A 278,981-nucleotide genomic window follows, 5' to 3' on the forward strand; every position below is an offset into this window, starting at 1 on the left:
GCATAGGGTTGTCAGATACAGCACATATATTCTTTTAGTGTAAGTATGTCCCAAATATGGCGTGGGACATACTTACACTAAAAAAAAATGCTTCATTGTCCTTTTGCAATTCAATTTTAACCCGGCATCTTGATCTATATTTGCTAAATTTGGCAGGCCTGTTAGGGCTGCGACAAAAGGAGAGAGTGTGAACAGAGAAATGACTTGATCTGACTGTTTTAAACCCATGTGACTCTTACCTATTGCTATGCCAGAGAGCGTGCTAGGTTCTGGACATTCATTCAGCTGTAAGCAAAATGCACAGGATGCCTGCACTCCCACCAGTGCTCTGTGAGAGGGATTTACCCCTTTGGCCTGCTCATCCATCTTTGTCCTTTGGACACAGTAAAGTGCTCCAGACTTCAGGACGCTTGCCCAGCCTCCCAGCACACCACCTAATCTTCTCCGTTCCCTATAATATCCGCCTTCCTTGTTATGCGGTGAGCTCCATCAGGATAGGGATTAGGTTTCTTCGACTCACAGCTGATTGGGGGCCAGGGCACTGCCGGGCTGAATGAGTATGTCTTCACTGAGTGTCCGTTTTTCTAAACCTGGTCCTCTAGCCTTGCTCGTGGAGGGTGACCTACCTAACATCCTTTACATAAAATCTGTTCGAATCAGCTAGACTCGGTTTCTGCTGCTTGTGACATAGAACCCTGACGATACCTCAGTCCAAGCAGTTTAGTGGAGTAAACAGAGCAGAATGTATAATGTTAAAAAGCTGGCCGGATGCGGTGGCTCACGCCTGTAATCCTAGCACTCTGGGAGGCCGAGGCAGGCGGATCACCTGAGGTCAGGAGTTCAAGACCAGCCTGGCCAACATGGTGAAACCCCATCTCTACTAAAAATACACACACACACACACACACACACACACACACAGTAACCGGACATGGCACGTACCTGTAGTCCCAGCTACTTGGGAGGCTGAGGCAGGAGAATCGTTTGAATCCAGGAGGCAGAGGTTGCAGTGAGCTGAGATTGCACCACTGGACTCCAGCTCTGGGCGACAGAGCGAGACTCTGTCTCAAAAAAAAAAAAAAAAAAAAAAAAAGCTGGTGCTCCTGGAGTGGGAGGGCCACGCAGCACACCATAGTCAGGCCCTGTAGGAAAACAGCAGGCCTCTGGGACATGCAGGCTGGGTGGTGGACACGGTGGTGGTTTGTCTTCCCAGGCTTTTCTTTCTCTCTCTCTTTTTTTGCATACAGATCCTATGCTTTTAGGGGTGGGTACCATCGTTGCCCACCCAGTGGCTGTTTCAACCCTTCTACCTGTACCATGTGATTTATTTATGTGCTCAGTTAACAAGAGAGAGAGCAAAATGAAAACATTTTTTCCGACACTAAAAAAAAAAAAAAAAGGAGAAAGCCATGGTGGTTTGTCCACTCAATGAAACACTGAGGAATCATTTAAAATGACATTTGCAATTGTTTAGGGATATGCTTATTCTAGAATATTAAATGCAAAAAAAAAGATAAAAAATAGACTGCTTCATTGAGCCGAAATCGCGCCACTGCACTCCAGCCTGGGCGACAGAGGGAGATTCCGTCTCAAAAAAAAAAAAAAGACTGCTTCATACAAGGCTTCGGATTCCGTGTGTGTGTGTGTGTGTGTGTATGTGTGTGTATAAATATATATATATATATATATATATAAACACGTGTACTGTAGGAAAAAAACCAGTAAGAAGGAAGCCAAGACCCCAGCGGCCCTTGTTTATTGGGCGATAGGGAATTCGGTGGTTCTTTTGTCCGGTTTTCGGTATTTTCCAAGCTTGATTTAACCATGCTAAAGGCCTCTGTTACACGAAGTTTCCACGCTGCAGGATTCTCGGAGATAAAAACAACATTGAGTTGGCATGTTTGAAAACCTTCTCACTGCGGAGCTAAGCCTCCCATGTGCAATTTGCATTTTCCCTGTGAAAAAAAGCCGCCTTCGCTGTAGGGAGCCGCCTCCCTTCTCCTTGAAGTCCCCTAGATCTTAGTTTCTGCATCGGGCCAATGGGGATGCCTGTGAAGAGGTCGAAAGTCACGGCTGTGGCGAAAGCGGAATGCAGCCAGCGGCGCGGGCTCGGCAGGGAGTCGCTAGGGGGCGGGCGCGGGCTTGGAGCCCTCTTAGGCGCTCCCGTGGGGGCTCACTATCAGGTGGCCGGTTAGCTCAGTTGGTTAGAGCGTGGTGCTAATAACGCCAAGGTCGCGGGTTCGATCCCCGTACGGGCCAGTCCACTTTCCCTTTTTCTTGGTTTTTTCCCCCCCCAACTCCTTTTGCAACTATTTTAAAAAATGTTCCTTTCTGATACTGTAACCGGCTTGCAGGCAGTAGAGAATTGCGGAATCTTTTGGACTGGGCCCAGAGGTTGTCCAAGGCTACCTGCTGGAGAGAGCGGGAGGAACTCAGCGCGCGCTGGGGCGGTGGCTCCTCACCCCGAGTCCCCGAGCCGCACCTGAAGGGTCTGTTTTAGAATGCCATTGGTTAGGCCTTTTACTTTTGTCGTTTTAAAGGACACTCTGGACATCCAAACCGATGCACATCCCCCGCCCCCACCCCCCACGTTTCCTGAGGCTGCGTCTGGCCTGGAGGAACCGCCCAGTGAAGACAGGTGCTCTCAGATATCACCGCCTAGTGTTCCCTGGGCCCCCTTGCGGGGAAGTCTTGAATATCCAGGTCTGGAATGAATGCATTCCACAAATGCATATGGAGAGCTACTGCATGCCCAGCACTGTTCTAGGCTGGGAGCAAAACGGTGAGACACAAACCCCAACCCGCTGGAGACAGTGACCAGCCACTAGATGACTGCCATGTTTTTAGTGAGGCGTTCAGGTTGTGGAAGCCTCTGGAAACCTTCTCTTGCTTTTTTTCCCCCCTCTTTTCTTTTCAGAGACATCTTAGGCTTCACATTTCTTCCTCTTGGTTCTACATTTTGCAGCCAGAGCAAGTGGATGAATTTCTCACTCGGTTCAAGTTTCTAGGGTGGTCAGGTGTGCTCAGTTGAACAAAAGCCGGTTGTATAAGGTTGATGCCATTTTATGTCAGGATCCGGCAAGGGCTCCACCTGTTTTTGAAAATTCTACAGTGGAAACAGCTACTAGCTCTGACCTAAATAAGAAGCCGCTCAAAATCTACAGACCTTGGTACGTGCCCAGGGTGTAGTAAAAGTTCTCAATAAATGCCAGCCGATGGCGCTGCTGCTATTACAAGCAAAGTTAGGAGAGCCTGGGGCAGCTGACACTTAAAATAGACACCTGTACACACGATGGATATCACATCTTTTAACAGTCGTGCCAGGCACGTTGTTAGATGCAGGGACACAGCATGGAGGAATCGGTGGAGGTTGCTGCCCTCGAGTTTCCTGAGCTTGAAGGGGTTTAGAATATGCCACGGTGGCATGAAAATTATTTTGAGCAGAAGGCATGTGAATTCCTGAAATCTGGTCGGGTGTGGTGGCTCACACCTGTAATCTCAGCACTTGGGAAGGCCGACGCGGGCGGATCACCTGAGGTCAGGATTTCAAGACCAGCCTGACCAACATGATGAAACCCCGTCTCTACTAAAAATACAAAAATTAGCCAGGCATGGTGGCGGACGCCTGTAATCCCAGCTACTCAAGAGGCTGAGGCAGGAGAACCGCATGAACCCAGGCGGTGGAGGTTGCAGTGAGCCAAGATCGTGCCACTGCACTCCAGCCTGGGTGACAGAGTGAGATCTTGTCTCAAAAAAAAAAAAAAAAAAAATTGTGATGATACCCATAATATAAAATTCACCATTAAAAAATAACACGGAAGGGATCATCGTGAATGCAATTTGAGTATTGATGAGGATGATGGCGATCTTTCAGAACCTTCTCTGACGCCACCCAGGCCGCCAGCCTTACTTTACCGGCTTCAGCGCTCATCATACTGTGCTGCAAATGCCAGTTTCCTCCTTCTCGGCACCTAGACTGTATACCCCCCAGGGCGGAAATAGCGATTCACCCACCAGGTGCTCAATAAGGGTTTGTTGACCAGTGGACCACCTGCTTTCCCTGGGGAAAGGAGCTGGGACGTGTATACACACCTGCAGCTACAAGATTCGGAGGGCGCACAGAGCCTCAACCGTAAGAAGGAGAGGCGATCAGGCTGAGGAAGATGGGGCAGTGGAGCTGGATGGATAGAGAGAGGGTGGGTTCATTCATTCGTTCATTCATTCGTTTATTCATATTCATCCATCCATCATTCATGCCCTGAGCGTGCGTTGTGTTCTGGGCAGGGCCTGTGCTGGGCACCGATTGCGTAATATGTCATCTCTCCCTTCAAGGTGCACCCAATCTGGGTGGGTGGGTAGAGAGAAGCTAGGGTGACAAGGCAAAAATTTGGGGGTTGGGAAACACTCTCGTTAACAATTCAAACTGTAGTCCCCTCTCAGATGTACAAATCCAAATGTTTAGGGGTGGGCACAGGACTCTGCATCTCCAGACAGCATCCTCCGCTGATTCGGATGCATGATGACGTCAGAACACTTGGATAGTGTGGTAACTTTTGGGCCAGGGGCTCTGGAACCCCGAAGACCTCCCCCTGGGAGATCCGGGACAGCTCCCGGAGAAGGTGAGTCTTAAACACATCCGTGACAGGCAAGGAAAATAAGGGGGGTCCGCTCTGCTGATCAGCCCTATGAGCCGCGGCGGTTGTCGGCTGGGGCGGGGCACTCCACGACTTTCCCGGCCAGACACGGTCGCCTTCCGAGGTGTCTTGGCCTGCGAGGCACTCGTAGCCCGCCCCTCTCCTGGGTGACGTACATTGGAGACGCCGTCGCTGAGCGACCCGGGTTCGAGTCCCCGCCTCGGCCGCCATGGCGGATGCGGAGCCGGAGGCTGGGGGCGGCAGCGAGGTTGGTGGCGGCGGCGGTGGCCCGGCTCCTCCGGGCCAGAGCGGCAGCGTCGCACGTGTGGCCCCGCTGGGCCCCGAGCAGCTGCGGCAGGTCCTGGAGCAGGTGACGAAGGCGCAGCCGCCGCCGCCGCCGCCCCCCTTCGTGCTGCAGGACGCGGCGCGGCGGCTGCGGGACGCGGCCCAACAGGCCGCCCTGCAGCGGGGCCGGGGCACCGAGCCCCCGCGCCTGCCGCGCCTGCTCCCGCCCCAGGTGAGGCGTCGGGAGGGACGTGGGGAAACTGAGGCCCGAAGGGGGCCGACGCCCCGCGGCGGGGCTAGCTGCTCGTCCGGGGAGGCCAGTATCCGCCCGCGTTAAGACTCAGGGCGTCCCCAGGCTGAGCTTCTTAGGGACGGCGTTCGGCCCCCACTTGTCACCACCCTGGCATTTTCACCCCAGGAGCCTCACTCTAGGAGCGGTTGCTCACGCTGGGCCCTGTGCCTGGAACGCCCTCGTGCCTTCTCTGCCTTCAGAGCCCTGCTGGGGGCTTTTGCGTGCTCCCTAGCTCTTTTTAAAGGCCTTTCACCGCTCGTTCAGCCTTTGTGGAGCACTTAGAGACCGTGTTCCCAGCACTCCCCACTATGTGCAGGAGGTGAAGCCTTGAACACACTTGATGAAGAACGAACATAAGGCAGGTTCTGGGATTGACGTGGGCTGCTTTAGAGTGGGTGGTCCCGTAGGCCAGACACTGGAGCTGAAACATGAATGAATTAAAAGGAACCAACTTAGCTTTTCAGTTGTAAGGTGCCAAGGCCCAGGCTTGGAACAAAGTTAAGCACAATACACTAATTCGCTGCAGGACTTAACATCCTGGGTGATAGTGACAGATTTGTAACCGCAGTACCCAGCACAGTGCCTGATACACAATGTTTGGAATATGTGAAAGTACTCTGTATACTACAAAACGTCCTTTTCCAGTGGGTTTATTTCCTGGGCCACACACCTTTTGGTTGCTAGGGGAGTGATAACTAGAAGATGGTCGCCCAACTCCGGAAGGTGTAGCATAGCGCCTGAAGCCAGAGGGCCTACACGGTCATCTGTAAAATTCCATCCCATTTCAGCGCTGGGGTTGTAAACAAAATTAGTCTTACCCCAAAATTTTCAAAAGAAGAGAGCTTTTTCCACTAGAAGAAACGGGTTAGGGAATAGAATCAGGAACCTTCACTCGTGAGTTTTTTTGACTGATGTTAGCTGCTTAGGGTTGTATCCAGTTAATCACCAAGACTGGAGAGTTGTCTTGCTAAGGTTTAGGAAGACGAGTGTGATTCTGTCCAGATGCCACACTATCACTATCTAGAGGTGTGACCTTGGGTAACTCAACCTTTTTGGACTTTGGTCTGGGTCAGAAGGCTGCAAGATGCTATCTGGGGGCGGCCATCTGCAAAGCCTCTGCTCTGGGCCAGGCACTGTGCTGGGCCGCTTAGTTTTCAGCAGTGTTTTTGCACCGGCATTTTGCAGGTGGGAAACAAGCTCAGGGAGGTTGTGTGGCTTTGCCTAAGGTCCCTCAGGTGTGGCTGCTCTCCCTAGCCCCTGTACTCTTCACCATACCTTGCTGAATATGGCCACAGCTTTTTGGGTTTGGAATCCAAAAATAACATATTTTTCGTAAAGCAAAAGCAAACTTCATCAAGCTTAGGCAGCATGATGGGATTGTATTTTGTAGCTAATCTAATGGAGACGATATAAATTCTACCTGCAATAATGTACCTTTGCAGCACATTCCACTAATACTCTTTCAGCCCCAGCTGTATCATGGAGGCCACAAAGGCAAACTGGATGCGTACTTTGCCCCTCAGTAGTTTATGAACTAACAGGAGATAAAACAAGACCCAGATAACTTCTAATCAAGGCCAGAAAGCTAAAGATAGTGAAAAAGAACTGAATGTATTTAGAGAAAGGGAGATTGTTCCTGGCTGAGGAGATCAGAAGCAGCTTTGTTGAAGAAGTGGTATCTGAACTAGATTTGAAAGGGTGCATCTGAGTTGAAAATGCAGAAGGGGAGAGGCAGGTTCTGGGGCGGTTGGGGATGCATTTCAAGAACCACAGCAGAAGGCCGAGTGTTCGCTGTGGGGGGTGGTGTGGATCAGAAGCACAGACCAATGGACACACTTGGGTCAGATGGAGGCCGCTGTCTCTCCCCATCCTCCCTCTTCCCCACCCCACAGAAATTTCCAGTTCCATCCAACATGCTGTGCCCCTTTTCATGCATCCGTGCATTTACACATGGATGTGTGCCCTTTTTTACTTGGCAAAAATTCCCAGCCTTCAAAATGCCCCTCAGAGATCACTGCTTCTGGGCAGCCCGCCACCTCTGGGCCGTTCCTGCCTCTTGATTGCACCTGTTGTACCATGATGACATTTTTCCTGTCTGCCTCACCTGTCTGCATTCCTTAGGGAAGCTTGTCTGCCTTCAGAATCATCAGTGGAGCTTTTGAAAGGGCAGATCTTGGGGCCTCACCCCAGGAGATCCGATTCAGCAGGTCTGCAGGGACTGAGGCATGGCAGGGGAAACCGCCCCCATCTCAAGGGTGAGGCTAGGACTTGGCTCCTGTGTATGTATTCCACCCAGAAATACTTAGTTAACATTAGCTGAATTAACTAAACATAACAAAGTATCAAGCATAATACCCACAGGGTAAGCCAGTCAGGATAGAGGATAAATACATTATTAGTCTGGCTTTGCCGCTGTGGTTTTCCTCAAACAGTAGGGTTTTAGTGTATGTATGTATATGTATTCTGTTTTTGTTTTGGGGTTTTGTTGAGACAGGGTCTTTCTTTCTCACCCAGGCTGGACTGATCTCGGCTCACTACAGCCTTGAACTCCCAGGCTCAAATGATCCTCCCACCTCAGCCTCCCAAGTAGCTGGGGCTACATGCATGCACCATCATGCCTGGCTAATTTAAAAATGTTCTGTAGAGACAGGGTCCCACTATGTTGCCCAGGCTGGCCCTGAACTCCTGGCCTCAAGCAATCCTCCCGCCTCAGCATCCCAAAGCACTAGGATTACAGGTGTGACTGGCAGTAAAATGAAAGAGATGGGGTTCTTGAAGGATATGCACAGTCAATCTCGTTGTCATTTGATTCACAAGTAGCCCAGGAGTCGGGGACTCCCAGGGCTATGGTGCCAGCTCTCTACAATTCTTCATTCAAAGTGTTGGCTGACCTCTGCTATTTGTACTAGTATAACAAGAGACAGACGAGAGACACACTCCAGCTTGATCTCAGTGAGGATCTTTATTCTGTCCTGTGTGCCATTTTTGTTGATGCTCCACTGTTTGAGGGTCACACCAGAAGGCTGAGTCCAAAGAGGGCCAGTTGGTGGTCCCAAATAAGTGATTCTCAGCCAAGGGCAGTTTTGCCCCACAGGGGGCACTTGGCAATGTCTTCATTGTCAGGACTCGGGATCACTACTGGCATCTAGTGGGTAGAGGCAGAGATGCTGCTGGGCATCCTCCAGCCACCCATGTCAAAGGATTATGTTCTGAAATGTTGGTTGGGAAATTGTGCTCTGGATGATGAGGTTTGCCTCTTTTTCTCCCTGGAGGAAAATGCTCATTATTTCTGCTCTGTGAGGGCGGGAGCCTTGTTTCTTTTGCTTCCCCGTCCTTCTCCCCTAAGCTGTAAGACAGCTGTTTCCCTGACACCTGTAACAGTGTTTCTGGCACGCGGTCAGTGCTCATAAATATTTGTGGGATGTTATTGAAGGTAGTTCTCCCCTTTGGTAGGTGTTTTGCTATTATAGACAGTGCTGCCTTGAACTTCGTAGAACAGAACATCTTTGTGGCCACCTGTGTGTTTTTTTTATAGAATCCAGGAAATGGAATTACTGGGTCAAAAAGCACATGTATTTGAAATTTTGTTAGATATATTTGTAGAAAGTTGTTGAAGATACTCAGCCCTATGCCTAGGTACATGCCCCTGGAGAAAGTCACACATGTACACACAAACATCGTGAAGATTCAGAGCAGAACTTAGGAACAGAAGGTTGGAAACCACCTGTCCATCACTAGGAGACTGGTGTACTCATACTGCAGAGAAAATGAATCCCTGAGACCCACCCATGTTAATGTGGATAAAATTCACGAAGCAAAATGAAGTAAAGAAACCCAGAAAAGCCCTTTCAAGTTGCAGGAGATGATATCATTTATATAAAGTTTAAAAACATTTCAGAACTGAACTATATATTTTTAGAAATATCTGCGTATGCCATATAAATTTTTAAAAAGCATAAGAATGCTAAACAGCACATTCAGGACAGGGTGAAGAAACAGGCATGCAGGTTGGGCAGTAGGAAGCTGGGTAACATTGTTCCTTATGGCTTTGTTGTGGCTTCCAGAGTTTCATTAAAAACTTTAAAAAACATGGGCCCACATTATGAATTACGTCTGCTTTTAGAGTACTAAAAACTCCAAGCAAAAACACATGGGTAACGCCAGGCACGGTGGTTTATGCCTGTAATCTCAGCACTTTGGGAGGCTGAGGCGGACAGATCATGAGGTCAGGAGTTTGAGACCACCCTGACCAACATGGTGAAACCCCGTCTCTACTAAAAACACAAAAATTAGCCGGGCGTGGTGGCAGGCGCCTGTAATCCGAGCTACTCAGGAGGCTGAGGCAGGAGAATCGCTTGAACCTGGGAGGCAGAGGTTGCACTGAGCTGAGATAGCGCCACTGCATTCCAGCCTGGACGACAGAGCGAGACTCCATCTTAAAAAAAAAAAAATTAGCTGGTCATGGTGGCACACACCTGTGATCCCAGCTATTCAGTAGGCTGAGGCAGGAGAATCGTTTGAACCTGGGAGGTGGAGGTTGCGGTGGCACTCCAGCCTGGGCGACAGAACGAGACTCCATCTCAAAAAAACAAACAAAAAACCAGCCAGGTGTGGTGGCTCACTCCTGTAATCCCAGCACTTTGGGAGGCTGAGGCGGGTGGATCGCCAGAGGTCAGGAGTTTGAGACCAGCCTGAATGGTGAAACCCTGTCTCTACTAAAAATACAAAAATTAGCTGGGGCATGGTGGTACGCGCCTGTAATCCCAGATACTTGGGAGGCTGAGGCAGGAAAATTGCTTGAACTCGCGAGGCGGAGGTTGCAGTGAGCCGAGATAGTGTTGCTCCACTCCAGCCTGGGCGACAGAGCAAGGGTCCGTCTCAAAAGAAAAAGAAGAACCTCACATGGGTAAAACTGTTAAGAAGGCTCTTATCTCTTAACTGGTCATGAAATCAACTTAGTGGATTATGACTAGTATTTTTTAAAAAGTGATGTAGAATAGGGCTAGGCGTGGTGTCTCGCCGGAAATCCCAGCACTTCGGGAGGCCAAGGCAGGTGGATCAATCACTTGACGTCAGGAGTTTGAGACCAGCCTGGCCAACATGGTGAAACCCGTCTCTACCAAAAAATACAAAAATTAGCTGGGTGTGGTGGCAGCTACTCGGGAGGCTGAGATGAGAGAATTGCTCAAACCGGGAGGCAGAGGTTACAGTGAACTGAGATTGTGCCACTGCACTCTAGCCTGGGTGACAGAGTGAGACCCTAATCTTGGAGAAAAAAAAAAAAAAGTGATGTAGAATAGGTACAATCAGCAGGCATTTATATAAGAATGGTAAGTAGTTCCATCAACTTTTTATTTTATTTATGTATACAGATATTTATATACACGTGTACTAGGTCATAATGTAAAATGTATCATTGTGGTCTCTGTTTTTGTTTTTGTTTTTTTCAGATGGAGTCTCACTCTGTTGCCCAGGCTGGAGTGCAGTGGTGCGATCTTAGCTCACTGCAACCTCCTCCCAGGTTCAAGCGATTCTCATGCCTCAGCCTCCTGAGTAGCTGGGACTACAGGAGTGCATCACCACGCCCAGCTCATTTTTGTATTTTTAGTAGAGATGGGGTTTCACCATGTTGGCCAGGTTGGTCTCGAACTCCTGACCTCAAGTAATCGGCCTGCCTTGGCCTCCCAAAGTGCTGGGATTACAGGTGTGAGCCACCAAGCCCAGCTTATATCACTGTGGTCTCTGGTCAGAAAGGTCTGGAAAATACCACCTTACTACAAACACATTACATCAATTTTTATATGTAAGATGTAATTTAGAACAAATGTCAATAATGGGTTTATGACGAGAGTGAAATTGCAGACATGTTGATAAGCACAATGCTTCTTTTCTCTTTCTTGTCTTTCTGTACGTAAGCAACTAGAAGCCATTTGTGTCAAGGTAACATCTGGAGAAACGAAAGGTCAGGAAAGGCCAATGCCCCTACCGACCACAATCCAGCCCCAAACTGCAAGAAAGAGCCAGCTGCCCCGGGGGAACTCCTGCCTGGTGGGGCTCCATATCGCCAGCCCTCAGCTGCTCAGGGTACAGCCGCTTGTGAGAACCGAGCCACAGTCCTGCTTCCTAAGTGACTTACGCCAACCTCCTGCTCAGGGGTTTGTACAGAGACCACTGCCAGCCCTCCAGGTGGTCCCTGCAAAGAGAGTCCCAGCCCCCAAGGCTCCAAATGAACAGGGCTCCATGTTGACCCGTTTGTCTGCCTCTGACCCGCTGACAGTAACATCTCTTTCATCCAGTTCAGCACATCCATTTATTTCCAACTTGCATACCAGACATACTGAGAAACTAAAAAAATCGTTAAAAGTAAAGACACGTTCTGGACGGGTATCTCGACCTCCCAAGTATAAAGCTAAAGATTATAAGTTCATAAAAACAGAGGATTTGGCGGATGGTCATCTGTCAGATTCTGATGATTATTCAGAACTCTGTGTGGAAGAAGACGAAGATCAGAGGGAGAGGCACGCGCTCTTTGACTTATCGAGCTGCTCCCTGAGGCCCAAAAGCTTTAAGTGTCAGACTTGTGAAAAGTCGTATATAGGGAAGGGGGGACTGGCCCGACATTTTAAACTTAACCCAGGCCATGGCCAGCTGGACCCTGAGATGGTGCTGTCTGAGAAAGCCAATGGAAGCACTGTCCGGGGGTGCATGGAGGAAAAGACACTCAGCCTGACCTCCCCGGGGCTGTCCACGCCAGCGGCTCCATGTGAGGGAGGGGCCCGCTCCTGCTTGGTGACGGAGTCAGCATGCAGTGGCCTGCAGGTAATGTTTCTGTCTGGGTATGTGTCTTTTTATTTGGCCATTCTCGGAGTGCTATAAAGAAATACCTGCGACCAGGTATTTTATAAAGAAAAGAGGTTTAGTTGGCTCACGGTTCCACAGACTGTACAGGAAGCATGGTGCTGGCATCTGCTCAGCTTCTGGGAAGGCCTCGGGAAACAGTCACGGTGAAGGCAGAGTGGGAGCAGGCGCCTCATACGGCCACAGCAGGAACAAGGGGCAGGGGAGGGGCCACACACTCATTTATATTTTTGAGATGGATCCTTGCTCTGTCATCCAGGCTGGAGCACAGTGGCCTGATCTTGGCTCACTGCAACATCCACCTCCCCAGTTCAAGTGATTCTCCTGCCTCAGCCTCTCAAGTAGCTGGGATTACAGGCGCCCGCCACCATGCCTGGCTAATTTTTGTATTCTTGGTAGAGATGGGGTTTCACTATGTTGGCCAGGCTGGTCTTGAACTTCTGACCTCAGGTGATCCGCCTGCCTCAGCCTCCCAAAATGCTGAGAGTACAGGTGTGAGCCACCACGTCCGGCTACCATACACTTTTAAACAACCAGATATCATGAGAACTAACTCACTGTCATGCTAAACCAGCCATGAGGGTTCTGCCCCCATGATCCAGCAGTCACCTCCCACCAGGTCCCACCTCTAACTTTGGAGATTACACTTCAACATGAGATTTGGTGGGGACACAGATTCAAACCAAATCAGTCCCAATCCCCGCCCCTGCCTGCTCATCATCCTTACACTGACCTTTACGGTGTCTGATGGGGATTCAGGCGAAGGCTCAAGCGAGACCAGAATCATTCGAGTGGAGGATCTGAGACCCCCACGTTGTCTGCACTGCTGCCAAACAGGCCAGGAGATGTGTGTCTTCTGTGTGCCAGCATGATTTAGTGAGCACGTCTGATGGGAATGCATCCGTCAGCTCTAGGTTTGCTCAGTAAAACCAGTGGCAGTGGGCTCTTGGCTGACGCTGCCATGACAGAGGGTGTTGTTGAGAAAAGGAGTCCCCAGGGGTGCCTCTGGGGTGTCAGCAGCCCCTGGCTGCTTAGCGTGTCCTCTCCCCCTTCTGCCGCTTCTGAAACTCCCAATAAAGTAGGTGTGAGTCGCTATGAATTTGCATTATCACATCAAAAATTTTTTTCTAAAATATTTTATTGAGCCAGATGCAGTGGCTCACACCTGTAATCCCAGCACTTTGGGAGGCTGAGGCGGGTGGATCACCTGAGGTGACGAGTTCGAGACCAGCCTGGCCAACATGATGAAACCCCATCTCTACTAAAAATACAAAATAAGCTGGATATGGTAGCACATGCCTGTAATCCCAACTACTTGAGAGGCTGAGGCCGGAGATTCGCTTGAACTTGTGAGGCAGAGGTTGCAGTGAGCCGAGATCGTGCCATTGCACTCCAGCCTGGGCCTGGGCAACAACAGCGAAACTCCATCTCAAAAAATATATATATATATATATATTATATATATATATATATATATGTACACACACACATATATAGTAGTAAAATACACATAGCATGACATTTACCATCTTAACCATATTTAAGTGTGTGGTTCAGGGGTATTAAATACATTCACAGTGTTGCGCAACCATCACCCCCACACATCTCCAGAACTCTTTTCATCTTCTAAAACTAAAACTCCGAGCTTCACGTTGGGCTAAGTGAAAAAGAAACAAAAACCGAAAACTCTGTCCCTGTAAACACCAACTCTCCATTCCCTTTTCCCCCAACCCTGGCAGCCACTATTCTACTTTCTGTCTTCTATGATTTTGACTACTCTAATTTCCTTGTAGAAGTGGAGTCACAGGATATTCTTCTTTCTGTGGCTGACTTATTTCACTTTGCACGATATCGAAGGTTTATGTTGTAGCAAGTGTCAGAATGTCCTCCCTCTGTAAGACTGAGTAATATCTCCCCGTGTGTACATACCTCATGTTGCTTATTCATCTGTCAATGGGCACTTGGGTTGCTTTCACCTTCTGGCTATTGTGAATGATGCTGCTATGAACAAGGATGTTCAATTACATCTTTGAGACCCTGCTTTCTATTTTTTTTTTTTTTTTTTTTTTTGAGATGGAGTCTCGCTCTGTCACCAGGCTGGAGTGTAGTGGCGCGATCTCAGTTTACTGTAACCTCTGCCTCCCGGGTTCAAGTCGTTCTCCTGCCTCAGCCTCCCGAGTAGCTGGGACTACAGGTGCGAGCCACCACGCCCAGCTAAGTTTTTGTATTTTTAGTAGAGATGGGGTTTCACTATGTTAGCCAGGATGGTCTCGATCTCTTGACCTTGTGATCCACCCGCCTTGGCTGCCCAAAGTGCTGGGATTACAGGCGTGAGCCACCACGCCCGGCCCAATTTCTTTGCGTATATATCCAGAAGTGGAATTGCTAGATTTTAAGTGGAATTATTTTCTTTATTTTCTTTTCAAATTGTTCATTGTTGGTGTTTAGAAATGCAGCTGATTTTGTGTATCTACTTTTTTTTTTTTTTCAGTCTGACTCTGTTGCCCAGGCTGGAGTGCAGTGGTGTGATCTAAGCTCTGCAACCTCTGCCCCCTTGTTTCAAGCAATTCTCCTGCCTCATCCTTTTTAGTAGCTGGAATTACAGGCATGTGCTACCATGCCTGGCTAATTTTTGTACTTTTAGTAGAGACAGGGTTTCGCCGTATTGGCCAGGCTGGTGTCCAATTTCTGGCCTCAAGTGATCTGCCCACCTCAGCCTCCCAAAATGCTGGGATTATAGGCATGAGCCACTGCACCTGGCCTCATTTATTAATTCTATTATTGTGTGTGTGTGTGTGTGTGTGTGTGTAATCTTTAGGCATTTCTACATATAAGATCATATCTGCAAATAGAGATACTTTTACTTCTTTCTTTCCATTTTTTTTTTTTTTGAGACAAAGTTTTGCTCTGTCGCCCAGGCTGGAGTGCAATGGCATAATATCAGCTCACTGCAACCTCCATCTCCTGGGTTCAAGCGATTCTCCTGCCTCAGCCTCCCGAGCAGCTGGGATTACAGGTTCCCGCCATCATGCCCAGCTAATTTTTTGTATTTTTAGTAGAGACAGGGTTTTACCACGTTGGCCAGGCTAGTCTTGAACTCCTGACCTCAGGTGATCTGCCTGCCTCGGCCTCCCAAAGTGCTAGGATTACAGGCGTGAGCCATTGTGCCCGGCCTCAGATTTTCTACTTCTTTGTGATTTAGTTTTGGCAGGTTTTGTGTACGTAGGAATTTGTCCATTTCATTTAGGTTATTCATGTTGTTCAGTAGTTTGTAGTATTTAGTATTCTATTATAATTCTTTTTTTTATTTTTATTATTATTTTTTGAGACGGAGGTTTGCTCTTGTTGCCCAGGCTGGAGTGCAATGGCATGATCTCGACTCACTGCAACTTCTGCCTCTTGGATTCAAGGGATTCTTCTGCCTCAGCCTCCCTAGTAGCTGAGATTACAAGCATCTGCCACCCTGCCCAGCTAAGTTTTTGTATTTTTAGTAGAGTCGGGGTTTTACTATGTTGGCCAAGCTAGTCTCAAACTCCTGACCTCAGGCAATCCACCTGCCTCAGTCCCCGAAAGTGCTGGCATTACAGGCATGAGCCACTGCTCCCCGCTCTTTTTTTTTGGAGATAGAGTCTCACTCTGTTGCCCTGGCTGGAGTGCAGTGGTGCGATTTCAGCTCACTGCAACCTCCACCTCCTGGGTTCCAGTGATTCTTCTGCCTCAGCCTTTAGGCGTGCACCACCACACCTGGACAATTTTTGTAATTTTAGTAGAGACAGGGTTTCACCATGTTGTCTAGGCTGGTCTCAAACTCCTGACCTCAGGTGATCCACCCGCCTTGGCCTCCCAGAGTGCTGGGATTACAGGCATGAGCCATCGGGCACACCTGGCCTTTATTTTATTTTTCTACATTATTATTCCTATTTTCAGAGGAGGGAATTGTTAGGGAATGAGGAAATAGGACATGAGGACAAGGCCAGATCTAGGGTTCTCTTCAAAAGCCATGTAGATGCATGGAGACAGAAAGTAGACTGGTGGCTACCAGGGCCTGTCGGGAGGGAGGAAGGAGGAGTGACTGCTAATGGGTACAGTTTCTGAGCTGGTGAAACTGTGTTGGAATTAGATAGTGGTGATGGTTACAGAATTTCACAAATATTTTATATCCACTGAATTATATACTTTCAAAGGATGAATTTTATGGTATTTTAAATCTATCCAGTAAAATAATTTAAAAGTTTAAAAAGTCATGGATAAGTAATGAATTAGGAACAAAATTCAGGTCAGGTTTTAAGATGACAGTCACATCAGAGAAATCTTTTTTTTTTTTTTTTTTTTTTTTGAGACAGAGTTTCCCTCTTGTCACCCAGGCTGGAGTGCAGTGGCACGCTCTCAGCTCAATGTAACATCCGCCTCCCAGGTTCAAGTGATTCTCCTGCCTTAGCCTCCCAAGTAGCTGGAATTACAGGCTCTTGCCACCACGCCCAGCTATTTTTTTGTATTTTTTAGTAGAGATGGGGTTTCACCATGTTGTCCAGGCTGGTCTTGAACTCCTGACCTCAGGTGATCCACCCGTCTCGGCCTCCCAAAGTGCTGGCATTACAGGCGTGAGCCACCGCGCCCAGCTCCAGAGAAGTCTTTTGTTTCATTTTGGTCAACATCCCAGGATTACAGTTTGCTACCCCAGATTTACACAGGCTAGCTAATATAAAGATATAGATATAGATATAGGTATAGATTTTTTTTTTTGAGACAGGGTCTTACTCTGTCACAGTGGTGCAACCATGGTTCACTGCTGCTTCAATCTCCAGGGCTCAAGTGATCCTCCCAACTCTCGAGCACCACCATGCCTGGCTAATTTGTGTGTGTGTGTGTGTGTGTGTGTGTGTGTGTGTGTGTGTGTGTGTATCAGGTCACTTGCTCTGTTGCCCGGGCTGGAGTGCAGTGGTGTAATCATGGCTCACTGCAGCCTCAACCTCCTGGGCTCAAGGAGTCCTCCCACTTCAGCCTCCCAAGTAGCTGGGATTACAGAACACACCACCAGGCCTGGCTAGTTTTCGTATGTTTGTAGAGATAGGGTTTTACCATGTTGTAGAGGCTGGTCTCAAACTTCTGGGCTCAAGCAGTCCTTTTGCCTCGGCCTCCCAAAGTGCTGAGATTACAGGCATGAGCCACTGTGCCTGGCCAATTTTTTTTTTAACTTAATTTTTTTTTGTAGAGATGGAGTCTCACTATATTGCCCAGGCTGGTCTCCAACTTGTGGGCTCAAGTGATCCTCCTGCCTTGGCCTCCCAAAGTGCTGGGATTACAGGGGTGAGCCACTGCACCCAGCCTACCTAGCTAATATTGATCCTGTGTCCAAAAGTGATATTTTGTTGGGAACATTTAAGATGCATTGATTGTAGTTAATATGTCTTGATTATGTGAAGAAGAAATAATTTAGCAAGTTCATTGCTTTTGACTTGACATCTTTCTGCTTTAAGGCTTTCATGGCAGGAAAGGAGGGAGGGCAGCAAGAGTTGAAAAACTGCCTGTGGGGTACTGTGTTCACTACTTGTGCCTCAGCATGATACAGTATACCCATGTAACAAACCTGCACGTGTACCTCCAAATCCAAAATTTAAACAAACAGGTTTTTTTTTTTCTTTTTTTTTTTTTTTTGAGACAGAGTTTCACTCTGTCACCCAGGCTGGAGTGCAGTGGCGCCATCTTGGCTCACTGCAATCTCCGCCTCCCAGGTTCAGGTGATTCTCCTGCTTCAGCCTCCCAAGTAGCCAGGGCTACAGGCACGCGCCACCACGCCTGGCTAATTTTTTGTATTCTTAGTAGAGATGGGGTTTCACCATGCTGGCCAGGTTGGTCTCAAACTCCTAACCTCAAACGATCCACCCGCCTTGGGGTCCCAAAGTGCTGGGATTTCAGGCGTGAGCCACGGCGCCCGGCCACTGAAAGGTTTTTATGGGGTATATAAAGCATGCTTGTTTTATTTTACTTTTGGGTGTGCCACACTGTCTAGAATGGTCAGTCTGTAGACGTTGAAGAGACATTGCCATCTGAACCAGAAAATGGAGCTCTTTTGGGATCAGAGAGATACCAAGGACCTAGAAGACGCACATGCTCAGAGACCCCTGCAGAGTCCTGCACAGCTGTCCTCCAGCAGAGAAGAGCCGCTCAGCTACCTGGTGGCCCTGCTGCGGCAGGGGAGCAGAGGGTGTCGCCAAGCAAAGCCAGGCTCAAGGAGGTACCTCACTCTTAAACCCTGCGCTTGAAACCCGTGTCTTTAGCATGAATGTGGCAATTTACTATCAGTTTCTGAATCACCTAAACAGTTCACCTGAAATGTCATTGCATTAAGTGTGTGATGATGCCAAGGACAGTAATATCTGAACTAATTCATACTCTTACCTGTTTAAAGTGACTATACGGCCTTTGGTGTAGCTCCAAAAGCTGCTTTACTTGATAAGTTTTGGAATAATTATAACCTGTGTTTATATGGAAGCAGTTTAGAAAACAACGGAAGTGGTTTTCAAGACCATTCTTTTTTTAGACAGAGTCTCACACTGTCACCCAGGCTGGAGTGGTGCCATCCCGGCTCACTGCGCTCCTCCACCTCCCGGGTTCAAGCGATTCTCCTTCCTTAGCCTCCTGGGTAGCTTGGATTACAGGCACCTGCCAACCACACCCAGCTAATTTTTGTATTTTTAGTAGAAATAGGGTTTCACCTTGTTGGTCAGGCTGATGTCAAACTTCTGACCTCGTGATCCGCCCACCTCGGCCTCCCAAAGTGCTGGGATTACAGGCATGAGCCACCATGCCCGGCCTTCAGAACCATTCTTGACTTACAGATGATAATTTCTCCAGAAATGGATATTAATTTATACATTTACTGGGTGTCCATCAAGTGTCAGTCCCTGTTCTAGGGATGGAGGGGACAGTGTGCACAAGATAGACAGGGCTCTGCTCTTAGGGGAGAAACAGGACAGTCAAACCAGTCATCTGCCAAAACTGTCAGTTGAGGCCGGGCACGGTGGCTCACGCCTGTAATCCCAGCACTTTGGGAGGCCGAGGCAGGCGGATCACCTGAAGTCAGGAGTTCAAGACCAGCCTGACCAACATAGTGAAACCCCGTCTCTACTAAAAATACAAAAATTAGCTGGGCGTGGTGGCAGGCGCCTGTAATCCCAGCCACTGGGGAGGCTGAGGGAGGAGAATCCCTTGAACCCAGGAGGCGGAGGTTGCAGTGAGCCAAGATCATGCCATTGCACTCCAGCCTGGGGGACAACAACGAGACTTCGTCTCAAAAAAACAAAACAAAACAGAACAAAAACAAAAAAAACTGTCAGTTGAACCTAAGTGTTAAGCAGAAAATTGTGGAGTTTCCCTGTCTGCTGTTATTAAGCTCATACAGAATTTAGGTCAGTCCATGAAAAGGTAATATCCCATATTCCCACCTTCTCCCACTTCCTGTGGAATTGAAAGTCAGCTGGTCACTTCTTTCAAAAGGTTTTTGAAAGTCTTAATTAAACATTTTTGTCTGACAGTGAAAAGATTTTTCTGTGGCTTTTCTGCTTGTTTTGCGAGCATCTGTGGCCCTCCTCTGAAGCCCTTCCAGCCCTTCCAGGCCTTTGCAGCTCCTACTCAATCTCTTGCTCTCTCCCTAAATGCCGATGTGTTTTTTTTGGGTTTTTTTTTTTTTTTTTTTTTTTGAGAGAGGGTCTCATTCTGTCACCCAGGAGTGCAGTGGCTCAATCATGGCTCACTGCAGCCTCCACCTCCCAGGCTCAATTGATCTTCCTGCATCAGCCTCCCAAGTAGCTGGGCCCACAGGCGCACACCCCCACACCCAGCTAGTTTTTAATTTTTTTAGAGACAGGGTCTCATGTCGTCCAAGCTGGTCTCGAACTCCTAGCCTGAAGTAATCCTCCTGGCTTGGCCTCCCAAATTGCAGGGATTACAGGCGTGAGCCACTGCATCTGGCCTTCTAAGCACTGATCTTGTGACCTCCCTGGACCTTGGAAGACTCCCTGTTTCTAGGACTTCCTCAGCTTCCCCCTCACTTTATTGCTTCCCTGGGGATCTCACCGTCCTCCTGGTTTCCCAGGCCTTCTTCCCTCTACAGACTCCCACGCTTCCTGTTCAGACTTCTGTGGTGCCTCAGATCTCTTCATTGAAACATCTCCACCTGACTGTCCTGTGAACCCCTCTGCCTTTCATGTCTGAGCAGGGCCCACAGGCTGGCTTTCTGTCCACCCCTGCATTGTCAGGGGCCGCTTCGCCTACCCCAGGCTCAAGCTGGGAACCCAGAGCCATTCTTGACTTTCTCCTTCACTCACCCCTCCCCATGTCCTGTGGTCGCTAAGCCTGGAGGGCTGTGCCCTCCCCTCATCTCCCTCCCCTGCCACCCACATCCCTCTCCTTACCTGAGTCCTCATCTTTTCTTGCCTGTACTTTGCGGGTAGTCTTGACTGCCTGCCAGGCTTCCAGCCCTGCCCCATCCTCTGCACCACCACCCGAGGCACCTTCCTAAAACCTCTCTCCACAGCTGCCTGGAGAAGGGAATCCAAACCCTTTGGCCCCTCTCAGCCTGGGCCTGGGTTGCCTTTCAGCCCTTCTGGCCTGCCCGTCTCCAGGCGCCGCCTCCAGCTGTGCCGCCCCCTCACCTGAGCATGCGGCACAGCCTGGGTGAGTCCTGGAGGGCAGGACACATATCTCCTTATCACCATGTCCTTATTCCAGGGCCTGTGCCCGGGACAGTGCCCAGAGCTTGTCATGGGGGACCCAGAATGGATCATAGTACTTCATTAAGGAGCAAACAAGTGAAATAGTTAATAAAGCAGAATGTTTAGTTACTTGGTCACTGAAATTTTTGGAGAACTTTCTGTTTTTTTATGTTGTATATTGCACCAACTTGTTGGCTATTGGGAAATTCTTGCGGGACATTCAAAGGCATGAAACGCTTTCCCTTGGTAGTTCCTCCAGCAGTGTGACCGGGAGGATCTGGTGGAATTGGCTCTACCTCAGCTGGCTCAGGTTGTGACTGTGTATGAGTTTCTTCTGATGAAGGTGAGTACTCTTAGTGTTTCTAAATGATAGCGAGATGATTAGAAGTTATTTAGAAATAATATTATTATTTATTAATTATTTTTCAATAGCCTGCATAGTTGTTAATTTTATTTTTGAGACAGGGTCTTGCTCTGTCACCCAGCTAGAGTGCAGTGGCGCCATCATAGCTCTCTGCAGCCTCAAACTGCTGGGCTCCAGCAATCCTTCCACCTCAGCCTTCCAAGTAGCTGGGACTACAGGCATGCACCATCATACCCGGCTAATTTTTAATTTATTTAAAAAACTTTTTTTTGTAGAGATGGGATCTAGCTTTGTTGCCCAGGCTGGTCTCAAACTCCTGGCCTCAAATAATCCTCCTGCCTCGGCCTCCCAAAGTGATGGGATTATAGGTGTGAGCTACCGTGCCCAGCTCATAGTTGTTTCGGAAAGAGCCAGGCCATTTGGAATCGTTTTCCTTTTCCAGGACAGCTGAAGTGAGCCTGCTGGTCACACACCGTGCCTGGTGTGGGGGCCGCTGCCTGGGTAGCTGGGTGTCTCGGGCAGGTGCCTGTTCACTCCCTTGACTTTTAACTTGGTACGGGAGGAATGGAAGTGGCAGCCACAAATAATGGCCATCCTAGGCTCTCCTGGAGCCCACTCGCCCCAGCTGGCCTCTTCTGCCCGGGGCTCTGCTCCCTCTGAGCCCACTCTGAGGCTGCAGCCCAGGCTGCCTGTGCCCCACACTCCCTCCGGAGCTGACAGTCCAGCCGGGGCTCAGGGCCTTTCTGCCTTCCCTTCCCACCCTGTCCAGGAGCTCACCCGTGCCCTACATGGCCCCCACCCAAGGCTTGTTTGTTTCTTGGGCTGCTCCTCCCATGGCCGTCCTGGCTTGTCTGGACCATGTGGGGTACACAGTAGGTGCTCACTGGGGACTGAAGGAAACACACACCACTGAGGGCTGCTGAGGGGTTAAGGAACCGAAACTTTGTTTAGATTTTCTTCTGTATTTTCCATATCAGTGCCTCGAGTTTAAACTTTTTTTTTGGTCTTTATCTTCACGAAGGTTGAAAAAGATCATCTAGCAAAGCCTTTTTTCCCAGCTATATATAAGGAATTTGAAGAATTGCATAAAATGGTTAAGAAAATGTGCCAAGATTACCTCAGTAGTTCTGGTCTGTGTTCCCAGGAGACCCTGGAAATAAACAATGATAAGGTAACAATCTCCCATGGCAGAAAGAGTTTTGCTCATAGAGTTAGCCAGAAGAAAGAGGGGCCAGGTGCAGTGGCTTATGCTTGTAGTCCCAGTGCTTTGGGAGACTGAGGCAGGTGGATCACTTGAGGTCAGGAGTTTGAGACCAGCCTAGCCAACATGACAAAAGTAAGTCTCTACTAAAAATACAAAAATTAGCTGGGCATGGTGGCACATGCAATTCCAGTTATTCAGGAAGCTGAGGCACAAGAATCGTTTGAACCTAGGAGGCGGAGGTTGCAGTGAGCTGAGATTGCACCATTGCCCTCCAGCCTGGGTGACAGAGACTCTGTCTCAAAAAAAAACTCCGTGTATGAAGGAGAATGTTTTAGTAATGACATTTTCCTATTCGACTTCATTTTAGCTTTTTCCCATCAAGTGAAAATTTTTTTTCTTTTTGTTTTTTTTTGGGAGATGGCGTCTTGCTCTGTCGCCCAGGCTAGAGTGCAGTGGTGTGATCTCAGCTCACTGTAACCGCCGCCTCCCAGGTTCAAGCAATTCTCCTGCCTCTGCCTCCCAAGTAGCTGGGATTAGAGGCGCACGCCACCACGCCCGGCTGATTTTTTGTATTTTAGTAGAGACAGGGTCTCACCGTGTTGCCCAGGCTGGTCTCGAACTCCTGAGCTCAGGCAGTCTGCCTGCCTCAGCCTCCTGAAGTGCTAGCATTACAGGTGTGAGCCACCACACCTGGTCCCCAGTTTTTTTTTTCTTTTTTTTTTGAGACGGAGTCTCACTCTGTTGCCCAGGCTGGAGTGCAGTGGCACGATCTCGGCTCACTGCAAGCTCCGCCTCCCAGGTTCACGCCATTGTCCTGCCTCAGCCTCCCGAGTAGCTGGGACTACAGGCGCCCACCAAGATGCCCAGCTAGTTTTTTGTATTTTTAGTAGAGACGGGGTTTCACCATGTTAGGATGGTCTCGATCTCCTGACCTTGTGATCCACCCACCTCGGCCCCCCAAAGTGCTGGGATTACAAGCATGAGCCACCACGCCCGGCCTTTTTTTTCTTAAAGCAATAAATGCTTTTCCAGAAAACTCAAAAATGAAGATAAGCTAAAAGAAAATGGAAAACACCATAATCTTCCCACTCACTGATGATCAGAGTTAAAACCTCAGGTATCATTTTCTTCTTTTTTTTTTTGTTTTGAAACAGGGCTTCCCTCTGTCTCCCAGACTGCAATGCAGTGGCACAATCACAGCTCACCGCAGCCTCAACCTCCCGGTCCCAAACAATCCCCCCACATAAGCCTCCTGAGTAGCTACAGCTGTGTCACCATGCCCAGCTAATTTTTAAATTTTTCGTAGAGAAGGGGTCTCGCTATGTTGTCCACTCTGGTCTTGAACTCCAGGGCTCAAGTGATCCTCCCTTCTTGGCCTCCCAAAGTGCTGGGATTACAGGCATGAACCACCACGCCCGGCCCTGTTTTCTTCCTTATGTGGGTTTTTGGGGATAGATTATGTAGGGGCCATTCATTTTTATTTGTGGTGGTTCCGACACAGTTCTCATTTCAGTGTCATTGTTACTATCAAATTGCCTTTAGCTACATTGGATTTTTTTGGGTGTTTTTGTTTTTTTGAGACAGAGTCTCGCTGTCACCCAGGCTTGAGTGCAATGGTGCCATCTTGGCTCACTGCAATCTCCCCTCCTGGGTTCAAGCGATTCTCCCACCTCAGCCTCCCGAGTAGCTGGGACTGCAGGTGTGCACAACCATGCCCAGCTAATTTTTGTATTTTTAGTAGAGACAGGGTTTCACTGTATTGGCCGGGCTGGTCTCGAACTCCTGACCTCAAGTGATCCACCCACCTCAGCCTTCCAAAGTGCTGGGATTACAGGCATAAGCCACCATGCCCTGCCTTATTTTCTGAATTATATATGATGAAAATGTAAAAGGTTTTTGCTAAGCCTCATGTAGATGCCCTTCACAGCAGTCACCTGTGTGTTTTTTAAACTCTTGAGTTTAGCAAGTGTGGGTATCATCCTGCTGTGAAGCAGAACTCGGCACACACACACACTGTACATGCCCTACAGAATCCGGCTTTTTAAGCAGCTCAGACTGTGCCGTCGCCTCTTGGTAGCATGACAGTGGCTCAGTTTGTGAGGGGACACCATCCAGGTTGGTCTGCGCAGAACCCATATGGCCCGTTTTCTCCTTTAACCTTGTTCTGCCGCCCTTCCTGCTGTGCTCACCCCCATCTCATGCTCTGTGGGGTTCTCTTTATAACATCCATGTAGAAATGATAACAGCTGTCTCTCAACACTTTCACATCTGGTGTTTTACATAGGCATTGCACATGGAGTCAAATCTCTTCTTCACAAAAGCCTTTCCAGGTAGCTGTAATCTCTTGTCTGGATAAGTCAGGGAGATGGACAAGGGAGACTCAGGAGATGGTGGCTCACCAAGATCGCCCAGGCTGTGGGCAGAGAAGCTGGGATCCAGCTCAGGCCCCCAAACCCATGCCTTTTTACCAGCTGGGGAGGGAGATCTGGGTGTGGGATGGGCGGGATCGTTTTTCTGAAGAGACCAGTGAGAAGTCAGTAAAGGAGGGATAGTGGGAAAGAAAGTTACCGTGGTATCAGCTAACATTATTAAGCTTGTGATAGCGTTAAAGAGAGTGTTTTAAATGTTTTGTAAAGACTGTTCTGGGCTGAGCACGGTGGCTCACGCCTGTAATCCCAACACTTTGGGAGGCTGAGGCGGGCGGATCACTTGAGGCCAGGAGTTCAAGACCAGCCTGGCCAACATGGTGAAACTCTGTCTCTACTAAAAATACAAAAATTAGCCAGGCATGGTGGTACATGCCTGTAATCCCAGCTACTCAGGCGGCTAAAGCAGGAGAATCACTTGAATCTGGGAGGCGGAGGTTGCAGTGAGCCAAGATCATGCCACTGCACTCCATCCTGAGCGACAGAGCAAGACTGTCTCAGAAAAAAAAAAAAAAAAAAGATGGGTCTCCTCCTCTAAATTGTGCTCACATAGAACCTTCTAGTTTTTATAATCCATTTTTATCATCAGCTAGTCCATCTAACATTATATTGATCTTCATCTTTCTCATTGTTGAGATAGTATCTCACAGTAGGTGAGGAACTTTGTAGATTTAATTCTATGAAGTCGTTTAATTCTTGCATGTGAATGTGCTTCTGGGGGTGTGTGCTGTTTGGGTGAAGTTTATTCTCTTGGCCCATTTCTTTTCAGGTTGCTGAGTCATTAGGAATCACAGAATTCCTACAGAAGAAAGAAATACACCCAGACAACCTTGGACCCGAGCACCTCAGCCGAGACATGGATGGGGAGCAGCCAGAGGGAGCCGGCAGTGAGAAGAGGGAACATGAGGTGGGCACAGCTGAAGTGGGTGCCAGGTGACTGTGCACGGTGAATTAGCGTGGTTTGGCTTCTTCCATTCACACCAGGAAGAGGAGGTACAGGTTTGCCTGTTTCTTCCTATTCTAGCTGATTGGGTCTTCTCTTCACAGGCTGCGGAGGAGGGACTGGCGTCGGTGAAAAGGCCCAGAAGAGAAGCCCTGTCCAACGATACCACTGAATCTCTTGCTGCCAACAGCAGAGGCCGGGAGAAGCCCAGGCCCTTGCATGCTTTGGCCACTGGTGAGGGTAAAATGCTGTTTGTGGGGTGTATCCATGGCCTGGCAGCCCTGCTGACATGCACAGATGTTCCCAGGATTGCCACTTTTCAGGTTGGGTGACCTGTGCTGGATTTAAGGGGACCCTCTGGTTTCTCAAGTTTCATTCCAGCCTCCCAGTGTTCTATCATTCCAGATTCATTCCCTGCGAGTCTTGGGGTCTTCAGGGTTTTCTAGAGTGCTTTGTTAAAATGGAGAGCCACAGGCCAGGTGCAGTGGCTCACGCCTATAATCCCAGCACTTTGGGAGGCTGAGGCGGGCGGATCACCTGACGTCGGGAGTTCGAGACCAGCCTGGCCAACATAGCAAAACCCCGTCTCTACTAAAAATACAAAAAAACTAGCTGGGCGTGGTGGCGTGTGCCTGTAATCCCAGCTACTTCGGAGGCTGAGGCATGAGAATTGCTTGAACCTGGGAGGCAGGAGGTTGCAGTGAGCCGAGATGGCACCACTGCACTCCAGCCTGGGTGACAGAGTGAGACTCCATCTCAAAAAAACACAAAAAAGGAGAACCACCAAGTGGTGGTAAGCAGGCTATACCAGGAGGGTCCCAAGAGGTTAGGCTGCGATGCGTCCCAACGACACATCCATCTACGGCTTGGCTTTCACGAGACTTCGCTGGACATGCCAGCTGAGATTTAACATTTGAAAACAAGATAGGTTCTGGCTTTTATTCTGGCTCTAGCCAGAACCTATCAACTAGGCACTTAAAAATTATATATATAAATTTTTTTTTGAGACAGGAGTCACACTTTGTCGCCCAGGCTGGAGTGCAGTGGCACAATCTCGGCTCACTGCAACCTCTACCTCCTGGGTTCAAGCAATTCTCCCGACTCAGCCTCCCCAGTAGCTGGGATTACAGGCACCCGCCATCATGCCCGGCTAATTTTTTTTTGTATTTTTATAGAGATGGGGTTTTATAATTTTGGTCAGGCTGGTCTGAAACTCCTGACCGCAGGTGATCTGCCCACCTCGGCCTCCCAAAGTGCTGGGATTACAGGCGTGAGCCACTACGCCAGACTTTTTTTTTTTTTTTTTTTTTTGAGACGGAGTCTCTCTCTGTCAGCCAGGCTGGAGTGCAATGGCGTGATCTCTGCTCACTGCAACCTCTGCCTCCCAGGCTCAAGCAATTCTCCTGCCTCAGCCTCTTGAGTAGCTGGGATTACAGGCACCCACCACCACATCTGGCTAATTTTTGTATTTTTAGTAGAGACAGGGTTTCCCCATGTTGGCCAGGCTGATCTTGAACTGCTGACCTCAAATGATCTGCCCGCCTCAGCCTCCCAAAGTGCTAGGATTACAGGCGTGAGCAGCCACCGTGCCCAGCCTGATGGTGATTCTTAATTGGGGCATGTGTGGGAATTACCTGGGGAGGTTATTGTGAAATACAGGGGCCTGGACCTCTGGGAATTCCAGGTCTGCCGATAGAGTTGTTGGGAGGGTGTGGATATGAGTATTTGGAAAGGCCTCTTTGGGCGATTCTCCAGCTCACTCTGATGAAGAACCACCAATCATTCATTCAGTGTTGGCATAAAATCACTGTTGCTGGGTGTGGTGGCTCATGCCTGTAATCCCAGCACTTTGGGAGGCTGAGTTGGGTGGATCACAAGGTGAGGAGTTTGAGACCAGCCTGACCTACATGGTAAAACCCTGTCTCTACTAAAAATACAAAAATTAGCTGGGCATGGTGGCACACGCCTGTAATCCCAGCTATCAGGAGGCTGAGGCAGGAGAATTGCTTGAACCCAGGAGGTGGAGGCTGCAGTGAGCTGAAATTGTGCCACTGCACTCCAGCCTGGGTGAAGAGCGAGACTCCATCTCAAAAAAAAAAAAAAAAAAGCACACTGTCGAATGGCTCTTAGAGCGTATTTTTAATACAAAATCTGTCTTTGTGAATAGAGAATAGAGACGTATTTTTTAAAATTGCTACCAATCTCAAGGAGCAAGGAGCATCGATGCTTTGACTTTTCTGCAGGGCAGGTGACTTGGCCTAGTTGGTTTTGGGTGGTGAGTGCAGTGAGTGGGCCATGACACAGTACATGCCATGTTCACCTGTTTCCCAAAATGTTTAGGTTTTTCCCCTCCAGTAAATGTGACTGTCTCTCCCCGTTCTGAAGAAAGCCATACAACGACGGTTTCTGGTGGCAATGGGAGCGTGTTCCAGGCGGGCCCGCAGCTTCAGGCACTGGCTAACTTAGAAGCCAGGAGTGGGTCTATAGGTGCTGCTCTCTCATCCCGGGATGTCAGTGGGCTGCCTCTTTATGCTCGGTCAGGAGAGCCTGGGAGGCTGACCCAGGCACAGGTGGCAGCGTTTCCTGGAGAGAATGCTTTGGAACACTCTTCAGACCAGGACACCTGGGACAGCCTGAGGAGCCCGGGTTTCTGCAGCACTTTGTCATCTGGTGGTGGAGCAGAGTCCCTGCCGCCTGGGGGGCCTGGACATGCAGAGGCAGGACACCTCGGCAAGGTTTGTGACTTCCACCTGAACCACCAGCAGCCCAGCCCCAGCAGCATCCTGCCTACAGAGGTTGCAGCCCCTCCGCTTGAGAAAATTTTGTCTGTGGATAGCGTGGCAGTGGACTGTGCCTACAGGACTGTGCCCAAGCCGGGGCCTCAGCCTGGCCCACATGGATCACTGTTGACTGAAGGGCATCTCAGAAGCCTTTCGGGGGACTTGAACCGGTTCCCCTGTGGGATGGACGTGCACTCTGGCCAGAGAGAACTGGAGAGCGTGGTTGCTGTCGGCGAAGCCATGGCTTTTGAAATTTCCCATGGGAGCCATGAGTTACTGTCTCAGGGACAGAAGCAGATTTTCATTCAGACTTCCGATGGGCTTATCTTGTCCCCTCCAGGTACAATAGTGTCTCAGGAGGAGGACATTGTCATGGTGACTGATGCAGAGGGGCGTGCCCTGCAGATGGGCCCACCAGAAGGAGTTCCTCTAGAAGCTGTGGAGTCGCTCGTCACCGTGGAGCCAGAGCCCTCACAGCGAAGTGGAGTCAGATCCTAGATTTGTCTGATTTTATCCAGAGAAAGTCTATGGCAAGCAATGTATATTTTTCTAATGTGAATATTGCACAGATGAACCTTTTATTTATAAAGAATAATGTCTTTCTACCCTGCTGTCTACATTTTTCTATGGAGCTTGTCATAATAATAGCAGATGTTACCTGATCAGGAATCCCTGTAGCGCGTCTGACGCTCATGAGTTTTTCATGATGGTGATGAGTAGCACTACACTGTCACCTGATGATTGGCCCTGCTCCATTTCCCTTCTTTCCTGGGAGATATGCTGCTTTTCCACCAGACTTGCTCCATACTAGAAGCTTCTTTTCGGTTCAATTAAAAAGAAAATAAGCTAGTCATTCTGGGCAGCATTTTATTGATAGAAGGGGAAAAAAGTCATTTCTACTTGCATGACTTTTTAAATTAAATTAAATTAATTATTTTCAAGACCAAGTCTCACTCTGTAGCCCAAGCTGGAGTGCAGTGGCGTGATCTCGGCTCACTGCAACCTCTGCCGCCTGGGCTCAAGCGATTCTCGTGCCTCAGCCTCCTGAGTAGCTGGGACTACAGGAGCACGCCACCACGGCCGGCTAATTTTTTTTTTGTATTTTAGTAGATTTTAGTAGATTTAGTTTCACTATGTTGCCCAGGGTGGTCTCGAACTCTTGAGCTCAGGCAATCCACCCACCTCAGCCTCCCAAAGTGCTGGGATTACAGTACAGGCATGAGCCACTGCACCTGGCCAATGATTTTTTTTTTTTTTTTTTTTTTTGAGATGGAGTTTCGGTCTTGTTGCCCAGGCTGGAGTGCAATGGCTCGATCTTGGCTCACTGCAACCTCCATCACCAGGTTCAAGCAATTCTCCTGCCTCAGCCTCCCAAGTAGCTGAGGTTACAGGCATACGCCATCACACTTGGATCATTTTGTATTTTTAGTAGAGACGGGGTTTCTCCATGTTGGTCAGGCTGGTCTCGAACTCCTGACCTCAGGTGATCCACCCGCCTCAGCATCCCAAAGTGCTGGGATTATAGGTGTGAGCCACTGCACTGGGCCTGATTTTTTTTTTTTTTTTTTTTTTTTTTTTTTTTGAGATGGAGTCTTGCTGTCGCCAGGCTGAAGTGCAGTGGTGCAATCTCGGCTCACTACAACCGCCGCCTCCTGGGTTCAAGTGATTCTCCTGCCTCAGCCTCCCAAGTAGCTGGGACTACAGGTGCCCGCCACCACACCCGGCTAATTTTTGTATTTTTAGTAGAGATGGGGTTTCACCATATTGGCCAGGATGGTCTCGATCTCTTGACCTCGTGATCCACCTGCCTCGGCCTCCCAAAGTGCTGGGATTACAGGCGTGAGCCACTGTACCCGGCCCCGGCCTGATTTTTTTTTTTTAGAGATGAGTTTTCACTCTGTTGCCCAGGCTGGAGTGCAGTGGTGTAATCATATCTCATTGCAGCCTTTAACTCTCAGGCTTACGTGATCCTGCTGCCTCAGCCTCCTGAGTAGCTGGACTACAGGCGTGTGCCACGGTGCCTGGCTCTCCCCACACTTTACAGATGAGGAAGGTGACGCATAAATGATGCGGTGACTTATTTGAGGTCCACAGCAAGATGCTGTTCAGGGTAGAAGCCCAGTTCTTTGATATCCCACTTGGAAAGTCACTTAGTGGCATGCCTTCAATATTTCTGTGGGCTGTGTTATGGGGAAGGAAGAGAAGGGCCATTTGTCCACACATGGAAGAAAGCATTCAAAGGGAGCAGCAGGTCTCTCCCCGCGCCTTGCAGAGACGGTCAGGAGAGACCCCAAGCAGAGAGCACGCTGCTCAGGGACAGAGCTGGGCTTGCGACCATGTGTCACCCTGGTGCTGTGCTCCTTCCAGGTCCTGCCCTGGAGGGCAGCTGTATTCTCAGCCAGCCAGCCTTTCCTACAGCCCTTTTAGTGACCAGGGGCATTTCCTACCCTCACTTGATCTCAAAGCCAGGGGCGGTAGGAACAGAAAGGCGGGTTTTCTAGCAGGCTGGAAATGGCCAGCAGGGGAGCAAGCCGTGGCTGCCTGGGAGCGTCGGGTGGTCAGGTCAGGCTGTAGATGTGTCCTGTAGACTCAAGGCCACTTCTCAGGAGTCCAGAGTCCCATGAAACCACCATGAGTGCCCTCCCGGGATCCTGGAGATGTAGACAGAGCCCTCTTGAGGATCATTCATAACCACTGTCAGGTAGCTGACACAACATGCTGACTCGAGTATGACCATGGTCTGGATGAGGCCCTGGTAAATATACATTGATTTCTATCTATAGGACACTAATGAATATCCCAACACATCTTAGTTTCACCACTGTGTATGTGCTACTATGAATGGATGGTCAATGTAACTGATGTAAAAAACCACAACAAATAAACCTTTGTTCCACTGGACAGAACTGAAGACACAGGAGGCTCTGAGAGCAGTGTCCTCATGAATTGGCCACGTGCCTGTTGAGTGCTGCTGTGTGCCAGGCACAGGACTGACGGCAGTGAGGGGGACTCATGGGCCCTACTCTTTGGAAGCCCTGTGCCTTATCCTCTCTTCCAGCTTGGCCTTTGCGGAGTTCCCCAATACAGCATAGAGACAGATGTATGCACAGCTTCCACATTACAACCCCCTTCTAATAGACATAACCTAGGAGGCTGAGGCGGGAGGATCGCTTGAGCCCAGGTGTTCAAGACCAGCCTGGGCAACTCAGTGAGACCCCCATCTCTACTAAAAATTAAAAAAAAAAATTAGCCCAGCGTGGTAGTGCACACCTGTAGAGAAAAAGAAAGAAAAAAAGAAACAGACATAACCTTATTTATGAAAGAATGATAAATGGAAATTTCCTTTTCTCATAAAGAACTTTGTTTTGTCTACATAGTACTTTTAATTTCAAATACTCAGATTAAGAGCAGGCGTGAAGAGACATTAGAGTACAGACCAGGGGACAAGGACACCCAAATGACTCCCAGGGGTGGCTGGCTGGGGCTTCAATGAGGACACGTGGTTTCAGCATTTGTCATGATCCCTGGCACCTGGTCCATGTTGAGTTATTATTACTTATTACTGAAGGCAAAGAAAAAATTCCCTTGTGTTCCCTGGAAACCATGATGGGCCCTGTGGCTGCAACCCTGGTTGGGTACCCCTGGTCAGGCACCCGCGGCACTGCAGCACTGACACCTCCCAAATGGTCACAGGAGTGGGGAGAGCTGAACCAGCAGGAGAGAAAGGAGCCCGGGCAGAGTGGATCTTTAATGCCCTCTGAGGCACTTTTTTTTTTTTTTGCAACAGGGTTTTGCTCTGTCACCCAGGCTGCAGTGCAGTGGTGCAGTCATGGCTCACTGCAGCCTCAATGTCCCAGGCTCAGGTGATCCTGCCACCTCAGTCTCCTGAGTAGTTGGGACCACAGGCACGCACCATGACACCTGGTTAGTGTGTTTTGTATTTTTTGTAGATGTTACCCAGGCTAGTCTTAACCTCCTGGTAAGCTCAAGCAGTCTGCTTGCCTCGGCCACCAAAGTGCTGGAATTACAGGTGTGAGCCCATAGTGACTCATGCCTAGCCAGGTCATATTATTATCATCATTATTATTATTATTATTATTATCATCATCATTTTTGAGACAGAGTCTCGCTGTCACCAGGCTGAAGTGCAGTGGCATGATCCCGGCTCACTGCAACCTCTGCCTTCTGGGTTCAAGGGATTCTCCTGCCTCAGGCTCCTGAGCAGTTGGGATTACAGGCATGCCCCACCACGCCCGGCTAATTTTTCTATTTTTAGTAGAGATGAGATTTCACCATGTTGGCCAGGCTGGTCTCGAACTCCTGACCTCAGGTGATCCACCCACCTCAGCCTCCCAAAGTGCTAGGATTACAGGTGTGAGTCACCACACCCAGCCAAGCTTATATTATTATTGATGACATGCAAATGCTATTCACATCTGTGTGTGATACACTGTGATTACTTTTTAGCTTTTGTATTTCCTGAAGTTATAATTTTTTTTTTTTTTTTTTGAGACAGCGTCTTGCCCTGTTGCCCAGGCTGGAGTGCAGTTGTACGATCTCGGTGCACTGCAACCTCTACCTCCCAGGTTCATGTGATTCGCCCACCTTGGCCTCCCTAGTAGCTGGGACTACAGACACACACCACCACACTCAAATAATTTTTGTATTTTTAGCAGAGCAGGATTTCGCCACGTTGGCCAGGCTGGTCTTGAACTCCCGACCTCAGGTGATCCACCTGCTTTTACCTCCCAAAGTGTGGAATTACAGGCGTGAGCCACCGGGCCTGGCCTGAAGTCATAAATTTTAAAGTTTTTTTAGGCCATACGGGGTGGCTTACACCTGTAATTCCAGCACTTTGGAAAGCCGAGTGCTGGTGAAACCCCATCTCTACAAAAATACAAAAATTAGCCAGGCGTGGTGGCGGGTACCTGTAATCCCAGATACTCAGGAGGCTGAGGTGGAAGAATTGCTTGAACCCAGGAGGCGGAGGTTGCAGTGAGCCAAGATCGTGCCATTGCACTCCAGCCTGGGCAACAGAGCCAGATTCTGTCAAAAAAAATTGTTAAAGGTTTTTAAAAAATGTACTTATCATGAATTCCTCCCCCAATCCTGTTCTCTTTGATTTTGTGGCTTTCTGGCTTTTCATATTCAAATTGGCAGGATTTCTGGAGGTGGAGGGCATAACTGTATATGATTCATCCAGTAGGTTCAGCTAGATGTCCCAAATCAATCTACTTCATTGTTCCTTTCAGATAGAAGTTGCTTGGCAGATTCATTGTTTTTGTTCATCAATTAGGTCTTTTACTTCTGATTGTCCTTAGCAGTACTGATCCTTTCCATTAGTCTTCCTGAGCAACTTGCTGCAGGGTGTCCGGGAAGCGCACCATCAGGGACGCGTGAGTTGTCCTAGAAATCCTGTGCAGGTACGAAACCCTTCAACATCTCCTCTGAAGAGCGTTTATTCTTTAAGGAACCCCCAGCATAAAAGTGACTGCCCGTGGACTTGATGCCAAGGCCTCTCCCAGGCAGGTCTGGGTGAGTGACGCCTCTGGGGTCCTGCCTCTCCCAGCCCATCTGCCTCTGCAGCTCACTGCAGTAGCCGCTTCCTCAGCATGCAGGGGAGGCCATAGTGGACAACACCATTCCCGTCAAAGGCTGACCATGTGGTCTCGACTGCAAGATGCCCGAGTGCCTACTTTGATGATAGTCAGTTCTTTTTTTTTTTGAGACGGAATCTTGCTCTGTTACCAGGCTGGAGTGCAGTGGCACGATCTCGGCTCACTACAACCTCTGCCTCCTGGGTTCAAGCGATTCTCCTGCCTCAGCCTCCCGAGTAGCTGCGACTACAGGTGCACACCACCACGCCTGGCTAATTTTTGTATTTTTAGTAGAGACGGGGTTTCACCATGTTGGCCAGGATGGTCTCAATTTCTTGACCTCGAGATCCGCCAGCCTCGGCCTCCCAGAGTGCTGGGATTACAGGCGTGCGCCACTGCATCCAGCTGATAGTCAGATCTTAATAAATACAGCAAAGGCAGAGGAAAGAGAAATCCTAAGAAATGTTGCCTTTAAATGCTTTTGGCCAGGCATGGTGGCTCACACCTGTAATCCCAGCACTTGGGGAGGCCAAGGCGGGTGGATCACCTGAGGTCAGTAGTTCAAGACCAGCCTGACCAACATGGTGAAACCCTATCTCACTGAAAATACAGTATTAGCTGAGTGTGGTGGCGCATGCCTGTAAAAATCAGCCAGGCATGGTGGTGGGTGCCTGTAATCCCAGCTACTTGGGAGGCTGAGAGGGGAGAATCGCTTGAACCCAGGAGGCAGAGGTTGTGGTGAGCCGAGATCGCACCACTGCACTCCAGCCTGGGCAACAAGAGCGAGACTCTGTCTCAAAAAATAAATAAAGTTACAATAGTCTTAATAAACTTAGATAAATAGTATTTATAGTTAAATACTAAAATGACACAATTAAAAACTATACTTGGCCAGGTGCAGTGGCTCACACCTATAATCCCAGCACTTTGGGAAGCCGAGGCAGGAGGATCACTTGAGGCCAGGAGTTCAAGGCAAGCCAGGGCAACACAGCAAGACCCCCATCTCTAAAAAGTAAAAATAAAAAAATTAGCCAGACGTGGTTATGCACGCCTACAGTCCCAGCTACTCTGGAGGCTGAGGCAGGAGGATCACCTGAGCACAGGAGTTTGAGGTTGAGATTACAGTGAGCTACAATCATGCCACTGCATTCTAGCCTGGACAACAGAGCAAGACCCTGTATCTAAAAACAACAACAACAACATTATTGCTGGGCTGGGCAGTGCATGACTGTAGTCTCTGAGGAGACTGAGAAGGGAGGATCACTTGACCTCAGGAGTTTGACATTACTTGGGTTACATGGTAAGAGCCTATCTCTTATAAAAAACCAAAAAACTAAAACTGCTATTTATTAAGTATCACTATATACACAGTTCCACAGAATATAAACAGTTTGGGATCAGAGAACTTACAAAAAGGCAAACACAGATGTAGAAACCATGTAACAAGTAATGCCACAAAAAAGAAGAGTTTAAAGTAGGCTTTTGCAGGCCGGGCGCAGTGGCTCACGCCTGTAATCCCAGCACTTTGGGAGGGCGAGGCGGGTGGATCACGAGGTCAGGAGATGGAGACCATCTTGGCCAACGTGGTGAAACCCCGTCTCTACTAAAAATACAAAAATTAGCTGGGTGTGGCGGCACGTGCCTATAGTCCCAACTACTCTGGAGGCTGAGGCATGAGAATCGCTTGAACCCAGGAGGCGGAGGTTACAGTGAGCTGAGATCGTGCCACTGCACTCCAGCCTGGTGACAGAGCGAGACTCCATTAAAAAAAAAAAAACAAAGTAGGCTTTTGCATACTTTCACATTCTCCCCACACCCTAGCTTTTGGCCAGTCTCTTCAGTCTGTTTCAAAACTGTCACCTTTCCCTCATTCTAACCTAGTATGTTAACTCTGGAAATGGCTGCGAACATCGTGAAACTCGAGGATTTGTGTCAGAAGAATGCCAGGGAAGACAGTTTACATCGCTTGTCACGTCCCCAGTATGCCAACAGCGGCAATTTTTTTGTAGGTTATTTTCATTTTCATGACGTCAAACTTCATTTTAACTCCATGGGATCTTGTTATTTAAGACGAAGTCTCACTCTGTCACCCAGGCTGGAGTGCAATGGCTCACAGCAGCCTCTGCCTCCCGGTTCAAGCGATTCTTCTGCCTCGGCCTCTCGAGTAGCTGGGATTGCAGGCACGTACCACCATGCCAGTTGATTTTTGTATTTTTAGTAGAGACAGGGTTTCATCATGTTGGCCAGGCTGGACTTGAACTCCGAACCTCAAGTGATCTGCCCACCTCGGCCTCCCAAAGTGCTGGGATTACAGGCATGAGCCACCGCACCTGGCCCAAAAACTAATATAGTCTCATAAAAACTTCAACAATCAGGCATAAAGTGAAAATATTAAACCAGGGATTTTCTACACAAATGTAATGTATAAAGCATGCCTAATGTATAGAAACTAGATCACTCACTCATTCTGCTCAGAAACTCATTGATTTTACTCCGAAGCACCCACGAGTGACGGATTCCCAGGAGGGGCAGAGAAGGTTGAGCGGCACCACGTGGGGCTGGCCACGGGTTGTGGGCACGGGCACGCCTGGAGAGGCCACAGGGCTGGTGACAAGCTCTGGCCAGAAGACCCCAAGAAGGTCTGATCCTGGGGTCTGATCCAGGCCTGCGGCACTGGGTCCTAGGCAGACTGTCTGCCTAGTGGGACGTGGAAGGAGCCAGTGTCCGCAGCCATCTCAGGTCGTCACAGAGCTCGGTGGCCTGTCTCCAGCAGCATGCTCTCCAGATGCAGCCTGCTGTCGCTCTCCACGTAGGGCTGGTGCAGCCACATGGACAAGTAGCTCAGGGTGAGGTCGGAATCCCTGGTGTGGGCAAGCTCCTTGGCCACCGTGCGCTTCAGGAGCAGCTCCTTCCTGTACATCTCCGAGAGCTTATGCGAAACCTCATCTGAAAGAAACGTAAATCTCCCTTAATGGCAGTGACTCAAGAACATAGTCTTGACTCGGGAAGAACCACATTTTTAACAGCTCTTGATTAAAAACCAGAATCAGCAATAGCACTGACGGGAAGAAGGGCCCAATGGAGTTTCCCACCCTCGCTGGTGCAGATTAGTACAATTCGATAACATGGTCAGCAGAGTGAAATAAAAAGTGTATACAGGCCGGGCGTGGTGGCCCACACCTGTAATCCCAGCACTTTGGGAGGCCCAAGTGGGTGGATCACCTGAGTTCAGGAGTTTGAGACCAGCCTGGCCAACACGGCGAAACCCTATCTCTACTAAAAAATACAAAAACTACCAGGTGTGGTGGCTCGCGCCTGTAATCTCAGCTACTTTGGAGGCTGAGGCACGAGAATTGCTTGAGCCTGGGAGGCAGAGGCTGTAGTGAGCCAAGATTGCACCACTACACTCCAGCATGTGTGACAGAGCGAGACTGTGTCACAAAAAAAGTATATATAACTTTTTCTACTTGACTCTTAGGTGACCTACAGTGATGATCAGTAGGAGATTCCCCTCAAACTGACAATATTTCACTAAACACATTCCACTAGGTGATTTTACCCTTTCCTGCCTTATTTAAAAAGTCTCAGATCAACAACAAATAGCTTACCCTTGTCTTGAACTAATAAAGCTAAAAGTAACCCTTTAAGAAGTGCCTCATAGAGTTTACTGAAGCCATGGGCTTCATTTTTCCCAGTCGTCTTCCATGAGGTTGGCTGCAGTGACCTCAATTTGTTTTTTAATTAAAAAACAAAAGAAAAACCTCAACAAGCCAAAAAAACTCCTTTCTTCCCTTTCCCCCTGCAAAAATGAGAGATTTCTGCTTCCACAGAGGAGGTGGAATTCACTCTGCCCATTGGTTTTAGAGGCCTAATAACAGCAGCTTGCTTCACAGGTCTCTATGTTTCATATACTCAGCTTGCTTCCTGGGTCTCTATGTTTCATATACTCTGCTGATAACCAGGTAATTAAAGCCAAGAAGAAATGTTTAAGATGCCTCTGTCTCCTTTCCTCCTGATACTTTTGCATTGAATTTGAAAGCCTTGTCAGCTTCTTAAAGTACCAGATGTAACTGATACTAAATGCCCTTAATAACCTTTACCCTCCTGAAAATCAACTGAGAAGGAACTACTTACAGAAATGGGTTGTAGGCCACGTGTGGAACAGAGGGGGTCGTTTACTCTCCTCCCCATAATGGTAGTTTTCTAGTTCACAAATTCCCTTGGTAGTTGAAGACAGCTTTTCCATTTTCACCTGTATTTTGGTCTGAAAGATATTCATTTGGAATATGATAATATTATTTGAAATCTCCAGTCTCAGATTCAATAACTATAAGATTTCAAAGCTAAGAAGTGTAAGTCTATTATGATAAAAATTCCAATAACTAAACACTGTTAACTCTACGTACAGCAAATTCCCAGGGAGATGAAGGTGGACAGTTGCTATGATTTCATTAATTTGAATTACTTTGGTAATAAACCCCAGATTTCCAGTCCTAGAGCAAGAAAGGTTTCCAAGTGCCATTTCACTAGGATTTCCAAACAGCACTAATGTCTTAGACCCAAAGACCTGGAGGAATCCCAAAGCAGGCTCTTGCTGCGTTTTTCTTTTTTTTTTTTGCGACAGGGTCTCATTCTGTTGCCCAAGCTGTAAAACCGTAGTGCAGTGGCATGATCATGCCTTATGCAGCCTCAACCGCCGAGACCTTAGCCTCCCAAGTAGCTGGGATCACAGGTGTGCACCACCACACCCAGCTAATTTTTTTTAATTTGTAGAGACAGGGTCTCGTTATGTTGCCCAGGCTGGTCTCTAACTCCTGGGCTCAAGCGATCCTCCCGCCTCAGCCTCCCAAAGTGGTGGGATTATGCAGGCATGCGTCACCGCACCTAGCTGGCTCTTGCTGCTTTTAAGAAGTGAGAGAGAAAGGCATCAAATGAGCTCGTTTCTAACTCTATCTCTCTTTTTTTTTTGAGGCGGAGTCTCGCTCTGTTGCCAAGCTGGAGTGCAGTGCCAGGCTGGAGTGCAGTGGCGAGATCTCGGTTCACTGAAACCTCTGACTCCCTGGTTCAAGTGATTCTCCTGCCTCAGCCTCCCAAGTAGCTGGGATTACAGGCATGTGCCACTACGCCCAGCTAATTTGTGTATTTTTAGTACAGACAGGGTTTCACCATGTTGGCCAGGCTGGTCTCGATCTCCTGAACTCGTGATCCACCCGCCTCGGCCGCCCAAAGTGCTGGGATTATAGGCATGAAACACTGCACCAGGCGTTGACTCTTATTAACTGCCTTTATTTACAAAAACCTCCTTGACTTCCTTGTTTATAAAATGGCAACACAGAAAGGGAGCCCTACACACTTCACGCAGGAAGGAAGGAAACGTGGCGAGCTGCCATTGACGGTCCCTCAGCGTGGGCCAGGCTCTGTCCTAAGCCCTGTAACTGCATGATGTGCACAGCCACTTGTGGGAGACACTAAACCATCCCCGCTGCACACACCAGGCAGCACAGAATAGGGGCAATGGTGGGCTTACTTTCACAGTGTGGTGAAGAGGATTAAGTGAGTTAGTATTTGTGAAGCACCTACTTGGAGATATATAAGGGTTTGATAAAGAAAATTAATGGGTGAAGTAACTAGGATTTCAGATTTAAGTAGCACAGGTCTATAAAGACCAAATTTTGAACTCCTAAGTATAACTGACTTTACATACATGGGGGGAAATAAGAAAAGACACATAAATTGTCAAAAATCTTAATTCCTTTACTTGGTCCTTCCAACCACCCTCCAAGTACATTGGAAGTGGCAAGCACTAAATTCAGCTAACATTAATTTTAAAGGACTTTACTTGTTTCCCGAATCTTTTAAGGTTTGATATTTTATTTGGCCCAACCCCAAGAGGCAGGACTCGTCATTTCCGTTTTATAGCTGGGAAATTGCTCAAGGTTGAGCTGAGGAGGGATGAGGCCAGGACTCGATACCATGCCTTCTGACACTAAGTTTTTTTTTTTTCTGAGACAGAGTCTTGCTCTGTTGCCCAGGCTGGAGTGCAGTGGCGCTATCTCCACTCACTGCAAGCTCCGTCTCCCGGGTTCACGCCATTCTCCTGCCTCAGCCTCCTGAGTAGCTGGGACTACAGGCGCCCGCCACCGCGCCCGGCTAATTTTTTTGGTATTTTTAGCAGAGATGGGGTTTCACTGTGTTAGCCAGGATGGTCTCGATCTCCTGACCTCGTGATCTGCCCACCTCAGCCTCCCAAAGTGCTGGGATTACAGGCGTGAGCCACCGCGCCCGGCTGACACCAAGTTTTAACACTCAATCCTCTGCTCTTTCCTCTGAGTCCTGTAGCAGCTCCCTGGTGCCACCTCATCCTAAGAAAAGCTGATAACAGGAGATTAAGGAAAATTCTGGAGCCTTGACCCCAGGCGAGAAGTCATGCTCAATTCTGTAGCTCGGCCATCAGTAAAGAATTCAAGTCACATAGGTACATGCAGCCCTGAATGAACAGTGCATAAACAGCAGGCTCTTACATTTCAACATCGGTGGCTTCTTCCCACAGCAAACACAGACCACAGTGAAATGTTAGCCCAGCTTAGGGAGAATGGTGCATGAAACCCCCAGAAGGTCAAAGTTATGAAAGACACAGACCAGGTCTGGAAACCATTCTCTTTAACGGATAGAGGAAAATAGGAAAAATAATAATAATACCCTATAAAATCAACTTTTGGTTTTGAACATAGAATGAGAACTTATTCCCAAACCACTTTTCTTTTTCTTTTTTGACAAGGAGTCTCACTCTGTCACCCAGGCTGGAGTGCAGTGGCGTGATCTCGGCTCACTACAACCTCCGCCTCCTGGGTTCAAGCAATTCTCTGCCTCAGCCTCCCAAGCAGCTGAGATCACAGGCAGCCACCACCACACCCGGCTAATTTTTGTATTTTTAGTAGAGACAGGGTTTCACCATCTTGGCCAAGTTGGTCTTGAACTCCTGACCTTGTGATCCACCCGCCTCAGCCTCCCAAAGTGCTGGGATTACAGGCATGAGCCACCGTGCCCGGACTTTTTTTTTTTTTTTTTTTTTTTTGAGACGGAGTCTTGCTCTGTCACCCAGACTGGAGTGCAGTGGCTTGATCTCGGCTAACTGTAACCTCTGAAAGTGATTCTCCTGCCTCAGCCTCCCAAGTAGCTGGGAATTGCAGGTGTCCGCCACCACCCCCGGCTAATTTTTTGTATTTTTAGTAGAGATGGGGTTTCACTATGTTGGCCATGCTGGTCTCAAACTCCTGACCTCAGGTGATCCACCTGCCTCAGCCTCCTAGAGTGCTGGGATTACAGGCATGAGCCACTGTGTGTGGCCAAAACAAAAATAAAAAAAAATAATAAAAAAAAATACAACAATTAGCTGGGTATGGTGGCAGGCACCTGTAATCCCAGCTACTTGGGAAGCTGAGACAAGAGAATCACTTGAACCCAGGAGGCAGAGGTTGCAGTGGGCCGAGATTGCCCCACTGCACTCCAGCCTGGGTGACAACAGTGAAACTCCGTCTCAAAAAAAAAAAAAAAAAAATTAACAAGTGGGAGGGAGGGAAGAAATCTCCCATGCAGAATAATTCCAAATAATTTATGTAGATACTGCACCCTCAAGGAGGTGGTGAATACGTCCCTACCCGCTAGGTGTGGGCTACGCATAGTGACTTCCTGCCAAAGAACACAGCATGGGAGGAGGAGAAAGAGCAACGTCACAGCAGAGGAACCTGGAAACACTGCACAGCCAGGTGATCAAGGACAACTTCAACAGTGGAAGGTCCTGGCTGTGCACAGTGGCTCACACCTGGAATCCCAGCACTTTGGGAGGCTGAGGTGGGAGGATTGCTTGAGCCCAGGAGTTTGAGACCAGCATGGGCAACAGGTGAGTCCCAAAGAAAAGTCCTGATGACAGTATGTCCAGTATGTGCCCTCGATATGACATGATAGAAATGGCACTTTACTTCTTGGTCCACCTCTGAAAAAAACCCATAACCTCAGTCTAATCAGGAGAAAAACAGCAGAGAAATCTCAGCTGACGGACGTTCTACAAAATACCTGATCAGTATCCCTCAACATTGTCAAAGACAGCAAAAACAGGGAAGTCTGAGAAACTGTCACGGCCAAAAGGAGCCTAAGGAAACACGGGGACTCGATGTCATACAGGATCCTGAAGCCGAAAGAAGACATGACGGAAAAGCTAAGGCAGGGCGCCAGGGCTCACGCCTGTGATCCCAGCACTTTGGGAGGCCAAGGTGGGAAGATCACTTCATGTCAGGAGTTCGAGACCAGCCTGGCCAACATGAGAACCCCGTCTCTACAAACGCATTTTAAAAATTAGCCGGGCATGATGGTTCATGCTTGTAGTCCCAGCTACTCGGGAGGCTGAGGCAAGAAGATCACTTAAGCCCAGGAAGTAAAGGCTGCAGTGAGCTGTGATCATGCTACTGCATTCCACAGCAAGAACTGGTCTCCAAACAAACAAACAAAAAGGTGAAAATATAAAGATCTTAAATGTTTATGGGTAAGCTTCAGTTATCCAAGTTCAAATATGTGTAAAACCTAATTTCCTGTGCCTAGCAAAGAAATAAGGTGGTGTTATCTTCACATCTGGTGGCCAAGATGGTGGGTATTGAAATATAGTTATTAGTTCATTAAACAAACATTTTAATCTCTTATGTGCTGTATCAGGGATGGGAAAACTATCCCTGGAACACAGGTCAATTCTGGCCCATAGCCTATTTCTGTATGGCCCAAAAGCTAAGATGGTTTTTACATTTTTAAATGGTTGAAAAATAACCAAAAGGACAATAGTGATCGTGACTCATAAAAATTATACAAAATTCTAATTTCAGTGTCCAAAGATAAAGTTTTCCTGGACGAACATGGTGGCTTATGCCTGTAATCCCGGCACTCTGGGAGGCCGAGGCGGGCAGATCACTTGAGGTCAGGAGTTCAAGACCAGCCTAGCCAACGTGGCGAAGACCCGTCTCTATTAAGAATACAAAAGTTAGACAGGCATGGTGACGCGCACCTGTACTCCCAGTTACTCAGGACGCTGAGGTGAGAGAATCGCTTGAACCTGGGAGATGGAGGTTGCAGTGAGCCAAGATCACATCACTGCACTCCAGCCTGGGTGACAGAACGAGACTCTGTCTCAAAAAAAAAAAAAAAAAAAAAAAAAAGTTTTCCTGTACGGGTGCAATGGCTCATGCCTGTAATCCCAAAACTTTGGGAGGCCGGGGTGTGTGGATCACTTGAGGCCAGGACTTCAAGACCAGCCTGGCCAACATGGTGAAACCCCATCTCTACTAAAAATACAACAATTAGCTGGGCGTGGTGGCGCACACCTGAGATCCCAGCTATGCGGAAGGTTGAGGCACAAGAATTGCTTGAACCCGGGAGACGGAGGTTGCAGTGAGCCAAGATCTTGCCACTGCACTCCAGCCTCAGTGGCAGAGTGAGACCCTGTCTCAAAAACAAAAACAAAAACAAAAACAAAAAAGGCCAGGCGCGGTGGCTCACGCCTGTAATCCCAGCAGTCTGGGAGGCCGAGGCAGGTGGATCACTTGAGGTCAGGAGTTTGAGACCAGCCTGGTCAACATGGTGAAATGCTCTCTCTACTAAAAATACAAAAATTAGCTCATGTGGTGGCGTGAGCCTGTAATCCCAGCTACCTGGGAGGCTAAGGCAGGAGAATCACTTGTACCTGGGAGGCGGAGTTTGCAGTGAGCCGAGATCGTGCTACTGTACTCCACCCTGGGTGACAGAATGAGACTCTATCTCAAAAAAAAAAAAAATCCAAAAAACAAAGATAAAGTTTTCATGGAATGCAGCCACATCCATTTACACATATATTGTCTATGGCTATTTAGTCCTATGTGGCAGAGATGAGTAGCTGAGACAGAGACTGGCTGGCCCTAGAAGCCTAAAATATTTACTCTGTGGCTGGGTGTGGTGGCTCATGCCTGTAATCCCAGCCCTTTGGGAGGCCAGCAGGTGGATCCCCTGAGGTTAGGAGTTTGAGACCAGCCTGACCAATATGGTGAAACCCTGTCTCAACTAAAAATACAAAAATTAGCCAGGCGTCGTGGCAGATACCTGTAGTCCCAGCTACTCTGGGGGCTGAGATAGGAGAATCGCTTGAGCCCAGGAAGCGGAGATTGCGGTGAGCCAAGATCGCGCCACTGCTATCCAGCCTGGGCGACAAAGCAAGGCTCCATATCACGGAAAAAAAAAAAAATTTACTATGTGATGAGCCCTGAAAGTGGGTGAAATTTCCCCAGATGATGCACAAGAGGAGTGAGTGTCTAAGACAGCATCTTGGGGAACATTAAGATTTATGCGGCAGGCAGAGGAAGAGAACATCCGAGGAGACTGAGAAGGAGGAAGGGATGGCCAATGGTCAAGCGAACCCCAAATACGTCCATCGGATTCAGTGACAGTGACCACAAGTGGCCTGCGTCTTTATGTCTTACCAACCCATCCAAGGTGGCCTGCAGTTCCTCACACAGCTTCTCCAGTTCCTCATTATATTCCAGACACACCTTTTCTTCATTTTCCTTCGAGGCTGGGCTGCTGCTGTTTAGTTCTATCTTGTCTTTATTCCTAAACAAAATAGAAAATAATGTGTACAAAATATACTGTTTAAGCTTGCCTTATTTCCTTATAATAAATTCTACAAACCTCTATATCCACATAGTTACGTGGGACATTTTGCATAAGCATTGTTCTTTCATATCATTATGATACAAATTTAGTTATTATTTATATGTGCAATGAATATGTCCATTGGTCACTCAACACTCAATTTTGCACCAAAATAAGTCAGTTAAATTCAGCCATGTGACAGCTGGTTTTGGTGGCTCATGCCTGTAATCCCAACACTTTGGGGGGTGGATGCGGGAGGACTGCTTGAGTCCAGGAGTTTGAGTCCAGCCTGGGCAACGTAGTAAGCCCTCATCTCCACAAAAATTAAAAGTAAAAATTAGCTGGGCATGGTGGGACACACATGTGGTCCCAGCTACTTAGGAGGCTGAGGTGGGAGGATCACTTAAGCCCAGGAAGTCAAGGCTGCAGTGAGCTGTTATCGCACCATTGCACTCAGCCTGTGCGAAAGAGCAAGACTGTCTCAAAAAAAAAAAAAAAAAAACCATTCAGCTGTGAGGCATCCTTGGCATAGGGCACGGTGCTGGATGTACAAAGATGAATAAGACATGGATCATTTCCTCAAAGAGTTCACAATCCAGGAATACAGGCATGCCTCATTTTATTGTGCTTCACCTTATTGAGTTTCACAGATAATGCATTTTTTATAAGTTGAAGGTTTGTGGCAACCCTCTGTATGTAGAGCAAGTCAATCAGCGCCATTTTGCCAATAGCATGTGCTTACTTCATGTCTCTGTATCATATTTTGGTAATTCTTACAATATTTCAAACTTTTTCATTATTATATCTATGATCTGTGATTGGTAATCTTTGATATTACTAGTTTGTTTTGAGGTGCCACGAACCATGTTCATATAGAACAGCGAGCTTAATGAATGAATGTTGTGTGTTCTGACTGCTCCACTGACCGGCTGCTCCCATTTCTCCCCATCTCCTTGGGCCTCCCTTTCCCTGAAATAGGAGGATATTGAAATCAAGCCAATTAATAGTCCTACATTGGCCTCTAAGTGTACAAGTGAAAGGAAGAGTTGCATATCTCTCATTTAAAATCAAAAGCTATACTTTGGCCAATTTAAGAAACAAAAAAATTAAAAGCTAGAAATGATTAAGCTTAGTGAGGAAGGCATGTCAAAAGCTGAGATAAGGGGCCAGGTGCGGTGGCTCACGCCTGTAATCCTAGCAGTTTGGCAGGCCAGGCGGGCGGATTGCCTGAGCTCAGGAATTCAAGCCCTGCCCGGGCAACACATGAAACTCCATCTCTACTAAAATACAAAAGAAATTAGCCAGGTGTGGCAGTGTGCGCCTGGAGTCCCAGCTACTTGGGAGGCAGAGACAGGAGAATTGCTTGAACCCGGGAGGCAGAGGTTGCAGTGAGCCAAGATTGCGCCACTGCACTCCAGCCTGAGCGACAGAGCGAGACTCCATCTCTACAAAAAAAAAAAGAAAAAAAAAGAGCTAAGATAAGCTCAAAACTAGGCCTCTTGTGCAAAACAGTTGGCCAAGTTGTGAAGGCAAAGGAAAAGTTATTGAAGAAAATTAAAGGTGCTACTCCAGTGAACATGTGAATGATGAGTGAAACAGCCTTAGTGCGGATATGGAGAAAGTTTGAGTGGTCTGGATAGAAGATCAAACCAGACACAGCATTCCCTTAAGTCAAAGCCTAATCCACAGCAGGACCCTAACTCTCTTCAATTCTGTGAAGGCTGGGAGACATGAGGAAGTTACAGAAGAAAAGTTTGAGACTAGCAGGATTTGGTTCATGAGGTTTAAGGACAAAAGCCATCTCCATAACATAAAAGTGCAAGGTGAAGCTGTAAGTGCTAATGTAGAAGCTGGAACAAGTTATCTAGAAGATCTACTTAAGATCAGTGATGAAGGTGGCTACATGATACAACAGATTTTCAGTGTAGATGAAACAGCCTTCTATTAGAAGAACATGCCATCCAAGACATTCACAACTACAGAGAAGTCAATGACAGGTTTCAAAGCTTCAAGAGACAGGCTGACCCTCTTATTAGGGGATATTGCAATTAGTGACTTTAAGTTGAATCCAATGCTCATTTACCATTCTCAAATTCCTAGGGCTCTTAAGAATGATGTTAAATCTACTCTGCCAGTGGAAAAAGCAAGAGAACCAGAACTGGAAGTGGGGTCTAAAGATGGAACTGAATTGCTGCAATCTCATGAGAAAATTTGAACAGATGAGGAATTGTTTCTTACGGATAAGCAAAGAAGGTGGTTTCTTGAGATGGAATCTATTCCTGGGAAAGATGCTGTGCACACTGTTGAAATGACAACCAAAGATTGAGAATATTATATAACTTAGTTGATAAACTAGTGTGAGAGGTCTAATGTGGGTAAACACTATTAAACAGCAATGAGAAATAACAGAACCAGAATAGTGGCTCTACATTACACGCATGGCTTCCATGTTGAAAGACAGTGAGACACGGCTGGGCGCGGTGGCTCATGCCTGTAATCCCAGCATTTAGGGAGGCCGAGGTGGGTGGATCACTTGAGGTCAGGAGTTCAAGAGCAGCCTGGCCAACATGGCGAAACTCTGTCTCTACTAAACATACAAAAATTAGCCAGGCATGGTGGCAGGCACCTGTAATTCCAGCTACTCAGGAGGCTGAGGCAGGAGAATCACTTGAACCTAGGAGGCAGAGGTTAGAGTGAGCCAAGATCACGCCATTGCACTCCAGCCTGGAGGATAGAGTGAGACTCGTCTCCAAAAATAAAAAATAGAAAAAGAAAGTGAGACATAAAGGAAATAATAACATATGTTTTTTGTTTATGTAAAATCCAAAAATGGACGAAAAGAATTCGTGGTAGTTTTTTCCATATCAGCTAGGTAATGTGCCAACATCATAGGCACAGGTCATATATGAGCATGAAAACCCAATCATCACGCCTATCAACTACAAAAGAATCAAAGAATCTGTGGTTTTAAAAATCAGAATAGCCAGGCGCGGTGGCTCACACCTGTCATCCTAGCACTTGGGAGGCTGAGGTGGGTAGATCATGTGAGGTCAGGAGTTCAAGACCAGCCTAACATGGTGAAACCCCGTCTCTACTAAAAATACAAAAATTATCTGGGTGTGGTGACAGGTGCCTGTAATCCCAGCTACTCCGGAGGCTGAGGCAGGAGAATCGCTTGAACCCGGGCAGTGGAGGTTGCAGTGAGCTGAGATCACGCCATTGCACTCCAGCCTGGGCAACAGAGTGAGACTTAGTCTCAAAAAAAAAAAAAAAAAATATATATATATATATATATATATATATGGAATATAATTTTGCATTTAAAACATACAATTTATACTTACATGTGTCATCTTACCACTTTTGCTTAATATTTTATTTTAAAATTTATTCATGTTGATATTTCCCCAGTTAGAGTGAAAAACTTAGAGCATGAAAAACCAATATGTACTTACAATAAACTGATTTTCAAGTTGGCAATATTATTTGCAGTGGTAAAACCTGCATCATTGAGGGTTTCCCACTTCAGGATTAAATTGTGCCAATCAGCTGCATTGTCCTTAATTTTTCTTGCACTGACAGATAAGACAGGTTTTCTGGGCGTTACAATTCCAAGAGTCTTTGCTGATAGGGTATAAAAGAAACAAAATTATTATCATGGAATATACAATCATAGTTGGAGGGCAAATGTCCTTATAATTTTCAACAGTAAAACTATCTGAAATGCTGCATCAACTGGACAAATAAATGTGGAAACTACAAAGTCTGAATGAATGTGAAAGTTCCTGGAAGAAGACAATATAGAATATTTTTAACATTTTAAAATTCACCAGATATAGTTGAATCCTCTTCTAGCTTAATGGCTCCACAAAGTTTTACCTTAATGGCTTAAGGAAAAACTTTGGAAAAAAATCTTTTCTAAAGATTGGAAATAAGGTAAAGTTGTGACTTTCTGCTAAAACTCTTCAACGGCTCACGTGACCTTCCCTACAGGATAATCCAGCCCTGACTCCTGAGTACTTCCACTATCTAGTCTCAGGCACTGATACTTTAAATTTGCTCAGAGTAGCGTGGCCCATGAGTGCTAATCATTTCAAGACACTGAGACAACAGAGATGCAGAGTTGATCACGATGCTGCCACTGCCCTGCTTGGTAATCAGGAGGAAGTCCAAAATCCTTCCAGACCTAGCTACCCCTCCACATCATCATGTACATCAACCCACACCTTGGCCCCCCGTCAATATCCAGCAAAAATGAACTACTGGCAGCTCTTGATAAGCTGAGGTGCCTGCAGGCCTTTGCACGTGTTCTCTCTGCAGGAAAGCTCCTTCCTTCCTCAGGCTCACGACGCCCATCCTCCAAGATGCACCCGGATCCCACTGCCTGTAGGAAGCAACCCCCAGACCACCAAGAGCCAACTCAGGTTGTTTGTTCTCCCCCAACCCTCCTGTGCCCTCTTGCCTTCTCTAATTTGAACCCCACAAAGGCTTCTCATTGCCCACAGGATAAAGTCCTCTTGAGGAATCCAGGACACACAACAGCTGGATGGTTTGACGCCTCAAGTCAGAAGACCACACTGCCTGCGTCTGAACCCCAGCTCTGCCAGCCATGAGATCTTGGGCAAGTTAATGTACCTTTCAGAGCCTCAACATTTTCATCTGTAAAATGGGAATAAAAATAGTATCTATTTCATAGGATTGCTGAGATTAGATATGTGAAGTTGTGAGGCCTCGCACATGGCAAAAACCCAGTATCTCACCTGTTAGCTCAAGGGCCTCTACTATCCAAGCTCTGCCCACCACTTCAGCTTCTACCCTTTCCCACTTGCCCTCTGTGCCTCAGAGCTGGCTCTGTACAAGTTCTGATTCTGACCTGGAATGTTTTTCCTATCTGTGTCTGTCCCCACTCCCCTGCCTCATACTTAGTATCCTCACTTTTAAATATCATCTTGATTTATCATTCATTCTTTACTTAAACAACAAATATTTGCTTACTGCCTACAATATGCCAGGCATGGGGGAATGAAGTGATTGAATGAGACGGATCAGGACCGTTTTCATGGAACTTACTTTCCAAAGGGGAGGCAGATAATAAACAATTAAATGACCACGATCAGTTCAGATCATGATAAGCGTGTGTGGAAAATAAAACAGGGTCTTGTGTTAGTGTGACCCCCTGAGAAGGTGTCGTTTAGGCTGAGATTTGAATGATGAAAAGCCAGAAATAGGGTAGGTCAGTAGTATGTACCCTAATTATGATAATGAGGTTGGTGAGTTCAAAAAACAGAAAACAAAACAAAACAAGCAAGCAAACAAAAAAACCAGTGTGCTGGAATGAAATGGACAGAAAAGGACTAGTGGGTGAGGAGGTGATCAGACAACTAGAACCTAATAGGCCAAGATAAGAAGTTTGGACCAAGGGCGGTGGCTCACGCCTGTAATCCTAGCACTTCAGGAGGCCAAGGTGGGAGGATCACGAGGTCAGGAGATCGAGACCATCCTGGCTAACACGGTGAAACCTCATCTCTACTAAAAAAATACAAAAAATCATCCGGGCGTGGTGGCGGGCGCCTGTAGTCCCAGCTACTCGGGAGGCTGAGGCAGGAGAATGGCGTGAACCCGGGAGGCGGAGCTTGCAGTGAGCCCAGATCGCACCACTGCACTCCAGCCTGGGTGACAAAGCGAGACTCCGTCTCAAAAACAAAACAAAACAAAAAAAAACAAAACAATAAAAAAATGAAGTTTGGACTTCTAAGTATTAGCTTGGTGCAAAAGTAACAGATTTTGCCATTACTTTTAACAGCCAAAACTGCCATTACTTTTGCACCAACCTAATACAATGGGGAGTGAGCAATGAGCTCTGGATAGGGCAGTGAAATTATCTGATTTAGGTTTTTAGAAAGTCATTTCCACAGAGAAGTATTCCTGGATCCCCCAGGTTGGGTTACGACTCACCACTAGATATGTGGTACACCCTATAATTCTGCTATCATGATATTCACCAGTGGAGTGTATTTGCTTGTTTAATGTCTATATTCCCTGCTAAACTGGAAATTCGACTAGGGTAGGAACTATGTCTTGTTCTCTTTCAAACCTTCCACACATAGGAGGCTTTGCATAAAATGAGATAAATGGAGGAATAGCTCTTACCACCTGTTCTATAATTGTCTAAGGGTTTTCCCCCCAACAGGAGATTCTGAGGGCAGGATCACATCTGATTCATGGTCAGCCTGACTCATACGGGGCACATATTTAGGAACCAAAAACATAACTGACTTCAAGAAACTCAAGGGCTGATAAAGACAGACCAGTCATCAGCGTCACAGGACAGGGTAGGGTGAGGGCACAGTGGCTAAGTTACTTATCCCCTCTGACCCTCGACTCCCCATCTGCAAAATGGGGTTGACATTACTTCATGGGACTACTGTGAGGTTCAAATGAGATGATCCACTTAAAGTACTTGGAGCAGTACTCAGCAGACTGAGCACTAGGCGAAAGCCAGCTTTCATTACAAGCAGAATGTTCTGACTGAGGGCAGTTCAGGGAGGAGTTTCTGGAGGAGATGAGCATGCAAGGCTTGGCACCCAGTGAACTCTGTTAGTGCTAATTTATAGTGACAATAATTACAATTTGGGTGTCTGACCTGCTGACACTCATTTGCGTATATCGTCCCGTTCATCTGTCACTCCACATGTGAAAAAACGGAGGCTCGGCAAAACTGTCTCCCGAGCAGCCTGCGGGCTAGGCTGGGGCAAGACATCGACCTCCATTTAACCTCATTTAATCCGGGGAGCTCCTGAGCTTCTGGCCCAACCTACGGCCCAAGCAGTAACATTTACAGCCACCCCACCCCGGGAAAGGAACCGATTTCACGCACCTTCCATACGGTCCGCAGATATCCCTAGTAGGAGACGCGAAGCCCCGCCCACCCCCGCCGGAAACGCATTTGCGTCACGTCCGCCCCGCCCGCTGCCACTTGTGGCTCTGCCGCTCTAGCCCTCGGCGGAGACAGCTGCCGCTCTTCGGTGCTAGCCCCGGTGCTGGCCCCGGTGCTGGCCCCGTTGCCCAGGGAACAGGCTCCCGGCAGCCCCCGCGGCCCGGAGTCCATCCCCGCCTCCTCCGGCCCGGCGGGGCCGACGAGTCCGGAGGGGCTGCCGCGGGAGGTGAGTCCGGCGACGCCGCAGGCGGCCCCGACGCCCCGGACGCCTGGCCCCGCGCCCCTCCTCGGCCTCCCTCGGGCCACTCTTCCCTTGCCTCAGCCCCGCAGGGTCTTCATGCCCGTCCGCCCCGTCTCCCTCGCCCGCGGTCTCGCCTGCGCGGAGTGGCGGACACTAAATGCCACCACACACGGAGCGCCTGGCTTGCCGCCCGCAGAAGCCGGCGGTCCGCAGCGGGGAACAGGGGCCGCCCGCCCCTCCTCAGGCCTCCGCTGCGCGCCCCGCGCCCTCGGCCCCCGGCCCCCGGCCCCACCCTGCATCCCGGCTGCCGGTCTGGCCGCGGGCTCTGCTCCTTCGCCTTAAGATTGACGTCGTGTTCTGTCCCCCACTCGTAGCCCGCGTCCCTTACATCCGCCCACCGGCGCCTGGCCCCAGGCCTTGACACTCATCCAGTTGGTGTTCAGTGTTCGATGAATGGATAAGCGAATGACTCCTTTCCCAATCCTATTTGAAGGCCTGGGAGGCAGAATAGGTAGTAAGTGTTAAAGGATGGGGTGTCCTGGAGTCAGAGCCGGGCAGGTCACAGCGGCCCCTTCCTAGCTCTGTGCTGGGGCAAGTGCCCTACCTCACTCCGCTCCAGTTTCATCACCAGTGGAATGCAGATGAGAATAGTTTCTACCTCTGGCTTGGTAAGAGGATTAAATGGGTCAGTGCATGTAAAGTTAAGCACGGTGCCTGCCGCTGTACATTTCAGTAAAGGGGAGCCCCTGCTGTCATCTGTGCTAGCCTGCGTTCTCGCCCTCTAGTCCCTTCTGATATGTCTCTGACTTCTCATGACTTTAGTTTCTCTTTCTCTACTTCCATTTCTCTTCCCTGCACTTTTTTCTTCCTCTCTTTCTTATTGGGATTCAGGAATTTTATTCGGTTCGGTGACTTATGTTCCATTTGTTGGCAGAATGTGGAATACCAGCCTGGGTGCATCCTTTTCTCATCTACTGGAGTGATCAGTTGCACTTGTTGACTGCCTCCTTGCACCAAGGTCTTGTAGACGGAGTTCTGGGAAATCTCAAAACCGAAATCCCAGGCATAGGTAGAATCAGGGAATGAAGCCACTGTAGCTCCTTGTGATCACCAGTGATTCCTGGTCTTTTAAGCTGCAGGACTTTGTGTTGTCTCACACGCAGCTATAATGTACCTTGATAAACCTCTGACCTTGTTTTTGTTGTTGTTGTTGTTGTTAACCTGACTTGCGTCCCATATTGGTGGTTATTTGGCCATCGTGTACCAGCACTGTGCCAGGCCGGCTCTAGGGATGCTATGGTGAACCAGACAGACCCTGTCACTGCCTCAGGAAGATCATGGTCTGGCCCTTGAAGTTTAAAAGGGAGAACTAAGTGCAGGTGTAGGGGACACACAAATTGAATTTTCAGGCCTGCCTTGGAAAACCAGTGGTGGGGAAGATGGAATGAGGATAACCCTCTTCTGAAGGAGTGACTAGGAAGTAGCTTTTGTTAGGCATCAGCTATATTATACCCACGTGTCTTTTTCAATAGAAGACTGGCATCTACTGGATTTTTTTTTCCAATTTTTTCTTAAAGAAGTTACACTTAAGTTTGGGGAGCATCTCATTTCATATTAGCCGCTGTATGAGTTGAAAAAAATGGCTACTGGAACTTAGTGGGAAGAAAAGGAAGGAAACAGGCATCAGGCAGAGGCAGTTGATTGAACTTGGGAAGATGAGGAATAGATCAGGAAAGGGTTATAATGAAAAGCTTTGGTGTCAAGCATGAAGAGATTTCTAGATTTAGTAATGCACGGAGAGATCAGTTAAATTAGAAGGGAGTAGTTGATGGCTTTGCGAATTGCTAAGGTAGAAGGGAGCTCTTACTCAAGATGTGTGTTCAATTTAAAATGAATGTACTCTTTGGACCTGGACATAAGAGTTCCATTGAATTTTTGCCACTATTTTATATGTAGGGCTGTCATACTTGGGTGAATCTAGCACAGTGCTTTGAGAGAGAGATTCATTCAACAAACGTGTATGGAGCGTTGATTGTACCATACTCTTTATTGGTCTTTTGAAGTACCACAAAGTATATAGACTAGAAGAACATAGGTAAAGATGAGAAAGAGTCCACTGAAGGGGAGAGAAAACAGATAATGATGGTGCTGTGTGATAACTGCCATCATGGAGTTCTATGAAAGCAGAGAAAGACCAACCAAGTATCTGAGGGAATTTATGAAGGCTTCCTAATGGAGGAGGACTAGTTCTTACGGGGTACATATGGGGGAATAGGGAAGAGTGGAAAGGGACTTTGTTCTGCAGAGACATACAGGTTATGGTGTGTGCAGGGACTGTGATGGAAAGCTGATGGATGCACAAACAAAACGTGGCCTGTCTACACAATGGAAGGCTGTTCAGCAATAAAAAGGAACGAAGTACTGATTTGTGCTACAACATGGAGGAACCTTGAGAACATTATGCTAAGTGAAAGCAATCAGACACAAAACACCACATATTATATGATTCCATTTAATGAAATGTCCAGAATAGGTGAGCTGTAGACAGAGAGGAGATCAGTGGTTGCCCAGGGCTGGGAGAAGAAGCGGGTAGAGGGGTGATTGCTAAAGGGTGGGGAGTGTACAGTGTGTGGATGGAAGAGTGGCCTGAGATGAAGTTAGATATAGACTGTTTTGTCATAATGTCTAATTTCCATGCTTGTGTTAGGCTTTAGCTTGTGACCATTGGGTAGCCAATGGGGATGGGAGCAAGGAAGTGACAAAATTTTGTCTGGAAGATAAATGACTGCCTCAGTCTCATTACGTTCCTCCTTAAGAATTTAATACTCAAATAATTAATAGATGTCGTAGCCAGATTTCAAACATAGATTCTACAATAGGGATACAAATTGTTGCTTCCTAGGGATTTTGGAGAGAATCCTTAAACCATTAGTGTAGTCAGAGCACTCTGATAACATGGTTATTGTACGGCTAAGTGGATGACTTAGACTCTATATTAGCCCTAGCTCCAGTTTCAGAAATCGTGCATCCGGGTGGCAGTTGGGTGTTAGCAGTCAGCAGTGAAGGCTAGCTGCCACCTTCCAGGGTTATGAGATTGACAGGGCTAGTGGGGAAAGGAAGCATCGTAATTTGAAGGATGCCATAGAGTGGTGTTTTGTATTTTTTTAACTGAAATATTCATGACTAAGGAAGCATTATTCATTTTATTTTTTTTATTTATTTATTTTCGAGATGGAATATCGCTCTGTCACCCAGGTTGGAGTGCAGTGGCACGATCTTGGTTCACTGCAGCCTCCACCTCCCAGGTTCAAATGATTCTCCTGCCTCAGCCTCCCAAGTAGCTGGGATTACAAGTGTGCGCCACCACACCCGGCTAATTTTTGTATTTTTTAGTAGAGATGGGTTTTGCCATGTTGGCCAGACTGGTCTCGAACTCCTGGCCTCAAGGGATCCTCCCACCTCGGCCTCCCAAAGTGCTGGGATTACAGGCGTGAGCCATCATGCCCAGTCCAGCTTTAAAGATTGAATTGAGACTGTTGTTTTGCAGTAAGACCTGAAGTTAACAAATCTTTACTGAGCATCTACTCTGTGCCAAAGATATTATTAGATACTAGGATTTACCTTGGTAAGCAAGAGAGAGTTCATGTTGCTTACACTCTCATAGGAGAGATGATTTTTAAATGATTTAGCAAATAAAGCAATTAGAGGTTGTAATGAGGATTATGAAGCACATATGATAGAGGAAAGAAGGGACGGTTGGGTACTCTTAAGTGATCTGGTCAGAGAAGGCCTTTCTGTGGTGGTGATATTTAAGCTGAGACCCCACGGTTGAGAAGAAGCCAGATAAATGGAGTGAGAAGATCATTTATTCTGCATAGAGGAAATAATTATGAAACCTGAGCGGGACAGAGTGGGTCAGTGGAGCTAGAACTTGGAGGACAAGTGGAGACGGGTAGAGATGTGACAGGGGAGCTGCAAAGGGCTTAGACCACACAGGGCATTTGGTTTTTATTCTTAGAGCACTGGGGAACCCATGAGGAGTTTTGAGTAGAATGAGTAGTATGGTCTGATTTCTCTTTGAAGGAGCTGATTTTTTCCTTTGTTTTTTTGGGGGTAACGGCTTTATTGAGATATAATGTACATGCCACACAGTTCACCCATTTATATACAATTCAATGATTTTTACTGTATTCACAGCTATGCAACCATCACTATGTCAATTTTAGAACTTTCTCATCACCCTAAAAGGAAACTCTGTACCCTTCAGCAATACACCCTAACCCCTTCTTCTCCCAGCCCTGGGCAACCACTGACCTACTCTGCCTACAACTCGCCTATTCTAGACATTTCGTATACATGGAATCATATAATATGTGGTGTTTTGTGCCTGGTTGCTTTCACTTAGCATAATGTTCTCAGTATTCCTCCATGTTGTAGCATGAATCAGTACTTCACTCCTTTTTATTGCTTAACAGGCTTCCATTGTGTCTATAGACCACATTTTGTTTGTCCATTCATCAGTTGATGGACAGTTAGGTTGTTTTGACATTTTGGCTATTATAAGTGGTGATATTATGAACATTTATCTACAAATTCTTTGTAGATATGTTATCATTTCTATTGGGCACAAACTTAGGAATAGAATTTCTGGGTCATATGGTAACTCTGTAACCTTTTGAAGAACTGCCGACTGGTGGCTGCACCATTTTATTTTTCACCAGCAATGTATACAGTTTTCTCCACATCCTTGCTAACACTTGTTCATACCCTAGTGGGTATGAAGTGGTATCTCCTTGTCGTTTCGATTTGCATTTCCCTGATGATTAATGATGCTGAGCATCTTTTTGTGTGCTTATTGGCCTTTTTTTTTTTTTTTTTTTTTTTTGAAATAAAGTCTCGCTCTATTGCCTAGGCTGGAGTGCAGTGGCGCGATCTTGGCTCACTACAACCTCCACCTCTCGGGTTCAAGTGATTCTTGTTCCTTCGGCCTCCTGAGTAGCTGGGATTACCGATGTGCACCACTATGCCCACCTAATTTTTGTATTTTTAGTAGAGACAGGGTTTCACCATGTTGGCCAGGCTGCTCTCGAACTCCCAACCTCAGGTGATCCACCGGCCTTGGCCTCCCAAAGTGCTGGGATTATAGATGTGAGCCACTGTGCCCGGCCTTACTGGGCATTTGTGTGTCTTCTTTGGAGAAATTTTCTTAGACTTTGCCCATTGTAAAATTGTCTTTTGTTGTTGTTTTGAGATGAAGTGTTGCTGTGTTGATCAGGCTGGTCTCAAATTCCTGGGTTCAAGCGATCTTCCCACCCCAGCCTCCCAAGTAGCTGAGACTATAGCCACGTGCCACTGCACCCAGCTTTTAAAATTGTCTTTTTATTATTGAGTTATAAGAGCTCTTTATATATTCTGGGTAAAATCTCTTTATCAGATATATAACCAGCAGATATTTTCTTCTATTTTGTGGGTTGTCTTTTTTTTTTTTTTTTAATTTTTGTCGGTGGTGTGGATTAGATGTATTTTTACTTTCTTGATGGTGCCCTTTGGAACACAAGCGTTTTTCATTTCAGTAAGTCAAAGAGCTAATTTTGCCGGCTGAATGAGCCTGGCTTCTGGGGGCAGGCGTGGAAGACCATGGCAGCAGTGCGGGTGAGGGATATGATAGCTTCTACTATGGCATGGCCACAGAGTTGGTGAGGAGGCGCCAGGCTTGAGGGAGGCTTGGAGATAGGGCTGATGGACTGAGTCGAGAGGTTGTTGTACGGGTGAGGGAAACAGAGGAATTGAGGGTGAATACTAGGATTTCAGCTTGAACAACACTTTTGATTCAAAATGTGATTACGCTGTTACCTGCTGGACAATTGTGACAGTTTCTAATACCTGCTGGAGCCTAGCAAGGGCAGCCCTGCGCTCCCTCCCTGAGTTCTGAAGTTGCTTTTGGTAGGATTATCACTGAGTGTGCCGAGGAGATGGTCAGGGATTCTGACCTTTTGTAATACCCACTAAGACTTCCTAAGCCACCACAAATAAACATATTATCTGAGTAGAATAGTGCACTTGGTCTGCAAATGCACTTTCAAGGCAAATCCCTTGACTCCCTTCTAGCTAGACTGCAGTCTCAAAGCCCTTCCTGTGTAGAGCCTGCGAGCTGTCAGTGGATAGCATCAAATCAAGCAGATGGATTCTTGAAAGCTAAGTGTCATCATTTGACAGAGCTACTACAAGGAAAAATATTTTTATTTTTAAAAAATTTTTATTGATCGGTTGATTTGAGATGGGGTCTTTTTCTGTCGCCTAGGCTGGAGTGCAGTGGCTCGATCATGGCTCACTGCAGCCTCAAACTCCCGGGCTCAGTGGATCCTCCAGGTTCAGTCGATCCTCTAGGCTCAATCGATTCTTGTGCCTCAGCCTCCTGAGTAGATGGGACTACAGGCACGCACCACCACACCTGGTTAATTTTTTGTATTTTTTGTAGAGGCAGAGTTTCGTCATGTTGCCCAGGCTGATGTCAAACCCCTGGGCTCGGCCGAGCACGGTGGCTTACGCCTGTAATCCCAGCACTTTTGTAGGCCAAGGAGGGTGGATCACAATGTCAGGAGATCGAGACCATCCTGGCTAACACAGTGAAACCCCATCTCTACTTAAAAAAAAAAAAAAAAAAAAAAAAAAAAATTAGCCAGGCGTGGTGGCAGGCGCCTGTAGTCCCAGCTACTCAGGAGGCTGAGGCAAGAGAATGGCATGAACCCAGGAGGCGGAGCTTGCAGTGAGCTGAGATCGCACCACTGCACTCCAGCCTGGGCGACAGAGCGAGACTCCGTCTCAAAAAATAAATAAATAAATAAATAAATAAACAAACAAACAAACAAACCCCTGGGCTCAAGTGATCTGCCCACCTCAGCCTCCCAAAGTACTGGGATTACAGATGTGAGCCACTGTGCCTGGCTAAGGAATAACTTTTTTTTGAGATGGAGTTTTGCTCGTTGCACAGGCTGGAGTGCAATGGCGCAATCTTGGTTCACTGGAACCTCTGCCTCCTGGGTTCCAGCGATTCTCCTGCTTCAGCCTCCCGAGTAGCTGGGATTACGGGCACCTCCTACCATGCCCAGCTAATTTTTGTGTTTTAGTAGAAACAGGGTTTCACCAAGTTGGTCATGCTGGTCTCAAACTCCTGACCTCAGGTGATCCACCCACCTTGGGCTCCCAAAGTGCTGGGTTTACATGTGTGAACCACCACACCCGGCCGGTAATAAGATTTTTAAAGGAGGAAATAACGTTAAGCAATACTTATTGGTGAAGAGCTCAGTACTTCCGCTTGTTTGCTAGGAGATCTCATCAGCTAAAGCAGATAAGAAAGTGCCTTCCAGAGATAGGAAGTAGAAGGTGTGAAGGCCAGGACGTGAGAGGCCAGGCCTGTTGTAATTGGAAGCAATTCAGTGTGGCTGGAGGACAAGTGAGAGATCCTGGGGTGGCAGAGGCCAGATCACCAAGGTTCTTGTAAGCCAGCAACACTTGGGCTTTAGCAGGAGGAGGATGGGGACCACTGCAGAGTGTTAAGCAAGGGAGTGATGACATCAGCTTTGCACATCAGGAAAATCCCTCTGTTTGCCACGTGGATGACGGGGAGGGAGAGGCGGGCAGATGAGCTGGGCACCAGAGAGAGCTGCAGGTGAGAGGTAGCGGTGGCCCGAGCTAGGGGTGACACACTGGGATGTGTGGGAGATGTACTGAACGGAGAATCGGGGACATGGAGAGGAGAGGAGGAGGGATCAGGGATGATGCTCCTTTTCTGGCTTGGTCAGCGTGGCCCAAGCAGCTGGTAGAAGATACAAGATAGGTAAGTGTTTTTGACATTGTTCATTTACTCTGTGTTTATAGCTAGGATGTAAGTTTTACTAATCCCATTTCAGATGGTAAATGGAGATCTAGAGAGGTTAAGCAATTTTTCCAGGGTGCCTCAGGTAGTTTTAGGAGCATTGGGATTTGAACTCAGGTCTTTTTCACTTCAGTATCATTAGCCACTCATCGTGCAGTTCTTCCTCGGTGGAAAGAGGGTCAGTTCTGTGGCTGTGGGTCTGAGACCTGGGGGTTGGGTGAGGTGGAACATGGAGTTGGGTGAAAATTGGGTAAGGAGGAGCAGAAAGTCTTAGCAGAAATGTTTGTTGAGTCTGCATTGTTTTTCCCAAACCTACCACAGGACAGTGAGACAGTAGCTCTGTGCCTCTTCCTCAGCCTGTCCTAGACACTCTTTCTGCCAGGAGGACAGTTTTGCTGGGAGTTGGCCTCAACCTGCTCCTCCTATCTGAATGGTGGGTGAAGGACAGGCAAGCCTGATGCTAAGCTCTTCCAGAGGCCCCCAGATAGGGAAATAGCATGGATTCTCTTGTGCCCGCTGGGGACTTTCTAGGCACCTGGCCCCCAGACATGGCTGTCTTGACTTATCTGGGTGCTATGGCTTATGGGCCTCTAGATGTCCTTTGGAAAAACATGTGTGAGGCATAAATTGATATGAACATTCTTCAAGGCAGTTTGGCAATACATTCTTTTTTAATTCAACATCTTCACCTCTTGAAGTGTACTCCAAGAGTGTGCTTAGATATATTTCGTTGTTTATGATGGTGAAATTAAAATCTTTTGGTTGAGAAAATTTTGGTTTATCCATACAGTGTGTTCTCTGCAGTTTTTCTGTATAGTCACTAAAAATCACATTCTAGGGGAATATTTAATAACATGGAAAATACTCATGATTTATTAAGTGAAAAAGTCTGTGTGTGTGCGTATATGTTTATATACATATATCTGTAGCTATCTATGTATATGGCATATCTCAGTATGATGAGATTGTGACTTTTCTTTACTTCTTTGTCCTTTTATTTTGAGACAGGGTCTCACTCTGTCACCCAGGCTGGAGTACAGTGGTATAATCAGCTCACTGCAGCCTTGATCTCCTGGGTTCAAGCAATTCTCTGTGCACCACCACACCTGGCTAATTTTTGTATTTTTTGTAGAGTCAGGATCTTGCTGTGTTTCCCAGGCTGGTCTCAAATTTCTGGCCTCAAGTGATCTACCCGCCTTGGCCTCCCAAAGTGCTAAGATTACAGGTGTGAGCCACCGCCCCCAGCCGCCTTTGTACTTTTCTTTTCTTTTCTTTTTTTTTTTTGAGATTGAGTTTCACTCTCGTTGCCCAGGCTGGACTGCACAATCTTGGCTCACCACAACCTCCGCCTTCTGGGTTCAAGCGATTCTCCTGCCTCAGCCTCCCCAAGTGGCTGGGATTACAGGCATGCACCACCACGCCTGGCTAATTTTGTATTTTTAGTAGAGACGGGGTTTCTCCATGTTGGTCAGGCTGGTCTTGAACTCCCAACCTCAGGTGATCCGCCCCCTCTTCAGTCTCCCAAAGTGCTGGGGTTTACAAGTGTGAGCCACCGTGCCCGGCCTTCTTTGTGCTTTTCTATATTAACAAATTTTTGAGGCCGGGCATGGTGGTTCATACCTGTAATCCCAGCAAGTCTGGGCGTGGTGGCTCAAGCCTATAATCCCAGCACTTTGAGAGGCCAAGGTGGGTGGATCACCTGAGGTCAGGAGTTCAAGACCAGCATGATCAACATGGTGAAACCCCATCTCTACTAAAAATACAAAAATTAGCCAGGTCTGGTGGCAGGCACCTGTAATCCCAGCTACTTGGGAGGCTGAGGCACAAGAATCGCTTGAACCTGGGAGGCAGAGGTTGCAGTGAGCCAAGATCGTGCTACTGCACTCCAGCCTGGGCTACAGTGCAAGTCTCAAAAAAAAAAAGCAAATTTTTGATAGTAAGCATTTATAACTGTTATAAAAAGAAACCTTTATTTTTAAAAAGTTAAATAAATTATGGCACATCAATGTGTATATGAGTATATATGTATGCACTCTTTAAGGAAACAAAGGCTTTTACTATTTCTGTGCCTTGGAAAGAAGAATGAGAAGTTTCTGCATCCATGAAGTGGAGGTAACATTCATGTCTAATGTTTGGGGATTGCAGGAAAAAAAAAAATGGAAATAACTACAAGTTTCTGCATCCATGAAGTGGAGGTGACATTCATGTCTAATGTTTGGGGATTGCAGGAAAAAAAAAATGGAAGTAACTATGGTGCCTACTTCATGTTTTTTTTGTTTTTTTTTTTCTTTTTTTGGTGAGGATTTAATGGGTTCGTGTGCTAAGAACAGTTTGTGTTAAGTACAGATGGTTTTCAACTTGCAAGGTTTCAACTGTTTTTTGACTTTAAGATTGAGCGAAAATGATACCATTCAGTAGAAACCATATTTCCAGTAACCATACAACCATTCTGTTTTTCACTTTCAATATGGTATTAAATAAATTACATGGGATATTCAACACTTTGTGGTAAAATAGGCTTTAGTTAGATGATTTTGCCCAGCTGTAGGCTAACATAAGTATTATAAGCACATTTAAGTTAGGCTAGGCTAAGCTAAGATGTTCGGCAAGTTCAGTGTATTAAATGTATTGTGACTTACATTTTCAGCTTATGATGGTTTTCTTGGGACATAACCCCATTGTAAGTTGAGGAGCATCTGTAAAAACATTAGCTATTCCCATTATTATTACTTCAAAAGAGGGTGGATTGGGTTCTTAAGTATCACAGAGGAATGCAATTATTATTATTATTATTTACTTACCTTTAAGAAAGTTCTCATACATGGATATATTCTGCCTTCCTACTTCACTGTATTGGCTATTGTGACTATCAGATGAAATGGGAATCTAAGGCCGGGCACGTTGGCTCACACCTATAATCCCAGCACTTTGGGAGGCTCAGGCGGGCAGATCACGAGGTCAGGAGTTCAAGACCAGCCTGGCCAATGTGGTGAAACCCCCGTCTCTACTAAAAAATATAAAAATTATCCGGGCATGGTGGCACACGCCTGTAGTCCCAGCTACTCGGGAGGATGAGGCAGAAGAACCCAGGAGGCGGGTGTTGCAGTGAGCCCAGATCGCACCACTACACTCCAGCTTGGGGGACAGAGCGAGACTCTGTCTCAAAAATAAAAAAAAGAAATAAAATCTAAAAATGCTTGGAAAACTGGATATGCTATACAGATTTAGGGAATTATTATTCCAGCATTGAATTGTGGTCATATTGAAGAAAAAATGATATTTTGCTGCTCTTCCATTCTGTTTTTTAGAATTTTATATTTAATATTTTTTCTTTTGCTCTACACATTCAGAGAAACTTCTCTAGTAATGAACTATAGAAATGATCCCAGAAAGCGCAGCCTTTGTTCTTCTGTTCTTGTCACTCATTCCTTCCTTGCATATTTTCCTTTTATTTATTCATTTAAGAGACAGTGTCTCACTCTGTCACTCAGGCTAGAGTGCAGTGACACAGTCATAGCTCACTGCAGCCTCAAGTTCGTAGGCTCAAGTGATCTCCCTGGCTGGGTGCAGTGGCTCACACCTGTAATCCCAGCACTTGGGGAAGCCGAGAAGGAAGCATCACTTGAGCCCAGGAGACCAGCCTAGGCAACATAGTGAAACGCTCTCTATTTTATAAAATGAAATATTTGTTTGAAAAGCGTGATCTTCCCACCTCAGCCTCATGAGTAGCTAGGACTGCAGGCATGCAGCACCATGCGTGACTAATTTTTAAAAATATTTTTTGTTGAGGCGGGAGTCTTCCTATGTTGCCCAGGCTGGTTGTGAACTCCTGGTCTCAAGCAGTTCTCCCACCTTGGCCTCCCAAAGCACTAGGATTACAGGCATAAGCCACTGTTCCTGGGTCAAATTTTCTATTTCATCATTCCTTCATTTATGCAACAAATACTTGCTGAATGCCTCTGATGTGCCTAGCCCTTTTCTCCCTGTGGGGGGAAGAGGGGTGAGTGAGGCCGATATGGACTCTGCTGTTATGGGTCTTACAGACTAGTGTGTGTGTCGGAGTGGCAGGCAGGCAGATGGCCAGTCAGAGAAAAGAAAGGAGATGTGTGGCTAGGCCGGGCACAGTGGCTCACACCTGTAATCCAAGCACTTTGGGAGGCTGAGATGGGAGGATCTCTTGAGCCCAGGAGCTTGAGGCTGTAGTAAGCCACTATTGAGACCAGCCTGGGCAACATAGCGAGACCTCATCTCTACAAAATAATTTAAAAATTAGCCAGGCATGGTGGCATATTCCTGTAGTCCCAGCTACGTGGGAGGTGGAGGCAGGAAGTTCACTTGAGCCCAGGAGTTTGAGGCTTCAGTGAGTCATGATCTTGCTACTGCTTTCCAGCCTGGGTCACAGAGTGAGACTGTGTCTCAAAAAAAAAGTAGAAGAAAGGGCCTGTGTAGAGAAAGTAAAACTGGGGGAGGTGACAGAGAGAGAACTCAGTAGGGGAGGAGAAGTCAAGTACGGCCTCATGAAAGAGGGCACAATTGAGAAGGAGGAAGAGCTCAGTAAAGAAAGAACATTCCAAGTGGATGGAACAGCCAATGCAAGGGCCCTGGGGTGAGAACGAGCTGGATTAATTTGATCAGAAGAGGGATTGGAAGTTGGTCCGTCCACTATGTAGAAATAGAAAACCTACAGTTCAAAGAGACCATAAATCCATGATGCAAGAAGTTTCTATGAGAGGAGCTTGGAAGTCTCCATAGAACCTGTAGAGCTAAAATATCCCTCCAGGTGTAATCAGGTACAGAGCATCTACCTGGACTGTTACAACTTGCCTGTCAGAGCTGTGACTGTGGTGTTGGCAAGAGCCTAGGACTTGGAGGGAAAAGACCTAGAGTCAAGTCTCGGCTGTTTGATCTTGAGTGAGTCTTATGACCCTCTGGCCCTCAGTCCCTTCTAAAAGTTGGGGATGATGCTACCTGTCTTATAAGGTAGGGTCAGGATTAAATGAGTGAGTGAGCACTTTGTGAAAGATGACGTGCATGGAAGGGTTGCATATCTTTAGTAAGGGAAGCTTTGAAGCCAAAGTGCAAGTGGGTGGGTCTCCATGTGGAACAGAGTAAGGTGCTGTGTGGCTGGACTCTTGAGTGCTGAGGAGGCTGTGGGCATCCAACCAGGCCAGGGCACCTGTTCTTCACCATCTCATTAACACAGCCAGCATATCTGCATCTGAGATTGGCCCACTATTCTCCTACTAGAGTGTCTTTCCTGTTTGTCTTTTCCATATCCTGTCCCACCTGGTGGGCTTCATAGTTCAGGATGTGTTCAGTGAAGCCATGTCTACACTCACTCTAATCCCCACTGATCTCTCTCTCTTCTCATGAAAACCCACAAATTATCACCTCATTACTTGTGGATTTGTGTCTTTTCACTGTTTCATCTGCCTCCCTGTGTAGATCATAAGCTACTTGGGAGTAAGAACTGTTTTGTTTTTTGTATTCTTTCAACTCCCCCATGGCATTCACGACAACATAAATCATAGAGGTCAGAACATACTGAAGTGCATTTTGAGTTAAAATGCTCAAAAGTGATCTTAGTGACACGTGTTTACTTTCTCTGTTTATTTAATGTTTACTATAATGCAGCTATAATGTTTACCTGCCTAAAATTTAATGCAGCTATAAAGTTTACCTGCCTAAAAGTTCCATGTTGCCATTATTAAACATACTTCTTTTTGCCGTGACTAGGCATTGAAAGGATTGTAATGCTTTGTTCTGTAGCCCCCAGGTTTCCCTAGATGACAAATAAGCATTCCTTTTCCTGCGTGAAGATCGTCTGTGGAAACCTTGGCCATGGCATCGATATCAGAGCCTGTTACATTCAGAGAGTTCTGCCCGTTGTACTATCTCCTCAATGCCATTCCGACAAAGATCCAGAAGGGTTTCCGCTCTATCGTGGTCTATCTCACGGCCCTCGACGCCAACGGGGACTACATCGCGTTGGGCAGCAGCATCGGCATGCTCTATCTGTACTGCCGGCACCTCAACCAGATGAGGAAGTACAACTTTGAGGTGAGCCTTGCTTTGCTTTTCACCTGAGGGGGCATGAGCCATAGCTGACGCTTAACATGCTTGTGTTCTAGGATGAGATAATTTACTTCTGATTTGCCAGAATGTGGCCTTAATACCTCACCCAAACAATACTTTAAAACCGTCTTTAGCTGAAGTGGAATATAACTAAAAACATTGGTGTTTTTAACTTTTTCCTGCCTCCAAAAATCTAACATCACTTTATTTATTTATTTGAGACAGAGTCTCGCTCTGTTGTCCAGCCTAGAGTGCAGTGGGACAATCATAGCTCATTGTAGCCTCAAACTCCTGGGCTCAAGTGATCCTTTTGCTTCAACTTCCTGAGTAGCTAGGACCACAGGGATGACTGCCACACCCAGCTAATTTTTGTTTTGTTTTGTCTGTAGAGACATGGTTTCACTATGTTGCCCAGACTGGTCTTGAACTCCTTGGCTCGAGCAGTCCTCCTGCCTTGGCCTCCCAAAGTGCTCGGATTACAGGCATGAGCCACCACACCTGGCCTAACATCACTTTAAAAGAGAACATCACCTGAGGTCAGGAGTTTGAGACCAGCCTTGACCAATATGGTGAAACCCTGTCTCTACTAAAAATACAAAAATTAGCTGGGTATGGTGGCATGCACCTGTACTTCCAGCTACTCAGGAGGCTGAGACAGGAGAATTGCTTGAACCTGGGAGATGGAGGTTGCAGTGAGCCAAGATCACACCAATGCACTCCAGCCTAGGTGACAGAGTGAGACTCCATCTTAAAAAAAAGAAAGAAAGAAAGAAAGAGAAGATTTTAGTATTTAAAACTTACTACAACACTTTGAAAGCAGATATTTTTTTTCCTAAGTGTTTACAGGAACAGGCACATGCCTGTTTTTCAAAGTTTTGAATAATCTCTAGTTCTTCTCTTGAAATTATGATGAAAAAAGGATTTATATGAATATTGGCTCATTGCCAGAATATGCACCTCTTAGCTGAGCTGAGGTCTCTTCTATAGCATTGGGATCCTGACCAATCTGTTTCTTCAGTGCTGTGGACTCAGGCATTTCTGTGTATTGTAGATATTGGTGGAGATGTTATTTGACCGTGTTGTGGCTGGCACCAACTATTGGTGAACTGTAATTCACCCACTTAGTCAATATCTGTAGTTTATTGAGTACATCACTTTTGTGAGAGACTCAAAGTTGACTGAGTTGTGGCTTCTACCACATGGGACTCTATTCTCTCTGTGGTTAGGGGGCTTTTATGGACCAAGATACAGCTTTTGTATCTAAGAGAAATGTTTACAAATACTTGTGTTTTAATCAATATTCAATATATTAAAGTTTTAATTTAAAACGTAACTACCTTAAGCCTCTGTGCTCATTTTAAAATAATAAAAATGGTTGGTACACATACAGCCCTTTCTATGTGTCAGACATTATTCTTTAAAAATATGTTTTTAAAATTTTTTAAAACATTATTTTTTCCTTCTCACTATGCTTCTTGGACAGACATATATTAACTCATTTTATCCTCACAAAAACTCTCTGAGGCAGATGTTATAATGATCTTCCTCATTTACGAAGGAGACAGCTGGTGAAGAGAGGGTAGGTGACTTGCCTGAGGTTGGCTGGTAGTAAATGGCAGCACCGTCACGTGAACTTGGGCAGACTGTCTCTAGGGTCTGTATTAATTTTTTTTTTTTTTTTTTTGAGACGGAGTTTCACTCTTGTTGCCCAGGCTGGAGTGCAATGACATGATCTCGGCTCACTGCAACCTCCACCTCCCAGGTTCAAGCAATTTTCCTGCCTCAGCCTCCAAAGCAGCTGGGATTACAGGCACCCGCTATCACACCCAGCTAATTTTTGTATTTTTAGTAGAGACGGTGTTTCACCATGTTGGCCAGGCTGGTCTCAAACTCCTGACGTCAGGTGATCCATCTGCCTCAGCCTCCCAAAGTGCTGTGATTACAGGCGTGAGCTACCACACCTGCCTGTGTATTAATATTTTTTGTATAAAAATTAGAACTACTGCTATTTCTTCTCTTTGAGTAATAGCTCATGGATTTGACTGATCAAATTCCCCAAACATTTAAAACCATTACATAATCTTTCAAACTGTAGTTAGGAGTTTAATAGTCTGAAATCTCTCAAATGCTTCAGACACTTATAAGGAAGACTTATGAATCCAATGATGAACCCCAACAAGATTAATCAAAGAAATCCCTGCACAGAGACATCCTAGTCACACTGCTAAAGATCACAATCTTAAAATCCGTGCACAGAGGCATCCTAGTCACACTGCTGAAGATCACAATCTTAAAATCCATGCACAGAGGCATCCTAGTCACACTGCTGAAGATCACAATCTTAAAAATAGCCAGAGAACAATGACGTATTACCTGTAGAGGAACAATGATTTAAATGACTGTGGATGTCTCATCAGAAACTGTATTAGCCCATTCTCACGCTGCTATGAAGAAATACCCAAGCCTGTATAATTTATAAAGGAAAGAGGTTTTATTGACTCACAGTTCCGCATGGCTGGGGAGGCCTCAGGAAACTTACAGTCATGGTGGAAGGCGCCTCTTCACAGGGCTCACTGTCACAAGAACATGAGGGAGGAAACCATGCCCACGACTCAATTATCTCTACCTGGTCCCTCCTACGACATGTGGGGATTATGGGAACTATAATTCAAGATGAAATTTGGGTGAGGACACAGCCAAACCATATCAGAAACAATGGAAGCTGGAAGACAGTAGCATTTTTTTGGTTTTTTGTTTTTGTTTTGTTTTGAGATGGAGTCTCACTCTGTCGCCCAGGCTAGAGTGCAGTGGCACGATCTCGGCTCACTGCAACCTCCACCTCCCGGGTCCAAGCGACTCTCATGCCTCAGCCTCCCGAGTAGCTGGGACTACAGGTGCCCGCCACCACGCCCTGCTAAATTTTTGTATTTTTAGTGGAGACAGGGTTTCACCATGTTCGCCAGGATGGTCTCGATCTCCTGACCTCGTGATCCGCCCGCCTCGGCCTCCCGAAGTGCTGGGATTACAGGCATGAATCACCGCACCCAGCTTGTTTTTTTGTTTTTTTGTTTTTTTTTGTTGTTGTTGTTGTTTTGGCAGAGTTTCGCTCTTGTTGCTCAGGCTGGAGCGCAGTGACGCGATCTCGGCTCACTGCAACCTCCGCCTCCTGGGTTCAAACGATTCTCCTGCCTCAGCCTCCCTTGTAGCTGGGATTACAGGCACACGCCACCACGCTCAGCTAATTTTTCTATTTTTAGTAGAGACGGGGTTTCACCGTGTTGTCCAGGCTGGTCTCAAACTCCTGATGTCAGGTGATCCACTCGCCTCGGCCTCCCAAAATGCTGGGATTACAGCTGTGAGCCACTGCGCCTGGCCGATAGTAGCACATTTTTAAAGTGGCTGAGAGGCCGGGCATGGTGGCTCACACCTGTAATTCCAGAAGTTTGGGAGGCTGAGGCGGGTGGATCACTTGAGGTCGGGAGTTCGAGACCAACCTGGCCAACATGGCGAGAGCCCCATCTCTACTAAAAATACAAAAATTAGCCGGGAGTGGTGGCTCATGCCTGTAATCCCAGCTACTCAGAAGGCTGAGGCATGAGAATCGCTTGAATCTGGGAAGCAGAGGCTGCAGTGAGCTAAGATCGTGCCAGTGCACTCCAGCCTGGGTGACAGAGTGAGACTCCATCTGAAAAATAAAATAAAAGTTCTGAGAGAATTGTCAACCCAGAATTCTTTATTCAGTGAAAATACCTATCAAGAAAGAAGGTGAAATGAAAGTATTATCAGATGAAGGAAAACTTAAGAGGGTTCGTTGCCAGCCGACCTGCTCTAAAGTCATTGCTAAATGAAGTTCTTTAGACAGAAGGGAACTTTGTACATCAAGAATGAAGAATAGTAAATACCCGGGTAATAAATACAGTAGATGATTTTTCCCCTGTTGAGTTCTTTAAAATATATTTGACAGTTGAAAACAAAAATAACTGATCAAGTTTTAATGGATGTAGGTGTAGTAATATCTAAGACAAGTACAACATAAGTAAGGGAGAGTAAGGTATCCTATACATTTGTACATTCTTCTTGAAGAGGTACAATATTGATTCTAAGTAGATTTTGAAAAATTACGTATAGGCTGGGCGCGGTGGCTCACGCCTGTAATCCTAGCAATTTGGGAGGCCGAGGCGGTTGGATCACAAGGTCAGGAGATTGAGACCATCCTGGATAACACGGTGAAACCCTGTCTCTACTAAAAATACAAAAAATTAGCCAGGCGTGGTGGTGGGCGCCTGTAGTCCCAGCTACTCGGGAGGCTGAGGCAGGAGAATGGCGTGAACCCAGGAGGTGGAGGTGGCAGTGAGCCGAGACTGCGCCACTGCACGCCAGCCTGGGCGACAGAGCGAGACTCTGTCTCAAAAAAAAAAAGAAAAATTACATATATATGTATTGTAATCCCTAGAGCAACTACTCTATGATGAGGTAGATATATCAAAATGAAATTTCAAAAAATGTTGAAATAACTCACAGGAGAGCAGGAAAGAGGAAACAGGAAGGTAAAACAGAAAGAACAGACAGAAAACAAATAAAATGATAGCCCTAAATCCAAACATACCAATAGTTAACGTTCAATGCAAATGATCTAAATATGTCTGTTAAAAGACAGAAATTGTCAGGATGGGTATAAAATGATGAACCAACTGTATGTTGTCTGTAAGAAATTCAATTCAAATATAATGATATAGGTAGGCTGAAAGTAAAAAGATGGAAGAAGATACCTCATGTAAACACTAATCAATGGAAAGTTGGAGTGGCAGCCTGGCATGGTGGCTCACGCCTGTAATACCAGCACTTTGGGAGGCTGAGGCGGGTGGATCATGTGACGTCAAGAGTTCGAGACCAGCTTGGCCAACATGGTGAAACGCCATCTCTACTAAAAATAAATTATCCAGGCATGGTGGCGGGCTCCTGTAATCCCAGCTACTCAGGAGATTGAGGCAGGAGAATTACTTGAACCTGGGAGCCAGAGGTTGCAGTGAGCCAAGATCGCGCCATTGCACTCCAGCCTGGGCAATAAGAGTGAAACTCCGTTTCAAAAAAAAAAAGAAAGTTGGAGTGGCTGTATTAATATCAAGGTTTTCTTCTGTACAAAGAAATAACCAGGGATAAAAAAGACATTACATAATAACAGATTTGTATATGTCCCTTAACAACAGAGCTTCACACAATACATGAAGCAGAAATGGACAAATCTGCAATTACATGTGGAGACTTCAATATTCCTCTCTCAATCATAGAAGTAGTAGACAGAAAACCAACAGGATATAGAAGAACTGAACAACACCATCAGCCAACTTGGTCTAATTCACATTTATAGAACACTCTGCCCAACAGCAGCTGAATATACATTCTTTACAAGTGCACATGGAACGTTCATCAATATAGACCATGTCCTGAGTTAGAAAACATACCTCAACACATTTAGACTAGACTAGGCTTTCCAGGCCTTTGTGTTTTACTTTGTTTTCTCACTTTTCTTTAAAATATAATTTACACAAAGTTTGCAAATCTTTTTTTTTTTTGAGACGGAGTTTTGCTCTTGTTGCCCAGGCTGGAGTGCAATGGCGCGATCTCGGCTCACTGCAACCTCCATCCCCTGGGTTCAAGTGATTCTTGCCTCAGCCTCCAAAGTAGCTGGGATTACAGGCGCCTGCCACCACACCTGGCTAATTTTTTGTATTTTTAGTAGAGATGGGGTTTCACCACATTGGCCAGGCTGGTCTCGAACACCAGACCTCAGGTGATCCACCCACCTCGGCCTCCCAAAGTGCTGGGATGACAGGCGTGAGCCACTGTGCCTGGCCTGCAAATCTTAATTGTACAATGTGATGAATTTATATGTGTATGCCTGTTTAATCACCCAGTTCAAGATACAGAACATTTCCAGCACCCCAGAAGATTCTCTTGTGCTACCTCCTAATCATTACCCCTCCCCAAGGTAACTATTCTGACTTCTAACACAGAGTAGTTTTGACTTCTACAGAGTAGTTTTGCTAGCTCCTTGGGTTTTAATTCACTATTAAGTAACCTCTGGCAGTAAGCTTTATATGCTTTAGTGGAATTTGGACTCCTTACTCAGGTGGCAGTTACAACCCAGTTTTCTTTTTTCTTTTATAAAGCACATGAGTCTCATTGATCACCATTGTATTGTCTTTTTTTTTTTTTTTTTTGAGGCAGAGTCTCACTCTGTCACCCAGGCTGGAGTGCAGTGAAGCGATCTCGGCTCACTGCAGTCTCCACCTCCTGGGTTCAAGTGATTCTCCTGCTTCAGCCTCCTGAGTAGCTGGAATTACAGGTGCCCGCCACCATGCCTGGCTAATTTTTGTATTTTTAGTAGAGACAGGGTTTTACCATGTTGGCCAGGCTGGATTCAAACTCCTGATCTCAAGTGATCCACTTGCCTCGGCTTCCTAAAGTGCTGGGATTACAAGCGTGAGCCACTGAGCCCGGCCCCGTATTGTCTTTTAGAAAAACTATATAACTATTTAAATATTTTCAGTCACCAAACTAAAAAACAAATACTAAAGTTGAAGTTTATTGCTCCCCAGAATGAAACTACAAATTACATCTGATGGCCATTTTTACAGTTTAACCAATAATTAGTTCTCTATTTATCATATTATCTTTGTTTTGTTTTCCTTTAACAGAATACCTAAGACTGGTAATTGTTCTTTTTTTCTTTTTGAGATGGAGTTTCACTCTTGTTGCCTAGCCTGGAGTGCAGTGGCACAACCTCGGCTCACTGCAACCTCTGCCTCCCGGATTCAAGCGATTCTTCTGTCTCAGTCTCCTGAGTAGCTGGGATTACAGGCATGTGCCACCACGCCTGGCTAATTCTGTATTTTTAGTAGAGACAGGGTTTCTCCATGTTAGCCAGGCTGGTCTCAAACTCCCGACCCCAGGTGATCCACCTGCCTCGGCCTCCCAAAGTGCTGTGATTACAGGTGTGAGCCACTGTATCTGGCCGGAAGTCTTTTTTTTTTTTTTTTTTTTAAAGAGGTTTATTTGGCCCACAGTTCTGTAGCTGGAAAGTCCAAGATTGGGCAGCTGCATCTGGTGGGGACCTCATGCTGCTTCCACTCATGGTGGGAATTGGAAGGGGACCAGGTGTGTATCAAGAGATCACATGGTAGGCCAGGCGCGGTGGCTCACGCCTGTAATCCCAGCACTTTGGGAGGCCGAGGCGGGCGGATCACGAGGTCAGGAGTTTGAGACCAGCCTGGACAACATGGTGAAACCCCATCTCTACTAAAAATAGAAAAATTAGCCAGGCGTGGTGGCCTACGCCTGTGATCCCAGCTACTCAGGAGGCTGAGGCAGGAGAATCGCTTGAACCTGGGAGGCGGAGATTGCAGTGAGCCAAGATTGCACCACTACACTCAGCCTGGGTGATGGAGCAAGACTCCGTCTCAAAAAAAAAAAAAAAAAAATATATATATATATATATACGTATATATATATATATATATATATATATATATATATATATATATATATATCACATGGCAAGAGAGGAAGCAAGACAGGAACCAAGGATGCCAGACTTGTTTTCTTTTCTTTTCCTTTTTTTTTTTTTTTTTTTTTTTTTTTTTTGAGACGGAGTTTCACTCTTGTTGCCCTGGTTGGAGTACAATGGTGCAATCTCGGCTCACTGCAACCTCTGCCTCCTAGTTTCCAGCAATTCTCCTGCCTCAGCCTTCCGAGTAGCCAGGACTACAGGTGTGCGCCACCACATCTGGCTGATTTTTGTATTTTTAGTAGAGACAGGGTTTCACCATGTTGGCCAGGCTGGTCTCAAACTCCTGACCTCAGGTGATCCGCCTGCCTCAGCCTCCCAAAGTGCTGGGATTACAGGCATGAGCCACGGCACCCGGCTGTTTTTCTTTTAGTATGGAGTGCTTCACAAATTTGTGTGCCATCTTTGTGCAAGGAAGCCAGACTCTTTTTAACAACCTGCTGTCTTGGAAACTAATCCAGTCCTTGGAGAGTGAGCACTCATTCACCCACAAGGAGGTCATTAATCTATTCGTGAGGGATCTACCCCCATGGCCCAAACACCTCCCACTAGGCCCCACCTCCCAGCACTGCCACTTTGGGGATCAAACTTCAACATAAATTTTGGCAAAGACAAACCACATCTAAACCATAGCAGATATGATAAGTCACGTGAGCTTTGAAGGAATGTGACATGGTAGAACAGCATCCACAGACTCTACCAGAGTTTGAGAGAACAGCATCCACAGGCTCTACCAGAGATTGAGGGAGGCTGGTACAAATTACTGGATCCAGCAACATAGAAGGGGACTCTGGGAGAATCCCACTTAAAGATTTTAGCTAGTCCGGGCATGGTGGTATACACCTGTAATCCCAGCACTTTGGGAGGCTGAGGTGGACAGATAGCTTGAGCTCAGGAGTTCGAGACTAGCCTTGGCAATACAGCAAGACCCCCATCTCTACGAAAGAATACAAAACTTATTCAGGTGTGATGGCGTGTACCTGTAGTCCCAGCTACTCAGGAGGCTCAGGTGGGAGGATCATTTGAGCCCAGGAGGTCGAGGTCGTAGTGAGCTGAGATTGAGCCACTGCACCCTAACCTAGGCAACAAAGTGAGACCCTGCCTCAAAAAAAAAAAAAAAAATTTTAGCTAGTTATCCTTTAAATGTGTTTCACCCATACATGCATATGCCAACTGTGTACCTACAAAAACTTTTTAAATCTAAAATATTAACATTTGGAAAAAAATGTATTTTGCTGGGGCCAAAATCCATACTTGGTAGCCCTGAGTATCAACAGCATTTTTTTGAGCACCCGTTGTATATAGGATATCAAACTTATAATTGTGGAGAATCACAAGGGAGGTATAAAATAAAATTTCTTGTCCAGGCACGGTGGCTCACGCCTATAATCCCAACACTTTGGTAGGCTGAGGCAGGCAGATCATTTTGAGCTCAGGAGTTTGAGACCAGCCTGAGCAACATGGCAAAATCCCATCTCTACTAAAAATATAAAAATTACCCGGGCTGGTGGCGGGCACCTGTAATCCCAGCTACTCAGGAGACTGAGGCTGGAGAATCGCTTGAACCCAGGAGGCGGAGGTTGCAGTGAGTAGAGATTGCACCACTGCACTCCAGCCTGGGTGACAGAGCAAGACTCTGTCTCAAAAATAAAATAAAAAAATTTTTTTGGCAAGAATGTAGAATTTAGAGTTAGAAGATTTAGAGCTTGGAAACAAAGCTGTATACCTATATGTAAACACATAGGAAAAGGTCTGAAGAAATTTTCACAATGATTACTTAACGCTAGGTAGGGATTAAGAATGGGATGGGCTGAGGGAGGAAGAGTGAAAGGGAATTATGTATTTTTTTAACTTTACTGAGGAATTACTAGAAATTTTTGGTACATATTACACACATAAACACAACAACACAAAGATTTGTTTTCAGCTTTGGCTGCCAGTTATTAGTGGTTTAACCCCAGAGATGAATTAAATATTTATGTTGTTGTTGTTGTTGTCATTTTCATCATGAGAGCTGGCTGGGTCTTAGAATCATTTGGTACAATCCCCACTTTTTATAGATAAAGAAATTCTAAGATTCCTGCTTCAAGGCACATATCTCTGATTGCCTAACCATTGTGCTTCTTGTGAGAGGAGGCAGCCCCTCCATGCAGTCTGTGGATTTCAAGGATATGGAATACAGATGCATGGGCTCTTTGGAATGTCCAAGTTGAAAGTTAAAGATGCATTAACTAGTTTAGGGAAAATCTAAGATTTTATGGGAAGATAAATAAAAAGTTTATGCTCAAATAAATTCATGTATGGCATGATTGAAAGATTATGTTTTTAAATGAAGTTATGTTTCCTAAAGAGGAAAGCAGACCTTTTCTGTGGTAAATATAGCCTTGCATGTGTTTTCAAGAATAGTGCTTTGGAAACCATTTTTTTCTACACAAGTTAGTGGGAGAGGGCAGATGGAAACACAGATTCTTCCTACCTAGTGCCAAAAGCACTGAGAAAATGTTGCAAGGAGCTAATAACAAGCACAAAAATGTTAGAAATGTGTTAAATATATAGGTCTGACATGTGTAAGCATAGACCAAAAAGACTACTTGACCTGAGTTTCTAATGTTCTGTTTTGAAGTTAAACATATGATCCCTTTTCCTTAGCATTCAACAGGCTAATGAGATTTCATCGATTTGCCTTCGGAGCTGTCTTTTTTTTTTTTTGAGACGGAGTCTTGCTCTGTCCCCCAGGCTGGAGTGCAGTGGCGCTATCTCGGCTCACTGTAAGCTCCGCCTCCCAGGTTCATGCCATTCTCCTCCCTCAGCCTCCCGAGTAGCTGGGACCACAGGTGCCCGCCACCACACCTGGCTAATTTTTTGTATTTTTAGTAGAGACAGGGTTTCACCATGTAAGCCAGGATGGTCTCGATCTCCTGACCTCGTAATCCGCTCGCCTCAGCCTCCCAAAGTGCTGGGATTACAGGCGTGAGCCACCACACCTGGCTGGGTGGTTGCAGTTTTAAATAGCATTCCAGGGAAGGTCTGACTGAGAAGGTGACAGTTGAACAAAGACATAAAGAGCATGACCAACCCGCCACGCTGACATGTCTGTATTCCAAGAAGACGGAAGGGAAAGGCCCTGAGCCTGAAACATGTCTTGGATATTTCGCATTCAGAAAAGTCATGCTTCAGAATGTTACAAGTATTTCATTGGCTTATACTTTATAGACATATTTTAAAGAGATGCAGAAAGGACAGTTTTTGTCTCACCATAGCAGCCAAGGTGCATTTGCCCAGTGCCTTCCATTGTCTTTCCCTAGGGAAGTAACTTTTAGGTCCAGGGATGAGGAGCCTGTGATGTCTGTATTCTGGTTTGTTGATAACATTACCATACAGGGCTTCACTGGTGTCCTTCTTAGCATGGATTGCTTCCATTCATTGGTTGCTGGAAAATTTGCTTTCAAATGTTTTTAACAGTGACTCTTAGGGGAAAAAAAATACATTTTATTAGATGTCCATTCTCCCTAAATTTACCTGAGTTCAACTGAATTCCAATAGGTTTTTTTTAATGTTAATTTAAAAAAACAAGCTGGCCAGGTGTGATGGCTCACGCCTGTAATCCCAGCACTTTGGGAGGCCAAGGTGGGTGGATCACTTAAGGTCAGGAGTTTGAGACCAGCCTGACCAGTATGGTGAAACCCCATCTCTACTAAAAATACAAAAATTGGCTGGGCGCGGTGGCTCACGCCTGTAAACACAACACTTTGGAAGGCCGAGGCGGGAGGATTACGAGGTCAGGAGATCGAGACCATCCTGGCTAACACGGTGAAACCCCATCTCTACTAAAAATACAAAAAAAACGCCGGGCGCGGTGGCTCACACCTGTAATCTCAGCACTTTGGGAGGCCAGGGCAGGCGGATCACAAGGTCTGGAGATTGAGGCCATCAGGCTAACATGGTGAAACCCTGTCTCTACTAAAAATACAAAAAATTAGCCAGGTGAGATGGTGGGCGCCTGTAGTCCCAGCTACTCGGGAGGCTGAGGCAGGAGAATGGTGTGAATCCAGGAGGCGGAGCTTGCAGTAAGCCAAGATTGCGCCACTGCACTCCAGCCTGGGCGACAGAGCAAGACTCCGTCTCACAAAAAAAAAAAAAAAGAAAATTAGCTGGGTGTGGTGGCACATGCCTGTAGTCTCAGCTACTCAGGAGGCTGAGGCAGGAGAATTGCTTGAACCTGGGAGGTGGAGGTTGCAGTGAGCCAAGATTGTGCCACTGCACTCCAGCCTGGGCAACAAGAGTGAAATTCCATCTCAAAAAAATATAAATAAATAAATAAATAAATAAATAATAAAAATACAAAAATTAGCCGGGTGTGGTGGCACACACCTGTAATCCCAGCTACTTGGGAGGCTGAGGCAGGAGAATCATTTGAACCTGAGGCAGAGGTTGCAGTGAGCCGAGATTATGGTACTATACTCCAGCCTGGGTGACAAAGCAAGTCTCTGTCTTAATAAATAAATAAATAAATAATGATAAGCTGATTTAAAAATGCATATGAAATTGTAGTGGGTGGAATAGTCACACTAGTGGAAAAGAGGAAGCAAATGGGAGAAGTTGCTATTAGGTAACAAGACATAAAGCTTTAGTAATTGAGGGAGTGTGGTATTAGCACAAGAAAAGATACATAGATCACTGGAACAGATTAGAGAAGTCAGAAGACCAACATGTATATGGATACTTGAGTAATTGCAAAGGTGATACGACAAAGTCTTTTTCAGTAAATGGTGTGGGACAGTTGGATATGAATGGGGAGAAAAATGAAACTGGATCCCTACCTCACTTCATATGGTGGTTATTTTGAGCACTTTAAAGTGTTAATGCCACTGTCTCTTGACTGCTGAGATTCTGCTGGCAGTGTAATTGTTTCCTCTACCGGGAATTTGCCTTGTCTCTTTCTCATTCAGATCTTCTCTAATGATAGAGTCCCTGGCTTTAGGCTTCTTCCTTCAACTCCAGTGGATATTCCCTACTTCGTTTTGTCCTATGGAGTTAAGAAAATTATTCCAGAAGAGCAGATATCTTTGTTTAACTTCCAGATCATTAAAAAGTATTAGTATTCAAACATTAAACAGTTGTTCTTTGTTAGTAAAAGGAGGAAAATAGTGAAACCATTCTTAATAATTGAATGAATTCATATTTGGTCTTAAGTATTTCAAAATATTTCAGATCAATTCTTTGGTATGCTAGTGATTTCTACTGAAGGTTAAGCTTTGACCTACTAAAAGCAGCTCATAAAGAAAGCTTTGTCAGACTTCAGTTCCCATGAACCTGCTCACAAAGAACACTTTTTCCCAATGTAGTTTTGTCTTGTGTATGAAAGGAAAACTGCCTGCCAAGGAGGCTAAGAAGGTTAGCTGAATGCCATTGTAATGGTGAGATGTTTGTCCAGAAAACCATTCCTGACACCTTTCAAATCAAAAGCCTTTTTTTTTTTTCCTTAAACTTTTTGATTGGTGGATTTCTGTTTGAGGAAGTTATGTTGCTACAATGAGGGTAGCAATAAATGCCTCCTGGGAAGTTGGAAATGAAGGAAAAGGAGAGTTAAACACAATAGATGAGATCAGAAATGGGCAAAGTTGTCTTAAAGAGACAGAATGGCTCCCTGGCTAGAATAAGACTGAATTGTCCCGAGATCAAAAAAAGAAGAGAATGTGTGTGGCAGAAGGAAGAAAGTGGACTCTACACTGTGTTAGTTAGGAAAACCAGAAATTGGGCCAAATTGCCTGTTTAGTGGGAGAGATAGCTTTTGAGAGCTGTGATCCCGCTGATGTGGCTGGCTCTGGGCAGATATTTGTATCTGAAATGACTCATGCTGTGGGACCCTTCCTGAGATCTAACACTTACAGTTGTTTGATCAGAAATTGCACCGTGCTTGCCAAGCAACTTTTGGACTAAAAGTTGCTGCCCACGTATATCAGGGGAAGAATATATATATATATTGTACGTATCTTAGCATCTGATTTGTATGACCATTACTTCAATGTAAAATAATAAATTGGCTTTCCAGCTTAAACTTCAATTTCTTGTATATTATATGATCATGAGACAACCTCCCTGGGCTGATCAACAGCAGGACGCTAAAAAGATTGAGTATCTGAGTCAGGAAGGTAGAGGGCCAGACCCTACATGTAGCTAATTCACCATTGTGAATCTGCATGTTAGGTAAAACTATGGATTTGTTTTTTGTTTTTTGAGACAGATTCTCACCCTGTTGCCCAGGCTGGAGTGCAGTGGCATGATCTCAGCTCACTGCAACCTTTGCCTCTGGGTTCAAGAGATTCTCCTGCCTCAGCCTCCCAAATAGCTGGGATTACAGGTGTGCACTACCACGCCCGGCCAATTTTTTGTATTTTTAATAGAGACGGGAGTTTCACCATGTTGGCTAGGCTGGTCTTGAACTCCTGACCTCAAGTGATCTGCCCACCTCGGCCTCCCAAAGTGCTGGGATTACAGACATGAGCCACTGTGCCAGGCCTAAAACTATGGTTTTTAAAGATACACGTGCATGTGGTAAAGCTATGAATCAAAGCAAGAGAAAATTTCATCTCAATGTTAGGAGAGTGGTTTTGGTGGGGTGGGGTATGTAGTCAGGGAGAGGCACACAAGAGCTTCAAAGGTGCTGTTAATGGTCTCTTTCCCAAGCTAGATGGGGATTCCATGGGTGCTCACTTTTTAATAACTCTAATTTAAGCTGTACATGTTATATATAGTCATGGATATATAATCATTATTTTAAAAATGAAGGCAAGGAGGATACCATAAAATGAGGTCCTTCATATTTAACCAGCTGGCATCCTAAGCACCTTTCCTGTTCTCCCCTCTCTGCACCTGGCAGAGTTGATCACATCCTCCCCATTACCCACTATACATGGGTGTCGGTGCCAATAGTGCTTTGCTCTTGTATTGTTGATAAGTCTTGCTCCTTTTCCTAGATTGTGAGGCCTCCTGAAGGCAGCACCCTTGTCTTATGAAAAAGTTGAGCTTCTGAGGATATGTCTTTGGTGAATTTTGGAAAATGTTTAGCCTTTATCTCTGAAGATACCACTTTTCGTTATCCTCTCTTTTCATTTCCTACTGAAACCCCTTTTTTTTGTTTGTTTGTTTTTTGTTTCGTTTTGTTTTAGACAGAGTTTCACTCTTGTTGCCCAGGCTGGAGTGTAATGGTGTGATCTTGGCTCACTGCAACCTCTGCCTCCTGTGTTCTCCTGCCTCAGCCGCCCAAGTAGCAGGGATTACAGTCGCTCGCCACCACACCCAGCTAATTTTTTTGTATTTTTAGTAGAGATGGGGTTTCACTGTGTTGGCCAGGCTGGTCACGAACTCCTGACCTCAGGTGATTCACCCGCCTCAGCCTCCCAAAGTGCTGGGATTACAGGCGTGAGCCACCGCGCCCGGCTGAGAACCCAATTATGTGTAGCTTGGACCTTTATGTTCTCTCTTCTGTGTCTCTAAACTTCTCTTTCATGTTTTTAATCTTTTCATCTCTTTGTTGCATGGTAGGGTAATTTCCTCAGATCTGTTATCTAGTTCAATACTTTTTTTTCCAGCTGTGACTAATTTGCTATTCATTCCACCCAGTGACATTTTCAATTCTCTTGGATTTTTTCATTCTATTTCCAATAGTAGTTGTTCTTTGCTTACATTTCAGTTTCCTGTTTTATTTTTAAAACATTTTAATCATTTTTCTTTTATGTTCTGTGTTCTTCAATCTAAATGAAATACTCGGGGTTGTTCAGTGCTGTTATGGCTTGTTTTACTCGACTCATTCATGGGCCTAGTTCCCTATGGTAATTTCTAATTATGAGCAATGTGGCTGATCCTAACGTATGAGAACCCTGGGGGACCTGGATTGGGACTGCTCCACAGATGGGGTTTATGTTTACCAATGCCAGGCACCTTGGAGTGCTACCAACATAGAAGCACTTCAGATTAACCGTCTGCGTAGAGCTTTGCTTGTAAAGAGAATAAATTCAAACTTTGATGCTGAATGGGGCAGGCTTATGATGACAGATTCATAGGAAAGATTCTTTTTTATTCATTCCAATCAATGCTTGAGATAAGACAGATTTCCTTGCCAGCTCCATTTGCCAGCAAATCGATTTTTCCCTAGCTTACTCTTTCACTTAGGGTTAGGTCCTTGGGATTCTGGCTTGGCAGAGAATATCAGCTCCAGCTCCCCACCATCTACTCAGCTCTGAAAACCAAGGCTCCAGAGGTGTGCCAGATAGTTACAGGGTAGCCTGTAGCTTCAGGGCTGGCTTCTGTTTTAGTTTGGGGGCATTCTTTTTGGTTTTGGGGTCCTGTGGATTTTCCATACTTTCTTGAAAATTCAGCTGTGCATTTGAAAGGCTTTATTATATATTTCACTCAGCATTGCCAGGTGTTTGGAGAGGAGTGTTTTGGGATAGCTAGGCTATTGTATTGTGCAAAATTGAAGCCTCATATTCTATTTCTATATGAGCTGTAGTTAAGTGTTAATAATCTGATGTCTGGGATGTTTTGATTCTTACATCAACAACTGTGACATTTATTAATAATCATATTAAATAACATTAACTCAAGCTCATTGGTTACAGTACAAAGGACGTTGGTACATTACAAAGCACACATACAAGCACTGCACACCAGTATTGAGGCTTCCAGCCCCCTCTACATGATCATTTATTTATTTATTTATTTTTGAGATGGAATCTCACTCTGTTGCCCAGACTGGAGTGCAGTGGCACGATCTTGGCTCACTGCAACCTCCGCCTCCCAGGCTCAAGCAATTCTCCTGCCTCAGCCTCCCAAGTAGCTGAGATTACAGGTGTGCACCACTACCACCTGGCTAATTTTTGTACTTTTAGTAGAGATGGGGTTTCTCCATGTGGGCCAGGCTGGTATCGAACTCCTGACTTCAAATGATCCACCCGCCTCGGCCTCCCAAAGTGCTGGGATTATAGGCATGAGCCACCGCGTCTGGTCATGATCATTTTTATTTTGGAACCATTCATTCAGAAAAATTTCACAGCCATTTTGAACTTGTGCTACGACATGGCAAAATCTCTAGTAAATCATTTTAATTCCTGATGAGTTCATTTTTATAATGATAAATTTCTAAGGAAAATATTTTGTTTTCAACTTCTTGCCACCATGTCAAGACTCTGCATTTTAAAACATTACATCACATTTTCCCTTCAAAGCAATGCCAGTGAATTCTGTTAATGGTATCATCCATCTCATGTTACCCAACTCCAGATCGTAAAGGTTCCCTCATTCTCCTTCCTTTCCACAAACCTACCAAATCCTCTATCACAAAGTCCTTTGTGTTAATTCACGGAGAAAGTATTGAGCACAGAGGCAGAACAGGGCCTCTGGAGAGTGTCACATTTGTGTGTGAATCCTGACTCTTGATTTTCACTAGCTTTGTAACCTTAGACAAATTACTACCAGGCATGGTGGCTCACACCTGTAATCCCAGCACTTTGGGAGGCTGAGGCAGGATCACTGGAGTCCAGGAGTTTGAGACCAGCCTGGGCAACATAGCAAGATCCTGTCTCTACAAAAAATAAAAAATTAGCTGGATGTGGTGGCACACACTTGTATTCCCAGCTATTTGTGGGGGCTGAGGTGGGAGGATCACTTGAGCCTGAGAGGCCAAGGTTGCAGTGAGTCGTGATCGGGCCACTGCACTCAGCCTGGGTGACAGAGCGAGACCCTGTCTCAAAACAAATCAAAAAACAAATTACTGAATCTGTCTGGAGCTCAGTCCCGTATTTGTAAAGTGTGGCTAACCACAGCACCTTCCCTTATAGAAAGTTGTTTGAGGATCCAGTTATACATTTAAAGTGCTTAACACATTACCTGGCACAGGAAAACAGAGACAAGCTGCTGTCCTGTTTTCTTTGTTGCTGTCATCCTTCTCACAAGGTCTTGATGGAGTCTGTCTTCATCAAGATTTCACTGCCCTCATGCCTGTTCTGTTTACCCCTTTTCTAGACTGGGCCCTTACTTACCTTAGCCTGAGCTGTTGTGAAACACTCCCAGCGGCTTCCTGACTTGCCCCACTCCCTCCTTCCTCCGTCCTACTCCTAATCGTGTTTGTCAGAAATGCCTGACTGATACACTGGCAAAATCAGAAATCTTCAAGGGATCCCCCTTTTCCTTACTGTAGCTTAAGATCGAAATCTCTTAACCTAGATCACGATCTGACACTAGATATATTTATAGTCCATGAAAATACCCTGAAAGCTTTAAAGTACCAGATGAAAGTGAGCTCCTTCATTACCACCTCCACTCACCGTAGGTGGCTTTTCATGTGCAACAGCTAAGCTTTAAGAGGGCTGGGACTGTGACCTACTTTATTTTGTATTGTTATAGCAGCTCACTTGCTACCCAGAGCAAGGAGGTATATTTGTTTCTTGCATATTTGGCAGATTGATTACGATATAAATTACTCTATTGAAGATTAAAATGGTTTACTGAAGATGTCGCCATGTATCTTAGCAAGGTCAAAACAGTTGTGTAATTTTTCTGAATGAATACTTTCAAAATAAAAAAGACCACTCAGATAGACCAGAAGCCTGAACATCTGTGAGCAATGCTTATACATGTGCTTTTTAATAAACCAACATGTTGGGCCGGGCACAGTGGCTCACGCCTGTAATCCCAACACTTTGGAAGGTTGAGGCAGGCGGATCACAAGGTCAGGAGTTTGAGACCAGCCTGACCAACATGGTGAAACCCCGTCTCTACTAAAAATACAAAAATTAGCTGGGCATGGTGGCGTCTGCCTGTAATCCCATCTACTCAGGAGGCTGAGGCAGGAGAATTGCTTGAACCCGGGAGGCAGAGGTTGCAGTGAGCCGAGATTGCACCGTTGCACTCCGGCCTGGGCGACAGAGCGAGACTCTGTCTCAAAAAAACTAAAATAAAATAAAATAAAATAAACCAACATATTAAACTTTAATAGGATTATTGATCTGAAAACCAAAACATGGTAGGAATTAGTTTATAAGTCATATGTAGATGCATCATCTTATAACCCTCTCAGCAAAACCTGTGGGGCAGGTAGATTATGGATAACAAGTGTTCACTTCATGAATTGTCCCTGTCGATCAGGTAAAGTAAAACTCGGATCTGGGGAAGCTCTTGTGACTCCAGATTCCTGGTTTTTGAGCAGGTGTTGGGGGAAATACCTCTCTTGTTGAAGTTCTTTAGTACTCTTTTTTTTTTTTTTTTTTTTGAGATGGAGTCTTGCTCTGTTGCCCAGGCTGGAGTGCAGTGGCGTGATCTCAGCTCATTGCAACCTCTGCCTCCTGGGTTCAAGCTACTCTCCTGCCTCAGCCTCCCGAACAGCTGGGATTACAGGCACACACCACCACGCCAGGCTAATTTTTGTATTTTTAGTAGAGACGGAGTTTCGCCATGTTGGCCAGGCTGGTCTTGAACTCCTGACCTCAGGTGGTCTGCCCACCTTGGCCTCCCAAAATGCTGGGATTACAGGCATGAACCACTGCACCCGGCCCATCTTTTAAAAAGAGCTCAGTATATTCATACTTGATTGATCAGCATTTTCTTCATTAGAAATGAGGTGGGGTTTTTTTGTTTTTGTTTTTGTGTTTTCATTCAAAGATTCAAAACCTAGAAAGGAAGGAGAGTATTTGGGGAAAATGGTGGAAGAGGAAGCACCAGTAATCTGTCTCCACACCTAGACATCAATTGTCCTGGCAGGATCTGTCTGATCTAACTATTTTGGAACTCTGAAGTCTATTGAGGCTTACAAATTCTTGCTTGGATGGCAAATTGTGGTTAATTTTGGTCAGTTTCAACTCTTAGCACAGTAGCAGCTATGCGCTCCCCAACCCCAGTTCTGTGGAAGGCAGCTATGCGGATGTTCCTAGAGCTTGCACACAGCTTGTGGGAGCCAGAATAGGCAAAAAGCATCTTGTCCTCTAAATATTTGGGGTCTGTGCTCTGACTACTGATTGCTACTTCTAATCGTAGAGGTGCAGACAAAGAGATGGGTGGCCGTTGTCGTTACACCTCCTCATTATTGCAAGTTCTTCTCCCTCCAATTAACAAGACTTCCAGGGGATTTAAAGAGCTAATGGTCCTGCTCCCTTGCTTCACTTTTATTTTTTCCCGTTTGGGAGCCACATGTTAGAGAATATGACATTGAAAAGCAACTGCATATAAGGGGGAGAATGAAGAAGCAACTGTGCATGCCTAGGAAAGGTATAGGCACAGAAAAGATCTGAGAAGACCCTAAGTTTATACCCAAGACTGATCTTTGGCACAGGCGGCCTACAGTAATCAAAAAGAATCACACACACATCTACACATAGAATAACAAAACCCAGTAAACTTGGAAAGGGGAGGATCTGATTTTCTGAATTACCACAGTATTAGATTCAAATGTTCAGTTTTCAACAAAACAAATCACAAGGCACACAAAGAAACAGGAAAGTATGTTCTTCCAAGGGGAAAAAAAACCAACTGAAACTGTGAGACCACATAGTAGACCTACTAGAAAAAGATTTTAAAACAACTGTCTTAAAGATATGCAAACAACTGAAGAAGATGTGGCTCTGGGCGCAGTAGCTCATGCCTGTAAACCCAGCACCTGGGGAGGCCAAGGCAGGTGGATCACTTGAGGTCAGGAGTTTGAGACCAGCCTGGCAAAGATGGTGAAACCCTGTATCTACTAAAAATACAAAAACTAGCTGGGTGTGGTGGTGCGCACTGGTAATCCCAGCTACTTGGGAGGCTGAGGCAGGAGAATCGCTTGAACCTGGGAGGCAGAGGTTGCAGTGAGCCGAGATTGTGCCATTGCACTCCAGCCTGGGTAACAGAGTGAGACTCCTTCTCTAAATAAATAAATAAATAAGATGTGGAAAAAGGTAAAACAGTGTATGAAGGCTGGGTGTGGTGGCTTACACCTGTAATCCCAGCATTTTGAGAGGCAGATCAGTTGAGTCCAGGAGTTCAAGACCAGCCTGGCCAACATGTTGAAACCCGGGTCATCACTAGTAAAAAAGACAAAAATTAGCTGGGTGTGGTGGCACAAGTCTGTAGTCCCAGCTACTCAGGAGGCTGAGGCAGGAGAATCACTTGTACCCGGGAGATGGAGGTTGCACTGAGCCAAGATCGTGCCACTGCGCTCCAGCCTGGGCAACAGAGACAGATTCTGTCTCAAAAAAAAAAAAAAAAAAGAAAAAAAAGAAAAGAAAAAGGAAAACAGTGTACGAATAAAATGTAAATATAAATAAAGAGATAGAAACCCTGAAAATAATTCTGGAACTGAAAAATACAATAACTGAAATGAGAAATTCACTGGAGGGATTCAAAGGCAGATTTGAGCAGGCAGATGAAAGAATCAGTGAATTTAAAGATAAGATATTAAAATTATCAAGTCTGACAAACAGAAAAATGTTTGAAGAAACATGAACAGAGCCTAAGGGTCATCATCAAATAGACTAACATGTTTTCTGGGAGTTATAGAAAGAAACGAAAGGGGGAGAGAGATTATTTGAAGAAATGGTATCTGGAAGCTTCCCAGATTTGATGAGAGACATAGATATAAACATCTAGGAAGTTAAACGACCTCCAAGTAAGATGAACTCAAGGACACCCACACCAAAACAGATTACAATCAAACTCCCAAAAGTGAAAACCAAAGAACCTTTGGGCTGGGTTCAGTGGCTCACACCTGTAATCCCAGCACTTTGAGAGGACAAGGCAGGAGGATCACTTGAGTTCAAGCTCAGCCTGGGCAATATAGTAAGACCTCATCTCTACTAAAAATCAAAAAAATTAGCCGGGCGAGGTGGCATTTGCCTGTAGACTCAGGTCCTCGGGAGGCTAAGGTGGGAAAATTGCTTGAGCCTGGAAGGTTGAGGCTGCAGTGAGCTACGATTGAGGCACTGCACTCCAGCCTGGCCTACAGAATGAGACCCTGTCTCAAAAAAGGATTCAACCTGAGGAAGCTGACTAAAAAAACAAACTTCAGAGAAGAGAGAAATGCCTCCTCATATACAAGGGACCCCCAATAAGATTATAAGCAGATTTATCATCAAAAACTTTGGAGGGGCCAGGTGCAGTGGCTCACATCCATAATCCCAGCACTTTGGGAGGCTGAGGCAAGTGGATCTCTTGAGGCCAGGAGTTTGAGACCAGCCTGGCCAACATGGCGAAACTCTGTCTCTAAAAATACAAAAATTAACCGGGCATGGTGGCGTATGTGCCTGTAATCTCAGCCATCTGGGTGCCTGAGGCACAAGAATCGCTTGAACCTGGGAGGCAGAGGTTGCAGTGAGCTGAGATCTGGCCACTGCACTCCAGCCTGGATGACAGAGTGAGAATCTGTCTCAAAAAACAAAACAAAACAAAAAAACAAAGTTTGGAGGCAAGAATACGGTGGGCTGATATATTCAGAGTGTTAAAAAAAAAAAAAAAAACCTGTTACCTAAGCATCTGATATCCAGCAAAACTGTCCTTCAGAAGTGAGAAAGAAATTAAGATATTCCCAGGTGAACAAAAATGGAGGGAGTTCATTAGCCACAAGACCTGCCCCTCAAGAAATACTCAAGTGAGTCCTGCAGGGGGAAATTAAAGGATATTAAACAGTTACTCAAAGCCATATAAAGAAATGAAGATCTCGGCCGGGCGCGGTGGCTGACGCCTATAATCCCATCACTTTGGGAGGCCGAGGTGGGTGGATCATGAGGTCAAGAGATCGAGCCCATCTTGGCCAACATGGTGAAACCCCATCTCTACTAAAAATACAAAAATTACCTAAGTGTGGTGGCTTGTGCCTGTAGTCCCAGCTACTCAAGGAGGCTGAGGCAGGAGAATCACTTGAACACGGGAGGTTGAGGTTGCAGTGAACTGAGATCTGACCACTGCACTCCAGCCTGGCGACAGACCAAGACTCCGTCTCAAAAAAAAACAAAGAAAAAGAAATAAAGATCTCAAAAGTGAAGGATGTGTGCAATTATAAAAGCTAACATTACTGTAACAGTGGTTTATAATTGCATTTTTGTTTTCTATGTGATTTAAGAGACTAAAATGTTTTTTTAAAATCAGTCTAAAAGCTAGTATTATTGTAATGTTGGTTTGTAAATCCACATTTTCTTTTCTTTTGTTTTTTTTTTGTTTTTAGATGGAGTCTTGCTCTGTCACCCAGGCTGGAGTACAGTGGTGCGATACGGGCTCACTGCAACATCTGCCTCCCAGGTTTAAGTGATTCTTGTGCCTCAGCCTCCCAAGTAGCTGGGATTACAGGTGTGTGCCACCACACCTAGCTAATTTTTGTAATTTTAGTAGAGACGGGGTTTCTCCATGTTGGCCGGGCTGGTGTCGAACTCCAACCTCAGTTGATCCGCCCGCCTTGGCCTCCCAAAGTGCTGGGATTATAGGCATGAGCCACCATGCCCAGCCCACATTTTGTTTTCTACATAATTTAAAATAATTTTTTTGGTAAAAGAATTTCTAAAGTGTTTAAAATAATTATTTAGTTTATGGTTTGGGGCACACAATTTGTAAAGGTATAATTCTGTGGTATCAGTAAGCAAAAAGGTTGAGGACCCAGCTATAATAGAGCAGAGTTTTTCTGTGTTATTGAAATTAAGCTGATAGAAATTTAAATTAGTGTTATAACTTTAGGATGTTAAATGTAATCCCCATGGCAATGACAGAGAAAATCACTGTAGAATATACACAAAAGGACATGAGAAAGGAATTTAAATATTTTAATGTACCCCCAAAAATCGACTAAACACAGGAGTAGACAGTAATGCAGGAAACTAGGGACAAAAACCTTAAGGCATATACTAAACAAAATGACAGGCCAGGTGCGGTGGCTCATGCCTATAACCCCAGCACTTTGGGAGGCCGAGGCGGGTGGATCACGAGGTCAGGAGTTCAAGACCAGCCTGGCCAAGATGGTATAACCCCATCTCTGCTAAAAAAAAAAACAGAAAAATTAGCCAGGCATGGTGGCGGGCACCTATAATCCCAGCACCCCAGGAGGCTGAAGCAGAGAATTGGTTGAACCCAGGAGACAGAGGTTGCAGCGAGCCAAGGTCACACCATTGCACTCCAGCCTGGGCAACAGAGTAAGACTCGTCTCAAAAAAAAAAAAAAAAAAAGGAACAAAATGATAGAAATAAGTCCCTCTATTGGTTAATTACCTTAAATGTAAATGGATTAAACTCTCCAATCAAAAGACAAAGATTGTCAAAATGGATTTTAAAACCAATCCGGGCTGGGCACAGTGGCTCACACCTGTAATCCCAGCACTTTGGGAGGCCGAGGCGGGTGGATCACCTGAGGTCAGGAGTTCGAGACCAGCCTGGGTAACATGGTGAAACCCCGACTCTACTAAAAATACAAACATTAGCTGGGTGTGGTGGTGCGTGCCTGTAATCCCAGCTACCCAGGAGGCTGAGGCAGGAGAATTGCTTGAACCTGGGAGATGGAGGTTGTAGTGAGCTCAGATTGCACCATTGCACTCCAGCCTGGGCAACAAGAGCAAAACTCCATCTCAAAAAACAAAAAAACAAAAAAACCCAATCCTACTGTATGCTATATATAAGAGACTCACGGCCAGGTGCAGTGGCTCAAGCCTGTAATCCCAGCAGTTTGGGAGGCCGAGGCCAGTGGATGACAAGGTCAGGAGATCGAGACCATCCTGGTTAACACAGTGGAACCCTGTCTCTACTGAAAAGTGGAACCCTTTCTCTATTAAAAAATACAAAAAAATTAGCCACGCTTGGTGGTGGGTGCCTGTAGTCCCAGCTACTGAGGAGGCTGAGGCAGGAAAATGGCATGAACCCAGGAGGCGGAGCTTGCAGTGAGCCGAGATCACGCCACTGTACTCCAGCCTGGGCAACAGAGCGAGACTCCATCTCAAAAAAAAAAAAAAGAGAGACTCACTTTAGATCCAAATGTTGTGAAAGGATAGAAAAAGATACTCCATGCAAACAGTAATGAAAAGAGATTGGGGTGGATATTCTACTATCAGACAAAAAGAGTTGCAGAATTGCAGGAAGAAATAGACAGTTCTACAATAAAAGTTGGAAACTTTAATATCCCACTATCAATAATGGATAGAAAAATAAAGAAACTTTACATGATAAACCAACTAGATTTAACAAACATTTATAGAACACTCTACCCAGTAACAATAGCATACATTTTCTCAAATGTAGATGGGATGTTTTCCAGGATAGACCATATGTTAAGCCACAAATTAGTGTCAATAGATTTTAAAAGATATACAAAGTATGTTCTTATTGCAACCACAACAGGATAAAGTTAGAAATCAGTAACAGAAGGAAAATTGGAGAATCCACAAATTTGTGCAAATTAACCGTATACTGTTAGTCAACCAAAGGGTAAATAAAGAAATTACAAGAGAAATTTTAAAATACTTAAAGATGAATGACAACGAAAACACACATACCAAAATTTATGGGACAGTGAAAACAGTGCTAAAGGGGAAATTTATAGCTTTAAATATATACATTAAAAGATAAGAAAAATCTCAAATCAACAACCTAAACTTTACCATTTAAGGAACTAGAAAAGGAAGAAAAACTAAACTCAAAACTAGCAGAAGGAAGGAAATAATAAGATTAGAATAGAGGTAAAGGAAATAGACTAGAAAACAATAGAGAAAATCAGTGAAACCAAAAGTTGAATTATTGTAAAGATCAACAAAACTGACAAACCTTTAGCCAGATGGATCAAGAAGAAATGAGAGAAGACACAAATGATTAAAACCAGAAACAAAGAAGACCCTTACTATTGATTCAACAGAAACAAAAAGGATTATGACAGGATGGTGATCTGTTGAATACCAACAAATTGGATAACCTAGATGAAATGGACAAACCCCTAGAAACACAAAACCTACTGAGACTAAACCATGAAAAAATAGAATACCCGAGTAGATCTGTAACTAGTAAGAGGATAGAATCAATAATCAAATATCTCCTTGTAAAGAAAAGCCCCAGACACGAAGGCTTCACCAGTGAATTTTACCAAGCATTTAAAGAAGAACTAACACCACTTCTTCTCAAATTTTTCCAAACAGTTGAAGAGGAGGGAATACTTCTGAATTCACTCTATGAGGCCAGAATTATACTGATACCAAAACTAGAAAAGATACCACAAGAAAAGTACACATCAGTATCCCTCATGAACACTGATGCAAAAATCTTCAAGAAAATACTAGCAAATCAAATTCAGCAGCATATTAAAAGGATTATACACCATGACCAAAGTGGGATATATTTCTGGAATGCAAGGATGGTTCAACATATGAAAGTCAGTTACCTAATACGCTGTTTTAACAAAATGAGGGACAAAACCACATAAGCAACTCCACTGGTGCATAAAAAGCATTTGACAAAATTCAATACCCTTTTATGGTAAAAACACTCAACAAACTGGGAATGGAAACTACCCCAACATAATAAAAACCATATATGAAAAACAGTGAACAATTATACTTAATGGTAAAAAATGGAAAGCTTTTCCTCTAAGATCAGAAACAAGGCAAAATACATGCTTTTGTCACTTCAGTTCAACACAGTGCTGGAAATTTTAGCCAGAGTCATTAGCCAAGAAAAAGAAATTAAGAGGCATCAAAATTGGGAAGGAAGAAGTAAAAGTATCTCTGTTTGCAGATGACATGATCTTGTATGTAGAAACCCTAAAGATTCCACAAAAAATTGTTTGAACTAATACATGAAACTGGCATAGTAGCAGCATACGAAGTCAATGCACAAAAATCAGTTGCATTTCTAAACACCAATAATGAATAATATGAAAAAGAAATTAAGAGGAAAATTCCACTTAAAATGGCATTAAAAAGAATAAGGAGGTGAAAGACTCGTACAATGAAACATGAAACATTGCTGAAATAAAGACATAGGTAAATAGAAACACATTATATGTTGAGAAATTGGAAGACTTAATATTGTGTGTTTGTTTTTTGGAGACAGGGTCTTGCTCTGTCACCTAAGCTGGAGTGCGTTGGCACAATCACAGCTCACTGCAGCCTCAATCTCCTAGGCTCAAGTGATCCTCCCACCTCAGACTCGCAAGTAGCTAGGACTACAGGCATGCACAACTATGCCTGGCTTTTTTTTTTTTTTTTTAATTTTTTGTAGAGATGGGGTCTCACTATGTTGCTCAGGCTGGTCTTGAACTCCTGGGCTCAAGTGATCCTCCTGCCTTGGCCTCCCAAAATTGTGAGATTACAGGCATGAGCCACCCCGACTAGCCTGACTTAATATTGTTAAGCTGTCCATACCACCCAAAGTAATTTATAAGTTAATTCAATACAATTTCTATCAAACTCCCAAGGCCGTTTTTTGGCTTGGGAGTTTTAGAATATAAAAATTTATTCTAAAATTCATACAGGATCTCAGGAGACCCTGAAAAGCCCCAACAAACCTGAAAAAGAACAAAGTTGGAGATCTCATACTTCCTGAACTTAAAACTTAACTGCAAAAATGCAGTCATTAAAACAGTGTATTGGACTTGGCTGTGGTATGAAGAAATAAGAAGAAAAAGACGAAAACAGTGTGATACATAAAAATAGACGTAGAGACCGATGAAATCAATAGCCCAGAAATAAACCCTCTTATATAGTCAAATGAAATTTTTTTTTTTTTTTTTTTCTGAAACGGACTCACTCTGTTGCCCAGGCTGCAGCGCAATGGCGTGATCTCGGCTCACTGCAACCTCTGCCTCCTAGGTTCAAGTGATGCTCCTGCCTCAGCCTCCCGAGTAGCTGGGACTACAGGCGTGTGGCACCACACCTGGCTAATTTGTGTATTTTTAGTAGAGACAGGATTTCGTGTTAGCCAGGCTGGTCTTGAACTCCTGACCTCAAGTGATTCGCCTGCATCAGCCTCCCAAAGTGCTGGGATTACAGGTGTGAGCCACTGTACCTGGCCCAGTCAAGTGATTTTTGATAAGGACATGAAGATTGTTCCACAGGGAAAGGACAGTCTTTTCAACAAGTGGTATAGGGGAAACTGGATATTTACATGCAAAAGAATGAAGTTGGACCCTTACCTAATACTACATTCAAAAATTAACTCAAAATGGCTGGGGCCTGGTGGCTCACACCTGTAATCCTGGCACTTGGGAGGCTGAGGCAGGCAGATCACTTGAGGCCAGGAGTTTGAGACTAGCCTGACCAACATGGGGAAACTCTGTCTCTACTGAAAATATAAAAAATTAGCCAGGTGTGGTGATGCATGACTGTACTCTGCATCACCAGCTACTCTGGAGGCTGAGGCATGAGAATCACTTGAACCCGGGAGGTGGAGGTTGCAGTGAGCCAACATTGTGTCACTGTACTCCAGCCTGGGCAAGAGAGGGGGACCCTGTCTTAAAAAAAAGAAAAAAAAAAAAACTCAAAATGGGTTAAAGACCTAAATGTAAGAACTAAAACTATGAAACTTTTAGAAGAAAACATAGAACAAAAGCTTCACAACATTGGATTTGACAGTGATTCATTGGATATAACATCAAAGGCATAAGCAACATGGAAAAATAGACAAATTGTACTTCGTGAAAATTTAAACATTTTTGTACATCAAAAACACTATCAACAGAGTAAAAAGGCAGCCCACCGAATGGGAGAAAATATTTGGAAATCACATATCTGTTAAGGGATTAATATTCAGGATATATAGGGAACTCTTAAAACTCAACAATGAGGCCAGGCATGGTGGCTTATGCCTGTAATCCCAGCACTTTGGGAGGCCGAGTCGGGCGGATCACTTGAGGTCAGGAGTTCAAGACCAGCCTGGGCAACATGGTGAAACCCCGTCTCTACTAAAAATACAAAAATTAGCCAGGCATGATGGCACACGCCTGTAATCCCAGCTACTTGGGAGGCTGAGGCACGAGAATCGCTTGAACCTGGGAGGTGGAGGTTGCAGTGAGCCAAGGTTGCACCATTGCCCTCCAGCCTGGGCAATAGAGCGAGGCTCCATCTCAAAAACAAACAAACAGGCAAAAAACTCAACAATGAAAAAACCCAATTCAAAAATGGGCAAAGGATTGAATAGATGTTTCCCCAGAGAAGGTAAACAAATGGCCAATAAGCACATGAAAAATGACCATCACTAATTATTAGGGCATGCACGTCAAAACTATACCCCACACCCATTAGGATGGCTACTGTCAAAAAAAAAAAGAAATAACAAGGGTTGGTAAGGATGTGAGAAATCGGAACCCTGGTGCATTGTTCATAGGAATGAGATGACGCAGCCACTACTAGAAAACAGTATGGTGGTTGCTCAAAAAATTAAAAATAGAATTACCATATGATACCAAAATTCAGTCCTGAGTAGGGTATGTACCCAAAATAATTGAAAGCAGTATCTCAAAGAGATGTTTGTACACTCATATTCATAGGAGCCTTATTCACAGTAGTTAAAATGGGGAAGCAACCCATGTGCGTCCATCAACGGGTGAATGGATAAACAAAATGTAGTATGTACATACAAGAGAATATGACTTAAGCCTTAAAAAGGAAGGAGTTCTGGTATGTGCTATAACACGGATGAACCTTGAAGATACTGTGTTAAGGAGATAAGCCAGTCAGAAAAAAGACAAATACTGTATGGTTCCATTTGTATGAGGTATTTAGAGTATTCAAAATCACGGTAAAAGGAATCTGAGGAGATTAAAAAAAAAAAAAAAGAGTAGTCAAAATCATAAAGACAGAAAGTAGAATGGTAGTTGCCAGGGGCTGGGGGGAGGGATGAATGGGGAATTATTGTTTAATAGAGTTTCACTTTTACAAGATTGAATAGTCGTGGAGATGGATAATGGTGATGATTGCAGAGCATTATGAATGTATTGAATACCACTGAAATGTATGCTTTAAAAAGGGATACTGGTAATTTTATGTTATGTGTATTTTAACATTAAAAAATTGGGGGATGAGGGCTGGGCATGGTGGCCCACACCTGTAATCCCAGCACTTTGGGAGGCCAAGGCGGGCAGGTCACGAGGTCAGGAGATCGAGACCATCCTGCCTAACACAGTGAAACCCCGTCTCTACTAAAAATACAAAAAAAGCGGGGCGTGGTGGCAGGCGCCTGTGTTCCCAGCTATTCAGTAGGCTGAGACAGGAGAATCGCTTGAACCCAGGAGGTGGAGGTTGCAGTGAGCCAAGATGGCACCACTGCACTCCAGCCTGGTGATAGAGTGAGATTCCATCTCAAAAAAAAATTAAAATTGGGGGATGAGGGCAGGGTGCAGTGGCTCACGTCTGTACTCCCAGCACTTTGCGAGGCCCAGTCAGGAAGATCCCTTGTGCCCAGGAGATTGAGATCAGCCTGGGCAATATAGTGAGACCTTGTCTCTACAAAAAAAATTTAAAATTAGCTGGGTGTGGGGCACACGTCTGTAGTCCCAGCTACTTGGGAGGCTGAGGTGGGAGGATCGCTTGAGCCTGGGAGGTTGAAGCTCCAGTGACCTATGATTGCACCACTGCCCTCCTGCCTAGGTATATTTGTTTTTTGTTTTTGTTGTTGTTTCTTGTTTTTTGAGACAGTCTTGCTCTGTCGCTCAGGCTGGATGCAATGGCACAATCTCGGCTCACTGCAACCTCTGCCTCCTGGGTTCAAGTGATTCTTCCTGCCTCAGCCTCCCAAATAGCTGGAATTACAGGCACCTGCCACCACGCCCAGCTAATTTTTGTGTTTTTAGTAGAGACAGGGTTTCGCCGTGTTGGCCAGGCTGGTCTCGAACTCCTGACCTCAGGTGATCTGCTTGCCTTGGCCTCCCAAAGTGCTGGGATTACAGGTGTGATCCACCACGCCCAGCCCTGTTTTTGTTTTTGTTTTTTCAACAGATGTAATTTCTGACTTGTATACTTTTTCAATCAAGAGTATGTATGGACTGCAGCCTGATGAAGTTTTTCACTCCTTTAGTAATGTCCTCCTTGTTTTACATTTTCAAAGCCTGCATAGTTACAGATTCATTTGTTTTCAACGTTTCCCCAGGGGAAAACGGAATCTATCACTGTGGTGAAGCTGCTGAGCTGCTTTGATGACCTGGTGGCAGCAGGCACAGCCTCTGGCAGGGTTGCAGTTTTTCAACTTGTATCTTCATTGCCCGGGAGAAATAAACAGGTGAGTACTCATGATCTTAACACGTGTTAACTTTTTGGCAAATTCCTCATGGATTTTTAAAATGAGAAATCCTCATCTGCTTAGAAAGTTTATGCTCAGAGAAAGCCGGGCACGACTTTCTCTGCCCGGGCTCATGCCTGTAATCCCAGTACTTTGGAAGGCCAAGGCGGGCTGATCACAAGGTCAAGAGATCAAGACCATCCTGGCCAACATGGTGAAACCCCGTCTCTACTAAAAATACAAAATTTGGCCGGGCGCAGTGGCTCATGCCTGTAATCCCAGCACTTTGGGAGGCCGAGGCAGGCGGATCACGAGGTCAGGAGATCGAGACCATCCTGACTAACACAGTGAAACTCCGTCTCTACTAAAAAATACAAAAAATTAGCCGGGTGTGGTGGCGGGCGCCTGTAGTCCCAGCTACTCGAGAGGCTGAGGCAGGAGAATGGCATGAACCCGGGAGATGGAGCTTGCAGTGAGCGGAGATCACGCCACTGCACTCCAGCCTGGGCGACAGAGCGAGACTCCATCTAAAAAAAAAAAAGAAAAAAAAATACAAAAATTAGTTGGGCGTGGTGGTGCGTGCCTGTAGTCCCGGCTACTCGGGAGGCTGAGGCAGGAGAATCACTTGAACCCGGGAGGCAGAGGTCGCAGTGAGCTGAGATTGCACCACGCTACTGCACTCCAGCCTAATGGAGCGAGACTCTGTCTCAAAAAAAAAAAAAAAAAAATGCTCAGAGAAGCTTAACACTGTGCTGTTTATAATTGGAGAACATTTTTGTGCTGGGTTGGACACTTGGCATAAAGTACATATGGGTCATTTCATTTTTGCTTAATATTCTCAAGGTATGCTCTCTGTGGGTTTTGAAGGTGACTAGACAGATGGAACTTTGTGCAGGGTTCTGCTTGGAAAACGAGATTGGGAAAATCAGCTCTTCCCTAACTAGGAGTGATTGTATACCTTTTCCATGTAGCCCCAGCTCACAGCATTTATCCTTTTCTTTTTCTTGTGTATATTTTTATCTCTTGTTCATAGCTTCGGAGATTTGATGTCACTGGTATTCACAAAAATAGCATTACAGCTCTGGCTTGGAGCCCCAATGGAATGAAATTGTTCTCTGGAGATGACAAAGGCAAAATTGTTTATTCTTCTCTGGATCTAGACCAGGTAAAATTATTTTCAGAAATACTGTTGGCTCTTACCTTCTTATATTTGGAAAAACTATATTTATAATTGTATTTTTAGTCAGCTTGTATTCTTGATCATCATCCCTTTATAATCTCAATTGTTATTTGTAACATTTACTTTTATAGACTTATGTTTTATAAGCTTCCACTTCTGTGACTAAGGAGTTGGCCTACTGGAACATTCACTTTTTTCATTCCACTGTTGTGTATTACTTCTACTTGGAAAAGAAGCTATTATTATTCGTACTTCCTTGAAAGGTTAGTAGGAGTGATGCCAAGCACTTCTGAATCCTAACTGTGGAGAAGTCAGTGATTTCAATGGATGGAGGACTTTCTGCCAGCCACCTGGCCTGTGTGAGATGACCTCATGTGACAGGAAGTGGCAGAGGAGAAGGTTAGCTGGCAGTATGGTGAAGATGAAGAAAGTGGAGTGCCAAGAGATCCAGGAACTAGTCCAGGGGTGCAGGCTTGCACCTCACAGAGCTTGCTTTCAAACTGCGCTTCTGCTTCGACGCCCGTGCCTTTTCCACTGCACATGTGGCTTGATGATCTGCTGGGTTTTATTTGTTTTGTCATGTGTCTGCAACCAAACTGAACTCCTTGGTGGCACAGTCCTTTCTTTTTCTTATTTGTAGCCTTCATTCCTAGAGCACTATAGGAATTCAGCAATTTTTTTTTTTTTTTTTTTGAGACAGAGTCTCACTCTTGTCGCCCAGGCTGGAGTGCAGTGGTGCGATCTCAGCTTGTTACAACCTCCACCTCCCAGGTTCAAGCGATTCTGCCACCTCAGCCTCGCAAATAGCTGGGATTACAGGGACCTGCCATCATGCCCGACTAATTTGTGTATTTTTGTAGAGACGGAGTTTCACCATGTTGGTCAGGCTGGTCTTGAACTCCTGACCTCAGGTGATCTGCCCGCCTCGGCCTTCCAAAGTGCTGGGATTACAGGCGTGAGCCACTACGCCCGGCCAAGAATTCAGCAATTATTAGCTGCATGACTTTCGGTCCCTGTGATCCAAGACTGACCTAGTACAAATATTCTCTAGTAGTAGTTCTCAAGCTTTGTAGTCACAGGATCCCTTTACACTCTTAGAAAGAGGACCCCAAAGCATTTTTGTTCATATGGGTTATCTCTACTGAGTACACCATGTTAGAAGTTAAAACTGAGAAATTTAAAAAAATATATATTTTTTGAGATGGAGTCTCGCTCTGTTGCCCAGGCTGGAATGCAGTGGCACGATCTCCGCTCACTGCAACCTCTGCCTCCCGGGTTCAAGGGATTCTCATGCCTCAGCCTCCCGAGTAGCTGGGACTACAGGCACCCGCCACCACGCCTGACTACTTTTTTGTATTTTTTGTAGAGACAGTGTTTCACTGTTTTAGCCAGGATGGTTTCAATCTCCTGACCTTGTGCTCCTCCCACCTCAGCCTCCCAAAGTGCTGGGATTACAGGCGTGAGCCAGTGCGCCCAGCCGAAATTTAAAAATATTTTACTTTGAAATAATAAATCCATAACATCTGAACATAAGTGACATATTTTGTGAAAATATCTCTATAGCTCTATTTTCAAAACAGGTGAGAAGAGTGAGTGGCATTGATCTATATTTTTACAAATCTCTTTATTATCTGGCTTAATAGAAGATGGCTGGATTCTGCATTCAATCTGTTGCCATACATTGTTTTGATTGAAATATATAAAGAAAAACTGGCCTTACACAGACATGTAGTTGGAAATGGGAGGAGTATTTTGATAGCCTTTTCAGATAATTGTGGACATTCTTTAATAATATCGTCATATGACTACCTCATAAAGCAAACGGTAGTTGCTTTAAGGGTTACGGTGACAAATGACAAATGGTAGTTTCTTTAAAGGTTAGTAAATATGTGGAATCTGAAACCACATGGATGAATTTTTCCTACTCTGTTACATTAAAATCTACTTTACGCATGTTGGATTTTGTAACATTATGTATTGGTCACTTAGAAAATACTGTTCACAGAGTGATGCAGATCTTCCAAATGTTGACACTTTGTTTTTTCTTTTTTTTTTTTTTTTTTTTTTTGAGACATGGTCTTACTCCTCTCACCCAAGCTGATGTACAGTGGTGCAATCATGGCTCACTGCAGCTTTGACCTCCCAGGTTCAGGTGATTCTCCCACCTCGGCCTCCCAAGTAGCTGGGACTACAGGTGCACGCCACCATGCCCAGCTGATTTTTTGTATTTTTATAGAGCCAGGGCTTCGCCGTGTTGCACAGGCTGGTCTTGAACATCTGGGCTCAAGCAATTTGCTCACCACAGTCTTCCAAAGTTCTTGGATTACAGGTTTGAGCCACCGTGCCAGCTGATAAATTTTCTGATACAATATCAACAAAATACCTTCGTTAACATCCACATCATTGTAATTGAGAAAGTCTAGCTATAAGGAATCATGTCAAGTTCACAGGGACAGATACAAGTTTTCAGATTGCTAATCTTTGTGTGAGAGCAACAAATACCATTACTTGTTTTCCTTGAAGTGACAGGCTTTTTTTTTTCTTTTTGAGAAAATGTCTGCTAAATACCCAAATTTGAATAATTACGGCATTTCAAATAAAAATGGTGTTTTGTGAAAAAAGCAGCTGGCTCAGCTCATAGCTGCAACAGTTGCACAAGTGCTTTCCTTGAGAGAACCACTGAGTGTATTTCAGTGTGCAGCAGAAGGGAGAATACAAAAGTACCTATCCTCTGGCCAGGTGTGGTGGCTCACACCCATAATCCCAGCACTTTGGGAGGCCAAGGCAGGATGATCACTTGAGCCCAGGAGTTTGAGACCAGTCTGGGCAACATGGCAAAACCCCATTTCTACCAAAAAACATATAAAAATTAGCCAGGTATGGTGATGCACACCTGTAATCTCAGCTACTCTGGAGGCTGAGGTTGGAGGATCACTTGAGCCTTGGAGGTGGAGATTGCAGTGAGCTGAGATTGCACCACTGCACTCCAGCCTAGGCCAAGAGCCAGAACCTGTATAAAAAAAAAAGTTTGCGACATTTTCATGTAATGGAAATTTCTTTATCTTGATTTTGGTGTTGGTTACATGACTATAAATTTGTCAAAATTCATAGAATTGTATACCCAAAAAAGGACGAAATTTACTGTAAGTTTTACCAACAAATCCGATCACTGCCCCCTGCTTCCCTCACAAAATGTCAGTGATGTTACAGCAGTATTTCTGAAATAATTGATGGAACTTTTCATATATATATTGGATTTCATATATATGAAATATACGTATATTTCATATATATAATATATATATATATATTTTTTTTTTTTTTGAGACAGAGTCTCTCTCTGTTGCCCAGGCTGGAGTGCAGTGGCACGATCTTGGCTCACTGCAACCCTTGCCTCTGGGTTCAAGTGATTCTTCCTGCCTCAGCCTCCCAAGTAGCTGGGATTATAGGCATGCACCACCTCGCCCAGCTAAATTTTGTATTTTTAGTAGAGACGAGGTTTCACCATGTTGGCCAGGCTGGTCTCCATCTCCTGACCTCAAATGATCCACCCACCTCAGCCTACCAAAATATAAGGATTACAAGTGTGAGCCACTGCACCGGGCCTGACGACACTTTTCTGTAAGAGTAACTTATAGAATCAGATTTTTTATACAATGAAATATGCTTTGTGTTACCAGTCATATGCCTTCTAGAATTTTATTTTGTGTTTATATATAAAATATGTTTTTTTTTCTTTTTTAAAGACAGAGTCTCACTCTGCTACCTGGACTAGAGTGCAGTGGTGTGATCACAACTCACTGTAACCTGAACTCCTGGGCTCAAATGATCCTTCTGTCTCAGCCTCCCAAGTAGCGGGGACCACAGGCACGTGCCAACATGCCTGGCTAATAAAAAAAAATTTTTTTGTAGAGACACGATCTCACAATGTTGCCCAGGCTGGTCTTGTAAAATATCATTTTAAGTTAATAGCATTTTATATATTTAATATCATTTAATTTCTTCTAACCTCCTGTTTTCTATTACCCTTTCAGTTGGCAAGGATATAATGTCCTCAAAGCTGCTTTGAACGCTTTGTGAGGGGAGACTATAATATGAACTTACAGAGCTGATTATTGTCGCATAATTTTATAGAGGTTTCCATTCCATTGTTTTATAATAGAATAAGCAATACACACAGTGCAACAGATTTCTGTTTAGATCTTTATGGATTCTTCTTTGAAATCTCTGCATGTTTACTGCATTATCCCTGAGCCTGCTATGGTGCATAGTAAAGAATGTATCTACTGAGGACATGTTTTTTAAAATTATGCAGATTTTAAAATGTTTCCTGTCAAACTGGATGCAGCATGAGGGAGATGTTAGTATGGACTCTTTTCCCATCCGTCAGATAATCTTGCTATGGTGGGTTGAGAGTGAATCTGCAGAGAGTGAAAGCATGCGTTAGGTAAAGTGCAAGCTGACCTAAGCACAGCTAGCAGGAAGGACACTGACTTGTCCTAAGGGAGGTCCATTCTTTAGCCTGGCGCTGATGTGAGGTGTAACCGGACTTTCTCTGCCAGGGGCTCTGTAACTCCCAGCTGGTGCTGGAGGAGCCGTCTTCCATTGTGCAGCTGGATTATAGCCAGAAAGTGCTGCTGGTCTCTACTCTGCAAAGAAGTCTGCTCTTTTACACTGAAGAAAAGTCTGTAAGGCAAATTGGAACACAACCAAGGAAAAGGTAAGTTTCACAAGTTTGCCAGTTTGGCCTAAATGCTGGGCCTTGTTGTAGAAGGTGCTTTAGGGTTTCCTAGGTGTCCTGTTTGCTGGACACAAACCCATAGCGCCTCTAAGCCTGGTGTTCCTGGTGGGGCCCTGTGCCTGCCTAGGATTTCTCCTCCCAGAGGCAGACAAGAAAAGTGAGTGGTTCTTGTCGCAGAGCTGTAGGAGCCTGCACGCACAGCCACTCTGCCTCTCAGGGTGCCACGGTTGGCCTGGAGAAGCCTCAAGGGTGGCCTGGTCTATCTGTTCCTTGTGTAGGCACCTCCTTCACACAGCCCTTGTGAGGGGTCAGGGTCATGGGTTTCACTCGTTATTCAGCACGTGTTTACCATGCACCCCTGTGCACTGTGGCAGGCTCAGCAGTGACATGGTAAACACGGCAGATCTGAGCCCTCCATTGTGGAAATGGAAACACAGATAGAACACTTGTTGACCATTGTGTCAGCTGCTATGGATCACACAGGATGCTGTGTGAGTTTAGACACACTTTTGTCCAGCTGAAGGGTCAGGGAAGACATCCTGAAGGCATGGGTTCCAGGTTGAGAGATCGTTCCTCCTTTGACCAGTGATGTGGAGGAAGGGCCGTGAGAAGTCCACCAGCCTTACCAGCCGTGTGGGAAAAGGCAACTGGAACACCTGGGGAACCTGTAATTCATCATCCCACCCTAGCATGTAAAACACTCTTGTAGGACTCTGCAGCGAGTTTGCGTGGGGATGGGGTGAGGAGGGGTAGGTAAAGCAGTGGAGCTGACCCCTCCTATGCCAAGGAGGAGGTAGACTGGGGCCAATGTGGGGGTGGGGAGCAGAGGGCGGCATTAGCACAGATCATGCGTTGATGAGTCTACAGTCATGGATTGTCGATTGGCCGATGGGAGCTGGAAGAGTTCCCATCTTGTGTCTCCCAGGAAAGGGCACTATTTGCCTGCGTAGAATCAGGGACAGGGCAGCTGATGGTCACGGCATGTGGGGAGGGCTTGAGGCTGGCCCTGTGGAGAGTGACAGCAGGGACTGGGAAACATGGTGAGATTGGCAGGCGTTGATGAGGCCCTGAGGCTGGTGGTGCCATTGGTGACAGGCCGTCCTGGAGAGTCGGGTGAGGCAGGTAGGTGGAGCCAGCCTCTGTGGTCGTAGTCACCATCCGTTATTCTGTGTTCTGGGCTTTGCAGCAACACACAAGTTTATTCTCTTTTCTGCATGGCAGCCCTCCAGCTGTTAAAAGACACTCTCAAACCTCTCCTTTGACTTCTATTTTCTATGCTGAACACCTTCTTTTTTCTTTTTCTTTTTTGTTGGAGACAGAGTTTTGCTCTTCTTGCCCAGGCTGGAGTGCAGTGGCGTGATCTCGGCTCACTGCAACCTCCACCTCCTGGGTTCAAGCAATTCTCCTGCCTCAGCCTCCTGAGTAGCTGAGATTACAGGCATGCGCCACCACACCCGGCTAATTTTGTATTTTTAGTAGAGACAGGGTTTCACCATGTTGGTCAGGCTGGTCTCAAACTCCCGACCTCAGGTGATCCGCTTGCCTCGGCCTCCCAAAGTGCTGGGATTACAGACATGAGCCACCGCACCCGGCCTGCTGAACACCTTCTTAATCCCATCAACAATCTGGCCTTTTTATATCTGCAGTCTCCCTTTCGGTCCCTGGAGAACTCAGTGGAATTTATGGTCCTGCAGATCTTAGTTCTGCTGCTCTCTCTGCCAGTGTCCTACTCCTCTGGCATTTTATCCTGGTTCGTCTGTCAATGTTTTACTGCACTGTCTTGGAAGGCAGGCAGGGTGTAGAGAGAGGCATTGAAAACCAATTACCTTAAATGTGGGTCCTATTCCCAACAATGTCTCTTAAAACCTGGCCCTTGGCCGGACACAGTGGCTCACGCCTGTAATCCCAACAGTTTGGGAGGCCAAGGTGGGCAGGTCACTTGAGGTCAGGAGTTCAAGAAAAGCCTGGCCAACATGGTGAAACCTCCTCTCTACTAAAAACACAAAAGTTTGCCGGGCAGGGTAGCAGGTGCCTGTAATCCCAGCTACTCAGGAGGCTGAGGCAGGAGAATCGCTTGAACCGGGGAGACAAAGGTTGCAGTGAGCTGAGATCGCACCACCGCACTCCAGCCTGGGTGACAGAGCGAGACTCCATCTCAAAAAAATCAAAAACAAAAAAAACAAAAAACAAAACTGGCCGTTTATCCTCTTGTGTGGAGACCCAGGCAGTTTCCGTAAACCTCTCCTAGTGCGTCTGTGCAGTCAAGTCTTTAGGGAACATTGATTGAAAGCGTGCTCTGCACCAGAAACTGTTTTAGGATGCAGAAACAAATAAATGTGTCCCCTTCTCAGAAGGAGAGAGATTTTATTGAGCCTTGGGGAAATGAGGGCTAACAGAATAAAAGGAAATGTTTTTAACATCTGTGTCTTAAAGACTTGCTTTCTGCTGTAGACTATTGTGTGTGTCTATCCCTGGAAGCAGTGCTTCCCTCACAACTGTTTAGTGAGCGGAGCTAGACATGTACACGTGGAGGCGTGGCAGCAAGTGAGGAGGCATGCAAGGAGACAAGGCCTCTGCCCTCAAACACAACGGGAGAGACTGTCGGTCAGCAGGAGGAGAGTAGAGGCTGTCAATGCTGTAAAGGAGCGGGCTGGGTGAAGCATTAGGGAGTGCTAGGCATGGGGCAGGATGTTGCATTTGGATAGGATGGTCAGGAAAGGCCTCTACAAGGGCAGTGATCTTTGAGCTGAAGCCTGGGAAGAGCTGCTGGAAGAGCATTCCAGGCTCAGGGAACAGCATATGCCAAGACCTCAACTGGGCAAGAGCTTAGATGTTCAAGAAGCCAGAAGTGACTAGGGCACTGGCTATGGCAGGAGTCCAGGGGAGCCATGGGGAGGCTGTCACGGGAGTCCAGGGGAGCCGTGGGGAAGCTAGCACGGGAGTCCAGGGGAGCCTGGCACGGGAGTCCAGGGGAGCCACAGGGAGGCTGGCATGGGAGTCCAAGGGAGCTATGGGGAGGCTGGCACGGGAGTCCAGGGGAGCCTGGCACGGGAGTCCAAGGGAGCTGCGGGGAGGCTGGCATGGGAGTCCAAGGGAGCCGTGGGGAGGCTGGCATGGGAGTTCAGGGGGGCCTTGGGGAGGCTGGCACGGGAATCCAGGGGAGCCTTGGGGAGGCTGGCACGGGAGTCCAGGGGAGCCTGGCATGGGAGTCCAGGAGAGCCTTGGGGAGGCTGGCACAGGAGTCCAGGGGAGCCGTGGGGAGGCTGGCATGGGAGTCCAGGGGAGCCTGGCACGGGAGTCCAGGGGAGCCACGGGGAGGCTGGCACGGGAGTCCACGGGAGCCGCGGGGAGGCTGCCGTGGGAGTCCAGGGAAGCCATTGACTGAGATGGAGACTGGAGACTGGGGAAGGCTGGGCCGGAGGTCAGGACATCAGGACCTCTGCTGTGGACATAAGGGATTTGACGGGCCTGTCAGGTGGCCGCATGGGAGTTGCAGAAGAGAGTTCTGTGGACTGGTCTGGAGCCCAGGGAAGAAGTCTTGACCAGAGGGGAAAATGAGGTCACCAGATACAGGTGACATTGGCACCCTGACATTGGATGAATCCACGCAGGGAATGTCTGTTCATTCAGCGCTGGAGCTTTGCACCAAGCCTCTGCCCTGCTCCAGGTAGTCCTCATCAGGGGATATCTGTGAACAAGGCAGAACAGATCTCTAATCTCAGGGAGCTGTGTGCAGAGTAGTGAACAGAGAAACGTGTCAGAGGGTGCAGAGCCAGAGAGGGTGAAGCAGGAGACACACGTGTCTCTTTAATAGGATGACAGGGAAGGCTCCTCTGAGGACGTAGCCTGGGCTGATTCCTGAAGCAAAGAGGCAACTAGTGCGAGAAGACCTTGGAGAGAGGCTCTGGAGGCAGAGGGCCCTGCACACCGAGGATCTGAGCAGCCAGGCTGGCTGTGTGGAGCACGGTGCGGGGAGCCCCCACCCGTCGGCTTTGTGGGCCCTGCCCATGGGGCTCTTTCAGTCCAGTGCTGTGGCCAGTCACAGAGGGCTATGGCCAAGCGAGGGAGGTCACTCTGGCTGCTGCTTGGAATATACTGGAGGGGGCAGGTGTGGCAGCTCAGCAGGGCCAGCAAGGATTCTGGGTGATCCAGGTGGGAGAAGACAGGATGGGGCGGGGTTGGTGGTGGGACTGCTTCCAAGGCAGAGCTGGCAGATTTGCTGCCACGTTGGTTCTGAGGTGTGAGAGGAATGAGTTGGAGATGATTCCTAGGTCTGTGGTCTATGCAGCTGGGTGAGTGGACATGCCGTGGATTGATGCAGAGAATCCTGGAGGCACGGGGAGAAGGAGGAGATGAAACAGCCTGCTGTGGCCCTGCCATGTCCTCTCCCCGCAGCGGAGAGCTGGCGTGGGAGGCGGGTGGCGGGTGTGCCTCTCAGGGAGCTGTGCGCCGGCAGCCACTGGCATGCAGACGGGAGCTCGCCTAAGGAGATTTGGGGAGGCCTTGTGTTCTGAAGAGGAAACGGCATCAGGAGAGAACAGGAGTTGGGGGGTCAGAGGAGTCGGAGGCCATATGGAGGGACACAACAGCTGCTGCGAGACCAGGGGCTGAGGCAGCTTCGACGGGCCTGAGTCTGCAGCATGGAGGCTGTGCACAGCCTCCTCATCAGCAGGGCCAAGGGATTGTAAGGGCTGAAAGAGGAGTTGACAGCAAGGATGGAGAGCTTTCAGGAGGAGTGTTTTTGTAAAAGAGAACAAAGAGAAATAGGTGGTGCCCAGAGGGACCATGTGGCCTGGTGGGAGTTTTGGGAGAGGGGCCGTGTGGCAGCACATTGGTGTGTGACGCGGGTGCCTGTGGAGGGAACACAGTGCTGGTGGGACAGAGTGCAGGCGGTGGCCTCAGTTGGGCCCTCTCATGGGCAGCAGTGTAGGGTTGACCAGAAACCGGGCCAGACTGTCTTCCAGAGGAAGGGCAGGGCACTGAGCACAGGGCAGGTGCAGGCAGGTCAGGAGGCTCAGAGGTAGAAGACGAGGGGTTCTCTTCCCATCGAGTCTGTGAACCTCTTCAGACCGGACAACATGTGTTACATCCAGAAAACCTCAGAGGCCCTAGCCATCTGCAACCTTGGGTTTGCTGTCCTGTGTATTTATGTTGCATTGTTTCACATGTCAGAGCCCTCTGCAGACCTGTTACTGTGTCCCCTATGAGTCTAGTGCTCAGGGAAGCCCTCCCTGGCAGTAGCACTTTGCCCTGGGGAGGGAGAAGGAGATGCAGCAATCTGTAGGTGTGGCGCCAGCATGTGGGTAAGAGCCAGGAGCCGGTTCTGGAACCCCGCCACCAGCACATCTGTTTGGATGGCCAGTGGGTGTTAGCTGTTGAGATCTCTGGCAGGGCTTCTGTGGATCCTTCTTCTCACTCAGCTTAGACTTTCAGGCTCCCATTTTGGGTGCTGTCAGCTTTCAGCATATCAGGTCTGTGGTACCATACATTATGCACAAAATCAAAAAACACTATTGTATAGCTAGAATTTGTTAGCCAGAAAACACTCCTTACATATCAACGTGGTCTATAAAGGGAATTAAAATTTTTTTAGGTAATCAATGAGGTTTTTGGAAATCATCTCTACCGAAATTAAGAAATTATGTTAATTTGTTTATGATTTTAGAATCCTGCAATACTTAGACCTTAAAAGTTGGAGCTTTAGTGTCAAATTCAGAAAGCACCAGCAAGTACTGCAGAATCGCACTGCAAGTGGATGGTGGCTGAGTCGGGGGCTTAGGACAATTTGTACCTGGCTCTAGATGGTTCTTCACAACTTCACTGCCTTTGACCAACCCACTCATCAGACATTTCCGTTCTTTTTATTTTTTAGAGACAGGGTCTTGCTCTGTCACCAAGGCTGGGGTGCAGTGGTGTGATCACAGCTCACTGCAGCCTTGAACAGCTGGGTTCAGGCGATCCTCCTCCCTCAGCCTCCCAAGTAACTAGGACTACAGGCATGCACCACCATGCCTGGCTAAATTTTTTAATTTGTAGAGATGGTGTCTCTCTAGGTCACCCAGGCTGTTGTCAAACTCCTGGGCTCAAGCAGTCCTCCCTCCTTAGCCTCCAAAAGTGCTGGGATTACAGGCATGAGCCACCATGCCCAGCTATTCAGCAGTTTTAGAGGCAGCCACTCCCAGGACCTTGCTCAGCAGTTCTCCTTTCCCTTCCTCCAGGGGAAGAGTCCGCCTGGGGTTCAGGATCTCGCCTTCTCACGCCCACTCAGATGCACCACCTTGATCTGAGCTCTTTGAGCCTCAGATGGCGCTTCCAGATGCTGATGTGATTGTTCACACAGGTCAGCACAGTGTTATGAGACAGGCTGAGGACCTCATCTTATTTATTTTTTATTTTACCCAGAGCATCAAACACGATGTCTTACAGAATGTAGGAATCACTAAATGTTTGTTAACATGAGTGCTTTAGTTACATAAGATGCACCAGTCAAAATGGACATGACAAGAGATTTTTCAGGGGTCCTACAAATAGAAGGAAAACATTTAAAAATTGGATCGCCAAGAGAAACTGATTGACAGGAAAGGCAGGAGGAAGAGGTTATGGGCTCCCTTGCTGGAATTTCTCTGGGTCGCTCTATTTAGAGGACCTCTCCAGAACAAACCCACCAAAGGCAGTAATCAGATACGATGCTGTTTATAGAGTTGTCCATAAAAGATCCACGATGTCAAAACACCCTTGGTTCGTCCTAACGATCATTGTTTCAAAGCTGAATTTGATATATAATATCCTCCTTGGACGCTATCCAAAGGGATTTAGTTACTGAGGTGCCAGAGGGACCTAGTGAGATTCTGGTGTGCAAAGAAACCCCACAAATAACTATCTGTTTGCCTATGTAGGTGGGCCCTGGGGGCGGCCTCTGGGGTTGGGTCTGCTGCTGTGTGCAGGGAGCGTGGGGACAGGCACAGCACAAGTTGGCCGAGGTCTGGTGGGGAAGCAGTGGCACGGAGGTGGCTCTCAACTGTCAGCTGCCTGTAGCCTCGTTCAGGACAGTTGAGCACTTATGGGGACTTAGTGTCACAAGCATTGCTTTTGTGCTGCACGTAGGTTATCTCATTAATTCCTCACTTCAGCCTTTGAGATGGGAGTTACTCTGCCTGGTTTACAGAATGGGAAACGGGTCCAGAAAAGTTCAATAATTGCACATACCACGTACCCACTAAGTGTCAGGGCTGGACATCGAGCCCAGGGCTAGCTCTAAAACCAGTGCTGTTTCTGCTTTTCACAATCTGAGAAGTATTTGGGAGAAGGAATCAGCCAGGCATAGGGCTGAACTGAAATGCTTACATGTGAACTCTGGTAGCATCCTGAAAAATAACGAGAACTCAGATTGCCAGTGGGAGTGTAGATTGGTATAATCACATTTAAAAAGCTTGAAGTTGTCTTCTAAACTTGAATATGCTCTCAGTAACCCAGCGATTACCCCACACCCCACCAACTGCATCCTGAGTGTCCGTGACAGACTCTGACACCTGTGGGCTAAGGGGTATGCACAGAAATGCTCATAGCACAGTTGCTCAAAATAGCTTTAAAAAATAATAATTGAAATATCCATCAACAAGAAAGTGAATAAATAAATTGTGGAATACATTAAGTCCTCGTTTAATGTCATTGATAGGTTCTTGGAAACTGCGACTTTAGCAAAACAACATATAACAAAACCAGTGTTTTTCACTCACCAGTGTTGTTGAAGGAGATTATGTTATCTGAGGACCTGCTCTATGTCATTTCGCTTACAGTTGTAGTTTCCAAGAACCTGTGGATGCTGAGTAGGACGTACTGTACCATTCAGCAGTCGAAACGAATTAGTGCGACAGCTTCTTTTTATCAACAAGGATAAATCTGAGAAACATAGTGTTAAGTGAAAAAAAGCAAAAGAGTACAATTAGCATCATACATTTTAATAAAAAGGAAACATAAACAAAACTAAGTTATATTGTCTTTAGAGATACATAGATATGTGATTAAACCAACAAAAAAGTGAGGAAATGATCAAGGCAAAATGCAGTCCAGTGGTTCCATCCGGGGCACAAGGGGGCAGGAAGTGTTGGGAGCACAAGAGAACATTGGTTGGGTGACTGACGATTTATTTCCTAAGTTTGGGGATGGGTTCCCAGGTGTACCTTTCCTTGCTAGGCTTCATAACTGCATGGATATACAGTGTACTGTGTCCATAACTGCATGGATATACAGTGTACTGTAACCATAACTGCATGGATATACAGTGTACTGTATCCATAACTGCATGGATATACAGTGTACTGTGTCCATAACTGCATGGATATACAGTGTACTGTGTCCATAACTGCATGGATATATGTACATATACACAGCTGTGCATAACAACATTGACGGACTGCATGTCATTGACGGACTCTGCATGTATGACAGTGGTCACAGATGATTATAATGGAGCTGAAAAAATGCCAATCAGCTGGTGTCTTAGTGCCACACATTACGTTTTCTGTGTTTAGATAGACAAACACTCATCATTATGTTACAGTGTTAAGTACAGTCATATGGAGTACAGGTTTGCAGTCCAGGGGCAATAGGCTAGACTAAGCTTGTCCAACCCATGGCCCAACACAAATTTGTAAACTTTCTTAAAATGAGATTTTTTGGCCAGGCGCGGTGGCTCATGCCTGTAATCCCAGCACTTTGGGAAGCCAAGGCAGGTGGATCACTTGAGGTCAGGAGTTCGAGACCAGCCTGGCCAACATGGTAAAACCCCATCTCTACTAAAAATACAGTTAGCTGGGCATGGTGGTGCACACCTATAATCCCAGCTACTTGGGAGGCCGAGGCAGGAGAATCACTTGAACCCAAGAGGCAGAGTTTCCATTGCATTGAGCCCAGATTGCGCCATTGCGCTCCAGCCTGGACAACAAGAGCAAAACTCTGTCTCAAAAAAAAAGAGGTTTTTTTGGTGATTATTATTATTATTATTATTTTTAGCTCATCAGCTATCGTTAGTGTATTTTATGTGTGGCCCAAGACAATTCTTCTTCTTCCAATGTGGCCCAGGGAAGCCAAAAGATTGGACACCCCTGGGCTAGACTATGTGGGTGTGTCATAGGCTGTGCCATCTAGGCTTGTGTAAGTACGCTGTATGATGTTCACACAACGAAGACATCGCCTAATGACATATTTCTCAAACATCCCCGTCACTAAGTGACCTGTGACTCTATATATAGCATATTCTTTTGTTTGTGTTAGATATTTCATAATTTCAGAATGAAAAAATATCAAGCTTGGGGGCAGGAAGGGACATTGGTGCCTCTGATGGGTTTAGAGAAATTCTGAAAAGGCAACAATATAGATGGGTTGCTGTGAAGCTCATTCATTCAGGATGTGGAGTGAGCACAGCAATCAGATGTCAGAAGCAACAGAATCAGAGCAGGGAAAAAGATGAGCAGACCTGGATTCTTCACATTCTGCCTCAGTTTCCTCTCCTCCAAAACGGGAGTTGTAATACAGTCATGTGTCACCTAACAACAGGGATATATTCTGAGAAATGCATTGTTAGGTGACATCTTTGTTGTATGAACAGCATTGAGTGTACTGACAATCATAGGTGTAGGTACAGCCTACTTCACACCTGGGCTAAATGGTACAGCGTGTTGCTCCTGGGCTACAGACCTGTACCACATGTGACTGTACTGAATACTTTAGGCAGCTGTAGCACAATGGTAAGTATTTGTATGTCTAAACATAGAAAAGGTACCATAAAAATATGGTATTATAATCTTATGGGACCACTGTTGTATTTGCAGTCCATCGTTGACTAAAATGGTTTGTTGTTGTTGTTTTTGAAGCAGAGTCCTGCTCTGTCACCCAGGTTGGAGTACAGTAGTGGCACTATCTCAGCTCACTGCAAACTCTGCCTCCCAGGTTCAAGCGATTCTCCTGCCTCAGCCTCCCGAGTAGCTGGGACTACAGGCATGCACCACCATGCCTGGCTCATTTTTGTATTTTTAGTAGAGGCATGGTTTCACCATGTTGGCCAGGCTAGTCTCAAACTCCTGACCTCAGATGATCCGCCGCCTTGGCCTCCCAAAGTGCTGAGATTGCAGGCATGAGCCATTGCACCCAGCCTGAATAAAATGTTATGTGGTGCATGACTGTATCTGCCACACATGGTTGTTGTAACGATTAGACATGAGAGTGGGATCAAGTGCCAGACGCAGTGCAGGCTGCGTGAGTACTCAGTGAATGGTTCCCTGTGTGCTAATGGGGCACACACCTGTGAGGGTGTGGTAGGGCCTCTGTCGGTACAGGGATGACAGTGTGGTTTAACTGACAAAAAACAAACAGTAGAAAGGGTGAAAAATCAATTATTGTCTTAGCCAAAAAATTCTTGTTGTACTTAATATTAAGGGTTGACAACCGCATTACTTTAAATCGGTCCATGTCTGTTTTTTGTTCTTTCTTTCTTTCTTCTAATTTTAGTACTGGGAAATTTGGTGCTTGTTTTATACCAGGACTCTGTAAGCAAAGTGATCTAACCTTGTATGCGTCACGGCCTGGGCTCCGGCTGTGGAAGGCTGATGTCCACGGGACTGTTCAAGCCACATTTATCTTAAAAGATGCTTTTGCTGGGGGAGTCAAGCCTTTTGAACTGCACCCGCGTCTGGAATCCCCCAACAGTGGAAGTTGCAGCTTACCTGAGAGGCACCTGGGGCTTGTTTCATGTTTCTTTCAAGAAGGCTGGGTACTGAGTTGGAATGAATATAGTATCTATCTCCTAGACACAGTCAACCAGGTAAGTGAAGGGACGCCGCCATATCTTCTGTGTCTGTAGGCAAGAGAATGTATCTCTATAAACTGTTCTGCTCAGGGCTCAGAATGCTACCAGGAGCAGTATTGATTTACACTTTACTTTTTCCTTTGGGCCAGTCAAGGAAATAAATGAAGGTTTGGTAATTTTTATAGATTTGAAAAAAAAAATTTGGTTTTGACATTTAGGTCCAATTCTCTGCCGAGAAATTATGTATGTTTTTTGTATATAAACACAAAATTAAACTTGTTCTTTTTGTTATTGTTGTTGTTGTTGTTGTTGTTGTTGAGAAAGAGTCTCGCTCTGTCACCCAGGCTGGAGTGCAGTGGCATGATCTCGGCTTACTGCAACCTCCACCTCCCAGGTTCAAGCGATTCTCCTGCCTCAGCCTCCTGAGTAGCTGGGATTACAGATGCATGCCACCATGCCCGGCTAATTTTTGTATTTTTAGTAGAGACAGGGTTTCACAATGTTGGTCAGGCTGGTCTTGAACTCCTGACCTCGTGATCTGCCCGCCTTGGCCTCCCAAAGTGCTGGGATTACAGGCTAGTATGTCAGTCACCCAGGCTGGAGTGCAGTGTGCAGTGGTGCAATCTGGGCTCACTGCAACCTCCACCTCCCGGGTTCAAGCAATTCTCCTGCCTCGGCCTCCCAAGTAGCTGGGATTACAGGTGCGCACCACCACACCTGGCTAATTTTTTTGTATTTTTAGTAGAGACGAGGTTTTACCATGTTGGCCAGGCTGGTCTCGAACTCCTGACTCAGGTGATCCGCCTGCCTCGGCCTCCCAAAGTGCTAGGATTACAGGCGTGAACTGCCGTGCCCAGCCTTGTTCTTTGTAATCTATTTGGGTCATGTTTTTTCTGACTACCAAATTACTATGAGCACATACAGTGACAACTCAAATACACAGAAACAGTAGCAGAGGCTGGGCGTGGTGTCTCACGCCTGTAATCCCAATACTTTTGGGAGGCTGAAGCGGGCAGATCACCTGAGGTCAGGAGTTCAAGACCAGCCTGGACAACATGGTGAAACCCCGCCTCTACTAAAAATAAAAAAATTAGCTGGGCCTGGTGGCGCACGCCTGTAGTCCCAGCTACTTGGGAGGCTGAGGCAGGAGAATTGCTTGAATTCAGGAGGCAGAGATTCTAGTGAGCCGAGACTTCACCATTGCACTCCAGCCTGAGCTACAGAGCAAAACTCCATCTGAAAAAAAAAAAAAAAGAAACAGTAGCAGAGAACTTTAGTTCCTGAGGAGGGGCCCTTCCCTCAGCGTGCTTTCTTTCCTCTTATTTTGCCCTTGTCTTCTTACTCAAATGGAGCCACATCATTTTGCCACTTGGGTTTTTGTTTTGTCTTGTTTTTGATTTTGATTTTGATTTTGTTTTTGAGACGGAGTCTGGCTCTGTCGCCCAAGCTGGAGTGCAGTGGCGCGATCTCGGCTAACTGCAAACTCCGCCTTCCGGGTTCACGCCATTCTCCTGCCTCAGCCTCCCGAGTAGCTGGGAGTACAGTCACCCGCCACCACACCCGGCTAATTTTTTGTATTTTTAGTACAGACTGTGTTTCGCCATGTTAGCCAGGATGGTCTCGATCTCCTGACCTCGTGATCCACCCGCCTCGGCCTCCCAAAGTGCTGGGATTACAGGCGTGAGCCACCGCGCCTGGCCGCCACTTGGTTTTTTTGTTTTTTGTTTTTTATTTTCAGTTTTCTTTACTTAGCAACATATCTTGGGCAAATTTCCAACATCATTAAACTCATGGTAGGAAACAATTTCTGCTTAAACCAAGATGATAACAGATTATCATTAGAGACAGATTTAGAAACTTTAAACAAAGCTGTTTAGTTTCAGTTTCTCCTTGTTTTAAGAGCAGAGCTTTTGCTCTTTTTAAAATAATCTCCCTGCCTCACCCTCCCAACTCCTCACCCGCAGACTCTAGACCAGGCCCTGTCCTGTTCACATTCTTCCATTCTGAGCTCAGCAGGCCTCTGACAGGCATCCTTTCCTCTTATAAGCAGAGCCTCACTATAGAAAATAAATGGTTTTCGGCCAGGCGCAGTGGCTCACGCCTGTAATCCCAGCACTTTGGGAGGCTGAGGTAGGTGGATCACCTGAGGTCAGGAGTTCAAGACCAGCCTGGCCAACATGGTGAAACTCCATCTCTACTAAAAATACAAAAATTAGCCAGGCATGATGGCATGCGCCTGTAGTCCTGGCTACTCGGGAGGCTGAGGCAGGAGAATTGCTTGAACTTGGGAGGCGGAGGTTGCAGTGAACCAAGATCACGCTACTGCATTCCAGCCTGGGTGACAGAGCAAGACTTAATTTGAAAAAAAAAAAAAGAAAAGAAAGGGTTTTCTTCTTTGGTGTGTGTCAGCAGAACATGAAGTTCATCTTCTCCTCATTGAATTCTTCTGAATTATTATCAGCCGTGCCTGGTAACACTGGTTTGGCAGAAAGAAAACTGGCCCGGGGTGCGGGGGCAGAACTACACTCAACTCTTCTAGCCTGGTTCTGCCTTTAACCAAGAGTCTCTTATCGGCCTGAGCCTGGTTTCTTTTCCTGTAAAATGGGGTGGAGTGGAAGAAGCATCGACTTAGGGGAATCACCAAGGTGCTTTGAGTTTGTTCATTTTATAAGGGATATCCTGAAAGGTATTTTTGCACCCTTTCCTCAGTTACAGAGAACTTCTTTCTCTGGATACCTTTTGAACTTATGTGCGCTTATTAATTAGTAGCATCAAGATGCTTTGTAACTGCGCATTGGTTCTTTCATCTGAGCATTTACCCGATGCTTTACCCAGTAGGTATAATTAACTTCATTTTATAAGCAGAGAAATGGAGACGGGGGACCATCTGGGACAGATGTCACAGTCACCCTCAGAGTCTGGACCACCCAGTGGCAGCATGACTGGCAGCTTTCAGAAACAATTGTTATGTTTGCAGCTGTCCATCAGTTATTTAAAATTAGCCAAAAACATAGACTCTCCTTCTACAACAGACTAGTCTCTTATTTGCACTGTCGACAGTAAAGCAAAGACTTGCTTTAAGTCAATGTGGGCTCGGGATGTCCTGTGTTTTGTTGCCATCCGCTTTCAGATAATGCTGGAGGAACCTCCCCTCCCTTCATGTATTCATTCAAAACCCATGAGTTGCAGTGCATACTGGCCTCTCCTGCAGGAATGCACACAGTAGGGGGACTAGACGTGTCTGCACGTTATTTCAGCCCAGGAGTGGGGCGCCAAGCAGAGGTTTGGATGAGGTGCTGCGAGCCCTGAGAGCCCTGGGCGTTGCAGTGGAGGACGAGCTTGTCAGAGGCTGCTTCTCACAGAGGTGGCATCTGGAGAGAACTGGAACTCCCCCAGCAAACATGGATAGGAAAGGAATTCGAGCAGAAAGAGAAGCACATGCATGCACCTTGGAGGAACAGGGCTGGGACTGGGCTGGGAGGGCCGGTGCACCTGCAGCAGGGACGAGGGCAGGGTGGCACGTGGGTCGGAGATGACTGAGGCCCCACCCTGCCAGGGGACCCCTCAGATCCTGCTTACCAATCTGTCAGATGTTACCTAACTTTGGATTGAATTGGAATTTTCAGAAAGTTGCCATAGTAAAGTGCAGTTATCATTTGACTGATTTGGACTCTCACACATGCATTTTTATGCTTTGAGCTGTTACCATAGTTTAGTTTTCTGATTTTTTTTTTTTTTTTTTTTTTGACAGGCCACAATTGCTGGTTTGGAAGGATCCGGCGATATTGTGTCTGTTTCGTGCACAGAAAATGAAATATTTTTCTTGAAAGGAGATAGGAACATTATAAGAATTTCAAGCAGGCCTGAAGGATTAACATCAATAGGTTTGTATTTATTATAAAATGTACCATGTATATGATGGGAAGTACTATACTCTGTTGTTTGTAATTGCAGTTAATAATTGATCAAACTTACCATTGGGCCAGGCACGGTGGCTCACGCCTGTAATCCCAGCACTTTGGGAGGCCTAGGTGGGTGGATCACTTAAGCTCAGGAGTTTAAGACCAGCCTGGGCAACATGGTAAAACCCTGTCTCTACCAAAAATACAAAAACTAGCCAGGCGTGGTGGCGTGCACCTGTGGTCTCAAGTACTCAGGAGGCTGAGGTGGGAGGATCGCTTGAGCCTGGGAGGCAGAGGTTGCTGTAAACTAAGATTGCACCACTGCACTCCAGCCTGGATGACAGAGTGAGACCCCATATCAAAAACAAAACCAAAAACTTACCATTATTTTGCTAAACTATTGCAACTTTATTTGAACATGGAGGATTTGGAGGGTTTCCTCTGATTCTTTTTTTTTTTTTTTGAGATGGAGTTTCGCTCTTGTTGCCCAGGCTAGAGTGCAATGGTGCGATCTCAGCTCACCGCAACCTCTGCCTCCCAGGTTCAAGCTATTCTCCTGCTTCAGCCTCCCGAGTAGCTGGGATTACAGGCATGCGCCACTACGCCAGGCTAATTTTGTATTTTTAGTAGAGACAGGGTTTCTCCATGTTGGTCAGGCAGGTCTCAAACTCCCAACCTCAGGCGATTCGCCTGCCTCCGCCTGCCTCCGCCTCCCAAAGTACTGGGATTAAAGGCGTGAGCCACTATGCCCGGCCGCTCCTCTGATTGTTAAAATAGTGTTTACAGTACATTTCTTGAAAGTCACCTACTTTAAGGCTTACATCAGATAGTCTCACATTTAGTGGAGTTGCTTTCATGGTTGTGGAAGATGGGAAGATTGAGAAAGGAGGAAGGAAAAATCAGAAACCACTTTACTGATCCCTGCTCTCCGTCTGAGGCAGTATGTGGAATTAATGCTCCAAAAGACATAGATTTGCATAAAGTTTTAGAATATTTAAATCTGTCATCTGGGACATACCGTTTACCCTTAACTCAGTTCTTCCTTGTAGGATTTATTTTTCTCTGTGCTTTTGATATTTTTTGGTAATTCATACAAGCCCAAATTTTAATGAGCAAAGAATCCTAATATGTGTCCTCTTGCGGACATCCACGTACTTTATATATTTGGGTTCCTCAGGGAACTTGTTCCTAATAGTGGCAACAACAGCCATGTGGGCCCCATCACCCTCCTCCTCACTACCATTACCTCTGATGTCAGAGAGGGCAAATTGGGGTGAATATTCCAAAACATAATTTGTATAAGAAGTGAATAAGCTCTGACTCTTGAGTTTATGAGCTGGGGGCCCCTCAGACAGTGTCATCAAAGGGGCAGCATGGCTTTCAGGAAGGGTGGTGACTTGGAGCCACCAGGCTAAGCTCTGGACCTCTGCTGCCCATAGAGCTTTCTGCTCTCATCTGCCCTATCTGGTAGGCAGTCCCTGTCCATGTGTGGCTGCTGAGTACTTGCAATATAGCAAGTGCAGCTGAGGGATGAATTTTACATTTTGTTTAATTTTTTTTTTTTTTTTTTTTTTGAGACAGAGTCTTGCTCTGTATCCCAGGCTAGAGTGCAGTGGTGCAATCTCTGGTCACTGCAACCTCCACCTCCTGGGTTCAAACGATTCTCCTGCCTTAGCCTCCCGAATAGCTGGGATTACAGGTGCATACCACCACACCAGGCTAATTTTTTGTATTTTAGTAGAAAGGGGGTTTCACCATGCATCATGTTGCCCAGGCTGGTCTCGAACTCCTGAGCTCAGGCAGTCCTCCCACCTTAGCCTCCCAAAGTAATGGGATTGCAGGCATGAGCCATCGCGCCCAGCCTAAATTTTGTTCAATTTTGATCAATTTGAATTTCAGTAGTTACAAGTAGCTGGTGGCTGCCTATTGGACAGGGAGCTCTAGGCAAGATCTGCCATTAACTTATGTAATCTTCAGCAAGTCGCTTCAGAGCAGAGTCCTCCCCTCCAGTCTCCAGTGTACACTTCATTGCCTACAGTCTGCCCCTAACACATGCCCTCAATAGAATGTGGGTGCTTCAAGGGCAGGAATTCCTGTGTCTTATGGACTGCCATGTCCCAGCAGCTAGCCCTGTGTCTGGCACACGGAGGATCCCCGATAAAGAGAGGATGGCGAATGGATCAAAGTGGGCTGTGGTCTTGTGTTGAGGGTACTGTAGCTGGAACTGCTCTGGCCTGGTGCCCTGTGGTGTCGTGTTGCAGCAAAGATGAGTCCACTGCAGTGGGAAGCTCACTGGCCCTTGGTCTTGGGGACAGGAGACAGGGACTCACATGCCTGCTCTCACTCTGCGGTCTACTGGCCTTGATGCTGTGTGGTAATGGACTTCTCTGTCTTGAGTTTGTTCTAATGGAAAATTACCTTTCCCTCTTCCAGGAAACTTAATTACAGGTACACATGTATTTTTCAAATGCTCTTTGAGTAATCTTAAAGTATATTCAAGGCAGAGTCTTAGTATGAAGTATAACTAAGCTGTTTTGTTATACACAGGCATCTCTCATTTATAAATAATTTGTAAATTGAAGCGAGAAATGCTGTATTCTTAGTATTTTTTTACTTTTTTTTTTTTTTTTTTGAGACAGGTTTCACTCTGTCGTGCAGGCTGGAGTGCAGTGGCATGATCTCAGCTCATTGCAACCTCCACCTCCCAGGCTCAAATGATTCTCCCACCTCAGCCTCCCAAGTAGCTGGGACTATGGGCGTGCACCACCACACCCTGCTAAATTTTGTATTGTGGTAGAGATGGGTTTTCGCCATGTTGCCCAGGCTGGTCTCGAACTCCTGAGCTCAAGTGATCTCCCCACCTCGGCCTCCCAAAGTGCTGAGATTATAGGTGTGAACCACCGCACCCAACCTTTCCTTACTATTGAGTTGCTTTAAAAAGACAGCTATACGGCCAGGCACGGTGGCTCACGCCTGTAATCCCAGCACTTTGGGAGGCTGAGGCCAGCAGATCACAAGGTCAGGAGATTGAGACCATCCTGGCAGACACGGTGAAACCCCGTCTCTACTAAAAATACAAGAAATTAGCCAGGCGTGGTGGCGGGCGCCTGTAGTCCTAGCTACTCGGGAGGCTGAGGCAGGAGAATGGCGTGAGCCCAGGAGGTGGAGCTTGTAGTGAGCCGAGATTGCGCCACTGCACTCCAGCCTGGGTGACAGAGCGAGACTCCATCTCAAAAATAAATAAATAAATAAATAAATAAATAAATATAAAAAGACAGCTATGGCAAATTATTTTACTGATTTTAATATATGAGCTTCTTGAAGAACAAAAACTATTTCTTAGACTCTTTTGTGTGATTCTTTTAGTTTTGCTGGATTTTTTTTTTTTTTTTTTTTTTTTTTTTGAGATGGAGTCTCACTCTGTTGCCCAGGCTGGAGTGCAGTGGCGCAATCTCGGCTCACTGCAAGCTTTGCCTCCCAGGTTCACTTCATTCTCCTGCCTCAGCCTCCCGAGTGGCTGGGACCACCGGTGCCCGTCACCATGCCTGGCTAATTTTTTGTATTTTTAGTAGAGACGGGGTTTCACTGTGTTAGCCAGGATGGTCTCGATCTCCTGACCTTGTGATCCACCCGCCTCAGCCTCCGAAAGTGCTGGGATTACAGGTGTGAGCCACCGCGCCCAGCCTAGTTTTGCTGGTTTCTATGAATTTAGAATCATTCAGTTCTTTAGCTGGCTGGTGCCTCTGTGACAACTAGTATTTACGGCTAGCAAACCTGGATAAGTGCACATCAGCTCTCTCTTGGATCACCAGTGGTAAAATCAGACTCTTCTTTCTTAGTGAGAGATGGTCTGGAGATGTCTGGATGCTCAGAGCGTGTCCACGTGCAGCAAGCAGAGAAGCTGCCAGGGGCCACAGTTTCTGAGACGAGGCTCAGAGGCTCTTCTATGGCCAGCTCCGTGGCCAGTGAGCCAAGGAGCAGGAGCAGCTCACTCAACTCCACCGACAGCGGCTCCGGGCTCCTGCCCCCCGGGCTCCAGGCCACCCCTGAGCTGGGCAAGGGCAGCCAGCCCCCGTCACAGAGATTCAACGCCATCAGCTCAGAGGACTTTGACCAGGAGCTTGTCGTGAAGCCTATCAAAGTGAAAAGGAAGAAGAAGAAGAAGAAGACAGGTACCCTCTGTAGCTGGCACACACCCACCTGGAGTTACAGTCTTTCCAGATTCTCTGGGAGTGCTACTGCTCACTGAGTGAGCAATGGTCCATACGTCCAAAAGCAGAGAACACATACATTTCTTCCCCAAAGGACTTTTACTGCAAAATACTTCACATTAACGGAAAATACACACACACACACACACACACACACACAGTAAGGTCTAAATGATGACAGAACACCTGTGTACTCACCACCCTGCTTAAAGGGTCTCGGTTTTGTACTTTTCAATATTTATTTGTTTATGTATTTTTATTATTTATTTTTTGCGACAGAGTTTCGCTCGTCGCCCAGGCTGGAGTGCAATGGCGCAATCTTGGCTCACTGCAACCTCGCCTCCTGAGTTCAAACGATTCTCCTGCCTCAGCCTCCCGAGTAGCTGGGATTACAGGCGTGCACCACCATGCCCAGCGAATTTTGTATTTTTAGTGGATACGGGGGTTTCTCCATGTTGGTCAGGCTGGTCTCGAACTCCCAAACTCAGGTGATCCGCCCGCCTCAGCCTCCCACAGTGCTGGGATTACAGCGTGAGCCACCGCGCCTGGCATAGTTTTCAGTATTTAAATTAAAATGTCGGGGCCGGGCGCAGTGGCTCACGCTTGTAATCCTAACACTTTGGGAGGCCGAGGCGGGCAGATCACGAGGTCAAGAGATTGAGACCATCCTGGCCAACATGGTGAAACCCCGTCTCTACTAAAAACACATAAATTAGCTGGGCTTGGTGGCATGTGCCTGTAATCTGAGCCACTCGGGAGGCTGAGGCAGGAGAATCACTTGAACCCGGGAGGCAGAGGATGCAGTGAGCTGAGGTTGCGCCACCGCACTCCAGCCTCGCAACAGAGCGAGACTCCGTCTCAAAAAACAAAAAAAAAAAGTGTTGGTTTATCCATGTATACCATTGATTAAACCAGAGATTCTGTGAGCCTGGGTGGAAAGTCATGGAAACCGGAAGATCTATGCTGGTAAATACTTGGGACATTTTATGTTTAGTATTGAATATGATACCAAATATGGGATTTAACATTGAATTTTTTTCTTTTTTTTTTCAACTTTTATTTTGAATACAGGGGGTCCATGTGCAGGTTTGTTACACGGGTATACAGCACCCAGGTAGTGAGCACAGTATGCAGTAGGTGATTTTTGACCCGTGCCTCCTCCTCTCTCACTCTGGGAGTCCACAGTGTCTGTCCTTCCCATGTTTATGTCCATGCGTGCTCAATGTTTGGCTCCCACTTACAAGTCAGAACATGCTGTTGGTTTTCTGTTCCTGCTGCATTAATTTGCTTAGGATTACGGCCAGCGGTTCCATCCATGTTGCTGTAAAGGACAAGATTTCAGTCTTTATTTTTATTTATTTATTTATTGGAGACATTTTCACTGTTGTCACCCAGGCTAGAGTGCAATGGTGCGATCTTGGCTCACTGCAACCTCCGCCTCCCAAGTTCAAGCAATTCTCCTGCCTCAGCCTCCCAAGTAGCTGGGATTACAGGTGCCCACTACCACGCCCAGCTAAGTTTTTGTATTTTTAGTAGAGGCGGGGGTTTACCATGTTGGACAGGCTGGTCTTGAACTCCTGACCTAAGGTTGCCCACCACCTTGGCCTCCCAAAGTGCTAGGATGGCCTACAAGCGTGAACCACCATGCGCGGCCTGGATTTCATTCTTTGTTATGGCTGTGTAACACTGAATTTTTTAAACCTTTTACTCCTTGGTTCCTATTAATCCTCTCTAGCTAAGATGACTGCAACATTGAAGGAAATGTTATTAGATTTCTAAGCATTTTAATAATTATAAAGAATTGGTTTGTGACCCAGGTGAACATCTCAGTTTGTCCCGTTTTTTCTTAGCTGGCATTTCTTGAATGAGGCCTCAAACCCATGGATTTGTTCAGTACTTGCATGCATAGAAAGCATCTCTTTGTTGGGATTATTTGTACTTACGAGGTTTATTCTTCATTCACCAAATATCCTTTATTTAAAATATTTTTTCTTGAGCCAAAAATATGTGTGCGAGTTAGTCTCTTACTAATCATATAGAACCGTGCCTTATTTTGAATGTTCTTATTCTGAATTAGAAGGTGGAAGCAGGAGCACCTGTCACAGCTCCCTGGAATCGACACCCTGCTCCGAATTTCCTGGGGACAGTCCCCAGTCCTTGAACACAGACTTGCTGTCGATGACCTCAAGTGTCCTGGGCAGCAGCGTGGATCAGTTAAGTGCAGAGTCTCCAGACCAGGAAAGTGGCTTCAGTGGTGAAGTGAACGGTGTCCCGCAGGAAAATACTGACCCCGAAACGTTTAATGTCCTGGAGGTGCCAGGATCAGTGCCTGATTCTCTGGCTGAGGAAGATGACATTAGAACTGAAATGCCACACTGTCACCATGCACATGGGCAGGAGCTCCTCAATGGAGTGAGGGAAGATGTGGGAGGCAGTGATGTCACAGGACTCGAAGATAAGCCGTGTCCTGCAGACGATGGACCAAATAGCACACAGTTACCCTTCCAAGAACAGGACAGCTCTCCTGGGGTGCATGATGGGGAAGACGTCCAACCCATTGGCCCCCAAAGCACTTTTTGTGAAGTCCCCCTCCTGAACTCACTCACTGTGCCTTGCAGCCTCAGCTGGGCCCCAAGTGCTGAGCAGTGGCTGCCTGGGACCAGAGCTGAAGAAGGCAGCCCCGTGGAGCCCAGCCAAGAGCAGGACGTCCTAACTAGCATGGAGGCCTCTGGCCACCTCAGCACAAATCTCTGGCATGCTGTCACTGATGATGACACAGGTCAGAAAGAAATACCCATCTCTGAACGTGTCTTGGGGAGTGTGGGAGGACAGCTGACTCCGGTCTCTGCTTTGGCGGCCAGCACTCACAAGCCCTGGCTTGAGCAGCCTCCACGGGATCAGACGTTGACGTCCAGCGATGAGGAGGACATCTATGCCCACGGGCTTCCTTCTTCATCCTCGGAGACAAGTGTGACAGAGCTCGGACCTAGTCACTCCCAGCAGGACCTGAGCCGGCTGGGTGCAGAGGATGCTGGGCTGCTCAAGCCAGATCAGGTATGTGGGCTTGGGTGGTGGGAAAAGTAGCTAAGGCTTCTTTCTTAATGGGAATAATTGTCAAGACTGATTATTTTCCTTCTCATGGAAAGAAATTCTATTACTACTGCAAAATCCATAGGCCAACTCTGTTTTCAAGTCTGGGTTTCAGGGGATTTCCAGCACAGGGACTAAGAGTGGCTTGAACTACTTCTGACCTGTTCTACCCTGCTCAGTAACCTGCCTCCCCGACCAAGGTAGCGTCTTTCTGTTTCCTCTGACCCCACAAGTGCAGGCTGGTGTAGGCACTTTACTGTTAGCCATCGTAGGGCAGGGCTGAATTGGCCTGGGGCCATCTCAGAAAACCAGTGGGCAGAGGACTGTCCACCCGTGGAGTAGAGAAAGCTCTGAGCAGTTTGGAGGCCGGGAGTCTCCTGTCCTCCTCCTCAGACCCCTCCAAGGAACCATCTGCAAGAGCACGAGGCCATTTCCAGAACTGCTGTCTCCTCAACCTCCAAACAGTGGCTCCAAGGCTCCCCTGCAAGCTGTACAGGAACCAGTTTGGAGTAACCAGTCTTTGTAGGTCCACCCAGCACATGTAACTAGGAGATGACTTTTAACTGTCCTTGAGCATTTTATATTAAAAGTGATTTTTTTAAAAGTGCCTACTTCCCTTAGCAAGTAATTATTACTAGATATATTTGTTTCAAAACTGCGTATTGCCGTGTCTCCTACTGACTGTCGATGTGAGGTATGAATTATGGCTGCGCACTTACAGCCACGTGTGCTTTCCACAGTGTACACTGGCTTCTCTCAGTGCTAGCAGTGTGACGCTTGGTCAGTGCTCACCATGTGCAGGTATCCCACGAAGCACTTTACAGGTTTAACTCTTTTATTTCTCTGAACACGAACTATAAAATAGGCACTCACCTTGTCCCCATTTTACACAGGAGAAAATGGAAGCATAGAACAGCTAGACAGCTTGCACAAGGTCACATAGCAAGTGAAGGGTGGGCCCCAGGACCCCTTTGCTTGCCCTCTGTGCTGTCATGCCTCAGAAGTGAAACATGCTGCTTACTTGTTTTGAGACAAAATGCCATAAGGCTGGCTTTTTTTTTCTTTTTCTTTTTTTTTTTTTTTTTTTTTTGAGACAGGGTCTCACTCTGTCACCCAGGATGGAGTGCAGTGGCGCAATCATGGCTCATTGCTGCCTCGACCTCCCCAGGCTCAAGTGATCCACCTGCCTCAGCTTCCTGAGTCACTGGGACTACAGGCACGTGCCACCATGCCCAGCTAATTTTTGTATTTTTTGTAGAGAAGGGGTTTTGCCATATTGCCCAAGCTGGTCTCGAACTCCTGAGCTCAAGCAATCTGCCTGCCTCGGCCTCCCAAAGTGCTGGGATTACAGGTGTGAGCTGCTGTGCCTGGCCAAGGGTGGCCTTTTATTCAGTCATCCGGCATTTATCTTTTCAACACAGTGGTTCTTGAGTGGCCTTGACTGTCAGCTTCTGTGATTGTGCTGGGGACCACAGTGCAAATGGCAGCTAGTTGTGGATTCCACCTTCCTGAGCCTCAGAGTCTTGAGGGGGAGCCAGGTATATGTTCACATCCTCGCAGTTGAGTGGGACTCAGGTGAGGGTACTGAGCAAAGTGCAGGGCTGCGGGAAGCGCAAGCAGCATGGCCCCCTAATGTCTGGGCGTTAGCCAGGCAGACTGTCGGTGGGGTGGGGTATTGGAATTCTAGGCCAGAAATTTAGGAAAGCCCTTACTTAGGTGACAGAGATCCTGGCCCTTTGAGCCCCTGACCCCTCTAACTTCCTCCCTTCCTCATCCCACTCCAGGTAGCTGGGAAGCCAAGACATTTTATGGTGTGTTTCTATTTGGAGGTTGGGTGTGGAAGTAAGACTTGCCATGGTGAGCAGGGCTGGATTGAGAAGAGTTGGGCACCATTTTCTTTGAAGTAGTTAACTTCTATGTGGGTATCTGTACAAATACATTTATTTTCTTTGCATTTATTGAAAAGTGTTAAAGTACAAAGACTTTATTTAGCTTTGATTTTTAAAAGAATTCTAGCAAGGTCGGGCGCAGTGGCTCATGCCTGTAATCCCAGCACTTTGGGAGGCCAAGGTGGGCGAATCACCTGAGGTCAGGAGTTCGAGACCAGCCTGGCCAACATGGCGAAACCCCGTCTCTACTAAAAATACAAAAATTAGCCAGGTGTGGTGGCAGACGCCTGTAATCCCAAGTACTCAGGAGCCTGAGGCAGGAGAATTGCAAATTGCTTGAACCCAGGAGGCGGAGGTTGCAGTGAGCCGAGATTGCGCCCCTGTACTCCAGCCTGGGCGACAGAGCGAGACTCTGTCTCAAAAAGGAAAAAAAAGAAAGAAAGAAAATATGGTGGAAAAAAAAAAAAAAGACAGTGGTAGTGCCATATATCCAGTGCCTCTGTAATGATTAGACTACAAAAAATGGACTAGCATCCAAATGTTGAAGAACCTGGCTCTTTGTGTAAGGTGAGGTATGCCTGCAGAATAATAGCAGCTCCTTCGTAACGTGATGTGATGCTCTAAGCGTTACATTTGCAAAGGTGTTAGAACAGGAGAAAATGTCATTCAGGGACTCCAGGGAGTCTTTGTAGGGAGACAGGAGCACACGTTTCAGAACGTTTGTAGTAGAGGGGTGTCCACAGATAGCAGGAGTTGGGAGAAGGGTTGACTTGGCTTCTTGCTGACCCCTTTTGCTGTCTCGTGTTAATGATATCCTCTTGCCTTTCTTACTGACAACAGTAAGCCAAGTGTGGCTGTGTCCTCTGCCACAGAACTCACTGGCTCTGCCCTTGTTAGTTTGCAGAAAGCTGGATGGGCTATTCGGGTCCCGGCTATGGCATCCTCAGCTTGGTGGTCTCCGAGAAGTATATCTGGTGCCTGGACTACAAAGGCGGCCTGTTCTGCAGTGCGTTGCCGGGCGCCGGGCTGCGCTGGCAGAAGTTTGAAGATGCTGTCCAGCAGGTGGCAGTCTCGCCCTCAGGTTCGCCTCCCCACTCTCCCTGCTCCCGCTCCCCGCCCCGGGGTGCAGACATCTTAGTTCAGGGCTCCCCTGCAGCAGCTCTGGGCTCACGCTGCCCTGTGTTCACCAGGTTTGCCTCTTCCGGAACGTTTGAGGGGTTTTCTCCAAAGAACGTGAATTGCTTCTTTGGATGTCAATTCATAGTGTAAATGGGTGTTCAGTTTGAGTTTTTGTTTTCTTTATTAATTGCAATGGTAAGCTCTGATCATATTTTTGTAAGCTAGACAAAAAGTTTGAAAATTGAGGGACTTTTTTAGGGATATTAATATACAAACTCTTTATAAAAATAATATGTTTCTGTTTCTCATTGTTGCTTTAAAGCAACCGAACTAACGAAGATGGGCCCATGGATATGTTGGATGTATTTCAGTTATTTGGCTTCCTCTTTAGGAATTCTGTTTTAATGAGCTCTCTGCTGTGGGTGAACAGTCTACTCCCTGACTCTAAAAGGAAAGTCCATTCATTCCTTCATGCTGCTGTTAGGCCATTGTTAGTGAACTGGAGCTGGTGTTTCCTGAAAGACATTCTCCTGGGCTGGAAGACCTCCCTTATCTCCTTATCTGCATGGAATCATTTGCTTGTTTTTTCTTTTTCTTTTTCTTTTTTTTTTTTTTTTTGAGACGGAGTCTCACTCTGTCACCCAGGCTGGAGTGCAGTGGTGTGATCTTGGCTCACTGCAAGCTCTGCCTCATGGGTTCACGCCATTCTCCTGCCCCAGCCTCCCGAGTAGCTGGGACTACAGGCGCCCACCACCATGCCTGGCTAATTTTTTTGTATTTTTTTGGTGGAGATGGGGTTTCACTGTGTTAGCCAGGATGGTCTCCATCTCCTGACCTCGTGATCCTCCCACCTCGGCCTCCCAAAGTGCTGGGATTAGAGGCGTGAGCCACCGTGCCCAGCTTTGCTTGTTTTTTCTTCAGGTTGTGTTGGCCACGTCGGCACCTATGCTAGTGGGGACGCTTTTGCCTTGAAGCAGCCTGGTTTACTGTCAGGACATTGGAATAGAAGTCAGATGAAGCCAAAGCTGAGTTGGTGGCTTGGGACCTGTCTGTCCTCTGTAACTTCACTGTGTTTCCGGATGAATTTCCCTTAATTCTCCCTGGTCTGTGTCACTGTTTAAAATATTAGTTTGTTCAGTGTTGTTTTTCTTGCTTGCTTTCACTGTTTGTTTGAAAAATATTTTTCTTTAGAGACTGGCTAACAACCCACTCCACAAGCTGTCATTACACAGTTGTGCATTTTAATTCATTTCTCGTTGCTGTTGTTTACCTTCAGGTTTGTCTCCTTAGCCTTTTAGAACTTTGGTTCTATTCCTGATTACATTAGTTACTTGTATTCCCAGGCCCCTTGGTCCCTCACTGTGCTAGCGGGAACTCTGCATCTCCACGAGATTCACCTGCTCAGTTGACGTGTCCTTCAGGGCCCAGGCCCATGTCCTTGGTGGGCAGCAGAGCCCTTGTGCCAGGGGTACCACAGGCAGAGAAACCTGACAGGCCCTCTAGTCCAGCCCAGCTGGCACTCGGTGATCACTGGTGGCCCCTCGTCTTGCCTGCGTTGGCCTGCACCAGGCCTCCAGCTGCAGCGCTATCCTGTCTTCCCTCTCCTCTCTCTTCCTCCGTCTCTTCATCAGAGTCTCCTTCACAGTGAAAACGGGCCAACTCAGTGCAAGTGTGTTCCTTCTGTGCATCTTTTCCATTCAGCTCATCCAGAACTGATCCTCCTCTTTGAATCCCTAAAGGACTTTTTCAGCCTCTCCTAGGGCACTAGTTGTGCTCAGGATGTTTATTTGGAGACTTATCAAACCTAATAATGTCATCAGTGTTTCTCCTCCTGTGTGAGGAGTGCCTGTCATGTGCCCAGCTCTGTGGCCATGTGGTTGACCTGCCCCCACCTGCAGTCTTTAGAGCAGCCCTGTAAGGTGGAGATGATCCCCACTGCCCAGGAGGAAAGTGAAGCTTGGAGACGGGCGGTGACATGGAGCCTGAAGCTGCATAGCCGCTGCTGGGTGGTGGCCAAGGGCCCAAACCTGGGTCTGGTGGCCTCTTTCCCCACTTGGGGGGACAGAACAGGATGTGTTTTAGAAATCTTTCTCCTCTCAATGCCCAGCATGAAGACTTTCGTGTAGAAATATATTCTAGTATTTATTGGACAATGAATAGAATTTTTATTTCCATAGGAGCCCTTCTGTGGAAGATTGAACAGAAATCTAACCGGGCTTTTGCTTGTGGGAAAGTCACCATCAAGGGGAAGCGGCACTGGTACGAAGCCCTGCCCCAGGCAGTGTTTGTGGCCCTGAGCGATGACACGGCCTGGATCATCAGGACCAGTGGGGACCTGTACTTGCAGACAGGTAACCGCGGGCTGCGCTCAGGGGCCTGCCAGCTCTGCCGTCACTGCCTCTGCTGCACCCTGCTTTGCTACTAACATGCTTACCACAATCACTATGATTAAGAGGCTAAATCCATTCGAATTAAGATGCTTCTGGGAAGAGAGTATTTGCCATTTGGCATGTATTAGCAGTTTCCTGCATTGACACAAACTCAACCCGGGACAAATTTAGGGCAAAAATGAATAGGATTATATGGTGAGATACAGAAACAGAATCTTATTCTCCTATGGCCAACCACCGCATATCACGTATCCTACAATGTCAGATCTTAAGAGGAAAGAATACAGAGGAAGGACATAAAATTCATTTCCCCCTTTAAGCTAAAGTTTAAGTGGCTGCATGTTTTTTTTTTGGCCATTTCAAAGCCCGGCTCCTATATACTTATTTACCTGTAGGCCAGGAAAAAACGAGAATAAATAATTTGCTCTTTTTTATTTTGAGACGGAATCTCGCTCTCTTGCCCAGGCTAGAGTGCAGTGGTGCCATCTTGACTGACTGCAACCTCTGCCTCCTGGGTTCAAGTGATCCTCCTGCCTCAGCTTCCTGATTACAGGCTGGAATTACAGATGCCCACACCACGCCCGGCTAATTTTTTTGTATTTTTAGTAGAGATGGAGTTTCACCATATCGGCCAGGCTGGTCTTGAATTTCTGACCTCAAGTGATCTGCCCACCTGAGCCTCCCAAAGTGCTGGGATTACAGGTGTGAGCCACCACACCAGGCCATAATTTGCTCTAAATAGCAGTTCAGGCTGGGTGTGGTGGCTCATGCCTGTAATCCCAACACTTTGGGAGGCCTCGACAAGCAGATCATCTGAAGTCAGGAGTTCAAGACCAGCCTGGCCAACATGGTGAAACTCCGTCTCTACTTAAAAAAAAAAAAAAATACAAAAAATTAGCTGGGTGTGGTGGCGCATGCCTGTAATCCAAGTTACGTGGGAAGCTGAGACACAAGAATCACTTGAACCTGGGAGGCAGAGCTTGCAGTGAGCTGAGATCGCACCACTGCACTCCAGCCTGGTGACAGAGCGAGACTCTGTCTCAAAACAAGACAAAACAAAAATAGCAGTTCAGCAAGTCACAGGAAGCTGCCCTCAGGGAAGTTTTTAGCTGATGGAAGGGCACAGTGGGACTTGCTTATTAAAAATAAGCTGTAATGACAGTCAGTGTTTACTATCAGCAGGATGGGGAAGGATCTTCCACCAGCAATGTGATTTATCAGTATCTGGAAGGACTGTGGGGCAGGAGTTATCGTTGGTTGTCCAGAGGCCACGTTGGATTTTATGTAAAGATCAGTCTTCCAGGCGTTTAATATTGTTGATTCCAGGATAATGTTGTTGTTGTTGTTGTTGTTTTGAGACTGGAGTCTCGCTCTATCGCCCAGGCTGGAATGTAGTGGCAGGATCTCGGCTCACTGCAACCTCCACCTCCTGGGTTCAAGCGATTCTCCTACCTCAGCCTCCCAAGTAGCTGGGACTACAGGCACGTGCCACCATGTCCAGCTCATTTTTGTATTTTTAGTAGAGGCGGGGTTTCACTATGTTGGCCAGTCTGGTCTCAAACTCCTAACCTCGTGATCTGCCTGCCTCAGCCTCCCAAAGTGCTGGCATTACAGGCGTGAGCCACTGGCCTCGGGAGCATGTTTTAATCTCTGCTGTGAGTCGTCAGCTGGGGATGAGTCTTCAGGTTGAAGCCCTTGCACAGCTGGCTGTCTCCTAGCTGTGTAAGAACCTCTAGCCTGGGTGCACAGCCATGCTGGCTTCATAGGCCATATGCTGGCCCAGGTCTCTCCAGCCTAGTTCCTGTGTCTTTCTTTAAATGAAAGTAGCTCTGGCAAGGCACATGCACATCTAAGCTGCCAGGACATTTGAGCTTTGGTCATGGGGGAAGACAGGAGGTGCTTCTGGCCTGGGGGTGAGGAGCGAGTGACCTCTAAACCAGTAGTGCCAGAGGAATCACCAGGACAGTGGTTTCACATGAGCTGGCCCCACCCAGACCTGCTGGATTAGGTCCAATCCCTCTGGAGACTGCTCAGGAGTGTATTGTGTAAGAAGTCCTGCAGGTGATTCCCACCTAGTTTAGTGGAAGGAAATATCACCCAAGGACTGCAATACCATAGGTGCATCTGTGATTAGTCACGGAGCATATCTGAGTACCGAGACCTAATTGCAGGCCTAAGGTCGAGGAATACAGGGTTGTAGGCGACAGTTGGTCTGTCTGCTCCCCTGGGAATAGCCTTTGAGCTCATTTAGGCATACTTTATTGACAGGCCACAAGGAGGCAAGGGAAGAGCCCTAGACAGGGAGCCAGGGACCCTAAGCTTTGGCCTGCCACTGCCTTGCAGTTTGACAGACCTCAGATTTCATCTGGGAAATTCGGGGTTTCATTTTATTAGTGGAACCTCGCACCCAGTCAGAGCAGAGAGGAGCCGCCGTGCTGGAGCTCTCTGCAGGGACGACTGCAGGCCTCAGGTCCCTGGCAACTCCAGCAGCACTGCAGCCCTCTCTGCCTGGAAGAGCCGCTCTGCCCTGCAGCCTCTGGGCCTCCATCTGGCCACTCTCCTGCTCTTGGCTTTTGTGTTCTTCTCTTAGAACTTCTTAAGCTACATTGGGACACCAGATAATTCTGAATTGTTCAGTTTTCAAAGAGTGTCTAAAACTGCTTTCAGATAGATGTTACATTTAGGCAGAATTTAACCACTTTATGTTGACTAAACCTGACAACAAAAAAGCAGCCGGACAGGGCAGCTCCCGCCTGTAATCCCAGCACTTTGGGAGGCTGAGGTGGGAGGATCTCTTGAGCCCAGGAGTTTGAGATCAGCCTGGGCAACGTAGAAAGGCCCTGTCTATATTTTTAATTAATTAATTAATTAAAGTTTTTTTTAAAGCACTCATCATGAAAGAACATAGCAAAATACCAAAAAAGGAAAAATAAGCCAATAACCAAGTCAAAATGAGGCGTGGAGTTCTGACTGTGTGTCTTTGGGGCTTCTTCCCATCTTCCTGGCAGGTCTGAGCGTGGATCGCCCTTGTGCCAGAGCCGTAAAGGTGGACTGTCCCTATCCGCTGTCCCAGATCACAGCCCGGAACAATGTGGTGTGGGCGCTGACAGAGCAGAGGGCCCTCCTGTACCGGGAGGGCGTGAGCAGCTTCTGTCCGGAAGGCGAGCAGTGGAAGTGTGACATCGTCAGGTACTGGTGGGCCGGAGACTCCTTTCACGTCGTGCTTGTCCTACCCTTCGTTCTTGTCCACTTGACACCACAAGGCACCATGAGGCTGTTCCTGGGAGGCAGCACCCGCAGCCTCCATGGCTATAGGCTAAGCTTGAATCTCTGCCTAATTCTGACCAGCAAACTGGATGTCGAGTCGGAGCTCACTTTTTAAAAATGCTGCCGCCCTCTGTGCAGCCCTGAGCATCATAGCGTCATGAGTCTGTCATGACGGTCTCTACTCAGAATTGCCCACCGTCAGGTAGTTCCGGTTTAGTGTCTGTGACGGCTTAGGTCCAAATATTTTTCTTGATTTTCATGCTATCAATTGAAGTTGATCTCTGAACTGTAGCTTTTTTTTTTTTTTTGATATAGGTTCTCACTCTGTCACCCAGGCTGGGGTGCAGTGCGACGGTCATGGCTCACTGCAGCCTTGACCTCCGGGCTCAGGTGATCCTCCTGCCTCAGCCTCCTGAGTAGCCGGGACTACAGGTGCATGCCACCATACCCAGCTAATTTTTGTGTTTTTTGTAGAGATGGGTTTTGGGTTTTTATCATGTTGCCCAGACTCATCTCGAGCTCTTGGGCTCAAGCAATTCTCCTGCCTTGGCCTCCCAAAGTGCTGGGATTACAGATGTGAGCCACTTTGCCTGGCCCGATCTCCGAACTGTAATTTATTAAGCTATTTTTTTTTTTTTTACCATTCAAGATGTTAGTTACAGAATTGCCATCAGATCATTTTACTAATATGGAAGTATTAATAGTCCTTTGAAAAACTAGATTGGGATATTCTTGGTTTGAATTTAGCAAGCCAATAAACTTTCAGTGAATACCTATTAAGAGCCAGAATGGTCCAGGTGTGGCGGCTCACGCCTGTAATCCCAACACTTTGGAAGGCTGAGGCAGGCGGATCACGAGGTCAGGAGTTTGAGACCAGACTGACCAACATAGTGAAATCCCGTCTCTATCAAAAATACAAAAATTAGCCAGGCGTCTCAGGAGGCTGAGGCAGGAGAATCACTTGAACCTGGGAGGCGGAGGTTGCAGAGAGCCGAGATCGCACCATTGCACTCCAGCCTGGGTGACAGAGCAAGACTCCATCTCAAAAAACAAACAGACAAAAAAAAGCAACAACAACAAAAAGCCAGAATGGTGCTAGGGGCTGGGTACGCCAAAAGGGCTGAGACTGGCCCTGCTCTCACCAGTTCCAGGTCTCTTGGGGGCCCCGTGCATGGATGGACACCCATTAGCACAGATGGCCCTAAACAGGAGTGTGGAGCGTGCAGCACTGAGGGAACCATGGACTCCATGCAGGGATCAGGAAGGCAGCATGCAGAGTGGACCAACAGCTAAGCCTTGAAGCTGACGAGGGCGTCTCCAGCAAAGAGGGCAGTGTCTGCCTAGGTCCAGCTGCACAGAATAGCCTGGCACATCAGGGGAGTTTACAGTCACTCCCTTGGTGAGGGAGGGAGTAGAGAGATGGAGGCGCTCAGGGGCCTTGGATTGGCGGGGGAAGGAGTAGAGAGATGAAGGCGCTCGGGGCCTTGGATTGGCGGGGGAAGGAGTAGAGAGATGAAGGCGCTCAGGGGCCTTGGATTCCTTTTGTGCCTACTCGCTTTTTTCTTAGGTTATTTTCTCTCTTAAGAGTATTCCCGGCCATTCTGGGTCATCAGTGTGTCTTTCAAAAGCTGCCACCCACTTGAACCGTTTATCTTGCACAGTAATTTAACTCAGACTCAAAACTTCCTTCCCTGGCACCTGATGATCCACTCCAGGGTCACGTCTCTTCTCCCAGCCACGCCTGCCGGGAGACCCTGGATGTCCGCAGTCCAGACACGCTGGGCACTCTGCCTGTGGGTGCTGACCCCCTTGTTCTCCTCCTTATTTTCAGCGAAAGGCAAGCTTTAGAACCCGTCTGCATAACGCTCGGGGATCAGCAGACTCTCTGGGCCCTGGACATCCATGGGAACCTGTGGTTCAGAACTGGCATTATTTCCAAGAAGCCCCAAGGAGATGACGACCATTGGTGGCAAGTAGGTGTTCAGCTCTGGGCCACGTGCTGAGGTCTCCCTGACCTTTTCTGCTTCCCCTTTTCTTACTTCTCTCTTTTCCTTAAAGATACTGGATTAAATTTAAAATATTCACTTTTTTATTGTTTGTTTGTTTGTTTTGAAACAAGATCTCCTTCCGTCATCCAGGCGGAAGGGCAGTGGCGCAGTCACGGCTCACTGCAGTCTTGACTTCCTGGGCTCAGGTGATTCTCCCACCTCAGCCTCCCAGGTAGCTAGGACTACAGGAGTGTGCCACCATGCCCGGCTAGTTTTTTGTATTTGTTTGTAGAGACAGGGTTTTGGCACGTTGCGCAGGCTGGTCTCAAACTCCTGAGCTCAAGAGATCCCCAGACTGGGCAGAGTGGCTCACGCCTGTAATCCCAGCAATTTGAGAGGCCAAGGCAGGCAGATCACTGGAGTCCAGGAGTTCAAAGCCAGCCTGGACAACATGGTGAAACCCTGTCTCTACCAAAAATACAAAAATTAGTTGGGCATGGTGGCACACGCCGTTGGTCCCAACTACTTGGAAGGCTGAGGTGGGAGAATAGTTTGAGCCCAGGAGACAAGGGTTTCAGCCAAGATCACACCACCGCACTCCAACCTGGGCAACAGAGCTAGACCCTGTCTCAAAAAAAATAAAAATAAAAAAGAGAGAGAGCGAGGAATCCACCCGCTCCGCCTCCCAAAGTGCTGGGATTACAGGTGGAGCCACCACTCCCAGCCAATAGTATTCCTTTTTTCTATTTGATGGATTAGACTTTGCTGTGTTTGAGTACATTAGAAACATCAAGGACTTTTCATCATAGGAAATAATTTGCAAAACTCTTTGTGTAAATAATGCACTTTATTTATTTTGATATTGTTTATACATTTATTATTATAGGCTAAATAAACCCAGTGACATCCATTTGAAGACCTAGGTAATAATGATGTTTAATTATGAACAAATGTGCTAAGAAAAGAGCCCAGATAATAGGTTTGAAAGCCCAACCCAGAATTAAAATTGAGCTGTCTCTGCTTATTCAGAAGGCCTCTAAGTAAATCGTATTTCAGCAAAGACAGGAGAATTTTCCCACGTGCTTCCAGAAAAGGAAACACTTTAAGAAACAGGATGAGGGTATAATCAAGCTCACTGTGTGTGATTTGGTCCCAGCAAGAGCGCCTAGAATGAATTTCTCTTTTGTTTTTCTTTTCTTTTTTTCTGGGGCAGGGTCTCACACTTTTGCCCACACTGGAGTGTGGTGGCAGGATCACGACCCACCTCAGCCTCCCAAGTAGCTGGGCCCACAGGCACATGTCACCATGCCCAGCTAATTATTTTGGTAGAGACAAGGTCTTGCTGTTACCCAGGCTGGTCTGGAACTCCTTGGCTCAAGCAGTTCTCCCACCTTGACCTCCCGAAGCACTGTGATTACAGGCGTGAACCACCATCCTCGGCCCTAGAGTGGATTTTCAAAGGAGTGTCTACTTTCCCCTTCTTTGGTATAGTTTAGTGTTAGCGTTGCTCCCACAGTCTCCCACTGTGGTAGGTAAGATTGCACTGATAGTCGATGGTCATGAAATATTTGATGTTTCTTTTTTTTGAGACGGAGTCTTGCTCTGTCACCCATTCTGGAGTGCAATGGCACAATCTCAGCTCACTGCAACCTCCGCCTCCTGGGTTCAAGCGATTCTCCTGCCTCAGCCTTCTGAGTAGCTGGGACTACAGGCACGCACCACCAGGCCCAGCTAATTTGTGTATTTTTGGTAGAGACAGGGTTTCACCATGTTGGCCAGGTTGGTCTCAATGTCTTGACCTTGTGATCTGCCTGCCTCAGCCTCCCAAAGTGCTGGGATTATAGGCGTGAACCACCACACCCGGCCAGTATTTGATGTTTCTGAAGTATCTTGTCCCATTGGTTTATGTTTTATTGTCACCTCAGACTTGCTTTGTTGAAGGCTTGTCTTGCATTGACTGCTCTGAGGTCTTTCAGATGAGAATGTAGAAAAATGAGTTGTGTTTGCTCTTTGATAAAATATTTATTGTATATAATATGTACATTGTATACAGACTTATCTAATTTTACATACTAGGTAATATTTGATAGTTATGCAAATGCTTTTAAAATACCTTTTGTGTACTTGTAACCATATATATACATATACACGTAAAAATAGACATATATGTATTTTTGTAGAGACAGGGTTTCACCATGTTGGCAGACTGATCTGGAACTCCTGACCTCAAGTAATCTGCCTGCCTCGGCCTCCCAAAGTGCTGGGATTACAGGCGTGAGCCACTGTGCCCAACCAGGAGTAGGGCATTTATGCCAGTGATGTTTTATGTAATCAAACCCAGCAGGGCAGAAATGTGAGTGAACATCATGGAGAATCAGATTTTGATTCATAAAGAACTTGCCTTACATCAAGCTGCCCAAGAAGAGAGGAGTTTCCTGCAGGGAGGGGTGGTAGGAGAAATGTCTGAGGTATATGAATGCTTTTCAGGAATGTTATAGAAGCAAGCTACCCTTCTGAGCTAGGATTAGAGTCTAGATACCCAGGATGGTCCTAGTTGATGCTCTTGCCCTGGAGTAATTATTAGTCCCAATTCAGATCATAAATTAGTTCATCGCAGCCTTGCACCGTGGCTCACACCTGTAATCCCAGCACTTTGGGAGGCCGAGGCGGGCGGATCACCTGAGGTCAGGAGTTTGAGACCAGCCTGGCCAACATGGTGAAACCCCATCTTTACTAAAAATATAAAAACTTAGCCGGGTATTGTGCCGTGCGCCTGTAGTCCCAGCTACTTGGGAGGCTGAGGCATGAGAATCTCTTGAACCCAGGAGGCGGAGGTTGCAGTGAGCCAAAATAGAGCCACTGCACTCCGGCCTGGGTGGCAGAGCAAGACTATGTCTCAAAAAAAAAAAGAAAAAAAAGTTTCATCACTCTACTTATGATACCTTTTTAAATGCATATTATGTTTCTAAGTACCATATACTGTTGTCCATTGGAAATACCTGATTTAAAAGCAAAATTAAAGCCGGGTATAGTGGTTCATGCCAGTAATCCCAACACTTTGGGAGGCCAAGGCAGGGAGATCACTTGAGCCCAGAAGTTCAAGACCAGCCTGGGCAACATAGGGAGACTTGTCTCTACAAAAAATTTAAAAATTGGCTACATGTGGTAGCATTCGCCTGTATTTGGGAGGCTGAGGTGGGAGGATTGCTTGATCCTGGAAGTCAAGGCTGAGTATGATTGTGCCACTGCACTCCAGCCTGGATGCCAGAACAAGACTGTCTCAGAAAAGATGGCAAAATTATTCTTTCTCACTCTGATTAGAATGAAAGTATTCTTAGAAGGGGTGTAAGGGGGTGATACTTAATCACAAAAGTAATACATGCTTGTAGCAGATCCATGTTGTATAAAAGTGTGTAAAATGTGAATATATTCTTCCATACCTTTAAATCCAACCCTGCGAAGGAGCTGGAGTTAGCATTAGCAGTTTGATGGCATCCTGCCACATTTTTTTGGTCCTTTCACAAGCACACATGTGCACATTTGTCTTTGGATGGTCATCTTGTTACTAGAAATGCAGAGGTGTGGACCTGGGCTAGAACCTTCCCTCAAGGCAGAGAGTCTACACTTGTAACTGCTCTGACAGCAGGGCTTTTGCTTGTCTCCTCCTTCCAGGTGAGCATCACAGACTATGTGGTGTTTGACCAGTGCAGCTTATTTCAGACGATAATCCATGCCACTCACTCAGTGGCCACAGCAGCCCAAGCCCCCGTAGAAAAGGTGGCAGATAAGCTGCGCATGGCGTTTTGGTCCCAGCAGCTTCAGTGCCAGCCAAGCCTTCTCGGGGTCAATAACAGCGGTGTCTGGATCTCCTCGGGCAAGAATGAATTCCACGTCGCTAAGGGAAGTCTCATAGGTGGGTGAATTGCTGTAATTTTCACACTGGCTTTATAGGCAGCCTCACTTTAAAGCCAACATTTAAAGAAAAGCTTTAAGATCTCAACTTGAAAAGGTAATTTAGTGCCAGCGGTATGAAGTGTCTAGTGGAGGCACTCTATGCTTTGTGATCAGTTTCTCTCCTTTTTAAAAAATCTGTCATTCCTAAAACTCAGATCCCTGTGTCTGGATAGTGTTTCCCCTGGAAACCTTTTATGACATAAGAAAAGCAAATGGAGGTCATTTTTATGTTAACAATTTCACATTTTAAATGAAAAAATCTACCCAACCCTAGTGAGAGAGAATGGTCCATTTCCTGGAGGGAAGGTGATCGCCACTGTTGGAAATGCAAGGCTCTGGCCAGGTCTGTGAATGTAGATGCCAGTCCACACATCCTGGGGTTCGCTTCTGTGAGTGAACCCCTTGCTTTTCTCCAGCCCTCTCCCTGCTGCATGGCCTCCACATCCCTGGACTGGGTGTGGCTCTGCCTGGCAGTATTCAGAGGGAGATGAATGGCAGGCTGTGATTGCTCATGTCGCTTTATTTAGGGACACTCTAGAATTATCTGGAGAAAGGGTTTGAAGGCCAGCTGTCGTCCAGAACTAAGATCTGAAGTGGTTTTGTCTATGTTTTCTTTCTTTAACACATTCTTCCTATTTACTCTTTCCAGGCACCTACTGGAATCATGTGGTTCCCCGTGGGACAGCTTCTGCTACAAAATGGGCCTTTGTGTTGGCTTCTGCGGCTCCCACGAAGGAAGGTGGGTCAGTCTTAGCCTTGCTGAAGAATCTAGAGCACAGCTTGGCCATTGGAAAGGTTCAAACCACAGTCTGACTGTGGCCTCGTTGGTGATGGGGCATGCCTCGGAGACCAACCATGTGAGGGTGTCAGAGGCCAGTAGCCCTTGTTAGCTGAGCCGAGGGCCCTGAATCGGGATAGGCCTGACCAGGAGAGCCTCTGAGAGGGACCAAGCATGGTGAAGATGAGAGAAAGTGTCCTGAAGGAGGGGCTCACACAGTGCGGCCACCAGGGCTGGCAGCTGGTGACTTCCAGTGGCACATGGCAGGGGCCACAGCTTCTTTGGGCACCTTGCCATCTCCCCTTGAGAATCCTTCTGTCACCTCCCAGCAACTTCCTTCCGTCTTGTTCACAGCCTCCGGATAACCTGAGTCCCACATTTGCACCCCATTAGGCAGACCTGCCCTGCAGGGGGGTGCTCCTGCCAACCACATTCTGGGCAGAACTCAGTGTCCCTACAGAGTACAGGGTTTGTGAGGGAGCCAGAGCACCGGAGGGTGAGGGAGCTGGCATCTGCGGCCAGGAGAGGCAGTTCCCCCACCCAGTTAGCTGGGAGCCTAGGCAGTCAGGTGACCTCTCTGGGAAGTAGCTGTACCTCTTCCCAGGATTGCATGAGGATGAAATGCGAAGATGCTGTGAAATCTGTGGTGAAGAGGGAATCGTTTGCTTAGTTCAAACCATTAGTCCCACTAGGATGCAGGTGACTGGGTGAGTGCAATAACTTCTTACTCACCAGATTGTTCGGACCACAGTTCTGGAACCCAGAAATCTCTGAAAACAATAAGTTATTTCTTGAGTTTGGCATAAATTAATTTGGCAGCAAAACCTGACCGGATCTCACATAGCTGCCTCCAGCCTTGGTTGATCTGTTGGCTGTGACCGCATCCATGTTGCAGAGATGTTACCGCACTTCACCAAGGAGCGCCTGGCCCTTCCATGGTTGTTTTGTAAACCTCTGGCATACCCATTAGCTTAGGTTTTCAAAAATCCAGAAAAAGTTTGAATTCCAAAACATGTGGCCGCAAGTTGTAGATAATACTTCAGATAATGTCCTGTGACCGAGGTTTTAACTGCCCTAAGGATTATTTGCATTTTAAACAGAATCTGTTAAACCTAAAGTACTTTTTAAAAATGCTGTAGGGAATGAAAGGACATGATTTTGAGGCAAGGATGGGAAGAGAAGCACTTCCAGCTTCCTAAGCCTTCTCCAGCAGCTGCCCCACCCCACGGCCCCGTCCCCAGAAGGCCCGGGAGAGCACCATGGCGCCATCCTTCCTAGGAACTGCCAGCCCTTCCTCCCTCCAGGGCACTGAGTTGATAGTCTTCTCTTGGTAAAATTAACTTTCTATATTAAAAATGCTTTGGTGCCTTTGTTCAAGTGAAAAACTTCCCAGCCCATGAAAAATGGGAGGTCAAAGCCACTAAGCCAACATTGTGGCCTTCATAAAATCTCCTAAGCCTTGCCTTCTTTCCATTTCTTTCCAACATCTCAGGCGTGTTTCTTGTTAGTCGCGGTGTTTCCCTCTGCCTTCTACCTTAAAGTGCTACACCACTCCTGCCCACATGGGAATGGGCGGGTGAGTGAGCTGGCATCCACAGCCAGGTGGCTGGCGTCTGCCGAAAGGCAAAGGCTGCCTTGTGCGTTTAGGGCAGGCGGCTCGGTGCAGACAACACCTCGGTGACAAACATGACCCCTTTCTGCAGGAAGCTTCCTGTGGCTGTGCCAGAGCAGCAAGGACCTGTGCAGCGTCAGCGCCCAGAGCGCACAGTCACGGCCCTCCACGGTGCAGCTGCCTCCCGACGCCGAGATGCGCGCCTATGCCGCCTGCCAGGATGCGCTGTGGGCGCTGGACAGCCTCGGCCAGGTGTTCATCAGGACGCTCTCCAAGAGCTGCCCCACGGGCATGCACTGGACCAGGCTGGACCTCTCCCAGCTAGGTACGGCCACCTCGTGAGTACACCTGCCGGTGCCCTGACTGCCCTAAAACCGCATCACAACGTGACGTCGGACAAAACTGCCTGGCCTGTGTTCAACCTGTGAGAGTTCTGAGAGGATGTTTATAAGTTGCTGAATTTCAGGAGCTCAGTTGGCCACTCTTTCAGACTAGACAGGCTCTGGGTTTTGTCCCTTCCCCTGCCCCTTAGAGTTTGCAGGGCTGTCAGAACCTGAGGAGGGTGCGCGTCCTCAGGTCAAGGGGCCACTCACTGCGAGCGGCTTGAAGGATACTGGTGATGCAGCTGCCCCATCAGTCTGTCTGAATATGGAACATAGCTTTATGACCTGAAAAGCTGAAAAGATGGGTGTTCCCTATGACAGGATCAGTGCCACGTTTGTGCATCTCCTCAGGACAGTACCTGGCAGAGGAGAGTGGCTCAGCACACAGGTGCCAGCTCTCCTTCAGCTCAGCCAGATCCAGGAGGACCTGCATCCACTAGCTCATGCTTTTCTCTGAATCTTCTATCAAAAGCCATGGAGTAGGCTAAGAAATGTAGTGCTATTTGTAGGCCGGGCGCAGTGGCTCACACTTGTCATCCCAGCACTTTGGGAAGCTGAGGTGGGTGGATCACCTGAGATCAAGAGTTCGAGACCAGCCTGGCCAACATGGTGACACCCTGTTTCTACTAAAAATACAAAAAAAATTAGGTGGGCGTGGCAGTGCACACCTGTAGTCTCAGCTACTCGGGAGGCTGAGGCAGGAGAATTGCTTGAACCCGGGAGGCAGGGGTTGCAGTGAGCCAAGATCACGCCATTGCACTCCAGCCCCGGCAACAGAGCGAGATTCTGTTTCAAAAAGAAAGAAAGAAATTTAGTGCTGCTGTTTGTAAATAATTCATTCGTGTTCTAAGAAATAATAACATAAGCCCACAACATTAGATTTCTCTCTGAGTAGATTCTTGGTGGATCAGGCAGCATAGGTGTGGTTTGCCTGAAGGTGGAGTTGTGCAGATGGCCCCCAGGGCCCGGATGAGCCCTGCGCTTGCAGCAGGACTGACTTAGGAACTTCCTGGCTGCAAGGCTTCTCAGTTGCTTTAACTTAGAACCAGCATTTGGTTATGTGGTAGACTTGAATTGTATAAGCATTTAATGTTTGAGAACTCAACCACATGTACTCACCAAAAGAAAAAAGGACAGGGAGAAAGAAGGCAAGAAGAGGGCTGGGCACAGTGGCTAATGCTAATGCCTATAATCCCAGCACTTTGGGAGGCCGAGGAGGGCAGATCACCTGAGGTCAGGAGTTCAAGACCAGCCTGGCCAACATGGCGAAACCCCGTCTTTACTAAAAATACAAAAATTACCTGGGTGCAGTGGCACATGCCTGTAATCCCAGCTACTTGGTTGGGAGGCTGAGGCACGAGAATCACTTGAACTTGGTAGGCAGAGGTTGCAGTGAGCTGAGATCCATGCCTTTGCACTCCAGACTGGGTGACAGAGCAAGACTCTGTCTCAAAAGAAGAAAAAAAAAGAAAGCAAGAAGAGAAGGGCTTGTTCCCCTTCTCCCCAAGCCCCTGGCTGCATTGCAGTCTGTATGCTGTCAGCTGATGAGGAGAGCCTCTTGCCATTCCATAAAGCAAGCATCGTCCTAGACAGCCTGGCAGTGGTTGGCGTGCTCAGCCCCGGGGGCTCCTACAGGGTGCTGAGTAGACATCACCCATTCTTTTGCCTGAAAAGGCCCCTGAACACTAACTCAACTGAAGAAGCAAGTTCTGTTCCAAGGCTTGGGGATTGAAGGTTTGTCCAGGGCAATTTTTGTTCCTTATGCTTTGGGCCTCCCCACCTGCCTTTTGGACCCACCAGTCACCGTCTAGCTTTTTGAGAACACCCGCCTCTCCACATCACTGACAGTGACTGATAGACAAGGCTGAGGCTGAGAGTGGCCTGAACATTGGTGCTGGCTGACCTGCCGCCTGCCCTGGAAAGCCTTTCATTTGTTCAGAGACCCTACTGGTCCTGAGCCGTTCTCCAGCAGCTCTGACCCAGACTAACTGGAAAATGCTGCTAGTTCCCTCTGGGGGTAAAAATTTTAGTCCAGGGCTTGATGTGTATTCTCCCTGCTCCTGAATCTTGAGCACTGTGGGAGGCCGTGTTCACCTGCACCATTTGGGTGAGAAGCAGAACTGTTTCCCTTGCACGTCCCCTTCCCAGCCCCTCCAGGAAGGCTGCTGCACCATGGTGGGGTTCAGGGTGAATGAGCGTCATGCCAGGTTCTGCACTGCTGGAGCCAGCCCTGCCTGGGCCTCCTGCCTCCAGCACAGCTCATGCCTCCCTCCTAGCTCGATCCAGTCCTCCCAGCACCAGCTAGCTGACCAAAGTGGTGCAGGTCTCTAAGGTGTGTATTTGGGCTTCACTGGGAGGTTTCTCTAGGGGAGAAACCTGGCTTGAGTGGGATTGAGTCTCAAGAGTGTGAGGGAAACAGGAACAAGTCCATCCTGAGTCCAAGATGGCCTTGGGCCCTCTGGTGTTCAGCAGATATTCATTGAGGGGTTGGGTGTGTGAACAGAGGGATGGCCTGGGGGTCCTGGTTGCTGGGGATGGGCAGGTTTTCACTGAGCCCCTGTGTTCTGCCTGCAAAATCATTAGCAAATCAGTGTCAGTATCCAGCTGACCCTGAAATGAATCAGACAGGCAGTGGGTGCAAGGAGGTCACAGGCAGAGGTGTGGGGACTCATGGCAGAGGCAGGACAGAGCTGGGCCCCAGGCAGGCTCTGGACTCTGGGCAAGCTGCTGTCGCCTTGAACCGCAATTTCCTCTCCGCTCTTTCTTTTTTTTTTTTTCCAGATGGGGTCTCTGTCTGTCACCCAGGCTAGAGTGCAGTGGCACAATCTTGGCTCACTGCAACCTCTGCCTTCCCAGGCTTAAGCAATCCTCGCACCTCAGCCTCCCAAGTAGCTGGGACCACAGGCGTGTGCCACCATGCCCATCTAATTTTTTTGTTTTTTGAGACGGAGTTTCGCTCTGTCGCCCAGGCTGGAGTGCAGTGGCACGATCTCGGCTCACTGCAGCCTCTGCCTCCCAGGTTCAAGCAATTCTCCCTGTCTCAACCTCCCGAGTAGCTGAGATTACAGGCACCCACCACCACACCTGGCTAATTTTTTGTATTTTTAGTAGAGACAGGGTTTCGCCATGTTGGCCAGTCTGGTCCTGAACTCCTGACCTCAGGTGGTCCGCCTGCCCCGCCTCCCAAAGTGCTGGGATTACAGGCGTGAGCCACCACGTTCGGTCCCTGCTAGCTTTTGTATTTTGAGTAGAGATGGGGTTTCATCATGTTGGCCAGGCTAGTCTTGAACTCCTGACCTCAGGTGATCCACCTGCCTTGTCCTCCCAACGTGCTGGGATTACAAGTGTGAGCCACCATGTCCGGCCTTAGTTTCCTCTCCTTTCTAATGGGAGCAGCAACCCCCAAGCCCAACCCCCTGGAGGATGCACAGGGCATCGCGTCTAAATGTCAGCCATCTCCGGGCAGTGTGGTCATCCGAAGGCTGTGACACGTCTTGCTTGGGGGTGCTCTCTAGTCTTTGTTAGCTGCTGCTGGTGGGGCTTTTGCTTGTGTTGCCCCAGTTTGTACCACAGGGAGGGCAAATCCAGCATCTCTTGTTAAAGCACCACCTCGCTTAGTCCTTATCCTGCCCTGAACTTTAGATTTTGTTTATTTATCTGGTTGATCTTGAAATGTCAGATTAAGACTCCTTTCCTGTTTCCTACACATCCTGAGAGAATGCAGCAAGTCCAGGGTTGGCAGCTTTGTGTTGGGGCAAGGGAGGTGAACAGGCGACCAGGACCCCCAGGTCATTCCTCCGCTCACACACCCATCCCCTCAACAAGTATCTGCTGAACACGGGAGGGCCCGAGGCCATCTTGGACTCAGGGTGGACTTGTTCCTGTTTCCCTCTCGCTCTTTTTTTTTTTTTTTTTTGGAGATGGAGTCTCGCTCTGTTGCCCAGGCTGGAGTGCAGTGGCGCAATCTCGGCTCACTGCAAGCTCTGCCTCCCAGGTTCACACCATTCTTCCGCCTCAGCCTCCCGAGTAGCTGGGACTACAGGCTCCCACCACCACGCCCGGCTAATTTTTTGTATTTTTAGTAGAGACGGGGTTTCACCGTGTTAGCCAGGATGGTCTCAATCTCTTGACCTCGTGATCCGCTCGCCTAAACCTCCCAAAGTGCTGGGATTACAGGCGTGAGCTACCGCGCCCGGCCTCCCTCTCACTCTTAAGTTGAGACTCAATCTCACTGAAGCTGAGTTTCTCCCCTAGAAAGAAAGACCACCTCCCCAGCCTTCACTATGCCAGGGTAGGGGCAGTGAGCATCAGGCCAGGGGCACCAGGTGTTCAGTTATTGGGCTCTCTCCAGGTATGGTCTGTGTCCTGCAGGAAAAGCAGGTAGGTCAAGAGACTTCTTTTTTTGTTTGTTTGAGACAGAGTCTTACTCTGTTGCCTAGGCTGGAGTGCAGTGACACAATCTTGGCTGACTGCGAACTCCGCCTCCTGGGTTCAAGTGATTCTCCTGTCTCAGCCTCCCGAGTAGCTGGGATGACAGGCATGCACAGCCACGCCCAGCTAATGTTTGTATTTTTAGTAGAGATGGGGCTTCACCATGTTGGCCAAGTTGGTCTCGAGCTCCTGACCTCAACTGATGCACCTGCCTTGGCCTCCCAAAGTGCTGGAATTACAGGTGTGAGCCACTGCGCCCGACCCAAGAGACCTTTTAATAATTACGTATTTAAGTGAAAATGTTGAATGCAGGTGTGCTGTCTGCCCAGGAGCCCATGTGTGACTGTGCATGGCGGCTGCCATCAGGTGGCCTGCATCGAATGGGGATTATTGACTGTAAAGGAGAGTCAACAGGCTGACATGGCTGCTGCCTGTGTCACTTATCTGGAATTAATTGGGGTGCTTCATTTATTTTTTACAAGTCAGCAGTGGGCCAGGTATAAGCCTAGTGCTTTGGGAGGACTGCTTGAGGCCAAGTGTTTAAGACCAACCTGGCCAACATAGCAAGACCCCATCTCTAAAAATATTTGTTAAAGTCAGCAGTCGGGGGTGCATGCAGCAATGAATGGAAACACAGTAACTGCATTTGAGGATTTTGTTCAATATCAAATTTAGCCTCCCCCAGTTGTGCTCTTTTTCCTAACTTCGCTCCTCTGCTCCCACTAAATTCCCTTTTTTCCTTTTTTTTTTTGAGACAGTGTCTTACCATGTTGCCCAGGCTGGAGTGCAATGGTCTGATTTTTGGCTCACTGCAACCTCCGCCTCCCAGGTTCAAGCGATTCTCCTGCCTCAATCTCCCAAGTAGCTGGGATTACAGGCCTGTGCCACCCCACCCAGCTATTTTTGTATATTTAGTAGAGACGGTGTTTCACTGTGTTGGCCAGGCTGGTCTCCAACTCCTGACCTCAGGTGATCCACCCGCCTCAGCCTCCCAAAGTGCTGAGATTATAGGTGTGAGCCACTGAGCCCTGCTGCTCCCAGTAAATTCTGCTGGAAAGACCAGAGTGCTCTTTTGGCCAGTCGCTCAGCAGTGTCCTGGCCATCTACCTGAGGATCTCCCTGCTTCTGGACCTCTGCTTCCCTCCCACCACTGCCAGGGTGGAGCCCCCTCATCACCAAGTTGCTGTACTGCAGTAGCTGCCTCCTGGCACCACGTGTGCCCACCTCCCACCACGGCTACCAGAGCTGTCTTCCTCAAACCCAGCTCAGATGGTGTTGCCCTCCACCTTACGTGGCTCCACACTACCACTAGAATAAAGCTCCAGTCTTTGGTGTGGCGCCCAGGGTCTCGCAGCCGGGCCCGGCCTGCCATTCCAAGGCCTCGTGCGTCGGGGGCTCCAGCCACTCCTGGCCTTTGTGTTGGGGCTCTGGCTAACTTTCGTATTTTGGGTACAGATGGGGTTTCACCGTGTTGATCAGGCTGGTCTTGAACTCCTGCCCTTCCCTAATGTGCCGTGCACGTTCATGCCACCCATTTACTTCTCTTCCTGGGGCCTAGCATTCCTTCCGTGGGCTGCTTTCCTTCAACTCTTCTTCCTTCAGGACTCAGTTGAGATTGCACCTCCCCGCCAAACATTCTTCATTGACTGTCCCCATCATAGCACTGTGCTATGATGTCATTTCAGAGCCTGTCATTTCACCTGTCATTTCAGAGCCAAGCACGGTGGCGCACACCTGTTGTCCTAGCTACTTGGGAGGCTGAGGCAGGAGGATTGCTTGAGCCCAGGAAGCTGAGCCTAATCTAGGCAACAGAGCAAGCTCCTGTTTCTTAAAAAAAAGGAAAAAAAATTATTTTAGTTTGACTCATTATTTTTGTTGGAAGTTTACACACAGAGTGTGTGGGGACTTTACAGGCAGGGACCAATTGCTTGGTGACAGTACGTACCCAACAGGATTTTTATTTTAATTTGGGATGGGGGTCTCACCATGTTGCCTAGGCTGGTCTCAAACTCCTGGGCTCCAGTGATGCTCCCACATCAGCCTCCCAAAGTGCTGGGATTACAACTGCGTGCAGCTGCACCAGCAGGATTTAAAATGTCAGGGAAAGTCAGTACTATTTGCAGCTCCGTTTCTGAGTAACTCTGGGATGTGAGTTTGGATCCTATACTTGGCCATGTTACTGGTAGTCAAAGATAAAACTGCTTTCCATGCAGGTACAGGACGTCATCACACACAGTTGCCTGGTGGATGACGTGACTCCCACCCTCCCAGGAAAATTCTCAGTTCTTGCTCTAAGTTGCCATCAGCCTTCCCAGGGCATGAGGCAGAAGATGTTAGGTTATAAAAACTTGTCGGCCAGGCGCGGTGGCTCACACCTGTAATCCCAGCACTTTGAGAGGCCAAGGTGGGTGGATCACGAGATCAAGAGATCAAGACTATCCTGGCCAACATGGTGAAACCCCGTCTCTCTAAAAATACAAACATTAGCTGGGCGTGGTGGCTCGCCTGTAGTCCCAGTTACTTGGGAGGCTGAGGCAGGAGAATTGCTTGAACCCGGGAGGTGGAGGTTGCAGTGAGCCAAGATCATGCCATTGCACTCCAGCCTGGGAACAGAGCGAGACTCCGTCTCAAAAAAACAAACCAAAAAATCTTGTCAGAGATACATTTACATGTGTTCTCCCTTCAGCCGTGGTATTTTCTTTACAAGTGTCTTCCTGGTTGTATGAGTAGCAAGCAGCCTTGGACAGCATGACCTCTGCTCCCTCGGGGACAGTGTCGACTTTGGGCAGCACTAACTCATTTTTGGGTCTGGACCATCATCAGTCTTCTCTAAAAGGCAAGCAGCAATTTTAATTTCAGACTGGGTGTGGTGGCTCACGCTTGTAATCCTAGCACTTTGGGAGGTCGAGGCAGGAGGATCACTTAAGGCCAGGAGTTTGAGACCAGGCTGACCAACATAGCAAAACCCTGTCTCTACTTAAAATACAAAAATTAGCTGGGTGTGGTGGTGGGCACTGTAGTCTCAGCTACTCAAGAGGCTGAGGCACAAGAATTGCTTGAACCCGAGAGGCAGAGGCTCCAGTGAGCCAAGATTATGCCACTGCTGAGCCAAGATGGTGCCACTGCACTCCAGCCTGGGCGACAGAATGAGACTCTGTCTCAAAAAATACTACTACTAATAATAAATTAATTTAAAAATAAGGCCAGGTACAGTGGCTCATGCCTGTAATCTCAGCACGTTGGGAGGCCAAGGCAGGCGGATCACCTGAGGTCGGGAGTTCGAGACTAGCCTGGCCAACATGGTGAAGTCCCATCTCTACTAACAATACAAAAATTAGCCAGGTGTGGTGGCACACATCTGTAATCCCAGCTACTTGGGAGCCTGAGGCACAAGAATCCCTTGAACCTGGGAGGCAGAGGTTGTAGTGAGCCGAGATCGTGCCACTATGCTCCAGCCTGGGTGACAGAGCGAGACTCTCTCAAAAAAAAAAAAAAATTAAATTTTAATTTCAAGGATAAGGATGACTTTAGCGAAGTATCAAATAATGAACATGATTTCTACCTTTAATTTTTTTTTTTTTTTTTGAGATGGAGTCTCGCTCTGTCGCCCAGGCTGGAGTGCAGTGGCACAATCTCCGCTCACTGCAAGCTCCACCTCCCAGCTTCACGCCATCCTCCTGCCTCAGCCTCCTGAGTAGCTGGGACTACAGGTGCCCGCCGCCATGCCCAGCTAATTTTTTTGTATTTTTAGTAGAGACAAGGTTTCACCGTGTTAGCCAGGATGGTCTCGATCTCCTGATCTCGTGATCCACCCGCCTCAGCCTCCCAAAGTGCTGGGATTACAGGCGTGAGCTACTGCGCCCAGCCTCAATTTTTTTTTTAAGATACAGCTTCCCTCTTCTTTCTGCCCCTATGCAAATCACCAGAGCAATTACTGCTATAGGATTAAATTAAAGGAATTCTTAAATTAAATGGTTGGCTGCTGAACCAAGTTGTAGTGGTTGAATATGGAATTTTGTAGTGATTTATTATAATCCTAGTTTTTGGAAGAAAATTTGCATCACTTAGCAGATATTTAAGATGTTTGTAACATTTCATTTCCCAGTACACATAAATATGCATTATGTCAGGCATTGGAATGTTTAGCAAACTAGTGAAATTTGTAATTTAATTTATCAGGTCACAGCATTTAATGAAGATCTATTCAGTGTCAGTTTATGCCGTTAGGTAACAAACAGGATTATATTATGCAGTAATTTATACAGAAAAGTATTTTATAAATAAAACATCAAATAAATGCCCCTTTTTGTTTTAAAATAATATGTTTAAGAAATAATCCTAAAGGGAAAATGTCTGCTTTGTCGAATAAAGTAATTAAAGCATTTTTTAAAAACAAGAGAAAAAAATAAGGACAAAACAGGGACAGGCAGGAAAATGTCAGTGTGTTTGCATCAGCCAGGCTGGGCTGTGCTTCGGTAGCAAGCCCCAGATATCAGCAACTTCACACAGTGAACTGTGGCACCCGCTCCACGAAGCTGGCCCTGCATCTGTCCTCTTCTAGGGCAGTGGTCCTCCAGGTGGTGGCTTCCTGATCCTGCCTGCTTTGCTCTGCGGCTCCACTATCTCGGTTCCTTCTGCTCAGAGCCTGTTGCCAGAACTGGTCGTGGCTCCTGCCTAACTCTAGGGGAATGTGAGGGAGCCATGGAGTGTTTGGGGAGGGCTGTGGTCTCTGCCACCGCGTTCACCACATCCTGACCACCTTTTCCGTGGAACAGGTTCACAAACCTCATTCATCCAGGCGGCCTGGGTGACACTCTGGGGTAAAAGTCTGCAGGAAAGCCCTCAGTTCAACTTTGTCATCTTTCACCTGTCTCTTCAATTCAGAATAAGCTGGTTTATACACTGGAAGTACATCGTCTAGCAGTCTTTTATATGTGTTCTGAAAGGGTGTTCACTGTGTAACGTGAACTCCGTGTTCTGTGAGCAGTGTTGCTGCTGCCAACTCTGAGATGCTGGCCTGGTGTGTTTTCGTCACCATGTGACTGTTAGCATGATCACTGCTGCCTGTAGTTTCTCTTAGAGGCAGGTTGAAGACTCTAATGTAAAATTGTTTTTTAATTAGCATTTGTTTCTCAGCTATTTCTAGAGTTACTGCTGAAGGTACTTTATTTTGACTGGTACAGACCTTTGTGTATGTAATGTTAGAGTTCCCGGGAGTTCTGTTTAAACTCTCTGGTAAAACATTCTGTACAAGATCAAGGAAGGATAAAATACAGTTAATTTGTGGAACAGAGAAATTGTCATCTTTAGAAAATGCACAGAGGAATAATAATTTTTTGTGTAGCAGTGAATGAATAGCTTTAAGTTGATGTCATAACTGAAGACACATGACGAGATTTTCACATGGCAGAGTCATGCCTCTGTGTTTCGCTACACTCCGTGGGCTGTCATCTGATACCAGTGACAACTGTGCAAGGGCGGCACCTCCCGATTCTGCACCCAGTGTGGGGCATCCTCCACCTGCTCCTCCTCCGGCAGCACCACCAGCTAATGGAGCTGCACACCTTTTATTCCCCAGTTGAAAGTCAAAATAACCCATCAAAATTAAAAACTTCTCATCCAAAAACACTATTAAGAAAATGAAAAGGCAAACCATAGACTAGATTTACAATGCACGTATCTGACAAAAGACTGGTACCTACAATGTGCAGAGAACTCCTCTAACTCAGCAGTCAGGAGACAGTTCATTTTAAAATGAACAAAAGACTTGAACAGGCACTTCACAAAAGAAGATATACAGATGCCCATAAGCATATTAAAAGATTCCCAGCGTCATTCCTTAACAGGAAATACAAATTAAAGCCACGACATGATACAACTTCACCTCTCCTAGAACGGCTGCCGTGGAAAAGGTTCAGGGGTGCGGGCAGCCAGAACCTGCAGACACGGCTGTGGGCGTGGAGCACAGGATCTCCATTGGGGAAACTGGCGGTTTCTTTAAAAATGAAACAGGCCGGGCGCGGTGGCTCACGCCTGTAATCCCAGCACTTTGGGAGGCCGAGACGGATTGCCTGAGGTCAGGAGTTCAAGACCAGCTTGGCTAACATGGCAAAACCCCATCTCTACTAAAAATACAAAAATTAGCTGGACATGGTGGCAGGTGCCTGTAATCCCAGCTACTTGGAAGACCGAAGCAGGAGAATCGCTGGAAGCCAGGAGGCAGAGGTTGCAGTGAACCAAAATTGTACCATTGCACTCCAGCCTGGGTGACAGAGCTAGACTCTGTCTAAAAAAAAAAAAAAACCAGGAGGCAGAGGTTGCAGTGAGCCAAGATCACACCACTTCACTCCAGCTCCAGTGTGGGCAACAGAACGAGACTCTGTCTCAAAAAAAATAAAAAAGAAGTCAGTTCAGCAGTTACCTCAGGGTAGAGAGCATTGGCCAGAAGGGAGTTGAGGGAACTTTTTGGGGTGACTAAGTTGTTTAAAACCAGCTGGGACAGGCGCAGTGGCTCACACCTGTAATCCCAGCACTTCGGGAGGCTGAGGTGGGTGGATCACTTGAGGTCAGGAGTTTGAGACCAGCCTGGCCAACGTGATTAAACTCCATCTCTACTAAAAATACAAAAATTAGCTGGGCGTGGTGGCACACGCCTGTAATCCCAGCTACTCAGGAGGCTGAGGCAAGAGAATCACTTGAACCCGGGAGGCAAAGGTTGCAGTGAGCCAAGACTGCACCCCTGCACACCAGCCTGGATGACAGAGCGAGACTCCATCTCAAAAACAAACAGAACAAAAAACAAAAACAAAAAAACAATTCTACTTAGCCCTGAAGATCGGTGCATTGCGCTGTAGGTAAAGTCTCAGAGGTCAGAGGTTGCTGATGCAGAGGACCCAGGCCAACCCAGGTCCAAACCTTAGATCCTCCTTTGCCTCCTGGCCTGGCCACCTCCTGCCGTGTGGCCCTCAGCAGATCTCTTTCTGGCTGAGTCCCGATGGTCTCGTGGGTGAAGTGGGATGATACTAATCGTGTGTCATTGTTGTGGGTTTGAGATGAGTATATGAAGACCTGGCTGACAGCCTGTCCATAGCAGCTGCTCAGGAACTGTTGACTGCTGTTCTTTTAGCCAGACTATTATCAAATGTAATTTCTATTTTTAAAAAAGTCTTCCCGTTTCCTTTCCTCTTGCAATCAGTCTCAATCGCAGTGAGAAATAAATAAAAATGAAGATTCTTTGGGAGACTTTTTTTGTTTTTTTGAGATGGGGCCTCGCTCTGTCACCCAGGCTGGAGTGCAGTGGCACCATCACAGCTCACTGCAACCTCGACTTCCTGGGCCCAAGCGATCTCAGCCTCCCGAGTAGCTGGGACTACAGGTGTGTGCCACCACACCCAACCAATTTCTGTGTAGTTTGTAGAGACAGGGTCTCACTATGTTGCCCAAGCTGGTCTTGAACTTCTGGGCTCAACCAATCCACCCACCATGGCCTTGGAAACTGCTAAGATTACAGGTGTGTGCCACTGTGCCCAGTCAGTTTAATTCTAATTAAGATCAAGATTATCTGTAAATACGAGTTCCCTCTCTCCAAATCTAGAATTTGCTGGCGTTAGTCACATGTCTGAGGAAGCTGACGAAGGGACCCACATTGAGATACTAATCCCAGGGCTTGGTGGGTCAGGGCACTGTACTGACAGCATCTTGACTGCTTTGCCTGTTGCCTGGAAGGGGTGCCGTGTGGCGCCTGGCAGGTGGCAGAGTGGCCAGAGGCCATTATTACTCTCTTGAGTTACGGTGTTCTCAAGCCCAGCTGAGTCCACACAGCCGATGTGGAGGGACTAGGACAGATCCAATGACTCAGCATCCAAGTTCAGTTGCAAATGCAGCCTCATTTCTTTCTTTGAAGTAGAAAATCAAAGTTCATAGATTAGATGAAAGAATAGTCATTGTACAAAAGTAATTATAGTGTGTGTACTTTTCTTTGTCTACAGGAGCTGTAAAATTGACAAGCTTGGCATGTGGAAATCAGCACATCTGGGCCTGTGATTCCAGGGGTGGAGTTTACTTCCGTGTAGGGACTCAGCCTCTCAATCCCAGTCTCATGCTTCCAGCCTGGATAATGATTGAGCCACCTGTCCAGGTAAGCAGAAGTTAGCTGGTGGAACTCACTCTTCAGGAAGACAGAAACTGTGAGGATGCTGGTACTGGGAAAAAGGATCCCCACAGCCTCTAGAGGCCTCCCAGCAAATGCGGGGAGCCATGCCCCCAGGGTCTACACACTCTCGTTCATCCACATCACATTTGGAATTCGGGATTTGTGAAGTTTAGAGCTGAACAGATTGTTACAGATTATGGGTCAACACATGTATTTTCTCTTTCAAAATAATATTTTGTTTTTGAGTTTTTACTAAGTGAATATTATTTTTTAAATCTGCCTATATATTGGAACCTCTATTTTATAATAATAATGATAATAAATCAGTACCCAGAAGTATAAAGAAAGTAAAAGTTGCTTTGAATCTTGTCATGGAGAAAATGCTGAGTGCCTGTCCTGGTTTGTTGAGGAAATTCTGTTTTCTGTCCAGCCCACTGCTGGCCAGCCCCTGCCATGTTTCAGCTGACCGTGCATCCCAACATGGAGTCTGTGTGCTCCTCATCTCCAGCACTCAGCTCACAAGCAGAAGTCTGATTTGAATGTACTATCTAGTTACCCTTGAAGATCCCACAGGCTTGGTTCCTGTGCTGAATAGATTTCTGTTGAAGTTTATAACTGGGGGCTGTGGTTTTTTGAGACTTATTTGCCCAGACTCCTGCTAGCCCCCATTTGGTGACTCTGTTGGGAAACAGGTGAAGTTGCCAATTCTGGAGGCAGCAGTGGGGCAGGGGGGATGGTTCGTTGTTGGGCAGAGAAACCTTCAGTGGAGTCAGGAAAGAGGTAAAGAGTAGGGTAAATGCCTTTGTGCATAACTGTCTACATTTTGGTCATGGTGAGGCCTCAGGGATGAGGACACCAGTCGTGTCCACCAGCCCTGGGGAGCGTGGTTGGTGGGAGAACCTTTACTGAAATCAGTATTCGGCTCCAGAGCTCTGTGGAAGCCACCACTAGCGGTCATGGCCACAGGGAGGCTTCTCGTCCTCCTTGGTGGGTCTTCCTCCTCCAGAAGGTGATGGGGATGATATTGTCTATGACAGCAGTTTGTGAATGATACAGCACTGTCAAACTTGAGGTTGTACATAGTAAATTACAACACATGCTCTGTTTTCCCTCTGCACACGGTGACGTACTCATAGTGGCACAGAGGGAGCAGTCCACCCTGCAGAGAGGAGCCTTCCTCACTGCCATGTTTAGCACTGCTGGGGCACAGTGATTATGAAGAGCAAGCCGCTTGTCGTTAGTTTCATTATTGTCCTTAAATTCTCTGGTTGCCTGCACCCAGGTGGACTCCTTTGACACACCACTGTCAATATGTTCCTTTTCTTTCCTTCTAACAACTTTATATTCTTCCTTTTAAGTTACAACCTGCATAGCACAAAATTTCAGCCTTCTACAGTATGCAGCTCAGTGGTTTTTAGTATATTCACAGAGTGTGCAACAGTTAGCACTATCCAATTCCAGAATGTTTTCATCACTCCAAAAAAAAGAAAACACCCTTACCTATTAGCAGTCAGTTACTGTTCTCACAGAACCAGCCCCTCCGCCCGTGGCAGCCACTCATCTGCTTTCTATTTCTATGGCTTTGCCTATTCTGGACATTTTATATAAATTGGATCATATAATATGTGGCCTTTTTTATCTGACATCTTTCACTTTGTATCATGTTTCAGAGTTCATCCACGTTGTAGATGTATCAGTTCTTAATTCCTTTTTACGACTACATAACAGCTCTGTTGTATGGATAGGCCACATCGGTTTATCATTTCACCAGTGGATGGACATTTGGATTGTTTCTGCTTATTGGCTGGTGTGAATAATGCTGCTGTCAGCATTTGTGTGCAAGTCTTTAGGGAGGATGTGTGTTCCCAGTGCTACTGGGTGTCTGTCTGTAAGTGGGATTGCAGGTCATATGGCGATTCTGTGTTGAACTTTTTAAGGATGTCAAAGTGTTTTTCACAGTGGCTGCACCATTTTGTGTTCCACCAGCAGGATATGAGGGTTCCAGTTTTTCCCATCCTCACCAAATTTTTTTTTTTTTTTTTTTTTTTTTGAGACAGAGTTTCGCTCTTATTGCCTAGTCTGGAGTGCAGTGGCGCAATCTTGGCTCACTACAACCTCCGCCTACCAGGTTCAATCAATTCTCCTGCCTCAGCCTCCTGAGTAGCTGAGATTACAGGCATGCACCACCATGCCCAGCTGATTTTTGTATTTTTAGTAGAGATGGGGTTTCACCATATTGGTCAGGCTGGTCTCGAACTCCTGACCTCAGGTAATCCACCCTCCCCCGGCCTCCCAAAGTGCTGGGATTACAGGCGTGAGCCACTGTGCCTGGCCTTTCCAATTTTTTGTTGTTATTTTATTTTTCTGGTCTCAGAAACTGCCTCATATGTCTAATTTTTAAATACTAGTCATCATAGTAGTTGGAAAGTGGTATCTCATTGTGGTTTTGATTTGCATTGACCTAACAACTAATGATATTGAACATCCCTCTTTTCATGTGTTTGTTGATTATTTGTGTATCTTCTTTCAAGAACTGTGTGTTCCTTTTTTTTTTTTTTTTTTTTAAGATGGGAGTCTCAGTCTGTTGCCCAGGCTAGAGTGCAGTGGCACAATCTCTGCTCACTGCAATCTCTGCCCCCTGGGTTCAAGCGATTCTCTTGCCTCAGCCTCCTGAATAGCTGGGATTACAGACATGTGCCTCCACGCCTGGCTGTTTTTTTTCCCATATTTTTTTAGTAGAGGCAGGGTTTCACCATGTTGGCCAGGCTGGTCTCAAACTCCTGGCCCCAGGTGATCTGTCCACCTCGGCCTCCCAAAGTGCTTGGATTACAGGCGTGTGCCATTGCACCCAGCCTCAAATCTTTTGCTCATTTTCAAATTGTGTTGTCTTTTACTGAGTTTGTTTGTTTGTTTTGAGATGGGAGTCTTGCTCTGTCGCCCAGGCTGGAGTGCAGTGGCATGATCTCAGCTCACTGCAACTTCTGCCTCCTGGGTTCAAGTGATTCTACTGCCTCAGTCTCCTGATTAGCTAGGATTACAGGCATGCGCCACCATGCCTGGCTAATTTTTGTTATTTTTAGTAGAGACGGGGTTTCACCACGTTGGCCAGGCTGGTCTCAAACTCCTGACCTTGTGATCTGCCTACCTGAGTCTCTCAAAATGCTGAGATTACAGGTGTGAGCCACCGTGCCCAGCCTGTTGAATTTTATATAAGATTTCTTTATGTATTCTGGGTACTAGAACTTTATCAGACACATGATTTACAAGTATTTTCTTCCATTCTGTGCATTGTCTTTTACTTTCTTTATGATGTTCTTTGATGCACAAATATTTTTATTTTAATGAAGTCCAGTTTATTTATTTTTTCTTCATTTGCTTCTGCTTTTAGTTGCCTAATCCAAGGTCACAAAGATTTACCTCTATGTTTTCTTCTAGCAGTTTTCTAGTTTTAGCTCTTACATTAAGTGCTTCATCCATTTTGAGTTGATTTTTGAATATGGTATGAGATAGGTGTCCAAATGCATTCTTTTACATGTGGCTATCCAATTGTACCAGCACCATTTATTGAAAAGACTATTCTGTCCGCATTAAATTATTTTAACACCCTTGTCAAAATCAATTGATTGTAAATATAAAAGGTTGCTACTGGACTCTTAGTTATATCCCAGTGATCTGTATATCTATTCTTATACTACACTGTCCTGATAACTTAGCTTTGTCGTAAATTTTGAAATCAGGAAGTATGAATCCTCTAACTTTTTCTTTTTCAATATTTTTTCAGCTACATGGAGCCCCTCCTACATCCATGTGAATTTTAGGATAAGTATGTCAATTTCTGCAAAAAAAAAAAAAAATACTAACTGGAATTTTGAAAGGAATTGTGTTGAATCAGTAGATAAATTTGGAAAATCTTCCAGTCTGTGAACATGGGATGTCTTCCCCTTTATTTAGATCTTCGTTACTTTCCTTCACCAATGTTTCGTAGTTTTCAGAGTATATGTTTTATACTGCTTTTGTTAAGTTTATTTCTAAGTTCTGTATTCCCTTTGATACTATTGTAAATGAAATTGTTTTCTTGATTTTCAGATTGCCCATTGCTAGTATAGATTTTTGTATATTGATCTTGTGTCTGGCAACCTTGCTAAACTTGTTTATTGGGTCTAACAGGTTTTTGTAGATTCTTTTGCATTTTCTATAGATGAGATCACAGCTTCTGACATGGTCTGCCAATAGAGATAATTTTACTTCTTCCTTTCTATTTGTATGTCTTTTATTTTACTGTCTTGCCTGATTGCCCTGGCTAGAACTTCTAGTACAGTGTTGAGTAGAAGTGGCGAGAATGGGCATCCTTGTCTTGTTTCTGATCTTAAGGGGAAGGCATTCAGTCTTTTACCATTAAATATGGTGTGAGCTTTGTGTTTTCTTAGGCTCCCTTTATTAGGTTGAAGTTCCCTTCTATTCCTAGAAGGAATTCTAGGAGTTCTTTCCGTTCTTAGTTTGTTCAGTGTTTGTTATGATGAAAGGGTGTTGGGTTTTGTCAAATGCTTTTTCTTGCCTATTGAGATGGTCATGTGGTTTTTTTCCTTTATTAATATGATACATTATACTGATGGAGTTTTATATATTGAAACACAGTTTCATTCCTGGAATAAATCCCAGTTGGTCATGATATGTAATCCTTTATATGTATATGCTGCTGGATTTGGTTTGCTAAAGTTTTGTGGAGGATTTTTGTGTCTGTATTCATGAGAGATATTGATCTTTGGTTTTCTTGTCATGTGTTTGTCTGGTTTTGGTATCAAGGTAATGCTGGCCTCATAGAATGCATTGGGAAGTGTTTTCTTCTTTTCTACTTTTTGGAAGAGTTTTTGAAAGATTGGTTTTATTTTTTACACCCCATTTGTTAGAATTCATCATCCCATCCATGAATTCATGTAGCCATGTAGGCCTGAGCTTTTTCTGTGGGAAGTTTTTTTGACTACTGGTTCAATCTCTTTATTCATTATAGGTCTATTCAGAATTTTTTTTTTTTTTTTCTGACATGGAGTCTCGCTCTGTCACCCAGGCTAGAGGACGTTGGCACGATCTCGGCCTACCGCAACCTCCGTCTCCTGGGTTCTTGCAATTCTTCTGCCTCAGCCTTCCTAATAACTGGGACTACAGGCATGCACCACCACATGCAGCTAATTTTTCTATTTTTAGTAGAGACGAGGTTTCACCATGTTGGCCAGGTTTGTTTTGAACTCCTGACCTCAAATGATCCACCCTCCACAGCCTCCCAAAGTGCTAGGATTACAGGCATGAGCCACTGCACCCAGCCTATTCAGAATTTTCTATTTCTTCTTCTTCTTTTTTTTTCTTTTTTTTTTTTTTGAGACGGAGTTTTGCTCTTGTTGCCCAGACTGGAGGGCAATGGCACAATCTCGGCTCACTGAAACCTCCACCTCTCAGGTTCAAGCAATTCTCCTGCCTCAGCCCCCCAAGTAGCTGGGGTTACAGGCGTGCACCACCATGCCCGGCTAATTTTGTTTTTTCTGTTTTTTTTTTTTTTTGAGACAGAGTCTCGCTCTGTCGCCCAGGCTGGAGTGCAGTGGCACAATCTCAGCTCACTGCAGCCTCCGCCTCCTGGGTTCAAGCAGTTCTCCTGCCTCAGCCTCACAAGTAGCTGGGACTACAGATGTGCACCTCCACGTCCAGCTAATTTTTGTATTTTTAGTAGAGATGGGGTTTCACTATGTTGGACAGGATGGTCTTGATCTCCTGACCTTGTGATCCACCAGCCTCGGCCTCCCAAAGTGCTGGGATTACAGACGTGAGTCACTGTGCCCAGCCTAATTTTGTATTTTTAGTAGAGATGGGGTTTCACTATGTTGGCCAGGCTGGTCTCAAACTCCTGAGCTCAAGTGATCTGCCCACCTCGGCCTCCCAGAGTGCTGGGATTACAGGTATGAGCCACTGCACCCTGCCTCTCTTTCTTCTTGATTCAATCTAAGTAGTTTATTCTTTCTAGGAATTTGTTCATTTCATCTATTTTATCTAATTTGGTGGCATCCAATTGTTCATAGTATTCTTCTGTAATACTTTTTATTTCTGTGAAGTTGGTAGTAATGTCTCCTCTTTCTGATTTTATAATTTGAATTGGCTGGGCACAGTGGCTCATGTCTGTAATCCCACTTTGGAAGGTTGAGGCAGGAAGACCACTTGAGCCTGGGAGTTCAAGACCAGCCTGGGCAGCATAGCAAGACATCATCTCTACCAAAAAAAAAAAATTACCTGGACCTGGTAGTGCACCTGTAGTCCCAGCTACTCAGAAGGCTCAGGTAGAAGAATTGCTTGAGCCCAGGAGTTCAAGGCTGCAGTGAGATATGATTGCCAATTTTATTGCCAATTGCCACTATCCTCCAGCCTGGGCAACAGAGCACGACTCTAATAATAATAATAATTTGAATCTTCTCTCATTTTTTCTTAGTCAGTCTAGCTAGGTTTTTCAATTTTGTTGCTCTTTTCAAAACACCTCCTTTTGGTTTTCTTGCTTTTTCTCTGTTGTTTTTCTATCCTCTATTTCTTCTATTTCCACTCTGCTACTTCCTCCACACATTCTTGTGCATAGTGCTTTGCTTGATAGTGATATTCCTCTGGTAGCTCCAAGGAATATTTGTCACAATTATCACGTACATGTGGAAGACCTGTGGTAACATTGGACTGTAAAGTTTGTAGGATCCCAGTGCAGAGGCAGGCCAGTGTTAGTAAAGGGCTGCTGAGTGCAAGAGCGAGATTTGCAGGATGTGTTGTGGAAAGAACATCCTTGAGTGAGTTGAGCGCCCATGTGCCTTGCCTCCTCCTTTTCCCAGCAAGCCAGAGGCCAGGATGCTGGAGAGTAGGGCAAGCAGGAAGCTGCCGGGCTCAGTCCTCAGTGGGGCTGGAGCCACCCTTGCCTCTGCTGTGTGTACCTCTCTGCAGCCATGGGGCCACACAGGTACCTGGCCAAAGGGTTACATGGAGAACTGTGTGCAACCACAAATTCCTGTTCCTGCCTCCATGGAGACTCTAGAATAACCTCTAGGAAGCAAAGCTAAAATGGGGACGAGAGCTTTGCTTAAAGTGCTCTATTGACTGTGGTGATCAACAGCTTTGCCAGGAAAATGGCCAAAATAGAACAAATTCACATGAAAGGACCTCAAAGCTCCACTCTGAATAAAGTAGTGATTGCTAAATGGGATGTTAAGCATGAACTATTTCAAGTAGTTCTGCTGAATAGAGCCACATTTTCTCATTGAGTTAGCTTTTAGCATGCTATGGAAGACATTCAGTTTGCCATGGATTCTGTAGATACAAAATGCTTTTCAACTTGGTTTCTGTGGGAAAGAAATCAGGCTTCACATGTACACAGGCCTTTCTACTGCACTTTGCCAAGCACTGCCTTATCCTTAACTCTTTTATTGCCCCAGGAAATAGAAAAGTCAGTAGTTCCCTCTACTTTACGAGGAAATCTGTTACCCAGAACAGTTGAGCAATTTGCCCAGGATCCCAACTCTGGTGTGTGCCAAGCCCAGGTGGGGACCCAGGCCCCCAGCTCCCAGGTGCTGCCCCTGCCGAGGCTCCCCTGGCTGAGGAAGGCGCTTCTCCTGGGCTGCCGGCACTGACGATTGTTTGCTGAGATCAGAAGTGAGACAAGCTCTGCTGCCAGGCACCCGCCTTGCGCCAGGCTAATGCCTGAAGCACATCTTTCCCTCAGTCCTCACAACAACCTGGGAAGTGGCTGCGTCTTTCCCCATTTGACAGAGGAGAAAACCCTAGCTCAGAGGTTCAGAAAGTTGCCTGAGGCCTCATAGCAGGCAGGCGGCAGGGCTGGGACATAGACCCAGGTGTGTGACACCCGCCTGTGCCCCTCTTGTGACTCTGAGGTCTAAAGCCTGGGCCAGGACCAACTGCAGGATGTCAGCAAGCACCAGGTTGTGGCGACATGTCATAGGCTTAGTGGCCTCACACGTGGTATTTTAGGACAAAGCCTACACATGCGAATCTTCAAATCGCAGAGGGTCCTGCAAATGACCCCAGGAGTGAGGGGAGACGGGGGTTCACTCTGAGGACTGGAACGTCAGAAGAGTTGGTTGAATCTGAGGATTGGAGAACAAGCGGGGTTTATGTATTTTGATTATGTTCTACATCTTTCCACTTTGTTTTATTTGTTCTTCGAGTTGAGCTTCTTCATCTGCGTAGAGGATGTATTTGCAGTGGAAATGGAAATGGAGGCAGGGGATAGATGCTCAAGGGCACATGAAGTGAAGCCACAGAAATCTTTTAAAATTAGCATCAGCTTCTCTATTTAGTTCCGTTGTCCTATTCTCTTCTCTGGGAAGATACCCCTCCTGTAGTAGTTTTGCGGTAAAGTTTTAACAAAGTACTCAAAACAAATGACTCAGTTTTCAGACTTGCTAACACTTGGAAGGGTTTGGAGAAAATATTTATAGTTGTGTTTAGCCTCTTCATAGTCTGGAGTTTGCTGTTTGAGTTAGAGAAATTTCTGTCTGTGTGTTAGAGGTACCTCTAACACAAGCATAGTTGGTGTGAAGTTTCACATTCTGTGTGCCCCATGTGCTTGAGTAGAAGAGGTGTCTGTTCTTACTGGGCTTACAGTGGACTCTCAAATGGTGTCTATGGTGTGGTTCCAGTTTTGTAAAACAAAACTATAAAATCTCACTAGGCTGGGTGCAGTGGCTCATGCCTATAATCCCAGCACTTTGGGAGGCCAAAGTGGGAGGATCACTTGAACCCAGGAGTTCAAAATCAGCCTAGGCAGCGTAGTGAGACCCCATCTCTACAGATAATTTTTAAAATTAGCCAGGTGTGGTGGCGTGCACCTGTGGTCCCAGCTACTCAGAAGGCTGAGGTGGGAGGATCACTTGAGCCCAGGAGGTCAAGGCTGCAGTGAGCCATGTTTGTACCACTACACTCCAGCCTGGGCAACACAGCAAGACCCTGTCTTAATTAATTAATAAAAATAAAAAATAATTTCCCACTGAAAACCTAGAAGAAACTACAGCAAAGGTGACTATTATGGGGCCGGGCACGGTGCTCATGCCTGTAATCCCAGAACTTTGGGAGGCCCATGTGGGCAGATCACCTGAGGTTGGGAGTTCGAGACCAGCCTGACCAATATGGAGAAACCCCATCTCTACTAGGAATACAAAATTAGCTGGGCGTGGTGGCGCATGCCTGTAATCCTGGCTACTCAGGAGGCTGAGGCAGGAGAATTGCTTGAACCTGGGAGGCGGAGGTTGTGATGAGATCACGCCATTGCACTCCAGCCTGGACAACAAGAGCGAAACTCCATCTCAAAAAAAAAAAAAAGGACTATTTTGATCCAGGGATTATAAGTGATTATAATACTCTTCTCATTTCTATTTCCCATAATGGGCAGGAAATTTTTTCGTGATCAGGGAGAAAAATATGTATATTTTACAAGGGACCCATCTTTTGTGGGTCAGTGAGCAACCTTTCTTCTCCAAGGCACGTCTCTGACCTACCCAGCCCGTATAAATCTGAACCCCAGTAGGTTGTCCCCACTTCCCCCTGCCCCACACAAAGATTTTAGAGCCAGAAGGAGACTGGAAAACACGTAACCTTGTCACTTCCTTCTGCAGATGAGGAAAGCAAGGCCTGGCAAAAGCAAGGTTCTTGGTCTCGGGGTGGTCAGTGGTTGTGCCGGGCCTCCTCAGCCCCTCATCCTCAAGGCCCACAGTATACGGAGCAGCAGCAAGAATAGTCCCATCCAGGGACACTCACAGGCTACCGTAGAGATACATGCAAACCACTGGCGCCTGTGCTTCCAGAGCTGTGGGCAGAGTGCCATGGAGCCAGCTGGAGACGGAAGTGCTGTCAGGGCCTTGGAGTGGTCAGAGGATCTCACAAGAGGTGGCACTAGTACAAGAAAGGCAAGTAGGAGTGTGGCAGGCAGGCAGGACAGAGGGTGTTCTAAGCAGAGGGGACATGAAGTATAGGCACTGAGCAGAAGGCACCCTTGTCCAGGGTGCAGAAAGGGGCTGTATTGGGAGACTGGCACAGGCAGGGGCAGGGAGGCCTGGACTAAGGCATTTGGCATCGTTCTTGAAGAGTTTGAAGCCAGGCAGGTGGCCTGGTTAGACCATGTTTGAGGAAGGAGCCTGTGACACAATTCCCTGTGGCCAGCCAGGGGGTCTTCTGCTGGACAGATCACATGCACCCATAAGTAGGTCATATGGCCAGGAGTGTTTTGCCTCAGATATGGAGCAAAATTAACCTGACACTAAATGCATCTCTGGTCCTACCTACCGGAGCTTAAAGCAAGACTCCGAAGAATCAAACTGTTTCAGAGTAACTTACTAGCATCTCAGAACAAAGCTCAAGAATATTTACAGATTGCAAAAATATCCAACATCAGCAAGGTAAAATTCACATGGGCAACTAATTAACATTTACCCAGCAAGCAGAGAAGCAGGAAAATACGACCTGCAATGAAGGGGGAAGAAATCCATCAATAGGAGCTGACCCAGAAATTATACAGATGGTAAAATTCATAGACAGGACATTAAAACAGTTGTTACACCTTTATGTGTTCAAGAAGCTAGTAGAGAGATTCAGCCTGTTAAGCAGAAAATGAGAGATATAAAAACTGCAGGCTAGGCCAGGCACGCAGTGGCTCACACCTGTAATCCCAGCACGTTGGGAAGCTGAGGTGGGCAGACCACCTGAGGTCAGGAGTTGCCTGACAAACATGGCAAAACCTCATCTCTACTAAAAATACAAAAATTAGCCAAGCGTGGTGGCGCATACCTGTAATCCTAGCTACTCGGGAGGCTGAGGCAGGAGAATCACTTGAACCTGGGAGGTGGAGGTTGCAGTGAGCAAAGATTGCACCACTACACTCCAGCCTGGGCGACAGAGCAAGACTCTGTCTCAAAAAAAAAAAAACAGTAACAAAAAACTCCAGGATGGGTGTGGTGGCTCCTGCCTGCAATCCCAGCACTTTGGGACGCTAAGCTGGGAGAATTGCTTAAGCTCAGGAGTTCAAGATGATCCTGGGCAAGATGGCAAGACCCTGCCTCTAAAAAAAAAAAGAAGAAAAAAAAAAACTCAAGTCAAATTTGTAGGGATTAAAATTGCAATGTCTGAGCTGAAAAATACACTGATGAGATTAGTGGCAGCATAGAAATTGCAGAAGAAAAGACTAGTGAGCTTGAAGACACAGCAGTGAAAAACCATCCACATTGAAGCCCAGAGGGAAAACAGGCTGGAAAGTGTTCAGAGAATCAGTGAGCACAGACCCCTTCAAGTGGCCTCACATAAATGAAATCCAAGTCTTAAAAGAAGAGGGAAGAAGGGTGACAGGAAAAAAAGATGTGAAGAAGAAATACAGCTGAAAGTTGTCCAAATTTGATGAAATAATTATGCTGAGTCAAGAAGCCAGACAAAGAATATATACTGTTATCATTTCATTTATATAAAATTTGGCCAGGTACAGTGGCTCATACCTGTAATCCCAACACTTTGGGAGATTGAGGCGAGCAGATTGCCTGAGCCCAGGAGTTCAAGACCAGCCTGAGCAACATGGCAAAACCCCATCTGTACAAAAAATACAAAAATTAGCTGGGTGTGGTGGTGCACACCTGTAGTCCCAGCTGCTCGGGAGGCTGAGGTGGGAGGATCCCTTGAGCCCAGGAGGCAGAGGCTGCAGTGAGCCATGATGGCTGCTACGTCACTCCAGCCGGGGTGATAGAGCATGACCCTGTCTCAAAAACAAACTTATTTATATAAAATACTAGAAAATGCTAACACAGGCTGGGTGCTGTGGTTCATGCCTGTAGTCCCAGCACTTTGGGAGGCCAGGGCGGGTGGATGACCTGAGGTCAGAAGTTCGAGACCAGCCTGGCCAACATGGTGAAACCCCTTCTCTATTAAAACTACAAAAGTCAGCTGAGTGTGGTGGTGCACACCTGTAATCCCAGCTACTTGGGAAGCTGAAGCAGGAGAATTGCTTGAACCTGAGAGGTAGAAGTTGCGGTGAACCATGATCACGCCATTGCACTCCAGTCTGGGCAACAGAGCGAGACTCCGTCTCAAAAAAAAAAAAAGGAAAGAAAATGCTAACACAGATCAGTGCTTACTCAAGGCCTGGCAGAAATTTCAAAGGGGAGATGTGGCAGTGGCTTCAAGAGTGTGTAGAGTGTATGCATATGTCAAAGCTTACCCAATTATGTACTTTAAATGTGTGCATTTCATTGTATGTCAGCATACCTCTGTAGAGCTGGTTTTTTTGTTTTTTGTTTTTTTTTTTGAGACAGAGTCTCGCTCTGTCGCCCAAGCTGAGGTACAGTGGTGCTATGTTGGCTCACTGTGAGCTCCACCTCCTGGGTTCACACCATTCTCCTGCCTCAGCCTCCCGAGTAGCTGGGACTACAGGCGCCCGCCACCATGCCTGGCTAATTTTTTTTTTTTTTGTATTTTTTGTAGAGACAGGGTTTTACCATGTTAGCCAGGACATACAAAAAATTAGCCAGGCATGGTGGCGGGTGCCTGTAGTCCCAGCTACCCGAGAGGCTGAGGCAGGAGAATGGTGTGAACCCAGGAGGCGGAGCTTGTAGTGAGCTGAGATCGTGCCACTGCACTCCAGCCTGGGTGACAGAGCGAGACTCCATCTCAAAAAAAAAAGTTAGCCAGGATGGTCTAGATCTCCTGGCCTCGTGATCCGCTCGCCTCCCAAAGTGCTGGGATTACAGGTGTGAGCCACTGCGCCCGGCCTGTTTTTGTTTTTTAGAGACAGAGTCTCACTCCATTGCCCATGCTGGAGTGCAGTGGAGTGATCATGGCTCACTGTAACCTCAAACTCCTGGGTCAAGCCATCCTCCCACCTCAGCCTCCCAACTAGCTAGGACACTAGAGGCATGCACCACCGCACCTAGCTAATTAAAAAAAAAAAAAATTTGTAGAGGCATAGTCTTGCTATGTTGCCCAGGCTGGTCTTGGACTCCTGGCCTCAAGCAAGCCTCCCACCTTAGCCTCCCAAAGTACTGGGATTACAGATGTGAGCCACCATGCCTGGCCTCTGTAGAGTTGTTTTAAATATTAAAGTGTAAAAAAAAAAAATTTAATGGGCCGGGTGTGGTGGCTCATGCCTATAATCCCAGCACTTTGGGAGGTCGAGGCAGGTAGATTGCTTGAGCTCAGGAGTTCAAGACCAGCCTGGGTATTATTGTGAAATCCCATCTCTATGAAAAATACAAAAGTTAGCCAGGCGTGGTGGCATGTGCCTGTAGTTCCAGCTACTAGGGAGGTTGAGGCTGCAGTGAGCTGTGATCATGTCAGTGCGCTCCAGCCTGGGTGACAGAATGAGACCCTGTCTCAAAAAAAAAAAAAAAAGTTTTAAATAAACATTATAGGGTACCCTAAATTGTGTTCGGTTTGCAGAGGGAACAGAAATGAGTGAAGCTGCCTAAGCATGGTGGCTCACACCTGTAATCCCAGCACTATGGGAGGCCGAGGCAGGTGGATCACCTGAGCTCAGGAGTTCAAGACCAGCCTGAGAAACATGGTAAAACCCCATCTCTACCAAAAATACAAAAAATTAGCCAGGCGTGGTGGCACATGCCTGTAATTTCAGCTACTCAGAAGGCTGAGATGGGAGGATTGCTTGAGCCCAAGAGGCGGAGGTTGCAGTGGGCTGAGATCATGCCACTGCACTCCAGCCTGGGCGACAGAGTAAGGCCCTGTCTCAAAAAAAAAAAAAGGAAATGAGTGAAGCTGTTTTTGAAGTTAACTGACCAAAAGTTAAATGACTAAAAGAAGAGCGAGGCAGGAGGTTATAGACGCAATCATGAAAAAAATGCAGATCCCCAGGGTCCCAGACCTGGTTTCCGAGGATGGGTAGTGTTTGAACTGGGACTTAAGACTCAATGGGCATTTTCAGTGACCAGCAGGTAAAGAGCTTGGCCCAGTGTTTCTGAGTAGGGAAGAGTGCTCCTCCCTGCTGCCTTGGGAGGACTGTCTGCTGCTGGACCACCCTGAGGACTGTGAGACATTAGCTCCGTGGGCTTCTAGGCTCCTGGCAGTGAACCTCTGGGAGTGAAGGATGCACAAAGGATGTTGTGGGAAAGAGAAGATCTGAGATGTCCTTTGGGTCATCTTTGGAGGATCTTGACTCTCAGGCTGGAGAGTTTGTGGCTAATTCCATGGGCAGTGGGGGCTGTTGGAGGCTCTTGAGCAGGGCCGGACAGGACCCAAATGGGGAAGGTCTGCAGTGAGCTGTGGAAATTCTTTGGCCTGATTCACTGGATTCATGGCGCACATCAGTGAGATGTGAGATTGGGATGGAGTGGACATGGGGACTCTGACATGGATTGTTTTGGGGCAGAGGAAGCCAATCCATGCTGGCATCCCAGCCTGGGTCTGTAATCTCATTAATCTCCTTTTGGTGACTGGACCAGTTGCCTGTACAAGTGCCTCTTGGTCTCCTTGATCCAACCTCACTGAGCCAGCGTCGCTTGTATCCACGATGCTGCAAGACTTCCTTCCCAGCTGGCCTGCACGCAGGTGCCTTGGAGAGGCATTGGGAAGATGGCACGCGGCCATTTCCAGCAGTGGGGCGCAGTGCTCAGGGAGACTGCAGCGTCCTGGAGCCCTGCCAGCCAGGAAGGACTGTTCCCATTGTGGGCAGAATCTGTTACTTGCAATCAGAAGAACTTCAACTAATTCTTGTTTTTTGCCTGTGGATTCAATTGACCTTGGGAATGTTGCTTAAACTCACTGGCCTTTCACTTTCATTTTCCTATCAGTAAAGTGAAGGGTCAGATCCACATGAGAGCCATCAGAGGAGCTTATTAAAAATGTCCAGGCCTCAGCCCCTCCCTGGAGATACAAATTCAGCAGGTCTGGGGTGAGGCCCAGGCATCTTGGTTGATTTTTTTAAAATTTTTTATTGATTTATTTGAGATGGAGTCTCGCTCTGTCGCCCAGGCTGGAGTGCAGTGGCTCACTGCAAGCTCCACTGCAAGCTCACTGCAAGCTCCACCTCCCGGGTTGACGCCATTCTCCTGCCTCAGCCTCCCGAGTAGCTGGGACTACAGGCGCCCACCACCATGCCTGGCTAATCTTTTGTATTTTTAGTAGAGATGGAGTTTCACTGTGTTAGCCAGGATGGTCTCGATCTCCTGACCTTGTGATCTGCCCGCCTCGGCCTCCCAAAGTGCTGGGATTACAGGCATGAGCCACCACGCCTGGCCTATTTTTTATTTTTGAGACAGAGTCTCAGTCTGTCATTCAAGCTGAAGTGCAGTGGTACAATCATAGCTCACTATAACCACAAACCCCCGGGCTCAAACAATACTCCTGCCTCGGCCTCCAAAATGGCTAGGGGTATGCACCATCACACCTGGCTCATTTTTTTATTTTTATTTTGTAGAGATGAGGTCTTACTGTGTTGTCCAGGCTGGTATCAAACTACTGGCCTCAAGTGATCCTCCCACCCCTCAGGCTCCCAAAGTGCTGGGATTGCGGGCGTGTGCCACTGTGCCCGGCCAGTTTTGTTTTTTGGTTTTGGGTTTTTGGTTTTTTTTTTTTTTTTTTTGAGACAGAGTCTTACTCTGTCGCCCACTAGAGTTCAGTGGGTAATCTTGGCTCACTGCAACCTCCACCTCCTGGGTTCAAGTGATTCTCCTGCCTCAGCCTCCTGAGTAGCTGGGAATACAGGTGCCCGCCACCACGCCTGGCTAATTTTTTTTTTTTTTTTTTTTTGAGACAGGGTCTCACTCTGTCACCCAGGCTGTAGTGCAGTGGCACAATCTCAGCTCACTACAACCTCCACCTCCTGGGTTCAAGTGATCCTCCCACCTCAGACTCTTGAGTAGCTGGGGCTACAGGTCAGTGCCACTACACCCGACTAGTATTTGTATTTTTAGTAGAGACAGGGTTTCTCCATGTTGGCCAGGCTGGTCTCAAACTCCTGATCTCAGGTGATCTGCCTGCCTCGGCCTCCCAAAGTGCTGGGATTGCATGCGTGAGCCACTGTGCCCAGCCACACCCAGCTAATTTTTGTATTTTTAGTAGAGATGGGGTTTCACTGTGTTGGCCAGGCTGGTCTGGAACTCCTGACCTCAAGTGATCCACCTGTCTTGGCCTCCCAAAATGTTGGGATTACAGATAGGAGCCACCACACCGAACCTGGTTTTTATTTTTCATGAAAGCCATACATGAAATGCCAAGTGTGGTGGTATGTGCCTCTAGTCCCACCTACTCAGGAGGCTGGGTGGGAGGATCACTGGAGACCAGGATCATCCACCGCACTCCAGCCTGGGCAACAGAGTGAGACTCCATCTGTAAAAGAAAGAAAACAAAGTCACATGTGAAAATCAGTAGGTTGACATGTCAGTGGGTTCTATAAGATGTGCTACAAGAAACAAGTCTCTCCTGCCAATTTTGCCCTCTCTGGAGAGCTCCTTTCAGTTCTTTTCGCTGCCTGTCTCTGAGTGCTGCTTTGGGAGCTGTGTTTGGTTCCCTGACTTCAGGTGTTTCTGGTTGACTCTCTGCGGGAAGAGAAGCATGCAGAGCTCTTGCATCCCCCGTCCCCCATTCCCCTAGCCACCCACCTCCCTTCCTGCTTCCAACCTGCCAGAGCTGCAGCGCTTCCTGGGCACGGGCCTTGCTGTGAGGACAGAGGAGCTCTTCACAGCAGAGGCAGGGGATGAATCACACCTGCAATTCCTTGTCTGTGTGACTCTTTGTTTTCCGTGGACTTGATAATCATCTTGTTTGCTCATCTAGTTTTTTTTCTTTTTTTTTTGAGACAGAGCCTTGCTCTGTTGCTCAGGCTGGCATACAATGGTGCGATCAATCTCTGCTCACTGCAACCTCCAACTCCTGGGTCCAAGTGATTTTTCTGCCTCAGCCTCCCGAGTAGCTGGGATTAACAGGCGTGTGCCACCACGCCCAGCTAATTTTTTGTATTTTTAATAGAGACGGGGTTTCGCCATATTGGCCAGGCTGGTCTCAAACTCCTGACCTCAGGTGAGCCACCTGCCTTGGCCTCCCAAAGTGCTGGGATTACAGGCATGAGCCACTACACCCAGCCTGCTCATCTAGTTTTCTAAGTTCAGTTTCACACATTCAATCCCAAACCCTCTGCCAGTTGTCTCACACATCAGGAATGTGTCCTCTCCATTTCTTCCCCCTGCAGAGATCTCTCCTGCACCCTCTTGGCCAGCTCCAGTCTGGCCTCGTTCCTCTCTCTACCCGGGACCCAGCTGTTGTCCTAGCGTCACCTTTGACCTCCTCTCATGTTAGAGCCCCTTTCTCCCGGATCCCGGGTCTTCCTCTCTCTGTGTCTGTGTTTGTTTGGGTGGAGTTTATCCTCCAGTCAGTTCCCAAGGAAGGGTTCATGGTTGGTGACTTTTTGGAGATATTGCATGTCTGAAAAGTCTTTCATCTGTGTTCACCCTTGACCTTGCTGGATATAGCAGTCTAGGTTGGAAACCATTTTCCTTTAGGATTTTGAGGGTCTTCCTCCATTGTCTCTCGGCTTCCAGGATTGCTGTTCAGAAGCCAGAAGCCGTTCTTTTTTTTTTTTTTTTTGAGACAGAGTCTCACTCTGTCGCCCAGGCTGGAGTGCAGTGGCGCAATCTCGGCTCACTGCAAGCTCTGCCTCCCAGGTTCATGCCATTCTCCTGCCTCAGCCTCCTGAGTAGCTGGGACTACACGTGCCCGCCACCACGCCCGGCTAATTTTTTTTTTTTTGTATTTTTAATAGAGATGGGGTTTCACCATGTTAGCCAGGATGGTCTCGATTTCCTGACCTTGTGATCCTCCCGCCTCGGCCTCTCAAAGTGCTGGGATTACAGGCGTGAGCCACCGCGCCCGGCCCAGAAGCCATTCTAACACCTGATCCTTGATACTTGACCTGTTTTTCTTTCTGAAAGTTTGTAAGGTCTCTTTGTTCCCAGTGTTGTAAGAACAGATACACAGTGGTACGCCTTGGTGAGGGCTGTGTTCATCCTTGCAGCCAGGCGGTTGCAGCCTATGTGCTGGTGGGTGTCTGGGTCCTCTGCTGGGGTCCTCTTCTGCCCCTGCCTCTCTTGTTTTCCTTTTTTTGTTATTGTGTTTTTGTGTTTTGTTGTTGTTGTTGTTGTTGTGGGGTTTTTCGTTGTTGTTGTGGGGGTTTTTGTTTTTGTTTTGTTTTTTTTTTTTGAGACAGGGTCTCTCACTCCGTCACCCAGGCTGGAGTGCAATGGCACAATCACAGCTCATTGCACTGCATTAAACTTCTTTAAAGAAGTTTAAATCACAGCTTTAAACTTCTGGGCTCAAGCAATCCTCCCACCTCAGCCTCCCAAGTAGCTGGGACCACAGGCATATGCACCATGTTCAGCTAATTTTTTTATTATTTTTTGTAGAGATGGAGTCTCACTATATTGCCCAGGCTGCTTTTGAACTCCTGGGCTCCAACAATCCTCCCACCTCGGCCTCCCAAAGTGCTGGATTCCAGGCATGAGCCACCGCACCTGGCACCCCTCCTGTTTTCTGTTTGCTCTGGCTGGAGGCCTCCTTTTTCTTTTTCTTTTTCTTTTTTTTTTTTTTTTGAGTTGGTGTTTTCGCCCTTGTTGCCCAGGCTAGAGTGCAGTGGCGCAATCTGGGCTCACTACAGCCTCTGCCCCCTGGGTTCAAGCGATTCTCCTGCCTCAGCCTCCCAAGTAGCTGGGATTACAGGCACCCACCACCATGCTCGGCTAATTTTGTATTTTTGGTAGAAATGGAGTTTCACCATGTTGGTCAGGCTGGTCTCGAACTCCTGACCTCAGGTGATCCACCTGCCTTGGCCTCCCAAAGTGCTGCGATTACAGGCATTAGCTACTGTGCCCAGCCTGGAGGCTTCCTTTTGTATTGTGTGCTTTCTAAGCTGGCCTCCACTTTTCTTTTATCTCCTGTTTCTATCTTTTTATGCTTTTATCCTACTTTCTAGAAGACATTCTCAACCTTATTTCTCCAACCCTCTGTCAGATTATTTCCATGATCACATGTTTAATTTCTGAAAGTTCCTGTTGTTGTTTGATGGCTGTAGAGTCTTTTCTCATCTCCCTAAGGATGTTTTGGAAGTTTCTTCTCCCTGCCTGGTCTTTGTGTGTCCCAAGTTGTGTGTTTTCCGTCTAGTTCGCCTTTTACATGGCAGAGGCTTTCTTCAGATGTTGGCAATCCCCTGATTGGAAGAGCGAGGCCCAGCAAGGCTGACTGGAAGCCCTGAGCACATGCATGGAACCTGTGGGCCACGCGGGTCTCTGACAGCGATCTGGCTGGGCTGCTGGATGGGGAGTCGTTGCTTTTAGCCTTCCAGGGCCCGCTGAGTCCTTGCCGTGCATCTCCCATTTTCCAGTTTCCAGAATTGTATGGCTGCTTCCTCCCCTCATTCTCTCTGTCCTTAGGAGATTTGAACCTTTTTTCTTTGAGATGGACTCTTGCTTTGTCACCCAGGCTGGAGTGCAGTGGCCCGATCTCAGCTCACTGCAGCCTCCCCCTCCTGTGTTCAAGCAATTCTCTGCCTCAGCCTCCCGAGTGGCTGGGATTACAGGCACATGCCACCATGCCTGGCTAATTTTTGTATTTTTGGTAGAGACAGGGTTTCGCCGTGTTAGTCAGGCTGGTCTCGAACTCCTGGCCTCAGATGATCCGGTCCGCCTCGGCCTCCCAAAGTGCTGGGATTACAGGCGCGAGCCACCGCCCCCGCCCCCTTTTTGTTTAACCCATTCCCTCTCATGGTAGTGGTGCTTGAGAAGGGAGTGAAAGAGTGATTGTGTGCTCATTATTATCACTGCCCAGAAGCTTCTGGCTTCTTCAGAGCCCTGCAGGTGACTCTTGCACATACCCAGTGCTCAGCACCATGGTGCAGCTCATCCCCTTCACCTCCACAGTTCTGGTATCACAGTCTTCAGAGTATAGCCACTATTTTCCTCTAACCCTCTGAACATCTTTGAGTGGTATTTAGGTGCTGGTGGGGCTGCCTGTTACACCGTAAGTTGTTCCGTCAACACAACTGTGCTGCCTGCAAATGAAGGTATGAAACTTCCCCAAACTGCTGTCTAATGGTGTGGAATGGAACCAGCTCCCTTTGAGGGAAACTAAATTGTTTTTTGCGACTTCCTTTAATTTTTTCCATGTTGCCTTTTTTTCCTATACCTCCATTTAAACATCTATTGTTTTTGAGCTCTCTTCTTCAAAACTTGCTTCTAGGAACTATTACCCCTCTTCACCATACTGAACTCTAAGCCTTTTCTCTCATTCTCGAAGGCCGTGATACCTAGAAGTAGACCACAGGGTTCTAACGGGGTGCCCTGGGTCCTGCAGCAGTCCCCTCATCATGCTTTAACAACTTATGACCCAGTAGTTTAAACAACGACCCAGGGAAGCTTGTCCCAGCCTGCCCTGCATGTGCCCCCAGTAAAACCATGAGTGGCAGGAAGGGGAGCCCCTCGCGATGCTTGCCGTGACCCTAGAGGAGCAGAGCCCAGAGAGCATCTTTAGGGACCTCTCCCTCTGGGCTGCACTCATCCAGAAGGTGCTTCCCAGAGCCTGTCTGTAGAGCCAGCCACAGAGCAGGGCGATGAGCTATCAGAGACCAGGGTGTGTGCCACTGGGTCCAGCTTCTGCTCTTCTTGTCTCACAGCAATGTTTGAGTCCTGGTGCTAGCCATGGCGCAGTCATTGGGCTGGTATCAGTGACAAGGTCTTGAGGGTAGACAGGAAGAGTGGCCAGTTGGTTCCACCAGCCCCTGCTCAGGAAGGACAGAATGTGACAGGCACCCAGGAAACCTGCTTCTGAGCCTTTTCTTTAGCACACCCCCTACAATTAGCAGATGCAGCTTCTTGCTGGATTCTGAGGTCACACCTCAGACCAGATGCAGAGGCCCAGCAGTAACTGGAGTCAGTGCAGAAGGAACCACCAGGGAGAGGGAGAGGCCTCTGACAGGCCAGAAGAGAGCAGCAGTGGAGGCTTTTTCTGTCCAGAGCCCAGCATCTGGAGCCCTGCTCTGCTGGGCCAGAAGTTTCCAAATGTTTTTTAGCAGTAGGACCCATTCTTCAAATTAAAAAAAATTTTTTTTGAGTTAGGCTCTTGTTCTGTCACCCAGGCTGGAGTGCAGTGACACAATCTCAGCTCACTGTAACCTCGACCTCCTGGGCTCAAGTGATCCTCTTACCTCATCCTCTCGAGTACCTGGGACTACAGGTGTGTGTACAAAATACAAAAAACACTCCCAGCTGTCCAGCCTTAAATAAAATCTTGTACATAAGCCAGATGTGTTCAACAAGTAACAGCAAAACTGGTCCCATGAAACTGCCCCTTCCACAGGGGCTCTGAGGCACCTCTGCAAGGCCAGGGCCCCACAGGTGCTGCTGGAAAACTGCTGGTCTTCGGGCCGGTGAGGATGGAGAGAGAGGTCAGCACAGCAGGCCCCGGGCAGCCACACCCACCTCGTACCAGGGTCAGAGTCTCGAGGAGAATCAGAGATCATGGCCCCCGGCTCCTCCAGCTAAGGACACAGAGCACGAAGAGGAGGTCCTCCCAGCGTGTCAGCCCTGGCCCTGAGAATTTACCTTTAATTTAATCCTAGACCTATTAACATGGGTATCGAGTTTTTAAGCCCATCTGAAATTGGAAAGAATAGACCAGAAGCAGGAAGAGGGTCTGCTACAGGGAAAAAAGAACTAGAAAGACCAAACAGAAGTCAGAAAGTACAGCGACCACGGGCCATGTGACAAATGGCCCAACCAACCCACACGCCCCAGTGGCCCCTGAGGCTGCACGGATGGACGGACGGACACACAGCAGCACCATGAATCCTTAAGGGAAAATAAAGCTCAGCATGTGTCAGTGTTTACGGGGATTCACAGTTAAAACAGGGAGGGAGAGGGACTTGGAGGGAAAAGAAAAGGCAGTGTGGAAAGCACAAATGGCCGCCTGGATAACCGCGGCTTGTTTGGGTTAGGATTATTTCCAGAGGCGTCTTTCCTGGGGGATTTGTGCTGCCGCTTCAAAGACCCTCGGTCCACCCTGGTATTCCTGAAACATTCCTGCTGAATTTCTTCCAAGTTCTGATAAGTCCATGCCAAAATGGTCTGTCTAGATACATGTTTCCTTTGGCTGTGAAATCTTCAGCATGTTTTTGTTTTTCAGCCTGGGTTTACTCACATTCTGACTGAGGAACATGTGTGAGTGTGTGTGTGCGTGCACACACGTGTGTTGATAAAAGCTATGATAAAAGCTCAGCTACAAGAAGTTTGAAGAACTCTGGTCTGAGCCCCAGTGTGTTGATAAAAGCTATGATAAAAGCTCAGCTACAAGAAGTTTGAAGAACTCTGGTCTGAGCCCCAGACACTTGTGGGTTTTTTTTTTTTTTCTTTTTCTTTTATTTTATTTATTTATTTTTATTTATTTATTTTTTTGAGATGGAGTCTCACTCTGTTGCCCAGGCTGGAGTGCAATGGCACAATCTTGGCTCACTGCAAGCTCCGCCTCCCGCATTCATGCCATTCTCATGCCTCAGCCTCCCGAGTAGCTGGGACTACAGGCATCCACCACCATGCCTGGCTAATTTTTTGTATTTTTAGTAGAGGACGGGGTTTCACCGTGTTAGCCAGGATGGTCTCGATTTCCTGACCTCGTGATCCGCCCGCCTCGGCCTCCCAAAGTGCTGGGACTACAGGCGTGAGCCACCGCGCCCAGCCTCTTTTTATTTTTTTTGAGGCAGAGCCTTGCTCTGTTGCCTAGGCTGGAGTGCAATGGTGCGATCTCAGCTCACTACAACCTCTGCCTCCTGGGTTCAAGTGATTCTCCTGCCTCAGCCTCCTGAGTAGCTGGGACTACAGGCACCCGCCACCATGCCTGGCTAATTTTTGTATTTTTAGTAGAGATGGGGTTCCATCATGTTGGCCAAGCTGGTCTCGAACTCCTGACCTCAGGTGATCCGCCCACCTTGGCCTCCCAAAGTGTTGGGATTACAGGCGTGAGCCACCAGGCCCGGCCATTTACATTTCTTGAGCAGTGACTGTGAAAACCCACAGCACTTGGTGCTCCAAGGGTGGTGAGAATGGAAAGCACCATGTTTTCCCTCCCAGCCCACCCAGCCTAGAAAGAGGGGGTGTGGAGGCGCAGTGCCTGGTGCAGATGATTCTGGCAGCCCCACATAGGGTGGTTAGGCATGGGGCTAGATCCCTGGAGCAGCCTAGCCCCTGAATCTATAGGTATAAAAGACCTACTGTGCGCCAGGCTCCAGGTGCAGCACTGGATGAGGCAAGCACAGTTCTGCCCTCATGGAACTTGCAGTCTGGTAAAAACAGAAAGTGGACTGGAGTGAAAATCGCTGGGTGAGTGGGGGCTGGGACGACTTCTGGATTGTACACGGTTCCTCTAGCAAAGGTGCCGGTGTGTGTCCTGAGCATGAGGCAGCGGAGGTGCTGGCTGCAGTCTTCCCAGTGTTTGTAGGTAACCAACTCGCTTCTCCTAGGAATGCGGGGGCTTACGCTAATCTCGGGGCGGTGGTCACACGGAGTTCTTCTTGGGGAGTAGACGGGATGAGCACATTGTAGTCAGAATTCACAAGTACTGAATAGTGACTCAAAAACAAGGTTGCCTTGATCCCAGGAAACAATGTGTCATGTGTGTAGGTCACATTGTCTCAATGAGGCAGTGCTCTCACTGCTCCTGGCCACTGAAAGGAATTCCTGCACTTGAGAACAGCCACTCAGGGCCCTGAGCAGGGGGCTGCCCACAGCATCAGCACCCTGTATTGAAGTCATCCATGAAAACTTTGCTTCTTAACTTGAATTTTATGTCTAGTCAGGTCTTAATACATTCTGTCAAGAGAGTCTCTCGACAGTGGAAAGGAGTAATGGTTTATCCTGTAATGTTGGTGGCTTGGAGTAAAGAAAACAGCCTGGGTCAGGTGCGGTGGCTCACGCCTGTAATCCCAGCACTTTAGGAGGCTGAGGCGGGCGGATCACGAGGTCAAGAGTTCATGACCAGCCTGGCCCACATGGTGAAACCCCATCTCTACTAAGAATACAAAAATTAGCCGGGCGTGGTGGCATGTGCCTTTAATCTCAGCTACTCAGGAGGCTGAGGCAGAAGAATGGCATGAACCCGGGAGGCAGAGGTTACAGTGAACCGAGATCACGCCACTGCACTCCAGCCTGGGCGACAGAGCAAGACTCCATCTCAGGGGTTAAAAAAAAAAGAAAAGAGAGAAAATACAGCCTTAGGTGTTCATAATAATCAGGAATGATCCTGGAGCTGTTGCCTTTTGAGAACATAGGATAGCAGCTTGTTTTTTCCCGCATGAGGTCTTGTTTAAGGGAAACTTTACAGCCCTGAGCAGCCCCTTTGATCAGTAAGTATCCAAGAGTTATAATTAAATAATTTGGGCACTCCCAGAAAGGAAGCGTGGCTCCCTCCCCATCACCACCCTGCGAACCATCTTTAAAGGACACTTAGGCCAGATGTGGTGGCTCACACCTGTAATCCCAGCATTTTGGGAGGCTGAGGCAGGAGGATCACTTAAGCCCAGGAGTTTGAGACCAGCCTGGGCAACATAGTGAGACCCCATCTCTACAAAAAAAAAAAAAATTTAATTAGCCAGGTGTGGTAGCATGCACCTATAGTCCCAGCTATTCAGGAAGATAAGGCGGGAGGATCACTTGAGCCCCAAGAGGTCGAGGCTGCGGTGACCTGTGATCGCACCGCTGCACTCTAGCTTGGGCAACACAGCAAGACCCAGTCCCAAAAACAAAAAGCAAACCTTCTTGCAGGAGCTGGATTTTGAACTTAAAAAAACAAGCACACACCGTTTGCCTGCTGCGCACACAGACACATACTTCCTCCCTCCCTCCCTATCTCCTCTCTCTTTCAGCTTACCAAACTTTGTGTATTTTTTAGCATTTCCAAAGCATTTTAACTCTCAAATTTCTTATTTATTCCATCTTACAAGTTGCATCCTTCATTTCTTTCTTTTTTTTTTGAGACAGTTTCGCTGTGTTGCCCACGCTGGAGTGCAGGGCGCGATCTCCACTCACTGCAAGCTCTGCCTCCCAGGTTCACGCCATTCTCCTGCCTCAGCCTCCTGAGTAGCTGGGACTAAAGGCGTATGCCACCATGCCCGGCTAATTTTTGTATATTTTTAGTAAAGACGGGGTTTCACCATGTTAGCCAGGCTGGTCTTGAACTTCTGACCTCGTGATCCGCCTGCCTCGGGCTTCCCAAAGTGCTGGGATTACTTCAAAAAATGAGCCACCGCATTTTTATGAAGTTTTGAATATGAATAAGCCAAAATTTTAGACCACCTACTACTTTTTTTTTGTTTTTTTAGTAGAGATTAGGTCTCGAGCTCTTGGGCTTAGGCAATTCTCCTGCCTCAGCCTCCTATAGTGCTGGGATTACAGGTGTAAGCCACTGTGCCCGGCCTAATTTTTTTTTTTTAATTTTTTTGTTTGTTTGTTTTTTGTTTTGTTTTTGTTTATTTTTTTTGAGACGGAGTCTTGCTCTGTCCCCCAGGCTGGAGTGCCGTGGCACAATCTGGGCTCACTGCAAGCTCCGCCTCCCAGGTTCACACCATTCTCCTGCCTCGGCCTTCCGAGTAGCTGGGACTACAGGCGCCCACCACAACACCCGGCTAAATTTTTGTATTTTTAGTAGAGACGGGGTTTCACCTTGTTAGCCAGGATGGTCTTGATCTGACCTTGTGATCCGCCTGCCTCAGCCTCCCAAAGTGCTGGGATTACAGGCGTGAGCCACCACGCCCGGCCTGTTTGTTTTTTTTGATACGTAGTTTCACTCTTATTGCCCAGGCGGGAGTGCAATGGCGGGATCTCGGCTCACCACAACCTCTGCCTCCCGGGTTCAAGCGATTCTCCTGCCTCAGCCTTCTGAGTAGCTGGGGTTACAGGCATGAGCCACCACGCCCGGCTAATTTTGTATTTTTTTTAGTAGAGACGGGGTTTCTCCATATTGGTCAGGCTCGTCTTGAACTCCCGACCTCAGGTGATCCGCCTGCCTCAGCCTCCCAAAGGGCTGGGATTACAGGCGTGAGCCACCACACCCAGACTCTTTTGCATTTTTATGAAGTTTTTAATATGAATAAGCCAACATTTTAGATCACCTACTACTTTTTTTGCTTTTTTAGTAGAAATTAGGTCTCGAGCTCCTGGGCTCAGGCAATTCTCCTGCCTCAGCCTCTCATAGAGCTGGGATTATAGGTGTAAGCCACTGTGCCCGGCCTACTTTTTTTTTTTTAATTGAATTTATTTTTGTTTTTTTGATACGTAGTTTCACTCTTGTTGCCCAGGCTGGAGTGCAATGGCGCAATCTTGGCTCACTGCAACCTCTGCCAACTGGGTTCAAGCGATTCTTCTGTCTCAGCCTCCTGAGTAGCTGGGATTACAGGCGCCCGCCACCACGTCCAGCTAATTTTATACTTTTTTTAGTAGAGACAGGGTGTCTCCATATTGGTCAGGTTGGTCTCGAACTCCCAACCTCAGGTGTTGCGCCTGCCTCAGCCTCCCGAAGTGCTAGGATTACAGGCATGAGCCACCGCGCCCAGCCTAATTGAAATTTTTATTGAGATAATGGTCACTGCACTTGTATTTATAAGAAATCCTGAGTACCCTTTACCCAGTTCACCGCAATGGTAACTGCAAAACTATAGTACCCTGTCACAACCAAGGCTTGTCTACTTTTTCTTTTTTTCTAAATTGTGATAAAATACACATGAGATTTACTGTTAGTGACAGTACATTTGCAATGTTGTGCAACCATTGTCACTATATAGTTCCAGAATATTCTTTTTTTTTTCCTTCTTTTTTGAGATGGAGTTTTGCTCTTGTTACCCAGGCTGGAGTGCAGTGGCACAATCTGGGCTCACTGCAACCTCCGCCTCCCAGGTTCAAGTGATTCTCCTGCCTCAGCCTCCCAAGATGCTAGGACTACAGGCATGCGCCACCATGCCCGGCTAATTTTGTATTTTTAGTAGATATGGAGTTTCACCATGTTGGCCAGGCTGGTCTCAAACTCCTAACCTCAAGTGATCTGCCTGCCTTGGCCTCCCAAAGTGCTGGGATTACAGGCATGAGCCACTGGTGCCCAGCCTAGTTCCAGAACATTCTTATCCCTCAAGAAAGCCCCTACCAATGCGAAGCCACTCCCCATTCCTCCTCCTTCCTCCTCTTTCCCAGCCTCTGGCAGCTGCTCACCTGATTTCTACCTGGGATTTTCCTCTTCTGGATGTTTCATAGAAATGGAATCCTGGCTGTGCGTGGTGGCTTACACCTGTAATCCCAGTACTTTGGGAGGCTGAGGTGGGTGGATCACAAGCTCAGGAGTTCAAAACCAGCCTGGCCAAGATGGTGAAACCCTGTCTCTATCTCAGGACTTTGGGAGGCCGAGGCGGGTGGATCACAAGGTCAGGAGTTCAAGACCAGCCTGGCCAAGATGGTGAAACCCTGTCTCTACTAAAAATACAAAAATTAGCTGGGCATGGTGGCAGGCACCTGTAATCCCAGCTACTCGGGAGGCTGAGGCAGGAGAATCACTTGAACCTGAGAGGCAGAGGTTGCAGTGAGCCAACATCGTGCCATTGCACTCCAGCCTGGCGACAAGAGCAAAACTCTGTGTCAAAAAAAAAAAAGAATCCTACAGTGTGTGGCCCTGAGTGATACGTGCTCTCTCTGACAGCCCCTGAGTGTGTCTGGGTTTTGTCTGTTTAAATGAGGGTTTATTCGGCCCCAGACTTCTGGTACAAACCAGAAGACAGCTAGCTGCTCTCGCACTCAGCGCACCTAACAAACCAGCAGTGCCAGGTTCAGCCGGGAGTTCTTTTGCCTCCAAAGAAAGGCTGAAGAAGAATCTACACTAACTTTAGTGGAGGCACTTACATCAGTGCCTCCACTAAAAATAAAGCAAAAACAAGCAAATTCAGGTGACAGTTACAAAAAAAAATACAGTGAGTTTATTAAATAAATACAGCAAAGGTGTGTTGAGGCCGCCAGTGAATCAGGTCACTGTGATGAAAGCCGCGCAGCAGGTCTGTGTGTTAACCCCACGCGGCACCTTCCTTGCTCACTGTGAGCGAACAGTGGAATTCCCTGCTCCCATGAACCTGCGCTGCTTCCCACTGGCACCACTCTGAGACCAGAAGAAATCGGTTTTCTCCAGAGGAAGACGATGAAGTCATTTGCTTTGAGGTCCAGTGATTATCATTGTTTCTGACCTAATAGAAAATCATCCCTCACTGATGCCCAGCCCTGCTAGTCTCGAAGCCCCTTGCAGGCATCATGTCATGACACCCAGGGTGTGCCCAGAGCCCCGGCAGGCAGGACTGCCAGGCAGGGCTAGGACCAGGCCTCTCTGTTACCAACCCAGAGAGCAGTCAGCAAAGCAACCCCCGAGTTTGCCAACTTTTCAGTCATTGGTTTTTTGTCTATTGAAACCTTGGTGTATTTTAGCAGAGGAGCATTCCCCAGTCACCCGACATCTGTGGCTCGGGATCATGATTGCCGTGACCACCCGGGGTGCTGAGCGCTGCCCCGGCCTGGTGTCTGCTCTGAAAAGGTCCAGACTCAAGCAGAGCAGACACCCCAGGGCCCCTTTGCCTGTCCTTCAGCAGGCGCCATGGGCTCTGCCTCCAAAGCCTGTTCCATCGGCCTCTTAGGGCCTGCCTGTACCACCAGCCCCTGGCTTATTGCACCAGCGTCCGGAACGGGGTTTTTGTTCTACCTGCCCTTCCCTGCAGCTTGTCCTCACTGCAGCCAGAAGGGTCCTCAGACAACATGCGCTAGTTCACATCTCTCCTCTTTTTTTTTTTTTTTTTTTTTGAGACAGAGTCTCACTCTTTTCGCCCAGGCTGGAGTGCAATGGCACGATCTCAGCTCTCTGCAACCTCTGCCTCCCGGGTTCAAGCGATTCTCCTGTCTCAGCCTCCCGAGTTGCTGGAATTACAGGCGCCCGCCACCACTCCCGATTAATTTTGTATTTTTAGTAGAGATGGGGTTTCATCATATTGGTCAGGCTGGTCTCGAACTCCTGACCTCAGGTGATCCACCCGCCTGGGCCTCCCAAAGTGCTGGGATTACAATTGTGAGCCACTGCGCTCGGCCCACATCTCTCCTCTTTTTTTACTTTTATTTTGTTTATTATTACAGAGGGCCTTGCTCTGTTGCCCAAGCTAGAGTGCAATGGCGTGAATATGGCTTACTGCAGCCTCAAACTCCTGGGCTCAAGTAATCCTCCTGCCTCAGATTCCTAAGTAGCTGGGACTATAGGCACATGTCACCATGCCCAGATAATTTTTTAAATTTTGGTAGAGACAAGGTCTTGCTGTTGCCCAGGCTCGTCTCAAACTCCTTGGCTCAAGCAGTCGTCCCTCCTTGGTCTTCCAAAGTGCTGGCATTACAGGTGTGAGGCACCGTGCCCAGCCCTTTCCTATTTTCATACCCTTCTGGCAGCTTCCCACATCACTCAGAATGAAATCACACTTCTTCTCTCAGCCTGAAGCCTGCCATCAGCCCTAGCAGCCACTCTGGCCTCACCACTGGGCTGCAGCCTCCCAGCCTCCTTGCTGCAACTCTGAGCTACCCTCAGTTCTACACTTGCTGGGGCTGCAGGGTACCTTCCCTAGGTGTTGGCAGGATCACTGCCCCTCCACTCCAGGCAGAGTCAGGGTGTCCCTCTGGCCCTTCTCTCTGTTATGCAGTATGGCATTGGTTTGTCTGGGTTGTGCCCCACCCTCCCAGTAGGATGGCAGCTCTGGGTGGGCAGAAACAAGGGTTTTGTTTGCAGTTGAGTTTTCCCCAAAACCCAGCATGTGTGAGTGCTCATTCGTCGAACAAATGATCACATGCCTACAATTAGAGGTGTCCAGGAGACAGCTGGTACGAGGCCTTGGGCCACATGAGCCCTGCCAGTGGTAGGGGTGGTATGTTGTACTATGGAACCCAGTCTGGGAAATACTGGGTAAAGGCATGAGGCAAGATGATAAACCTGGAAAGAAGTGTCCAGAATGACTTGCTCTTCCTCTTTTAAAGAGCATTTACTGGTGTCCCCGTGTGCTTTTCGTCAGACTGTGCTCTCCCACCCTCTGAGACCTGGCCTCCATCCCTACCCCTTCCTGAAGCCCTCCTGGGCTGTCTGCAGGCCGGCCTCCCACCTAGAGTGAGGGCCCTGCCAGGGAGTGCCAGTCCTCCTTTCGGAGAGAAGCCGCTATGCCATGAGCTTTCGTCGTGTAAAGTCAGACCCAGACAGCCCGGGCCCTGGTGTCAGGAGTGTGGCAGCAGCCGGGGCTCAGGAGGGGCTGGACAGCCCAGGCCCTGGTGTCAGGAGTGTGGCAGCAGCTGGGGCCGGGGCTCACCTTCTGCTTCTTGGGCCGGCCACTGGTCACACAGGTGCACTCAAATTGGGAAGCTCCGTCATGCTGTGCACCTAGGATGTGTGTAGTTTTCAAATGTATATTTTCCTCCAGTAATACAAAATAGAGTTTCTTTTTATTGGATAAAAGCAGTTGAGGGGCTGGGGACACAGGATGTTTCCGAGGGCAGCAGGTGGCCAAGGTCCATCCTCCACGCACCTCCTTAGCATCGGGCTGGGCTGGAGCTGGGCAGACGTGGCCTCCTCCTGCAGGGAGCTCCCAGGCAGCACAGGGGCCCTTCCCAGAGGCCTGGCAGGCAGCGTGAGTGGGGTTGTGAAGGGTGGGCAGCAGCCTGCCAGGTGAGCAACGCGTTGAGGGGGTGTGTGTGTCCGGAAGGGACGACTGGCAAGGCCAGGGTGAGGCTGGGCCCCGCCTGCTCTTCCCACCATGTTCTGTTCTAGCAGCTTCTAGTAAAGGCTGTTAATGGGCAGAGGCTCACGTCAGGGGGCAGAGCCTGAAGGCGAGAGAGCCAAGGGAGACAGGGAAGTTTTATGTTCCAGAGACGTTGCGAGGTGATGGAGAGAAGAGGAAAGGGATGTCGGGTAGCCGTCCCCTGCCCGCTCATGAGCACTTCTCCGCCTGCCACCGTGCTGCTTCCAGCGCCCATCTTTCTCTATCTGGAGACCCCTCGGAGACTCCACTTTGGTCCTTGCTGTTCTTGCCCTTCCCCTGAAGCACAGTCGTCTCCTCCTCTCTCCATCATTCCCATTGTCCTTGACTTACTATTCAAAAGCTAGTGGCTTCAAACCACAGCGCGTCTCAGCTCTGGGCCAGGACTACAGGCAGTGTGTGAGGGAGTCCCGGCTCTGCTCCACCACGTCGGGGCCCTGGCCAGTGGGCTGAATGGTGAGGCCTGGGCCGCTTTTCGTCTCCTCCACGCAGCCTTCTGAGTGGGGAAGGTGGGAGCCTGGCAGGAGCCTTTCCTCCACACAGCCTGGTGGCCTCAGCCTCGGCCTCAGCTGGCAGGCTTCTTCCCCAGCAGCCCGGCCTCCCCACCCAGCCCTGCTTTGCAGAGTGATCACAGGCCTCTCCCCTCGCTTCCCTGGAGCCCCTGCATCCCCTGGAATGGGGGCTTAGCCTAGAGCAGCGCTTCCCCAAATCTGCAGCTCTGAACCCCAGGTCCATGGAATGGAAATGGATGTGATGTATGGAAAGGGGATTCCATAGCCAAACAAGTTAAGCTAAGCTCAGAGGGAAGGTGGTGAATAGAAATCCCAAACATCTGATCCCAGCACAGCCAGAGGTGGGGACCTGCCTGAGTGTGCTCCAGGTGGTCCCTGGGGACTTGGCCCTGGCACCCCTGCCCTCCTGGACTGCATCCCACAGCCCCACTGGCCGCCCCGCCCCAGCCTCCCTGCTGTGACAGGGGCAGGGGCTGCAGTGTCCCTGCAGCACAGGCACGGCTCCCTTGGCTCCCTCGATCTCACCGGTGCATCTGGGGTTCTGCGTGGAAAGTGGCTCGGGCTTCCAGTGCCGCTCTGCTTTAAGCTGGGACCGCTGTCCAGGGTGGTGCCCAGCCTTCTGGCCTCTGCCATCCAACCCTTCCCTCTCCCCCCTCAGCGGCCCTGTGTCCTCCGGGCATCAACCCTAATGCCACCTCCTCGCCTGACCACCCACTGCCAGTTGCTCATTTTATTTCCTGGTGGTGCCTCCCATATCTGAACCTAGCCTGGTGTTTACGTCCAACTGCCTGCTCTGGTGCTACCTGAGAGCCCCATCCAGCCCACTCACGACGGCTTCCAGAGCCTGTGCCTGTAACTTGGGTGAATGTGTGGAGTGAGCGACCAAAGGGCTGAGGGAGCAGCGAAGGGAGCCCCTCACTAGGACTCTAGGGCTCTGTTCTCTCTGTGTCTCTTAAAATAGCTCACTCGCAGCTGGGCGCAGTGGCTCACACCTGTAATCCCAGCACCTTGGGAGGCCGAGCCGGGCAGATCACTTGAGGTCAGGAGTTCTAGATCAGCCTGGCCAACATGGTGAAACCCGTCTCTACTAAAAATACAAAAATTAGCCGGGCTTGGAGGTGGGCACCTGTAATCCCAGCTACTTGGGAGGCTGAGGCAGGAGAATCCCTTGAAACCGGGAGGCGGAGGTTGCAGTGAGCCAAGATCACGCCACTGCACTCCAGACAGAGTGAGACTCAAAAAAAAAACTAGCTCGGCCTGGTGTGGTGGCTCATGCCTGTAATCCCAGCACTTTGGGAGGCCGAGATGAGTGGATCACCTGAGGTCAGGAGTTCGAGAGCAGCCTCAACAAGGAGAAACCCCTTCTCTACTAAAAATACAAAATTAGCCTGGCATGGTGGTGCATGCCTGTAATCGCAGCTACTCGGGAGGCTGAGGCAGGAGAATTGCTTGAACCTGGGAGGCGGAGGTTGCAGTGAGCCGAGATCGCACCATTGCACTCCAGCCTGGGCAACAAGAGCGAAACTCCATCTCAAAAAAAAAAAAAACTAGCTCATTCACCCCACTGGCAGGCTGAGACCTGCAGTCGCTCCAGCTGCACCCTGAGCGAGCTCACACAAGAGAGAACTTCGGCCAGGCACGGTGGCTCACACCTGTAATCTCAGCACTTTGGGAGGCCAAGGCGAATGGCCCACTTGAACCCCGGAGTTCAAGACCAGCCTGGGCAACATGGTGAAACCCAGTGTCTACAACAAAATACAAAAATTAGCCTGGTGTGGTGGTGTGCACCTGTAGTCCCAGATACTTGGGAAGCTGAGGTGGGAGGATCACTTGAGCCAAGGAGATGCAGGTTGCAGTGAGCCGGGATTGCGCCAGGGCACTCCAGCCTGGGTGACAGAGCGAGACCCTGTCTTAAAAAAATTTTTTTAAAAAGAGAACTTTCTGACAGCCAGAATCAAGTGGGGGCAGGAGGAGGGGGTGGCCCTCTGCCTGTCAGTGTTTCAGCTGTGGAGCTGCGACCAAGTCTGGATGTGTTTGGGATTTATATTCTCCACCTTCCCTCTGAGCTTAGCTTAACTTGTTTGGCTATGGAACCCCCTTTCCATACATCACACCTATTTCCATTCCATGGACCTGGGGTTCAGAGGCGCAGATTTGGGAAAGCACTGTTCTAGGCTAAGTCCCCATTTCAGGGGGATGCAGGGACTCCAGGGAAGGGAGGGGAGAGGCCTGTGATCACTCTGCAAAGCAGGGCTGGGTGGGGAGGCCGGGTGGCTGGGGAAGAAGCCTGCCATGTTTGGGAAGACCGGTTGGCCTTAGAGGACCTAGCAGCAGCAAAGGCAGACACTGGCTCAGGCAGTGGTGACTGGTGGTGACGTGCGCACAAGAGCGGCCATCGCCCCGTCCTCCTTGCTGCTCTGTCTCTCCATCCTCCATGTCCTGATCCACTGGGACTGGCCCTGGGGCTGAGGTGTGAGACTTGGTGCCCACAGGAGGCATTTCATACATGTGTTCATCAGCCCACAGTTAGGGGCCCCTGCCCAGAGCAGCCGGCGGGTGAGGATGCGGGCAGCCTGGAGAGGGCACCTCGATCAGGGAGGTGCAGGTAGAGGGAGGTCCCACTGCCTGAGGGCCCTGAGAGTGTCTGGACCCAGCAAGTGTGTGACACGGGCACTATGACAGGAGCACTGTGCAGCCAGAGCGTGGCACAGGGCATCCAGTGTGATTGTATTCACGGCAGCCCTGAGCACAAAGCAAGGAGCAGGAGATGCGTGGCGGCAGCAAGGGATCTGCCAGTTTCCACTGGGTGGCCCACTCGGTCCCATGGAGGCCGACCAGGAGGGCAGGGACCCAAGACCACAAATGTAGCAGGGAAGACTGTGGGTTCCAGAAAAGCAGGCAGTGCCAGGCAGTGGGGGACAGCCAGCCCCTTGGGGCTCGGGTCACCCACCAGCACTGCTGGTGACCAGAGGCCCAGATCCTCCAGACAGTGCTGTGCTCGAAGGCACGGACGCCTGGTCCAACTGACGGGTGGGCAGCCCTGGGGCAAACTGGAGCTGCCGGTAGACAGCAAACAGGACACTGGAGGGACTTCCTCCTGTCCTGTGAAGAGCAGACAAAGGACCGGAGATGCCGAGCGTGGGCAGAGGCTGCCCAAGGACCAGGGCAGGGTGGCAGTCTTGTGCTACGGCCTGGGCAGTGGGGACGTTGCCTGCCCGGCAGCACATTTGGGAGGACAGCTGTGCCTAGAGGAGAGGGGCCTCAGCTGAGCCAGGATGGTGAGGGCAGCACAGGCAGGTGGCGGGGTCTCCTGGGCTGGTGTTTTTGTTTCTCACAGTGCCCACCACGGTCCTTCACAGCCAGGTCCGCCGCACCTCTCCTCTCATTCCTCCACTCTCTGTTCACCTGGGCCGTCCTTGCCCTTCTTGGTGTCCTGCTGGAGTCCATGCTGGTATCTGCTGGGCTGTCCCTCAGTCTGGCCCACCTGACATTCTGGAGACAAGTGACCATCTCCCCCGTGAGACTGGCACCAGGGGCAGGACGTGGCCCCTCTGCCTCCTGCGGGGCCCACTCTGGCTGCTGCATGCTGCCACTAACATGTCCCCGGTTCTGGAAGTCTCCTGTCCTTCCTCTTGTCACCCAACTCCTGCCTTCCCTGAAAGTCCCTTCCTGCTTCCAGCCTGCCGGGGTCAGCTTGGTCAGCGTCCATTCCAGCCCCAACGACCAGATGCTGTGGGTGCTTGACAGCAGGTGGAACGTGCACGTGCGGACCGGGATCACCGAGGAGATGCCTGTGGGAACCGCCTGGGAGCACGTGCCAGGTAGGAGCCTGCAGACAGGGCCTGTGGTGCTGGCCAGCCGGGGCTACCATCACTGGGGGCTGCTGGGCGCTCCCTCCAGGCCGCTGTATGTGAGGCAGCCTTTGTGCTGGGGCTGTGCTGTCGCCGCTGCTTCCTGAGCCAGGGGACAAGCCTCCCGTCATATTCCTTGTTAGGGGAACCCAGGCCGTCCTGCTGGTGCTTTTGTGAGAGGGCAGTTTGCACACTGCCCAGGCCCTTCTGTCCTTTGACTTCTGGCTTTCGGTGGCTTTGCTGGCCCTGCCAACTGGGTGTCCTTTCCCTCGGCTGCTGCCCCAAGCCCAGCCCATCATGGGCGCTCCATCCCCGCAGGGACCCTAGTGGAGGTGTGCAGCGTCACAAGAGTGGGCTCGGGAAGCAGCAGCCCATCCCATCCATGGCAGGGGCTCAGGAGGGACTTTGTCTGCCCACAGGGTTGCAGGCCTGCCAGCTGGCACTGAGCACCAGGACCGTGTGGGCCCGCTGTCCAAATGGAGACCTCGCCCGGCGGTACGGCGTCACAGACAAGAACCCCGCCGGGGACTACTGGAAGAAAATTCCCGGCAGCGTGTCGTGTTTCACAGGCAGGTGCCCGGGGCCAGTGGGCTCAGGGCCCCTTGGGGTTCCCAGGGCTCCTGTGGACCATGTCGGGGGACTCTCAAAGAAGCCGACCCCACTGGGCTCCACTCTCCCAAAGCAAGAACTGAGGGCAAAGCAGGAGTGTGTCCCGGGGAGGGAAGGGGCTGGACACCTGGGCTCTGCCAGAGTCTCCTGGGCAAGGACAAGGTGCTGTTGACATCCACTTACAGCTGAGGGTACGAAGTTCACATGGAGATGGTGGCTTGTCCAGTGTCCCTCACCTAGAATGTGGCAAGCCCAGACCTGCGCCCAAGCTCCCAGCTCCATCTGCACCCACCCTGCAGGCTGTGTGATTGACAAGTATGTGATTGGCTCTTGTCCCTGCAGTGACTGCGTCAGATGAGCTGTGGGCTGTGGGCCCGCCCGGCTACCTCCTCCAACGGCTGACAAAGACGTTCAGCCACTCGCACGGCACCCAGAAGAGCAGCCAGGCTGCCATGCCCCACCCCGAGGACCTGGAGGACGAGTGGGAGGTCATCTGAAGGAGCCCTGGCAGAGTCACGCAGAGGGGCCTGGCGTCTGTAGTGGGCACAGTGGCTTCGGAGTCACTCCCTGGTGGACGTGCTGCCGCAACACTTGTCCAGACACCTCTGGCCAGGTTGGACCCGCACACTTACTTTCATCTATGTTGGTTTCTGTCTCGTTCCAGAACCCACAGCCTCCACCCATGGCTGGCGTGATTGCTGCAGCAGTGGCGCCTCCGAGCTCAGGACAGTGGCGACTGCCCAGCTGCATGCACTCCGATTACCCGCGTGCTGCCGTCCTGGTCTCATCCACAGATAGCTCCAGCTTTTGTTGGTGGGAGTGGTCTCCGGAGGCCTCCCAGAACCAAGGGTAGCCGGGCAGCTGGTTTGGCCCAGGGCCTCTTTCCACATTAGTAGCCCCAGGGCCAGATGGAGCCAAAGGTCAACTCTCTGTAGCGCAGGATGTGCTCGGTGATGGCTTTGTCCCATCATAGGGGGGTGTCCCCCCAGAGACAAAGCTGCAGAGCACATTCCACGCCAGATGCTCTGGCCAGGAAGCCGAGGCCGGGCTTGAGAGGAGAGCGCTGGCCATGCCAGGAGAGAACACACGCACATGCACACCACACCACACCACACACCTCACCTCACCACACAACACACCACACCGCACTGCACCATACCTCACCACATCTCACCACACCACAGCACACCTCACCACACCAAACCGTACCATACCACACAACACACCACACACACCACACTGCACTGCACCGCACCGCACCATACCTCTCGACACCACACCTCACCACACCACACCTCACCACACCTCACCACACCACACCTCACCACACCACACCTCACCACACCTCACCACACCACACCTCACCACACCTCACCACACCACACCTCACCTCACCACACAACACACCACACCGCACTGCACCATACCTCACCACACCTCACACCACACCACAGCACACCTCACCACACCACACCGCACCATACCACACAACACACCACACCGCACTGCACCATACCTCACCACATCTCACCACACCACAGCACACCTCACCACACCACACCACACCACACCACACACCACACCACACACACCACACCCCACACCACACCACACCACACACACCACACCCCACACCACACCACACCTCACCTCACCTCGCTGCCCACACGCGGCGCAGGCTGCCCGCCTCCTGGAGAGCACACTTCAGCTGAAACAGTAAAGCCTGATGGGTGCAAATGGAACCTGGATGTGTGCATGTGTGTCCCAGGCAGGGACGGCACAGGAGGGTGCATGGGGCGTGGGGGAGCTGAGCAAGGGTCGCTCACTTAGAAATGTCTTTGGAATGGTATTTAACTAATGCTGCTGGCGGACATCCTAAAACCAGATGCATCCTCAGAGGATGAGTCTACTAATTATTGCCTTTTCTGTTGTATTACAAACCTGCATAAAATACCTCATTTCAAATCAAATCTTACAAATTTAGAAGAGAGATGTATTTTCCGAAAACAGTGGAAGGCCTTTGTTCCTTCCCGGGTTTGTCCTGAGCCTGCACTGTCCTCGCCTGCAGCCTCAGAGGGGCAGGCATCCCCGCACAGACTTGACCGGCAGGGCGGTCACAGGACCTGCGGGCTGGCCACGAGTGGCAGCCCATGCCTTCTGCAGGGTATGGGTTGACACTTGACAGGTTGAAACCAGTGCCTCTATGGACGGCTGCTGTGGCCCCTTCAGACAATGGGCAGTGCCCACCCCGCCCACTGGCATCTGCGCGTGAGGGCTAGGCCGCCCCGCCACACATCCCGCCCCCTCCCAGAGGCAGCTTCAGGATAGGACACCAGGCTGGCTGCTTTTTTTAGCCTGCCTCTGGCCCAGGCCTAGTCCTCGGTGTCAGGGAGCCCCCAGGCCACAGGTGGAGGGTGATAAAATATGTTCTCTGACAGGACCCAGCCAGCCACACAGGTGGAGGTTTTCCGTGTCCAAATGAGGTCAAGATGCCGAAATCCCAGATCTGACTTCACACTTCCCTTTTCTAGAACCTTTTATAAAAGTTGGTGGCAGCAGAGGCAGCCCCAGGCTGGGCTGCACCTCTCTGTGTCTGTTGTGCCTTGCCCGGCGCCTCACGGATGGCAAAGCTCTCCTCACCCATGGGACTGTAGTGCAATTAAACCTGCGTCTAGGTGATGCTTTTAAACTTGTAGCTTCGTGCTTTGTACGGTTTTCTTTCTGGTTTTAATTTTTAGTTGTGCTTTGAGTCAGTGCAATAAACTAGACTTTTTCCAAACCTGGCCGAGTGTGGTGCCTGAGCTGTGAGAAGTGCCCTCGGCCGACACTCACGAGGGCAGTGCAAGGGAGAACCTGCCAGCCCAGCCCCACCGCAGGGAGAGTGAGTCAGCAGACCTGTCCCAGCCTGGCTGGTGTTGAAATACACACTGGTTTGCCCAAGTGGCTGTTATGGGTGAATGGCCACACCAGAGCTGGCTGCACCCCATGGTAGCCTCTGAGGAGGATGCTGCAGGGTGAGGTCCAGGGCTGCCTCCTCAAGGAGCTGTGTGTGAGCAGGCGTTGGAGGGGTTCGAGCCCCTGGTTCTACATCTCCAGCCAGCAAACGAAACTATATTGCAGAAGTGCCCTGCTGGAAACTAGCACACGCAAAAGATGACGCCCAGAACAGCAGCAGGACACACCATGTACCAGGAGATGACCTCAATAAGAAACCTCAGGCCGTGTGAAGAGCGGCAAAGCTTTCCAGAAGGCATTAAAGGAAACTTGAATAAAGGAAGATATGTTCCACATTCCTGGATGGAGGACTACACACATATGGAAAGACCTAATTCTTTCCAAAGGAATTTATAGGTGTAGCTTAATTTCAGTTCAAATCCCCACTGGGATTGTTTTGTTGGGGCAGGCAGGGAGGAATAATGTTAGTGCCCACAAATGCCCATGACTGTGCCCAATGTGCTTCTTACCAGAGCCCTGCAAGGTGAAGTCTCATTAGCCCCTTGAGACTCAGAGAGGTTAGGTAACTTGCTCAAGGTCACACAGCACTGGGACTGGAAGCCAGCTCTGTAGAACTGCAGACCTGTGCTGTTTGATGCCTCCTCACTGTCCCCTGTCACTCCTGGAAAGAAGAAACGGGTGAGAACTGCTAAGTGATGACAGGTGGAGCCCCAGCAGGGGCCACTCTATCGAATGGCATGGCCCAGACCCTCGGAGGGCCAGGCAGCAGCCTAGCGAGGCCCACAGGGAGGGAGCAGAATGGAGAGGGCATCTCAGATGCGTTTAAGGAGCGGCGGGGGCAGGGCAGGGGGGTGTCACAACTAATGTGGCCACTGCTTCATTCTCTGGACAAAATAATATTAAATGGATTAAAGAATCTAAAACCAGTGGGAAAACTGTCTGATCTCTGGATGGCAAAGGCTTTCTAAACTCAAAAGTGATGGGACAAGCCACAGAGGAAAATAAGTACATAGATTTGGTTTCTCCAATATATAGAAATGCTGCTGGGCACAGTGATGTGCAGTTGTAGTCCCAGCTACTTGGGAGGCCAAGGCAGGAGGATTACTTCAGCCCAGGAGTCTGAGGCTGCAATGAACTATGATCACACCACTGCACTCCAGCCTCGGCAACAGAGCAAGACCTTGTTTCTCAAAAATAAATAAATAGGAGGAAATAAATGTAAAAATGCTGCAAATTAAAAACCTCAAAGAAGGGAAATAATTGCAACAAATGGGAATCGATGTTGAATATTTACCTTAAAAACTTATACAACAATAAGAAGAGTGTGCCCTTCGGCAGCATGTATACAAAAATTGTAACGATACAGAGATTAGCATGGCCTCTGCACAAGGATGACTCGCAAATTCATGAAGCTTTCCATAAATATATTTATTAAAAACCAATAGGAGGAGCACTTTGAGTCGAGTGTAAGGGCCCTTACAAAAGCAGAAGGAACAGTGGTCCGAACCCCCAGCACCCGGAAGCAGAGGTGAGATGGCAGCAGCTTGGGAGCCCCCCATTGGCGCCGCCCTACTGAGGAAGCCGGTCCGTGCGTAGGCTTTGCATCTCGCCACCTGCACTTCTGTCCTCAAGAACAAGTACTAAGTCAAGGAAAACGGCACAGCCTGTTTATAATTAGGAAACACTTAAAACAGCCTGGCATTTGGGAACAGCCATGTTAACGTGAGCAAATTCCTCTCATGAAATAGCCTGCAGCTGTTAAGAAGCACGTGTGTGCAGGAAGCGGAGGCACAGGACCTCACCGCACCAGCGAAGTTCCCAGGCATGGTCATGAAAACGTGGTTCTGTAGGAAATCAGGGAGAAAGGGAGAGAAGGGGGAGGGAGACAACCCAAACGTTGGAGTGTATTTGTTGTAAACTTCAAACTTTTGGCAGGTTTGAAATTTTTCATAACTCCGGGGAGGAGCAAGAGGGGCGAAAAGAAACAAGTTCTCTACTTGTGATGAGCAGCTGGTCACAGTGGTTGCCTGGAGTATATGCCTTTTTGTATCCTTTGAATTTCCAGCCATGTAAATGTATTATTTATTCCAAAAATAAATCAGATTTACATTTTAAAAATTCAGTTGTCTCTAACTACTCTTTGTTATCAAGGCTGGTTGAGTCAAATATCACAAAGTAGACACCAATGACTTCTTAAAAATCATATTTACAAAGTACAATGGGGGAAATGCTTATACTACAGTAAGGTTAAAAAAATACTAAATTGTGTAACTGATCTGGTTTCATATATATATAAATATGCACAGAAAAAATGTAATATATATCTGCATAGAAAAAACCTGGAAGAAACATATGCCAGAATGCTAGCAGTGCTTGTATGAGTGCAGATGACACAGTCAGTCGGCGCCTTTACTTGTACGTGAGCGCTTAGGGGCCCTGCCTCCGGGGACCACGTGGGGCGGTGGGGCGCTTGAGACAGTGCTTTCCTGCATCGTGGCCGGACCTCTCTACTCAATCCCCAGTGTTCTACAGTGAGCATGAATTTTATAAGCAGAAAGAAATTACTTTTAAGAGCCAGGCGCGGTGGCTCACGCTTGTAACCCCAGCACTTTGGGAGGCTGAGGCGGGCGCATCACAAGGTCAGGGGTTCGAGACCTACCTGACCAACATGCTGAAACCCAGTCACTACCTAAAAATACAAAAATTAGCCGGGCGTAGTGGCGAGCGCCTGTAATCCCAGCTACTCCAGAGGCTGAGGCAGGAGAATCGCTTGAACCCGGGAGGCAGAAGTTGCAGTGAGCTCAGACCACACCATTGCACTCCAGTCTGGATGATAGAGTGAGACTACATCTCAAATAAATAAATAAATAAATAACTTTTAAGAATCACCAATAGAAATCTGTCTTTCCATCTTTTTTTTTTTTTTTTTTTTGAGACGGAGTCTTGCTCTGTCGCCCAGGCTGGAGTGCAATGGCGCAATCTTGGCTCACTGCAACCTCCGCCTCCCGGGTTCAAGCAATTATCCTGCCTCAGCCTCCTGAGTAGCTGGGAGTACAGGTGCCTGCCACCACGCCCGGCTAATTTTTGTATTTTTAGTAGAGACGGGGTTTCATCATGTTGGTCAGGCTGGTCTTGAACTCCTGACCTCGTGATCCACCCGCCTTGGCCTCCCAAAGTGCTGGGATTACAGGTGTGAGCCACTGCGCCCGGCCTTTCCCTCCATCTTGATTGCAGTGGTGATTACACACATGTAGACATTCATCAGAACTCACCAAAGTATACACTTAAGTCTGTGCATTGTATTACATGTAAGTAACACCTCAATCTGAAAAGTATCAGGGCAACACCACACACTGTAGAGGGGCAGGGCTCCTCCAGCAGTTACTCACTTCCCTTGAAACAGAAGCTCAAACATGGAGTAGTCTTCTGTGACTAAACTTGTTTTCCGGCCTCCCCACTTCCAGGAAGATCCTTCTTCTGAATAGGATTTGAGGTAACTTAGGAAACTGCTCTCAATACGGAATTTTAAAGTTGGTGAAGAAGTCAACAGAAGGGGAAGTCACAGTAGGAAAATCAAGGTACTCTCGGGATGAAGTCAGCACGCAGAGCAAGCCCAGCGAGGCCCAGGCGCCAGAAGGCCTTGGTCCCTGCCCACCTCTCCCAGGCCAGCCAGACAGCATGGACTGCCCTACAAGGTCACCTCAGGGAGATGGGGGTGGTCTCTTACTGCTGGCTTTTGATGGGCCCAGGAGGGCTCAGCCTTCACTATCCTCCCTAATAGGCATTTGGGGTGCAGAGATGCTGACGCCTGAATAGGGTTGGGATTCGGGGCCCTTGGGAACACTGGGCACCTGGTGGGTGGGTGGAGGGGCAGGACTGGCTGCAGCCATGTTTCCCTTAGAAACAGACTGCTGGAATTAATGAACAAATGAACCAAGGTATTTTGCCCCCCAAAAAAGTGAGTTTTGTTCTGCGTGGAACGATTGCCTTTGGGAAGCCACCAAGGCCACCTGCCAACAGGCAAACGCTGTGCTGCCGTCTGCCTGGCTGACTCTGGCCCTCCCAGTCCTGCAAGCTCATGGCCAGGACGATAACGATGACGGGGCAACACCATGGTCCTCGCTGCCCTTCCTGGGGCAGGAGGGCCCAGAAGACTGATAAGTCAAACCCAGGGCGGCCGCCCTCGGCTGCTTATCTGCCCAGCACCTTTCCTCTAGGTCCTCTCCTCCCACCAGTGCAGGGGTCTGGGAGGGGGTTGCAGGGGGAGGTTCCTAAACCACAGATCCCTGGAGACTCAGTGGGAGCATCTGTACCAGGAATCAGGCACCACTCCGCTGCCATAAGTCTGCGTGAGAGCAACTGGCCAGCTTCCTCTGACTTCCCTGTCCCCTCACCCAAATCGATGACATCAGGAGCTAATGGCCCAGGCTGCCCTCCTGCTGCGGTGCCCATAATTCTTCCGGCAGGCCCCGCCCTGCACTCCACGACCAGCCTGGGTGCCTCATCCTGGTCACCCGACAATGGGTTTCCTGGGGCCCACTCTCAGTGCCCGCCAGCCTGTGTCCTGCCTGGCCAGGCAATGAGTACCCGGGGCAGGCAGCTGCCTCACCCCTGCATGACCCCCCAGCCCAGGGGACTCAATGGCGCTGTCATCAAAGGGGCAGCTGTAGATCTAGGGGGGACATGGAGGGGGCTAGCCCTGGGCCTCTGGCATTGTGGAGGGTGACCTATAGAGAACAGAGCTGGAGCTGGGGAGACATAAAGTCTGCACGTCTAGACCCCCAGCGAGGAGCCCAGGCTTTCTAGGCAGAAGCCCCATGGGCTCCCCAGGCCCTAAGAACCAGGGCAGCTGCGCCAGGCCACTCCTGTCTCCACTTCCATACCCTCCAAAGGAGAGGTACCTCCCCCCTCCCATGGCATCTCCGATCTGAGGACCTGCCACCTCCCAGAGGACCAGAGGCCCTGATGCCCCAAGAATTGGGCTTGGAAAGATGTTAATATCCACTGCCCCAAATGCCAAGGTTCAGAGGCACTGGTCCAGGACACATAGCAGCGGGGAAGTGGAGCCCTCACTCCAGCCTGCAGTCTGGGCTCTGTCACTGTGCTCTCTCCATCCTTCCCTCCCCACAACCAGGGCTGTGTGCCCACCTAACACACCACACACTTCCCAGAAACAGGAGTCACATCCTTTTCAGGGCTGGTAGGGTGGCTGAAGATGGCCCAAAACCTCCTGAATGGAAAAACCTTGACGGGGAGACTGAGGGCCAAGGCAGAAGTTTGTCCAAGGTCACTCCCAGAGTGGCGGATCCAGGACCCCGGGCAAGATCTTCCTACTGTCCAGGCCTCTCCCGCCCCTCTCTTGTGTGGCCCAGCACCCTGGACTCCTCCACACCCAGGTGTGCTCACCCCAGGCACGCTGCAGGCAGGGTAGGCAGCAGGTGCCCCCGCCAGGATAGTGGCTCTTCCTCCGGCAGACCTTCAGCCCTCTGCTCCTGGCAGGACACTGTGGCCCACCTGCCCACATTGGTGCGGGTTGAATTTCACGGCCCAGCAGAATTCCTAGGCAGGGCAGCCTGGCCATCCTCCCTGGTCTCTCGGCTCTGAGGTCGTAGACCCAGCCTCTCAGCCTGGAGTCGTGATGAATTCACGAACAAGTCTCCATCACCAGAACTTTCCTGAAGAAAACAGCTCTCCAGGCTGCGGCAAGAAGCCTGTCGCTGCAGTGATACAACCACCCCTCAATAATCCCAGGCCACCACCTGGCACCCACTGGGGGCCGCCCAGGGAGCCCACCCAGCCCACTCCGGGCTTGGAGGGCAGGCCTGGAGGAAGGCACATCCAACCCCACTGACCGGCATGCAGCTGGGGCCAGGGGCCTGCTGCCACCGCAGAGGTGAGAAGCAGGAGCAGCAAGACCTGGTGCCCATTAGTCATGGGGGAAGAGCAAAAGGGGGCGACAGGGACAAATCCAGGCCTGGGTGGTCTGCCTGTCAGAGGGAGTGATATCCAAGGAGGAACTGGTGGTCAGAGGGGGGTGGGGGATACCAGGTACAACTTGTTCATGCCTCAACACCAGCCACCGCGGGCCTGCCAGTCCTGTGTGCCCTCCCTGGCCCGGAGTCCACAGGGTGCAAAAGGCTGACCGCACAGGACCTCCCGTGAGAACCCTACGCTGCAGAGCTCGTTCTCTTGGCTTCCAGGCCTTTTTATACGCTGTCCTGCTGCTTGGACATGCCAGTCCCCACCCCTGCACCTACCCAGCTCCTGCGGCACTCAGCTGTCACCCACTCTGGGACACGCACCTGTCCGAGGCTCTAGATCAAGGTGGGAGGTTGGTCCTCACTCCTTTCCGGGGCTAGACAGCAAGCTGAAGGCCCGAGCCCAGCTGCACCCAGAAAACCTGCCACTTGGAACTCACCTGACCATCCAAGCCCAGCCCCCAGTGCATGCAACAGATGAGGCAGAGATTGTGCTGTACAGAGATCAATATATATAAAGTGCCGGTACAACGCTCTGAAAAATAGTTTTGTCCCAAAATCCAGCGCCTAGGGTACTCCGGGCCTAGCCTTTGCCAGTGAGGTCCAACGGCTGCAGGAATGGGGGCAGCGGCAGCTCGTCCAGGGCCTCGGGGAAGCGGCCTGGAGAGATGGCGGTGACCAGCACCTGCATGGCGCGCGCGAAGAGCGAGGGCGGCGCCAGGCCCGCCAGCCACTGGAACTTGTCCTCACCCAGCAGCCGCTGCCAGCGCGGCCGGTCGCCCAGCAGCTCCTGGCGGGCCGAGCCGGCGGCACCCACGGGGGTGTACAGCGCCAGGAGGTCCAGCAGCAGCAGGCGGCGCTGGCGCGGCTCCCCCGGAGCTGAGGCGGGGGCTCCGGCGGCGGAGGGAGTGGCCCCGGCGTCGCGGCCCAGCTGGCGCAGCAGCAGCTCGAGAGGCGTGAGGCCGCCGCCGTCGCGCAGACCGGGCGAGGCGCCGTGGCCCAGCAGCAGGAAGAGGCACTCGGGGCGCGCCAGCTCACAGGCCACGTGCAGCGACGTGCCACCGCCCTCCACGCGGCTGCAGCCACGCCGGTCCAGCACGCGCGCCCGCTCCTCGGCCGGGAAGTCGCGCAAGGTGCGCAGGATGCGGCGCAGAATGCCCACGCGGTTGTAGCGCACTGCCAGCGCCACGTGCGGCCCGGGAGCCGCGCAGCAGCGGAAGCCGGCGCTGGGCGGTGCGAGCGCGCGCCGCGGGAACGTGGCCAGCAGGTAATGCGCGTACGCTTGGTGGTCGTGCACGAGCGCGTAGAGCAGCGCTTCAGAGGGCGAGTAGGCGGCGGCGCGCCCGCGCTCGTCCCAGTGGAAGGCCTCGCTGGCGCGCATATCCTCCAGCAGCCACACGGGTAGCAGGTCGCGCACCGCCTGGTAGAAGGCGAACGACGACTTGCGGCACTGCTTCTGCGCTCGCGAGCGCGCCGCGCCCGAGCCCTCGGGCCCGCCGTCCGCGCCACCCCCTGGCCGCCGCGCGTCCCACGGCATGCTGGCGGCGGGGCACTCCTGGGCCTCAAGGCATGGATCCCGCGAAGGCACACCTGTGGGGAAAGGAAGGGGCCACGGTGAGGCGCGGGGAAACTGGGGAGGCCCAGGGATTTCCCTCTGCCCCTCACACAGCCCCTCCGGTCCTGGCCCACCAGGCCTTCGTACCTACCTCCAGCCTCGGCCAGGCCCTTCCAGTCACCCTACAGCTCCATCTCTCCCACGCCCAGAACCACCGCCTCCATCCTTGATCTAGCTGTACCTGTTCTCCCTCCTTGAAACTGACTTGCTCTCTGGCACCTCTGCTGGAAATGCCCTTGCTGCCCATGCCCTCAAATCTCCCCTCCCCTCTCCAACCCAGGGACCCACTGGAAGAGCTTCTGTTCCCACCTAAGCCAGGTTCATACGACCCCAAATAAAGAAAAGGCCAGGGAGGGGATGAGAAAGCTTGGGCCCACATCTCAAGCTGAGGCAAATCCACTCTCCAGTCCAAGCGCAACCCTGACCCTGACCTCCGACCCCAGACCACTTGGAGGCCCCTGGAGCCTCTTCCTGGGCTGTTCAGAGGCATGATCCAGACTGAGACCTACCTGGTTCCTGCACCGCGATCACCTAGTTCCGGGGATGTGGGTATATCACTGTCCCTGGCCGAGCCTCAGCTTCATCTGTAAGAAAGGGGAGGGGTGGACGACGGCTGTGCGGGCGGGGTGAGCCTGGGGCGTGGCACCAGCCCTCTATCCAAACATGTTTGCTTACACCTTAGCACCCCTAGCTCCTGGGAGGAGACAGGAGGGCGAAAACAACCTGGAGACCGGTGTGCACCGCACTGCACAGTCTGCCATCCTCTTCAGGTCCCATACCTCTCTCGATCTCCCCGACTACCAGATGAAGCGGGTACTGCCATCCCACTTTCCAGCAGGGCACAAGCTTCTCCAATTCTCCAAGGTCAGCAAGCCACGGCAGAGCCAGGCCTAGAACTCAGGTCCCCTGCGTCTCAGTGTGGGCTCATTCCAGAATTGGTGGGGACCCCCAGCCCACAGGCAATCGAGCTTGAGCCCTGACCCTGCCCTCTGAGTCCCCAGCCCTGACCTGAGCCTAGGCGTCTGACCTCTGGCTCCGTCCCAAGCTCCCTACTGCCTTCTTTCAAGGGTAAGCCCTTGGTCACAAGGGGCCTGGGACAGAAGGCAGGCCGCGTCCACACACACTGACTGGGTCACTATCACTGGCAGTAACTGAGTTAAAGAGAGCGGCACGGTGCGGGTAGGCTGTGGCCCGTGGGCGACACCGTGACGGGAGCCCCTTCCCCAAGCCTGGGCCTCCGGGCCCCAGATATGCCCTGTGCCGGCACGCGTGGAGCGCCGGGCGGGTTACGTAAAGTTCGGCCTCCCCACGTCACCGGGCAGAGTCACGGCCGCGGCTCGTGAATAGGGGGGTTGGGCCATCGAAGGCAGCGCCGCGCCCGGGGCCACCCGCCACCTCCTACCCGTCCCCTCCCGGCCTGCACGGCCAGACGTCGGGCGGCGGAGGGTCGCGGGGCCGAGCGGGGCGTCCGCGCGCAGGTGGCCGGCGCAGCGAGGGCTGCACCTGCGTGCGCGTGTGCCGGGGGAGGAGGGGGCGGCGGCCGCGGGCGCGGCGCGGGGGACGGGGACTCACCATGGGGGACGCGGGGCCACAGGCCGGGCGTCCCCGCCCCTGCCGCGGGCCGGAGCGCGCGCTGTCCCCTGCGGGCGAGCGGGCAAAAGTCCCACGACGGACGCACGGGAGGGAGCCGCCGCCGCCCGCGCCCGCCGCAGCCGCGCTCTGAGCCGCCGCGGCCGGATGGCAGGGCGGCGGTGCCGTCGCCGGTAGCGAGCGGGCGGGCGGCGGGCGGCGGGCGGCGCAGTGCGGCCCCGGCCAGGCAGGACAGCGGGACCGTCTGCCGCCGCCATTGGCCCGCGCCGCCGGCCCCCGCCACCGCCCATTGGCCGCCGCGCTGCACCATTGTTACGTCACCGGCCGGCGGGCGGGGCGCACCGCTGGACCCGCGGAAAACTTCGGAGAAACTTAAGGGAGCGCCGGCGGGGGGAACGGAGAGGAGGGGCGGGGCCGTGGCGAAGGGGGCGGGGCGTTGATGGGCGGGGGCGGGGCTCCCGGAACCCGAGCTGCGGGCGAAGAAAGGCTCCGAGCTCCGAGCTGCCCCAGCCGGAGAGGGCGCCGCTGCTCTGCGAACCCGGGCGCGCGCGTAGGTGGCCCGCCCTCCGCCGTGCGTGACTTTCCTCGTCGCGTCCAGCTCCCCTTTTCTCTGACCTTCCGTGACCTTGGGAAAAACCTCCGGGCTGTTACCCCATCTGCACAGGGGAGGGCCGGGGATAGGAGCCGCGACCCCTAAGGGCTCCACCACCTTCTGCCCGGCCAGGGTCGTGCCTGGCGCGCCCCCGTTCCAGCTGACCCGCGCAAGGGAGGGAGGGGCGGACGGATGGGGACAGCTGTTTAGGAGCGCGCACTGCGCCCATCTCGGCCTCAACACTCTTGTTTCCACTTCGTTCCACGACCACCAGCCACAGTGGACACGATGATCCCCAGTTCACCCGCCAGTAAATCAGGGCTCAGAGAGGTGGCCTCAAAGAGAGGAGCGGCCAGGAGGGAAGCCGGGGGTTTGCCCTGCGGTTCTTCCCACATTTGGGCGGAATAGATTCGATTGGGCCTCGGCCACGCCCACCGTCTCCGTCGGGGGTTCCAAGGTTTGGGATCATGGCCTAGGGGGCTTAGGAGCCTGGGTCCATGTCTACTAATTTATGGCCTCACTCGCCCCCAGCGGCTGGGAATTCTAGGCCCATTTTACAGATGTGGACGCAGATCTGGAGAGGGGCAATGACTGCTTAGCCCCCCACCCATCCTCCCAGACACGACCTTCCACCTGGAATCCCCCCACACACGTTCTCCGAGGCCAGGCAGCCGGGCTCTCATGGTGAAATCCCCACATTCCATGCAGGGGCTCTTTCTGGTTCCTTCCCTAGAAGGCTGTCCCTGCCCTTCCAGTACTATCTCACCAGGGAGACCCTCCCACTCCCCCACTCCGCTCCAACCAAGCAAGGCCTCTGCCTCGCCCCGGTGGGAGGGGCCTGGCCCAGAGGGCACGCCCCTGCACACACACTCAGCCCTGTCCTGGCTTCTCTGTGTGCCCCAGCCAGTCAGTCTGGGTGGAAGTCTTACCTGGGCCCTCTCAACAGACCTAGGCAGGCCCCTGTCCCCAGCCCAACAAGCTCAATCCCTTAGGCACACACGCCACAGAGCAGTCCTCAGAGGCCAGGTGGACAGTACCACGAGGCAGACAAGGCTGTGAGGCCCAGAGAGGGTCAGGCCACCCCGGCGCAGGTAGGCACTCATGTGCATCCTGCCCAGGCTGCCATGCATGGACCCACCAGGGGGATGACCAGACCCCACCAGCCCTGCCCCACCTCAGGGCGGGGGACCTTCCAGGCCACGCCATCTCTCCCAGGGAGTCCATGGCAACTGCCAAGCTTACAGCAGCCAGGTTGTCAGCAGGAGGAGGGGTACAGAGGGCACTGGGTCTGGCATCCGCACCCGCCTTTCCTCAGCTCCACACATCTCCTCCTGTATCTAGGCCTGTCTCCCTAGGGCTTCTCCTATCTGCCGGTTCTGGATGCCTCTGAGTACGACGGCGGGGAGAGCAAAGTGAGTGGAGGTCCTGGAGTCAACAATCGGCCTTTGGGAGCTCCAGACCATGGGGGACATCTTGGGGAGATGGTGCCCGGGTGGTCTATCTGTGGCTCAAGGCTCCCCTGCTCTCTTGCCCTCTTCGAGGGCTGGAGTTGAGATACAGCCGTCTCCGTGGCTACTGGTGGAACGAGGGTGAAAGGGCACCAGTGGATGCCAGGCTGTGCACTGGGCCTCAGGGCAGGTCTCTCTCCACTCCTTGATGTCTACCCTGCCCCCGTGCCCTGACCTGCCCTCCTCACTGGGGATCCCAGAGGCTTTTTTTTTTTCCCAAGACAAAGTCTCTTTCTGTCACCCAGACTGGAGTGCAGTGGCGCAATCTCAGCTCACTGCAACCTCCACTTCCCAGGTTCAAGCAATTGTCGTGCCGCAGCCTCCCAAGTAGCTGCAATTTCAGGCATGCACCATCACGCACAGCTAGTTTTTGTATTTTTAGTAGAGACGGGGTTTTGCCATGTTGGCCAGGCTGGTCTCGAACTCTTGGCCTCAAGTGATCTGCCCGCCCCAGAGACCTTTTTCTAAAAGCCAAGTCTGACCCTGTTTCTCTGCTGCCTAGAAGCTTCCTGCGGACATGGACATAGCCACAAAATCCAGATGGGCAGAAAGAGGCATTTCTGGCAGAGGGCAAAGCAGGGGTAAAGGTCTGGAGTGTGACACAAAGGCTGCAGAGGCCACCTGACTGGCCAGGTCCCATGGGGCCTGGAATGCCCAGCAAGGATCCTGGATTTTCCCCTGAGGCCCAAATGGAGGGGTTGGGAAGTGGTTTCACTGGTGAATTATTTTAGACACACATACAAAGAGCATCATGATGCCTGGGATCCCGGGACCCAGTTGAAGGAGCAACAGACGGCAGATCAGAAGCCCTGCGTGCCTGTCCCCTCCCTCCCCAGCCAGCCTCAGTGTGAGTCTGCCTGTGTCTTTCCCACTGTAAGTGCAAGTGGCAGCAGACATTGTAACACTCCCTGCCATGGGGCCCCACAGCACTGCCTCACCTCAGCCTCTTGCCTTTTTCTCCTGAGGTCACTTTTAGATCCAGCCCCAGGGGAACCCCCTGCTTTGGGTTGCAGCCGCCATCTCTGCTGCAGTGTCTTCTGATGAAAGCTGTCCCCTGTGGGCACAAGTGTGACATGCTGCACCTCCTAAGGCAGCAGTGCTGAGGTTGATGGTGCCCTCCACGGTGGTTTCATGGCATCGCTGCTGCACTAGAGGCTGCCCAGGGATGTGTGACCAGCTGTGAAGGGGCAGGTTCCTCAGGGAGGGAGGATGGGCTGCAGGGAGGGTGGCTGGGGCAGGGGAATGGGCAGAGCATGACTTCCAAACACCTAGGAAGCCCCAGGTGGAGGGCGGGAGGGCGATCTTGCCATCTTGGGATGGGAGTTGACCTTTGACCCCATCATGCTCCTGCTGGCACCTGACCCAGGCACACTCCTCTTCCTCTGGGAGGGCTTGTCCCACCAGGGCAGGGGTCTGTGTGTGCCCAGGCAGGGAGCCGCAGGCAGTAGGGGGAGGCTGGGGCTGCAAGCATAGAGGCCCCGGAAAGCGTGTGAGGACGCTGGGGAGTGGGAAGGGCCCTCAGAGGGGCGGTATGGCCGGCTTAGGTTCTCTCGGCAACTCTAGTTGAGAATGCAGTGCAGGGAGACGGAGAGGCCGCAGCCACTGAAGCCAACTGTGCTGGAGCAGGCAGAGGGCACCGGGGGTCCCTGGAGAGAAGTGCCACCTCCTGCCGGGCCCCTGACCTATAGGTGAGGGTGTGAGCAGAGAAGGAGAATCTAGGAGGCCTCCCGGGTGTTAGGGGAAAACTGAGCACCTGGAAGATGGCAGAGCCAAGAGGAGTCCATGGCCCTGGAGATGGGGGGCATGGGTATAAAGAGGGTGCTTGGAGTGTGAGGCACCAGGGATGGGAAGTGAGAGGCCCGAGGCCCCAGCTGGGCCTTCCAGGAAAGGAGGTGGGTGAGGGTCTTGGGGCCAAGAAGGCACAGGGCTCCCCGAAGCCAAGGTGTCCCAAAAATAAGGGAGCGGTTGGCTGGGACAGATTCGGATGTGGCAACACATAGGTCACAGTGCCCTTTACAGAATGTCATGGGGTTAGGGGAGAAGCCTGTTTGCAGAGAGTTCAGGAGCAAGCTGGGAGTGGGATAGAGCTGTGAGGACAGGAGAGGAAGGGGCAGGCTTAAAGAATGAAACGGTGGAGATAACACACGTGCACATGCATGTATGTGCACTCAGACACGTGGGCAGGCCCACACATGCATCTGTGCATCATGGGTGGCATGCTGTGTGTGCACACGTGTGTGTGAGCAGCATGCTGCAGCCTGCATCTGTGTGTCCTGTGTGTCCATTATGTGTGCAGTGCGCTGATGGGCAAAAACGCTGACGATGCAGGCCAGCTGATAACCTGGAGGAGGCCGGCTGGAGTGGGGCCTGCCACACGTGAGGGGTATCCTGGGCTGGCGGCATGGGCAGTTCTTCTTGGGGGGGCAGCATGTTGGGCACAGACACAGAGGAGGGCACAGGTAAAGGTGCTCGGAGACATCTGCTCTGGTGGCTTCTATTTTCAAGGCCATCTGCTGAGAATAGGAAGGGGTGGCGGGTGGGAAGGAGGCTGGAGGAGAAGGCTTCATTTGCTGACTGCACTGAGATCCTCTCTGACCTGAGCCCCTGCCATTCAGCCAGGCCTGCGGAGCCTGCCGTCTGCGCAGCTGGGATGGGACAGGTGGCCGCGGCCAGGAAGGCACCACAGGTTCAGGCAGGAGGGCAGGCAGCTTCTTCAGGGAGGGGCTGGCACCAGACACGCTGGATCCCCCCAATCAGCCACTCACCAGCAGTGGGACTGGGCTGAGCACCTGTCACTTATCTGTGACGTGGGTCAGGTGGATTTTGGGTGTCAGAGGGAAGGTGTTTCATGTGGCAAGACTGGCAAGGCCAGCATGCGGAGCGACTAGCATGGGGTGAGACCCTGGGGGTGTCCCAACACTTGCCCCACCTCATGCAGGTTCTGTCCTTCCACTGCCTGGCCAGACCAGACCAAAGCTCACCCGGCCTTTAAGACTGGCACCTGCACCAGGAGCCACTACTGCTCCCTCCTACGGTGGCAAGCTGGGCTCTGCCCCACCGTGTCTGCAGCCCCATCAGCTGGTCTCTCAAGGCTCAGCTTTGGGATGCCAGTACAGACAAAAGACAGGACAAAACCAGTGGAGACAAGGGACATCCTGGGAGCCAAAGGGTCCAGCATGTATAGCCAAGGAGTGGCGTCTCAAGTGTGCAGGGAGTGCCCAACATAGCTGGAAGATCGGCCCCGGGGAAGATGGGCGAGGGCATCATAGGTTATCCACATGCTGGCCAACAGACATGTGGAGATAGATATTCAGCTTCGCCAGGAATCAGCACCTGTACAGGCTCCTGGCGAAAACTGCACTCCAGCCTGGGTGACAGAACGAGACTCCGTCTCAAAAAAAAAAAAAAAAAAAATTTAGCTGAATTTTATATTTCATTTCTAACTATTTCATTATTAAAGCTTTGAAGAGAATACAAGTGCATACCAAGTACTAGGGAGGTAGAGTCACTGCTGCATCTTTAATAAGGAAAAGCTGGAAGCTACCTAGGTGACCATCAGAAGGGGTATGGCTGATATGGTCCTGGAGAAGCCTGCTGTGACTTTGCTGCAGCTTGCGGAGAAGTGAGTCGGAAGGGGCAACGGAGACCGGAGGGCCTGGCCCGGCCCAGGTCGCACAGTGCAGGGCAGTCCCAAGGGTGACAGCGGACCGTGCGCGGGCGCGCCCTCTACCCACATGCCCCGCCCCGCCGGGTCCCTGCGTCCGCAAGATCACTTTCCGGGCCCGAGGCGGGGAAGGAAGGGGCCGGGACATGGGTGGGGGACCGCCGCTGAACTGCCCCATGGTAGGAGAGAGTTTGCAGGGGAGGGGTGTTCCCTGGTCGGACCCTGCTGACCGCCCTCGGGGAGAGGCGAGGCCCTGGCCCGTGACGGCAGGGTCCGGGCCTCAGTATCCCCATCCGCGCAGCGGAATGCGGGCGGCAGCCCGGAGCCCGACCCCAGCGCCCAGCGCGGCCCGACACCGCCCCCTGGCGGCCATAGACGTCACTGCGACCCGCAGCCTCTGCCGGAGCCGTGCGAGGGACCCCCGACTCGGGCGCACCAGGCTGCGGGGGCGGGGACGTCCGAGCGCCCTGGCCCCGGGGGCGGGGTTCGCGGGCTGAGTGCCCACCCCGCTCTCCCCTCGCCCCGCGGCCTCGGCGGGCCCCCCGCCCACCAGGGTCTGCACCTTCCCCCGCGTGAAATGGCCACAGTCCCGCCATCCGCGCCGCGGCCACTGCGCCTGCCCCCGGCTGGGCCGATCGGAGGTCCCGGCGGGGCGGGCGGGGCAGGTGGTCCGGCGGGCCCCTTCCGGGTTCCCCTCCCCCAGCCGGAGTCCGCGGACCGCGCTGGGCGCAGGGAGGGGGCTGTGCGCGCCTCCGCTTCCCGGCCTTCCCAGCGAGGACGAGCGCCGACCCCCGCCCAGTCGGGAGACGCCCTCAAGGTCCCAGGCTCTGCTTCTGCCCGCCCGCGGCCCGCGGACTGCGGGTGACAGGGTCCCCCGGTCCGAGCCCCGTCTCCCTCGGAGAGCCGACCCCCGCGCTCCTGTACCCTCCACCTGGTGTCGGTCCACGCAGCCCGGCCTGCTCGCGCGTCCCAGCTGCCACTTCCCTTGCCTTCCCCAGCCTTACGTCTACCAGGCTCCTGTGTGTCTGCCTGGCTGCGACTTCCACATACTCCAGGCCCACTTCACAGGTGCAGATGCTGAGGCCAGAGCGGCTGAGGAGCTGGATGCAGGGGAGAGCGTGCGGGCAGTGTGGGGAGGGACTCGGCCTAGCCTTCCATTGCAGCTCCCATCCCTCCTGCGCCACCCCCTCGGCCTGTCATCTGTCCCCATCCAGGAACCCCCAGGACACGGTCAGCAGAGCCCACTGAGGGTCCAGTGCTGTCCCGGTGGCGGCATCAGGATTCCCAGGAGCCACCCCTCACTCTGCCACCCTATGTCCGTATGTCCAGCAGGGAGCTGAGGGCCTGGAGGGGTGCGGAGGCCCTGCCAGGAGATGCTTTCCTCAGTGCCCATTGTGAAGGGAGGAGAGGGCTGAACTGGAAGGGGCTTCCTGGGCCCAGGAGGGCAGTGATTGGGTAAACTGCCCACCCTTCAAAAGTGATGGACAGGAAGGGGAAAGGTGGAGGGTGGAGGAGCTGCAGGTTATGCCGGTGACCCCTGAGAGACAAGGAAATCTCCACAGTGTATCAGTTCTCTTCTGCTGTGCAACAAACAACCCTGCCAGGGTGTCTTTAAACAGCAATGATGTAGCATTGTTCGCGGTTCTCTGGATTGACTGGATGGCTCTTTTGCTTCATGCGGTGTCCGCTGGGATCACTCTACAGCTGTAGGTATCTGGAGGCCCAACTGGAGTGAAATGTCCAAGTGGTTCATCCACATGGCTACAGTTGGTGCTGGTTGCCAGTGGGAGCTCGGCTGCCTCCAGCATGGGCTGCCACCCTGCTTCGGTGCTCCTTTGCTTGGCTTCTCCACGTGGCTAACTTGGTCTTCCTCACAGCATGGCAGGACAAGCCCCAATGTGCAAGAGCTCATTAAACCTCTGCTTCCATCATGCTTTCTAATACCTCATTCTCCAAGACAAGCCCAGAGTCCACGTGGAATGAGACTCACAAAGGCATGAATCCCAGGAAGCCTGGTTTATTATTATGGGCATCACAGCAGGGAAGGCTCCTGGAGGAGGATGGGACTGGCTAAGGAGGGGCTGGGAACTCTTCCTTCTCCCTGAAGCTCCAAATTTTCAGGGCCCTGGGGAGGTTGGAGGAGCACCAACCACTAAATCAAGATACAAATGCGCAAGGCTCACACTCCTGAACTCAGGGCGGATCACCTGAGTTCAGGAGTTTGAGACCAGCCTGGGAAATATAGTGAGACCTCATCTCTACAAAAAATAAAAATAAAAAAGTTAGCCGGGCGTGGCCGGGTGCGGTGGCTCACACCTGTAATCCCAGCACTTTGGAAGCCCAAGACAGGCAGATCGCCTGAGGTTAGGAGTTTGAGACCAGCCTGGCCAATGTGACGAAACCCCATCTCTGCAAAAAATACCAAAATAAATTAGCTGGGCTTGATAGCAGGTGCCTGTAATCCCAGCTTCTCAGGAGGCTGGGGCAGGAGAATTGCTTGAACCCAGAAGGCAAGAGGTTGCAGTGAGCCGAGATCGTGCCATTGCACTCCAGCCTGGGTGACAGAGCGAAACTCCATCTCAGAAATAAAATAAATTAGCCGGGCATGATGGCGCCTGCCTGTGGTCCCAGATACTCAGAAGGCTGAGGTGGGAGGATCACCTGAGCCTGGGAGGTCAAGGTTGCAGTGAGCCGAGATCGTGCCACTGTACTCCAGCCTGGGTGACAGAGCAAGACCCTGTCTCACAAAAAAAAGAAAAGAAAGAAATCCAAACATACCGACTGTTGACAAGAACATGGAGCAACTGGAACTCTCATACACTCCCCCAGTGGGAATGCAAAATGATGCAACAACTTGGAAAAGCTTGGCCATTTCCTAAACTCATCATAGGAACCAGCAATTCCACTCCTAGGTACCTGCCCAAGAAATGAAAACAATATTCTTTTTTTTCTTTTCTTTTCTTTTCTTAGAGATACGATCTCGCTCTGTCACCCAGGCTAGAGTGCAGTGGCATGATCACAGCTCACTGCAGCCTCAACCTCCCAGGTTCAAGTGATCCTTCCACCTCAGCCTCTCAAGTAGCTGGGACTACAGGGAGCAACACAACACCTGGGTGATTTTTTAATTATTTTTTTGTAGAAACAGGGTCTCACTATGTTGCCCAGGCTGGCTCGAACTGGGTTCAAGCAATCCTCCCGCCTCAGCCTCCCAAAATGCTGGAATTACAAGCGTAAGCCACCATGCCTGGCCTGAAAATATCTCTAACACAGAATAGCAATCATTAAAAAGTCAGGAAACAACAGGTGCTGGAGAGGATGTGGAGAGAAATAGGAACACTTTTACACTGTTGGTGGGACAGTAAACTAGTTCAACCATTGTGGAAGTCAGTGTGGCGATTCCTCAGGGATTTAGAACTAGAAATACCATTTGACCCAGCCATCCCATTACTGGGTATATACCCAAAGGACTATAAATCATGCTGCTATAAACACACATGCACACGTATGTTTATTGCGACACTATTCACAATAGCAAAGACTTGGAATCAACCCAAATGTCCAACAATGATAGACTGGATTAAGAAAATGTGGCACATATACACCATGGAATACTATGCAGCCATAAAAAATGATGAGTTCATGTCCTTTGTAGGGACATGGATGAAATTGGAAATCATCATTCTCAGTAAACTATCACAAGGACAAAAAACCAAACACCGCATGTTCTCACTCATAGATGGGAATTGAACAATGAGAACATATGGATACAGGAAGGGGAACATCACACTCTGGGGACTGTTGTGGGGTGGGGGGAGGGGGGAGGGATAGCATTAGGAGATATACCTAATGCTAAATGGCAAGTTAATGGGTGCAGCACACCAGCATGGCACATATATACATATGTAACTAACCTGCACATTGTGCACATGTACCCTAAAACTTAAAGTATAATAATAATAATTATTATTATTATTATTAATTAATAAATAAATAAAATTGGCAAAAAAAAAAGAAAAACAAAACTGATGGTCACATTTAATCAAACTGTTTAAATCTTATAAGGAAAATGGAATTCAGTATTTTAAATCCACATTAAGTTTATTTTATTTGAACATTTATTTGACATTATTGTTTATTTTATTTAAAATTTGTTTTATTTTGTTTTCATTTTAAATGAATGAAGCCTGAGTGAGCTCTAGAAAATTCCATCCCTGACCTAGTCAGTTCACCATTTCCCTGGATTTCTATGGGAAACTTCAAGCTATTTCCTTGTGAAATTGTCAAATTTTCAAATAATGTAATGGCATAAACTCCCCCTGAAATATTTTAAATTATTTTATTTGACCAAAAAAAAAAAAATCTCTAACACAAAGACCTGTATGTGAACGTTCTGTGAGATAAAGTAGCACACCTAGGAAGCCATGCATGCTCGTTTCTGTTTGCAGCACAGTTTCACAAAGCCCCTGTGACCACCTGCAGCTCTCCAGAAAGTTGCTTTGAAGACAAAACGCAACAGAGCACACAGTCCCCATCCCCACACCTCTGGCTTGAGTTGCTACATTCTCTAAAAGATCCATGACCCTAGCCTTTTCCTCCTCGTAACATCTGGTTAGGGCCGGGTGTGGTGGCTCACGCCTGTAATCCCAGCACTTTGGGAGGCCGAGGCGGGCGGATCATGAGGCCAGGAGATCAAGACCATCCTGGCTAACACGGTGAAACCTCGTCTCTACTAAAAATACAAAAAAATTAGCCGGGCGTGGTGGCGGGTGCATGTAGTCCCAGCTACTTGAGAGGCTGAGGCAGGAGAATGGCGTGAACCTGGGAGGCGGAGCTTGCAGTGAGTCGAGATTGCGCCACTGCACTCCAGCCTGGGTGACAGAGCAAGACTCCGTCTCAAAAAAAAAAAAAAAAAAAAAAAAAAATCTGGTTAGTGATGATGCTTCTGTGATCTATAACCAGATGTATTCTTACCCACACCTTGATGTGACTCTGCCTCAGTGTAACTTCTGAGCAAGTCTGATGTGATTTTCACGTATTGAACTCCCACAACTCATGTATAACCGTGAGCTGAAACTATTTTGGAGCAATCTAAGAAAACCTCTCTAAGGAAATGTTCTGGGCTATCAGCCTCTGTGTAATGTCCTCAGGAGGCTTCTGAATCAAACTCACTCTTTTTTGTTTTTTGAGACGGAGTTTCACTCTTGTTGCCCAGGCTGGAGTACAATGGCACGATCTCGACCCACCACAACCTCCGCCTCCCGGGTTCAAGTGATTCTCCTGCCTCAGCCTCTTGAGTAGTTGTGATTACAAGCATGCAAAACCACGCCTGGCTGATTTTTGTATTTTTAATGGAGATGGAGTTTCTCCATGTTGGTCAGGCTGGTCTTGAACTCCCGACCTCAGGTGATCCGCCCACCTCGGCCTTCCAAAGTGCTGGGATTACAGGCGTGAGCCATGGTGCCCAGCCATCAAACTCATATCTTTTTTTTTTTTTGAGACGGAATCTTGCTCTGTCGCCCAGGCTGGAGTGCAGTGGTGCTATCTTGGCTCACTGCAAGCTCCGCCTTCCGGGTTCACGCCATTCTGCTGCCTCAGCCTCCTGAGTAGCTGGGACTACAGGTGCCCGCCACCACACCCGGCTAATTTTTGTATTTTTAGTAGAGACGGGGTTTCACCATGTTAGCCAGGATGTTCTCGATCTCCTGACTTCGTGATCCGCCTGCCTCGGCCTCCCAAAGTGCTGGGATTACAGGCGTGAGCCACCGTGCCCGGCCCAAACTCATATCTTTAAAAGCTTTATTTCTTTTTTTCTTTTTTTTTTTGAGATGGAGTCTCGCTCTGTCGCCTGGTCTGGAGTGCAGTGGTGTGATCTCGGCTCACTGAAACCTCCGCCTCCCAGGTTCAAGCTATTCTCCAGCCTTAGCCTCCTGAGTAGCTGGGATTATAGGCATTGACCACTGCGTCCAGCTAATTTTTGTATTTTTAGTAAAGATGGGGTTTCACCATGTTGGCCAGGCTGATCTCAAACCCCTGACCTCAAGTGATCCACCCGCCTCAGCCTCCCAAAGCGCTGGGATGGATTACAGGCATGAGCCACTGCACTCAGCCTTTTTTTTGGGGGGGACCGAGTCTCGCTCTGTCACCCAGGCTGGAATGCAGTGGTGTGATCTTGGCTCACCGCAACCTCCGCCTCCCAGGTTCAAGCCGTTTTTCTGCCTCAGTCTCCCAAGTAGCTGGTACTACAGGTGTGCGCCACCACGCCTGGCTTTTTTGTTTGTTTTTGTTTTTGTTTTTTGAGACAGAGTCTCCCTCTGTCGCCCAGGTTGGAGTGCAGTGGTGTGATCTCAGTTCACTGCAAGCTCCGCCTCCCAGGTTCACACCATTCTCCTGCCTCAACCTCAGGTGTCCGCCACCATGCCCTGGTAATTTTTTGTAGTTTTAGTAGAGACCGGGTTTCACCATGTTAGCCAAGATGGTCTTGATCTCCTGACCTCGTGATCCGCCTGTCTTGGCCTCCCAAAGTGCTGGGATTACAGGCGTGAGCCACCGCGCCCAGCTATTTTTTTTTTTTTTTTTTTAAGTGGAGACAGGGTTTCACCATATTGGCCAGGCTGGACTCAAACTCCTGACCTCGTGATTCGCCCACCTCGGCCTCCCAACGTGCTGGGATTACAGGCGTGAGCCACCATGCCCAGCCATTGTATTTCTTTAGTCAACAGTCCATAGCAGCGTTATTCATAATACCCTCAAAATGGAAAGGCATATCCATTAACTGGTGAATAGATGTATAAAGTGTGGGATTTCCATACAATGGAAATTATTCAGCAATAATTATTCTCGCCATCTGCCCAGGTTGGTCTCAAGTGATCCACCCGCCTCAGCCTCCCAAAGTGCTGGGATTACAGGAGTGAGCCACCACTCCTGGCCTACATCAATAAAACTCTTAGAGAAGGCCAGGTGTGGGTGGCTCACACTTGTAATCCCAGCACTTTGGGAGGTTAAGACAGGAGGATCACTTGAGCCCAAGAGTTCCAGGCCAGCCTGAGAAATATGGCAAAACCTCTTCTCTACAAAAATTTTAAAAATTAGCCAGGCATAGTGGCACGTGCCTGTGGTCCCAGCTACTCAGAAGGCTGAGGTGGGAGGACTGCTTGAGCCCAGGAGTTTGAGGCATCAGTCAGCTGTGATCACACCACTGCACTCCAGCCTGGGTGACAGAGGGAGACTCTATCTCAAAAACAGAAAAAAAGGGCCGGGCATTGTGACTCACGCCTGTAATCCTAGCACTTTGGGAGGCCAAGGCTGGTGGATCACTTGAGCTCAGGAGTTTGAGACCAGCCTGGCCAACATGGTGAAACCCCATCTCTACTAAAAAATACAAAAAAATTAGCTGGGTGTGGTGGTGAGTGCCTGTAATACCAACTACTCGAGAGGCTGAGGCAGAATTGCCTGAGCCCAGGAGGCAGTGAGCCACTTCCCTCCAGCCTGGGTGAAAGAGTGAAACTTTCAAAAAAAAAAAAAAAAGAAAGAAAGAAAAGAAAGAAGGAAGGGTTCGCAGAGGTTGCAGTGAGCCACTTCCCTCCAGCCTGGGTGAAAGAGTGAAACTCTGTCAAAAAGAAAGGAAAGGGGAGGGGAAGGGAGAAGGAAGAAGGAAGGAAGGAAGAGAGAAAGAAAAAAAGCCAGAGCTTGGGCTAAGCCTTCAGATGGGCTGTGGCTGGAAGGAAGGAAGGAAGGAAGGAAGGAAAGAAGGAGAAAGAAAAAAAGAGCCGGAAGGAAGGAGAGAGAGAAAAAAAGAGCCAGAGCTTGCGCTAAGCCTTCAGATGGGCTGTGGCTGGAAGGAAGTAAGGAAGGAAAGGAGAAAGAAAAAAAGAAAAGGAAGGGAGGGAGGAAGGAAGGAAGGAAGGGAGAGAGAAAAAAAGAGCCAGAGCTTGCGCTAAGCCTTCAGATGGGCTGTGGCTCAGCTGAGATCCGGTCAATGCTGGAGGCAGCCCTGAACCTTCCCGGTTTCAGCCCCCAAACCCTTGGGGCCTGTGTGTGGTCCCAGGGCCCTGGGGTGCCGCCTTGTGTTTCTTAGGTTGGAAACCCCACACGGATACGCGAGCCTGGATGTGTGGCGCCGAGTTGTTTACAGAAAACTCTCCGTGAGGGAACGAGGCCTATTTTCAATGATAAATGCCCCAAATCACAAGTAGTTCAACCCCCAGGTCTGAATTCTCCCAAACTGGAGAAATCGGCTTATTTCCAATAACAAGCTCCAGGCTCAGGGGAGGCCAGCCCAGCTGCGCAGGTGAAGCTGCAATTAGTGCAGGGCAATTAGGGACGCTCCCCGTTCGGGTGGGGCCTGGCCCAGGGCAGCGCTTCGGGAGGGAAAGGCAGAGAGGGTGTGCGCCAGCCCCAGCCGCCCACGAACCGCTGCGAGCAGACCCCTCTCTCTGGCCCGGCGGGGACACGGTGCCACTGACTTGAGCCTGGAACCAAAGGGCGGGGTACCCACGCACCCCTGTGCTGAGAGATTCGCTGAGAGCCGCGCAGAGGGCCCCAGGGTCCAAACAGGACACCCAGGATTGAGGCGAGGTTAGGAAACGCACAGTACCTAAGGTCCTCACTTTCAGGGCTCCCTGAGTAGATGAAAGGGGGGCTGGGAGAGGGCAGAGGCTGCCCGGGAGAGAAGAGCAGCTTTGGGGGGTTCTGGGTCCCCGCACCAACCAACTCCCCCAGCCCCAGATAGAAGGGGAGCTGGGCAGGTTCTGGGGCGGTCAGCCCCAGGCAGGACCGCTCCCCAACACCGTTCCCTTGGTTACCCTCAGGTATGGAGTCCAGAGTGGAGTCAGCCATCCTCAGACCTTGACCCCCCTTTTTTTAAATTTAATTTTTAATAGAGATAGGGGGTCTCACTATGTTGCCCAGGCTAGTCTCAAACCCCCAATCTCAAGCGATCCTTCCCCCCCTTGGCTTCCAAAGTGCTGAGATTACGGATCTGAGCCTCCGCTCCTGCCCTGAACCTAGCCCTGCGGCTGCCTGGGCTCCTCCCCGCCTCCGCCCCGGACCACCAGGGGGCGCTGTGAAGCCTGCGACTGGCCGGGCTTCACCTTGGACCCGCCGGGAGTTCCTGCAGGAGTTGGGAGCCCCGCCAGCCACAGCTCCTTCCCCGACCCTCCGGGCTGCCCACCGCTGATTGGACCAGGCATGGGCATCTGACTGAGGGGAGCCTATCCATAGGCTGGCCAGTGATCTATCAGGGCTGGCCTAGTGAGTACACAGCCAATCAGATGCTTTCCTGGGACCCGGGGCCAAAGCTGCCCCAGGGGGTGTGGTAGCCTCAGGCAGAAGGGCCAGCCTGGAGACAGAAGGGGGAGGTCCGAGGAGAGGATCCCGGAGGGGGAGACGCGGGGCGAGAGGCCTGGGCTCCCCCTTGGCTTGACCCAGCTTAGACTTTCTCAAACCGAAGTCATTCCCGCTGGCTCCTGGTGACTCTCACCCTGTCCGCTGTCACCCTTTCGTGATTGACCTGAAATCACTTCGTCACTGCAGCCGCACCCTAAGCATTCATCTCATATCTGCGATGTTTGCTGTGCTCCTTATGTTTGCTCTAATGTGGGTTAAACCAAATTCAACACCCACTTTCACAGTAGCAGCGTTCCCAACAGCCAAAAGGTGGGAGCAGCCCACGGGTCCACGGACGGGTGAAGGGGTGAGCAAACAGTCTATACGGACAGTGGAGAGCTCTTTAACCGCAGAAAGAAGGAAATTCTGCATATGCTGCAACGTGGATGAAAGGTGAACCCTGACATTAATGCGGAGTGCAATAAGCTAGTCACAAAAAGACAAATACTGTAGGATTCCACTTATATTCTGTGTCCAGAGTAGTCAAATTCAGAGAGACAGGAAGTAGAATGGTGGTTGCCAGGGGCTGGGAGGAGCCGGGAATGGGGAGGTATTGTTTAATGGGTATGGAGTTTCGGCTTGGAAAGATTGAACTGTACACTTTTTTTTTTGCTTCCTTCCTCCCTCCCTCCCTCCCTCCCTTTCTTCTTTCCTTCCTTCTTTCTTTTCCTTCCTTCCTTCCCCTTTTTCTCTTTTTCTTTCCCTCCTTTTTCTCTTTCTCCTTCCTTCCTTTCTCTTTCTCTTTTTCTTTCTTCCTTTCTTTCTCTTCCTTTCTTTCTTTCTCTTTCATTCATTTGTTCGTTCCCTCCCTCCCTCCCTTCTTTCGTTCTTTTTTTCTTTTTCTTTTCTTTCTTTCCATTCCTGCCTTCCTCCTTCTTTTCCCTGACCATAGCAAGGACATGAACTGTACATTTAAACATGGGTCAAACGGTAACTCTTATGTGATGTGCATTTTACCACCACGTTTGCAAAAGGTTCTTCTGTGCACCCCAGAGCCCATCCTGCATGGGGATCCACAGAGCGCCCGGCCCAGCCTCTGCATGGCATGACCAGGAGCATTTGCTCACCGGGGGGCTCACCGTGGCCTGAGCTAGGGCAAAAGTACCAAGCCAGGATGGCCTTACCCAGCCAGAGCCAGAGACTGAGAGGTCAAACTGGGGTAGTTTCCTCATCTGCAAGGAGAACTCATAGCAGTCCTCTTTAAGGTTCTTTTTTTTTTTTTTTTTTTTTTGAGACCATGTCTCACTGTCACCCAGCCTGGAGTGTAGTAGTGCCATCTCAGCTCACTGCAACCTCTGCCTCCCAGGTTCAAGCGATTCTCCTGCCTCTGCCTCAGCCTCTTCAGTAGCTGGGACTACAGGCATGCGCCACCATGCCCAACTAATTTTAGTATTTTTGGTAGAGACTGGAATTCACCATGTTGGTCAGGCTGGTCTCGAACTCCTGACCTCAGGTGATCTGCCCGCCTTGGCTTCCCAAAGTGCTGGGATTACAGGCATGAGCCAATGCGCCTGGCCCCTCTTTAAGGCTCTCGAGGGCCCTGTCTGCCAAGAAAGAAAATGCCATCCCAACCCCCAGCCCCACCCCCACTTCCATACACACGTTGGCCTCAGTGGGGACTAAAAGCAGAGAGGAAATGGAGGCTTAGAGAGGTCGAGTGACATGCCCAAGGTCACACAGCCACAACCGGAAGCCAGCAATTCCAATGGCAAAATCCATGCTCTCTCTAAAACTTTGCTTCTCAACTAGAAGAATGAGAGCCTGGTGAGTGCAGGCTAGATTGAGGAGAGCCCACCGGACAGACACAGAACAGCTTCCGGAGCACCAGCCTTCCGTGGCCATTTGGAGTGGGAGGTGCAAAATGCAGCAAATGCATAAAACCTAACTTTTGCATCACACAAGGATTCCCATGTTGCAGGGGTAGAGCATAACACTCACATGGAGTTTTTTGGTTTGGGTTTGTTTTTCTGTTTTATTGTTTTGTTTTGTTTTGTTTTGTTGAGACAGAGTTTTGCTCTTTTTTTTTTTTTTGAGACGGAGTTTCGCTCTTGTTGCTCAGGCTGGAGTGCAATGGCGCCATCTCGGCTCACTACAACCTCTGCCTCCCGAGTTCAAGCGATTCTCCTGCCTCAGCCTCCCAAGTAGCTGGGATTACAGGCCTGTGCCACCAGACCCAGCTAATTTGTATTTTTAGTAGAGACGGAGTTTCACCATGTTGGCCAGCTTGTCTTGAACTCCTGACCTCAAGTGATCTGCCTGCCTTGGCCTCCCAAAGTGCTAGGATTACAGGCGTGAGCCACCACACCCAGTCTCACGTGGATTTTTGATGAAGCAACGTTCTTCTGTGATAGCAGCAGGCCTCCATTATCCTGGTCAATTGGCCTGCACAATTAGAGAAACAATGGTGGAAAACTTCGAGAAGCTTGTCTTCCGCCTCCACCAATGGAGAAAGCACCACTCCACTGTGACATGCTTCCTGATGACTTGCTGAACAGAAGGATGCACCCTCAGCCACCAAGGGTGTAGTTTGTGGGTGCCTCCCGGGTCCATCAGGTTGGCAACACAAATGCCAGCCCCTCACCCCAGCCCCTCACCCTAGAGTGATTTCAAAGTGTCTCACCTCTTAACTCTGATTCACAGAGCGGTGGGGAGGACGAGGTGGGGCAGGGCAGGGCCAGGCGTGGCGTGGCCACTCATGGAGCAGAGGGAGGGGTGGAGAGGTGCACTCTGAGTTTGTTGCCTTCATTTGCTTTGTTGATGAAGGAGAAGCCTGAGGGGCCTGGCAGCGGGGCTGAGGCTCTGGGCCTTCCTGCTCCCCTGGGTTTGACCCGGACTCCAGCTACCCAGGCATTGCCAGGCAGTATCCTGGGGAAAGGTGGGACCTGCTGCTTCCCACGCCTGCCCTGTGGGATGGGGAGGGCTTGGGGAAGGTGCTGCTATGCCCTGAGTCCCCGGAGCCAAAGACTCCCGAGGGTGACAAGCAGCCCTGCCCGACCCCAGGCCCAGGGGTGATGGCTGTTGGTGGCTCCCAGGCTGAGTCACTGTAGCCTTCCCGTCACTCTCTCTGACACCCAGAGACTGGGTCCTGCCACCCTGGGGTAAGGCAGGGGGCAGGAAGGTGCTTTCGAGAATGTAGCCCTGGCCGGGCACAGTGGCTCACGCCTGTAATCCCAGCACTTTGGGAGGCAGAGGTGGGCAGGTCACCTGAGGTCAGTAGTTTGAGACCAACCTGGCCAACATGGCGAAACCACTAAAAATACAACAAATACTAAATTACTAAATAAAAAAACACTAAGTACAAAAAGTACTAAAAATACAAAAATTAGCTGAGCGTGGTGGTGCACGCCTGTAATCCCAGCTGCTTCAGAGGCTCAGGCAGAAGAATTGCTTGAACCTGGGAGGTGGAGGATGCAGTGAGCCGAAATCATGCCACTGTACTCCAGTCTGGGAGACAGAGCGAGACTCTGTCTCATAAATAAATAAATAAATAAATAAATAAATAAATAAATAAATTCTTAGCTGTGCCAGAGGCTTAGGGAACTGGGAGAGTCTTAGGGAACTGGGGACCTAGGAGGGGAGGCCACGTGGGTAGGGCTCCCACCCCACTCACTTCAACTGGACATTCTCAGTTCAGGAAGTGATTTTGTTGTTGTTGTTGAGCTTCTGAGTAAAATTTCCTGTGAAAAGGGGTTTAGCAGCAGGGCGCAGTGGCTCAAGCCTGTAATCCTACCACTTTGAGAGGCCAAGGCAGGAGGATCGCTTGAACCCAGGAGTTCAAGACCAGTCTTGGCAACATGGTGAAACCTTCTCTACAAAAAAAAAAGAAATTAGCTGGGGGTGGTGGCGGGCACCTTGTAGTCTCAGCTACTCGGGAGGTGGGAGGATCACTTGAGCCCACGAGGTCGAGGCTGCAGTGAACGGAGATCACACCATTGGACTACAACCTGGGTGAGAGAGCAAGACCCTGTCTCAAAAAAACAAAACTAAAAAAAGAAAGAAAAAGGAGTTAACTGCTAAAAATCATTTTTGGGCCAGGTGCAATGGCAGAGTCCCAGCTACTCCGGAGGCTGAGGTGGGAGGATCATTTGAGTTCTGGAGGTGAAGTCTGCAGTGAGCTGTGATCACGCCACTGCACTCCAGCCTGGACAACGGAGCAACACGCTGTCTGAAAAAAATATAATAAATTAAAAATAAAGCCTGGGTGTAGTGGATCATGCCTGTAATCCCAGCACTTTGGGAGGCCTAGGTGGTCAGATCACCTGAGGTCGGGAGTTCGAGACCAGCCTGACCGACATGGAGAAAACCTGTCTCTACTAAAAATACAAAATTAGCCTGGTATGGTGGCACATGCCTGTAATTCCAGCTACTCAAGAAGCTGAGGCAGGAGAATCACTTGAAGCTGGGAGGCAGAGGCTGTGGTGAGCTGAGATCGCGCCATTGCACTCCAGCCTGGGCAACAAAAGCGAAACTCCATCTCAAAAATAAAATAAAATAAAAAAATAGCCGGGCGCTGTGGCTCACGCCTGTAATCCCAGCACTTTGGGAGGCCAAGGCAGGCAGATCACAAGGTCAGGAGTTCGAGACCAGCCTGACCAACATGGTGAAACCTCGTCTCTACTAAAAATACGAAAATTAGCCGGGCGTGATTGCATACCCCTATAGTCCCAGCTGCTCAGGAGGCTGAGGCAGGAGAATCGCTTGAACCGGGGAGGCGGAGATTGCAGTGAGTCAAGATGGCGCCACTACACTCCAGGCTGGGTGACGAGCGAAACTCATCCCAAAAAATAAATTAATAAAGTAATAAAATAAAGATAGAAATGATTTGGGGTCCCTGCACCCTACATAAAATGTCAAATCATAAGCCCCAGGGCCTACTCTGAACCAAGACCTCTCTGTTCCTCACTGTACCTCCTCAGAGAAGAAACTCTGGAAGAGCAAGAAAAGTGTTAGACTCAGAGTCAAGTGGACCCAGTAGAAAACCTCAGAAAAGGACAGCTGAGACTCAATGGAAGCTTATTTTTCTCTCATTGTGAAGATGTCGGCCGGGCGCGGTGGCTCACACCTGTAATCTCAGTACTTTGGGAGGCCGAGGGGAGCGAATTACTTGAGGTCAGGAGTTGGAGACCAACCTGGCCAACATGGTGAAACCCCGTCTCTACTAAAAATACAAAAAAATTAGCTGGGCCTGGTGGCAGGCACCTGTAATCCCAGCTACTTGGGAGGCTGAGGCAGGAGAATCACTTGAACCCGGGAGGTGGAGGTTGCAGTGAGCCGAATTGCACTACTGCACTCCAGCCTGGGCAACAGAGCAAGATGCCGTCTCAAAAACAAAAACAAAAACAAAATCTGTTTAGAGGGGCCCAGGGCTTGTATGGCAAGGAGTGTCACAGTGTCAGGAACCTGGGCTGCGTCTACTCCTTTCATCCTGTGGCCCTGCCGTATCTAGTTTTATTTTTTTCTTTTTGTTTGTTGTTGTTTTTTGAGATTGAGTTTTGCTCTGTCGCCCAGGCTGGAGTGCAATGGCGCAGTCTTGGCTCACTGCAACCTCCGCCTCCTGGGTTCAAGTGATTTTCCTGCCTCAGCCTCCAGAATGGCTGGGACTATAGGCTCACGCCACCACGCCTGGCTAATTTTTTGTACTTATAGTAGAGACGGGGTTTCACCATGTTGGCCAGGCTGGTCTCCAACTCCTGACCTCACGTGATGCACCCGCCTCAGCCTCCCAAAGTAGTGGGATTACAGGTGTGAGCCACTGTGCCTGGCCTCTTTTTTTCTTTTTTTTAGAGACAGAGTCTGGCTCTGTGGCCCAGGCTTGAGTGCAGTGGTGAGACAGGAGAGTAAGACCTGGAGGAAGGGAACCTGAGGACTTCCCAGAACTAAATCAAATGGAGAGGAGAGAGGAGGCATTTCAGCTACTACAGGAAATATCCTCTTCATTTGCATAGGGCGTTCACCAAGTAAATGACTTTGTAACTTCATCCTCTTCATTTACATAGGGTGTACACCCAGTAAATAGCTTTGTAACTTCACTTCGGTAACTCACTTTAAGCCTCTTCATTTACATAGGGCGCACACCAAATAACCAATGGAAACCTCTAGAGGGTATTTAAACTCCAGAAAATTCTGTGAAGGGCTCTTGAGCCAACGTGCTCCGGCCGTTCCCACTCTGTGTAGTCGATTGTACTTGTTTTCAATAAAACTCTGCTTTTGTTTCTTCATTCTTTCCTTGCTTTGTTTATACGTTTTGTCCAATTCTTTGTTCAAGACACCAAGATCCTGGAAACCCTCCAACGCTAACAGTGGCACTATCACAACTCACTGCAGCCTCTCCTGGGCTCAGGTGATCCTCCCACCTCAGCCTCTCAAGTAGCTGGGACTACAGGCCCACACCACCATGCCTGGCTAATTTTCGTGCTTTTTGTAGAGGTGGAGGGCTCCCTCGGTTTCCCAGGCTGGTCTCGAACGCCTGACCTTGTGATCTGCCCGCCTCAGCCTCCCAAAGTGCTGGGATTACAGGCGTGAACCACCGTGCCCGGCCTGGACCCTCCATTTCTTTTTTTTTTTTTTGAGACAGAGTCTCGCTCTGTCGCCCAGGCTGGAGTGCAGTGGCGCTATGTTGGCTCACTGCAAGCTCCGCCTCCTGGGTTCACACCATTCTCCTGCCTCAGCCTCCCGAGTAGCTGGGACTACAGGTGCCCACCACCACGCCTGGCTAATTTTTTTGTATTTTTAGTAGAGACAGGATTTCACCATGTTAGCCAGGATGGTCTCCATCTCCTGACCTCGTGATCCGCCCGCCTCGGCCTCCCAAAGTGCTGGGATTACAGGTGTGAGCCACCGTGCCCAGCCTAGTTTTCTTTTTTAAGACAGAGTCTCACTCTGTCGCCGAGGCTTCACTGCAACCTCCGTCTCCCGGGTTCAAGGGTTTCTCCTGCCTCAGCCTCCCAAGTAGCTGGGATTATAGGCGCCCACCACCATGCCCGGCTAATTTCTGTATTTTTAGTAGAGACGGGGTTTTGCCATGTTGGCCAGGCTAGTTTTGAACTCCTGACCTCAGGTGATCCGCCCGCCTCAGCCTCCCAAAGTGCTGGGATTACAGGCATGAGCCACTGCACCCGGCCACATGAATAGTTTTCATTTCTGAGATCACTTCGTGTTCAAAATGGTTGCTGAAACTCCTGCCATTTTATCTGCATTCCCAGAAGCGAGAAGGGAGTAGAGTGTGCCTTTCCTTTTAAGAACTCTTTATGAAGTCAAACACACTCCTTATATTGAGGCCAAAAATTAGTCACATGGCCACACCTACGTGTAAGGGAAGCTGGGAAATGTCTTAATTCCAGGCAGCAAATGCCCTGATAAAATATCAGCTTCTAATCCCTTGGATCTCTGTGGGAGGTGGAGGTGGGGAGTGGAAGTGGAGGACCGTGAGCAATAGCTGATGTAATCACTGAGAAGCTGTGTGTCCTTGGGCAAATCCCTTCACCTCTCTGAGCTCCTGCCTGTCTTTGAAATGAGGTTGTAGAAAGATCATCTCCAAGGACACTCCCTGCCTTGAAATTTTGAGACTGTGGAGCAGGGAGCCCAGGGTGGTCAAAGACAAGAACAGAAGCTGCTTGGGTTTAAAAGTTGCCTGGCCAGGCGCGGTGGCTAACGCCTGTAATCCCAGCACTTTGGGAGGCCGAGGCAAGTGAATCTCCAGGTCAGGAGTTCGAGAGCAGCCTGGCCAACACGGTGAAACCCCGTCTCTACCAAAAATACAAAAAAATTACCTGGGCCTAGTGATAGGCACATGTAATCCCAGCAACTCGAGAGGCTGAGGCAGGAGAATCGCTTGAACCCAGGAGGCAGAGGTTGCAGTGAGCCAAGATCGCGCCACTGTACTCCAGCTCTGGCGACAGAGTGAGACTCTGTCTCAAAAAAATATATATATATATTGCCTGTTCTGGGCCAGGCGCGGTGGCTCACGCCTATAATCCCAACAATTTGGGAGGCTGAGGCAGGCAGATCACGAGGTCAGGAGTTCAAGACCAGCCTGGCCAACATGGAGAAATCGTGCCTCTGCTAAAAATACAAAAAATTAGCCGGGCATGGTGGCAGGCACCTGTAATCCCAGCTACTCGGGAGGCTGAGGCAGGAGAATCTCTTGAACCCAAGAGGCAGAGGTTGCAGTGAGCCCAGACTGTGCCACTGCACTCCAGACTGGGCAACAGAGCAAGACTCCATCTCAAAAAAAAAAAAAAAAAAGAATGGCTACTCCATAGGCAGAGCAGGTGCGAAGGCAGCTAGTTGCCCTTTTGTTTGTTTGTTTCTGAGACGGCGTCTCCCTCTGTTTCCCAGGCTGGAGTGCAGTGGCATGATCTTGGGTCACTGCAACCTCTGCCTCCCGTATTCAAGGGATTCTCCTGCCTCAGCCTCCAGAGTAGTTGGGATTACAGGCATGAGCCACCACGCCCGGCTACTTTTTGTATTTTTAGTAGAGACGGGGTTTCCCCATGTTGGCCTGTCTGGTCTAGAACTCCTGACCTCAGATGATCTCCCTGCCTTGGCCTCCCAAAGTGCTGGGATTACAGGCCTGAGCCACCACACCTGGCCAAGCTTAACCATTTTTATGGTTATTTCTTGATTATATGCTAAATAGGGGGTGTATTATTCATGCCTCCCCATTTTAGACCATATAGGGTAACTTCCTGACGTTGCCATGGCATTTGTAAACTTTCATGGTGCTGGTGGGAGTGTAGCAGTGAGGACTACCTGAGGTCACTCTTAATCGCCATCTTGGTTTTGGTGGGTGTTGGCTGGCTTCTTTACTGCAACCTGTTTCATCAGCAAGGTCTTTGTGACCTGTATCTTGTGCCGACCTCCTATCTCATCCTGTGATTTAGAATGTCTTAACCTCCTGGGATTGCAACCCAGTAGGTCTCAGCTTCATTTTAGTCAGCCCCTGCTCAAGATGGAGTTGCTCTGGTTCACACAACTCAACACTTTGGGAGGCTGAGATGGGAGGATCCCTTCAGCACAGGAGTTCCAGACCAGCCTGGGCAACATGGTGAAACCCCCGTGTCTACTAAAAATACAAAAATTAGCCAGGCATGGTGGCGCATGCCTATAATCCCAGCTACTCGGGAGGCTGAGGCAGGAGAATCACTTGAACCCAGGAGGCAGAGGTTGCGGTGAGCCAAGATTGCGCCACTGCACTCCAGCCTGGGTGACAGAACAAGACTCTGTCTCAAAACAACAAACAAACAACGATCTGTCCTCTGGTGACAGGGGAGCCCGGATGCCTTGCTGGAGTGGATAGTCTGTGGCTCGGGGGAGACTCTCTAGGAGCCCGCAGGCCACCCTGTTCCTTCCTGCAAGGCCACTTGCTGCCCTTACCCCTCTGAGGGGCAGGCAGGGAGGGGAGAGGCTCTGGGGAAACCGCAGGGGGATGTGGTTGTGATCCAGGCCTGTGGAGGGAGTGCTGGGGAAGGGGAGACTTCAGCAAGGGCAGATGAAGCACTGGTTTTTTTTTCCTTTTTTCTTTTTTTTTTTTGAGACGGAGTCTCGCCCTGTTGCCCAGGCTGGAGTGCAGTGGCGTGATCTCAGCTCACTGCAAGCTCTGCCTTCCGGGTTCATGCCATTCTCCTGCCTCAGCTTCCCAAGTAGCTGGGACTACAGGCGCCCACCACCACGCCTGGCTAATTTTTTGTATTTTTAGTAGAGACGGGGTTTCACCGTGTTAGCCAGGATGGTCTCGATCTCCTGACTTCGTGATCCACCCGCCTCGGCCTCCCAAAGTGCTGGGATTACAGGCGTGAGCCACCGCTCCCAGCCAGATGAAGCACTGTGACTCTAGGGCATGTAAATTCCCTGGCAGCCAGGCCCTGGGAGCACCCCTCCCCTCCTGTGCCCTTGACACCTACCTCAGTGAGGCAGCCCCAGCAGCTGGGCAGCGGGCGGCAGAGAAGGGTGTCCTGGGACAGAGGTTTTCCTAGTCTTCCTTCAGAATGGAGGAAGCCCCTGGGGTGCCTGGACTTCCTGTAGGACCCAGGGAAGAAAGACAGCCATTCTCCCTGTCATGTGTTGGGAGCTCCAGCTGTTTAACACAAGAAGACATATAACTTTCATGGTTAAGAGCAGCGGTTCTGGGCCTGATGGCTTGGGTACGAATCCCAGCTCCTATGCATGCCAGCTGTGTTACCCTAGACAAATTACATAACTTCTCTGTGCCTCACTTTCCTCCACAGCAAAACGAGGAGTCCTGAGCAGGTGAGATCCCCTGACAGCTCTCAGGACAGCTGGAGTGCTCAGTGAAAGCTCTTCGTGCGATCACTGCGGAGGGTGAGCAGGGACATCGATAGGACGCTGGAGGGATTACCCTGTGTCCCCCGACCCGCCCGACTACAACAGCCTTGCAGATAAGCCGCGAGCCTGCCTGCTCCTCCTCGTGAGTTGGAGACAAGAGAGGGAGCAGAGGTCAGGGGCTTGTTTCTTTCTTTTTTTTTTTTTTTTGAGATGGAGTTTCAATTCTGTCGCCCAGGCTGGAGTGCAGTGGCGCAATCTCGGCTCACTGCAACCTCTGCCTCCCGGGTTCAAGTGATTCTCCTGCCTCAGCCTTCCCAGCAGCTGGGATTACAGGCATGCGCCACCATGCCTGGCTAATTTTTGTATTTTTAGTAGAGATGGGTTTCACCATGTCGCCCAGGCTGGTCTCGAACTCCTGACCTTATGATCTGCCCGCCTTGGCTTCCCAAAGTGCTGGGATTACAGGCGTGAGCCACAGTGCCCGGCCTGGACCCTTCATTTCTTTCTTTTTTTTTTTTTTTTTTTTGAGATGGAGTCTCGCTCTGTCACCCAGGCTGGAGTGTAGTGGCGCGATCTCGGCTCACTGCAAGCTCCGCCTCCCAGGTTCATGCCATTCTCCTGCCTCAGCCTCCCGAGTAGCTGGGACTACAGTCGCCTGCCACCACACCCGGCTAATTTTTTGTATTTTTAGTAGAGACTGGGTTTCACCGTGTTAGCCAGGATGTTCTCGATTTCCTGACCTCATGATCCTCCCGCCTCGGCCTCCCAAAGTGCTGAGATTACAGGTGTGAACCACCACGCCTGGCTGGACCCTCCATTTCTAATAAGCTCCTGGGAGAGTCCTCCCTTGTGCTCTGAGGGTGACTGACCGACCAGGCACTTCTGGGGCCCCTAATCCCTCCAACCTCAGCTGCTGTGGAGAGCTGACCCTCAGGGGGGTACGTCAGGATGCTGGGTAGGGCACCAGTTTCAGGGACGCCCAACACAGCCCTCCCCTTGGGGCTGCAAAGCCCTGGGACCAGCGGCCCAGCCCTGTCCCCAGGCAGGTCCTCAGACCTAGGACCACAGGGGGGTCTAGGGCCCAGGCCAAGGGCAAACCTGCTGGTATCTGAGCCCCTCTTGGTGGCTTCCTGGTGTGTGCACATCCTTCCCCAGGCAGGAGAGGAAGTAGGGCCAGCTCCTTCTCCTCCCAGGGCAAGACCTGAAGTCTCTGTTTGTGTGTCTGTCAGATTTGCTGTGAGGGCCACAGTGTCTCCACTGAGGCCTTATCCAGCCTCCAGGAGGTCCCATTTTTCAGGGAAAGGGCCTGGTGCTGAAGGCTGTCACTCATCTGACTTCAAATCCCAGCTTTGCCACTTCCAGGCTGTGTGACTCCAGGCAAGTTGCTTAACCTCTCTGTGCCCACTACTTTTGTAAATGGGGATATCATGGGATTCTCATGAGCTGTGAATAGCATCTGTTGATGTGTTTGTTTCTGTGCATTCAGACTTTCCCTCTTTCCTCAGGCACTTGCCGGGCAGCCTTCTGTGCCACATCCCTGGCCCTGCCCCAGGACACACCAGCTTCAGTGACAGGGATGGCTGGTGAACAGGAGGCCCAGGCCTGCTGCTGTGGCTGATGTAAATCCAAGGAGCTGTGATGACGCGGGAGAGGGGCGATTTGGGGGAAAATATGTGAAGGATGCCCCTGTGGGAGCAGGAGCCCCACTGGCAGGGGCAGGCCGGGGGTAACGCAGCCATAGGGAAGGGGCCCAGCTGGGGCTGGAGGGAGGGCCACCTACAGGAATGAGCTGTGGGGGGGGCGAGAAGGGCAGGCAGCTGGGGCTGAGGGAGACCAGCCCCCAAGACACTCATGGAGAAACTGAGGCAGAATCTGTACTTGGAGCCAGCCACCGCTCTCCACTGGCCCACACTGCTGCGATCCTTCCCACGCTGGGCAGCTGGCTGGAACCCAAACCCCCCACAGCGGGCCTGGCCTTCAGAGCCAGTTCCAGATGTTTAAATACCCAGCCTTCACCTCCCGCCACAGACACTTCCACTGGAAGGTGTTGGTGCCACATACCCAGTGCTGCCGCGCTAATATGGGGTGGGGCCCTTGCAGCCCCAAGGGGAGGGCTGCGTTGAGCGTTCTGGACACTGGCGCCCCACCCAGCACCCAGCAGGGGCACCCTGTGCTGCCCCTCCCCAGCTGCCTAGGCCACCGGCTCAGGAGAGCTCATCCCTTTGCAACCTTTCCCAACTCGACGCCACGCCAGGAAGTCAGGCGCTGCCCCCCAGCTCCCTCCCCACCATGCCCCGGGACCAAGACAGGAGGGCCAGCTGGGCCCAGGGCACTTTGCCAGTATCATCGGGTCCTCACCACAGCCCTCAAGGGGGTTTTCCTGTTCCACAGACAGAAGACTGAGGCCCGGGGATGGGACTGGGTCGTGGGAAATGCCAGGCCGTGCCTGGCCCCACAGAGTCCTGCGTAGCTGCCCGGCTGGCCCAGGGCTCAGATCCCCTCCTCCAGACCTGGCCCCAGCTGCTATGTGGGGCCCACTGAGGCCTATTGAGTCCTAATTGGATGCAATTAGGACATCACCTGATGCCCCTGTCAGGGTGGCTCCTCCCAACCGCTAGAGGACTCAGGCCGAAGGCATTTGGGGTGCAGCCCCCACCCTGGCCCTGGTGGGCTGGGGTCATACTCTATGTGCCCCCCGGCTGTCCAAGCAGGGGTGTATAGAGACTCTGGGGTGGGGTGAGGGTGAGAGCCTGAGAAGGCTGTTGCAGAGGACACACCGGAAACTGTCACCAGGCCCTGCCCTCAGCAGACCCGGGCCAGGGCCAGGAGGGCCTCCTGGGGGCCGCCATCTTTCTGTTCTGGGAAGGCTGGGTTGGGGGTGAGCTCCATGGGGCTCCTGTGTCCTCATCCATTGGTGGGATGCGGCTCCCTCCCGGGGACCTCTCAGGGCACTGATAAGAGCCACCAGGACTAGGTTCAGCCCACAGCGGGTGGGACGCACCCGCCCTCGGCGGGCCCGGGGTGGAGACCGGGAGTTTCTGGAGAAGGCCTTTCAGATTCTGAGGGCAGGCACTCCATGCCCCATCCCTGGAGCGTGAGTGACAAGTGTCTTTGTCACAGAAGGACAGAAAGGCCCCACATGGCCCCTGAGCAGCTCTGGGGAACGTTCTTGGTCCGGGTTCCTGTCTGGGGGTTCTGGAGTCTAGGATTCGAAGATCTGGGTTTTGAGGTCTTGGGTTGTAGGGTCTGCGGTTTGAAGCCCCTCTTGTAACCCAGGACAGAGGTGACAGTAGTGGGGTGGACTGGGCAGCCCCCAAAGTTCAGTGGACCTAAAGTGCTGGTGCTCAGCCCTGCCCAGGCAGCTGGCAGGTGGTCCAGAAACCCCTCGTTCTATGGAGACTGAGGCCCAAGTCTTTGGAGGTGGTCAGGGGTCTGTCCCAGAGCACCTTTGGGCGAAGGGTAGGGGGACGGCCACCCAAGACAACCCTTCCCAACACCAGCAAGGGAGCCCAGCATCTCCTCTGAGGCCACTGCCCTGTGGGTCCAGCCTCTCTGGGCTGGGTGTGTGGAGGCCGCTCCTATGGAGGCGTGGGCGGTGCAGCTCATTCCCCCGGGGCTCCCAGCCTCCCACCCCCATCCGGCCTCCTCCTCCAGAGCCTGGGGACTGGTGGATGCCTGCCAAGAACGCCCACAGCCTGCCAGGATGCACAGGAAGCACACACACGCCTAATCCCACCCCCATTGTCATAGATCCCTCTTGATTCTGGGCCTGTCTTTCTGGGGGAAACTGAGGCCCAGAGGGATTGAGGGCACCCAAGGTCCCCGAGTCTCCAGGTGTACCTTGGAGGCTGTGCTTTAGTGGGGCCTCCCCCGGCCTTCTTTGCAGTCCTGAGTGTGTAAAGGGGAGGAATCGGGGGCTGCCAGGCCTGGAGCCAAGGCCGGGGGTGGGGAGCAGCTGGCAGGGGTCCCGGCAGGAGGCCCGGCTAGGGGAGACCAGAACTCCTCTGCTCCTCCCTCCCAATGGCTTCCCACCCCACTCTACAGCGGGCCGCTGGCAGGCCCGGAAGGGCTTGGGAGTCAGAGGGTGCTTGCCAGGGCTCCTGAAGGCCTGAGGAGCTCCTGAGGGACTGGAGGCTCCGGGCCTGGAAGGCTGGAAGGCACTGGCCCTGCAGCTTGGTTCCCAGGGCTCCGCGTGTCTGAATCCAAAACAAAGGCGGCTCACAATGAGAAGGGGGGTGCTGGGGATCTGCCCCCGTCGTGCATGTGCGTCACCACACGGTGTCGAAGCCGACACCTGCCTCCGGGATGAGCGCATTGGGTGAAACTGCGTGCTTTGCATTGGGAACATGTTTGTGTGTGTGTGTTGGGGGGGTGTGCATTGGGGGTGTGTGTGCGGTGGGGGGCTGTGGGCTGGGATGTCCCTTGAGGTGATCAGCTCTCTATGTTCCGCACACACAAACACACAGTGTGACTGAGACACACATGTGAGTATTGAGATCTCCAGGGCTGACTTCCTGCCCAAAGCATGCCCTGGCCCCTGTCACTTTGTGTGAAATTCCTCCACCTGAGCACCTTCCCGGTAGAGCCACACGTTGCCTGTGATGGAGGGGCCATGACTAACCCAGGCACCGGGCCTGGAGGCTGGGCTGGCTGCACTGTACAGTGGCAAGACTGCCAGACAGCTCCGTGAACAGAGCCTCCATCAGGGTTTCACCATGTTGGCCAGGCTGGTCTTTAACTCCTGACCTCAGGTGATCTGCCTGCCTCGGCCTCCCAAAGTGCTGGGATTATAGGCGTGAGCCACGGTCTCGCTCTGTCACCCAGGCTGGAGTGTAGTGGCACAATCACAGCTCACTGTAGCCTCGACGTCCTTGGCTCAAGCGATCCTCCCACCTCAGCCTCCCAAGTAGCTGAGACTACTACAGGTGTACACCACCACACCTGGCTAATTTTTTAATTTTTTGTAGAGATGGGGTTTTGCCATTTTATCCAGGCTGGTCTTTTTTTTTTTTTTTTTGAGACGGAGTCTAGCACTGTCGCCCAGGCTGGAGTGCAGTGGCGTGATCTCAACTTGCTGCAACCTCCGCCTCCTGGGTTCCAGCGATTCTCCTGCCTCAGTCTCCCGAGTAGCTGGGAGTCCAGGCGCCTGCCACCACGCCCAGCTAATTTTTGTATTTTTAGTAGAGACGGGGTTTCACTGTGTTAGCCAGGATGGTCTTGAACTCCTGACCTTGTGATCCGCCCACCTCGGCCTCCCATTTACAGTAGACTGTTTTCTACTGTAAAAGGCTTTTTCAATCAACTTTGGTGTTAGGTGTCTATTTATTACTGCATAGTCAATTACCTCAAAGCTTAGCAACTGAAAACCAAACACCATCTCACAGCATAGGTGGGTTAGAAATTCAGAAGTGGCCCAGCCCATGGCTCCGGCCCAGGGTCTCCAGCAGGCTGCAGAGGGGACAGCAGTGACTTGGAGGGATTTCTTCCAAGCTCACCCACAGGGGGAAGCCTTCAGCTCCTGGTCACCTTCGCCTCTCCGGCCTGGGACAGCTGACTCTCCCCAGGGCAAGAGAGCAAGAAGGAGGGCCACCACTGCCCAAAACAAAAGTTGGTCTTTTTTTGGCTGGGTGCGGTGGCTCATGCCTGTAATCCCAGCGATTCTCCTGCCTCAGCCCCCTGAGTAGCTGGGAGTCCAGGTGCCTGCCACCACGCCCAGGCTAATTTTTGTATAGTTTCACCATGTTGGCCAGGCTGGTCTCAATCTCCTGACCTTGTGATCTGCCCATCTCAGCCTCCCAAAGTGCTGGGATTACAGGCGTGAGCCACTGTGTTGGGCCATGTGGGTTGTATTCTATTCCTAAATCACCCAGTCCTACCCACACTCAGGGAGTACACAAGGGAACAGACAGCAGGAGGCAGGGATCGCTGGGGGCCTTCCTGGAGGCTGAGTATGATGAGCGCCCGGTGACGAGTCCTACAGAGTTGGTAAGGGGTCTGCTCTTGGAATGGATCGTAGTCATACTTGAACACTTACTCTGTCCAGGCAATGCTCCGAGAACTTTAGGTTGAGCCCTCACTACCACCTCAGGCCCGGCATGTGAGCCTCACTTTATGGAATAATAAAGAGAAGAGAAGTGACTAGGCGCAGTGGTTCATGCCTGTAATCCCAGCACTTTGGGAGGCCGAGGTGGGTGGATCATGAGGTCAGGAGTTAGAGACCAGCCTGGCCAACGAGGTGAAACCCCGTCTTTACTAAAAATACAAAAATTAGCGGGGTGTGGTGGCGGGCGCCTATAATCCCAGCTACTCAGGAGGCAGAGGCAGAAAATTGCCTGAATCCAAGAGACGGAGGTTGCGGTGAGCCAAGATCATGCCACTGCTCTCCAGCCTGGGCGACAAAGCGAGACTCTGTCTCAAAAAAAAAAAAAAAATTAGTCGGCTTTGGTGGCACATGCCTGTAGTCCCAGCTATTCAGGAGGCTGAGGCAGGAGAATCCCTTGAACCCAGGAGGCGGAGGTTGCAGTGAGCTGAGATCGCGCCACTGCACTCCAGCCTGGGTGATAGAGCGAGACTCTATCTCAAAAATAAATAAATAAATTAATTAATTAATTAATTTAATTAAATAGAGAGAGAGAGGAAAAGGATCTTGTTCTCAAATCCCTCAGCCCATAAGAGCTCTGGAGCTGGCTGGGATTCCAGTCTACATGGGTTTGTACCCAAGGAGGAAGCTGGGCTGGGCAGGCTGTGCCTCAGAGCCTGCAAGATATGGCACTATGTCCCCCATGGGAGCTGATATTGTATCAGTTCAGGAAAAGGTGACATCAGAAGAGGCTCTGTGGGTGCCCTAAGCCAGGGGTGGAGGGTAGAGGGTTGGGGAGAGGAGCTCACCCCCAGGAGAGGGTTTGGAGGTTAGACAGAAGAGGGCTAAGGTCAGGGACCAAGGGCTGTGTGTCTAAAGATGGCCCAGGGAAGAGGGAGTCAGCTAGAATGTGGGGCAGGCCAGGAAGGGAGGCTGCAGTGGTGTGGATTCCTCTGGGGGAGCGGCCTGGTCATGCGATGGCACAGGAGCAGGGCAGTGTGGGGTTAGGGCCCATGGGGATCAAGCTTTCCGTTCTGGTGGCTGGGTGGGAGCATGGCCACATTCTTTACCTTCTCAGTGGGCCAGTGCTGCCCCAGACCCTGTCTGGGCTGATGCCCCAGATGTGGCCTCCCAGCTCACCAGCCCTGAGGCCATGTGTCCCAGGTGCCCCACCCAGGGCGGTGCCCCACCCAGGGCGGTGCCCCCCATCCATTCATTGCCCCAGCTAGTCCAGCCTATGTGCCCAGCACCCTGCCCTCTAGCCTCTGCCCTCAGCCCCTGGGAGCCATCACTCTTCATAAAGCAACCTGACCCTTAGGCCAGGCTGTCACACTGCTGGGCACTTCCCTCTCCAGGGAGCCCAACAGGCATCCTAACCTTTCCCAGACCTTTTTTCTTCTATTTAAATATATATATATTTCATATATATATATATGCATATATTAGAGATGGGGTCTTGCTAAGTTGGCCAGGTTGGTCTTGAACTCCTGGCCTCAAGCGGTCCTTTCACATCGGCCTCCCAAAGTGCTGGGATTACAGGCGTGAGCCACGGCATTTGGCCTCTCATACCTTTGAGAGTGCAGATGAGGAATTTTTGCAGAGGGCCGCAAGAATCCTGCCTACTCCGCCTTCCCCCGCCCCCACCACCACCCAACAAATACAGATATTTGGTGTCTCCCCAGAATCAATGTCCAGCACTGACCAGGGGCCACAAGCCCTGGCCAAGGCCTGTCTGCCTGTCCCAGTGTCTGTCTCTGTCCCTCCCGACCAGCCTCGGAATCTCTCCAGCAAACACTGGACCACTCTGCCCGGCTCCTCCCAGCTGCATGTATCCACCCAGCCCCCAGATGCCAGCAAAGTCTCCACTGACCACCCCCCAGAAGGGCGGGTGTGCCGTCCCCACCACCTAGTCCAGCCTAGCTGGCCACAGGCCTCCACCCGCATTTCCAGCCTTTGTCCGAGTCATTCTCCTGCCTAACCTGCCCCTCTCCCTTCTCCAAAGGTCCAGATCTTTCCCATCCTTTAGGGCTCTGCTCAAAGCCCGATAGCTGAGTCTGAGAAAGTGACCCAACCTCTTTGAGCCTCAGTTTCTCCGGCTGTAACAGGAGGCGGAGTTCCCCCCCTTGTCAGGGAACTGGGAGGGGGGAAGAGGGTGCGGCCGTGGGGAGCCTGGCCCACCGCATCCGCCCAGCCCGCGGGGCTCCCCATCCCGGCCAGTGGCTCCCTAAGCCTTGCCAGGTGGTGACGGCGCCTTGGGCGGCCCATTCCCGCCCCGCAAAACCAGCTAAGGGCCCCTGAAACGCTGCCCGGAAGGCCCCGCGGGAGAACATCTGCGCCGGGGGCCGGGGGCCGGGGGCTGCGGCGGGCGAAATCCGAGAGGCCCCGGGCTCTTCCTGCTGCGCGGCCGGGGAGGGGGGCGCCTGCCGGGTCGGGGCTGAAGGACCTGCGCGCAGCCCCAGGAGGCCCCGCCTCGCCTCCCAGTCTGTGAAATGGGGCGACGGCCTGGGCGTGGCGGCGAGTTCTTGTCCGCTGCCGGCGGGCGTGGTCGTCGAGGACAGAACTAGGGGAGGCGCAGAAACACCCGGAGGCGGCCCCGCCGTCTCCTCCCCGGGATCGCACACCCCGCAGGTTCAGGAGGAAGGCGCGGCCCGAGGCCTCGGGGGCGGGGTGTCGCTGAGATGAGAACCCGGACCCGACGGCCTCCGTTCCGCCTGAGCCCCTTCAAGGCTCCCGGACGGGCCTCAGTGGCTTCCCCGCCCCTCCCCACCGCGTCCCGGCTCCCCGGGTGGGGGGTGGGGTGGTCGCGTGCGGACGGTTCCCCACCCCGCGCGTGCGCACCTCTCCTCCCCCAGGAGGTTAGCGGGGACTCTGAACCCTGTCTCCAGCCCTGATGGGGAGGAGTAATCCGATTGCTTTCCAAACCCGGCCTCGCCTTGCAAACTTGTCCACCCCCAACCCACCCCCGCAGCCGGGCCGCCGCCTCCTCTGGGCCTGGTCTCCCCTTCAAGCCCCCGGCCTTGCGGGGAAGGGGGAATCCTTGATGCATTTTACAGACGGCACATAGGGTCGGGGCAGTGCTTTAACCTGAGACCAGGAGCCTGACTCTTCCAGGGCTCTGTGAGACAGCCTGGTGCCTGGCGGGGGTGACACAGCCCCACTGTCTGCCCCGCGTTTACAGCCAGGAACCAGACCTGAGCCAGTTCCAAGGGTGACATGTGCCGCAGAACTATGGGGAAGGGGGTATCCAGAGATTCCCAGTAGGAGACATGGGGAGACCAGCAGGGTGAGTTTGGACGGGACTAGAGAGGGCGCAGGGCTGGGGGAAGAAAGTACCCCCAGCGGTTGGCCCTGAGAGAGGATTCCAGGGCTCCCTTGAAAGAACAGCGGGGTGGGGGTGGGGAGCAGAAAGGAGGCCTGAGGGACAAGTGCAGCCTCTGGATCTCAGCCCAGCAGCCCGAGGAGCCACAGCTGGGTGCAGAGTGGCTCATTCGTATTTTACTAGATCCCTCCGGCCTCTGCCTTCCCAGGGCTCTGCAAGCCGGGGAAGAAAAGAATCGTTGCTTCATCCTGCAACTCCCAGACGGTGCTTCCCGACCCTGGTGCGGGTGGTGAGGAGGAGGAGGGAGGTGGGCGTGAGGCCTGCTTTGCAGTTGTTTGTGGAATACAGTAAGATTTTTGGCTGGGATGAGCCAAACAGGACGAAGAACCGAATTCTGCCGGGGCCGCTTAACGAAGACTGCCTAGGCGAGGTGGCCCAGGCTGGGGATGAGCCAGTGGAGGAGGAGGTCTCGAGAGAGGGGACAGCAGTGAGCCCAGCACCCTCTCCATGGGAGTCTGAGTGTAAGGCATCCCGACCTGGCTGCCAGCGTTTCTCTCTGCTGGCGGCTGCTAAGGTGCAGACAGGAAGCGGTCGGGGGCCTCTGTGTATGGGTGGAGGAGGCGGATGGTGGGGGGCAGGCAGGCGACGGGGCAGGGAAGACCCGATGAAAACTAGGACCTGTCCTGTGGACAGGCTTCACCGGCGGACAGTGGGGGAGTCTGGTTAAACTCTGAGTCTAAACCTCACGCTGGCCGGGCACGGTGGCTCATGCCTGTAAATCCCAGCACTTTGGGAGGCCGAGGCAGGCGGATCACAAGGTCAGGAGTTTGAGACCAGCCTGGCCAATATGGTGAAACCCCATCTCTACTAAAAATACAAAAATTAGCCGGGCGTGGTGGCAGGCACCTGTAGTCCCAGCTACTTGGGGCTGAGGCAGGAGAATTGCTTGAACCTGAGAGGCAGAGGTTGCAGTGAGCCAAGATCGTGCCATGGCACTCCAGCCTGGGTGACAGAGTGAGACTCTGTCTCAAAAAAAAAAAAAAAAAGAAATTACCAGGGTAGGGCATGGTGGCTCACGCCTGTAATCCCAGCACTTTGGGAGACGGAGGCAGGTGGATCGCTTGAGTCCAGGAGTTCAAGAGCAGCCTGGGCAACGTGGTGAAACCTCATCTTTATTAAAAATACAAAAATTAGCCGGGTGTGGTGGTGTGCGCCTGTAATCCCAGCTACTTGGGAGGCTGAGGCAGGAGAATCGCTGGAACCTGGGGTGCGGAGGTTGCAGTGAGCTGAGATTGCACTACTGCACTCCAGCCTGGGCGACAGAGCAGGACTCCATCTTGAAAAAAAAATCTCTACAAAAAAATACGAAAACTAGCCGGGCATGGTGGTGTGCACTGTAGTCCCAGCTGGCTCAGGAGGTTGAGGTAGGAGGATTGCTTGAGCCTGGGAGGCGGAGGTGCCAGTGAGCTGAGATCACACCACTGCACTCCAGCCTGGGCAAGAGAGCAAGACTGGAAAGAAAGAAAGAGAGAGAGAGAGAAAGGAAGGGAGGGAGGGAGGGAGGGAAGGAGGGAAGGAAGGAAGGAAGGAAGGAAGGAAGGAAGGAAAAAAGAAGGAAGGAAAGAAAGAGAAAGGGCCGGGCACGGTGGCTCACGCCTGTAATCCCAGCACTTTGGGAGGCCGAAGCGGGCGGATCACGAGGTCAGGAGATCGAGACCATCCTGGTTAACACGATGAAACCCCATCTCTACTAAAAATACAAAAAAATTAGCCGGGCGTGATGGTGGGTGCCTGTAGTCCCAGCTACTCGGGAGGCTGAGGCAGGAGAATGGCGTGAACCCGGGAGGCGGAGCTCGCAGTGAGCCGAGATCGCGCCACGGCACTCCAGCCTGGGTGACAGAGCGAGACTCCATCTCAAAAAAAAAAAAAAAAGAGAGAGAGAAAGGAAGGAAGGGAGGGAGGAAAGAAGGAAGGAGAAAAATAAATAACTGAACACATATTTATCTTACAGTTTCTCCGCATCAGGAGTCTGTGCATAATTAAGCTGGTCATTTGCTTAGGGTCTCACAAAGCTGCAATCAAGGGTCCCACTGGGATTTCAGTTGAATTTGGCTGGGGAAAGATACGCTTCTGAGCTCACTGAAGTTGCTGGTGGAGTTCAGTTATTTGCTGCTGTAGGACTCAGAGTTTCGGTTTTTGTTTTTTTTTTCTGTTTTGTCTGTTTGTTTGTTTGTTTTTGCCAACTATTGGATTTAGACGCTGTCCTTAGATCCTAGAGGCAAGCTGTTATTTCCACATGGCAGTTCCTTGCCATGGGGGCCTCTCAATGTAACAGCATGGCAGCTTCCTTCTTTTTTTTCTTTTTTGAGACAGAGTCTCACTCTGTCACCCAGGCTGGAGTGCAGTAGAGAGATCTCGGCTCACCGAAACCTCTGCCTTCTGGGTTCAAGTGATTCTCCTGCCTCAGCCTCCCAAGTAATTGGGATTACAGGCATGTGCCACCATGCCTGGCTAGTTTTGTATCTTTGGTAGAGACGGGGTTTCTCCATGATGGTCAGGCTGGTCTCGAACTCCCGACCTCCAGCGACCCACCCACCTCGGCTTCCCAAAGTGCTGAGATTACAGGCGTGAGCCACCATGCCTGGTGGCAGCTTCCTTCTTCTAAGCCAGTGAGAGGGGAAGAGACTCAAGCGGGATAGGCACGACAGTCTTATGTGATGTAATCACATATATATCCCATCACCTTTGTCCTGTTGGTTCCAGTGAGTCACAGGTCATTCCCACACTCAACAGGAGGGACTACAAAACGGTGCAAACACCAAGGGCAGGGATCTTTGGGAGCTACTTTTTTTTTTTTGAGACAGAGTCTCGCTCTGTCGCCCAGGCTGGAGTGCAGTGGTGTGATCTCAGCTCACTGCAACCTCTGCCTCCCGGGTTCAAGCGATTCTCCTGCCTCAGTCTCTTGCATACCTGAGACTACAGGCACATGCCGCCACGCCCAGCTAAATTTTTTTTGTATTTTAATAGAGACGGATCTCACCGTGTTGCCCAGGCTGACCTCGAACTCCTGAGCTCAGGCAATCTACCCGCCTCAGCCTCCCAAAGTGCTGGGATTATAGGTGTGAGCCACTGTCTCCAGCCTGGGAGTTACTTTGGAAGGAGCCTAACTACACTAAGCAACCAAAAAGAAAGGCAATTATTAACTTCATGAAAAACTGAAAGTTAAACCAGAAAGGAAACATAACCACAGTGCATTAGTTGGCTCAGTAGCAAACAATGTTTATATAATCATTATGATGAAACTGAATATTTATTTGATCCGAAATTGCTATATATTGATAATGAGAGGTGACACAGGGAGAGTATGGGGGGAGTGTTGCACGGAAGAGTGTAAAAAATGTGAAACTCATCTTCTGTAAGGGAAAGCCAGTAGATAATGGCTGGGTTGTTAAATCAAGTAACAGCAGGACAAAAATGTTATTTATAAACATGGAGATAAAATCCAGAAAAAGAAGCCAAAAAAGTTGAATGTGGCTGTCTCTGGGGAGGATTAAGAGTGGGATAGGTGGGGAGGGGCTGCTGCTTTTCATTATGTCTATTTGCCTTTTAAAATTCTATGCATATCGTGCCTATACTTTAAACTATTGCATTACTTGGAGAAAAATATACAGTAATTAATAGAGAAACGGGTAGGGGAGGAGAAGCATCCTTGAAGAGTGAACAGTGAAGTTCCCTGGGGGACAGGCTCCCATTTAGAGGCAGAGATGGGGGAGGAACAATATCCCCTGGGAACCCTCAGGGGCTCATACACCAGAAATTACAGTAACCAGAGCTTACACCAGAAGAATATAGTAACTACCTGGGGCCTGGGGGAGGTGGGCGTTCCTGGGGCTGGGAGGATTTGAGAGGATAGTGGTGGGGGTGAGCTTGGATCCTCCTTGGGATGGAGAAGGAGCCCCAGGCCCAGAGTGGGTTTCCCCCCACCCTAGGAGTCTCCCATCTCCATAGACATTTCCTGGGGAGACTCTGAAGGCTCTGACCAGGTTTGGTTTTGTTTTTAGAAAGGGGGGCTCGCTATGTTGCCCAGGCTGGAGTACAATGGCTATTCACAGGCATGATCATAGCTCACTGCAGCCACGAAATCCTGGGCTCGTGATCCTCCCACTTCAGTCTCTCAAGTAGCTGAAACTACAGGCATGCGCCACTGCAGCACCTGGCTTTTTTTTGCTGGGGGGAGACGGAGTCTCACTCTGTCGCCCAGGCTGGAGTGCAATGGCACAATCTTGGCTCACTGCAACCTCCACCTCCCGGGTTCAAGTGATTTTTCTGCCTCAGCCTCCCGAGTAGCTGGGACTGTAGGCGCCTGCCACCATGCCCGGCTATTTTGTTTTATTTATTTATTTTTGACAGTCTCACTCCCTCACCCAGGCTGGAGTACAGTGGCAGGATCTCGGCTCACTGCAACCTCCACCTCCTGGGTTCAAGTGATTCTCCTGCCTCGGCCTTCTGAGTAGCTGGGATTACAGGTGACTGCCACCATGCCCAGCTAATTTTTTTTGTATTTTTAGTAGAAGCGGAGTTTCAGCATGTTGGCCAGGCTGGTCTCAAACTCCTGACGTCAGGTGATCCACCTGCCTCGGCCTCCCAAAGTGCTGGGATTACAGGTGTGAGCCACCGTGCCCGGCCTTTTTTTTTTTTTTTGAGACGGAGTCTCACTCGTTCACTCAGGTTGGAGTGCAGTGGTGTGATCTCAGCTCACTGCAACCTCTGCCTCCCTGGCTCAGGTGATTCTCCCGCCTCAGCCTCCCAAGTAGCTGGGACCACAGGCATGCACCACCATGCCTGGCTAACTTTTTGTATTCTTAGCATAGATGGGGTCTTGCCCTGTTGGCCAGGCTGGTTTCAAACTCCTGAGCTCAGACAATCCACCCTCTTTGGCTTCCCAAAGGGTTGGTATTACAGGCATGAGCCACCGCGCCCCAGCCTATCTCTGTCACTTTCTCCCTCCCTTCCTCTCTCCATCACAGAATCTCTTTCAGCACCCAAGTCTGCACCCTGCTTCACTCACTCAGCAATCTGTCCAGGAGCTCCTTCAATGTCAAGATATCCAGAAAGATCTGTCTTCCTCCTTTTCCAGGGCCCTGTGCGGGAACCCCCTGTACCTGGTCCCCTGTGATGGGTGCTCAGGTTGGTGCAGAACTTTGCTTTTATTAATTATGCGACAGATGGAACCCCCCAGTACATCCTACCAGGCTTTCTTTTGCCCTGGGATGCCCTAGGAACCTGCCCTGGGATGCCAGGTCCATCTAGGGACAGTCGTCATAGGCCAGGTGTCCCAGGCTCCAGCAGCTGTGTGGACAGCTGTGAGGAAAGGAGAGTAAGGAGGAAGAATGCTGGTGACTTTGGGTCAGAAAGGGATTTCTGGGCTGGGTGCAGTGACTCACACCTGTAATCTCAGCACTTTGGAAGGCTGAGGCGGGGAATCACTTGAGGAGTTCAAGACCAGCCTGGGGAACATAGCGAGACCCCGTCTCAAAAAAAGAAGAAGAAGAAAGGGACTTCTGGGGTTTCCTTGGTTGCTGGCACTCCCCAAGGGCATAGGGCTATGTCTGGGACTGCCAGGCTGCCACTGTGGGCCTGGGCACTGGTGATGGGGGGTGGGGAGATGGCTGAGAGTCCCTGTCTGGAGCACAGTCCCTGTCTGGAGCACAGTCCCTGGCTGGAGGGTGATTCGGCTGTCAGAGGCATTTGAACCAGAGCAACTCCATCTTGAATAGGGGCTGGGTAAAGTGAGGCTGAGACCTACTGGGCTGCACTCCCAGAGGGTTAAGGCATTCTAAGACAGGATGAGATAGGAGGTTGGCACAAGATACAGGTCATAAAGACCTTGCTGATAAAACAGCTTGGAGTAAACAAACCGGCCAACACCCACCAAAACCAAGATGGCGACAAGAGTGACCTCTGGTCGTCCTCACTGCTACACTCCCACCAGCACCATAACAACTTATAAATGCCATGGCAACGTTAGGAAGTTACCCTATATGGTCTGAAAAGGGGAGGCATGAATAATCCACCCCTTGTTTTGCATATCATCAAGAAATAACCTTTGGGTGTGGTGGCTCATGCCTATAATCCCAGCATTTTGGGAGGCTGAGGTGAGTGGATCACTTGAGGCCAGGAGTTAGAGACCAGCCTGGCCAACATGGTGAAACCCCGTCTCTACTAAAAATACAAAAATTAGCCGGGGGGTTTGATCCCAGCTACTTGAGAGGCTGAGTCAGGAGAATTGCTTGAACCCAGGAGGTGGAGGTGGTGGTGAGCCAAGACCGCGCCATTGCACTCCAGCCTGGCCAACAAGAGTGAAATTCCGTCTCAAAAAAAAAAAAGGGGGCAACCAGCAGGCCTCAGGGCTGCTCTGTATGTGAAGTAGCCATTCTTCTTTCCTAATCAACTTGCTTTCAGTTTACTCTATGGACTCGCCTGGAATTCTTTCTTGTGTGAGATCCAAGAATCCTCCCTGTCTTGGGGTCTGGATGAGGACCCCTTTCTGGTAATATGGCCTCTTACCCCCTTTGTATACCTTAAGGTGGCCTTGGGCAACTTACATCTCTGGGCCTCAGTTTCCTCCTCTAAAAAATGGGGATAACAAAAGCCCCTCTCCTAGGAGAAGAGGCAGGAAACAGCTGGGCAGGGCAGAGAGCCTATCCGGGGAGCCCGGGAAGGGGATATGAAGGAAAGGCTTCAGGAATTGAGTGGGACAGGGTATGGGTCAGAATTCTGGTCTGAGCTGCCTGCCCCATGACTCCAGGCCTTCCTGTGGCAGGGCCCAGGCACCTGGCCTCCAAGCCTCAGTTTCCTCGACCCAGCAATGGGCATGGCAGCCCCAACCTTGGAGTGACATATTGTCTAATAACCCTGACTTACTCCCCACCTCCCACGCCCAGGGGCCCCTGCGGTCCTGAGATGGGCCAAGTCAAGCCACACCTCTCTTCCGGCGGGAGCAGCCTGACCAAGTCCCACTTGCTGTTCTGCCAGGGAGCCTGATTTTGGCACTGGTGTATTTCCAGAGCCAAGGTGGGTGCCCGGTCTGAGGCCCTAGCGGGTGTCTGGATCCCTTCCTGGGCCCCCCTTGCCTCCCTCAGTCCTGGCTTTTGGGACTTAGCAGGGGAGGAAGTTTTTTGTTTTGTTTTGTTTTGAGACGAAGTCTCACTGTCACCAAGGCTGGAGTGCAGTGACACGATCTCGGCTCACTGCAACCTCCGTCTCCTAGGTTCAAGCGATTCTCCCGCCTCAGCCTTGCGAGTAGCTGGGACTAAGCCACATGCCACTACACGGGCTAATTTTTGTATTTTTTAGTAGAGACGAGGTTTCACTATGTTAGCCAGGCTGAACTCCTGACCTCATGATCCGCCCACCTCGGCCTCCCAAAGTGCTGGGATTACAGGCATGAGCCACCGTGCCCGGCCTATGGGAGGAAGTTCTGACATGGATGGCAGGGGTGGGGAGGGCAGCTGAGGGCTCTGGAGCAGAGGCTGGGGCCCCACTCTGGCTTTCCCTGGCCCTAGAGGAAGGGTGAGGTCTGAGGGTGTGGGGGCCTGAGAGCAGGGCAGCACAGACACCCACTCTGAGACCACTTGGTTGTCCCAGCCACCGGGTTCTAGGTGTCTGGGGCCAGGTGGGGTTTTCTCTCTAAGCCCAGAGTGACCTCCCCACTCCCAGCCTTGCCCAGAGCAAGTCTTGCTGAGTTCTAAGGTGAACTCCCACTTGCTCCAGACCAGGGACACAGGGTCCTGCAGGCCTCCCGGAGCAAGCACTCCTGAGAGGGCTTCTCCACGTGGCCACAGGACAGACTGTGCTTCATCCGGCACCGCACGCTCAAACACACACACCTGAAACAAAGGCTTCACGAACAGGCCTGCCCTTACGACACACCATGCTCTTGCTCCACGAACAGGCCTGCCCTTACAACACACCATGCTCTTGTTTAGTCTTCCTTATGTTTTTTGTTTTTGTTTTTTGAGACGGAGTCTTGCTCCATCTCCCAGGCTGGAGTGCAGTGGTGCAATCTTGGCTCACTGCAACCTCTGCCTTCCAGGTTCAAGCGATTCTCCTGCCTCAGCCTCCTGAGTAGCTGGGATTACAGGCACACACCACCATGCCCTGCTAGTTTTTCTATTTTTAGTAGAGAAGGGGTTTCACCATGTTGGTCAGGCTGGTCTTGAACTCCTGACCTCGTGATCTGCCCGCCTCGGCCTCCCAAAGTGTTGGGATTACAGGCGTGAGCCACCACACCCGGCTGTCTTCCTTATATTTTTAAATGCCAGCTGTTTTATGCACAATTGTGCCAAACTGGAAACAACCCAATTATCCATCAACTGGTAAAGGAATAAACTAATGTGTTATCTTTGTTTGTTTATTTAATTTTGAGACAGGGTCCCACTCTGTCACCCAGGCTGGAGTGTGTTATCTTTGTTTGTTTATTTAATTTTGAGACAGGGTCCCACTCTGTCACCCAGGCTGGAGTGTGTTATCTTTGTTTGTTTATTTAATTTTGAGACAGCGTCCCACTCTGTCACCCAGGCTGGAGTACAGTGGAGACATCACAGGAAACTACAGCCTAAACCTCTTGGGCTCAAGTGATCTTCCCACCTTGGGCACACCTGGCTAATTTTTTTTTTAATTGAATGTGGTATATTTATTTAAAAGGAATGCTGGCCAGGTGTGGTGGCTCATGCCTGTAATCCCAACACTTTGGGAGGCCAGGGTGGGTGGATCACTTGAGGTCAGGAGTTCAAGATCAGCCTGGCCAACATGGTAAACCCTGTCTCTATTAAAAATATAAAAGTTAGCCATGCATGGTGGTGCACACCTGTAATCTCAGCTACTCGGGAGGCTGAATCACGAGAATTGCTTGAACCTGGGAGGCAGAGGTTGCAAAGTAAACCGAGATTATGCCGCTGCATTCCAGCCTGGGTGATAGAGCGAGACTCTGTCTCAAAAAAAAGAAAAAAAAATTATAATGGTAAATTTTGCTGTGTATATTTTTATCAGTGTTTAAAAAAATAAACATAACAAACTCTCCCTTGGTTCTGCCATGCTCCTTGTAGGGCAGGCTACAAAATTTGCAGGGCCCACTGTAAAATGAAACTACAGGGCCAGGCACAGTGGCTCATGCCTGTAATCCCAGCACTTTGGGAGGCCGAGATGGGTGGATCACCTGAGGTCAGGAGTTCGAGACCAGCCCGACCAATACGGAGAAACCCCGTCTCTACTAAAAATACAAATTTAGCCGGGTGTGGTGGCACATGCCTGTAATCCCAGCTACTTGGGAGGCTGAGGCAGGAGAATCGCTTGAACCCAGGAGGCGGAGGTTGCAGTTGAGCCGAGATCATAGCGCTCCATTGCGCTCCAGTCTGGGGGACAAGAGCAAAACTCCGTCTCAAAAAAAAAAAAAAAAAAAAGGAAGAAAGGAAGGAAGGAAAGAAAGAGAGAGAAAGAAACTACAGGGACTCTTGTTAAAAAATTATTAAGAATTTCAAATGGCAACAGCAGCATATTAAACCAAGCGTGGTCTCTTCTAGGCTCAGGACCCTATGGCATTGCACAGGTCGCAGCCCAAGCGCAGGCCTTGAGCGCAGGCCCCAGCCCCTTCCCTCTCTGGGACTTGTCTTCTGGCCCCTCACTCCTGCGATGAGCTTTTCTTTCAGCTGGTGAAGGGCCAGAGACTTCGGACCTCTGGGCCTTTGTCCAGGACGTTCCCTCAGCGCTCAGTGCCCTTGCTGGTGGCTTCCTACATCTTCAGATCCCGGCTGAGCTCTGCTCAAATCCGGGACTGGGTAGTCACTGGGGCAGCCACTTGGCTGGGGCGAGGCCACCTCGCTCCGGGTCTTGTCCCGCCCAGGCCAGCGCCAGCCCGGGCTTGCCATGGACTGGCTCCTGGGCGTTAGATGAATGAGTCGACTCAACCCGGGCCGCCACGTTGTGTTCAGAACACCGACAGTCGCTCCCAGGCAACCAGCACCTGCTGCGCCCCCAGTTTCCAGCGACCTGCCCAACCGCGTGGACTCGCATCCACGTGCCCGGCGGGGCCGCAGCAGAAAGGCTCGGACCCCCCAGGACGATCGGCCGGTGGGGGCCGGTGGGGCCGCGCGGGGGCCGCAGACTCGGGGGCGGGGGGCGCCAGGCTTCCGGATCCTGCCCCCCGCCCGGTGGGGAACAGCAGGACAGCGCCGGGGCCGTTTCGCTTTCCTCCGCGCTCATTTGCCGGGAGGGGACCCCGTGCTCCGACCTGAAGGTGACGGCAGAGCCTGCGGGATGCCTAGGCCGGTCCCGCCCTACGGGCCCCGGGGGCGACCCTCGCGCTGACATTGGCGTCCAGGCCGCGGCCCCTGCCTCCGCGCCCACCCACGCCGGCCCCGGCCCTCGCTCCCCCGGGAAAAGCCCCGCCGGCGGCCGCGAGAGCGCGGAAGCGCGGCCATGGTGACCGCGAGACAAAGACCCGGCGGCGGGGGGAGGCGGCGGAGAGACCCCGCCAGCGCGGAGACCCCAGGGAAGCTTCTCTGGAAGACCTGGTGCTGGTCCGCTCTCCCGGGGCCTCAGTTTCCGTATCTGGACAACGGGGGCGGGGTCACAGCAGCCCCTCGGGCTTATAGCCGGGTTGTTCTTTCCTTAAATCTCCTCCCTCTGCCAAAATAAAAAACCCCACAGGGCAGGGCGCGGTGGCTCACGCCTGTAATCCCAGCACTTTGGGAGGCCGAGGCAGGTGGATCACTTGAGGTCAGGGGCTCGAGATCAGCCTGGCCAACATGGTAAAACCCCATCCCTACTAAAAATACAAAAATTAGCCAGGCATGGTGGTTTGCACCTGTAATCCCAGCTACTCGGGAGGCTGAGGCAGGAGAATCGCTCAAACCCAGGAGGCGGAGGTTGCAATGAGCCAAGATTATGCCATTGCACTCTAGCCTGGGTGACAGAGCGAGACTGTCTCCAAAACAACAACAAAAAAGGCAGAGGAGTGGGGAGTCCGGAAGGCTCCGCTGGTCCAGCCCACCCCTCAGGGGACAGACTGGTTGACTTGACGGGTTCACTGAGGGTTCTAGGACCAGCCCCAGGTATAGTGCCCTCCCTGCGGTGTCCTGAGGTAAAGCCTGCCACTCTGAGCCTGCCTTCTCTCGCCAGGAGACAGGACCTTGTCCGCTGCAGCTGGGACATGGTGTGGATAAAACCTGTCAGACAGTGGGCGTCCTCCTGCCCTGAAGCCTCCCCTCTCCCTGGCAGCCCTCAGACCCCCCCAGATTCTGGTCTCTCGGCCTGCTGTCTCCTTTTTCCTTGGTACCTTGGCACCTGAACTCACTTGGAATGTCTAAGGAGCTGCCTGTGACACCATGGGGACCTCTATTGGTCCCAGCATCCCCTGCCCAGCCCTGGGGGGCATCAGTGTCAGCCCTGCCAAGGATCAGTCAGCCAATCAACAAACCGCAGGGATCACCCAGCTCATGGGTGTGAGTGCAGGGAGGCAGGGAGGGCCATACAATGGGGAGATGTGTGTGGTCCTCCATGTTCAGAGATCCTCATGTTCAGAGATCCTCAGGCCACTCTCCCAGGGATGGGAGCTCCCCTCCCCATCAGGGGTAGCCCTAGGGCCCCCAGCCCCACTCTCATCTCACCTAGGGCCAGCCTCTCTGCGAACCCCTGGACTCATATCACGTGTGCGGGGCCCAGCTTTGAAGTGGAAGACCAAACCTTGGCATTGCTTTTGCGGAAGCTCAGGAAATGCCCACAATATGGCCTGACCACCCCATTCACACGGGGATGGAGGGAGCACCCTGGTCACCTGGGGGTTGTGGTTGGAGAGTGCCCTCCAGCCGAGCCTGCAGCCCAGACTGAGCTAGACTGGAAGGGGTAGAAGGGCATTCAGGTAGGGACACAGCCTGGGCAAAGGGGCCCTGACCTTTGGCAGCTGCGGGAAGATGGGCCCGCCTGAAAGGGAGGCTGCATTGCATGCAGTCAGGACCTGGGCTGCAGGGCTCAGCCTCTAGACAGCAGGAGCACAGAAGGGCGTGGCAGGGTCTCCTGCCCGGCCATAACAAACAGGCCCAAGACCTGTTCACACAGGTCACAGGAATATGCTGGGTTTGCTTTATGTATAATTTGTGATTCATACCTCTCAGTCTTCCAGAAAGATGCAGTCTACAGAAACTCAGAAACAATCAATTTGTAAGAATAGACATAGATAATTTTGAACAACCAAGATTAGTGGGAGATATGGATTTACCCAATTCTAGGACATTAATGATTAGTAATCAGGCATCAAACATAGCTATGGTCAGCCGTGGTGGCTCACACCTGAAATCCCAGCACTTTGGGAGGCCAAAACAGAAGGCTCACTTGAGTCCAGGAGTTCTAGACCAGCCTGGGCAACAGAGTGAAACCCTGTCTCTACAAAAAATAAAAATAAAATAAAATAAACAAATTAGCCTGTGGTCCCAGCTACCAGGGAGCCTGAGGTGGAAGGATCGCTTACGCCCGAGGTTGAGGCTGCAGTGAGCAGTGATTGCACCACTGCACTCCAGCCTGAGTGACAGAGTGAGGCCCCGTATTTAAAAAAAACCCAAAAACTTAGCTATGAGTTTCCTGGCAGTCGAGGCAAAAAGGGAATGAGAATGGACTATGGAACTTCACTGTGTGATCACAGCGGAGTATATCAGGCAGCCAGGAGGCCCTCACTTGTATACCCAAGCCTCAGGCAGCAGGCATGTTCTGTGGTGACCTCTGGAAACAGGCCATCAGGGCCGGGAGGACAGAGATGGCTGTGAGCTGGGCCTGCACCCTCAGGGCCCTGCCTGTTGAGTGGCTCCAGGGTGTCTTGCCCTGTCTGGGCCTCTGGGCCAAGGCTCACCCAACTCTCTGGGTCACAGGGGCTCAGGACCTCAGTGGCAGGTCATGAGGATGGCTGCCCTGCCAGCCTCAACCTGGCTCCCCACCCCCTGCCTGCTTTTTTTTTTTTTTTTTTTTGAGATTGAGTCTGGCTCTGTCACCCAGGCTGGAGTGCAGTGGCGCGATCTCGGCTCACTGCAAGCTCCGCCTCCCGGGTTCACGCCATTCTCCTGCCTCAGCCTCCCGAGTAGCTGGCACTACGGGCGCCCGCCACCACGCCTGGCTAATTGGGTTTTTTTTTGTATTTTTAGTAGAGACGGGGTTTCACCATGTTAGCCAGGATGGTCTCGATCTCCTGACCTCGTGATCCGCCTGCCTCAGCCTCCCAAAGTGCTGGGATTACAGGCGTGAGTCACCGCGCCCAGCCCTGCCTGCTTCTTAAGTGGCCCAGGAGGACAGGGAGCGAGCTTGTCTCTCCCCACTGCAGGGTCTGAGGGCTGGGGACTGTGCTGACACTGGTCTCTCCCCTGCCTAGGCACATCCTGTTCCTAGTGCCTGGAACACCCTTCCCACCCTCACCTGCCTGGCAAATTGTTCTTCACCTCTCGGTTCACATGTCGCCTCCTTCAGCTTTAAATTCCTACACGAGGCCAGGCGCAGTGGCTCACGCCTGTAATCCCAGCACTTTGGGAGGCTGAGACGAGCAGATCACGAGGTCAAGAGATCGAGACCATCCTGGCCAACATGGTGAAACTCCCTCTCTACTAAAAACACAAAAAGTTAGCTGAGCATGGTGTCATGTGCCTGTAATCCCAGCTACTCGGGAGGCTGAGGCAGGAGAATGGCTTGAACTCGGGAGGCAGAGGTTGCAGTGAGCCCAGATTGAGCCACTGCACTCCAGCCTGAGAGACAGAGTGAGACTCCGTCTCAAAAATAAAATAAAATAAATTCCTACACAAAGGCTGGGGCTGGCTCCGAGTGAGCGGGCCTCGGGTATTTGTGGGATAATCTAACTTGGGAGTGTCTGAGTAGGAAAAAACTTTAGGTTCTTCAATCCCATCGTGCATGGGGAAACAGAGGCCCTGTGCTGGTAAGTAATGGGGTAGAAGCCAGGGTGGCTGCCTCAGTCGGAGGGAAAGCGGCACCAAGATTCACAGGACAGCTCTGGGGTCCTGGTCGGAGTCCCTGCTGTGCCGCCTTCTCACACAGTGACCCTGAGCAAGCTGCTTGCCACGAGATGTCGGCTCCATAACAGTGGATAGGTTCAGCCGTGGGAAGCCCTTGGCAATCCCCTGTTTCGCACCCTGTTGGTGCTCAGCTGGGTTCGCTCTGACTAGCACTGTACCTTGGTCACCACCTCGACTGCCACACACCCTCCTCCAGTGGAGACAGAGCCAGGGGTCTCTCAGCTTCCCCAACCCGGCTCCGCATTGTCCAGCCTCAGGGATTTGGAGACAGGGACAAACTAGCCATGCGGGGGAAAGGTGTTCCAGAGGAGGGAACACAGTGAGCCAAAAAGAGGACGGGATGGGGCAGGGCTTGTTCCAGGAACAGGCTGGGGTCACTTTCCCTTCTCCAGAGTCCAAGGCACATGGGTGGTGGGAGAAGAGGTAGAAGAAGCTGAAAACCAGCCCACAAGGCCCTAAATGCCTGGCTAAGAAGCTTCAGTCTTTCACTGAAGTTTTGGAGCTAGGTTGGGTGCAGTCAGATAGCTTGGGGTCTGGGCTGGAGCATCTGGTGGAGAGTGAGACACCGGTGTGAGCTGCAGCCCTCGCTGTGGGTCCCAGCACCCAGGACTGCACCCAGCCCAGGACTGCAGCAAGCAGGCACAGGATGCGTGGCTGACTGAGGCCTGTACTCGGATTGGAGTCACCTAGGAGGTCGGCTGAGATGGCTTCCAGAAGGGCCTTGCCCCAGGCCGGACCCCAAGAGGAAGCTGGCTCTATGTCCTTGGACGAGTTAGGAACTCATTGGGGGTGGCTGTGGTTTTATTTGGGGATTCAGCTGTGCCCTGCACGCCAGCTGCTGAGCAATGTCTCCAGGAAGCCACAGCTGCCCTCTGGGAGGCAGGGGGCCAGGTATAGTAAAGCGGATGCCCCAGTGGCTCATGCAGGAGCTCTCTCAGACGCCAGAACCCCAGCCAAGGAGGCACCCCAGACCCAGGCCCACCAGGGCCAATGTCCCCACTCCACAGCAGGGGCACTGCGGCCAGGGTGGACACCCAGACTTGCTGCCCACTGGTCATGTGGTCTGGGCAAGTCTCTTCCTCCTCCCTGAGTGAGGTGAGGCAGGATAGGCTAGGATATGTGGTGGTAAGAAACAGTTCCAGTCTCTTTTTTTATAATTTCCTACAGACTTTTTGTTGTTGTTGTTGATACAGAGTATCGCTCAATTGCTAAGGCTGGAGCGCAGTGGCGCTATCTCAGCTCACTGCAACCCCCACCTCCCAGGTTCAAGTTATTCTCTTGCCTCAGCCTCCCGAGTAGCTGGGATTACAGGCGTGCACCACCAAACCTGGCTAATTTTTGTGCTTTTAGTAGAGATGGGGTTTCATCATATTGGCCAGGCTGGTCTTGAATTCCTAACCTCAAGTGATCCTCCCGCCTCGGCCTCCCAAAGTGTTGGGATTACAGGCGTGAGCCACCGCACCCGGCCAACCTGTAGATTTTTTTAGATAAAACAGCTTTATTGAGATCTAATTCACATATCACACAATTCATTTTAAAGTGTGCAGCTCTCTGTGGTGGATGGCATATTCACAGAGTTGTGCAACCATCACCACAATCAATTTTAGAACATTTTCGAGGCCGGGCGTGGTGGCTCACACCTGTAATCCCAGCACTTTGGGAGGCCAAGGCGGGCAGATCACCTGAAGTCAGGAGTTTGAGACCAGCCTGGGCAACATGGTGAAATCCCCTCTCTACTAAAAATACAAAAATTAGCTGGGCATGGTGGAGGGCGCCTATAATCCCAGCTACTCTGGAGGCTGAGGCAGGAGAATTGCTTGAACCTAGGAGGCAGAGGTTGCAGTGAGCCGAGATTGCACCACGGCACTCCAGCCTGGGTGACAGAGCAAGACTCTGTCTCAGAAAAAAAAAAAAAAAAAAGAACATTTTAAGCACCCCCAAACACACCATGTACCCATTAGTAACCACTCTCCATTTACCTGCTCTGCCCAGCCCCTGGCAACCACTCACACACTTTCCATCTCTATGGGTTTGCGTGTTCTGGACATTTCATATGACTGAAACCATATGATGTGGCCTTTTGTGATTGACTTCTTTCACTTAGCAAAACTTTTTAAAAATAGCTTTTATTGGCTGGGTGCAGTTGTTTATGCTTGTAATCCCAGCACTTTGGGAGGCCGAGGAGGGCAGATCGCGAGGTCAGGAGATCCAGAACATCCTGGCCAACATGATGAAACCCCGTCTCTACTAAAAGTACAAAAATTATCCGGGCGTGGTGGTGCATGCCTGTAATCCCAGCTACTTGGGAGGCTGAGGAAGGAGAATCGGAGGTGGCAGTGAGCCGAGAGCCCACCACTGCACTCCAGCCTAGAGACAGAGCGAGACTCTGTCTCAAAAAAAAAAAAAGAAAGCTGGCTGGGCGTGGTGGTTCACGCCTGTAATCCCAGCACTTTGGGAGGCCGAGGCGGGTGGATCACGAGTCAGGAGATCAAGACCATCCTGGCTAACATGGTGAAACCCCGTCTCTACCAAAAATACAAAAAATTATCCAGGCGCGGTGGCGGATGCCTGTAGTCCCAGCTATTCGGGAGGGTGAGGCAGGAGAATGGTGTGAACCCGGGAGGCAGAGTTTGTAGTGAGCTGAGATCACACCAGCCTGGGCACAGAGCGAGACTCCGTCTCAAAAAAAAAAAAGAAAGCTTTTATTTTTCAGAGCTGCCTGAGGTTCACAGCCAAATTAAGCAGAAGGTACAGAGAGTTCCCATGTACCTCTGCCCCCACACATGCACAGCCGCCCTCACAATCAACATCCCCCGCTGGAGCCGCACATTTGTTACAACTGATGAACCTACACAGCCACATCATCACCCGAAGTCCAGGGTTTACATGAGGGTTCTCTCTTCCTGCCGGATGCTTCACGCGTTCGGGCCAATGTATAATGACTTGTCTCCGCCATTAGGGTTTTATGCAGAATAGTTTTTGTTTTGTTTTGTTTTGTTTTTGAGACGGAGTCTTGCTCTGTCGCCCAGGCTGAAGTGCAGTGGCACAATCATGGCTCACTGCAACCTCCGCCTCCCGGGTTCAAGCGATCCTCTTGCTTCAGCCTCCTGAGTAGCTGGGACTACAAGGGTGCACCCCCACATCTGGCTAATTTTTGTATTTTTAGCAGAGACGGGGTTTCGCCATGTTGGCCTGGCTGGTCTCAAACTCCTGAGCTCAAGTGATCCACCTGCCTCGGCCTCCCAAAGTGCTGGGATTACAGGCGTGAGCCACCGCACCTGGCCTAGAGTTATTTATCCATTTGACTACTAAAGGACATCTTGGTTGCTTCCAGGTTTTGGCAGTTATGAATAGACTTGCTTTGGTTGTGTGAACATAAATATTTCACTCCTTTGGGTGAATACCAAGGAGCACCATTGCTAGACTACATGGTAAGAGTATGTTTAGTTTTTTTGTTTGTTTGTTTGTTTTGAGACGGAGTCTTGCTCTGTCACCCTGGCTGGAGTGCGGTGGCGTGATCTTGGCTCACTGCAACCTCCGCCTCCCAGGTTCAAGCAATTCTCCTGCCTCAGCCTCCTGAGTAGCTGGGATTACAGGTGCCAGCTACTAGGCCTGGCTAATTTTTGTATTTTTAGTAGAGACACGGTTTCACCATGTTGGTCAGGCTGGTCTCAAACTCCTGACTTCGTGATCTGCCTGCCTTGGCTTCCCAAAGTGCTGGGATTACAGGCGTGAGCCACCATGCCCGGTGAGAGTATGTTTAGTTCTGTAAGAACTGCCAAACTGTCTTCAAGAGTGGCTGGACCATTTTGCATTCCCACCAGCAGGGAATGAGTGTTCCTGTTGCTCCACTTCCTTGTCAGCATTTGGTGTTGTCAATGTTTTGAATTTTGGCCACTCTAATAGGTGTGTGGTGTTACGGTTGTTTTAATTTGCATTTCCCTGATGACATATAATGTGGAACGTCTTTTCATTTGCTTGTATGCCCACCTGTATATCTTTTCTTGAGGAATCTGTTAAGATTTTTGGTCCATTTCTCAATCAAGTTATTTGTTTTCTTTTTTTCTTTTTTCGAAATGGAGTCTCGCTTTATCTCACCCAGGCTGGAGTGCACTGGTGTCATCTTGGCTCACTGCAGCCTCTGCCTCCCAGGTTCAAGCGATTTTCCTCTCAGCCTCCCAAATAGCTGAGACTACAGGCTTGTGCTACCACGCACAGCTAATTTTGTATTTTTAGTAGAGAGAGTTTCACCATGTTGACCAGGATGGTCTGGATCTCCTGACCTTGTAATCCGCTTGCCTTGGCCTCCCAAAGTGCTGGAATTACAGGCATGAGCCACCGCACCCCGCCTATGTTGTTGTTTATTATTTTACTTTATTTCTTATAGAGATAGGGTCTTGCCTCATTGCCCAGGCCAGTCTCAAACTCCTGGCCTCAAGTGATCCTCCCCTCTCAGCCTCCGAAAGTGTTGAGATTACAGGCATGAGCCACCATGTCTGGGTGTGTTTTTATTTTCATTTGTCTCTAAACATTTTCTAATGTCCCTTGTTATTTCTTCTTTGATGTATGTTGTTTAATTTCCATAGTTTTGTGAGTTTTCCAGTTTTCCTTCTGACAATGATTTTCTTCCTTCCGATAATGATTTCCTTCCTTCCTTCCTTTTTTTAACGGTCTTGCTCTTTCTCCCAGGCTGGAATGCAGTGGTGTGATCTCAGCTCACTGCAACTTCTGCCTTCCAGGCTCAAGCAATTCTGCTGCTTCAGCCTCCCAAGTAGCTGGGACCACAGGTGTGCGCCACCATGCCTGGCTAATTTTTTTTTTTTTTTTTTGAGATGGAGTCTCGCTCTGTTGCCCAGACTGGAGTGGAGTGGCACAATCTCGGCTCACTGCAACTTCTGCCTCCCGGGTTCAAGTGATTCTCCTGCCTCAGACTCCCAAGTAGCTGGGATTACAGGCGCTCACCACCACACCCAGCTAATGTTTTGTATTTTTAGTAGAGACGGGGTTTTACCATGTTGGCCAGGCTGGTCTCCAACTCCTGACCTCGTGATCTGCCCACCTCGGCCTCCCAAAGGGCTGGGATTACAGGCGTGAGCCTAATTTTTGTATTTTTATGAGAGATGGGGTTTGCCATGTTGGCCAGGCTCAAACTCTTAGCCCCAGGTGATTGGGTGTAGTGGCTCACGCCTGTAATCCTAGCACTTTGGGAGGCCGAGGTGGGTGGTTCTCCTGAGGTCAGGAGTTTGAGATCAGTCTGGCCAACATGGCAAAACCCGGTCTCTACTAAAAATAGGAAAGTTAGCCAAGCTTGGTGGTGGATGCCTGTAATCCCAGCTACTTGGTAGGCTGAGGCAGGAGAATAGCTTGAACATGGGGGAGGGCGGAGGTTGCAGTGAGCCGAGATTGCGCCACTTCACTCCAGCCTGGGCAAAAGAGCAAGCCTCCGTCTCAAAAAAAAAAAAAAGATAGTGAGTGAGTTCTAATGAGAGGTGATGGTTTCACAAGGGGCTCTTCCCCCTTTGCTCCTCACTCCTCTCTCTCTTGCCATGTGAGAAGGTCCAAGCTTCCTTCCCCTTTGCCTTCCGCTACAACTGTAAGTTTCCTGTGGCTTCCCAGCGAGGCGGAACTGTGACTCAATTACACTTCTTTCCTTTATAAATTACCCAGTCTCGGGTATTTCTTTATAGCAGTGAGAATGGACTAATACACCCGTCATCCATCTCTGGTCCCATCTGGCCTTCAGACAATTGGATGGTGCCCTCTCCCGACCCCATATCGAAGGTAGATCTTCCCCACTCAGTCCACTGACTCACTACCAACCTCCTCTAGTTTCTAGGGAAATACTTTCACAGACCCAGAAATGATACTTTATCAGCTATTTAGAAATCCCTTAATCCAGTCAAACTGACACCTAAAAATAGTCATCACAGTGCATAAATGTGTAGAATTGTTATATTTTCTTGCTGTGTTAAACCTTTTGTTACTATATAATGTCCTATGTCTCTTGTGACTTTTAAAAAATTTGTTGTTTTGTTTTGTTTTTGAGACACAGTCTCCCGCTCTGTTGCCCAGGCTGGAGTGCAGAGGTGTGACCACAGCTCACTGTAGCCTTGACCTCCCAGGCTCAAACCATTGTCCACCCAGGTCCCTCAGGTAGCTGGGACTATAGGCCTGTGCCACCAAGCCTGGCTAATTTTTTTTTTTTTTTTTTTTTTTTTTTTTGAGATGGAGTCTCACCCTGTTGCCCAGGCTGGAGTGTAGTGTTGAGATCTCAGCTCACTGCAAACTCCGCCTCCCAGGTTCAAGCGATTCTCCCGCCGCAGCCTCTTGAGTAACTGGGATTATAGGTGCCCATCACCACACCCAGCTAATTTTTATATTTTTAATAGAGATGGGGTTTCACCATGTTAGCCAGGCTGGTCTCAAATTCCTGGCCTCAAGTGATCCACCCGCCTTGGCCTCCCAAAGTTCTGGGATTACAGGCATGAGCCACTATGCCCAGCCCCATTGTCCTTTCTTCAAGTTCACTGATTCTTCTGCCTCCTCAAATCTACCTTCGAACCCTTTTAGTGAAATTGTCTGTTTTTGTTGTTTTTTTCTTTTCTTTTTTTTTTTTTTTGAGACAGAGTCTTGGTCTGTCGCCCAGGCTGGAGTGCAGTGGATGATCTCGGCTCACTGCAAGCTCCACCTCCCGGGTTCATGCCATTCTCCTGCTTAGCTTCCCAAGTAGCTGGGACTACAGGTGCCTGCCACCACGCCAGGCTAATTTTTTTTTTTTTTTTTTTGTATTTTTAATAGAGACAGGGTTTCACCGTGTTAGCCAGGATGGTCTCAATTTCCTGACCTCGTGATCCGCCCGCCTCAGCCTCCCAAAGTGCTGGGATTACAGGTGTGAGCCACTGTGCCCAGCCTTTTTTTTTTCTCTTATGAGACGGGGTTCCCTCTCTCACACAGGCTAGGGTGCAGTGACATGATCATAGCTCACTGCTGCCTCAAATTCCTGGGCTCCAGTGATTTTCCTACCTCAGCCTTCTGAGAAGCTGGGATTACAGCTGTGTACCACCATGTACAGCTAATTTGCAAATTTATTTTTTTTCTTTTTTGGGACAGGGTTTGGTGGGTTTGGCTCTATCGCCCAGGCTGGAGTGCAGTGGCGCAATCTCAGCTCACTGCAACCCCTGTTTTCTGGGCTCAAGCCACCATCTCACCATCTCAGTCTCTCAAGTAGCTGGAACTATAGGTGCACGCCACCATGCCTTGCTAATTTTTGTATTTTTGGTCCAGGTGGGGTTTCACCATGTTGCAAGGCTGGTCACGAACTTTTTTTTTTTTTTGAGATGGAGTCTCACTCTGTCGCCCAGGCTGTGGAACAGTGGCGTGGTCTCAGCTCACTGCAACCTCCACCTCCCGGGTTCAAGTGATTCTTTTGCATCAGCCTCCCAAATAGTTGGGACTACAGGCACGCGCGACCACGCCCAGCTAATTTTTGTATTTTTAGTAGAGATCAGGTTTAACCATATTGGCCAGGCTGGTCTCAAACTCCTGACCTTGTGATCCGCCCGCCTCAGCCTCCCAAAGTGCTGGGATTACAGGCGTGAGCCACCACACCCGGCAGTCTTGAACTCCTGGGCTCGACCTCCCAAAATCCTGGGATTACAGGTGTGAGCCAAGGTGCCCAGCCTACAGAGAGCTTTGATAGCTACATTGCACTCCAGCTTAGGCAACAAAGCCAGACTCTGTCTTAGGAAAAAAAAAAAAAAGGTTGTTCATGAGACCATAGGTGCAAAACTAAATAAATAAATAAATTGAAAAGGAAAACAAAAAATATATTTATTTATTTTCTAATTTTTATTTATTATTATTTTTTAGACAGAATCTTGCCCTGTTGCCCAGGCTGGAGTGCAATGGCACAGTCTCGGCTCACTACAACTCCGTCTCCTGGGTTCAAGCGATTCTCCTGCCTCAGCTCCCCCAGTAGCTGGGATTACAGGCATCTGCCACGACACCCAGCTAATTTTTGTATTTTTAGTGGAGATGGGGTTTCACCATGTTGGCCAGGATGGTCTCCAACTCCTGACCTCGTGATCAGCCTGCCTCAGCCTTCCAAAGTGCTGGGATTACAGGCGTGAGCCACTGCACTCAGCCCTATTTATTTATCTTTGAGACTGAGTCTTATTCTGTTGCCCAGGCTGGAGGGCAGTCATGCAATCTTGGCTCACTGCAGCCTCCAACCACCACGTTGGCCCGGCTGGTTGGGAGGCTGAGGTGGGCGGATCACTTGAGGTCAGGAGTTCGAGACCAGCCTGGCCAACAGTGAAACCCTGTCTTTACTAAAAATACAAAAATTAGCTTGGCGTGGTGGCACGCATCTGTAGTCCCAGCTACCTGGGAGGGTGAGGCAGGAGAATCGCTTGAAACCGGGAGTCAGAGGTTGCAGTGAGCCGAGATTGTGCCACTGTATTCCAGCCTGGGTGACAGAGCGAGACTCCATCTCCAAAAAAAAAAAAAGAAATTAAAATTAAAATTAAACAGGCCGGGCACAGTGGCTCACACCTATAATCCCAACACTTTGGGAGTCCGAAGCCGGTGGATCACTTGAGGTCAGGAGTTCGAGACTAGCCTGACCAACATGGTGAAACCCTGCCTCCACTAAAAACACAAAAATTAGCCGGGCATGGTGGCGGGCACCTATAATCCCAGTTACTCAGAGGCTGAGGCAGGAGAATCGCTTGAACCTGGGGGGTGGAGGTTGCAGTGACCCGAGATCTTGAACCACTGCACTCCAGCCTGGGTGACAGGGTGAGACTCCATCTCAAAAAAAAATTAAACAAACACAAGTTTTTGTCTAGTAGATCTGCCATCAGTTATTTGTATGTATTGTTTTCCTTCAAACACATCATACTTTACTATTATTTTGTATGCCTCATGGTTTTTTGCTGAAAATTGGACATTTTAATAATGTGCTAACTCTGGACATTAGATTCTTCCCTTTCTTTTCTTTTTTTTTTTTTTAGATGGAGTCTTGCCCTGTCGCCCAGGCTGGAGTGCAGTGGCGTGATCTTGGCTCACTGCAACCTCTGCCTCCTGGATTCAAGCAATTCTCCTGCCCCAGCCTCCTGAGTAGCTGGGATTACAGGCCTGTGCCACCACACCCAGCTAATTTTTGTATTTTTAGTAGAGCTGGGGTTTCACCATGTTGGTCAGGCTGGTCTCGAACTCCTGACCTCGTGATCTGCCTGCCTCGGCCTCCCAAGTAGCTGGGATTACAGGCATGAGCCACTGTGCCCGGCCAATTCTTCTCTTTCTCCGTGGTTTTGTTTTTGTTTTTGTTTTTTTGCTTTTTTTTTTTTGAGATAGAGTTTCACTCTTGTTGCCCAGGCTGGAGTGCAGTGGCACGATCTCAGCTCACTGCAGCCTCCACCTCCCGGGTTCAAGCCATTCTCCTGCCTCAGCCTCCCAAGTAGCTGGGATTACAGGCATGTGCCACCACATCTGGCTAATTTTGTATTTTTAGTAGAGATGGGGTTTCTCCACGTTGGCCAGGCTGGTCTCAAACTCCCGACCTCAGGTGATCCTGCAGATTCGCCTACCACAGCCTCCCACAGTGCTGAGATTACAGGCATGAGCCACCCGACGGGCTCCATGGAGTTTTTTGTTATTGTTTTTGTTTGTTTGCATTTGTGTTTATTGTTTTTGTAAGCTGTCTGTGCCAAAGATCAGCCTGAGATACAATCTTAATGAACCCTCTGGCTTTTCTGAGTCTGTGCCTTTCTCTGGCCATGCACTGCGCAGTCACTTTCTAATTTTCCTTGTACGTGCAGTTTTTTTTTTTGAGTTTCTAATCTTTTTTTTTTTTTTTTTGGAGACAAGGTCTCACTTTGTGTCCCAGGCTGGAGTGCAGTGGCGCAATCTCGGTTCACTGCAACCTCCACCTCCCAGGTTGCAGCAATTCTCCTGCCTCACCCTCTCTAGTAACTGGGATTACAGGCGCCCGCCACCACTCCTGGCTAATTTTTGTATTTTTAGTAGAGATGGGGTTTCACCATGTTGGCCAGGAGGCTGTTGAACTCCTGGTCTCAGGCGATCCACCTCCCTTGGCCTCCCAAAGTGCTGGTATTATAGGCGTGAGCCATCGTGCCTGGACGAATGTTCTAATCTTTAATGTCTGGCTCCCAAAAGGGAAAAAAAAGAAATAGTGGGGGCAGGGCACTGGCCCTTTAATCACCTGGTGGTGGCTTGAGTTGGAAGGGGAGGAGCCTACCCCAGTGGGGGAGGAGCCTACCCCAGTTGGGGAGGAGCACAACCTCCGTGGCTTCTTGCCTCTTCCTCTGCACCTCCAGGATCCGAAGCAGTGTTTCTGGAAAGTCTCTCAAACCCCGTTTGTCCTCTCCTCTCATAACACCACCACAATCGTCAACACAGAAGAAAGCTTCTGTGGCCAAATCTGTGGGGTTTTCCCCATACGCCAAGCAGAAGAACTAGCTGGGTGGCCCCTAGTCCAGTTCTGAGGCTAACTGGAGATAGCATCAGATCCCATGGAGTGAGGGCGCACTCCCCAAGCCTCCCCCATCACAGCCCCACACACCAGTCCCACGTCGGGGCCCCTGGAACTTGTGACCTACAAGCTTCAAGTTGGGGTTCCCACATCCCCCTCTTTGGGTTCTGTTAATTTGCTGGGGCAGCTCACAGAACACGAAGAAACACTTCCTTACATTTACTGGTTGATTGTAATGGATACAGATGAAGACATCTGTGGTGTTATATATATATTTTGGGTTTCATCCTTGGATCCTGGCTCTTAGTTCCCATAGCCCTTGTTACAGTCTTTGGATAGAATGTTGGGTGTGGCCAGGCACAGTGGCTCATGCCTGTAATTCCAGCACTTTGGGAAGCCTAGGCTGGTGGATTGCTTGACCTCAGGAGTTCGAGACAGCCTGGGCAACTTGGAAAAACATGGTCTCTACAAAAAATACAAAAACTGGCATGGCGTGGTGGTGCACTCCTCTAATCCCAGCTACTCGGGAGGCTGAGGCTGGAGGATCACTTGAGTCTGGTAGGTGGAGGCTTCAGTGAGCTGAGATCGAGCCACTACACTCCAGCCTGGGCGATACAGCCAGACCCTGTCTCAAAAATAAAAGAATGGGCCAGGCGTGGTGGCTCACGCCTGTAATCCCAGGACTTTGGGAGGCCGAGGCAGGCAGATCACCTAAGGTCAGGAGTTCAAGAGCAGCCTGGCCAACATGGTGAAACCCCATCTCTACTAAAAACACAAAATTAGTCAGGCATGGTGGCGTGTGCCTGTAATCCCAGCTACTGGGGAGGCTGAGGCAGAAGAATCACTTGAGCCCAGGAGGCAGAGGTTGCAGTGAGCCGAGATCGGGCCATGCCATTGGACTCCAGCCTGGGTGGCAGAGTGAGACTCTGTCTCAAAAAAAAAAAAAAAAAAAAGACTGTTGAGTGTGTTAGGTCTCAAGAGTCGAGCCTCATACATATTACAAAGGAGGATACAGATAAAGAGAGCTATAGCTATAGAACTATAAATACAGCTATAGGGAACGCGTATGGCACTTCCATGCCCTACCCCAGGGGTTGAAGTTCTGTGAATCTTGTCCTTAGGGTTTTTTTAATTTTAATTTTAATTTTTTTTGAGACAGAGTCTCGCTCTGTCGCCCAGGCTGGAGTGCAATGGTGCGATCTTGGCTCACTGCAACCTCTGCCTCCCTGCTTCAAGTGATTCTCCTGCCTCAGCCTCCTGAGTAGCTGGCACTATAGGCGCGCACGACTATGCCCAACTAATTTTTTTTGTATTTTTAGTAGAGACGGGGTTTCACCATGTTGGCCAGGCTGGTCTCGAACTCCTGACCTGGTGATCCGCCCACCTCTGCCTCCCAAAGTGCTGGGATTACAGGCATGAGCCACCGCGCCTGGCCGTTTGTTTGTTTTTGAGACATGGTCTGGCTCTGTCACCCATAGTGGATAACAGTGGTGCGATCTCGGCTTACTGCAACAGCCTCCCAGGCTCAAGCGATTCTCCTGCCTCAGCCACCTGAGTAGCTGGGATTATAGGTGCGCACCACCACGCCCCTCTTATTTATTTATTTTTTTTTTAGACGGAGTCTCGCTCTGTCACCCAGGCTGGAGTGCAATGGCGTGATCTCGGCTCACTGCAACCTCCACCTCCTGGGCTCAAGAGATTCTCCGGCCTCAGCCTCCGGAGTAGCTGGGACTTTAGGCGCACACCACCATGCCCAGCTAATTTTTGTATTTTTAGTAGAGATGGGGTTTCACCATTTTGGCCAGGATGGTTTCAATTTCTTGACCTCGTGATGTGCCCACCTTGGCCTCCCGAAGTGCTGGGATTACAAGCGTGAGCCATCATGCCCCGCCTTATTTTTGTATTTTTAGTAGAGACAAGGTTTTGGTATGTTAGCCAGGCTCCTGGCCTCAAGTGATCTGCCCCGCCTGGCCTCCCAAAGTGTTAGCATATGGAAGCTTCAGAGTTCAGCATTCCTTCCCCCAGGGTATAGGGCCTCTCTGGGGAGGGTCCAAAGCCCCACAATCAGAAGGGTGGGGAGGATTAAAGTTCTGCCTTGGGGCAGATGAAAGGAGGGAAGGAGAAGGTCAGAGGCCTGTCCTTGAGGCTGAACACTCCCGACATTGTATGAAAAGACTGGACTTTGCAGTGTCTCATGCTTGTAACCCCAGCACTTCGGGAGGCTGAGGCAGGAGAATCCCTCAGCCCAGCAGTTCCAGACCAGCCTAGGCAAGATAGGGAGATCTCGTCTCAAATTTAAAATAAATAAATAAATAAAAGGCCAGGCTCAGTAGCTCACGGCCTGTAATCCCAACGCTTTGAGACAGCGAGTCAGGTGGATCACTTGAATCCCAGAATCCCGGAGTTCGAGACCAGTCTGGGCAATAAAGTGAGACCCTGTAGCTACAAAAAATACAAACAGTAGCCAGGTGTGGTGGCACGTACCTGTAGTTTCAGCTACTCAGGAGGCTGAGATGGGAGGATCAATCGCTTGAGCCTGGGAGGCAGAGATTGCAGTGACCCATCCTGCGGCTGCACTCCAGCCTGTTAGACAGAGCCAGACCCTGTCTCAAAAAAAATTGAAAAGAGACTATAACAAGGTCTTTGGGAGTTATCAACCAGGATCTGTGCACAAATATATATCCTAACCCCATAGGCAGCAGTCAGTTATCACAGCACAGATGCCTGTTATCTGGAGGACAGGCTGCATTTGCCCACTCTGGCTCCTGCAAGCTGTGTGCAGGCCGGTCCAGGACCACCTGCATCTACTGCCTGCTTTGCAGGCTAGGGTGGGAAATGGGTAGCTGCCAAACTGCTAAGAGCTGAAATTGAGCAAAATTAACTGCACTTTACCATCCAAGCCTTCCCCTGGAAGTTACAAGCCTTCAATAGATTCCAGAGTTTCAAAATAGTCACATCAGGCAGATTCTGCCAGTGTAATTGTTTAAGCAGGAAGACCATTTCCTGATGTTTCCTTCTCTGCCACCTTGATATTATCTTTTGCAGAGCAGTTTTTATTGATTGATTGATTGATTGATTTGCGGGGGTTATTTTTAATGGAGGCCAGCTTAGCAATTATATTTTTTAGCATAATGTTTTCAAGATTTATCCATATTGCCCTTCATTACTTTTCATAGCTGAATAGTGTTCCAGTTGTATCCATATACCACATTTTGTTTAATCATTCATCAGCTGATGGATCATAAGTTGTTTCTACTTTTTGGCTGTTATGAATGCAGCTATGAACATTTGTGTGTGTATTTTTGTGTGAATTGTGGGCATGTGTTTTCTTGTTTTAGTTTTTTTTTGTTTTTTGTTTTTTTTTGAGACGGGGTCTCGCTCTGCCGCCCAGGCTGGAGTGCAGTTGCGTGATCTCAGCTCACTGCAACCTCCACCTCCCAGGTTCAAGTGATTCCCCCTCCTCAGCCTCCCGAGTAGCTGGGACTACAGGCGCGTGCCACCATGCCCAGCTAATGTTGTTTTTTTTTTTTTTTTTTTTTGAGAGAGTTTCGCTTTTGCTCCTAGGTTGCAGTGCAGTGGCGCGATCTCGGCTCACTGCAACCTCCACCTTCTGGTTTCAAGTGATTCTCCTGCCTCAGCCCCCTGAGTAGCTGGCACTATAGGTGCGCACCACTATGCCCAGCTAATTTTTTTTGTATTTTTAGTAGAGACGGGGTTTCACCACATTGGCCAGGCTGGTCTCGAACTCCTGACCTCGTGATCTGCCCGCCTCAGCCTCCCAAAGTGCTGGGATTACAGGCGTGAGCCACTGTGTTCGGCCTTGTTTTTTGTACTTTTAGTAGAGACGGGGTTTCACCATGTTAGCCAGGATGGTCTCGATCTCCTGACCTCCACCCCTTGGTCTCCCAAAGTGCTGGGATTACAGGCTACAGGCGTGAGCCACTGCGCCCGGCCAGTTTGTTGTTGGTTTTTTTTTTTTTTTTTTTTGAGACAAGGTCTCACTGTCACCGAGGCTGGAGTGCAGTGGTGTGATCAAGGCAAGCTACAGCCTCCGCTTCCTTGGTTCAGGCAATCCTCCCACCTCAGCCTCCTGCTAGTCTGGAACTCCTGGGCTCAAGTGATCTCACCTCAACCTCCCAAAGTGCTAGGATTACAGGAGAGGAGCGAACCACTGTGCCCAGACTTTTTTTTTTTTTGAGACACAGTCTCACTCTGTCACCCAGGCTGTAGTGCAGTGGCACGATCACGGCTCACTACAGCCCTGCCTCCCAGGCTCAAGCATTCCTCCCACCTCAGCCATCTGAGTAGCTGGACTACAGGCACAGCAACCATGCCCAGGTAATTTTTGTATTTTTTGTAGAGATGGGGGTCTTGCCACGTCACCCAGGCTGGTCTTGAACTCCTGAGCTCAAGATAACCTCCATCTTGGCCTCCCAAAGTGCTAAGATTACAGGTGTGAGCCACCACAGCTGGCTGGGCATATGTTTTATTATTTATTTTTTTATTTTTTGTGAGATGGAGTCTCGCTCTGTCGCCCAGGCTGGAGTGCAGTGGCGCGATCTTGGCTCACTGCAAGCTCCGCCTCCCGGGTTCAAGTGATTCTCCTGCCTCAGCCTCCCCAGTAGCTGGGACTACAGGCGCCCGCCATCACACCTGGCTAATTTTTTTGTATTTTTAGTAGAGACAGGGTTTCACCGTGTTAGCCAGGATGGTCTTGATCTCCTGACCTCGTGATCCGCCTGCCTCGGACTCCCAAAGTGCTGGGATTACAGGCATGAGCCACTGTGCCCGGCTGACCCAATATTTCTTATTGTCTGTCTTTTTGCTAACAGCCATCCTAGTGGGTGCAAAGTGGTATCTCATTGTGGTTTTATTTGCATTTCTGAGATGACTAATAATGGTGAATATCTTTTGATGTGTTTATTAGCCATTTGTATATCTTCTTTGGAGAAATGTCAGTTTGGATCCTCTGCTCTGTTTTTTTTTTTAATAGACTTTATTTTTAGAGCAGTTTTTTTTTTTTTTTTTTTTTTTTTTGAGACGGAGTCTCGCTCTGTCGCCTAGGCTGGAGTGCAGTGGCGCAATCTCGGCTCACTGCAAACTCCGCCTCCTGGGTTCACACCATTCTCCCGCCTCAGCCTCTGGAGTAGCTGGGACTACAGGCGCCCGCCACCATGCCCGGCTAATTTTTTGCATTTTTAGTAGAGATGGGGTTTCACCGTGCTAGCCAGGATGGTCTCGATTTTCTGACCTCGTGATCCGCCTGCCTCGGCCTCCCAAAGTGCTGGGATTACAGGTGTGAGCCACCTCACCCGGCCTAGAGCAGTTTTAGGTTCACAGCAAAATTGAGTGGAAGGTACAGAGAGAGCTTCCATCCACCCTCCTGTGCTCATTTTGTAATGGTGCAACAGTACAAAACTCTGGTCATGGATGCTAGCTTCATGTCCATCTCAGGTGGCAGTGAGTGCTCCTGCTCCAAAGGTCCTCACTCCAGGACACACGCTGATGAAGTTTCTCTTCCATGGCATGGGGAAGAGAAAGAGGAAGTGGCAGGTTCCCCATTGACTCTTTAAGCCTTCAGCCAGAGATAACAGGTCACCCACCTCTACTCACATTTCAGTCGCAAAGCAAGTCATTCAGCAATTCCTAACTTCAAGGGGGTGTGAAATTCTCCCGTGAACCTGGAAGGAGAGGGTCTGAATATATGTGGCCACCCCTAAAGACTCAGGGGAGTTAAATAAGGTTCTTTTGTGCAGGACTTGTCACTGCATTTCCTAGGCCACCTGGCAGGCAGCAGGTGGAGTAGTGCCGACATACTTGACTGGGGAACCCTTCTCTTTTTTTCTTTTGAGATGGATTATCGCTCTGTCACCCAGGCTGGAATGCAGTGGCGCGATCTTGGCTCACTGCAACCTCTGCCTTCTGGGTTCAAGCGATTCTCCTTCCTCATCCTCCTGAGTAGCTGGGTACAGGCACGCGCCACCATGCCTGACTAATTTTTTGTATTTTTAATAGAGATGGGGTTTCACCATGTTGGTCAGGCTGGTCTCGAACTCCTGACCTCAGGTGATCCACCCGCCTTGGCCTCCCAAAGTGCTGGGATTACAGGCGTGAGCCACCACATGCAGCCTTTTTTTTTTTTCTTTTTTGAGACGGAGTCTTGCTCTGTCGCCGGGCTGGAGTGCAGTGGTGCAGTCTTGGCTCACTGCAAACTTCACCTCCCAGGTTCAAGTGATTCTCCTGCCTCAGCCTTCCGAGTAGCTGGAAATACAGGTGCAGGCCACCATGCCCGGATAATTTTTTGTATTTTTAGTAGAGATGGGGTTTCACCGTGTTAGCCCGGATGGTCTTCATCGCCTGACCTCATGATTCGCTCGCCTCGGTTTCTCAAAGTGCTGGGATTACAGGCGTGAGCCACCGCGCCCAGCCTGGGGGACCCTTTTCTCCCAGAGCATCTCATGGGACATGTGTTCTCTGGAATCCCATTTGGGAACCACTGTCTTGGCTGGTGGCTACTTCCTAAAGGAGGGGTTGGCAAACTTTTTGGAAAGGGCCAGTAAGTAAATATTTTAGGTTTTTCAGACCATATGGACCAATTACTCGATTCTACTGTTGTAGTGCAAGAGCCGCTGTATGTAACATGTAAATGAATGGGTGTGCCTGTGTTCCAATAACATTTTATTTATAGACACTAAAATTCGAATTTCATACAATTTTTCTGTGTCACAAAATATTATTTTTCTTTTGATTTTTTCCCAACCATTTATAAATGTGAAAAACTATTCTTAGCTCATGGGCTGTACAGAAACAAGTGGTGGGCTAGATTTGGCCCACAGGCCGTGGGTTGCTCACCTTGTCCTAGAGGACAGAGTCCCAGCACCTTTGCCTGGCATTCAAGCCCCATCCCCTTCCCCAGTTCCATTGTCTACCACGTCTCCGCACAGAGCTCAAGCATGGCCATGGCAGATTCTAGTATCAAATCACACTCTTTCACTCTCGGGGCCTTTTCCCAGTCTGTTCCCCCTTCTGGAATGTCCTTCCAGCTCTTCTGTCCCCAGCTTTGCTTGGGAACAGTGGGGCCTCCCTTGATCTGGGAGGAATCCGGAGCTTCTGATGCTGGTGGCTCCCTCACTTCCTGGTGCTGCAGAGTTGGCACCCCCCGCCCCCGTGCTGTGTTCTGGAGCTCTGTAGATGTGTTTGCTTCCCCAGCCACACCATGAGCTTCTGGAGGGTGGAGACTTTGGCCTCCTGAGTTCTGATCCCCCAGGCCTGCTATCGTTGGAATGTTTCCCCAAAAAAGCACAAGTTGGAAACTGAATTTCCAGTGGAACAGTGTTGGGCCGCGGGGCCTAATGAGAGGTGGTTAGGCCGCGAGGGCTCTGCCCTCATGAAAAAAAATTAGCTGGGCGTGGTGGTGGGTGCCTGTAATCTCAGTTACTCTGGAGGCTGAGGCAGGAGAATCGCTTGAAACCGGGAGGTGGAGGTTGCAGTGAGCCAAGATTGCGCCACTGCACTCCAGCCTGGGTAACAAGAGCGAAACTCCATCTCGAAAAAAAATAAAAAAATAAAATAAAATAAATTTATTTATTTTCTTTATTAATTACCCTTCTCAGGTATTCTGTTACAGCAACACACCATTGACTCAGACAGAAAATTGGTATGGAGAACTGGGGCTGCTGCTGTCACAAACACCTGAATATGTGGAAGGGCTTTGGAACTGGGTGATGGGTTAAGCCTGGAAGAATTCAGAGGAGCAGGCTAGAAACCGCCGACATTGCCATAAAGGGAGCATTCGGAGGATTCTGGTGAGGGCTCAGAAGAGAACAGCTACAGGGAGAGTGGAAAACTTAGAGATTGCTTAAGTGATAATGACCAGAATGCTGGCGGGAATGTGGACAGTGGAGTCTTCTGACAGGTCTCAGATGAAAATGAGAAACAAGCTATTAGATATTAGAGGAGGGGTCATCCTTGTTATTATATAAAGTGGCAACAAACTTGGCCATATTGTCTATGCCTGATGATTTATGAAAGGCAGAATTATTTTTCCTTTTTTTTTTTTTTTTTTGAGATAGAGTCTCGTTCCATTGCCCTGGCTGGAGTGCAGTGGTGCGATCATGGCTCACTGCATTCTCGACCTCCCTGGTTCAGGTGATCCTCCCACCTCAGCCTCCCGAGTAGCTGGGACTACAGGTACGCACCACCATGCCCAGCTAATTTTTGTATTGCTTTAGAGACTGGGGTCTCCCTATGTTGCCCAGGCTGGTCTCAAACTCCTGGGCTGAAACAATCCTCCCACCTAAGCCTCCCAAAGTGCTGGGATTACAAGCATGAGTCACCAAGCCCACCCGGAAGGCAGCATTGGAGAGCCTTGAACTGAAATCTCTAAGCAGCAAAGCACTGAAAGAGATGCTTGGCTTCTTTTAACTGTGGACAGAAAAATTAGAGAGAAGAGAAAGGATTTTTTTTTTTTTTTTTTTTTTTTTTTGAGACAGAGTTTCGCTTTTGTTGCCCAGGCTGGAGTGCGATGGCGAGATCTCAGCTCACGGCAACCTCTGCCTCCCGGGTTCAAGCAATTCCCAGCCTCAGCCTCCTGAGTAGCTGGGATTACAGGCATGTGCCACCACACCTGGCTAATTTTTTGTATTTTTAGTATAGATGGTGTTTCTCCATGTTGGTCAGGCTGGTCTCGAACTCCCAACCTCAGGTGATCCACCTGCATCGGCCTCCCAAAGTGCTGGGATTACAGGCGTGAGCCACCCTGCCCAGCTGAAAAAATGATTTAAAGATGAAATTATAATGAACAGGGAAGCCAAATGGGGAGATTTGGAAAATTTGCAGCCTGGCCATATAAAGCATGAAAGGCATGTTTAGGAGAGCAAATCAAGGCTGTGGCCAAGCTGCCACTTTCGTTTTTTTTGTTTTTTTTTTTTGAGATGGAGTCTCACTCTGTCGCCCAGGCTGGAGTACAGTGGCGTATTCTCAGGCCCTGCAACCTCCACCTCTTGGGTTCGAGCAATTCTCCTGCCTCAGCCTCCCAAGTAGCTGGGACTATAGGAGCATGCCACCATGTCTGGCTAACTTTTTGTATTTTTAGTAGAGATGGGGTTTCACTATGTTAGCCAGGATGGTCTCCATCTCTTGACCTCGTGATCTGGTTGTCTCGGCCTCCCAGGCTGGCCCGGGTGCCGCTCGACTCACTGCTCTGGAAAGTACAACCTGTAAACCTTAGTGGTATCCATGTGGTGCTAATTCTGCAGGTGCAGATTGCAAGAGCTGTGGGGCCATGGCTTCCTCCAGCTAGATTTCAAAGGATGTTACCTACAGCCTGGGGGCCCAGGCAGAGACTTTTTGTTGAGGTGGAGCCACTGCAGAGAACCCCTACCAGGACAATGCCTTGTGGTGATGGAGGACAGTGAGGCTGTCCCCAAGACAAGAACCGTAGGCTGGGCCCGGTGGCTCATGCCTGTAATCCCAGCACTTTGGGAGGCCAAGGCAGGCGGATCATGAGGTCAGGAGTTTGAGACCAGCCTGGCCAACATGGTAAAACCCTGTCTCTACTAAATATACAAAAAATAGCTAGGCGTGGTGGCAGGTGCCTGTAATCCCAGCTACTCAGGAGGCTGAGGCAGGAGAATCGCTTGAACCCAGGAGGCCGAGGTTGCAGTGAGCTGAGATCGTGCCATTGCACTCCAGCCTGGGTGACAGGGCGAGACTCCATCTCAAAAAAAAAAAAAAAAAAAAGAGCCGTCCAGCCTAAGAGCAGCAGCAAAGCCCTCAGGGCGAGGCCGCCTGAGGCCTTGGGGGCCCAACCTCCACACCAGTGTGCTCAGAAGGCAGCACATGGACTCAAAGATTATTCTGGAGTCTTAAGATTTAATGACTCGGCCGGGCGCAGTGGTTCACGCCTGTAATCCCAGCACTTTAGGAGGCCAAGGCAGGCAGATCACAAGGTCAGGAGATCAAGACTATCCTGGCTAACATGGTGAAATCCCGTCTCTACTAAAAATACAAAAAAAAAAATTAGCTGGGCGTGGTGGCGGGCGCCTGTGGTCCCAGGGACTTGGGAGGCTGAGGCAGGAGAATGGCATTAAACCAGGAGGCACAGCTTGCAGTGAGCCAAGATCACGCCACTGCACTCCAGCCTGAGCAACAGAGCAAGACTCCGCCTCTGAAAAAAAAAAAAAAAGATTTAATGACTCCTGGCAGAGTGGCTCACCCCTGTAATCCCAACACTTTGGGCGGAAGAGGCGGGCCGATGGTGTGAGCTCATGAGTTTGAGACCAGCCTGGGCAACATGGCAAAACCTAGTCTCTACAAAAAATACAAAAAATTAGCTGGGCATGGTGGCAGGCACCTGTAATCCCAACTACTCAGGAGGCTGAGGTGGGAGGATTCCTTGAGCCTGGGAGGCAGAGGGTGCAGTGAGCCGTGATCATGCCATTGCACTCCAGCCTAGGCAACGGGAGTGAAACCCTGCCTCAAAAAAAAAACCAAAGATTTAATGTTGTCTGCCTACTCGGCTTTGGATTTACTTAGGACCAGTTACTTCTTTTTCTTTCCTGTTTCTCCCTTTTGGAGTGGGAATGTCTAGCCTATGTCTGTATTTTGGAAGTAGATAACTTCTTTGATTTCACAGGCTTGTGGCTGGAGAGAATTGACCTTAGGATGAACGGTGCCTGCGTCTCACTCATCTCTGATTTAGGTGAGACTCTGAAGTCTCAACTTTTGAATTGGTGCTGGAGCAAGCCATGACTTTGGGGCTATTGGGATGGAATGTATTTTGAATGTGAGAAAGACATGAATTTGGAGCATGAATTCCAGGGATGGAATGCTAGGGTTTGAATACATTCCCCAAAACACATGTGTAGAAACTTGATCCCCCGTGCAGCAGTGTTAGGACATGGGGCCTAATGGGAAGTGTTCAGATCATCAGGCCTTTGCCCTCGGGAATAGTTTAATGCCGTTATCAAGTGAGTGGGTTTTTTATTGTGGGAGTGGGTTCATGATATAAGGGCGCAGTCAGTCCCCTTCTTTCTCTTTTTCTCTTCTTTCCACCTTTCACGAAGTGCAAAGTCTTACCAGATGCAGGCCCCTCTATTTTGGACTTTCAGCCTCCAGAGCAGCGAGAAATAAATTTCTGTTCTTTGTAAGTTACCCATATCAGGTATGCAGTTACATCAGCATATAACACACTAGTTCCCGTGGGGTGTTGCAAAAGTCACTTCTGGCTGGGTGTGGTGGCTCATGCCTGTGATAGCATTTTGGGAGGCCAAGGCTGGGAGGATCACTTGAGTCCAAGAGTTCGAGACCATCCTGGGCAACATAGTGAGACAGGATCTTTACTAAAAATTAAAAAATTAGCTGGGAGTGATGATGTACACCTGTAGTCTCAGCTACTTGGGAAGGTGAGGAGGGAGGATTGCTTGAGCCCGGAAGGATTGCTTGAGCCTGGGAGGTCGAGGTTGCCAGGAGCCATGATCACGCCACTGCACTCCAGCCTGGATGACAAAATGAGACCCCTTCTCAAAAATAAAAATAAAAAGTAAAATGAAAAACTTGCTTCCTCTCTCGGGACCTCAGTCTCCACGTCTGTCAGATGGGAGCAATGTCTCCTGCCCTGGATGCCTCTTGAGGTTGTTCTGAGGGTCAAATAAGGCTGGCCCCAAAGGAACCGTGACTAGCAGAGAGCTGACCTTGGAGGATAACGGCTGACACCACTGGAATTTCGTTCTGGGGCACTGATCCTGTGCTAGGCACCATTAGAAGCGACCAGGAGCAAAAAGCCCAGGCCCTGCTGAGAGGGGGATGCGGCGTGGTGACACAAAATCCTGTTGCTGTGTCCCCAGCACCTGGGACAAAATGAGACTCAGGGTATTGGAGATGACTCGAGGAACCTAGATGAACCTCAGGTGTCTGGGAGCTCCCAGACTGTCAGGAAGAATGACATTAACACCAAACCCTGCCCTGAGTTGCCGCATCGTCCTCTAGGGACTGGGCACTGAAGCTTCCTGCAGCAGACAAAATTTGGGTCTGGATCTGTGCCAAAAGCCCCTCATTTATAAATGGGGAAACATGACTTCACATTGATCCAAAAATTTTGATCCAAAAATAAAAAATAAAAATAAAAATAAAATAAAAAATAAAAACAGGCCGGGCGCAGTGGCTCATGCCTGTAATCCCAGCACTTTGGGAGGCCGAGGTGGGTGGATCACCTGAGGTGTTGAGACCAGCCTGACCAACACGGAGAAACCCTGTCTCTACTAAAAATACAAAATCAGCCGGGCATGGTGGTGCATGCCTGTAATCCCAGCTACTTGGAGACTAAGGCAGGAGAATCGCTTGAACCTGGGAGGCGGAGGTTGTGGTGAGCCGGGATTGCGTCATTGCACTCCAGCCTGGGCAACAAGAGCGAAACTCTGTCTCAAAAAAAAAAAAAAAGAAAAAGAAAAAGAAAAAGAAAACTGAGGCCCTGAGAGGTCCAGGGGCTCTCAGGCAGCCAGAGGCAGCACCTGACCTGGCCCAGGCCCTCTTCCCCGGGAGCACAGATGCCAGGATGTGTGGATTGGCGCCCTTCTTGGGCTGCCGGGCCCCGTGGTCTGCTAATTAGTCACATCATTTTTGGCATCACACACAGCCTCGGGAACTGGAGAATGTCATTGTCAAAGTATTTTTGAATATTTGCCTTCTCAGCAAGAAGATGAGAAAGCTGTGAGGACACTCAGTCTTCCACGGGGCGGATACTAACAAAAATCACAAGCAGCTTGAGCTGGAAGGACCTGGGAGCCGGGAGAGATGCCGGAGGAGTCCCGCGCGCTGCCTGTCACAGCTGTGTGACTGCGAGACAGGGCTCTGGCCCCCTGGGCCTCAGTGTCCTCCCCTGGAAAATAGCTCATTCATTTCTCAGGTGTGCATGAAGTTGCTATGTGCCACGCATTGCTGTAGGCTCTGGGGAGCAAAACAGACAAAAATCTCTGCTCTCACAGGCTGCCATCCCCAGGGGGGCCATACCATAGAAATCAATCCAGATACGCCAGGGGTGACAGTAGAAGGGAGAGCCCGGGGTGGGGCTGTCAGGGATGGCCTTGCTGAGAAGGCGACATGAGAGTGAGAATTTGAAGGGGGCAGGAGGGAGCCCAAGGGGTGTCAGGGGAAAAGCCCTCTAGCACAGGGAGCGGCACAAAGGCCCTGCACTTGGGGCAGGACTGGGTTGTTCCAGGAGCATCAGGGAGGCCAGGTGGGCTAGAGCAGGTGGTGACTCAGGGAGGCAAGATGACAAGACTGGGTCACAAGAGGCCACTGGAGGCTTGCTTGCTGCTTGTGGAGGGCCTTGTAAACTGCTGGAAAGTCTTTCTTTTCTTTCTATTTTTTTTTTTGTTGTTGTTGCTGACAGGGTCTCCCTCTGTCTCCCAGGCTGGAGTGCAGTGGCTGGAGCTCACTGTTACTTCAAACTCCTGGACTCAAGTGTGTGCCACCATGCTCTGTCACCCAGGCTGGAGCGCGGTGGCGCGATCTCTGCTCACTGCAACCTCCGCCTCCTGGGTTCAAGCGATTCTCCTGCCTCAGCCTCCTGAGTAGCTGGGATTAAAGCTGCCTGCCACCTGCATGGGTAATTTTTTTTGTATTTTTTAGTAAAGACAGGATTGCGCTATGTTGGCCGGGCTCGTCTTGAACCCCTGACCTCAGGTGATCCGCCCGCCTCCCAAAGTGCTGGGATTACAGGCGTGAGCCGCACCTGGCCTTAATTTTTAAATTAAATTAAATTTTTTTTTTTTTTTTTGCAGAAATGGAGTCTCCCTATGTTGTCCAGACAGGTCTTGAACTCATAGCCTCAAGTGATTTGTCCGCCTCAGCCTCCCAAAGTACTGGACTTACAGGTGTGAGCCATGACACCCAGCCAAACCTATGTTTTTTTTGTTGTTGTTGTTTTGTTTTTTTTTTTTTTGAGATGGAGTCTTGCTCTGTCGCCTGGACTGGAGTGCAGTGGCGCGATACCTCGGCTCACTGCAACCTCCGCCTCCCAGGATCAAGCGATTCTCCTGTCTCTGCCTCCCGAGTAGCTGGGATTACAGGCGCATGCTGCCATGCCTGGCTAATTTTTTGTATTTTAGTAGAGACGGGGTTTCACCGTTGTTGCCCAGGCTGGTCTTCAATTCCTGAGCTCAGGCAATCCACCCGCCTCAGCCTCCCAAAGTGAGCCACTGTGCCCGGCCAAGCCTATGATTTTGTTGACTGACGATCTAGAGCAGGACCAGATGTGATACGGTTTCTGTATTAGCTGTATTCTTCTGTGCCTCGTGCTTCAAAGGTGGAAGCGAGGAGGCCAGGTGAGATGTGACGAGGCCTGCCCCATGGTGGGGACAGTGGGGGAACGAGAGAGGACTGGACTCCAGATGTGTCTGGAGGCAGAGTTGACATTGGGTGTGGAATTGTAAAAAATAATTTGTTGGCTGGCCACAGTGGCTCACACCTGTAATCCCACCACTTTGGGAGGCTGAGGTGGGCGGATCGCGGGGTCAGTAGATCAAGACCACCCTGGCTAACATGGTGAAACCCTGTCTCTACTAAAAATACAAAAAACAAGATTAGCCTGGCGTGGTGGTGGGCGCCTGTAGTCCCAGCTACTTGGGAGGCTGAGGCAGGAGAAATGCGTGAACCTGGGAGGCAGAGCTTGCAGTGAGCCGAGATTGCACCACTGCACTCCAGCCTGGGTGACAGAGTGAGACTCCGTCTCAACAACAACAACAAAAATAATAATAATAATAATAATTTGTTTTGTTTTGTTTTTTCCTCCCTGCCTCACCCCTAAAATTTTTTTTTTTAAGAGACAGGGTTGTCAGGCGCGGTGGCTCACGCCTGTAATCCCAGCACTTTGGGAGGCTGAGGCGGGTGGATCATGAGGTCAGGAGTTCAAGAACAGCCTGGTCAAGATGGTGAAACCCCAATTCTACTAAAAATACAATAATTAGCTGGGTGAGATGGCAGACCCCTGTAATCCCAACTACTTGGGAGGCTGAGGCAGCAGAATTGCTTGAAGCCAGGGAGCGGAGGTTGCAGTGAGACGAGATCGTACCACTGCACTCCAGCCTGGGTGACAGTGAGATGCCGTCTCAAAAAAAAAAAAAAAAGAAAAAGAGAGACAGGGTCTTGCTGTATTGCTCAGGCTGGAGTGCAGTGGCTATTCACAGGCACAATTCCACTACTGATCAGCCTGGGAGTTTTGACCTCCTCCATTTCCGACCTGGGCTGCTTCACCCCTCCTTAAGCAATGTGGTGGTCCCCTGTTCCTGAGAGGTCACCATATTAATGCCAAAGTTAGTGCGGACACCCTCTCGGCATAGCGCACTACAGCCCAGAACTCCTGGGCTCAAGCGATCCTCTTGCCTCAGCCTCCCAAACCTGTGTGAGCCATCATGCCTGGCCATTTAAATCATTTTCAAATGTACAATTCAGGGACATACAGTACATTCACGATGTGGCACAACCATCTCCACAGTGAAGTTCTAGCAGGAAACCTATGTCCATGAAGCAGGCACTCCCTTCTCCCCTCCGTGTACTAGGCCAGTGCGGGGAGAGATATGATATGGGGCTGCCAGCAAGGCAGATGCTAGGGGAAGTTGAGGGAGATGGCTGGAGGAGAGGAGGGTCTTCAGCCATCCCCTGCGTCACTCCCAGGAGCCCCAAGATGTGCGCGCAGCAGAGGAGACTCTGAGACACATTCTCCTCTAGACCAGGCACTGCTGAGCACTGGAGCAGTGCAAGCAGGACAGCGAGACCAAGAAGTCCTGGGCGGGGTGGGGTCTGGTGAAGGAGAGAGATATAAGAACCAAGAGTCCCAGGGCTGCAGCTGAGACAGGGCTGGTAATGAGGCACAGGGCTGGTAATGAGGCACAGCCCTGGAGGGGGCGGGGTGGGGACCTGCCATGGATGGGATGGTCAGAAGGCTCCTGGAGGAGGTGACATGTAGGTTGCGTAAGGCAGAGGAAGCCTGGGAAGATTGGGGGAAAGGTGTTCCAGGCCTAGGAACAGCTGAACGCCAGCAGGCCATTCCGTGTCACACCCCTGCCCCCTGCCTACTAGGGCCATCTGTCTCTCGGTCTGTCTGTTCCAGGGAGAGTTCCCCGGTTTGTCTTTTACTGAAAGATCCTGGAGGAGGGGAGGGCTAGTTGTCACTGTTGTGCAAAGGCCCTGAGGCATGTGCAGGGTGTGAGGGGGAGGGGAGACAGGAGGCCAGGAGTCGAAGTGGAGGATGGAGGCAGGGCCATGCCTCATGTGCCTGGGGCCAGCTGTGGAGTGCTTGGAATTTCATCCTTGGCCCACAGGAAATCCCGGTAGGGACTGGGGGTGGCGGGGGGGGGGGGGGGTGGCGAGGGTTGTAAGCCAGGAAGGAAGTGATCCAGCCCTTGTTTCAAAGATGATCTCTGGCTGTCATGTGGTTAGGGGATGGCAGTTGGAAGGGTGTCGTGGTATATAAGCTGGTAGAGGAAAGAGTACAGCCCAGGTATCCCACCTCCCAGGGCACCCTCGTGTCACTCTTGACTGGCCCAGTACTTGCGGTGTCCTGGGGAAAAGCCCCATGTGTCTCTCATCTGTAAACGAGAGGTGAATGGAGGCCCATCTAGCTGGGCCAGGCCTGACCGTCTGCAGGACTGAATGCCAGCAAGCCTTTCCACGTCCCACCCCTGCCCACTAGGGCCATCCGTCTCTGTCTGTTCCAGGGAGAGTTCCCCGGTTTGTCTTTTACTGAAAGATCCTGGGGGAGGGGAGGGCTAGTTGTCACTCTTGTGGACAAGGGGTATGTCCTCAGCCAGGAAATCTTTTTTTTTTTTGAGATGGAGTCTTGCTCTGTCCGCCAGGCTGGAGTACAGTGGCACGATCTAGGCTCATTGCAACCTCCCCCTCTCCGGTTCAAGTGATTCTCCTGCCTCAGCCTCCTGAGTAGCTGGGAAGACAGGCGCCCACCATCAGGCCTGGCTAATTTTTGTATTTTTAGTAGAGACGGAGCTTTACCATGTTGGCCAGGCTGATCCCAAACTCCTGACCTCAAGTGATCCGCCCGACTTGGCCTCCCAAAATGCTAGGATTACAG

The 278,981-nt window shown here is 49.4% G+C and overlaps 4 protein-coding genes, 2 non-coding genes and 2 pseudogenes across 13 annotated transcripts; 4 read left to right on the plus strand and 4 right to left on the minus strand.

The window, feature by feature from the left end:
* Nucleotides 1-2,185: 2,185 nt before the first annotated feature.
* Nucleotides 2,186-2,259, plus strand: TRNAI-AAU (transfer RNA isoleucine (anticodon AAU)). Its single transcript has one exon. It is a non-coding gene; the product is annotated as a tRNA-Ile (tRNA).
* A 2,579-nt stretch (nucleotides 2,260-4,838) lies between these two features.
* Nucleotides 4,839-29,106, plus strand: ZNF839 (zinc finger protein 839). 5 transcript variants are annotated; one of them, XM_054449319.2, is made up of 8 exons: nucleotides 4,839-5,151; nucleotides 11,128-12,030; nucleotides 18,080-18,304; nucleotides 21,034-21,126; nucleotides 22,169-22,318; nucleotides 25,547-25,684; nucleotides 25,825-25,954; nucleotides 28,061-29,106. In XM_054449319.2, exons 1-8 carry the CDS (start codon nucleotides 4,864-4,866, stop codon nucleotides 28,996-28,998), a joined length of 2,865 nt encoding a protein of 954 aa, XP_054305294.2. In that variant the 5' UTR covers nucleotides 4,839-4,863; the 3' UTR covers nucleotides 28,999-29,106. The 5 variants fall into 5 exon arrangements, with proteins under 5 accessions (XP_054305294.2, XP_054305295.2, XP_063508145.1 ...); XM_063652076.1 differs by having other exon boundaries at nucleotides 4,844-5,151; nucleotides 11,135-12,030; XM_054449320.2 differs by lacking the exon at nucleotides 22,169-22,318.
* Nucleotides 29,107-36,562: 7,456 nt separating this feature from the next.
* On the minus strand, nucleotides 36,563-51,851 carry CINP (cyclin dependent kinase 2 interacting protein). Its single transcript, XM_054449323.2, has 5 exons — nucleotides 51,640-51,851; nucleotides 48,218-48,386; nucleotides 44,591-44,720; nucleotides 38,232-38,361; nucleotides 36,563-37,043 (listed from the first exon to the last, which is right to left on the minus strand). The coding sequence occupies exons 1-5, from the start codon at nucleotides 51,644-51,646 to the stop codon at nucleotides 36,841-36,843; spliced, it is 639 nt and encodes a 212-aa protein (XP_054305298.1). The 5' UTR covers nucleotides 51,647-51,851; the 3' UTR covers nucleotides 36,563-36,840.
* LOC129013471 (small nucleolar RNA U13) lies at nucleotides 47,625-47,713 on the minus strand (annotated as a pseudogene).
* On the plus strand, nucleotides 51,705-193,148 carry TECPR2 (tectonin beta-propeller repeat containing 2). 2 transcript variants are annotated; one of them, XM_054449317.2, is made up of 20 exons: nucleotides 51,705-51,925; nucleotides 65,586-65,876; nucleotides 96,528-96,656; nucleotides 97,690-97,821; nucleotides 102,399-102,556; nucleotides 113,084-113,396; nucleotides 117,133-117,265; nucleotides 121,123-121,455; nucleotides 123,572-124,548; nucleotides 127,371-127,554; nucleotides 129,770-129,943; nucleotides 132,991-133,171; nucleotides 135,081-135,222; nucleotides 138,910-139,150; nucleotides 139,841-139,930; nucleotides 141,673-141,906; nucleotides 154,384-154,532; nucleotides 189,589-189,730; nucleotides 190,180-190,329; nucleotides 190,712-193,148. In XM_054449317.2, the coding sequence occupies exons 2-20, from the start codon at nucleotides 65,658-65,660 to the stop codon at nucleotides 190,864-190,866; spliced, it is 4,236 nt and encodes a 1,411-aa protein (XP_054305292.2). In that variant the 5' UTR covers nucleotides 51,705-51,925; nucleotides 65,586-65,657; the 3' UTR covers nucleotides 190,867-193,148. The 2 variants fall into 2 exon arrangements, with proteins under 2 accessions (XP_054305292.2, XP_063508144.1); XM_063652074.1 differs by lacking the exon at nucleotides 121,123-121,455 and having other exon boundaries at nucleotides 51,737-51,925.
* Nucleotides 63,137-63,218, minus strand: LOC129013492 (small nucleolar RNA U3; annotated as a pseudogene).
* Nucleotides 193,149-194,648: 1,500 nt separating the features above from the next.
* Nucleotides 194,649-194,750, plus strand: LOC129013346 (U6 spliceosomal RNA). The gene has a single exon (XR_008493838.1). It is a non-coding gene; the product is annotated as a U6 spliceosomal RNA (small nuclear RNA).
* Nucleotides 194,751-199,791: 5,041 nt separating this feature from the next.
* ANKRD9 (ankyrin repeat domain 9) lies at nucleotides 199,792-202,776 on the minus strand. Of its 3 annotated transcripts, none has more exons than XM_054449321.2 (3): nucleotides 202,490-202,776; nucleotides 201,427-201,501; nucleotides 199,792-200,892 (listed from the first exon to the last, which is right to left on the minus strand). In XM_054449321.2, exon 3 carries the CDS (start codon nucleotides 200,837-200,839, stop codon nucleotides 199,886-199,888), a length of 954 nt encoding a protein of 317 aa, XP_054305296.1. In that variant the 5' UTR covers nucleotides 200,840-200,892; nucleotides 201,427-201,501; nucleotides 202,490-202,776; the 3' UTR covers nucleotides 199,792-199,885. The 3 variants fall into 3 exon arrangements, with proteins under 3 accessions (XP_054305296.1, XP_054305297.1, XP_063508148.1); XM_054449322.2 differs by lacking the exon at nucleotides 202,490-202,776 and adding an exon at nucleotides 201,697-202,472; XM_063652078.1 differs by lacking the exon at nucleotides 202,490-202,776 and adding an exon at nucleotides 201,593-202,472.
* Nucleotides 202,777-278,981: the final 76,205 nt, after the last annotated feature.

This window comes from Pongo pygmaeus, chromosome 15 (genome assembly GCF_028885625.2).
Source record: "Pongo pygmaeus isolate AG05252 chromosome 15, NHGRI_mPonPyg2-v2.0_pri, whole genome shotgun sequence".
NCBI lineage: Eukaryota > Metazoa > Chordata > Mammalia > Primates > Hominidae > Pongo > Pongo pygmaeus.

Coding starts and splice junctions, on each gene's coding strand:
- ZNF839 (XM_054449319.2), top strand. CDS start 4,864: ATGGCGGATGCGGAGCCGGAGGCTGGGGGCGGCAGCGAGGTTGGTGGC. Junction 18,305..21,033: donor GCAAAGCCAGGCTCAAGGAG/GTACCTCACTCT, acceptor TTCCCTTGGTAG/TTCCTCCAGCAGTGTGACCG. Junction 25,955..28,060: donor CTTGCATGCTTTGGCCACTG/GTGAGGGTAAAA, acceptor CAAAATGTTTAG/GTTTTTCCCCTCCAGTAAAT.
- CINP (XM_054449323.2), bottom strand. Junction 44,721..48,217: donor AACTTGAAAATCAGTTTATT/GTAAGTACATAT, acceptor TATTTTGTTTAG/GAATAAAGACAAGATAGAAC. Junction 37,044..38,231: donor GTGGCCTACAACCCATTTCT/GTAAGTAGTTCC, acceptor CGTTTCTTTCAG/ATGAGGTTTCGCATAAGCTC.
- TECPR2 (XM_054449317.2), top strand. CDS start 65,658: ATGGCATCGATATCAGAGCCTGTTACATTCAGAGAGTTCTGCCCGTTG. Junction 129,944..132,990: donor GGACCTGTACTTGCAGACAG/GTAACCGCGGGC, acceptor TCTTCCTGGCAG/GTCTGAGCGTGGATCGCCCT. Junction 135,223..138,909: donor ATGACGACCATTGGTGGCAA/GTAGGTGTTCAG, acceptor TCCTCCTTCCAG/GTGAGCATCACAGACTATGT.
- ANKRD9 (XM_054449321.2), bottom strand. CDS start 200,839: ATGCCGTGGGACGCGCGGCGGCCAGGGGGTGGCGCGGACGGCGGGCCC.